The 233804-nt window shown below is 40.2% G+C and overlaps 1 protein-coding gene and 2 pseudogenes across 3 annotated transcripts; 2 read left to right on the top strand and 1 right to left on the bottom strand.

Moving 5' to 3' along the window:
* Positions 1-2840: 2840 nt before the first annotated feature.
* Fchsd2 (FCH and double SH3 domains 2) lies at positions 2841-192441 on the bottom strand. Of its 3 annotated transcripts, XM_048359599.1 has the most exons (21): positions 192006-192441; positions 190206-190303; positions 160632-160677; positions 105919-105995; positions 97352-97496; positions 93133-93266; positions 87803-87857; positions 86470-86598; positions 49785-49907; positions 42757-42852; positions 42189-42260; positions 40110-40226; positions 37044-37148; positions 27772-27933; positions 14332-14466; positions 9988-10071; positions 9691-9868; positions 9183-9403; positions 7208-7337; positions 7032-7114; positions 2841-4888 (listed from the first exon to the last, which is right to left on the bottom strand). In XM_048359599.1, the coding sequence occupies exons 1-21, from the start codon at positions 192024-192026 to the stop codon at positions 4805-4807; spliced, it is 2295 nt and encodes a 764-aa protein (XP_048215556.1). In that variant the 5' UTR covers positions 192027-192441; the 3' UTR covers positions 2841-4804. The 3 variants fall into 3 exon arrangements, with proteins under 3 accessions (XP_048215556.1, XP_048215555.1, XP_048215554.1); XM_048359598.1 differs by lacking the exon at positions 42189-42260 and having other exon boundaries at positions 192006-192440; XM_048359597.1 differs by lacking the exons at positions 42189-42260; positions 192006-192441 and adding an exon at positions 190379-190678.
* Positions 83143-84049, top strand: LOC125361263 (annotated as a pseudogene).
* Positions 192442-206595: 14154 nt separating the features above from the next.
* On the top strand, positions 206596-208095 carry LOC125361846 (annotated as a pseudogene).
* Positions 208096-233804: the final 25709 nt, after the last annotated feature.

The raw sequence follows: 233804 nt of genomic DNA, 5'->3' as shown, positions 1-233804 counted from the left end.
ATTCTTCAGCCACAGCACCACTTCTGGCCTTTTCTGTTTATGTGGTGCTGAGGAATCGAACCCAGGGCTTCATGCATGCTAGGCAAGCACTCTGCCACTAAGCCACATTCCCAGCACCCCCCCCCAACGATGACTCATCTCCAATTGACCACTCAAGAACTGGAAGTGGAGCTGTGACTTAAAGTGGTAGAGCGCTAGCTTTGCACGAAACAGTTCAGGGACAGTGTCCAGGCCCTGAGTTCAAGCCTCACCACCGACAAAAAACAAAAACTTATTAGTTTTGTTATTTCGGGCTGGCCTTGACTCACAACCCTCTACATCAGCCTCCCCAAGTGCTGGGATCACAGGTGTGTACCACCAGCTCTGGCTATGAGAAGCAACTTAAACAATACACATGCAAACCCAGCACCAGTGGCTCACGCTAGAAATCTTAGCTGCTCAGGAGGCTGAAATCTGAGGCAGCCAGCCTGGGCAGGAAAGTCCATGAGACTCATCTCTAGCCATAAGGGAAAAAAAAAAAAAAGCCAGAAGCAGAGCTGTGGTTCAAGTGGTAGAGCACTAGCCTTGAACAAAAAAACTCAGGCACAGATCCCCAGACCCTGAATTCAAGTCTTAGGACCAGCAACCCCCCCCCCCCCAAAAAAAAATAAAAAATAAAAAAAGGCTAAAGTTCAGAGCAGATAGATTTTGTCATAAGACCGCCTGAAGAGGACTGGCAGTAATGCGAACCAAACCCAAAAGCTGTGTGGCTGGGACCCTTAGACACAGCAACACAACCTACAGTTTGAGGTTGTTTTGTCCTAGAGGTTGAGTCCAGTTGCTTGAATTCAGTATCTTGGCACCCCATTAAGTCCATGTTCTCAACATAAATCTGCTCTCAAATATTGTGTCCTTTCCCATTTCTATTATGAGGTTCTATTCTGCATTTAGAAAACAAATGATGCAGAACAAAAGTTGGATAAGCCTTTGGTAGCCAAATTATTTCATTCTTTTTAAAGTTCAGTGGTGGGTTGGGAATATGGCCTAGTGGTAAAGTGCTCACCTTGTATACATGAAGCCCTGGGTTCGATTTCTCAGCACCACATATATAGAAAAAGCTGGAAGTGGCGCTGTGGCTCCAGTGGTAGAGTGCTAGTCTTGAGCAAAAGGAAGTCAGGGACAGTGCTCACACCCTCAGTTCAAGCCCCAGGACTGGCCAAAAAGAAAAGTTAAGTGGTGGCAGGGCTAGGTGGAGGGGCTCAGAGAGGAAGGGCTCTACGTGATATGTTCTGAGTCTGTGGCTTGACTGCATAGTCAGTTTCTGTGGTAAAGGGAGCTGAAATTTAGCTATGACATTAGGGAAACTCACAGACTATACCTCCAAGGTCAACATTAGACTAAAATGTGAGCAGCTCCCACTGCAGGGAAAGCAGGAAAATGGAAATATGCACTGTCCTGACAGCCTCTCCCAGATGTCTGGCTTGGTACTTCACATACATTCTTCCCACAGGCCTGTCACCTGGGTTACTGTGAAGACTCTGGGAGGAATGATATTTGTGGAAACCACATCGTGCTATATGCTGTACATGTCCTTCCCGGATTCATAGCTGCTTCTCAGGTTCCAGAAGAGGATGCTTGCTGATGACCTATTCCATGGCTGTCAAGTAGGGGCCAGGATTATTAGCCCAGCCCTGCTAACTTCCAACTCCACGCTGTTGTTTTAGGTGCATGGGTGAAAATGTAAATAGATATAATTCTTCTGGATGCCAATTTGACAAATCTACCCAAGGCAAATGTACACATAACTGATCTGACTTTCAAATCCCACCTTTAGAAAATTACCCAATACTAACACTGGAACAAATGTATAAAGAAGTATGAACAAAGATGTTAACTTCATTTGCTAAAAGCAAATGGCCAGATATAACCTAAATGTCCTTCACTAAAGAAGCCAACAAAAACAGCCATAGAACAAACAAAAATATAAAGTAAAAGGATATCAAACTGAATATATTTAATATCCTCACCAATTTATAAACAAGCAATATGTAGACAGTTGAGTTTTATGTCCTGAAAGATGGCTAGGAGAGTCCATGGCCTACACCTCCAGCTCCAGGAAAAGGGAGAAGGGGTGTGTGGTTCCTCTTCACCAAGGACCAAGCCTCCTGGGTGCGCCTGGCTAGAAGCCTGAGGGACTCAATTGGTAAGGAATCCGCTACTCACACCTGGAACCCCTAGGATCTCCTTCCCCATGATTACTCTTCAGGGTGGAGTTTTAAGGAAGTGGCCAGTGGCCGTGCATCTGGAATGAGCGTGCATCTGGAATGAGCGCTTCCTGGAGGCCAGCAGTCACATCCCCGGAGGGCTTCAGTAATTCTACCTTGGCTCCACCAGCACCAAAATACTTCCCCCTCAGCTCCTCAGCTATCACCCCTCCCTTTAGAACAGGCCTCTTTTATGTACCTGTTTTTTTCCCCCAGTGGGAAAGAACCTTGAAAGCAAAGACCAATATTTCTTTTCGTCTCTGCTACCTGGGATATCGCACAGTGAGCAGTGGCTTGAGAGCTTGTCTGGAGGTTCTAGCAGGGGAGCACAGCTACTTGTATACCCTTGACCGAAGACTGGTGGTCCTCCTCTGTCGGGGATGGGAGGGAGGAAGGGGACACCTGCCTAGCCAGCCTGGCCAGCCAGATCAAAATCAACCCTGGCGATCAAGGGGGTGGGTGACAGATGTCGCAGCCAGATCGCCCTCACATCCAGGGCAGTGGCTTAAGGCGGGCTCAGGTGTGTCTGTAACAAGCTTGCCCCTGTCCCTCCCTCGCCCCCCAGGGCCATTTAGCAAAGTGTTTTTATAAAGACCCTTGGAAAACTTAATTCTGATTTTTTATTATTCAACATTTTATACATAATAAATACAAACTTTTTTTTACAGCCACTGTAAAGAAAGCACATCTGCACACAGGCTCTCTCTGAGCCTCACCTGTGCGTGGTGGCGCTGGGTTACATGGCCTGGAGGGAGGGGTTATTTTTTTAAAAAGGAGGCATATTTTTACAACTTTGTGTTTTTTTTAAAATAAAATTAGCAGCTCTTCCAAAAAATACTTTAAAATATAACAAAAGATTTGAAATAATTCTCTGAGGTTGTGAAAAACCCAAATTCAAGGACCAATTTGGCTAGCTAAAGAGAGAGCACAACAAGACCTGGGTGGCGAGAACTGCTCTACTATTTAATAAGCACTTTGAAGATATGGAACATAGGCAAATTTTTAAGTCTTACGAAAGCCACCCTCTTAATTTTTAAACTTAAGAATAAGTTTGGTAAACACAAAAGACCTCAAACAGATCAACAGATTAAGAAATGCGGGGGAAAGAAAAAAAACAAAACACCAAAAAATCATGGAGAAAATCGTCAGCGAGTGCTGTCACCGAAGGAACAAGTGACAACGGAAAATGTCTTCGGCTCTGACCTTACTTTTGGTCAAAGGTCCCATGGGGACATTTGGCGAGCACTTTAAGTTTTTAAAGATTCTTAGAAGGCATGGAATTTTCAAAAGCATAATATAATGTTTGGATTAAGTTCTGTTTGATTTCCTAACAAAAATAAACAGGAGCTGGCAAATATCCCTTAGTCCCTAGGTAATAGGCTCCCTACCTTCCGTGGTCAGGGGAGCTCATTCTAAGCCACCCAGAATGCGTGTCCCGGCGTCCATCTTTTCTCATCCACTTCTCTTGTGCAGGTGTGCAGTCCTTAGTCCTTTCACACAGGAAGCTAGTTTCCTTCATGGGCCCACAGGGTCTTCCTCCCAAGGGAATGGCAGGGCAGTGGGAGCTGAAGCTGAATTTTCCATGGATGACTGCTGGTCTGCACCAACCACAATCTGGGTGTGTGGGCCGGGACACTAGCTTGGGAATAAAATAATGCCTCCCCAGTAGAGAAGCTCAGTAATGTAGGCATGTGTCCTCAATATATCCACACATTCAGACTCTAAAGATACTGGTCAGAAAAGTATGCTGTAAAAAACGAAGATGAAAAAATACCCCAAAGACAAAAAGAACATTAAACCGCCTCATTTCAGATCTGGAAGTTCCCTTCCAGCTTCAGCCATGGCCTCCTTTCTATTATTTATGTGATGGGCAAGACGTGGCTACTAGTTCAGCCCCTCCAGGTTAGGCCCCTAATACTAAATGAATGGCATAAATATTAACACAAAGGACACTGTTACCATTTAAAACCTGTTAGTTGTGGAGGAGGTGTGCGTTAATGCGGTTGGCGCTAAACTCAGGGCAATCAGTCCCTTTCTTCCCAGTCAAGTTTCACTCATCTTGGGGATGAACCTTGGGGAGGAGCCAGCCTCCCCTGAATCCTTCCTTCTGTTTCCTTCTGTAGCCAACATTATCTGATTAATACTTAATCAGATGAGCAAAAGCCACTTGAAGAAAGATGAGATCTTTGCCACATCCTTGTGGCCACAGTAATATACTGTACGAATGCACATGATCGGTAATTCTGTGACTGTGCCCTGGCAGGAGGCCTGGTTTTGAGTCTCATATAAAAACGGGCCACTGTTAGGCATGAGGGCTGCTCGCCTCTCTGCTTCTAGGACCTCTAGGATTTGTGCTATGGTAGGAGAGATGACATAGAAACAACAAAAAAGGCACAAAATATTCAAAACATGGGAGGAGTCCACCAGGCCAGCAGTCCAGAATCCTCCTTGGTTTTTCTCTGTTCAAGAGTCATCATCATGCAAAGGTGCCTAAAAAAACAAGACTGGCCAAACTCCAAGCCTGGCCTTGATTGTAGCAGTAACGGAGGGTAAAGCCATGGTCACACCAGTGTGATCTCCACATCCTCCATCTTCTCAGCTGGCCTCCGGTGGTTCTGCGTGGGAGGAGGGGGAGCTGCCCTGACCTGAGCAGGAGACAATGACATGGGGGTCAGTCAGCTTCCTGACTCAATTAGAACATCTGCAAACCCAAATCATTCCTCTGTTCAGGATAGAGGCAGCACCAGGGCCCAGGAACTCTGAACCCACATGATCCAGTCTTCATTGTCTCCCACCCTGAGAAGCAAGTGCTGCTCTGGGTGAAGTATCAGATCAAAACATGGAATAGTGGTACCTAGGCTGAAAACCTCATGGGCACAGGGGTTGCTGGAGCTCAAGGCCCTCCTCCAAAGCCAAGGCCTGGAGTGGCAGCCAGGAGACAATGCATGGAGAACTGAGAATGACTCGGGAGAAGGCTGCAGGGTAGACAGGACTAACAGTGAAGTTAAGACACTTGCCTACAAAGAGTTCTTTGGTGGATTGCAAAAATTATTAGACATATGATATGATGACTCAGATAACAGTTTGAAGAAAAGACAATCTAGGAGTCTTTTCTTTGGTCAGTTGTGGGGCTTGAACTTGGGGCCTGGGCACTGTCCCTGAGCCTCTTTGTGCTTAAGGCTAGTGCTCTGCCAGTTGAGCCACAGCTCTACTTTAGGTTTTTTTCAGTGGTTAATTGGAGATAAGGGTCTCACAAGAGTCTTTCTGCCTGGGCCGGCTTCCAACCGTGATCTTCAGATTTTAGCCTCCTGAGTAGCTAGGATTACAGGTGTGAACTACTGGTACCGGCTGACTCCTAGAAGCCTTTTTCATTGTCTTAATGAGAGCTGATGTTAGCCTGAACGGGAGTGGCAAAAATGGTAGAAACAGAACATTGGAATGTTTGGAAACTGTCTTCTAGATAAATCCAGCAGGAGCTAGTGTTGACTCCTGAGGGAGGCAGGGCAAGGGAGGTCTCAGGACAGGTAATATGGAAGAAGGAACATGGATAAGAAAGAAGGCAATCAACTTTGCTGAGTTTGGGGATCCAGAACTTAGAAGATTAGATGCCCACAAGTCTGAATCTTAGAAATCTGGGAGCTGCTAATATGTAAAGGCTTCTCACGGCCATGGGACTAAAAGAGATACTTAAGGAGGATGTGTTCAGCTACTTTAACAGAAGTAGCCCAGGGTTAGAAGCATGAGAACTATCAGCAGAGATGGACAGAGATAGACAAAGAAGCCTGCAAAAGATCCAAGGAAAGGGAGGGTCAGAGAAGTAGAAGGCAAGTCAGGAAAGTGTGGTAGAGCAGGCAAATTAGTTCCCCTCACTCAATCCCCTCTTCCCACCAGCCCAGGCTACCACTGCCTCTTGCTTGCACCATTGCTTCAGTTTCCTAATGGCTTCTGATTTTGTTCTGTCACCTTCCTTTACTCTCCACTTAGCAGACCCAACAATGTCTGTCTATCATCTGTCTGTCTATGAGACAAGGAGGTGTCATTACGTAGCCCAGGGTAGCTTTGAACTTGCTGGGACTAACAAGTGTACACCGCCCTAGCTGACTGGCAGCAGTGTTTTACAAACGCAAGGCAGTTATAACACTGTTCTTCTCACCATCTTGCAATGGCTTCCTGTCACAGTTAGAAAAAACACCCAAGTTCCTAGCAAAGTACTCACGTGCATTACCTGCTAAATGAATGAAGCCAGTGGTTTAAAGAATCAAGGTATCAAATGCTGATAAAGGGCTAAGGGAAATAAAATCAGAGTACTGTTGGCTTACCGGTATGGAAGTTATTGGCCTTGGTGGTGGGATGGAACTGAGTGGAATAGTGAATGGCAAGCAGAGGCTAGTTATTTATCAGAATATATTCTTGGGAATATATTGCTATATATTTGTTCTACTGTCTTATTTTTATGTCCCTCAAGGAAAAAAATACAAACCTAGGAAAACAGATTCTTAATAAGCTTACTAAAATAATTTGCTTCATAATTATGCCACTTTAATGGTATAAATACTCCTTTAGAGCAATAATCTTCTGGTCTTACTATGGCTCAATAAAGAAAAGTTGCAAAGCAGATGTCAGTAAGTTGGCTAGATGACTTTAGAGCCTCCTTTTGCAAAGGCTCTTTTTACCTCCCCAAACCCTTTTCTGGCAGAATCAGTGGAGGACACTGGAAAACATGTTTCTCACTTTTGATTTGGAAGAACTATGCCATCTATAACCTTGCCAATTAATTAGAAAACTTACAGGGCGTAGTTTGCCGTATGAGGTGTCAGGAGTCTGCCTCGATGCCTGTGAGAACACTGGTGATTCGACATGGAGGCTGTTTTCTAAAGAGAGAACCAAAGAGACTCAGTGTTTTTGTGTTGCTGATTTAGATTTCTGAGGTAAATCCACCTTCAGACTGTCAGGAGGACCCTTACCATTTGCTGATGGAGACCGAGGAAAGAACTGTGAGCTCCTCTTATCTGGGCTGGGGTAAGGGCTGCTGGGAGGCTGGTCATACAAGGGCAGCGGAGGCAGGGCGGCGTTTGGCTTGGGAGAAGGAGAGATCTGCAGCAAGGGAGGCAAAGTTAAGAGGAAAGAAGGAGAGCTTCAAGAAGGACAGCCTGGCTGCTGCTTTGCTGGTTAGCCCAATGTGCCTTTTCTCCGGAGCTAAGTTATAAGTGTTAAGCTTATCAACCTCTTTAGAAGCAAATGGGCCTAAAATAACCACCCAAATACACTTCTCTGTCACTCTTAACTTTCCACTCACAGATCTCATTATGAGCTACTGATTACAGTTCATTTTTCTTTCTTTTAATTTTATTAGCATAAATTAATCTCACAAATGAATTTCACTGTGGTATTTACACATATGTATAAAATATACTTGTTAAAGTCATCCCATCTACATTCTTCTTTTTTTTTTTTTTTTTGTCAGTTGTGGGGCTTAAATTCAGGGCTTGGGCCCTGTCCCTGAGCCTCTTTGTGCTCAAGGTTTTACCACTTAAGCCTCAGTGCCACTTCCGGTTTTTCATTGGTTAGACACAGGAGTCTCATGGGACTTTTCTGCCTGGGCAGGCTTCCAACCATGATCCTCAGATCTCAGCCTCCCGATCGTAACCTCTGAAGTAGCTAGGATTACAGGCGTGGGCCACCCTGGCCTACATTACTTTTTCTTAAAGATTTTATCCTTAAAAAAAATCTTGTTTAACAAGTTTGAACTCAGTTCTCTGTACTTGCTAAGAAGAGGCTCTATCATTTTAGCCACACTTTTAGCTAATTTTAGTTTATCTTAAACAGTTACCAAGTTAAAACATTCTTTAGTATTTTTTGGGGGGGGGTCAATATAACAAACCAGTCAATTCAGTAAGCTGAATGAAGAATAAAATACAAACAAGTACTTTTTGAATGTGAAGATAAAATTGGGATAAATAACTGACTTCCTGAGTTTTCTACATGTAAGGCTAAGCAGTCCTAATTACCATGCAAACAAGACTGATAAATGTGTTCCTTACTCCTCTACCTGCTAATAAGCCTGCTATGAACTGAACCCAATGCAGAATTTCCTGTAAAGGCATTTGTCCCTACATGGAGAAAGCCTAGAGCACCTGAGTGTAGGATGGAGGCTCTCACAGTAAGGGAGTCTAGCTAAGGGTTGTACCACATAAATCAACCAGAGGGGGCTGGGAATGTGGCTTAGTGGTATAGTGCTTGCCTAGCACGCATGAAGTTCTGGGTTCCATTCTTCAGCACCACATAAACAGATAAAGCCAGAAGTAGTACTGTGGCTCAAGTGGTAGAGTGCTAGCCTTAAGCAAAAGGAAGCCAGGGACAGCCCTTAGGCCCTGAGTTCAAGTCCTAGGGCTGGCCAAAAAAAACAAACAACCCCAAAAACTCAACCAGGGGTAATATATTCCCTCTGGTTTCCTTCTTTTCCCTCCCTCCTTCCCTCCCTCCCCCCCCCCCCCCCATCCTGGGGCTTGAAGTCTGTCCCTGAGCCTCTCTGTGCTTACAGCTAGAGTGCTCAGCACCACTTCCAGCTTTTTCTGTTTATGTGGTGCTGAGGAATCGAACCCAGGGCTTCATGCATGGTAGGTAAGCACTCTACCACTAAGCCACATTCCCAGCCCACCCTCTCTGTTTCTTTTCCTTTCTACCAAACCAACGTGTTATATACAATTTAGTATTTTGGTACATGGATTCAGGTGACAGAAAATGGGAGAACAAGACAGGTCCCTGACTTCTGAGACAAGTCTCTGGTTTCCTAAATTCAGTTTGGCAGACCTCTGGCAACCACGGATGGGATGAGATAGGAAGGCAAAGCAGACTCTATAGACCATTTTTGCCTGGATCAACAGACCTCCTGGCCTAAGTTTTTTATCTTCTAATTCAGCCTTCTTCTCTTTCATGTACCTGAATTTCTTTCATCCATGGAGTGTCACCATTCTCTGAGGCTGAAAGTTCTTCTACTAGCACCGATGGGAAAACTCCAATCCGCCTGTTGAACTCCCCTTCCCAGAAGCCGTCATCATCTTGGTTTTCTTTGTTCAAGATACGGATGATTGCTCCCTCAGGAAAAGACAACTCTTCGTCTGTCTGTCCCTCATAGTCATAAAGTGCTTTCACAAAACAAACTGGGGAGGAAGAGAGAGACAAATCTGGTGAGAACACTGGCAGTGGACTGTGCTGCAACCTCTCGTGTGTTCCCATGACAACTAAAGAGCATCACACAGGCTGGGTGATGTAAAGTAGTACTGTTTGTACCCACTGAATATCAACTTTATGGTTCTTTTGTACAGGACCCATGTGATTGAATACAGGAAAACATTACAGGACAGGGAATCAAATGCTTTTTAATCTCCCAGGCAATACAATTTAGTCTAAATGTGACCAGATAAAGAATGCCTTGTTTAGTCTTTACCACTGGCATCTCCATTGAGGCTGCCTGAAACGAGCTCTGCTTCTGTGGAATTGCTGGACGTGTGTGACCGGCTATCCAGAGCAGCCAGGGACTGCAGCATGCTCAGCAGGCTGTTCGAGGTGGGAAACTGGAGGTACTTTTCTGGCACATAACCCACTTGGCCAACTTTATTCCGAGCCTGGGTAAAACACAAGTACAAAACAGGTTTGCATACACGATTTGGACAGGACATAACAAGAACCAAAACAAACTCCTAAAAATGTCACAAGAAGGGGCGATATGAGCAAAGGAATATACCTTTACCCAGTCTTCCATATCTCCATCTTCAATCACTTCTAACACCTCATGTTCCTCAATGGTCAACTCATCTGGTTGAGAAGCCTGCAATGTAGGATGGTCATGGACAAAATTAAAAACGTTAGATAAAGAGCAGATGTGAGCTGGTCCTAACAAAAACCAGAGACCAAAATACTGAAATGATTTTGAGAAGCAAAATATTTAACATGGCAAAACTCTCATAATGAGATGAAATTTTACTTTAAAGAACTAAACAAAACAAAACTGCAACAGAAACTGGATTCTTAGAAGGTGATGAGGTCCAGTGAGCAAAGCACCATGATAGAAGCAGAGGACTTGGGTCCAGCTGTCCAGTTCATGTGCCAGCGGTAAGCTATGTGGCCTGCTGCATGTCTTCCAAATGACCACCCTGCCGTTGTCGGGAGGATGGAGGAGGCAGTGTGGATGAACCGTGATTGTCTGGAAAGCACAGGCACAGCAGGCACTGGAATGAAATGGCTGCCAGAAGCTATTACAGAGGTGCATGCAGCAAAATGTGAAGTGCTGTATGCATGGATTAGACTAGCTCGAGCAATGAGTGATCTGGAAGTACTGCAAAACAGTGGACAAAAGAAGAAAATTGAAGGAAAAGCAATGACTGAGAGGAGTCAAGGTTCAGATTCTGCTTCAATCTGAGTGTGGAAACTGGCTGATCCACTTGGGTGCTTCTGTCCACACTGGGACTGATGTACTATTCCTGCTAGCACCAGCCACTGGATGTGCCCTCAAGACTGCGGAGGAAACTTACAGAGGCTCCAAAGAGGCATGGGAAGTCTTGGCTTTCTAAAGAGACTTGCCTGTCACATGAACAGGCAGGGACTCCCAGGTTACCTTCTGGCTCTCTAATAAGCACACATAAAATATTTCCCCAAATCCCAAGATCAACTAATACTATCATCTGAGACCATATAGTTTTTCAAATCTCAAAGTGTAAACTATCCCCAAGTTGCACAGGCAAAAAGACAGTTAGAAGGTAACTTTCTAAAACCCACTTCCCATTTCATGAACATGAAAAACATTTAATCAAAACTCAGATTCTGGATGATGCCAGAATCATAGCTCCTCCTCATAGCTCCTTAGACAAAAACAGTAAGGCCTGGGAGCTGTGGCTCATGCCTATAATCCCAGCTACTCAGGAGGTGGAGATTGGAAGGATTTTGGTTTGAGGCTAGCCTGGGTAAAAAGTTCTTGAGATCCCTTGTCAACTACTAACAAGCTAAGCGTGGTGGCACATGTTCTCGATCCCAGTTATGTAGGAGGCTGTAGGCAGAAGGATCCTGGTGCGGGCTGGCCCCAGGCAAAAAGATCAAGATACTATTTGAAAAAAGTGAAAAATGGCTGGAGGCATGGCTCAAGTGTTAGATGACTGCTAGGCCCTGAGCTCAAACCCCAATAACCTCCCTCCCCCGCCACAGTTTTGAAGATAGATGACCAGAAAATACTCCAGGCCTAAATTTTAAGTAAATTACTTTAAACTTCAAAATTTGAAGAATTCACTCATTTACTACTGATTTCTTTTCCAATGGAATTTCTTTACTATTCTGCAAACCATACTTGTACTGAGAATAGTGGCACAAGCCTGTAATCTCAGCACTCAGGAAACTGAGGCAAGAGAATTGAGAGTTTAAGGACAGACTGGAGTACATAGTAAGGTCCTGTCTCAAAAAGCCAAAAAAGGGGATAAGAAAAAGTGCAAAGGCACACTAGGGTTTTGTGATTGATAGTCAGGCATTCTGTCACTTGAGCTATGCTAGTAACTCCTTTGTTTTAGTTATTTTTCAGATAGTGTCTGGAGACTTGTCCTGGAGCTGACCTATTCCTCCTCTTACCTATTCCTCTCCTATATAGCTGTAATTTACAGGTGTGTATCACCATGCCCAGCTGGTGTGTGTGTGTGGTACTTGGGTTTGAACTCAAGAGCCTTGCACTTGTTGGGCAAGTGCTTTACCACTTGAGCCATATGTCTAACTTCTAGTTTATTTATTGAGATGAGGTAGCAATAACTTCCTCAGGCTAGCCTTGAACTAGGATCTTCCAGAGTAGCCAAGAACTACCATGACTAGCTAAAAGTCACTTTTCTAATAAAGACATTTATGTGTGAGAGCAAAGCAAGAAGGGCAGATTACTTTTAAACATGCTGTTGCCCTTGTGAAAATGATATGGAGGCCCATGTAAGTTGTCCAGACTGGCAGCACTGGCTGTCCAACTGATATAGGGACCATGGGTTCTCACACTGGGGATGGATTCTTTTACCTAACAAGGTCCACCTCTGCACTCAAGACCCACAGGTCCCTGATGGGTGGGCCTCTTAAAGCTTTGGACCAGCACATTCTTCCCTGTCCTCTGACATACTATACTCTTCCTTGCCTCTGTGATTCTCCTGGCTATCCAGTATTTTTGCTCTGTTCCATCATTCCTATCTGATGACAGGCTACTGCGAGTGTAAGTCCAGCTTCATTTTAATCTGTTTCTATGTGTAAGTGGACATGTCTTTTAGCCTCAATTTTCCTTTGCCTGGCTCAGTGTTTTCTTCTTACAAAAAAACCTCTCATTAATATAAATTTCCATAATTGTTACAATAATACTGTGTTATGTTGTGATCAAAATTTAACTATTCTCTTCTTGGACTCTCAACTTTGAGCTGCTATAGAGTATATTAGAATGAAAAAAACTGTATCTAAACTATCTATATTGTGGTTCATTTCCTTAGGATAGATACTAATAGGATAAAAGTTATGAACCTTTTCTTATGATCATAAAAAATAGTCTCACCAGATGAATGCAGGCCTTTTCTGGGCCATAGGAATCATAGTTTGGCTTCAAGTCAGTCAGTGTGTCTGTCTCACATATATATGTATATATGTATGTGTATATGTATACATGTATATGTATATATGAATGGATGGATATATAAACACATTTATTTATTTTGTATTGGTACTAGGGCTTAAATTCAGGGCCTCATGTTCTCATTTAGCTTTTTCACTCATAGTACTCCTATTTGAGGCCACACCTCCACTTCTGTCTTTTTGTTGGCTAACTGGAGATAGGAATTTCAAAGACTTTTCAGTTTGAGCTAGCTTAGAACCTCAGATCTCAGCGTCCTGAGTAGCTAAGATTACAAGTGTGAGCCTATGGCACCCACCACCTACTTCCATCATTGTTTTGTGTTTTTTTTGCCAGTTCTGGGACTTGAGCTCAGGGCCTGGGTTCTGTACCTGAGCTTCTTTTTGCTCAAGGCTAGCACTCTACCACTTAAGCCACAGTGCCACTTCCAGCTTTTTCTGTTTATGTGGTACTAAGGAATTGAACCCAGGGCTTCATGCATGCTAGGCAAGAAATCTACCATCAGGCCAAATTCCTAGCCCCTTCTATCATTTTTGAATGTATCTTTCTATTTATAAAAAGCTTTTACTTATCACACAGCATGCTAACACAGTAGCCTTGTATATCTCATGCATAGTGCATCATTTTCTCTTGGGCTTGATTTAATCTCACATTGCTTTGTTTATCATGGTCTGACAAACAGTAATAATGCATGTTTACTACATAGCTTAAGTGTGTAGTAGGCTACTCCGTCTAAGGCTTATATAAGCTCACTCTTATATTTGCCTGATAATAAAATATTTTAAGGCTGCCTCCCTCAGAAAGAATTCTCATCATTAATAACACATGACTATGTAGAGTAAGTAAAAGAGAGTAATGGGACAAACAGTAGTGATTAAGGAGTTGGAAGTCTCTTTAGGCGGTTAGGGGTGACCTCAGGTAGCACTATTTGAGCTGAGCTTCAATGACGAGAAGTAGGCAGCAATCTAGGCAGATGGAAGCTCAAAGCCAGTCCAGGCAGAAAAGTCCCTGTGAAACTCTTATCACCAATTAACCATCAGAAAACTGGAAGTGGTGATGTGGCTCAAGTGGTAGAGAACTAGCCTTGAGCTAAAGAGCTCAGGGATACAGCCTAGGCCCAGAGTTCAAGCCCCAAGACTGACCAAAGAAAAAGATTTATTGATATGCCAGGCACTACACTAAGTACCTGGCTACTGAATAATTACTTTGTTACTTATTTTAATTATAAATTAAGTAATAAATAACATCATTTTAAATATTATTTAAATTATATTTATCTTCACATTAACCCTACAATATTATCCTTATGATATAAAGAAACTGAGGCTCACAGAGACTGGGGGATTACTGTAGGGTATTTGAACACAAGTAATCTAATATACTAAGTAGACACATTATGAGAGGCTGGGTAGAGAGTTGCTACAATCTGCTATCTGCAATATGTTGGAGAATACAAACCTTGTAGGAGTAAACAACTTTGCAGGTGAGTGGATAATTTCTTAAGGTACCAGAAGGGCTGGAACTGCTGTCATCAAAAACATCCATATTGTCTTCAAACTCTTCTCCTTCTTCTCTTTCCATGTCTGCATTAAGCTAAGAAAAACAAGAAGACATTGGCTAGTTGCTTAGTTCGAGAAAATGGTGGAAAACAAGAAGAGCACTGAAAATCTGACTGCTTCAAAATGTTAATTTAATTCAACTGTACACAAAGGACCTTGTTACTTGCATTTTTCATGTTATAAAAGGGCACATTTTGAAAATCGAAAGTATGATGTCATCTATATAAGAAATAATTTATCAGTGTCCTTTCACTTTTTACAATTACATGCTGACCAACAAAGGCCTCATCATTTTAATTGACAGTATCAGAAAGCATTGAATAGTGACAGGGATATGGAGAAACAGTCTTTCACTGATGGCTGGTAAAAATGTGAACTCACACACCATTTTTGGAAAATACACTGCTGAAATCCAAAACATATGACTTGATATAGTAATTCCACTTTTGTGAAAACATCACAGCAAACTGCAATTACCAGGATATAAGACTTCATTCTAAGATGTTTTCTCCAACATTTCTTTTTTTTTTTTTTTGGCCAGTCCTGGGCCTTGGACTCAGGGCCTGAGCACTGTCCCTGGCTTCTTCCCGCTCAAGGCTAGCACTCTGCCACTTGAGCCACAGCGCCGCTTCTGGCCGTTTTCTGTATATGTGGTGCTGGGGAATCGAACCTAGGGCCTCGTGTATCCGAGGCAGGCACTCTTGCCACTAGGCTATATCCCCAGCCCCAGTCTCCAACATTTCTTGTAGGGGCAAAAGTCTGAACATGACCACCTATCTTTTCATCAATGTGGGGATGTTTGAAGTATGATATATCCATATTGTAAATGAATACAACCCATTAAGATGAGTACAGAATAGAAAGCCTAGAAATAAATACACACAAACAGTGTTAAATGGTGGTAAGAATCTTTCAATGGGGAAAAAAACTGTTTTCAACAAATGTTAGGAAAATTGGATATTTATATGCAAAAGAATGAAGTTGGAGGGCTGGGAATGCGGCTTAGCAGTAGAATGCTTGCCTTGCATGAATGAAGCCCTGGGTTCAATTCCTCAGTACCAGATATACAGAAAAAGCCAGAAGTGGCACTGTGGCACAAGCCTTGAACAAAAAGAAGCCAGGGACAGTGCTCAGGCCCTGAGTCCAAGCCTCAGTACTGGCCAAAAAAAAGAAATGAAGTTGGAAACTTATCTTACATCATACACAGAAATTAATTGAAATGGATCAAAGACCCTAAACATAAAAGCTAAAACTATTAGCTGGGTGTGGTAGTACACACCTGAAATCTAAGAACCTAGCACTCAGGAGGCTGAAGCAGTAGGATTGTGTGACTGAAGCAGCCTAGGGTACACAGAAAGTTCAAGGTCAGCCTGAGATACATATAGAAACCCTGTCTCAACAACAACCAACTTATAAACCAGTGGATCTCCTAAAATGGGATAGAGGAAAGTGAGGGAAGAGGTGAGACTGTCCTAAATTAGAAATGTGTTCATTACCTGACTTATGAAATGGTAACCTCTCTATATAACACCTTAATAAAAACAATAAAATTATATTAAAAAAGAAAACGGTTTTGAAAAGCTTCAAGAAACTGGACTTGTTAATGATTTCATAGATAGGACACCAGAAGCAAACAAAAGAATCAAACAGATAAACTGTACCACTAAAATAAAAAAATTGTAAACATCAAAGGATGGCAGGATGACAAAGCAACCCACAGAGTGAAAGGAAATATTGAAAATCATGTATCTGATAAGACATTAATATTCAGAATGTCTTTTATTTACTTTATTGCTATTATAAAGGTGATATACAGAAGTACATTTGCTTTCCTACAGTGTCTTCTGTTCTCTCTCTCCCAGTCTCTTCTCACCGTGTCTACCATGATTTGTATAGTTCATTTTTTTTTGGCCAGTCCTGGGGCTGAACTCAGGGCCTGAGCACTGTCCCTGGCTTCTTTTTGCTCAAGGCTAGCACTCTGCAAACTTGAGCCACAGCACCACTTCTGGCCATTTTCTGTATATGTGGTGCTGAGGAATTGAACCTACGGCTTCATGTATACTAGGCAAGTACTCTTGCCACTATGCCATAGTCCCAGCCTCTGTATAGGTCATTTTCATCTATGTCCAATGAGTTCCACTGCTTCACTTTTTCACCCCTTTTCTCTCCAGTCCTGTATTCTCCCTCCAATTTTACCAAAGTTATACACTTGAATATACCAACGTAAGGAAAAGAAGACAGAATCATAAAAAAAACTGAAAAAAGAAAAAAGAAAAGAGAGGTCTCTTGTTTCCATGTCTTGGAGCTGGTTTTGATATGTATATTACTTTATATAAATATGATGAAACACTTAGGCATTGCATCACTGTGTTTCTTTCCTAAGAGTATCCTCTTTTGGTCTCACAATATTCAAAATATTTAAAGGAATTACTTATGTAATTGTAACCCCTTTGTACATCACCTTTGTTGGTGTTGTTTTGTTTTATGCTAGTCCTAGGGCTTGGACTCAGGCCTGAGCACTGTCCCTGGCTTCTTTTTGCTCAAGGTTATTAGTACACTGCCTCTTGAGCCACAGCGCCACTTCTGGCTTTTTCTGTGTCTGTGGTGCTGAGGAATCGAACCCAGGGCTTCATGCATGCTAGGCAAGCCATCTACCACTAGGACACATTCCCTGTCCTGTACCTCACCTTTATAATAACAATAAAAAATAATTAGAGGCTGGGTACTGATGGCTTATGCCTGTAATCCTAGCTACTCAGGAGGCTAAGATCTGAAGACTGTGGTCAAAGATAGCCTGAGCAGGCAGTCTGTGAGCCCCTTATCTCCAATTAACCACCAGAAAACTGGTGGCTCAAAGTGTAGAGCACAAGCCTTGAGCAAAAGAGCTAGGTCAGCACCTAGGTCCTGAGTTCAAGCCCCACAATTGACAACAAACAAACAAAATAAAACAAAACAAAAACCACCAAAACAATTAGATTAAAACTCAACAATAAAAGACAATAATTAAAACAGAGAAAGAACTTGAATAGATACTTCTCCAAAGAAGATATATAAATGTTGAAAAGGCACAGGAAAAGGGATTCAAAATTGTTCATTATTAGGAAAACACAAATCAAAACTACAATTAGATACAATTTCCCACTCATTCAGATGGGTATTAATTTATTAAAAAAACACCAGAAAATAGCAGGTTATTTATGAGATGTAGACAAACATTAGTATAGTGTTATTTATTTATAGTAGCCATTGGTTGTACAAAGAGGTTTTCACTGTAATAGTCCCATAAATATATGCAATGTATTCTATTAACCTCACTCTCTTTCCCTTGTCCTACTCTCCTCTTAAAACAATTTTTTTTTTTTTTTTTTTTTTTTTTGGCCAGTCCTGGGCTTGGACTCAGGGCCTAAGCACTGTCCCTGCCTGGCTTCTTTTTGCTCAAGGCTAGCACTCTGCCACTTGAGTCACAGCGCCACTTCTGGCCATTTTCTGTATATGTGGTGCTGGGGAATTGAACCCAGGGCCTCATGTATATGAGGCAGGCACTCTTGCCACTAGGCCATATCCCCAGCCCTCCTCTTAAAACAATTTCAAAAGGTTTCATCTTTCTATTTTCAGTCTGGTATTTTCTTAAGAATTAAACAAATATTTCTGAAATTCCACTGAGTTATTTTCCTAAAAGAACTGAAAGCATGGTCTCTAACTGGTATAAACCAATGTTTGTCACAGTAGCATCACTCCAAAAGCCAAAGGAGGGAAATACCAGAAGTGCCCACTGACAGATGAGTGTAGGACAATGTATAACTGTAACCACTCTATACATAATCTTCACAACAACAATGAAAAAATAGTATATATATACATATATATATGTAATGGAACATTATCTAGTCCTAAAAAAGAAGGAAGTTCTGACGTGTCATCATACAGATAAACTGGGCATTATACTAAGTGAAATAACCAGTCATAAAAATGTAACACTATGATTTCACCTATGTAAGATATCTAGAATAGTCAACCTCATAGAACCAAAGTAAAACGGGAATTTTCAGGAGCTAAAGGTGTGAAATTATTTAACAGGTACAGGGTTTTAACTTTTTCTTTTTGGAGGCAGTGTTGTTCATTCAGTCATAGTCGAGGCTGTCTTTTTGTTTGTTTTTGCCAGTCCTGGGCCTTGAATTCAGGGCCTGAGCACTGTCCTTGGCCTCCTTTTGCTCAAGGCTAGCACTCTGCCACTTGGGCCACAGCGCCACTTCTGGCCATTTTCTGTATATGCGGTGCTGGGGAATTGAACCCAGGGCTTCATATATACAAGGCAAGCTCTCTTGCCACTAGGCCATCTTCCCAGCCCTCCAGGCTTGTCTTGAACACTCAATCCTCCCACCTCAGCTTCCCAAGTGCTGGAGTTCCAGGTGTGAGCCACCACTGTAGGCTTGAGTTTTACTCTTTTTTTTTTTTGAGGGGGTCACCCTCTGTATACTGTATGAAAACTATGAAATGTACACAGTGTTTACTTTTGGGAATTCACAATCCAGAGTGAAGGCTTCTAAACAAATGCCAAGTGCAGAGGGCCAGTAGAGGCAGGTGAGAAACTAGGGAGAAGGGCCAGATGGCTTGGTTACACTTTTAGTCAAGAAAATGGAGGCTCTCCTGAATAGCTAGCACTGTTTTAAGGGTGATTCTCCTCTTCTGTTTTTTCCTACCATATATATTGCTTCTACTAACAAGTCCCTGAAACATTTCCATTTATAACTTACTGAAAATTCTTCATAGCTGAGTAAGATAATCTTATGCCTCATTTACAAACTATTCATCTATGGTTAGTCTGATCAGTGGCTATATAGTTTCTAATCTAGATTTTTTTTTCTGTCAAGGAGCTTGAACTCTGGGCCTGGGCTCTGTCCCTGAGCTCTTCAGATCAAGGCTAGTGTTCTACCACTTAGAGCCACAGTGCCACTTCTAGTTTTCTGGTGGTTAATTGGAGATAAGAGTCTCATGGACTTTCCTGATGGGGCTGGCTTTGATCTGCAATCCTCAGATCTCTGCCTCCTGAGTAGCTAGGATTACAGGTGTGAGCCACCAGTGCCTGGCTTCAAATCTAGATTTCTTAAATGTCTGACTGATGAGTTTATTATTTTTTCAATAGAATGCTGTATCATGTGAAAGATAAAGGTCACACTCTAGAAACTTCCACAAACGATCTTTAAACATAGTTTCATATAGTTAGGCACTGTTTTCAGATTCTAGGAAAGATTATAAGCCTTTAAAAATAATGGCATCATAAAAGAAAATAAGAAAACAAAATAGTGATACATTAAAAAAAAACTGTGGGTGCAGCAGGTTTCCAAAAACACATATGGAATGTTAACGACTATTGGGTTTTGGCACTGTGAATCAGCCCAAAACATTTTATCTTGGCAATCCAGCCTGATACTAAACATTCCTTCCTTTCTCTATTTTGAGTTTATTATTTGATCTTCATGGAAGGACTGAAAAGCTGCCATGACAGCAGCAGGATCATTGCTATATACTTCTGCACTGTTCCAGCAGCTTTTCACAGCATGGCATCTCAGGGTAATCTCTTCTGTTCCCTTTTCTAGCGTCTTAATGTTTTCTTAACCCAGCATTTTTTTTTTTTTTTGGCCAGTCCTGGGCCTTGGACTCAGGGCCTGAGCACTGTCCCTGGCTTCTTCTTCCCGCTCAAGGCTAGCACTCCGCCACTTGAGCCACAGCGCCGCTTCTGGCCGTTTTCTGTATATGTGGTGCTGGGGAATCGAACCTAGGGCTTCGTGTATCCGAGGCAGGCACTCTTGCCACTAGGCTATATCCCCAGCCCCTTAACCCAGCATTTTTAAAAGCACATTCTTCCTCTCATATCTTAACAACTGCTCTCAATCCTTTTTCTCCCTGTCACTTGCCAGAACAGAACTTCAATCATAACAATTCTTCCTAGCTGTACTAACATTTTTCCTTCCTTACATGTGGTAAAATTCTTACTCTTATTGCAAGGGCAGTAAGAAGACTTTTTCAGCCAGTTGCAGTAGCTATCTTCATGTATCCAGCAAAATCTCCTCTGACAGATATCATTACTGTGAGTGTCGCAAGAAGGAGCAGAGGGCCTGGAATCTGGCAGATATGGTGTGTATGCTGACTATGCCAAGTACTTGTGTGAGCCTGGGAAACTTCTCAACTCCAACCATGTCACCTTTCTAATGAAGATAATAACTTCTTCACAGGGTTATCATAAGGCTTAGTGAAACAAAATATTTTAAACCCCAAACACATACTTGATGCAAAGGAGACAATAAATCATAAGCATGCCTTTCTCTTCATGAGGCAGAGAGAATCTAAATAAAAGACTCTAATACCCAATAAAAACGAAGACATCTGCTTATAGAATCTTGACTGCACAGAACACCTGAACTCTACCTGGCCAGAGAACTGACCACTGTTAACCTCATTCCATTTACAATATAAGAGTTTCTGCTTCCAAGCAAGATGGAGCAGTAGGGACCAGATTTGAACTTCCTACCAGAAACAATGGAAAGAAAACTTCAAGGGCTGAGGATATGGCCTAGTGGCAAGAGTGCTTGCCCCGTATACATGAGGCCCTGGGTTTAATTCCCTAGCACCACATATATAGAAAATGGCCAGAAGTGGCGCTGTGACTCAAGTGGCAGAGTGCTAGCCTTGAGCAAAAAGAAGCCAGGGACAGTGCTCAGGCCCTGAGTCCAAGCCCCAGGACTGTCCAAAAAAACCAAACCAAAACAAAACAAAACAAAAAAAACGAAATTACAAAGCAAATTAGAAAATCAAACCAGGGCTTTGTATACACTAGGCAAGTGCTCTGCCATTGAGCTACACCACTAGTGTTTCGTTTTTTCAAGACAAGACCTTAGTATGTAGCTCAGACTGGCCCTGAATTCTTTCAATCCTCCTGTAGCAGCCTCCTGAGTCCTGGAATTATAGGCATGTACCACCAAAAGAATAGTCTCAACTGTATTTTTATAGATTAGTAATGAAGAACAGAAATTGAAATTTTAAGAAATCAGCATCAATAACTATGAAGCAGAGAAAGTCTGACAAATTTATTTATATCAGTGTCATATTATTTCCCTTTCAGTTCCTTCTGTTATCTCCTCCTCCTCCTCCTCCTCTTTGGCAGTTCTGGTGCTTGAATTCAGGGCCTGAGCACTGTCCCTGGCTTATTTTTGCTCAAGGCTAGCACTCTACCTATTTGAGCCACAGCACCACGTCTGGCCTTTTCTATTTATGTGGTGCTGAGGAATCGAACCCAGGGCTTTGTGCATGTGTGGCAAGCACTGTACCATTAAGCCACATTCCCAGCCCCATGTGCAACTTTTTTTTTTTGCCAGTCCTGGGGCTTGGACTCAGGGCCTGAGCACTGTCCCTGGCTTCTTTTTGCTCAAAGCTAGCACTCTGCCACTTGAGCCACAGCGCCACTTCTGGCCATTTTCTATATATGAGGTGCTGGGGAATCGAACCCAGGGCTTCATGTAAACCAGGCAAGCACTCTTTGCCACTAGGCCATATTCCCAGCCCCATGTGCAACTTCTTATAGCTTAAAAACAACATTGGAGATATTGTACATTTTGCAGGGATAATCTATTATTTCAATAATTTATAATAAACTCATTATAAAAACCCATTTTTTCTTTTCATTGGGATTAGCTCAAACCAAAAAACTTATTTTCATACTTCAAGATCAAACCACACTACACTGTTAGGAAGTAAAGAGTCGGCTGAGAACAAAACTGGTATATTTTAATTTGGTTAAAAATACTGCATCTTGGGGCTAGGAATATGGCTTAGTGGTTAAGTGCTTGCCTTGCACGCATGAAGCCCTGGGTTTGATTCCTCAGCACCACACAAACAGAAAAGGCCAGAAGTGATGCTGGCCTTGGAACATGAGATCCTCCTGCCTCGGCCTTTCAAGTGTTAGGATTACAGATGTAAACCCCACAAAACCATCACAACTTATCTCTACACAATTCTTCAAATGCTCTAAGGAAAATCCTACAATAAAGCCAAATGTCAATGTGCCTTTGGATAACAGCTGGGGGAAGTGGCTTAAGATAGCAAAGTCATGTAGACAGTGTCAGCTGTAGCCAGAAAATCTAAGAAAAATGAAATAGATAGAGTAAAACTAAACCATTTTCAAACAAAGGTTTACAGATCCCATTAACTTTACTTCTGGGAATCTACATTACCAAAAAAAAATTCTATATGGAAAAAAGAAATCATTTCTTGGTATCCAAGGAAGAAGGGCTCCAGGAGTAGCACTTGTGGATACCACAATCCACAGATGCTCAAATCTCTTAAATAAAATAGTGTAGTATTTAAATATAACCCATGTGCAACCTGTCATATACTTTAAATCATCCATAGATTACTTATATTATCTAATGTAATGTAAATGCCATGCAAATAGTTATTATACAGTATTGTTTAGGAAATACTACTAAGAGAACAAAGTCTGTAGATATATTCAATAAAGGTGTTAATTTTTTCCCCAAATCTTGTTGCTCTGTTATTGGTTCAATCCACAAATGCACAAGGACTGGTTGTATGTATTAAAATGTTTTATACATTATTTAGAATATTGAAAATCTGGTAGCAATCTAAATATCCAGTGAATAATAGAAAAATTAGTCAATTCTGAAATACCTTTCTAATATAATACTAAGCAGACACTAAAGTGATAATTATGAAGATCATCTAGCAATGAAGAACTTTAGATTGAAAAAATGTACAAATTTAACTTAATTTTATGTATGTCTAAAAAAGAACAGTAAAATGAGGAGTACCTATTAAAATGTTTGCAGGCATATATATATGCATACATATATTTAAAATAGTGAAGAAATATTATCTATAGAGGAGCTGATTATTTGCTTTTCTAAAGTATTTAAAAAATTTCTGTAATACTAGTTATATAGCTTTTCTCTATTTTTATAATTTAGCTTTTTTCTATTATAAGATTAATATAATTTCAAAAATTAGGTTGAAAACTATATATAGGTTTTGAGTAAGAAACAGCAGGAGAGTAGGAGAAAAGACTGAGGGGGTCATTGGCAGCAATCCAATCCTAGAAGCTTCATGTAGGCTCCAGTTACCTTCAACTAAATATCAGCATCATTGGACTGCTCTCCTTTTAGATTGCATTGCTACATCCTGGGGTTCTTTTAATTTATTTTCTTCTCATCCTATATTCTGTACCATGGCATGAGAAAGAAGACAAAGAGTTCACACCCAAGTATAGTTTCTTCCTTATTCTATAAGGTAAATAGATTACATACTTTTAAAACATGTATCTTCCATAAAACACTTTTTAGTTTATTCTGTTAATGTCAAACAGTAGTATTAATCATGTTTTCCAGATGACTAGTGCTTTTGTTGGCAGCTATAATGGAAGAAAATATTTGGTTGCCAGAATGTGTTATTTTTGCTTCGTGTTCCTCAGCCAGTTAGCTGTCAGAATAAAAAGATACAATCCTCTCTAAAAATTATTTCAATGTTAGTTAAAAGCAGGTTAAGCCACTACTGGGGCTTAATTAAGATATTTTTACATTACTCTCTCTTTTATTCATATTATTGGTATATCTCCCACAAAATAACCCCTCCCCCCCCCCTCTCTCTCTCTTTTTTTTTTGCCAATCCTGGGCCTTGGGGCAGACCTTGGGTCTGGGCGCTGTCCCTAAGCTCCTTTTGCTCAGCACTCTATCACTAGAGCTACAGCACCACTTCTGGCTTTTTCTGAGATTAACTGGAGATAAGAGTCTTACAGACTTTCCTATGGTGGAGCTGGCTTTGAACCACAATAGTCAGATTTTGGCCTTCTAAGTACCTAGGATTTCAGGGGTGAGTCACCAGTGCCTGGCTAAAATATTCCTCTTATCTGAACAAAGGTCTCCATTAAGATTAGCTGCAAGAAGAGAAACATGGGATAAGACTCCAAGCCCCCTCTCAGAGAGAGAGATGTCTCCAGATAAGCTGGTGTCTATAGGCCACTAGAAAAGTTAATTCTGGAAGATCTTTCTAGTATAATACTATACAGACACTAAGAGGATGACTATAAAGGACATCCAGTGATGAGGAATGTTAGATTAGGGAGAAAAAACCCAAATTCCTTCATTTATACTCAGGAACCCTTTTCTTCTAGATCTCTTGCTAAAATTCCTCACAAACTACCTCAACTGACATTTTCTTCATGAGCCAAATTTCTTCTCTAGTTTTCTCCCTTTCTTTTCTCCTCCTCTCCCATCCCTTCTTTTCCTTTTTTGGTGGTATTAGGAGGCTGAACTCACGTCTCACATGTAGGAAGGTGTTCTACCACCTGAGCTACTCTTCCAATCCTTTTTATGTTGGTTATTTTTTGGAATCGGTTAGCTCCGACTGCAAACTTTCTATTTATGCTTTCCCCTGTCACTGGAATGACAAAGGGTGCATTACCATATCCAGCCATTGGCTGAACTTTTTCTTTTTTGGGTGGGGGGAGCTAGGCTGACCTTGAACCACAATTCCCTGAGCTTTGCCTACCAAGTAGCTAGGATTGCAGGCTAAATTAAAGCTACCATAACCAGCTGACACTGAGAGTTTCTGAAAATACATCATAGAATGAGGAGATCTTGGGGTTGGGGAGGATTTTAAAGTAATTTAGTGTAACATTTTCAAAGAAATCTAGAAAGAAGTGACTTTTTTCCAAGCTCTGCTGGAAGAGTGAGAAGTGAACAATTTTGAGTTTGCCACACAATGGCCCAGTTATACACTTCTAAATATCAATAAGATCTATAAAGGTCTGTCTGTTCTCCCAGTTCGTAAAGTTTAAGGAGACCAGCTTGTAAACTTTAAGGAGAAAGACTAATCCTTGTTCATCTGTGATCTGTCCAGAATCATATTAAGTGAAGTGAGCCAGACCCAAAGAAACATGAACTCTATGGTTTCCCTCATAGGGAATAATTAGTACATCTCTATGACAGACATAGCAGAAGATCATCATAATAATATGCCCCTATGAACACATAGATAATGCTAAGCGAAATGAACTCCATGTTATGGAAATAAGTGGTATATCATTGTTGTAATTAATTTTAACATACCATGTGAAACGGCACCTTTTTTTTCTCTCTCATATTCCCTTCCTGTGGTTTTACTCCTGCTATTACTGTAACTGATCTTAGTACCCTGGATGCTGTATAGATGTGTATTGGAATCAGGGAAGGGAAAGGGAACAACAAAATTGAGAAACAAAGGATAAAAAGACAAACCATTGCAATAGTAATACTTACAAAACCAATTGATATATTGGTGTAAACCAACTGCACAACTCATGGGGGGGGGAAGGGAACTGGGGAGGGAGAGACTGGGGGGGGGGAGAAATGAGGGAGGAGGTAACAAGTTGGATAAGAAATGTACTTGCCTTACATATGAAACTGTAACCACTCTGTACTTCACCTTGACAATAAAGAAGAGGACAGGTGTCACCTGTCTACTCAGGTGATTTAGTCAGAAATCCAGCCCAAGAACAATCATGGGTTTAGGTACAAATAGGGTAAGTTCTTCTAAATACAAAGTCAAGTGGATAGGGTATGTGTGTATGTGTGTGTGCGCGCATGCACGTGCTCATGTGAGCGTGTTTTCCCTAGCGGGTAGTTTATAGTGAATAAAAATAAATCTTCAATTGTTTTTCCTTCAAATGTACAACCACACACAATCATTAAGTGTGTAAGTACATTTCCACTAGAAAATCAGAATCCTGTGTACAAAAAAATTCACAAGTTCCCAGAATGCTTTAAAACTCTGTCCAGGGGCTGGGGATATGGCCTAGTGGCAAGAGTGCTTGCCTCGTATACATGAGGCCCTGGGTTCAATTCCCCAGCACCACATATACAGAAAACTGCCAGAAGTGGCGCTGTGGCTCAAGTGGTAGAGTGCTAGCCTTGAGCAAAAAGAAGCCAGGGACAGTGCTCAGGCCCTGAGTCCAAGCCCCAGGACTGGCCAAAAAAACAAAACAAAACAAAACAAAAACTCTGTCCATTTCTCTAGCAAGGATGCCTTATATCTGAAGGTCACAAACATTAAAGAGGCACTATAAATAAATTTTAGCTTTTAGTTTACCACTTTTCTATTCTTCCATCCATACATTCATTTCTTCTCTCAATAAATATTTACCTACTTGGCACCAGGCACTTTTGTATGCAGAGCAGTAAACAAGGAAGACAATCAACAAAAGAAAACTAAGCAAAGAAACACACACTGGTAAAGAAAATAAACAAGAAAGTGGTAAGTGGGAGAAAATGAGGGAGGGGGTAACAATGTTTAAAAAGAAATGTAGCACTACCTTACTTTGTTAACTATAACCCCCCCATCATACCTTTACAATAAATAAATTTTAAAAAAGAACAAAAAAGAAACAAGATGACCAAGAGTAATAGTAGGGGAGATGACAATAGGAGTTACTGACTAGAAGGAATCACATCCCCACCTGTGTAATATCAAGGAAATCATTGTTTTTTTTGGAACTCAGATCTCTAGCATGAGAAACAAAGGTTGAGCTGGAAGTTACAGAGTGGAAAAAGCTGAGGTATGAAATCAAGCTAGGGCCCTGGTATTATCTGTCAAACCCTATCTGTACTGGCACACCCAGTGACAGGAATGAGAGAACCCTTGGGGACTGAAATTGACTTTAGAGTGGATCCACACACTAGTAAAACATGTATTATAACTCTCTACATGCTTTATTTTTTATTTTTGCTAGAGAAGACCTCTGAGAACTTCAGAGACACTCTATTAAGTTTCCTATTGTACTGTTTCTATTCTATTATTTGCTTTATGAATACTGAGTTTGGCAGGCATTGGTAATTCATTTAGTAATAGTCATTCTTTACTGCACATTAAAACACCCCAACTAAGTTTAAAATACCCTGTACTAAGTTTAAATCAAGCCACAGACTAAAGAAAACAAAAAAAACAAAACAACAAACCCAAACCATTAGCAAACATTATCTTTTAAATTTTGGTTTGTTTTGCTTTTGTTGCCAGTCCTGGGGCGTGGACTCAGGGCCTGAGCACTGTCCCTGGCTTCTTTTTGCTCAAGGCTAGCACTCTACCTCTAGAGCCACAGTGCCAATTCTGGCTTTTTTTCTATATATGTGGTGCTGAGGAATCGAACCCAGGGCTTCATCTCATATATATGAGATGAGCACTTTACCACTAGGCCATATTCCCAGCTCCATCTTTTAAATTTTGGCTAAGTTTAGCTACAGCATCAGACAACAGTGAAAGTCAACGAGCCTTCTGTGTATGAGAAAAACAACTCTACCGAGTGTAAAGTGCCATTGCTGGTTGCTGCAGGAGGACGAGCCCACCGCTCATTTTCTAGTTCTTCCATTACTTGGTTCATGGCACTCTTTAGCCATGTGTCCACAGACACACCGATCTGCTTTAACAGGTCCAGCCGGGCTTCAGCTTTCAACTTAATTATCTAAGAAAACAGAGAAACTGGTCAGAAAATCAATCAATCACATTAAGTTATCCCCTACTTATTTTTTTCTTAAATTCATTTATTAATTAAACAGAAATTTTTTGATAAGGTGTTGTGCAAAAAGGGTACAGTTACATAGTAGGGCAGTGTGTACATTTCTTGTGATATCTTACACCCTGTTTTTCTTTCCCTTCCCTAGGTCAGGCAGACATATATACAATACCCAATGTACCAAGAACATATACAGTAGTCACGTGGCCTACGCCGAAGAAAATTCGCCTAGGACTTTAAATGCAATGTCGACATTTGACAATACGTCGACAGTAGTCTTATATGAATGTACATACATAGCTTTTGAGCTATTGTATTCCACTAAGAGGTCAATTTTTGACCTTTATATGTTGAATAGTTGTTTGGTTTTAGTTACATAATGTTGGGTCGCTGACCCAATCCTGTTATCCCCTACTTATTAACAATCTTGGTATTTACTAGAAAATCTTAGAAGCAATTGTTCACCTGCAGAGAGGACAGGTAGGTACACAAAAATAGGAATAAAAAAAAAAAAAGAACTGGGGCTGGGAATATGGCCTAGTGGTAAAGTGTTCGCCTCGTATACATGAAGCCTTGGGTTTGACTCCTCAGCACCACATATACAGAAAAAGGCCAGAGGTGGCACTGTGGCTCAAGTGGCAGAGTGCTAGCCTTGAGCAAAAAGAAGCCAGGGACAGTGCTCAGGCCCTGAGTTCAAGACCCAGGACTGGCAAAAACAAACAAACAAAAAGAACAGGAATATGGACCATGTGATTGTGGCATACAGGTGTGTGTGTGTATATCTGTCTGTCTTACTTATGGGCTGCTGGAGGTTGAGCTGGAGTCCTTCTGCATGGCAACTATGTCCTCTGTTATTAAGCTATCCACACTGCCCATGGGCATACTTGGGTCTTGACAAGAGCAAAGTATAAGACGCGACATCAAACATAACGGATGAAAGGGCAGAGGTTAGTGTGCTTTATTTTCCTGTTAATAAGGTTATGCCTCCGAACATCCTGAGATCCAGCATTTTCAGTAGCCCATTTTAACCCAAGTGGGTTAAACTCAGAGGTTTTTCTTCTTATTTATGAAATGTATCCTTTAGTCTGAATAACCTTGTTTTTTTTTTTGTTTGTTTGTTTTGTTGTTGTTGCCAGTCCTGGGGCTTGGACTCAGGGCCTGAGCACTGTTCCTGGCTTCTTTTTGCTCAAGGCTAGCAACTCTACCTCTTGAGCCACAGCGCCACTTCCGGCTTTTTTCTATATATGTGGTGCTGAGGAATCGAACCCAGGGCTTCATGTATACAAGGCAAGCACTTTACCACTAGGCCATATTCCCAGCCCTAGTCTGAATAACCTTATCTTGTCACTCCCGTACTTAAAAACGTCGACAGCCCAGAGCTGATGGCTCATATCTGTAATCCTAGCTACTCAGGAGGTATAGGAGGGCTTCTCCACATCCTGGCACATGTGTAACTGTCCTTGAATATCTAACTACAAGTGGTTTGATGCTACCCAATTCATGAAACACTTGTTCAGATAAACTCTGTGTTTAAGTTTAAGTTAAGAGTGGTCCAGGGCTGGGGATATGGCCTAGTGGCAAGAGTGCTTGCCTCGTATACATGAGGCCCTGGGTTCAATTCCCCAGCACCACATATACAGAAAACTGCCAGAAGGGGCGCTGTGGCTCAAGTGGCAGAGTGCTAGCCTTGAGCAAAAAGAAGCCAGGGACAGTGCTCAGGCCCTGAGTCCAAGCCCCAGGACTGGCAAAAAAAAAAAAAAAAAAAAAAAAGAGTGGTCCAGCTCCATTCTTTCATATATGGCCAATTGGTCCAAAAACATTTGAGAATACATTTTAAAGCAATGAAATATTTTTGTTTTTAATTTAACCAACAAGATTAGGAATTAAAATTGCTTTTATTTAACTGAAGCAAAGAAATTACAAAAAAAAAAAAGCCGGGAGAATTTAGTATATTCTCTTTGTCAACAGTAGCTAGCCTTGTTTACTTAAAATCTAGTTTTGTCAGTACTTTACAATGCAAAACAACTGATGAACATGGTATTTGCAAACAAGAACTGCTTGCTTGCTGCTGGAGAAAAATCCCACACATTCTGGTGTTATGAAAATGATCTTGTGTTGTGGGTGTAGTGTGGGAAGAACTCAATTTGGTTTGTTTTCCTCAAAAATCTTCAACAGTACAATTTCTAGTGTTTACAAATAAAAAAAAATTTCTTTTGAGAAGCACCTAGGAGTTTAGTAAGCACAACTCTGGATATGTCTATGAGGATGTTTCCAGGGATCCTAACTAAGAATCCTAGGAAGACTTACAGAAAGGAAGTGGCACCATCCATTAGGCTGGGAGACAGGATAGAATAAAAGTGGGAGAGGATAAGCCAGATGCTAATGGCTCAGACCTATAATTACAGCTAGAAGCCAACCTGGGTAGACAACTCCATGAGACTGTTACCACCAAAAAAGTCAGCAAAGGCATGGCTCAAGTGATAAACTGACAGCCAGGTGAAAAAAGCTGAGCAAGAAAGAGGTCTGAGGTTCATCTATTGTAACTTTTTTCCTCTCTCTCTCTCTCTCTCTCTCTCTCTTCTTGTGCTGGTCCTAGAGCTAGACAGAATTTGGTCTAGGCACTGTCCCTGAGCTTCCTTTTTTGCTTGTGTTCTGCCACTGAGCTACAGCTCCATTTCTGGCTTTTTCTGAGTTCATTAGAATTAAGAGTCTCATGAACTTTCCTTTGAACCAAGGTCTTCAAGGTCTCAGCATCCTGGGTAGCTAGGATTGCAGGTGTGAACCAGCAGTGCCTGGCTGAAACTGCTGAGCTAAAATAAGTCTTTTCTCCCTTCAGTTCTTTTTGCTAAGGCTTTCTGTCACAGCAGTGAAAGTCTAACTAATACAACTTAGGCTAGGAGACCAGATGGAATAAAATGGGGAGAGGATAAGCCAGATGGAGATAAGAATCTCACAAATTTTTCTGCCTGGGGTGGCTTTGAACTAAGATCCTCAGATCCCAAGCCTACTGCTAGAATTATAGGTGTAAGCCACCAGCACCTGGCTTGATGGCATTCCCAATACTATTTAACCTAATCATTTTTGGAACCTTTAAGAGACAGATCCTTAAAAATAATATTTTATAAATCCATACCTTGGTGTACTAATACAGTTACCTTAATTTTAGTAGAAAATTTAACATAAGTACATTCAAGTGTCAAGCCAGTTGACTGTATGAATTTTCTGATAGTTTTAAAGTCTATAAATCTAATTTGAGTTTATTTGCCATAGAAATATCATTTCTCTAAGGACAAAAACTGCATCTAGTGTAACTATACTACTTAGGGCACATACTTTAATAGGAAATCAATAATGGTAGGTAATATTTTCCAGTTAATATTTGGTAACTTAAAACAATTTAAAATTTTTGGGTAGTACTAAGGTTTAAACTCAGGATCTTCTGCTTGTTAGGTAGGCAAGTCTAGCATTTGAGTATACTTCCAAACCCTTTTTGCTCTAGTTGTTTTTCCAACAGAGCCTTTCTCCTTTGCTTGAGCCAGTGTAGGCAGTGTAGACATACTTCATATTGCATTTTATGGGTTGAGATGGGGACTCTCATAAACATTTTGCCAAGTAGCTGGGGTTATAGGTATGGCTTCCATGCTCAGTTAATTTTTTTTCTTTTTTTGTACAGTACTAAGTTTGAACTTAGGGCCTTGTACTTACTTCATGAGCACTGTACCTCATGAGCCATACCTCTAGTTCCAAACAACTTTTTTATATATACTAGAAATGGTATGATTATGCTACTCTCATTTGATCTACAAAAGGATACAAGTCACAAAAGTTCTGTAGGTAGCTATCACAAACTCCACAGATGAATGGTTTTAACAAGGTCATACCAATTGTGGAAAATTTTAGTATGCAGTATTCATGGTCCCAATGATTATGCCTCCTGATATTCATGCAGTCCTTCCCCTCACCCATTCTGGGCTTCTTTGATTTGGTGTGGCCAATGGGATGTTAGTTTAAAGGAAGCAGAGGCTCTATGAGTACTACTGGTAACTGACTTTTTTTGGTGTGCTAGACTTGGGACTTGAACTAGGCCTGGGTGCTGTCCCTAGCTTGAGTCACAGCCCTATCTCTGGCTTTTTGGTGGTTAACTAGAGATAAGAATCTCACAAGTTTTCCTGCCTGGACTGGCTTTGAACTAAGCTCCTCAGATCCCAGGCCTACTGAATAGCTAGAATTACAGGTGTAAACCACCAGCCCCTGGCTTAGTAAATGACTGCTACCAACATGGGGAAACCAAGTTTAACCTATACGGGAGTGAAAAATCCATGGGGAAAAGGTCTAGTTCTCTATGCTAAATCTAGTCCTTCGGCAAACTCTCAGGATGAATGGAGCTGTGTGAGTTAACTGTAGGCAAATCCAGTAAAAGAAATACACATCCAACATCCAGAATGAAGAAAGGCAATAAAATGTTTTTGCCATAAAATTTAAGATAGTTTTTAAAGGCAACAACAGATTACTGTATTTGAATAATTTATCTTTTAAACATTTACTGTCAAAGTGATGTACAGAGGGGGTTACAGTTTCACATGTAAGGCAGTGAATAATTTAATTTCTGAACATCTGGATATTTCCAGATATTTTCCAGGGCCTGGACTCTGTCCCTGAACTTTTAGTGCTCAAGGCTAGCACTCTACCACTTGAGCCACAGCTCTACTTCAGGTTTTTTTGCTGTTTTATTGGAGATAAGAGTTTTATGGATTTTCCTGCCTGGACGGCTTCAAACTATGATCCTCAGACCTCAGCCTACTGAGTAGCTAGGATTATGGGTTTGGGCCACTGGTGCCCCGCTTATTACTTTTAAAAATTTTAGTTCTGACTGTCCAGAGAACCCCTGTATGCCATCAATCCTTGTAAATTTACTGTGGCTGGTTTACAATATAGCATATGGTCTCATTGTGCCAACTAGACTAGATACTGGTAGTAGCTCATGCCTGTAATACTAGCTACTCAAGAAAGCTGAAATCTGAGGTGGGAGGTTTAAAGCCAGTCAGGGCAGAAAAGTCCATGAGACTCCTATCTTCAATTAACCGCAAAAAGCCAGAATTGGAACTGTGACTCAAGTGGTAGAGCACCAGCCTTGAGCTTAGCTTTTTAAATCTAAGAGAGTTTAAGCATCATAAACACAAAAAATGTCAATCAGGTAAAGATAGTTAGCAGTGCTGTTCAAGTCTTCTGTAGACTTATTGATTTTCTCTTTGCTTTATCACTTACTGTAAAACAGGCTTTAACAATTCCAACTACAACTGTGGTTTTATATGTTTCTGCTTTTAATCTATTATTGGTTATATACACATTTAGGATTGTTGTCCCTTCCTGAAAAACTAACCTTTTATAAAAAAAATTTCTGAACTATCCTTACTATTCCTTGTCCTGAAATTCACTTTGCTTGATATTAATATAACCACTCCAATTTTCTAATGATTGCTTTCTAGTGTAATCAACAACTGAAATTTCTGCTCAGTTTTCCTGCTTTTTAGCCATTGTTTCCAGTCAAGCTCCTGCTTAGGCTAAGGATTTGGATGGTAATTTATATGCAAATCTGAGTACCACCTGATATCTCTCCCCAAGCCATTAAGTGAGATTCTCTGCTGAGTTCTAGGCATGATGCTCCTCACAGTCCAAAAGCTGTATAATGCAAATGTCATCAAGGGGTGATTCCTTTTCAGACTTTGCATACTTTGGGCCATTTTCCAGTTATATCAAACACACACACACACACACACACACACACACACACGCACGCACGCACACACACACGCACACACGCACGCACGCACACACACACACACGCACACATTCTTGAAAAATGGCTAGCATCCAGAATAAATTCAGTAAGACTGATTCAAATTTTTAAAGGTGAGCAAGAGATATGAATAAATATTGAAGAATAGCTAAGACTAGGGAATAGCTGTAGTTGTAGAGCACCTACTTAGAAAGTGCTAAGGCTTCAAATTCAAAGTCTAGTACCACTACCACCAAAAACAAGGCACTATACTAGAAAATTTAGGGATGAGTGAGTGGCTCAAGTGATAAAGTCTTGCCTAGTAAGCATAATGCTTTGAGTTCAAACTCAGCACTTTCACCTAAATAAACAATTGTCAATAATCAAATGACAAGATGCTTAGCATCATTAATCAGAACTACAATGAAACACATAAAAGTTTTCACTGCACACATGAAATAGTTAAATTTTATTGTATGTATAGAATATTTTGTAAAAAGCTGATTTACAAAATTCTATGTGTTAATAGTAGAGAAATAGAGAAAAATAGCTACTTGTTGCCACTGGGGAAAACAAGTATTTGCCAAATGAAATTGGAGTGGGACAAAGAATCTTTTTTTTTTTTTTTTGTTCAGTCTGGGAGCTTGAACTCAGGCCCTCAGCACTGTCCTTGGCTTTTTTTTTTTTCTTTTTTCTTTTGCTCAAGGATAGCACTCACTCTGCCACTTGAGCCACAGAGCCACCTCTGGCCTTTTCTATGTATGTGGTGCCAAGGAATTGAACCCAGGGCTTCAGTATATGAGGCAAGCACTCTTGCAACTGGACCATATTACTAGCCCACAAAGAATTTTTTTGTGTGGATAGATTTGGTAGCACCACTTTAGTCAAATGACCATTAAATATCATTAAGAGCAGGTCAATTTTATGTCTGTGTGCATGTATGTAGGTATGTATGTATGCATCATTCTTAAGTAGTTGTCCAAAGGGGTTTCAATTCAATATGTCAGTTTGTGAGTAAAATGCAGCAGGCCAACTTTATATCATATGATTCCTGATTTGATGGACAAAGACCATCACTTATAAAATACTTCTGCCTAAAAACTGAATATGCTTCTAATTAGGTTTTTTTTAAATCTAACTTCAATTTTACAGCATATTCCATATATATATATATTTTTGCCAGTCCTGGGGCTTGGACTCAGGGCCTGAGCACTGTCCCTGGCTTCTTTTTGCTCAAGGCTAGCACTCTGCCACTTGAGCCACAGCACCACTTCTGGCCATTTTCTGTATATGTGGTGCTGGGGAATTGAACCCAGGGCCTCATGTATATGAGGCAGGCACTCTTGCCACTAGGCCATATCCCCAACCCATATTCCATATTTTTGGTAAGAGAATTATCTTTGACAGTGCAGACTTAAATTCTTGTATCGGGACATTCTCTTATCTATGTTTTTACTTTTAAGCTAACAAATTGTAAGCTTAGCATACTTATTAATGGAAAAATAGGCCAAAGACCTAAAGTGGGCACATGGAAAAACCCAAGAACATACTCTTCAGAAAACTTCTGAGACTGTCTCAAAATAATCACTTCTGTTCTACTAGGCTTCAAAGTATGGAGAAACAAGTAACAGGAAAAACTCTTCTACCACCAGCTACTATTTCCCAAACTAGGCAAAGGTCCACTCATAGTGTTTGGCCTGTATGCTAGGGTAGTGGTTTAGCCAAGTCTCTGAGCCCCAGGAGGAAAATGTTATTTACTACACACCCTCTCTACCTTACCAAGAAGACTATGGGTCAGATGAAGTGTAGGTGAGGAGAAGAGCAGATGGTAAATGGGCTGTGGCTCAGGTTGCTTCCATAGGGTTGTGCCAAAAGCATTCTCAAGTTCCCTGTGCTGTCTCTATCCTCACACTACAACCAATAAAGCACACTCTTAAGACCTCAATAGTTTGGAGAAGTGTTTGAAAGTCACAGTGTAGATGAATCCTTGGCCAATAAAGGAAGCATTCCTGTGTATAGCCCCAGACAGACATACACATGCTCAGAATTCTCTATCCACTCTGGCTATTACATCCCAGGGATATGTAGTGTGCCAATGGAAAGGTCTGTTAGGCCTTTGGTATTTCCCAGTGCCAAACTCAACCTTGCCTCCTTCCTACCTTCATCTTTTGGTTCAAGTTATTCCTCTTAGAGTTATATGAAGTAAATCTATGTTCTTCCCTTTTTCTTCTGACTAATCAAGTATCACTTATTGGCTAATATCCATTGTACCTCTGATGTGTAGCTAACATGATAAACCTACCCCAGAGCTCCTTGCATCCTGTTTTTTTGTATACTCATATGGACTACTCCTTGGCACTTATGTTTTATAGTCTTAGTTATCTTTAGCATTTTCTATGCCTTCCTAACAAGAACATAATCCCACTCTTTCTCTTTTGTTAGAGCCTGTTCTGTATCTTTTCACTATCTGGCAGCTAAGTAGATAAATACATACATGTGTGCTACTTTCAAGCATATTTCCTTATAGAAATGTACTCTAATTGGCCAATGGCCAATCAGTACCCGGTATATTCTTCCTTTGCTAACACTTTGCTTCTCCTTTCAACCTCAACCTTTTTGGGTTGGGAGTAGTAGCCATGGACATATTTTCTTTTTAGTGGAAGGACTTTCACAGTTTTCATTCAACCCTCAAAGCATCCCATGGCTTCAATAAAAGATTAAAACCTACTACTATAGTGTGGTTTTTCACTCCTTCTAACTACATCTTTCCTATTTTTTTCCTTCAGTACTAGGATTGGACTCAGGACATTGAGAAAAACACTACTATTTCAGCTATACCCACAGTCCCTTTGCTTTTACTTTGTTTTATGAGATAGCGTCTCACACTAACTTTGCCAGGATTGGCCTACAACTGCAATCCTCTTGAGTAGCTAGAATTATAGATCCTAAATCTTCCCCCTCCCTCCTCCATTTATTTTTTTTTCAGTGTGGGGTTTAAACTCAGGGCCTGGGTGCTATCTCTAAGCCTCTTTGTGCTCAAGGCTAGCAGCTCTACCATTTGAGCCATAGTGCCCCTTCTGCCTTTTTCTATATATGTGGTGCTGAGGAATCCAACCCAGAGCTTCATGTATATGAGGCAAGTATTCTACCACTAGGCCATAGTCCCAGCCCATAAATGTTACTTTCTGTAAAGCACTAACTCAACAAATATTAGTGTGGATACACATCACATCTGTGACACTGACTAGAGCTAGACAAAATGCACATTTAGCTGCCACCTTACCTCTGCTTTGCGGATATTTTCTCTGGCTTCATCTATTTTCTGTTCAAGGTCTACCCGGTTTAGTTCTGCTATAGCAACTCCATGACATTCCAGATCATTTAGAACCTATAAAAGAAAAATAGAAAAATAATGATGACTGTTTAATTTTAATTATATTGCTAAGGTGAAGTACAGAGGGGTTATAGTTACATACGTTAGGTAGTGAGTACATTTCCTGGCCAACTTGTTATCCCCTCCCTCATTTTATTTTTGTCATTTTAAACTTTTAATTATATTCATTTATTCATTCATTTAAACTCAGTGCCTAGGTGCTGTTCTTGGGCTTTTTTGCTCAAGGCTACAGCTCTATCACTTGAGCCACAACTATATTGAGTTTTGGTGGTTAGAGATAAAAATCTCATAGATTTTTCTGCCTGGGCTGGCATTAAACCATGATCCTCAGATCTCAGCCTCAGCTAGGATTACAGGTTTGAGCAATTGGTACCTGGTCTTAAACTTTTCTTTCTTTTTTTATTGACAGAACTGGGGTTTGAACTCAAGCTATTGTGCTTGCTAGGTAGGAGCTCTTACCACCGAACCACACCTCTAGTCTCTTTTTTTGCTGGTTATTTTTGAGATAGGGTCTTGCTCCCTGCCTGGGCTGAGAGCCACTAAGACTCTCTGCTGTGGATAGGAAAATATATTCAGCTTTTTATTGAGAAAGGGTCTCATAAACTTTTCTTCTCTGTCTGGCCTCAAACTATGACCTTCCCAATCTCAGTTTCCCAAGTAGCTATGATTATAGGTATGAGCTACCAGTGTCCAGCTGATTTCTACTTCTATAAATATTTGAATATACATTTTCTACCTTTACATATTTTGTAATTTAAAACATTTTCTAGATATTAGTCCTTTCTAGTTTTTATAATGCAAACATTTTCTTCCATTCTATTGCTTTTCTCTTTTCCACATGTTTATATTTAACAGCATTTTAGATTTATTTATTTATTTGTTTAGGCAGGCCAGTCCTGGGCCTTGAACTCAGGGCCTGAGCACTGTCCCTGGCTTCTTTTTGCTCAAGGCTAGCATTCTGCCACTTGAGCCACAGCGCCACTTCTGGCCGTTTTCTGTATATGTGGTGCTGGGAAATCGAACCTAGGGCCTCATGTATACAAAGCAAGAAGCACTCTTGCCACTAGGCCATATCCCCAGCCCCGAGTTTTATGTTTTATTTAAGATACCAAAAATACTCTTATGTTTTTCTGGTTTTTAATGATTTTGTATTTAGAATTTAGCCTTTAAATTTTTCTGAAATTCATTTTATATGTGGTAGAAGAGAGAAATCATGCTGAGATTAAACCCTAGAACTTATACTGTTTTATTTTTATATATTTTGGGGGGTTAGTCCTGGAGCTAAAACTCAGGGCCTGGGTACTGTCTCTTTTTTGCTTAAGGTTAAAAAATTTTCCCATATTCGCTCTACCACTTGAGCCTTAAGATCCACTTCAGGCTTTTTGCTACTTAATTGTAGATAAAAAGTCTCATGGACTTTTCTGCCTTGGCTGGCTTCAAACACCAATTCTCAGATCTTTGCCTCCTGAGTAGCTAGGAAAAAAATTTATTTATACTCAACAGCAGAGATATTAGTTCAATGAACTCTCATATATGAATCACTGAAATTCAAAACATATAAAGATTTTTCCATATTTGCTTTACCTATTCTCTTTTCCTTTGCTATAGTATTTAAAAGTAAATCCTAGAGAGATTATATAATATTCTACATGATTTAACAGAAACCCCTAAGCATGTGAATTTCTTTGGCAGTACTGGGTTGTTTTTTTAAGATTCTTTTTTTGGTGTGTGGGGGGAGGCAGTCCTGGGCCTTGGACTCAGGGCCTGAGAACTGTCCCTGGCTTCTTTTTGCTCAAGGCTAGCACTCTACCACTTGAGCCACAGCGCCACTTCAGGTCATTTTCTGTATATGTGGTGCTGGGGAATCGAACCCAGGGCTTCATGTATATAAGGCAAGCACTCCTGCCACTAGGCCATATTCCCAGCCCCAGTACTGGGTTTTGAACTCAGGCTGTCGAGCCATGCCTGTAGTCCTTTTTTACTTTGGTTATTTGGAGACAGGATCTCACTTTTTGTCTAATCTATACCTGGACTGTGTCCTACCTATTTTATGCTTCATGACCTGTGCCACCACAACCAGCTTTCTTCTTTTGAGATGGAACCATATCATCTTTTCTTGGTGAGCTTGCCTTGAACTCTAAATCTTCCTGATTTTAGCTTACCATGCAGCTAGTATCATATGTGCTAGCAGCACCTTGTATCAGGTGCCACTAACACCTGGCTATCTCATTATGTAGCCAAGGGTGCCTTCAAACATGTAAATATTCTGCCTCAGCCTTCCAAGCATAAGTGTACGTGATCAGGCCTGGCTTGTTTTGGTTTTAAATCACTAAGTGATACTCTTTGTTTGTTTTTCTTCTTTTTGAAGTGCCAGGACTTCTTGTACTCTAAATTGGGGGAAAACTATACTTAAAATCATTGCTTTGGGGCTGGGAATGTGGCTTAGTGATAGAGTGATTGCCTAGCATGCATAAAGCCCTGGGTTGGATTCCTCAGCACCACATATACAGAAAAAGCCGGAAGTGGTGCTGTGGATCTCAAGTGGTAGTGTGCTAATCTTGAGCAAAAAGAAGACAGGGACAGTGCTCAGGCCCTGAGGCCAGGCCCCAGGACCGCCCCCCCCCCCCCAAAAAAAAAAACCATTGCTCTGTGCTTAGAGTTTAGTCTTGGAAATTCACGTCAGTGGAATCTATAATTGTCTCTTTAAACCCAATGTACATATGCCCCTTCTCTGCCTTGCTTTGGTAATTCTGTGCCAAGCAGATATACTGTGTTGCTGCTAGAGGGTTTATTAAAATTTTACGAGAAGCAGATAACTAAGAGTATAATGCTGATTACTGAGAAAGTACAGACAAAAAAGTTGTTATTTTTCACATTAATAGAATTCAACTTCTTAAATCTGTTTGACATTTGATTTAAACTGAATGGAGCTAGGATGTCTTCTACTTCATTTACCCGCTGTTGATGAACAATGTTTTTGTGCTCACGTGCCACACGTGTGGCCCATTTCCGAGCCTCCTTATTTAGACTGTGCTCTTCTGTAGTCCCAGTTTCTGATTCCAGTTGTCGACTCTACAACATGAGAGAGAATAGAGAGAGAAGTATTGTTATCCTTAATGCAACTGTAACCCTTCTAAAGTTGGACCAGAGAACATTCCCTTAATCAGCACTCAAAATGTGAGGCAGTTACTGCTACCTGGAACAATGACTCATGCCACACAGTCAGAAAAAGAATCAGGAAAGCAGTACTGAACCATAAGTGAACACAGGTTTTTTTGTATTACATTGCTAAATGTGAAAGCATCATCTCTAAAACTGTGGACTTTTGGGTGTGAAGGAACCGAGCTAAACTAAGCAAGGAAGAACAAGATTTTTATGCCAACCTGCAATACTGAGCCACTGCACAGACAGACATGAAAACAATAGTTTCAACATGATTAAAGAAAAAATAATAGTTGAAGAGGAATAAGATAATACAGTAACAGCACATAATCTTTCTGTCTGCCCCAAGTTCCTGGATTCAATTTGGTTTAGTCCATCACCAACTTGCCACCAGCTTGCAAACTAGGTTTGCCCTTTTCTCTGTGTTTTTTTTTTAAACTGTTATTGTTTGTTTTTATTGTTGTCAGACATGGGGTCTGGGCTCTGTCCTTGAGTCTTTTGCTCAACGCTAGTGCTCTACCACTTTGAGCTACAGCGCCACTTTCTAGTGGTTAACTGGAGATAAGCATCTCACCGACTTTCCTGCCTTTGGTTGGCTTTGAACCATGATCCTTAGATCTCAGCCTCCAGAGTAATTGGGATTACAGGCATGAGCCACCAGTTCCCAGCTGTATTATTTTTAATTATTATCTTTAATCTCTACTAATTATTTGACTTTGTGGGGTAAACATTAATTCATCTTCAAGATATAATATGTAATAGAAGAAAATAAACAACTCAGTCAAAACAATGGAAAAATTAGAATAGACTTTTTTAAGTGGATATATTAATGGCTAGGGAGCCCATAAAAGAAGCGTTAGGTAAATTCAACAACAGGTAAATGCAAATTAAAACCACCATAAGGCTTTGTGTGGTGGCTCACACTTAAATCCTAACTCCTCAGGATTTGGAGACTGGAAATTATCATGGTTAGAGATTAGTCCTGGCAAAAAGTTCCTGATACCCATTTCAACCAACAAAAAGCTGGATGAAGTTGGGTACTGATAGCTCACACCTATAGTCCTAGTAGGGCTGAGAGTAGAGGATCCAGGTTTGAAACCAACCTGGGCAGACAAATCTGACAGACTCGTATTTCCGATTAACTAGCAAAAAGTTAGGAATGTTGGTATGGCTCAAAGCTGGCAGCTCTGAGTTAAAAAGCTGAGAAAGAGGATGAGGCCCCAAGCACAAACCCTAGTACTGGTGTACGCACTTACACACACGAAAAAACTCAGTGAGAAACAGGATTGGAAATATGGCCCAAATGGAGAGCACCTGTCTAGCAAGTAGGAGATCCTGAGGTCAAATCCTAGTTCATACACATGCAAAAAAAATTATAGCAAACATTTCAAAATCATTACTAGGGACTTTTATAAAAGCACAGATATTTATTATTTTCCATTGTGAAAAAAGTTAATTGCTCCCCAAGTGATGAACATTTCTTCTCCAAAGGTCAAATAAATTGTAGAAAAAACAATAATATTACAATCACATTAGCTATTTATCAGTCATTTATGATATGACTAGGCCAACTCTTTTCCTTTTTAGGCTATAGTTTCTCCTTTAATAAAGGCAAGTGAGCTTGACAGTTCTTCCTAGCATCCATGTTGGGGAAAAGGAAGGTGCTTCAAACAAGATGAAAAATGAGAAGCTCTTCACTAGACACAGAAAAGGAAAATTTTGCTCTATAAGGTAAAGCAATGTCATGGCCAATGCATTTAATGGCCCCCTTTTACATATATATGACTTTCATCCCAACCCCAGGTCCTGCCCTTTAATGACATGCAAACCCACACATCCATCCCTCCCACCCTGACCCATACCCCCATATACCTCAGCTATGGTCATTCTCAGAGCACTGACAGGGGACAGTTCAATATCCACCAGTTGGGCAGCTTTTAAACTCTGCCCAGTAAAGATTGCGCAAGGACAGAAAATAGCACAGAGTTAGAATTTTAAGGCAAATATGGACAGTACAGGTAAGAACATTTAGCATAGTGTCTAGAAATGAAAGAAGTTAGGGCCATCATTGGGCTTTGGAAAAAGTGTAGTAAGAATCAGATATTTTGTTGCTTTGGAAGTAAGAAAACTGTTATTCTGTTATTTTTTGTGGAAGGGCAAAAACAATCTAAAACAAGGCACAATTTTTAAGTTGATCAAGTCTGATAAACTTGTCCATGCTCTGTATGTTTGACTGTTCTACTTCATTCATCCTAGGCTCACTTGAAACTGGGTATATTAGCCACATTTTAGAAAGAAATGTCATGGTGTCTCTGCACCCTCTGTTTTGTCATAAAATTAATGATGCAAACTCCTCTGTTCCAGACTACTCCAAAACCGATAGTTATTGAAGTAACAAACACAATTGCACAACAAGCGAAACAATCTGGAATCCCCTTACAGTATCACTGTCACAAGGCTGGAACTGGAAAGGCTGAGGTTTGTGAAATACAGCATTCTCTTGTAAGAACAGCTGAAGATTATAGTCCCGTACCACCTAAAGAGAAAATAAGATTTAAGTTTTTAATGAGGTTAAAATGTTTAAAGTTTAAGATTTATTCAACTTTTTTCTTTTCTACTGTTATTATAAAGGTGATGTACAGAGGAATTACTTACATAATTCAGATAAAGAATACATTTCTTTCTGGGCAATGTCACCCCACCTCTTCCCTCACTCTCTCCCAGTTTTTCCCTCAATCCTCATGTATAAGTTATATAGTTCATTTCAACACTGCATCCAGTGAGTACCATTACTGTATTTGTCCTACAACTATTTTTCTAAACAAATGAGAAACCTAACACTATGTGGTTAAAAAGAAACAACATTACATATTTTTTCATGTTCCATTAGGTTTTATGTGTCCTATTTTCTCAAGTATATGAGATAAATACACATTTAATTTATATTTTATTATACATTTTATAAACATGTGTGTCTTTCTGTGTGTGTCGTGTGTGTGTAATACTAGTGTTTGAATTTAGGGGCTTATACTTGTTAAGCAGGCATTCTACCACTTGAGTCATACTTCCAGCCCTTTTTGTTTTGTTTTTGGATGAGGGTCTCCCATTTGTACCCAGGCCAGTTTGGGATCCAATCCTTTTATTTATTCCTCTAGCATAGCTAGGATGAAGAGTGCAGGTTATAATGGCCAACTTTTTGGTTAAGATGGGGTATGGTTAAATAATTTCTTGTCTGGGCCGGCTCAAAAAAAGATTCTCTGCCTTCTGAGTAAATGGTATTAGAGGCAGCCATAATATTTTCAGAGGATAAAAAGACAGCTATCACATAAAAACTGATCTTTCTTTGGCATAGGATGTGGGGGCAGTTAAGAAAGAGGAAAATAGGAGGAGAGAGAAAAGAAAGAGAAGAGGGGAGGGCATGAAATGGGAGAATAGACAAGTATGTTACTTATTGTAAATTCTCCTAGCCTTTAAGTTTTAAGGGCCTCTTGTCTGTTTTATGAAGATTTCTATGTACTAGGAAACTGTCAGATAATCCTATTCTTTGTATAAAATGCTATTTTTAGACTATTTCTTGGTACCTTTTTGAATGGTTCTATTCAAAATACTGTCTTTTTATTTTTTGTCAGTCTTAGGGCTTGAACTCAGGGCCTGGGAGCTGTTCCTGAACTTTTCCCTCAAGTCTAGTGCTCTATCACTTTGAGCCCCAGTGCCACTTCCAGTTTTCTGGTGGATAATTGGAGATAAGGGTCTTAGGGAATTTCCTTCATGGATTGAATTGCGATCCTCAGATCTCAGCCTCCTGAATAGCTAGGATTACAGGCATGAGCCACTGGTGCCCAGCTCAAAATACTGTCTTAAAGCACATCATAGGGGCTGGGAATATGGCTTAGTGGCAAGAGTGCTTGCATCATTATACATGAAGCCCTAGGTTCCATTTCTCAGCACCACATATATAGAAATGGCCAGAAGTGGCGCTGTTGGCAGAGTGCTAGCCTTGAGCAAAAAAAGAAGCCAGGGACAGTGCTCAGGCCCCAAGTTTTTTTTTGGCCAGTCCTGGGGCTTGGACTCAGGGCCTGAGCACTGTCCCTGGCTTCTTCTTGCTCAAGGATAGCACTCTGCCACTTGAGCCACAGCGCCACTTCTGGCCATTTTCTGTATATGTGGTGCTGGGGAATCGAACCCAGGGCCTCATGTATACAAGGCAAGCACTCTTGCCACTAGGCCATATCCCCAGCCCCTCAGGCCCCAAGTTTAAGCCCCAGGACAAAAAAAAAAGCACACCATGAAGACAAACTAAAAAGATACAGATACACACACACACACCCCTATACCTATATATGTCAAATGTATACACACATATACCTATACCATATGTGTACAGGTATAATACATATAATATATACATATACAATGTATTTGTTGTTTTCTATGTAGACTAATATATGTGTGTACACACATATATGTATATATGCATATATATCCTGCTACACAGAAAACAGCAAAACAAACAGTATGATGAGATGGATCAGTATGATTAGATGGATCATTGCATTATATTCTTGGGAAGCAGTAGAAATCAATAATAAATTTGATTGTACAGAAACCCAAGTTCTATTCTGTTGCTTTCTAACTCTTTACTCGTTCGTTTGCAGTACATTACAGTTCATTAGGAACTTCTACTTAATTCAACTTAAATCCTTTGTAAATGGCTATTCGAGCCAGAACTTTTGGTTAAAGATAGTATTCTATTCTCACTGAATGCCAAGAAACCTTTGTTCACATCAAATGCTCATAGAAATTTGGGTTTATTTTCTAGCTCCCAATTTTGTTTTCTTGCTTTGTACATCTATTCTAATGCCCATATCACACTCTATGTCACTTCAGAGTGTACTAACTGTAGATTTTCCACAAATGCTACCTACCATGTTCTGTACATTTCTATTATTAGTTTTTTAAGTCACAAAAAGAGTATTGAATTTTGCCATATGCTTTTTCTGTTTCCACTGAAACAATCACATGATTTTTCTCTTCATTTTATTAAATTTACTTTTTAAGTTTATCTTTTAGGTACTGAAAATCATAACAACAAAGAATTTAATTTATAAACACATGTAGAACAGCATTTTATTTACTGAATTGTTTCAAGAGCTACACTGTTATTTTTAAGGAGTTTTCTTATGCAGACAGAAATCAATAACACATTATAAAGACTAGTATACTATTCTTTGGAGTTACTATGCTAGAGAAAATATTTATGACATCTGCTTCAGTTACATATACAAAGTATTTCATAAAATATTAAGAAGAGCAAGCTTTATAAATAATTAAAACTTAATAACAGCTCCTAGGACCAGCTGTTTCCATTTAGGGGATGAAAGATACATAGAACATCTTAAATTTACAGTGTATCATATCAGTACAAATTATCCCATATATCTTTGGGAATATTACATTTTAGAAAGTGGGAGAATAGATTTTTAGCTCAAAAGACAAATTAGTAATGGTGTAGAATGAAAAACAGAATTTCAAACCTCCCAATGGGTTGTCAATTACTGAACTGGTTTTGGCAATTTAACAAGAGCAGCCAAATAAACTCTTGGTAACAAAAAAGCCCATGGCATAAAAATTGTTAGTATGAGTTCTTTTCACTTGGAACAAAAAGAGCACACCCCTCAGTTATGTCATTTGTATTAAATTTTTATTCCTATCACTTTCAATATAAATGTAAGATCTCCATTATATCTCATCTATGGGGAGTGAGATACTAGTGAATGAATACAGAAAATGGAAGTTTATCTCCTTATGTGTCCAAAGTAGCTCATAAATTCTTAATTCATTTTCAATTAAAAGAAGCAAAGGGGCTAACATAATAAAGTCAGCACGATCTACAGGATGGAAAATACCGTGTGTGACTGTGTTACCTCTGGCAAGTCCCAAGTCTGTGTTCCATCCTGTAAATTGAGCATGATAATGCCAATCTCATGGGATTCAGGAAAGTGGTGCTAAAAACTCTCAGGAAATTAAGTGTGTGTAGGATAGTAGCTATCTGTTATGACTATGTGCTTGAAAGATAAGGATAGTGCATAAAATCTAACTTTTTCTTGGAAAAAGAAATTTCAAAGAACTTTTCCAGAGTATAACCCAATGTACAATAAAATAAAATATAGTTTTTAAAAAAGTAAAAATAAATGTCAACTTGCCTATATGCCCTTTGAATATAAACTGCAAAACTCATTTGTTGTTGAAAACTCACTTCTAAATAATTCATGGGCTAATGAGAGGGAAAATGTAGAAAAAACAACGAAAGTCCTACATGTCGCAAACTGCAGTTAAAGCAGAAAAAGAGTTCAGACTCAAATGGATATATTAGAAAATAAGAAAAACTGAAAATAAACTATCTACATTAAAAAATATGCATGGAGAAAGAAAAAGAATGTTAAGGACACTGAAAGAAAAATTGTAAATGAAGGTCAAAATTAAAGAAACAGAACTTTGAGAAGCAGAACAAAATTTGGCTCTGGCAAAACTAGGAAAATAGATTGGAATGTCCAATCAAAATAAAGCATAAATGGTATTAAAACTATACAAGCAAATAAGCTTATTAAGTATTTGTGCCATTAAAGTTAATAACAATTGAAATAAACATCTGCTTTAAGAAAATGTAAGTTACTAAATGTATGAAAAAACTTAACCCAAGTCACCAGAAAACATGAGCAATAAATATAAAAATTTAGCTCAGGAGCAGGGCACTGGTGGCTCACCCCTGTAATCCTAGCTACTCAGGAGGTTGAAATCTAAGGATTGAAGTTCAAAACTAGCCAGGGCACCAAAGGCCATGAAATCTGTATCTCCAATTAATCACCAGAAACTAGAAGTGGAGCTGTCGCTCAAAATCATAGAGTGCTAGCCTTGAGCCAAAGAGCTCAAGAACAGCTCCGAAGGCCCTGAGTTCCAGCCCCATGACTGACTAAAAATTTAAAAATTCATTCAGGAATTAAAAAAAAATCAACCATAGAAGGAATAAAGTCAACATAATTTTGTAGATTTTTTGTCCAACATTCGCTTAAGAAAAAATTCAAATATATATATATATATACACTAAAATAGAAAGAACTAATAAATGCCTATTTATCAATTACTATTATTCTGTGGATAACATCTTTCTTTTCTTTCAGAAATCTTACTATCTGGGGGCTGGGAATATGGCTTAGTGGCAAGATTGCTTGCCTTGTATACAGAAAGCCCTGGGTTCGAGTCCCCAGCACCACATATATAGAAAACTACCAGAAGTGGCGCTGTGGCTCAAGTGGCAGAGTGCTAGCCTTGAGCAAAAGGAAGCCAGGGATAGTGCTCAGGCCCTGAGTCCAAGCCCCAGGACTGGCAAAAAAAAAAAAAAAATCTTACTATCTATCCATTCATTCTTCCTACACCAATTCTTCTGTATCTACTATTGTGTTCTGGTGGTAAAAGCATAGGAAAATAAGATATACAAGTAAGACATTAAAGCTAATAATGTTTTTAGGTCTATTTCAACCTAGCATTTTTAACATTTTTCTCAAAATAGAATTAGGAGCTCAGGTACTACAGAAAGGTGTTTTTAAGATAAATAATCTGAAACCTGAGCTGGTGGCTCATGCTTGTAATCCTAGCTACTCAGGAGGCTAAGATCTGATGATTGCAGATTTGAAGCCAGCCAGGGCAGGAACATCCATGTGACTCTTATCTCCAATTAGCCACCCAAAAAAAGACATAAGTGGGGCTCTATCTCAAGTGGTAGAGTGCTAGCCTTGAGCAAAAGAAGCTTAAGGACAGTGTCCAGGCCCTGAGTTCAAGCTCCAAAAAGAAAAAAAAGCACAAAAAGAAAAAAAAAAAAGATAGAGTCTGCATCTGTTTTCCTTTCCTGCCTGTGATGATGAATACTCTATAAATAGTTTTTAAAGGTATTAGAAGTTCCCATTCTCCTGTGCCAAACAGAGAACTGAACTAGATCTTTTAAAGTAGCAATTACAAAGTGCAGCAAACATTTACAACATATTTATCAAAAGAAAATAACGTTTATTAATCACAGGAACAATTTATTTAAATTATAGTTTCACTATGGCAAACAAATACTAATCTATCAGATCCTGAAGAAAATCAATTATATTTATTTTCTCACAAAGGTAGGTAACATCTGGGGCCATATAAGGCACTCAAAATCATTTGGTGCATGACAAGACAGACACATATACTTTTTTTTGGCCAGTCCTGGGGCTTGAACTCAGGGCCTGAGCCTCTTTGTGCTCAAGGCAAGAGCTCTACTACTTGAGCCATAGTGCCACTTCTGGCTTTTTCTGTTTATGTGGTACTGAGGAATTAAACCCAGGGCTTCATGCATGCTGGGCAAGCACTCTACCACTAAGCTACATTCCCAGCCCCAGACACCTATAATTAACTATGTTTCTTGTCAGTTGCCCACAGTTGTCTGCCTGTATTAATAATTTTATATGGCCTTCAAATGATGTTACCAATGGCCTTTGGCAGAAAAAAATGTTTCCTATGCCCTTGGTGGCATGTTATCAAAATTGATAAACATTTTTAAACAAAAGATCACTATGAATGATGGGATATAGAAATGTTCAACTTATAAAAAAACCAAAATATAATAGTACTTAGTTTCAAGACAGTTATGTTTCCCCTTGGTGTTCACTTATTTTTCTTTGCATTGATACATGACTTGTTGTTCTGTCAAATGACTTAGTTGATTGGATTCAAAATCAGAGTGGAAGACAAAACTCTTCAACCATTTTTCTCAAAGGCAATGGAGATGAACTGATGTTTTCAGCTGTCAGTTACATTACCTCCCTTTTCACCCAAGGTTGTGGCACCAATTTTATTATGAAGAATGCATAGCATTACAGGCATACACCTGTAATTCCAGCTACTAAGGAAATGCAGGCAAGAGATTGATGATCAGAGACCAGCCTGGGAAAAGTTAGCAAGATCTTGCCCCAAGATGATTGTAGAGCACTTGCCTACCACATTCAAGGCTCTGGATTCAACTGTGGTATCATCAAAAACAAGCAAATAATGCCCACACAAGGAGGGAGGGAGGGAGGGAGGGAGGGAGGGAGGGAGGGAGGGAGGGAGGGAAGGAAGGAAGGAAGGAAGGAAGGGAGGGAGGGAGGGAGGGAGGGAGGGAGGGGAGGGAGGGAGGAATAGAGGGAGGGAGGGAGGGAGGGAGAGAGAGAGAGAGAGAGAGAAAGAAAGAAAGAAAGAGAAGAAAGAAAGAAAGAAAGAAAGAAAGAAAGAAAGAAAGAAAGAGAAAAAAAAGAAAAATCCCAACCCCAAACAGACGCTACTTATAAAAAATTGTCCTTTAAAGTATTCTTCTACTATTACTGATCTCTTTATTTTGAAATGTGTGCACAAACACTTTAGATTCCAAAGTGAGTAATAGCACCTATTGCACTAAGGAAACCTTACCTTGCTGGAGTTTTCTAATAAAAATTGAAATGTGTTTTGCACAGCTTGGCATGTTTCCAGCTCAGTTCGACTGAAAACTATTAAATAATCTTTGAGGTGATCATAAACATTTCCATCAAGAGCCTGGAAGAGAAAAGTAAACAAAAGTTTAAACAAACTGACGTACAATGCCTTTATCTGTAAGAAAAACAAGGATGTTCAATTTAAAATATACTAATGTGAATGGACAAAAGATACAGATTGTTATGTACTAATGTACTAATAAATAAGAATAGCTAACAGATGATGCTTGGGAAATTGTGAATCACTCTAATAAATAGCAACTGACACAGGTAAAACCTAACACTGCTAAATGAAGGGGAAAAGAGGACACAACCTAGAGACAAAAGCACTTTGGTTCTGATCTCTGCTCATCTTCCTATTGCCTTATGTAGACAGACAAGCTATAAAACTTAAATGAAATAATGAAAAGAAAGGATCCAGGCACAGAGCCTAGGATAGAGTCAGACACCCAATAAACATTAATCTTCAATCTCCTCATCTAGTATTGTTTGTTTTCACTAGTCCTGAGGCTTGAACTCAGGGCCTGAGCACTGTCCCCTACCTCATCCAATATTGGTAGAATTATAAATTAGTATATATTATTAGAGAACAGTATATATTATTAGAGAAAACAATAGAAATATTAGGAAAAGTGATTCAGAGATACTCTTTGGGAGAAGAAACATCAGTACAGTATCCATGGAGAGTTTTAAGCTTTCTTATTTAAACATTTATAGCAACCCTCTCTGAAATCTAAAAAAATAAGTGAAAATATTGAACATTTCAAGGAATGATAAAGTTATTATATTTATCTATATATAATCAGTAATATGTATACAGATATCAAATTAAAAATTACCCAAACTAAATACATCAAATATAAATATATCAAATAACTGTGGGTATATGTGTGTGCGTGCCAGTGCAGGAGCTTGAACTCAGGGCTTGGGCACTGTCCCTCAGCTTTTCTGTTCATACCTAGCACTCTATCACTTGAACCACAGCTGCACTTTTGGCTTTTTTGTGGTTAACTGGAAATAAGAATCTCACAGCCTTTTTGAAATGCCTGGGCTGGCTTGGAACTGTGATCCTCAGCTATCAGCTTCCTAAACAGGCTCCATACCAGTGCTCCACTTCAAATAATCATAAAAAGCAGAATAGAATAGCTGGATGCCAGTGGCTCACAACTGTACAATCCTTGGTACTCAGGAGGCTGAGATCTGAGGGTTGAGGTTGGAAGCCATCTTGGGTGGGAAAGTCTGTGAGACTCATCTCCAATAAACTACTAAAAAAGCAGAAAGTGGAGCTGTAGTTCAAATTGGTAGCATCCTAGCCTCGAGGACAAATACTCAGGGACAGTACCCAGGCCCTGAGTTCAAGCTCCAGCACTGGCGCATGCACACACACACAAACACACAAAAACAGAATAGAATGCATATATAGTAGCAAAAAGTATTGAAAACAGTATCTACAGTAAAAATAACATTATAACTTGTCAATCCATGGAGGTTTTCTTAAAAACAGACAAAAAGAAGGAATCAAATTACATTGTTTTCAGGAAGATGGCTAGAAGTGAAGATGATCATGTTGAATGAGATAAACCAAGCTCACAAAACCAAATATGGTCTGCTTGCTCACTCATTTGTGGAATCCAGACTTAAAGTGATGATGTTGTTGATACTGATAGTGATGATGATGATCATGATAATGGGATATGAGTGTAAAGGGAGACTGGAGGGATCAGTGGGAAGGAAGAAAGTAAAGGGTAAGGAGGGAGTAAGAAGGATCATAGTGTACACACACACACACACAAACACACACACATAAATTAAGATAGCACAGTAAAACAGCAAATACTGTTTGATAAAGAGGGCAAGTTAGGGAATATGACAGAGCAGGTGAACTTGATCAAAGTACATTATATACAGTGTAATCACAATAAAATCCCCCTGTACAACTAATATTGCCAATCTAAAAAATAACTGAAAAAACTGAGGCAAGGCAGGTATGGTAGTCCACTCAGGAGGTCAAGGAAGAGGCAGAAAACTCACATGTTCCAGGCCAGCCTGGACTACACAGGAGGACCTTATTAAAAAAAAAATAATAACCACCAAAAAACATCCTAACAAACAAACCAGTCAGGCACTAGTGGCTCAGGCATGTAATCCTAGCTACTCAGGAGGCTAAGACCTGGAGGATCAAAGTTTGGAACCAGCCCAGGTAGAAAAGTCTGCAAGATTTTATCTCTAACTAGCTTGGAAAAGGCTGGACTGGAGGTTTGTTTGACTCAAGTGGTAGAGCACCTGGGTGAGAGTGTAAGATGGTGAGTTCAACCTCTGGCGTGCGCGCACACACACACACACACACACGAAAACCTCTGAGGCAATATTCACATAATATACAAGTGACAATGTAAATAATTTGAAGCATATAATTCAGTGTCCTCTAAGTATGAAAGTACTGTGTAACTATCACCACTATCTCATTTCAGAGCACTTGCATTATCTCTTCTTAAAAGAATTCATGAGTTAAGCAGTGTGGCTGATGCCTATAAACTCAGTTACTCGGGAGGTAGAAACTGGGAGGACTGTAGTTTGAGGTCAAAAAGTTAGTGAGACCTTCATTTCAATCAATTAAAGTTGGCCTTGTTATCGTGCCTGTCATTCCAGCTATTTGAGGAACATAAATTGGAGAGTAGTAGGCCAAGCTGTCCAGGGATAGAGGTATAGCACAAGTGGTAGAGTGTCTGCTGAGTAAGAATAGGGTCCTGAGTACAAACTCCACAATGGACAAACCAAACCAAATCCCTATACTTATTAAGCAGTCACTCCTTATTCTTCTCTCCATTCCCCAGCAAGTACTGACTTGCTTTCTGTCTCTATTCCAGATGTTTCCTTCTTTTTTTTTTAATTGCTAAGGTGATATACAGAGGGGTTACAGTTATATAGGTAAGGTAGTGAGTACATTTCTTGTCAAACTTGTTACCTTCTCTCTCACTTTCTCCCATCTTTCCTCCTCTCCAATTTCCCTCCCCAAGTCTACAACATATTGTCTTATAAGCATTGCTGTTGCATTGGTTCACCTTTTAACCTTTGTCTCACCATTTTGATGTTCTCCTTTCCTTCCCTAATTCAGACAAACATATATACAATGCCCAGGGTTACTAAAATCAAATACAGTGACAACAGAGGCTAAACCATAGGGAAGATAAATAAAAGAAAAAAAGAAATAATTTCACATAGTGCATTAAAAATAACAACAATGATAAACTGCTTGTTTCCATATCCTGGAGTTCATTTTGCTTAGCATCATCTTATGTAATCATATGTACTTGGCTAATGAGCTACTGTGATCATCTGCTAGGACTATTCTAGACATATACTAATTATTACCAATGAGGGAAACCATGGAGTCTATGTTTCTTTGGGTCTGGTTCATTTCATTTATTATTATTATTATTTTTTTGCCAGTCCTGGGCCTTGGACTCCAGGGCCTGAGCACTGTCCCTGGCTTCTTCCCGCTCAAGGCTAGCACTCTGCCACTTGAGCCACAGCGCCACTTCTGGCCATTTTCTGTATATGTGGTGCTGGGGAATCGAACCCAGGGCCTCATGTATACGAGGCAAGCTCTCTTGCCACTAGGCCATATCCCCAGCCACCGGTTCACTTCATTTAGTATGATTTTTTTCAGGTCTTTTTATTTCCTTACAAATGGGGCAATGCCATTCTTTCTGAAAGAAACACAGAATTACATTGTGTATTATATCTCACAATTTCTCGATCTATTTATCTACTGAGGGGCATCTGGGTTGGTTCCATATTTTAGCCATGATAAATAATGCTGCAATGAACATGGTTGTTCTGGTAGCCTTAGTATCGTCTTGTTCTATTCCGGATGGCTCATATAAGTGGAATCGTGTAGTATGTGGTCTTGTGCCTGGCTTCTGTTACTTAGCATAACGCTTTCAAGCTTCATCAATGTAATCACGCTTCATACCTTTTTATGTCTGAATAATATCTCACAGTATGAATATATTATGTTTTAGCTATTCATCACTAGATGAGAAGTTCCTTTTCCACCTTTTGGCTATTATGAATAATGTTATGAACATTAGTATACAGGTTTTTGTTTGACCACCTGTGTGGAAACTAAGCACACAAATAAAAACATCCTGTTACACACACATCTAAAACAAAGCCCATAGATCCTAGGGAAAAGAACACTCAGGTTGTCCCATGCTTGTTCCAGGAACTCCTCTGCTAGGACAATTCAGTACAATAGTCCATCATATCTCTGAATTCCATATTTTTTCCTAGCAACTGACAAAACTGGCACCCAGCTAGATTTATGGAGTGACAGCTGTTGCTCACCAAGAAGAGCTCTCCAGCCCCATGCACAGAAAGTCCAGTGAACTTTCTTTCATAACCACTTGCTAAATTTGTCCTAACAAACCCACCAACCTTTCCTTTGTTTTCTGGACATTCCAGTGACCATATCACTTTGTGTGCACGTACCTAGACTATAATCCTAATTTTTATACTACTCCAAAATACTTTTGTTTTTAGAAATTTGCCTCTACCTTTATGTTAGTTCTGATAACTGGGAATATACCTAGGAGTGAAATTTTGCAAAGAATGAAGGCTCCAACTTCTCCATGTCCCTGCCAACCTTTACACTTAAAAATTTTAAATTATGACAGCCATTTTAGTGGATAAGAGATAGTATCTTACTATTGTTTTTATTTGTTTCTCTGTCTCAGTCTTTTTCTTGGAGATATTGGGGTTTGGACTCGGGGTCTGATTTGCATTTATCTAATTACTAATGATGTTGAGCATCTTTTCATGTGCTTACTGGACATTCACATATTTTCTTTGAGAAAAGTCTATTCAAGACCTAGATTTGTTTTTTGAAATTAGGTTGTTATTTTGCTGTAAATTTCTAAGTCACTTATATATTCTGGATATTGGATATTAGTCTTACAAGAAAAAAATAATTTCAAATTGCTTTGTTTTTGATTGCTTTTGTTTTTGATTGTTTTGTTTTACCTTTTTTTTTGGTTTGGCTTGAATTCAGTTTTGTTTTTTAATTTTTTTGTTTGAAGCTGGCTCTCTACCATTTAAACCATACCTCCACTTTCTGCTTCTTGCTACTTAAATGGAGATCAGAGTCTCTTGGATTTGTTGGCTGAACTAGTTTTGAACTAGAATCCACAGTTCTCAGACTTTTTAGTAGTTAGGATTACAGATGTGAGCTACTACAAACTGACTAAAAGTTTAAATTTTTGATGGTTTATTTTATTGTTTGAGTGTTGATGGTATACATAGAACTGTTTTACAAAAAACTCTTTAAATCTTTTTTTTTTAAATAAGAGTTGTTTTTTTCTTTATTGCTGTTTGCATTTTTCCTTTTTTTTTTTTGCCAGTACTGGCCCTTGGACTCAGGGCCTGAGCACTGGCCCTGGCTTCTTTTTGCTCAAGGCTAGCACTCTACCACTTGAGCCACAGTGCCACTTCTGGCCATTTTCTATATATATGGTGCTGGGGAATCAAACCCAGGGCTTCATGTATAAGAGGCAAGCACTCTTGCCACTAGGCCATATTCCCAGCCCATTTAAATCTTAACCTATTGCGTTCATCTTATAAATAAAACTAGTTTTAAAACATTCTGTCCCGTAGAGACCAAGTCTGTGAACACTGTATATGTGCTTGATACATTGTATATTGCATATGGGTCTACCTGACCTAGACAAGGGATGGAAAAACAGGTTGTAAGATATCACAAGAAATGTACACACTGCCCTACTATGTAACTGCACCCTCTTTGCACAACACCTTGTAAAAAAATTTATGTTCAATTAATAATAAAAAATATATTAAAAAAAAACATTCTGTCCCCATCTAGTGGTACCACTAGATGGTACTATAGAGCACTTTAAATACAGAATGCAAATACCTTTACTATAATTCCCAGGTATGTAGTTGTAACGTCACCACATACAGTTGGTGTTGAGATAGAATAAAAGTCCTACCCTACGTCATGTTTTTATGAACTTGTTTTTTTTTTTTTTTAAAGAAACACATAACTTGTGATACAAAGCCCCAGTAGTAGGACTAAATTCAGAGCCTGGGTGTTATCCATTAGCTTTTTCACTTGAGGCTGGCACTCTACCACTTGAACTATAATTCCACTTGTCACTTTTTGCTGATTAACTGGAAATAAGAATTTTATGGACTTTCCTTCCTGGGCTGGCTTCAAGCCACGATCCTCAGATCTCAGTCTCCTGAGTTGTTAGGATTATAGGCATGAGCTACCAAGCCCTGGCTTATGATACAAGGTTTTTCACTTAGATTCTTCTTTTTTCTTTTCTTTTTAATAGTACGATTTGGACTCAGGACCAAGTTGGTGCCCTACCACTTGAGCCAAGTCCCCAGTTTCTTTTGCTTTAAATAATTTTCAAATAGGGTCTTGTGTTTATGTCCAGGCAGGTACTATATACACCTTCTATGTAAATTAGGTGACAACGTGTGCCACCACAAGCAACTTTTATGGTGAAATGGGAACTCGTTAACTTTTGTCCAATGCTTCTGATCTATATTATCTAGGGAATATCTGGAATTATACTAGTGAATCAATGCATCTGGCCTAGCTTTTGATTTAGGAATGCTTTGTCAGTGGTCACTGTTAGCATTTCCCTAGCCTCAGGTCCTCAGGTCCTCAGCTCCTCCCATTAGGCCCCAGATCCACCCATACCTAATGAGCCACTCCTCACTATTAAGACCTACTTACTTCCCCTTTTATCCCCAGAGAGAGAGAGAGAAGCTGCCACCTGGCAGACACTATGTAGCTCCCTCTCCCGTGGGAACTATGGCCCCATTAATAAACGGTCCCCTGGGATGGCCAGGACATATCCTTTCAGTCACAGTGTTGAATTTGCATAAGACCACTAAAATATTTTACTTTTGTGAACACAAAAAAGAAAGATTAAAAAAAAAGGAAAGCATGTATTTTAGGGTAAACCAAATATCCACAGTTTCTACAATATCATTACTGAGCAAGACCTGTACCTAGCTATATATAGGTTTGAGAGACAGGAAGCAGGATGGTGGTTGGTGGGGTTCTCCCCCACCCCCCAAAGGACTCAAGTCCTTTATTTATTTACGTATTGATTGATTTGCAATACTGGGGATGAAATCCCAGGGAGACATGCAAAGCATATACTTTATTACTGAGCTCCAGACCTACATTGTAGCAATTTCCAGTGACTTTGTTCCCCAGTTGTCCCTCTCACCAACCATTCTCATTTCCATGGTGCAGGATATTTCTAAATTGGGTATTTTATTTGAGCACATAATACTGTTGTTTATTGGCTACCTATACCATGTAGGATAAAGTTGTTTTAAGTCTTTCTCCTGGACAGCATTCGGCTTCCCTCAGCTTCTTCACTCACTCTTCCTTCCTCTCTACATTTCCCTATGGCACACATATTTTGGCTCTCTACCCTCTTTTGCCTCCCACATAAGGGTTTTCTTCTGTCTTAAGTACTCAGCCTTCTTTTCCTTCACCTTGTTCACTCTTACTCATTCTTAGGAGCTTCACTTGATCACAATCCCCTCTGAATATCTTTTTACTTTATGCCATACAACTTAGTGCTTGTCTGTTTTTCCTTTGGTTCTTAAGCTCCATGAAGGAGAGTTATTTCTCTCTGTTTAGCATTGTGCCAAGAGTGTGGGCCAACATATTGGCATTAATCAATAAGTATCTGTTCAGCAGAAAACCACACTGGAAAGCAAGCCTAATAACATTATATAACATTAGCAAAACAGAACTTATTTCACACAGTTTTGTAGTTTTCAAACTTTTAGTAGTGGCATCATCATTTTTGCCAGTCCTGGGCTTTAGACTCAGGGCCTAAGTACTGTCCCTGGCTTCTTCCCGCTCAAGGCTAGCACTCTGCCACTTGAGCCACAGCACCACTTCTGGCCATTTTCTGTGTATGTGATGCTGGGGAATAGAACCCAGGGCTTCATGTATACGAGGTGAGCACTCTTGCCACTAGGACATATTTCCAGCCCGGCACCATCATTTTAAATGGATGAAATTTTAAGATATAAAAACCATGACTTTACATGCCTTCTTTTTACTTCCAGCAAGAAACACTGCTTCCCTGAGCACAAGAGTGAACTTATTAGGTCAAGAGATATTGCAACACAAAACCTCATACCCCTGTACTTTTCCTGCTGTTTGTTACCAGGCAAAGGCAGGTACAGGCCACACCCAAGACAGAACCTACACATGAGTCCAAAATGTTAATCCTTCCCACCAAATGGCTATTCTTAACTAAGTAGAAAAGACAAGGAAAAATGGATGAGAAATTTGGGAGAGTGAAGATGGGAAGGAGCAGAAGTCAGAACACTGCCGGATCCGAGCAAGCTTCACCTCATCTTTTCTGTGATATGGTTACCAAGGCCACTTATTTGTTCAATTTCAAATGAGATGTACACAAACTTTAATTAAAAGAGGCCTAGGTGAAGAGCCATAAAAGTCTTAAAAATTAGTGATGCATTAGAATCCACAAACAAGCTCAGAAACAGCAGGCGCATTCTTGTAATGTTTGCACAAGTAAGAGTTAATCTAGAATATGAGCTTTTTTGTTAATCTCTAACATGTAAAACCTAAGCAGGTAACTCATGTAACTGTATATTTCAAAAAGTAGTCAAACTTTTGACCGTTTAATATAAATATCTAAAAGAATAATTTTCTAGTATTTAAACTGAAAAAGCATGGGAACTTTGGCCCAGAATGTATTTTAGTGGTCCAGCAATACTTGTGAAAACATGAATTTGAATTCCATGTTTTCCTCTAAGTGTAAATGTTCCCTCTCATGTGACCTCTGCCCTCTTTACTCATTCTATCTGCTTGATCATTAAAATCAGTTATGTCTGGAACCCAAACTCATAAAGTAAATATTCAACATATTTTTAAGAAGGGAAGAATGGTGGCAGATACTCTAACAGTAAATTTGGAAATATAGAATTCTAGGAAGTTCCTTCCAGTAAACCTCCATTTTACAGAGAAGTGTAAATTCCTTAGAACTTGTTTTAAGTGGAAAAAATTATGATGAGTTGGGAATTAGAAGATATACATTTTTTTCTAAGTATTTGATGCAATTTCCCCTCAAGTGAGAACTTTAAACAGTAGCCTCCTTGTTTAGATTCAGGAAAGTCAAAGATTCTGTAGACTCATGGCATTATGATGAAATCCCCTGAGCTTCCTTAATGAAACCTAGAAAAATACTCTCCTGAGAGCATTTCTAAAATAGTCTCTGGTAAAAGTCAAGGAAATAAATATCAAGATGACAAATGGAAACTGTTTTGAAATTAAAAGATGATATTTTACAGCCCTCGTTTGCTGATGTTGGAAGAAAACAACAGTGGCCTAACTGGTTATCTTTCTCAAAAGCCTTCAAACTTTACCTGCAAAGACAGATTTTTTTTTTTTAAACAAGAGCAAGCCCTGGACTACATCTATATTACTGTAAATATTGTAACATACAGCTGAATTTGTCAACTGATATTAAAATCAGCAAGACATCACCTAATTTCATACTTGGTTGTTTTATTTAAAAGCTCTGAATTACTTTAGAGCTTTGAAAAAGGAAGCAAATAAAAAAGTTTATGTCTGTGAATTACAAAGCCAAAAAAAGAAAGTTCACTTGTTTTTCTAAAGCTTGTGCTGTCCACTTGGGTATCCTACTAGCATGCGGAAAAGTCGTGCTGAGAGAGATTTGTGGGACCGCTGATGGCCTTCTGGTAATGAGTGTGCTATACTCTCTAATGCTTAGGCTGCAATCCTACTGCAGCAAAGACCAGGAAAACGCTTTGAACCACAGACAACTACATTCAAACCCCTGTTCCACTGGTTACTAGTAAAGTCATTCTGGGAAAACACTGAACCTTCTTCAGCTTTTAATTTCTATATGCAATGGAGTCAAAATAGTATGTTACTTGTAAATCAGATAATTCTCAAGAAATTTGCTGATCAGGTAACTCCCTATATACCATTTAATCTATATATAATTTTAGGGCTTGTCTGAGGATTACAATTAGCACATCAATTTACAACAATGTGGTTTGGATCAATACAAATTTAACTACAACAGCATGCAAGCACTTTTTATTCCTGTATTGCCCTATTCTCTCTCAGCTCTGTGCTATTATCAAGCAAGCATCTTATTTTATTTATTTTCTTTATCCATTATGAGGCTTGAATCCAGAGCCTGGGCCCTGTCCTTGAGCTCTTTTGCTCAAAGCTAGTGTTCAATCACTTTATACTCCACTCCTGGTTTCTGGGTTAATTAGAGATGAGTCTCCCCACTGTCCTGTTCAAGCTGGCCTTGAACCACAATCCTCAATCTCAGCCTCCTTAGTAGTTAGGATTACAGGCATGAGCAACAAGTGCTCAGAACAAACATACCTTTATACTATATAGGCTGATCAAAATGTTTTGTTATTATCACTATAAGTATTGTATTTAAAGCAGACATTACACTATCCAATCTTTCTTGAGCTGGATAATCTCAATATATTTTTTCCTTTACATTCACAGACTTGGGGCTGGGAATATGGCCTAGTGGCAAGAGTGCTTGCCTCGTATACATGAGGCCCTGGGTTCGATTCCTCAGCACCACATATACAGAAAATGGCCAGAAGGGGCGCTGTGGCTCAAGTGGCAGAGTGCTAGCCTTGAGCAAAAAAGAAGCCAGGGACAGTGCTCAGGCCCTGAGTTCACGGCCTAGGATTGGCAAACAAACAAACAAACAAACAAACAAACAAAACAAAAACCAGACTTGTTTATCTGCTAGCTCAATTTTACTACTGAATCCATTTAGATTTTTGTTTCAGATATTGTACTTCTTTTGCTGTGCCTGAGATTGAACCTGGGGCCTCACATGTGCCAGGCAAGTGCCCTCACACTGATAGAGCCCCGGGAAAGCTATTCTACTTTTAAATGTAGAATTTCTATTTGGTTCCCATATATGTACGTACACACACACACACACACACACACACATTATCCTTCCTTCCTCCTACCCTCCCTCACTCCCCCTCTCCCCCTTTCTCTCTTTCTTTCTTCTTTCGTGGGGCTGGGTCTAGGCACCGTCCCACAGCTCTACTTCCAGTTGCTTTGTGGTTAATTGGAGGTAAGAGTCCCACACTTTCCTGCTCAAGCTGGCTTTGAACTATGATCCTCAAATCTCAGCTTCCTGAGAATCTAGGATTACAGGTGAGAGTCACCAGCATCCTGCCTCTTTCATAATTTCTCTCTTTGTTATCTCCTGTTTAGTGAGGTTCATTTTCATATTTTCCCTTTGTTCTTTAGACAGGAACTTCTTTATCTTGAAAGTAGGCAATTTAGGTACATTGAAAGCAGGCAATTTAAAATGATTGTTTAGCAAGTCCCAGATACAGACTCAGTACACTCCATGGGGCAGTTTCTATTGACTCCTTTTTTCCTCCTATGTATGGACCATGTATGTACTCACGTGTGCACATGTGCGTGTGTATATGTCTCCTATTTTTTTTGTAAAAAAACTAAACATTCAAATGTCAGACTTGTGCTTGCCAACTATGCCACTCAAGCAACAAAGAGGAGTTCTTCCTTAGCAGTGGTCCTGAGGACCCATAGGTAGTGAGCAGAGGGCATCGTTGCACAGTTGGAAGCAAAGAGTTCTAGGCACAAAAGCCTAACCAAAAACTCTGGAATTCCAATTTTGTTTTCATATTTTGGTTGTGTTACTTAAATGGCATCTTTTTTGCATGTTTTTACATTAAAGTGCTAAAATGCCATAAAATACTTAGGATAAAGTGTATCAAAGCCTTCCTTGTTCAGGAAGCTGTGTCACTAATGCTTGCAATCTCAATGCCCTTTACATAGAAATGTTAGGGGAATGGAGGTGTGGTTCAAGTGGAGAGTACCAGCCATGAGCAAAACTGAGTGACAGCACAAAGCCCTGAATTCATGATACTGGCACACATGCACACACGCACGCACACACACACACACACACACAGAATATTAAGAATAGAGTCATAACGTTTTTGCCTTTATAGTAAATAAAATTGTTTCTGAGATACTAAATAGGTAATGTAGGATATTTTCAATGTTTAACACAATAGCCAAGTTGTACTGTTTTGATGATTATTCAGAATATTAAACCTTTCAAATGCAGAGTCTATGAAAAAAAGACTTTGGCTGTCTTTAGTGTAAACACTAACATGTCTATTCTGAAGTCCATTCCAGCAAAAACTTCTGCTGTTCTAAGCAGTATTTGAAACACAGAAAAAACATTAGCCAAGGACATTTAAAAAGGAAGGAAGGTTAAAAAACAGGATCCATTTCTCAGCAGCAATGACAGTAATTCCTCCCTAAAAAATTACAACTAAATATTTTCCCTAAACTAGATTGTGTCTCAAATAGCTTTCTAAAAAGTAGATTTATAATTATAAAACAAAATTCTTTTTATTTGCCTATTCCAAAGTTGAAAATACCTATTATAATTTTTTTTAAAGAGTAACAGAGTTATTCACATGTTAAAGTTGACAGGCTAGCTGGATGTCAGTAGCTCACTCTCATAATCCTAGTGATTTAGGAGGATGAAATGTTAGAGAAACTTAACTGGAAGCTAGCCTAGGCTAGCTAGACTCCATCTCCAATTAACCAACAAAAAGCAAAGATGGAGGTGCAGCTAAAGTGGTAGTCGGCAGTGAGCTAAGAAAACCAAGCAACAGCATGAGGCCTCAAGTTCATGGCCCAGTACCAGCAAGAAAAAGAAAAGTTAACTGTAACTAGTAAAAACACTAACATTTCTCTGCTAGGTTTTGATCTTTTAGGAAAAAAATTTGTGGCTTTTAGGTAACCTATGAAAGTGGTTGGTGGCTCTTTCTGTAAGCAAGTAGTAAAGTTCCAGGGAGCTTCTCTGAAAACATCTGTGGACTATTTACAGTCTTATCTGGCAAGAGCCCCTAGTGTCTGGTGGGACAGACCAACTGCTTCTGTATAGAAAGTGGAAAGAAATTAAAATTGAAAAGGCATTTATGGCTTAATGACTCAGCTCTAATTTCATATAAGCAGTACAAGCACGTTTTGTCTTAAGTAGGAAAAAGATTTGGTATCAGCCCTATTGGGGGTGGTGGTGGTGGTGGTGGTGGTGTGTGTGTATGTGCGTACGTGTGTGTGTGGTATGCCAGTCCTGAGGCTTGAACTCAGAGCCTTGGTGCTATCCTTGAGCTTTTTTGTCCAAGGCTGGTGGTATTCTACCACTTGAGCCACAACTCCATTTCTGGCTTTATGTTCACTAACCGGGAATAATAGTCTCATGTACTTTCCTACACAGGCTGGCTTCAAACATCTATCCTCAGATTTCAACCTCCTGAGTAGTTAGGATTACAGATGTGAGCCATCACCTTGCTAGTCTTGCCTTTAAACTTCTATTAAAACTCTAAAGTCTATGGGCTGGAAATATGGCCTGGTGGCAAGAGTGCTTGTCTTGTATACATGAAGACCGAGGTTCAATTCCTCAGCACCACATATATAGAAAGCAGCCAGAAGTGGCGCTGTGGCTCAAGTGGCAGCGTACTAGCCTTGTGCAAAAGGAGGCTGGGGACAGTGCTCAGGCCCTGAGTTCAAGGACCAGGACTGGCAAATAAATAAATAAATAAATAAATAAATAAATAAATAAATAAATAAATAAATGTGAAATAAATTCTCAAGTCTCACAATGGTATTTAAATGAAGACTTGTTTATATGCTTAAGATTACCACAATAAGCACCATAGTTTAAATCCTAAAAGGCCTTTAATAAAGCATGTTAGAATTTCAGTTGATATGAAGAGGTTTGATGAAAAACATACTTATTTATAAAATGTGGTTATCAAGTATGATTTTAATATTAAAGCAAGTAACGATATGCCTTATATATACACATACATACACACAACATCTAATTATGAAACATAGGGAAGGGGCTGGGAAGGTGGCTTAGTGGTAGAGCGCTTGCCTAGCATGCATGAAACCCTGGGTTTGATTCCTCAGTACCATATATATATAGAGAGAGAAAAGGCCAGAGGTAGCACTGTGGCTTAAGTGATAGAGCGCTAGCCTTGAGCAAAAGGAAGCCAGGGACAGTACTCAGGCCCTAAGTTCAAGCATCAGGACCGGCAAAAAAAAAAAAAAAAAAAATAGGGAAAACTTAGGAGGGTTCTATTGCCCTTCGAGACAGGGTCTTGTCTCTTGAGACAGGCTGTTACACAGCCCAGGCTAGCCTGTAACTTGCTATATAGTCCAGCCTGGCCTTAAATATAAAATACTCCTGACTCAACCTCCAAAGTGCTAGGATTACAAGGTTATGCTAACTGGCTCTTATACTGCTTTTAGTAGAATAAATTGGTAGAATCTTTCTGGAAGGCAACTAGTCTATCTATAAATAGTATTAGCAGTATTTTGACCATAGAATGCATTTAAAAAATTATCTAAAGATTTATTTGAAAGAGTCTTCACTACAAACCTAAAAAAGCAGAAAAAAGGGGAATAAGAAAATTTATGGGGGCTAGGGATATGGCCTACTGGCAAGAGTGCTTGCCTCATATACATGAAGCCCTGGGTTCGATTCCCCAGCACCACATATACAGAAAATGACCAGAAGTGGCGCTGTGGCTCAAGTGGCAGAGTGCTAGCCCTGAGCAAAAATAAGCCAAGGACAGTGCTCAGGCCCCGAGTCCAAGCTCTAGGACTGGCAAAAAGAAAAAAAAAAAAAAGAAAATTTATGGCACCAGCACTGTTGCCTCACATTTGTAATCCTAGCTATTCAGAAGGCTGATATAAGGATTGTGGTTTGAAGCAAGCCTGGGAAGAATCTTCAACTGATGAGCAAAAAGCAGAAATAGAGGTGTGGATGAAGTGGTGGAGAGCCAAATGTGAAGGAAAAAGCCTACGTGAAAGTGCAAGGCTCTGAGTTCAGGCTTCAGTGCCAGTATATTACTTAAAAAATAGTGGTATATTATGGCAGAATATTTTCAAGTAATGTTTAAAGGCAGGAATAGTTCCTAATATACTTTATGAGAAAAAAGAAAACTACCTGAGTGAAGATGGCACATATGATACTGAGAATGGTAAGGTTTTGGGTTTTTTTTTCCTCCTAAGACGAGGACTCAAACTTGATGCTTTCACTCATTGGCTTTGTTCTATTACCATTTGTTCTAAGCCATGCCTCCAACCCTCCCTGCCCTTCAGCTATAACACCCCCCCAAAAAAAATTACTTGTAGGATTAGCAAAGTTTGGAATAATCTAAATTTTAACAAAGGGAAATTAAAGATAAATTTTATTTATGAAGATAGACCTAAAATCTGAAAACATGTAAATTTGGCAATGTGTGCTTTAAAAGTACATCATAATTAGATATAAGATTACAAATGCACCATATTATTCTGCCATGCCACTTCTGGGCATTATAATAACTGAAGGAATATAAGTCAGCCTACAGATGAGATAACTGCATGCCCATATCTATACATCAACACTCATTAAAATAGTTAAAATATGGAGTCGGGTGTCCATCAATATAAATAGAAAAGAGAATGTTATGGAACGGCAAGAATCAGACATAAACAAGGGAGTTAGGGGTGACATTGCCCCAAAAGAAAATGTACTAATCACTGGACTTATAAAACGATAACCCCTCCATATACCACCTTAATAATAATACAAAATTAACAAAAAAGATATGACACTGAAAGAATATGAAACTAAGTTGGGTTATGTAAAAAATATAAACATGATCTCAAATTTGCCATTTAAAATACAAAAATAAGCCAGATGCCAGTGGCTCATGCCTGTAATCCTAGCTACTTAAGAGACTGGGATATAAGGATTGCAGTTTGGTTTATTTTGTTTGTTTTTTTTGGCCAGTCCTGGGCCTTGGACTCGGCCTGAGCACTGTCCCTGGCTTCTTCCCGCACAAGGCTAGCACTCTACCACTTGAGCCACAGCGCCACTTCTGGCCGTTTTCTGTATACGTGGTGCTGGGGAATCGAACCCAGGGCTTCATGTGTAGGAGGCAAGCACTCTTGCCACTAGGCCATATTTCCAGCCCGTTTTTTTTTTTTTTGTTGTTGTTGTTGTTGTTTTGGACTCAGGGCCTGAGCACTGTCCCTGGCTTCTTTTTGCTCAAGGCTAGCACTCTGCCACTTGAGTCACAGCGCCACTTCTGGCCATTTTCTGTATATGTGGTGCTGGGGAATTGAACCCAGGGCTTCAAGTATACGAGGCAAGTGCTCTTGCCACTAGGCCATATCCCCAGCCCTTATGAGACTCTTATCTCCAATTAACCACTGAAAAGGCCAGAAGTAGAGCTGTGGCTTATGTGGTAGAGTATACTAAGCAAAATCCAGGCTCTGAGTTTACCATGATTGGCATACACAACCATACACACAGAAGAATGCAAGTCAGGAGTAATGACTCATGCCTATAATCCTAGCTCTTTAGGAAACTGAGTTTGAAAAGATCATGGTTCCACAAAGTCTGCAAGACACCCTTTTCAACCAATAGCTAGATCTGGTGGCACAACTTGACATCCTAGCTAGCTATATGTGAGGCTGAGATTAATAAAAGATCATAGTTCGACACTGCATCTTAACAGAAGAAAGTAGGCATGACAGTGTAAACCTATCATCTTTTGCTAAAGCAAGAAGTATAAAATAGAAGAAATCGAAATCTAGGTGTGGGTCCTAGACAAAAAATAAGACCCTATTTCAAAATAATCAGTGCAATAAAGGCCTGAGGCATGGCTCACTGATAGAACACTTGCCTTGAACCTTCTAACTGCAAGAAACCAGGCACAAAAGACCATATGGTTTATGATTCCATCTATATAAAGTATCCAGAAAAGGCACATCTATAGAGATAGGAGGTAGACTGGCAGTAGCCTGGGGCTGAGAGGGGACTGGCCTAGGGACTGGCTGTGCAAGGGAATTAAGAAACAATTTAGGGGTGGTGAAAACATAAAACTGAATCATAGTGATGGATGTATAAATTTTTTTCTGAAAACCACTGAATTTTATACTCATAATGGTTGAAATTTATGTTATAAAAATTAAGAAAGCTGCTTCTAACAGATATATTAACACACTAACATCAGAAGTATTTATATGCAGCCACAACAAATGTTAAAATGTAACAAAAATGTTCAAAATAGTAACAAAACCAATAAAATAGAAAAGCAAGTATTTGACATCACAAGAAAGAAATTTCAACATTAAATTATTTAAATGCTGAAGGTTTTTTGGCTTAAAAAAACTATGTGTGTCTGTGTACACAGACACATAATGTTCAAACATTAGAAGACTCAATAGTAAAATACATCAATAAGAAATTCATAAATTCAATATAATCTCAACCAAAATATACATAAGATTAACAAGTTGATCTAAAGAGTGAAAGACTATTACTATGAATCATAATCTTGAAGGATGGTGCTATATTAGCAAAAGGATAACAACAGACCAATGGGAGAAACACAGAAAGAGATCTGCATAGATGTGAGTATTGTTTATAAGGAAGGTCAGTTCAAACTTGACTATTCAATAAGTGTACTGGAACAAAAGGTGAAAAAAATGGAACCTCTATCTTAAAAATAATAATACAAAGGTAAATTATAACTAGATGCTAGTGGTTTATGCCAATAAATCATAGCCACTCATGAGAGTGAAAGAAATAAGAGGAAGTAGCACTGTGGCTCAAAGCAGTAGAGAGATAGCCTTGAGCAAAAGAACTCAGAGGCCCCAAGTTCAAGCTCCACAACAACAAAAAAAAAAAAAAAGGAAAGAAAAAGTGAGAGAAATAAGAGTTGTATTTTGTTAAACTTTAATTAGTGTACAAAGAGATTTCAATTCAACAAGGCAGATTATGAGTAAAAATGTATCTCTTTTTTTTGTTGGTCATGGGGCTTGAATGTATCTCATTTTAAAAGGTTTTATATGCTAATTCTAGACAATAGATATATAAACCCTTATTATTTTATTCTTTGTATTTCTTTATACTATTGAAATATTTTCTATATATTTTTGAGTTGAAGAATTAGAGAATTTGTTTACTGGAATATTAGTCTAGCAGACCTGATAGGTGTGAGAGGGAAGGGATTAGTGGGAGACTGAATTAGGACATAGACAATATGGAAGGTTATGGGATGGGAGAGCACAAAAGACCAAGAAGGCTTAAATCTCCGATAGAGACTTGCAATTCTGTACTAAATGAATCCACTTCATGTCTAATTTCAAGCCTTAAAAATTTCCCTTGTTTCTTGTTTTTCTCTAGTATCACCAAGCAATTTGATTGTGGGAAGGTGGCAGAGGTGAAATTCCCATTACCTTGAGTCAGTTATTAACAGTGTTAATGAAAAGGGAGGAAGTGAAGATGCTAGAAAAGATTAGTGAGTGGGTGAGAAGGAGGTGAAGAGGCTAGAGACTCAGTTAAGTTGGTAGATTTGACTTTTAAACAAATGTGTGTTTTAAATGTTTTCTATTTTCAAAAAATAAAATTAAGAAGAACAAAAAGCAAACTCCTACACTATCTACACTGTAACTATGTCCTTAGTGGGAAACAGTTTAAAGATCCAAAGAAACCTTAAATATCACTTCATTGTTTTATTGTCAATAGTAATATTGATATTACAATTACTTTGCATATTCTACAGGCCACAGAACATATGTAATGATATTTTCATTTAGGGGAAAACAGATATGAATACAAAAATTAAAAAAATGAAAAATTCCAAACTTAAAAACTGAACTGGAAAATGTCATTGTAAGTGCAAAAATTATTTAACCCAAAGGGAAAGGATGATATCTTTCTGTTCACTGATCCCAGGCAGTGGTGCCTGGTGAGCAGGTAAGAATGGTGCCTGGGATCAGTGAACAAGAAGAGAGAATAAGAATGGGTACTTATTCAGTAAACATTTATGAATGACAGGACAAAATAACTAAACATAACATTTTGCTATTTTCTTAGTTCACTAGCTTCAAGAAGTTTCAGTTAGCACATCTCTAATTGAGGTATTTATTTTAAGGCACATAAAATATGGTAAACTGCTAAACCAAGGAACATGAAGATAATGGGTTAATAAATATTTAGGCTTTAGTAATTATCTATTATGATACTGCCATCTTTAAATAGAAACTTACAATGTTCAACACCAGGCACCAGTAGCTCATGCCTGTGATCCTAGCTACTCAGGAGGCTGAGACATAGAGGATTGGAGTGCAAAATCAGCCCAGACAGAAAAGTCCAGAAGATTCATCTTCAATTAACCAGTAAAATGCTGAACTGGAGGCATAGTTCAAGTGGTAAAGTACCAGCTGTAAGCAAGACTGCCAACTAAGAGTGCAAGGCTCTGATACTAGCACCAAAAACAAACAAATGTTTAAAATATTTGACAATATCCTCTAACCTAAGTGGAAAAAGGCATTAGGAAAACATCTAGCATACTTTACATAAAATATATTATAATCAAAGTAACAGTTGTCATTAGCAGAATATCTTATTTTATGTAAGATGCTCTGTATGGTATCTCAAATTTTCACAAAGTCCAATAAGGTAGGTAATATTTTTATTTTACTGAGCAATAAAATGAATCTTGAAATGTCAAGCATAATATCTCAGGTTAAATTAATCATTCCTACTTACAAGGGTACTCTTCAGAAAGACATATCACAAAAATGATGGCCTGCCAGCAATGTAGTGCTAGGAGTCCTCTCTGTGGGAACAGTCTCTACACAGAACATGTAATAGCTCATACAGCTCCCTAGGGCTACTCTCCTTGCATCCCAACCCCATTCAGAAAGGCCTCAATATATATAATATCTTCCATAATTTGTTACTTTTACACTGATTTGAAGTATACCTTTTCCCAGTCTCCGTGATTTCTTTCTTTCCTGGTCCTGGGGCTTGAACTCAGGGCCTGGGTGCTGTCCCTGAGCTTTTTTGCTCAAGGATAGTACTCTATCATTTGAGCACAGATCTACATGTGTGTGTGTGTGGTGGGGGGGAGTTATTTGGAGATGATGAGAGTTTCCAATTTTACAATTTTCCTGCTTGTGCTAGCTTCAAATCACGATCCTCAGATCTCTGTCTCCTGAGTAGGTAGGATTACAGGTACAAGCCCCCAGCGCCCAGCCTTCTCTATAAATTTTTAATGTCTAACTGCAGCGAGAGTTCAGGACAGCAAATTTTCACTCCTGTAAGGCTGAGGGAAAATACTAATTTTTATGTATGCTCCTCTCACTTAAAAAATAACTGAGGTTCCCACGTTTTGGCACTCTCAACAGATACACTCTAGAGTGATTTTATTTGAAGCTTCCTGCTATATCTGTATTTGTTTTACTAAATGAGGGCAAAGGTAGGGAGGAAGAGCATCAGAGACTGAACTGGAAACTCCCTGTACATTGTAACTTGTGTTGGTCCTGCTTGATCACTCAGATGAAGCAACTCGCCTCTATTTTAATCCCAGAAAGATATGTAAAATCTGTGATGGAAAACACAAATCTAATATTAGCTTTTAGTATTTTTAGAGCAATTCCACTTTTGTTGTTTGGTTACTTACAAACTAAAACTTATTCGCCCTTTCCTGCCTTTAAAGTTACAAGGATTCCCAGCAAAATAGTATCCATTCTGCAGGGCATCAGAAAATTCTCTCTTCCTTAATTATGTTGGGGGTGGGTATGTGGGAGGGTAACAGTATGGGAGAGAATAATAAAGAAAACAGGGAATTCAAATAAACTCTGTTAATAAGGATACTAGTAAGGAAAATCTTTGATAGGAAGAATTCCCAAGGCCTAAGAAGGACTAATCAGAAATTTCTGGGTGAAAGCACAAACAGTAAACTATGCTTAGGGAAGGAGGCGCACACTGGTCTCTCACCCATCACTCTTTCCTACCTTTGAACTGAAGCACTTTGGTTGATTGCACTGTGACATGAACAGACACATGGCAATGTAGGGATGGGAAGGTACCACACTAGGGAGAACCCAGCACTGTCGCACCTCATGGTTTCTAGCTCCAATATTGCAACTGTGGATTTTCTTCTTTAATGCTTGGTATTAAAATGTGCTTTCTACCCTCTTAATTCTTAGTTGTTTTATATGCATCTCAAACCCAGATGTTTCCAGTTTTTGTTTTGTTTTTGGCTGGTGCTGGAGCTTTAACTCCCAGTTTGAGCTTCTTCGTGCTCAAGGTTAGTGCTCTACCACTTGAACCACAGTGCTGCTTCCAGTTTTTTTCTGAATAGTTTATTAGATATTAGAGTCTTAAGGACTTTGCTGCCAGGGCTGGTTTTGAACCATGATCCTCCCATCTCAGCCTCCTGAGTAGCTAGGATTACAGGCATGAGCCATTGATGCCCAGCTTAATCCAGGTTGTTTTGACCTCTGCATTTGGTGCTGTTTTAAAAAAATGAAGTATATGAAGTTGAGAAATTAAGTGTCCTGAAGGAGACAGGGAGAAAGGATGGAGAGAAGAGAAAAAGGAAGAGGGAGAAAGAAAGAAAAACAGAAAAAGAGGAAGGAAGGGAGACAGACAGATCTGACCCCCAACTTCTTCCATTGAGATGAGTCTATAGACTTTTTTCTGCCCAGGCTGGCCTGGAGCCACCATCTATCTAATCCCAGATTTCCATGTACCTAGGATGACAGGCATATATCAGTACCCTCAGCTATTGGTTAAGAAGGTATGTCTAAGCTGGCATTAAACCAAATCCTACTGATATCACGATCCCAGGTAGCTAAGCATTACAGGCATGAACCACTAGCACTAAGCTGATAATTTCACTTAATTCAATAGTCTTTAATGTCTCCTCCTTGCTTATAAAATGATCCTAAATCATTATGGAAAGACAATGTAAGCCATCCATATGGTCTTCCTATAATTTAGGCCCTCCTTTTGCTCTATATTACTACTGTTCAATATACTAGAAACACTGGACTATTGGTATCTTTAGGCCAGGATTTTTGTTGTCTCTATAAGTAGAATGTTCTCAGCTTGCCTGTATGTCAGGAAAAATGAACTGATTTAGTTCAGTGAATTTTTAGTAAGTACTCTTTTGTGCATGAAAACAAGGGTAGGCAATATACAACTCCCCTGTTTAAGGCAGTTACATTTCCCAGGTGATACAAAAGAACTCATAATTTAAAAGCTGCTTCTGTAAAGTCTTTTTGATTTCTGTCACATTTCCTATGATCTCATTACTTTGTACATACTGCCATTGCCAAATAACTCAGAGCAAAATGGTTATTTATTTGCCTTCTTAACTGCACTGTAATTCTACATGGATAAAGACTGTCCTTCATTTTGGTATTGCAAACAAAGTCACACATTAATACCCATATACATATATCCTAAACAGGATATATACATCTTAAACATTATCTATATACACATACATGTATGTATACACACAGAGTACTGTTCTAGACTTCAGGGATACAACTGTGAGCAGTAAATATACTCCTTTTGCTTTTATCAAGTTTATAGTATACTAAGATTTGGAGGCAAAGACAGATAATACAATCAAAGTATGTGAAAGCAAATTAACAGTAATATTATGAAGGAAATGTAACTGGTTCTAGGAGACTATATAATAAAAGAGTATTATATGGCTTCTCTACAGAACTAGACTAGAACTGGGATATGAACCCTGATTAAGAGTTAAGAAAGCAAATGTGAACAGGAAGTAGGCACTAATACATAAGGGAGCTTGACACGCTGTAGAACTAGAGAGAACCACTCACTGAAGTACAAAGAGTGAGAGAAGGGACAGGAGACAAAGATAAAGACACAGACAGGAAATAGTCCACAAAGCAAAAACAAACTATGTGTCCATTAACAGGTAAATCAATAAATAAAATGTGGTATATTCATTGATACAATGTATTATTAATTTAACCATAAAAGAAATAAAGTACTGGCTAGGCGCTGGTAGTTCATGCCTGTAATCCTAGCTACTCAGGGGCTGAGATCTGAGGACTGCAGTTCAAACACAGCCTGGGCAGGAAAGTCTGTGAGACTTTTCTCCAATTAATCACAGAAAAAGCCATAAGTAGCTCTGTAGCTCAAGTGGTACTGTGCTAGCCTTGCACAAAAGCAGCTCAAGGACAGCGCCCAGGCTGAGTTCAAACTCCAGGACCGGCAAGAAAAAAAAAAAAAAAAGAGAAAGAAGAAGGAGGAGGAGGAGGAGGGAGGAAGAAAGAAGCTAGAAATAAGCACTGATACAGGTTACACCACAGATGAATCTTGAAAATACCATGCTAAGTCATAGAAGCCAGACAAACATGGCTTCCTATTATGTGATTCCATTTCTATGTTATGTCCCTAAGAGGAAAATCCAGAGACAACGGATTAGTAGTTTCCAGGAGTTGGAAGGCAGAGAGATGGGGTTTAACTTCTGAAGGGGTATGGTGTTTTTTTGTTGTTATTATTATTATTTCTTGCCAGTACTGGGGCTTGAACTCAGGACCCGAGCACTGTTCCTGGCTTCTTTTTGCTCAGAGCTAGCATGCTTGCTCCCTCTTGAGTCACAGTGCCACTTCCAGCTTTTCCTCTTTATGTGGTGATAAGGAATAGAACCCAAGGCTTTGTGCATGCTAGGCTAAGCCACATTTCCAGCCCTTGGGGTTTATTTTAGGAGAGATAGAAACGTTCAGGAATTAACATAATGGTAATGGTCATACAACTGTGAGTATACTAAGCCCACAAAATTGTACACTTTAAGATGGTAGGCTTTATAGTATGTGTTTTATATTGCAATTTTTAAGAAATAATGGTTGGGCAGAGAACACACATAGGGCCTGGGCGCTGTTCCTAAGCTTCTTTTGTTCAAGGTGAGTGCTCTACCACTTAAGTCACGGTGCCATTTCTGGCTTCTTTTGAGCAGTTTATTGGAAATAGGAGTCGCATGGACTTTCCTGCACAGGCTTCAAACCTCAGCCTTCTGAATAACTAGGATTACAGGTATGAGCCACTAGTGCCCTGCTTATAAGGCCTTTTAAGTTATCCTGGGATTTTTCATTTTATTCTACTAGCAATAATAAGCCACTAAAGAAAGTGGAGGCATGGTTTAAGTGGTAAAGCCCCAGTCTTGAGTGAAAGAGCTAAGGGAGAGAGGGCCTAAGCCCCAGTTACCCTCTGCCAAAAAAAGCACCACTGAAGCATTTAAGTAGGCACATTGCAGACATTACAAAATTACTTTTTGAATAAATAAAAAGTCTCAGAAAATGTATAACCTAGTACTCTCTTTGAAACACTGAAAGACCTCAGGTAGTTCTGAAGGTTAACTATGTTTCTCCAAAGAGCCTTCTGTCATAACTGCTATTTTACCTGCAGTTACTTCTTGATGTATCATGCATGAGGATTAACCGGGACCAGAAGACAACAGGCAGTATTAGGACAACTGGGGCACAGGTATCTCAAAAGGGAGGGTTAAACAAGAACTCCTCTTGGCATACAATATTTGTCTCCAGTTATACTGATACATGTAAATTACAATGTCCATAAATAGAGGGTATTCTGATTTCTGGAATGACTGCTGCCATGGAATTCCAAGAAATCAGAAGACACGCTACTTTGCAGGACTAAAGACTTGAGAACTTTTCCAAGAGCACAAAACCTGCTTAAAGCTAGGACACTTTAGCAAATTCTTCTCACTCCAGAATCCAAGCACTCTCTGACCAATACTTCTTAGCGTTTTAATCACTTTATACAGCTATTCTCTCAAAAAACTGAAAGGTAGTGTAAAGGACTGTTTATAGGAATTTTACATGAAAAACATGGTTATTATATACACACATATATGCACGCATACTTTCCTTTATATATACTACCTTTAAACAGATTTTTTAAAATTCGATTTAAGATAGCACACACAGGATATCACTTAAGTAGCTGGTTTTCTTAAGTCTTCCAAATCTCATCCTTATTGTCAGAACTAAGTTAATTCTTGAACTCTCTAGTGTAGAACGTCAAATTCAAGGGTAACAGTCTACTTACTCCCTTCAAAAACCTTATGAGAGAATGAGCTGCATCCCAATGCTTATTATCTTCATCTACAGACTCTCTCCTTCTTGGATCATGTTAGAATGGTTTCATTTCATCTAACTTGACTTTGAGTTATTTTTATCTGGAATAAAAATCAGATTAATGAATTGTGTAGAAAAGCTGACTGGCATTTAGGCTTAACCACTGTGTGTTGTTAGTTAACTTATCTGAGTGTGTGTTTGAAAGAAATAGAGATAGGTTATTTTATTTTTTTTAATTTATTTATTTTGCCTGTCATGGGGCATGAACTCAGGGCCTGGGCACTGTCCCTGTGCTTCTTTTGCTCAAGGTTAGCACTCTACCACTTGAGCCACAGTGCCACTTCCAGTTTTTTCTGTTTATGTGGTACTGAGGAATCCAACCCAGAGCTTCATACATGCTAGGCAAGTACTCTACCACTAAGCCACATTCCCAGCCCTGGGTCAGTCTTTTCAATGTTTTCAGTTTAGAGTGTATTCATTCATTACTTCTTCTATGCCTTACAAAGGTTTGGAAATTTTGAAAAGGCTTAACAAAATAGAGGAAGATTTACTGATATTAAGAACATTACAAGACTAGAAAAAAGCTCAAGTATTAGAATCAAGTTAATATGGCATGTGTTGACTGCTGAACTTAATACAAAAACATTTTAAATATTAGCCTGTCTGAAATAGAGTTGAACAAACTCCACAGTATGTTGTAATAGAGAAGAAAAACTCTTTAAGTTTAGGTACTTTAATGAACAAAATTTAAAACTAAAGTTGATTGTGGTAGGTAAAAATCACCTACTGTACACAAGTAAACCCAGTCTCTTTAGAATAAGGCATTTTGTTCAGAAATCACTTGTCTGAAGTGACTATTTTAAACTGTGACTAAGCACCTCAGCAACAGAATATAATCTCAATTGTATTTTGTGACATCATTTCAACCTGAGAACCATAATCAACAGCCCCCAGAAGACCAGCAAAATGAGTGGACTTGCCTTTTCAAAATAGTTTGAAAAGAAAAACAAATAGAGGTAGATTAAACCAAGAAAACTTGCTGAAGCTAGAAATAGAAAACTACACTGAGATTCTACCTCAACCCAGTTAGAATGTCCATTTTCAAGAAAAATAATAATAACAGATGCTGGAGGGGATGTGGCCAAAAGGGAACACTACTACACAGTTGGTGGGAATGTAAACTGGTTCAACCACTCTGGAAAGCAGTATGGAGGTTCCTCAAAAGACTAAAAACTTAGAGCTCCCCTATGATCCATCAATCCAACTTCTGGGCATTTACCCAAATGATCACAAACAAGGCCACACTAAAGCTACCAGCACAACCATGTTCATTGTGGCATTATCATAGTTAAGATATGGAACCAATCCAGATGCCCCTCAGTAGGTGAATGGATCAAAAAAATGTGGTATATACACAACAGAATTCTATGCGCCCATTAGAAAGAATGACATCTCCCCATTTGTAAGGAAATGGAAAGACTTGGAAAAAAATCATATTGAATGAAGAAAGCTAGACCCAAGAAACATAGGCTCCATGGTTTCCCTCATTTGTAATAATTAGTATATGTCTAGGATAGTGCTAGAAGAGGATCACAATAACTCAATAGCTATGTACATATGACCATACAAAATGACGCTAATCAAAATGAATTCCAAGTTGTTGTTTTTTTAATGTACTGTGTGAAGTAATTTTTTTCTTTCATTTTTCCCCCCTATTTATGCCTTATCGTTACTGTTTCTGATTCTGGTACCTGTGTCTTGTATATATGTTTATCTGATTTGGGAAAGGGCATTAACAAAACAGTGAGACAAAGGATGAACCAATACATCAGAGATATATGTTAGAAATGAACTTTATAACTTGTCGGGAGGAGACTGGGGGAGAAGTGGAAGAAAATGAGGGAAGAGGGTAACACTGTTCAACAAGAAATGTACTTACTACCTTACTTGTGTAACTTTAAATCTGTTCATCACATTTACAATAAAATACAAATTTTAAAAAGTGGTTTGAAAAGAAAAAAACAATAGAAGGAGATTAAATCAAGAAAACTTGCTAAATCTATAAACAGATAGGAATTACTTTATACAGATAAAATTCTATCTTCATATACCACTTCCTTTCTTAACCCCAAAGCTTATGTTATCACAGCCACATTTTTAACCAACAATAGATGTTACAGAATTTAGGGAGACTGCCAAAAACCTAGTATCATACAATGCAGTGAGAAAAATAATCTGATATTTCTAATATGTGAAAAATGGCTTTTGTATGTAAAGACACCCACAATAATCAAATCTAATGGAAAGTATCATACTTCACAGAAAATTTCCTCCAAAATGATAATAAATAATCAAATATTCATTTTCTAACCTGCCTTTTCTTTGTCAGTCATGGGGCTTGAGCCACAGTGCCTCTTCTGGTTTTCTGGTGGTTAATTGGAGATAAAGAGTGTCATGGACTTTTCTGCACAGGATGGCTTTGAACCAAGATCCTCAGATCCCTGAGTAGATCCTGAATAGCTAGGATTATAGGCATGTGCCATCAGAGCCTGGCTGTAACCTGCTTTTTTTTTTTTGCCAGTCCTGGGGCTTGAACTCAGGGCCTGAGAACTCTCCCTGGCTTCCTTTAGCTCAAGGCTAGCACTCTACCACTTGAGCCACAGCACCACTTCCAGCTTTTTCTGTATATGTGGTGCTGAGGAACTAGAATCAAACCCAGAGCTTCCTGTATGCTAGGCAAGCACTTTACCACTAGGCCACATTCCCAGCCCCAGAAATCTGCTTTTTAAAAAGCAACTTTTATGGTATTTAAGAATTCTTTCCTCAGGGTCAAATAAAGTTTTTTCAACTTCATTTAAAATTGCTTGCTAGCACTGTTAGCAAGTACCCTCATGCCTTCCCCAAGGTCATGAGAACCAGTGATTTCTTTGTATATCACATTCACTCTCCTACTCTTACAAGTCCAATCCTGTAAAAGCCTCATCCTCTACTATTCACCTGCTGAACCCTACTCTGAAAAAAGCCAGGCTGTCTTGACAGGCCACTTAATCTATGAGGAGACATTCTCCATGAAGAAGGACCACTGTGACCTCATCTCTTCCTCCTCGTTCTGAGAGGTAGGTACACAATAACAACCTGTTCTCAGGAATCATACATTCTTTTTTTCCCTTTGAGACAAGGTCTTGTTAACAGTAGGCCAGTCTAGCCTGGAACTCACTGTGTAGCCTAGGCTAACTTCTAGCTCTCAATCCTTCTGCCTCAGCCTCCTAGTGCTGAAAATACAGACGTGCACCATCAAGTCCAACTAGGAAGCTTACATTCTAAAGAACACTGATGGCTTATAGCTATTTATGCCATTTGCATTCATAGAAACATGCTTGAAAAAGAACTACTCATATACAAATAAGGTTGATTTGAGAATTAAATGAGATAATATCAATATAAACCCTATATAAAATAAAAATTTAATAAAAGTGACTACATGCTTTTTATTTATTTATTTATTGGGGGCCAGTCTTGGGCCTTGGACTCAGGGCCTGAGCACCGTCCCTGGCTTCTTCCCGCTCAAGGCTAGCACTCTGCCACCTGAGCCACAGCACCCCTTCTGGCCGTTTTCCATATATGTGGTGCTGGGGAATTGAACCGAGAGCTTCATGTGTAGGAGGCAAGCACTCTTGCCACTAGGCCATATTCCCAGCCCCACTACATGCTTTTTAGATTGTAATTACTTTTGTGGATGGATGCCTAACTCTATTTTTACTGTTCAATGTTCAAGGTCCTCAACGGCAAGGATTCGTGAAGCCCTCATTTCATTTCTTTGGCAAAAGACACTTAAAATTATTTGCTATACATAACAAAACAATAAAATTGGTAACTCTTGGGATGTCATGCTTTCAGCCATAATTGTGCTTTTTTCTATTTTTGCTGGTCCTGGAGTTTGAACTCAGGGCCTGGATGCTGTCTCTGAGCTGTTTTGTGCTCAAAGCTAGCACTCTATTACTTGAGTCCCAGCTGCACTTCTGACTTTCTGGTGGTTAACTGGAGGTAAGAGTCTCATGAACTTTCCTGCACAGGCCAGTTTTGAACCATAATAGTCAGATCTCAGCTTCTTGAATAGCTAAGATTATAGGTGTGACCAACCAGTGTTGGCATGTAACTGTGTTTTTTTGTTTTGGGTTTTTTTTTGGGGGGGGGGCAGTCCTGGGTCTTAGGACTCAGGGCCTGAGCACTGCCCCGGGCTTCTTTATGCTCAAGGCTAGCACTCTACCACTTGAGCCACAGTGCCACTTCTGGCTTTTTCTGTTTATGTGGTTCTGAGGAATCAAACCCAGGGCTTCATGCATGCTAGGCAAGCACTCTACCACTAAGCCACATTCCCAGCCCTGTGGTTTTTGTGTTTTAAATTAAAGTTTTCCAAAATGTAATCTGAGTGTTCTTGGAGGTCTAAAACTCTTTTAGGAGATCCATTAGATTAAAAGTATTTAAAAAGTAATACTAAGATTAATATTTCCCGTTTCTAGTGTGTTGACATTTACGCCAATGCTACAAAAAGCAATGGTTGTTGCTGACATAAATCTAGGCAGTGGTGCAAAACTGTAATAGTAATCATTGTATTCCTTACTGCCAAGCCCTCACAGGGAGTAAGAAAAGGAGGGGAGGGAGAAAGGAAGGTTGGGAGAAGAGGATGAGAGAAAAGAAGGGAGAAGAGGGAGGGATGAAGAAAGGGAAAGGAGGGAGGAGAAAGCAGAAAGGAGAAACATTAGCATTTTGTGTGGTGATGAAAATGTACAACAGCAAAGCCTGTGTGCAAAAATTATACTGTGATTCTTTAGATATCAAACACTGAAATACAATTTGATCTAATATTTCCACTTCTAGTTATACATTAAAAGGAATGGAAAACAGGAATTTAAAACTTGTGTGCATCCATGATCATAACAGCATTATTCACAATAGCCAAAGATGGCATTTCTTCTTAAAAATTAAAAAGTTAAATTTTTTTTTAAAGTTTTAACTATCCCCTAAAGATCTCAGGACTAGGTTATCTACTCTCACTACTTTTCTTTTTCTTTTCTTTGTGCTGGTCCTAGGGCTTGAACTTAAAAGAGTCTAGGAGCTATCCCTGAACTCTTTTGCTCAAGGTGAGCACGCTACCACTTGAACCACAGATCGACTTCCAGCTTTTCTTTGTGTGGTTAAATGGAGATAAAAGTTTAATGGACTTTCCTGCCTGGGCTAGCTTGGAACTATGATCCTCAGGTCTCAGCTTCCTGAATAGTTAGGAGTACAGGCATGAGCCAGGGACATCCAGCTTCACTCCCATCATTCTCTTTAACATTCTGCAAGATCGTAGTTGGCACAATAAAATAAGGGGGGGAAACCCTTATAGATCAGGAAGAAGGAAAACTTTCTTTATTCAATTTTGCATGATCATAGTTGTTAAAACTTATAAAGAATTCACACAAATAATCTACTGAAGTTAACTGTCAGTTAGGTTGCAGGACACAAGGTCATGTGGCAGAGTGTATTTACAAAAATGGTCACAGCAGTACTTCTAGTTACCTTTGTACTTCCATAACATCACCAGAATCCATTAACAAGTAAAATCGAATCCCTCAACAATGCTGAATGATAGTCAAAACTTTGTAACTACTTCAATAAATACAATGCATCAGAAGAGAGTCAGTATGATCTAGAAGATTTTAATAAAAGGTGGCAGGGTCTGTGCCCAGGATGTGCTCTAACTCTGTCTCGCATTTGCCTTGCAAACTCAACCATTCAATTGCGAGAAAGCCAAGATAGAAGCTTCCTATAATGGGCTCCTTTGGACTGTTAAGCTCTTAGAATTCAGACCCTACTCTTTGAGCTATTTGAGCTGATGTGAGGTTGTAAAGTAATCTTTATTAGGTTAGAACCAGAGTACAGATCTTTAGGCCACTAAGCTCTGCAGTCATTTGCATGCAGGGTTACACAGTAACTACAACAAATCAACATATAAAAATATACTTCTAACATATTAAAAAAAAGAATTGACTGAAAAAAATTAAAACAACATTGATAGCAATACTGGAAAACACTGTATGAAAGTTATCCATGTGAAGGACCATTAAATCAAAGGTCTACAATACGAACAAAGGCATAATTAATTCTAAAGAAACAGAATTTAACCATGGCTATAGACATTAGAAAAAAAATGGTTATCAGAGTTGTTGCCAGACAGATCAAGTGGCAATGGGGGGAAAAAACAAGCAAAAACTAAAGAACAATAGACCTGCACAATCCAACCTAAGTCACCTAAGTCACTAGCCACCTGTGTATTCTGAGGACTTCAAATGTGACTGTTCTGACTGATGAAAAGAACATGAAGATTCATTAATTTTAAATTAATTTAAATAGCCATACATTCCCAAGGACTATCACATTAGAGAGAACAACTTTAGAGCCTTACCAGCTAGATTTACAGTATCTGTCACCTTGAAACCTAAGATGGGCTGGTTACTGAAGGGAACTATGGGGGATAAAAGAGTTGTCTCTAATTTGGAAAGTTTGGCCACTGAGAGGAAAGACACACATATGGCTAACTGTAAGGACAAGGCTGTGAAGAGTTGAGAAGGATACAGTATTAATTGACACTGGGCCAAATGATTAATCTTCCCAAGAAATAGGATGTAAAGAAAAGAGGATGTAGGGCTGGGGATATGGCCTAGTGGCAAGAGAGCTTGCCTCCTATACATGAGGCCCTGGGTTCAATTCCCCTGCACCACATATACAGAAAAACGGCCAGAAGTGGCGCTGTGGCTCAAGTGGCAGAGTGCTAGCCTTGAGCAAAAGGAAGCCAGGGACAGTGCTCAGGCCCTGAGTCCAAGGCCCAGGACTGGCCAAAAAAAAAAAAAGAGAAAAGAGGATGTAAAGCAAGATTGAAATAGCCAGTCTTGAAAAATAAAACTAACTAAATCACACTATGAAAAATAAAACTAAAGTTTTCTTGAAGAAAATATATACAGATTAAGCATACTTAATTTTAAAATCTGCTTTGTTGGCTTTGAAAATGTAAAAAGGGACCCATAAAGCAAGGAATGCAGGCCACCTCTAACAGCTGTGACTGACCCCCAGCTGAAAACCAACTAGGAGAGAGAGACTTCAGTCTCATAAACACACACAATAGAATTCTGCCAACAACCAGGATGAATACGGAAGATAATTCATCCATAGATCCACTTGAAAGGAAAATTATCCTGCCAACACCTTGATTCTGGCCAGATGAGACTCTAAGGAAATAATCAGTTAAGCCACACTGTTCTTGGACTTCTACAAGTTTCTGGCAATAAATTTGTACTGCATAGTGCCTTAAAAACTAGAAAGAACTGGAATTAGTTAATGACGCTTAAACAGAATTTTAAATGATAAATATGAAATTTTCTTGCTTGCATTTCAGAGTACTTAAAATAAAAAGAAACATACAAATAAAAAAATAAAATATGAAATCCTCCAAAGTATAAAGTACTTCTGGTCTCAAGTCACTCAATTGGTAGTTACCAGTGCTGACCTGCTAGTAGACACACTTAGCACATAGGAAATCACAAACCTCAAGAACAAGCTGTGTTAAAAATTATCTTTAGTGGGCTGGGAATATGGCCTAGTGGCTAGAGTACTTGCCTCATATACATGAAGCCCTGGGTTCGATTCCTCAGCACCACATATACAGAAAAAGGCCAGAGGTGGCGCTGTGGCTCAAGTGGCAGAGTGCTAGCCTTGAGCAAAAAGAAGCCAGGGCTCAGGCCCTGAGTCCAAGCCCAAGGACTGGCCAAAAAAAAAAAAAATAAATTATCTTTAGTAAATGCATTGTTTGACATTGAATATACAGTATTTCTCTAGAGAAACTAGGTTAAAATGAGAGGCTAAGTCTACAATTTGTCCTTGTAAGTCTAAAGCACTATGTCTAATACCTATATAAGACTAAGACTCCTACAAGGGCTGGGAATGTGGCTTAGCGGTAGAGTACTTGCCTTGTATACATGAAGCCCTGGGTTCGATTCCTCAGCACCACATAAATAGAAAAAGCCAGAGGTGGCGCTGTGGCTCAAGTGGTAGAGTGCTAGCCTTGAGCAAAAAGAAGCCAAGGACAGTGCTCAGACCCTGAGTTCAAGGCCCAGGACTGGCAAAAAAAAAAAAAAAAAAAAAGACGCTTACATGTCTAGGTGTATGGTTAAAGGAATGCAGAGTTCTCATCTGGATGTCAAAATAATTCTAAGCCTTTCATTATTCTAACTTGTACTGTAATTAGCAAAAGTCATAATATTACAGATGATTTTAAGAAGGGAGTTGTAGCTCTCTCCAGCCACCCAAGATGCCAAGAGGAAAGAAGGCCAAGGGGAACAAGTATCCTGCTGTGGTGAAAAGCAGGAGGCCAAGAAGGTGGTAAATCCTCTGTTTGAAAGGCCTAAAAACTTTGACATTGGACAGGACATCCAGCCCAAAAGGGACCTCACCCAGTTACCCAGGCCTTGGACCTCCAGACAGCTACAGAGCTACTTCAACTGGCCAACAAGTACCGGCCAGAGACAAAGCAGGAGAAGAAGCAGAGACTGTTGGCTCAAACTGAGAAGAAAGCTGCTAGCAAAGGAGATATCTCTACTAAGAGACCTTCAGTCCTTCCAGCAGGGGTTAACACCGTTACTATCTTGGTGGAGAATAAGAAGGCTCAGCTTGTGGTGACTGCACATGACATGGACCTCATCAAGCTTGTTGTATTCCTGCCTGCCCTAAGCCGCAAGATGGTTGTTCCCTACTGCACCATTAAGGGGAAGGCCAGGCTGGGACTCCTAGTCCTCAGGAAGACATGCACCACCGTTGCCTTCACTTAGGTTAACTTGGAAGACAAAGGATCTCTGGCAAAGCTAGTGGAGGCTACCAGGACCAATTACAATGACAGATATGATGAGATCTGTCTTCCACAGGGAACCATGTCCTGGGTCCAAAATCTGTGGCTTGAATTGTCAACCTGGGAAAGGTCAAAGCCTAGGAGCCAGCCACTAATCTGGGTTAAGTGTACAATGTTAATTTCCTTATACATGAAGATAATAAAACTGTCTTTCCTCCAGTGGTGGCGGGGGAAGTAAAGAGAAAAAATTAGAATAGTTTTTAATGTAACAATTTTCTCCAATACTCCCTGTTTGTCTGTGAAGTTCCATCCAGGAAATGTCCTTTCTCTACTTTCAAGGAATGAACCTGTAGTCTCTAGACAGAGTTGATCTTTTTCCCAGATCCTTGTAGAAACAAAGAATAGCTGCTCCAGCTGCATTCCCTTTTCAATGACTTATTCCTTAGCAAGCCATTCCACCACAACTCTGTTAGTTGGAGAATAGTTAAGAAACATATATATCTTGAAAAAGAGCATTCTGAGAAGGAATAGATCCTACATTTGAGTTCTTGGTAGAATAGGAGGGAAGGAGATGCAATCCAAGGATAGGCTTATCTGGCAGCAACAGGAACAACTGGTAGTAGAAAAAAATGATTTTCTTATTCTCTACTCTCTTTCTTTTACTTCAGTGAAAATTCAAAATATAGGTGGAGTTGTATGCTGGTAGCTCATGCTTGTAATCCCAGATCTCAGGAGGCTGAGATCTGAGGACCTGTGGTGTTGAAGCCAGTCTGGGTAGAAAAGTCCTTAATACTCTTATCTCCAATTAACCACCAAAAAGGTGGAAGTGGAACTGTGGCTCAAGTAGCAGAGTGCTAGCCTTGAGCAAAACACCTCAGGTCCTGAGTTCAAGCCCTAGAACTAGAAAAAAATACAGGTGGTATAGATGGGGAAAGACTATGATGGAATTTGGATACACTGCAGTTCAATCTATCTCCATTTCAGAATAATACCTACAGGGGGCTGGGGATATGGCCTAGTGGCAAGAGTGCCTGCCTCATATACATGAGGCCCTGGGTTCGATTCCTCAGCACCACATATACAGAAAATGGCCAGAAGTGGCGCTGTGGCTCAAGTGCCAGAGTGTTAGCCTTGAGCAAAAAAGAAGCCAGGGAAAGTGCTCAGGCCCTGAGTCCAAGCCCCAGGACTGGCCGAAAAAAAAAAAAAAAAAAAAAAGAATAATACCTACAGTTAGAGATACCTTCATTTAACCACTAGATATTTTCTTTTGTTTGTCCCACAGACACTCAAAACCATCAAATAAAGCTGTACATCTTAACCTAGTAAAGATAAAATTGGGACGATTTTTACATCAAGTTTAATAATAAACATGGCTAATCACCAAAATTCTAGTTAATATTTTGTTTACTTAAAAGATATACTATAAAATATACTTTCTATAAAAATAAGTATATTTGTTAAATATAGTTTCTATAAGTATTCTTTATAAAAATGCCTTTCAGAAAATAAAAATTTAACCTTAAAAAAAACCTGTCATATCAGCCTTTCTCTGGTGATTTATAAGGTACTATTTGAAGATTCTGACTTGATTCAATATTTTATCAATTCTAACACTTGTAAGGAAACAACTCAGAAATAATATCTTTATATACCCATCTTACATATCGATAACCACTATACAGAAAATATCTACAGTAGATAAGGATCCTTTACTATGCTTTGAATTTAAATATTTTATCTTTATTATTGGCGGTGTTGGTGATTAATCCCAAAGTCTCAAATGTGGTAGGCAAGACTCTATCATGAGCTCTATTGCCAGCCCTAACCATTTTCTAACACTAACACTAAAACTTAATTTAATTCCAAGTTACTTAAAGGTCATGCAAATATTATCAAATACATTCTAATGAAATACAAAGTGTGTTCGGGTCAGCTGTGCCTTTAAGGGGCCATAGCTGACTTTGGCCTGCCCCTCCCCTTCCTGCCTTTGGCAGGAAGAGAAGGCCCTGCTCCTGGGGCAGCACGTGTGCAATGGAGGGGTACCCCAGGGGCCCATCCTTGGGGGGGCTGGGCCTCCGCCCCTGAGGGAGGTCCCCTGACATCACTTGATGGATACCCCGCAGTGGCCAATCTGCTCTCCCTTTCCCTGTGCCCGCCTCTAGGGTATATCTTTGTGCCTCCTCATCTGAATAAAGAGTACCGTCCCAGAGACGTCTCCGAGATCTCACGCGCTCTTGTCTCCCTTGGGCTGGCAAGTATGGAGGTCTCATACCCACATGCGACCCAAGGCTAAACCCGGGACCCCACTCCCGCGTCCAATACCCTACCGGCCTGAGGGGGCATGAGAGAGTAGGTATGGATCCCCCGCAGAATAGACAGATAAGCCCAGGACCCTTCCCCACATGTTGGGGAGGGATAGAGCTAAGCCCGGCAATTTAAAAGCCCAACAAAAGTTGTCTCACTACTATTCTGTAGACTCAATGCCAAATATCTACCATCCATGAGTTGATTTTTGTTTTGTTTTGTTTCAGTACCTGGGTTTGAACTCAGGGCTAGGCACACATTCTCTCACTGGAACCACACTTCGAAGGCACTAGTTTTGTTTTTAACGAAATGAGATTACCACAGAGATTAAGAGTGTATTACCTTCATAATGTTAAGTAAATCAGTTTGATAGTAGCGATCCTGATGTGCATTGGCTGCAGCTAGTGTGAGAAGGTAGTCATTCCTTGCATGAGTAGCTTTGGAATTGCACTCAGATCGTCGAGCTTTCAACTAAAACACAGTAAAATAAAAATAACATTAGTGCAAATTGCCATGGAACCTATGAATTCCCAGTTGACAATTAGTGGCTCCCCAACAGGAATAAAGATAACCATGTCAAAGAACACATGTATATGGAGATAAAATTATTCATCACTTTGAGGAACAAAACAGCGACGACATACACTGAAAGAACATTTTTAAAGTAGCTGTTACACTTAAACATACTTCTAATAATTTCTAAAGAAAGCAACACTGCTCATTTTATGCAGATGGAAAAATAAAGGTTTTGAAATTAAGTATCCGGAGACACAGATAAATTTACTGGAGTTAAAAAATAGTTTTTAGGGGCTGGGGTTATAGCCTAGTGGCAAGAGTGCCTGCCTCGGATACACGAGGCCCTAGGTTCGATTCCCCAGCACCACATATACAGAAAAAAAACGGCCAGAAGCGGCGCTGTGGCTCAAGTGGCAGAGTGCTAGCCTTGAGCGGGAAGAAGCCAGGGACAGTGCTCAGGCCCTGAGTCCAAGGCCCAGGACTGGCAAAAAAAAAAAAAAAAAAAATAGTTTTTAAAGCTGGGCACCAGTAGCTCATGCCTGTAATCCTAGCTACTCAGGTGGCTGAGATCTGAGGATTGAGGTTCAAAGCCATCCTGGGCAAGAAAGTCCATGAGACTCTTATCTCCAATAAACCACCAGAAAATCAGAAGTGGCACTATGGCTTAAGTGGTAGAGCGCTAGCCTTGAGCTAAAGAGCTCAGGGACAGCCAAAAAAATAAAATGTGCATATTTAATACATACATATTTAAATATCAACACATCTAATATGCCTGCTGGTGAGGAGCCTGGCAGTAAAGCAAGTATTAACTTATCAAACATTCTACAGCTTAAAGGCCTCCCAGGAAAACTCACCTTCAGCTGGCTGAAAAGACTTGCTAAGGGATCTAAGGCTAATAAGTAAACTAGATTTTGCAGCACTCCCTAAAGCCTCTGTATAATCTCCTGTACTATGAGTTAGATATAGACTTCCTAAGCAGGTAAGGCATAGAAACCTAACCCCTAATACAGTGTTGAGAAGCAACTTATACCCAAAGCGGTGATAGCTGATTGAAAATAACCTTAAAATGATTCTGTAACGCAGAAATAACCCACTTCCACCCTTGAAAGATCCAATTCTTTATTTACTCAACTGAGTAATATACTATTTCAAACCTCACCTTTACACTTGCCTTCTGTAAACTGATTCTTGATTGAAAAAGACTAAGTTTAGACCTATAATAAAAATAGAAAAGAATATTCAATAAAATTATAAATTGTACAATTACTAAACATTATAATTAATTTTTAAATAACTTTTTTGGACATACTACTCTAAAACTAATTAAAAAATAGAAAACTGAGTGATGTTGATTTGCCCTTACTTTATCACAGGAAGAATATTATGATACAGTATGAAATACTGAGGTCAACATAATAAAATACCCTCGATGACAAAAATAAAATATAATGAAGAAAACACTTTGGTGTCTCCTAATTAAAAGAATAATGAACTACTGATTATTCCATACCATGCAACTCATACATTTTAGTTCTTGTTAAGAAAGATCAGAGAAACTTAGGGACAACCAACGTGTAAAGGCAAAGATCAGCAGGCTTCTAGGGATATGTATGCTAAACTATAACAACATCAGAATGCAATCTCAATCTTTAAAAAATTCTTTCTCTCATTATTCTTTCCTCTAGAAGTTATTCATGTATGAATGCCTGCCTATGTATACTGCCTCCACTCCAAAAGGTATTCTGCTGAACTTACTGAGCAAGTCCTTGGATACTGCTGTGTTTAATCTCCCACTCTGGTGTTCATATCTATTTTGATTGCTGTAAGTATGGGAGGGGATCTACAATCTAACAGTCAGTAGTAAAATATGTTGGTTTGAACCCAAAAGACTGGAGATAACCACACAGAGAAAGTCAATAGACACATGCTAAGAAACAAGCAACACTCCTGTGACAAGTGATTTTTCTGAAGCTGCAATGTTTGTCTTGACTGCAGTGTTATGGAGATTGCCATGGGAGAATTAAATGCATGTGCTGGCAGCTATGCCTTCATATAAAGTACAGTTGCAGACCACTTGAGATTGGAAGACAAAGTAACCAGTCTCTGCAGAGCAACTGTGGAAGGGGACAGCAAAGGTGGCTGCTTATCCATCTAATAAAGGAAGCATTCAGCAATGAACATATATGCATCCCACTCTTCACTTTTAGGAAAAAAACATGGATTTAGGGCTGGGGATATAGCTCAGTGATAGAGTACTTGCATAGCAAGTACTTGCATTGGTATTAGGTTCTATTCCCAGCCCCCCCAAAAATATCTAAGATATTTCTGACATTTCTTACTATATCATATTCATCTTGCATGTATTTTTTGTTTTTATTGATAGATTCCTATTCACTTTGATTTAGAAAAAGCAAAGGTCACAAACTTTAGATAACAGAGCACTAGTTCAGGATAAGACTGTGGTTGAAGCATTCTCAGTTCTTTTTCTAATCATTAGCCAGATTAGGCTGAGTGACATAATGGTGCTGTGACCCCAGGAGTTTTTGAGTCAGGAAAGGTGGAATTCCCCTCTGAATTTTCCATTCCTGACCACCCCTTTTCCGCAAACCAAACTGCTGCGAGACTTCTCATCAATACTATTGCTGGCCCCCACATCCACGTCCACACCACTTCTTTACTCTGATGAGTGAAACTAGTCTATGGGTTCTCGGTTGCTTCGGTCTCTTTCCAGATGTGACTCCACGCCAGAAAGCAGCTCCTATGCCTTCAGCTGGTCACCTCCAGAGTTGGAGATGCTTGGCTCTGGGGGATTGGCCCTTTTTCTCTAGAGGGTACTGGGGGAGGTTGGGGCGCTGTTTCTGCCCAGTAAGCTTTCATTCTTTCACCAGATTTCTTCCTGTGCTTCTAATGGGGTGCTGCAAGTCACGCCAAAGGCAGGAAACTCCTTTGCACTGACTGCCTTCTGCACTCCTGGGATGTCTTGTCCCTTAAGGACTGCATCAAGCCAGTGCACCTAATTATTTATTGGCTTGACAATCAATCTCAATGGCCCAAAGATGGGACTTTTGATTATGCCATTCTCAAATTTAGACAGTTTTCGCCGCTGCAATGGTAAATGATCAAAAGTCATTTACAGTCAGGTTCTCTTTGTTCCCTCTCTGCCAATCAAGTCCAACTTTGGGGCAGCCCATTCCATTCTGCTCATCTCTCCCTACCCATGGCCTCCCAGCCATCTTTCTCTCTCCCTCTCCCTTTCTCTCTCTTCCTTTTCATCTCCTCCTCTCCCTCTCTTGTTTGCTTGCTTATTTTGTAAAACTACATGTGTGTATGTCTGTGTAAACTTGCTATCTGGCACTGTATTCATGTCATTTGGCTTAGCAAAATATAAGTTTCTGGAGGACTTATGGTTTTTCTACTTTCAATCCAGCCCCAGCCTCTGACTGCTTACTAGTTTAGCATGCTCTCCCCTAACTAGTCACCAGATGTCGGAAGTAGCTAGGGACATCTTCCACCAATTCAGGACAGCCTGTAACAGAGGAGATAAGAACAAGCCAAACTATCCAAGTCATCCAATTTTTACTTTTCTGCCCTGAACTCTCTTCCTTTTTCAGTTTGTGTGCTCTCTAATGTTTTTATTATTGCCCAGTCCCTGTCTCATGAAACTTCAGCGAGACTTCATTCAAGGACTCACATCTACCACCAAATGACAGCTGCTGCTTGCCGCTTCCTATCAGGAGACCACATGTCTGCCTTTTACTCCTAATGTGAAGGAAGAAGCCAGAGAGAATCTGCATCCTTTTCCATAAATATTGAAAGGCTGAAATGTTAGGTCCGCTCTGGAAGGGCCCTGTGCAGACACCTACCCTTTCTTGTCTAAGTCTCTGCCCAGTACCCACGTTACCTCGGTAACTGGCACACTTGGAGGCAGTTACCTCCCCATGTTCTGAGGTTACAAGCTGGACCACCCTCAGTCATGCCTCCCACTGGACTGTGGGAGGGTCCCAGGCTCTGAGGTTAACGTCCACATTTGGTGTGGCCACACCTTCTCTCTGTAAACCCTCGCTGGACAGTGGCTCACCCCTTCTGCCAAATTTGTCTCCACTATGCATGGTGGGACAGGCAGTTTGGGAAATAAACTTTTCTCTCCTGCCTGAACACCACGTGGTATTCTCTTTTTGGTTACCAAATAAAACACAACACTTCCAATATAAGGATTTAAGCTTGGTTGCTAATCTGCATAAGCTTCTTGCATGGTGTTAAGGTAGATCAAAAGGGTATCGTCCCTCAAAGATTATAATCTGGAATAAACACACAAGATTCTGACAAATTATATACTGTGCAAATAATGAACTATATACTATGTACTATATCCTGCTAACTACTCTTCAAATGTTCCTTGGATTTCCAGACTCAAATCCACGTCAATATACATTTGACTGCACCCCTCGAACAGTAATTTGACAAGTAACTGACCTCTAAAGTGAAATTTTCAGTTCCAAATTCTCATCAAAGAGCAGATATTTGACTACCTACCAAAAATATCCAAGTCAGTGTCTCCAAGGATCTTCAGAATTTCTATATCCAAAATGGAGCTCGCCATTTTCTTCCAACTATATCTTTCTTGCTTTTATGTATGGTCTCTGTTAAAGTGTCTACTCACTATCTTACAAATCATATGTTGCTATATCTACTTTGAAAACCATATTCAATTTTAAGACTCTATCCTAACATTGTTTCTATAAATGGTCTTCTTATCAGGAGGCAAAATTAATCTTCTGATTTTTCCATGCATTTAACACCTCCATAGTTATATAATAATAGGTTATTGAGTAAATTACTTCAAACACTTAATTTCTTTTTATTTACTATGAACAAATGTACTAATTCTACACTCCAATTTCCTTGACAGCATAAAGCTTACCCTAATCATCCCTATATCCATCGTACCAAACATTTAGTGAATGAATGAAGACAGAGGTAGTTCTTATTTTATAGCTGAATTAATTTTCCAGAAAAGTTACATACTGAGCAAAAATGTCTCATTCTGGATTTGAGCCATAGTAGAATGGAGTTCCTTGTGATCCACTCTGTGAATTAGATAACTGTCAATCACAGGAACAGTCAGACACTACCTTCATTTTCATTCTATAAGATATGGCTAAATTAAGTATTTACACAAGCTGTACAAACCTGGAGTCTCACTTCTAGAATTCCCGTAAGCCATCAGGGCAGGATATTCCCAGTAAAGTTCCCCTAATCTAAAATCTTCAGATTTTACTGGGAAGAAGAGTGTAGTGACCATGAAAATGTAAGAAATATTTGCATGTTCAAAAAAATGAAAAACAATCAACTGAGGGAAAGATTAAACATACTTTCCTACAACATCAAGAATTCTATGAATATTCTTTTAGCATTCTTTTGTACTAAACTTTCAGGAATCTCTAAATTTTCATGGACACTTATGAAGTTGCTTAATTTTTTTGTAGGAAAAAAAAGCATGATAGATAACAATCTCTTCCTTGCAAGACTGTTTTTCTAAGTGTCCAAGGTTGTCTGATTTCATGTCTAGGAGTTCAGATTCTTAGGTTTTGCAGTAGTCAGTACAGTGAAGGGGGGTCTCAGCAATATATGATCAGATTCCTCCAAGTTGTCACTGCAAAAATCTCTAATCTTTGCTATACTACTTTATATCACTTTAAAAAAAATTGCCAGGGGCTGGGGATATGGCCTAGTGGCAAGAGAGCTCGCCTCGTATACATGAGGCCCTGGGTTCAATTCCCCAGCACCACATATATAGAAAATGGCCAGAAGTGGCACTGTGACTCAAGTGGCAGAGTGCTAGCCTTGAGCAAAAAGAAGCCAGGGACAGTGCTCAGGCCCCAAGTCCAAGCCAGGACTGGCCAAAAAAAAAAAAAATAAAATTGCCAATTTCTTCTTTTCCTGTTATTGTGAAAGAGGAAATATAACTTACAAATATTGAAAGTGAAATTGACACAATAGCTAAAACATACTCTAAAATATATATGTACTAGAATTTCATGCAAAATTAAAAAATAGTGCTTGTGCAAAGTTTCATACGGGAATCAGAGTACTTGTGCACTTGGTATATCCACGGTCCTTCAATGAATCCTGAAAAATCATGATATTTTCAACTACAATTGAATTCATAACCTAACATTCTTAAGCCACAAATATTGGCCAACATAGCAACTTTAAACTTTTGATAAGCTTTCAAGTCTGTAAACACAATGCTCATTTATCTTCTTTCCTTTCTAAATTCAGCTTAATAATAAAATAGTTCCATTTTGTTATATTAGTAGAAATAAACATCAGCCAATACATAAGAAAATGTGGCCTAAAGTACATAATACATGTAGGTCAAATAAAACCAACCTAAGAATGAGTCTATGCTTTGTACTAACACAGAACATGTATTAGCAGAGATGTTTACTTGCATAATCATTTTCTTAGAAAGGCAAAAAAGCATACTTTGCCTCGATGTCAGCTTTCTCTCGTACTGCATGAGCCATCTGTTCAGTCTCAAAGTACTTCTTTTTGCCTTTAGCTAAATCTTTCACTGTCTCTTGTAATTCAGTTTGGATCTTTGTCAACTGGTCCACACACTGTAAAATACAAAAGGGCAATTATTGTAATTTTGGTTTTCAAGTTCACAGAAAATGATTTTTTTCCTAAAGACCATGTGATACCCTTCAGGAAAGAAACCCTGGAAAAGAAGCAGCACTTTTAATGTCCTTCAAATTGCAAATTAAAATCTGATGAACAGCTGGCACTTCCACACCAAGTAGTGTATCAAACAGCATCACAGTTTGCCTAACAATCATCCTTTGCAAAATAACCCAGTGCTGCTGATGACTGACATTAAAGCATAAGAACAGCTATGAAAAAACTTGCTGTTACACATATCACGGAGATAAAGCAAGAGAATAAAGCCATCTGGTATTCCTTCAAAATCTCAATAAGGTCTGTTGCAAATACAAAAGCAGATTAAAGGAGTCAGAGAACTAAGTAGTATACTAAAGTACTGGAGTTAAATTACATTTTTCTGTAATCTTTGGGGTTTTTAAGAGATGGTATAGAATTTAGAATTAGAAAGTATTCCATCCAAGTTCCTACTAACTAAATCTAACAATTTTTGGCTTTAGTTTTATCATTTAAAAAATGTAATGCACTCCTGGTCAGGACTGTGACGAGAATCAAATGAGACCAAAATGGATAGGGTGGCCATTTGAAAACTATAAACTGTTACCAAATGTGAATCACAATTATTTCTTTACAAGAGTGTGGTACTAGAGGTACTAGAGTATGGTACTAGCCTTATGTGCTAAGCACACACTTTAACACTGAGCTATATCCAGCCTTTGAATCAGAATTACTTCAAGGGAAGTAAGTAGACATTAGTATATATGAGAAAGGCAAGGACAAGCAAATATAACAATGGTACACAGCCTTAGGTTACTAATGATCTGGTAAAAGCTATGGTATTATTCTTTTAATAATCTCTCATTATAAATTCCAGCATTCTATCCACCTGTCAAACTTTAGAAATAACATCTCTCAGAGCTTCCACAATTTTTATCTGCAAACTCCAACACTGGGAGGCATACTAATGCTACAGACCCAAATGATGAAAAATAAAATATTATTGATAAAAAGATATCCAAAGTGGTTAAGATAGTAGAATTATGAAACAGATCAGAAGTAATATATTTAAGAAGATAAGGGAAGGGGGATAGGGGCTGGGGATTTATTATGATGGTACAGCACTTTCTTAGCATGCACAAGGCTCTGGATTCAATAGTAGGGGAAAAAGAAGACAAAAGAAAAAACATGGAGAACTGTATCTGAATCATAAAATATATTTTTGCAAGTCAGACAAAAATGCTAAAAATTAAAAATACATCAAGATTTTAAAAAATCGATTGAAAAAAAAAACCACTTAGAAAGTACTAACATACTGCCAGACAGATCAAAGGGAAATATTCAAATTCATAGAGAAACACAGGGTAGAAATACAAAAAAAATTGCAAAAGACATGGACAAAGTTACAAAATCTAACAAAACAAAGTCATCAAGGCAGAAGAAATAGAATTACACTGTTAAATATATATATATATATACGTGCATATATGTGTATATATACATATATATGGGTTTTTTTTTGTTTGTTTTGTTTTTGCCAATCCTGGGTCTAGAACTCAGAGCCTGAGCACTGATCCCTGGCTTCTTTTTGCTCAAGGCTACCTCCTGAGCCACAGAGCCACTTCCAGCTTTTTCTGTTAATGTGGTACTGAGGAATTGAACCCAGGGCTTTGTGCATGCTAGGCAAGCACTCTACCACTAGGCCACATTCCTAGCCCTTGAAATATTTTTCTACTGTTCATGAGGTAGTAAACTACTAATGAAGGTAGATTATAAATGGTAATTTGGAATAATTGGGAATGGTAAAATTATTGCTTTAAGATAATGAATAAACTGGCATATTTCAATGTCTAAGGTAATTACTAAAAGAAAAATAGAGAATTATAAAATTAAGAAGCTAATTGTGAAGCAAAATAATGATAAAAAAAACCCACATGACTGCTCAATATCACTAACCAATGGGAAATCATAACCACATGAAACATTATCTCACAACCACAAAGAAATATTATCTCATACCTGTTAGATACATCTATTATAAAAAACAAAACAAAACAACAGAAAGTGTCCGTAAGGTTGTGGAGAAAGTGAAACCTTTGTACACGGTGGGTGGGAATGCAAAAATGATGTAGCCTCTATGAGAACCATCTTCTGAGTTATATTGAAATTTTGAAAATAATGGAAAATCTAGGATTGCTAAGAGTTATATGCCTGAGGACCACGAGGTGGAGAGGATGAAGCCACTGGGGAAAGTAGAGACAATAGACAGAAAGAGTGGATTTTAATACAAGCATCTGTGACCTGGATCTGCCCATGCCCCAGGTCCTAGCATTTTTAGTTATAAAAATTAATACAGGGACTGAGAATGTGGCCTAGTGGTAGAGTGTTTGCTTAGCACACATGAAACTCTGGGTTTGATTCCTCAGGACCACATTAACAGAAAAAGCCACAAGTAGCATTGTGGCTCAAGTGATAAGAGTGCTAGCCTTGAGCAAAAGAAGCTTAGGGACAGTGCCCAGGTCCTGAGTTCAAATTCCAGGACTGATGAAAAAAATTAATACACTCTCTTACTGGCTGAAGGCAGTTTAAAGTAGACTTATGTCATTTGCAATCCCCAAATCCTGACAAGTATGTCCAGTATATACTTAATGTTCAACAACTGCCTAACAGGAACATAAACACCATTATTAACAATTATAACATAAAACAAGTTAATTTGGTTAAAGTAAGTGAGGAATCTATCTTGTCAACCATTTTTTTGCCTAGGAATTGGTTGAATTTTGGTCTGACACTATTTCACTCAGTGGAAACAAAAGCATTAGAGGTAGTTAAATAAGATTAGCTTTCCTAGCTTTTGCCTTTAAAAAAAAAATCTCTGAAAATCCAAATGTTAATCAAAATCAAAATACTGGAAATCTACTGAAATACTGTTTCCTTATATTATTTTTATATTTTCTAAAGTACTAGTAAATGTTATAAAAAATTTTAATTACTTATTGGGCATCTAGATAGTCTCAATTTTGGTAACATTGTTTACAAAAGGGACATAATTTAAATACCCCTCACCCCCCCTTGGGAACTAATGAACTTTTATTGTATGTAAAGGCAAGAAGGAAGTATCCAGAGTGAGTTGGTACAACTGAGGATGAGAAGAAGGAGAGCCCTTGACATCCTAGGGAGAATGGACTCTTCCATTGCAGAATCCAAGTTCTTACATCTCAGTAGATCAGGGGCTCTGGAGTAGAACAGCTTATATTTACATTTTGCTATTTCTACTTAGTAACCACAGACTTTGGGCAGTTTATTGGACTTGAGATCTGGATCTCAAGTTTTTCATCAGTAACATGGAGATTACTAGCTGGTAAGATGCCATTTACACGCCCAGAAACGATAGTAAAATACAGCTCTGGCACACAGTAATCATAAGTTAAACACTTATTTGAAACAGTAAACGTTACATTAAATACTAACATTTTCCTATGAAATAATTTCAGTGTAATCAAAGAAAGAGGTCCTTTTAAAAGGAATTGGCATTGTTCAATTTTGAAGCAAACTCATGTCTTTTCCAAAAATAACATTATTAGTTTAGTATATTTGGTTAAAACATGTTAACTTCCTTTAAATCAGGCAAAATGGCTCCAGCAGAAATTGAAATGATTAAAGCAAACTTTTTTCCAAGACTTATGGGATTAATAATATAACTATTTTAAAGTGTATCAAACAGATATTGTGAAACCATGTAGACATATTTACTTGTGCTATATTTAAAAGTATTATTTTTAAGTGTTTTCTAAGAGTATTTCTGAGTTTTTCCAAATTCCACATATTCAAGTTATACACATACCTTTATCAGTTAAAAAATACAGCAGTGAAAAAAATGTTGGGAAATCTTAGTAAAATGCTACCACAAACATTTATAAAAATGCATTTTTAAAAAGCTTATTTTTAAGAAGCTAAAGTTATAAATGCAATTTAGTATAACCATACAGATTACAAATGTAGCACTGAGATATTAAAACATATATAAGAACAGAAATAAAAACAATACCCTTTTTAGCTGCTGTTCTTTTATGCTTCTCACTGTCCTTGCAGGCTCAGAAATGAAGTTTTTATAGTTTTCACATATATTGATCCGAGACTGGGCTACCTGCATTGTTCCCTCGAGAAAAGATTTCCAAACAGGATACATACTCCTAAAGAGGGACAGAAAAGAATTAGGCAGGGAAAAAGAAGAAAAAGCTCCCATATTGCCTAGCATTGACCAAAAGAAAGAATATTTTCTGCATCACTGTAATATATTAAGTCTGGGTTACAAGCAATATTTTAACACATGCAGAAGCACATTTCTGCAATGGAGAAATCTGGGTGGTGGTGGTGGTGGTGGTGGTGTGTGTGTCCTGAGGCTTAAATCTGAGGCCTAAGTGCTGTTCTTGAGCCTTTTTGCTCAAGGCTATAGCACCCTACCTCTTGAATCACAGCTCTACTTCTGGCATTTTTTGGTGGTTAATTGGAGATAAGACTCTCATGGACTTTCCTGCTTGGACTGGCTTCAGACTGTGATCCTCAAATCTCAGCCTCCTGAGTAGCTAGAATTATAGGTGTGAGCCACTGGTGCCTGGCCAGTTACAAATATTTTAATGTAATTGTTTATAGTGGATGTCCTTCCTCTCCCTATAGTGAAATTAAATAAAGGCAGGAGTGCATTCATGATGATTCTAGCATTCATTCCTAGGGCCTAGCAAAGAGAATTGTTATGAAATTAGATAATATATGAATGTGGTCATGAGGACTGAATAATGAAAAGAGAAATCTTTTCATCAAAAAGGGATTTTAAAAAGAAGCTATTAGAGAATAGCAGATTTATAGCAGGCAAATACACCCTTGAACTAGGTACCATGAAAAGAATGGAATTTGGCTGCCAATCAGAAGACTTAGGCTCACGTTCTAGTTGAACCGATATAACCATATGTAGTAAACCTCACTACTTCCCAGTGTGCAAATGGGAAATAAAAATGCTGGGCTTCTAGGACATTGCTCTTTTAAAGGTCTACGTCTACCTCCAGGGCCACTCAATTCTACTTTTCTGGGTTTTTCCATTTCCCAGTCCTGTAAATACTGGAGTGCTATACTGCCCACCTTCTCTTTATACTCATCAACAATAGCTCACCCAAGATAGCTTTAACTGCTATCACTATGCTTAAGTCCTGAACTTTTCATTCTTGCCCATACCACCTTCCCTAGCCTCCAAAAATGCCTATACTCATATCAGACATCTAATGAAATCTTAAGACCATAGCATGTTAAAAAAAATGAAGTGTTTATTTCTTTAGATTCTGCCATGAAAAATTATTCCATATCAAACTTAGTTGTTCAAATCTAAATCTAAAATTTCAGTATCATCACTGGTTCTTTTTTCTCCACTTTTATATCACAGATATTGTTTCAAGAAATCATCTTTGCCTGAATCTACCAGCTCATATCTATGATCCTAGCTACACAGGAAGCTGAGCTCTAAAAATCACATCTCAAGAGCTATCCCAGGCAGATAAATCCATGAGACCCTTAACTCCAAATAATCAGCAAAAAGCCAGAAGTGAAGTCCTGGCTCAAGTTGTAGAGCACCAGTTCAGAGTGAAAAAGCCAGCAAGAGACTTTGAGTTCAAGGCCCAGAACAAGTAAAAGAAGTCATTTTTGCCTAGGTTCACAAAATGAAATAGACTCTGATTATACCTTATTTCTTCTACTGCAGCTACCTGTTTTCAGTCATGAACATCTTGTGCCTGTATTATTGCAATAATCTCTTAACTGATTTCTCTGCTTCTGCTGAGTATCCAATCTCTACGCTGTATGCAGTTAACGACTGAAGTGCAAATGCTCCCTGGAACTCTTGGTTCATCTAACAATGCATGTCACTAACTGACTAATATAATTATTCACTTGTTTACTTTCTTCTCTAACTAGAATATAGGCTCCATGTAGCATAATCTTTGTTTTATACACCACTGTATGTTCAGTATCTAGAATGAAGTATGGCATTGCAAACACAGGGGAAGGAGAAGAGCAAAGCCCAGAGTTGTCCAACTTTCAAACTTCTGCTCTTAGGCTGATAGGACTGCCTTTATTTCAGTAACAAGGCTAAGCATAAGAAAGGGCCTCTTCATTCTGATAAAGGTATACAGTATACCAAGATTTGCATATCCTAGGTCTTTTGTATATGTCCTACACTATTTTTGTCTCAAGCTTCTTCATAACTATTTTCTTATCTTCTTTTTGTTAAACTGACTTACCTTGTAAACTAAGATATGTAACTTTTTATCACTTTTACAACTTCATATCACTTTTTAAATGTGAAAAGAAACACCTGAAATAACAATTAAATTGTAACTAACAAAACACAAAAATATTCATCTATATGCTGCCTAACATCCTGCTGTATTTTTATATGAATATCATATTGGAAAACAAAACTTTACCAGAAAGAACTTTGCATCACAGGGAGCCTGACTGGTAGGCTCACTCTTATATTCCCAGTTACTCCAGAGGTGGAGGCAGGAAGTTGATTCCAAATTGGAGGCCAGTCAAGCAATGTTAGAGACCCAATCTCAAAAAGAAAATGGGTATGGGTATAGCTCAAATGGTAGAACACATGCCTAGCATGTATTAGAGGCCCTGAATTAAACCTTCAGTATCTCAAAAAACAATTTTCATTATTAAACAAACCAACAAATTAATCCTTAGCAATGTGATCACTGAAATCTACATATTAAAAAACGAAACAGAATTTAATATGCATGCACAAACACATTAAATGTTTATAAAACTGATGGATTCTGAACTGTATAGTCAGTTTGTATCAGTACAAGTTCCATGTTGTACTACCCAATAGTTATGCAAGATGTTACCACTGGGGAAACTGTGAGGGATATAAACATTCTTTGTATTATTTCTTACATTAAGCTACAATTGTCTCAAAATAAAAGTTGTTTAAATTAACAAACAAAGGGGGCTGGGAATATGGCCTACTGGCAAGAGTGCTCGCCTTGTATACATGAAGCCCTGGGTTTGACTCCTCAGCACCACATATACAGAAAACGGCCAGAAATGGCGCTGTGGCTCAAGTGGCAGAGTACTAGCCTTGAGCAAAAAGGAAGCCAGGGACAGTGCTCAGGCCCTGAGTTCAAGGCCCAGGACTAGCCAAAAAAATAAAATAAATTAACAAACACAATTCCAATCTTCTCCAGGCCTAGAATTAGTTTCTTTCTAGGTACTACACCTTGGGTCAACTCTAAGAAATGTGCAAAGTTCACAACTTAGATGAATTTATACAGTGACTGGTAGTAAGAAGGTATAGTATGTTAATGAGTAAGTGTCCATGTAATGTTGGTCATGGTGGTAAGAAGGGAGAATATCCTAAACCCAGGAAACAGAAGAAAATTCCAGGAGGAAGACAAGTAATTATGCAGGTGAGCTGTGGTAAGAACTGCAACACAACTGTGGCTGAAACTCATAGGGTTGGAACCAAGGTCAAAAGAGGGAGAAATGGCCAGATATGAGGAGACATGGAGTCTGGAACCAGGTTTCTTCATGGCTTTGAATATCATAAAAGAGACTTTCAGATGAATAGCATTTTACAAAGACAAAAGGATGATTATGATAAAAGGTAAAGATAGTTTGTTGCATTGTAACAAGTGGAATTGTGAAAGGGAGAGATCACAGGCAGATGAGCAGCTATGTAATGTTCCAGAAAAGAGAAGATGAAACAGAAAAAAAGCTGAAATTGGAGGCAGCTGGCTTTGTTTTCCCAAGCGAAAGTTAATAAAAACATATGATCATTGCTAGAGACAATATTTAGAGCTAACAATATAGAGATTACTGAGAAGAATCACAACAGAGCCGAGGAACCTTTGAAACATTTAGAGAGAAAGGATAGGAAGTCTGTCCTCAAAGATGAAAAAAAAGTACAAGAGAAGGTACTATAGAAGTTTAGTTTCCAGGGAAATGAGGATTTCATGACATTAAATGGTGCTACTATCACTAGACTGGCAAACAATTTAAAAGATGGATCACACGCACTGGTAACGATGAATCAGTTTGTAGGTAAAAAACTAAGTAGTAGGTAGTAGACAGGCAGACAAGGAGACAAAGACAGAAAAACAAAAAGGTGGCAATTTTAAATCACAGTAAAGGAAATATAAAATGTATTGGTACAGAACTTATGAAGGACTATTTCTAAAATCAACATTTTAAGTGCATAAATCCTCTACAGTTTTTCTTCCTGACATAATTTACCCTACAGACAGACAATACACACATGTGTATACAGGAATTATTCACTGTAGCATTATTTAGAAAAGCACTCAATTGATAATGGACAATAAGAAAATGAATAACAAAACTACAGTTCATCCATACTGTGACTTTAAAACAGTCACTGAAAAAGAATGCTCTTACTACCAAGAAAGACTTTTGTAAAGCAGACGGTGTATGCATGCACACACATTTGCATACACACATATTTGATAGACATAGCAGTTTATGGATGTGTGTGTGGGGTGTGTATCTTAATTCTGTTAAAAAGAGTAAAATTGTGTATTTTCACAAATGAATCATATGGGAAAAAATGTGAAACAGACTACGTGCTTTTTATAGCAACTACTCCAGAGAGTAGAAATAAGGACGGAAGAGGCTTGAGAAAATACTTTTGTAGTATTAAGCTACTTAGTGAAAACTATGTATTTTTTGGATAAGATATTTTAAAATTCCAAGACAATTTAAGTGAACAAAATCAAACAGGCAATTTAAAATCACCACAACCAAATAAAAGCAGTATATATTAAAACTAAAATGGGAAAGTGCCATTCTCACCATCAATTTGGATCTTTCTATTATCTTTTTCTAACATAGCACCACCAGTTGCCTAAATACAAAACTTGGGAATGATTATATTATCCCACCTCCCTCCCTCCTACTTCATTCATTCAGCTAGTAAATATTTATCAAGTGCCTCCCACTTGCCGAGAGCTATTTTAAATACAAAGCAAACTGTTTAGTTTGCCTCAGAATAGGGCAAATTCAAAAACAAGTCTCTGCCAAGTCAACTGCTAGTCCTCTAGTTTCAGTTTAAATACCTTTTGAAATCTCCCATACAACCTGATTTTTACTGTAATACCCATGGTTCAAATGAAGATATATGTGGGATTAAAGTCTGTAATTCTTGCTTATATCCATCTAAATCACCTTCATAATATAACAAAAGAGTTGATCATATCATTCTTCTTCTGCTCTTTTTGGTCCTAGGCCTTGGACTCAGGCCTGAGCACTGTCCCTGGCTTCTTTTTGTTCAAGGCTAGCGCTCTGCCATTTGAGCCACAGCGCCACACCTGGCCGTTTTCTATAATATGTGGTGCTGGGGAACTGAACCCAGAGCTTCATGTATATGAGGCAAGCACTCTTGCCACTAGGCCATATTCCCAGCCCCTCTCCTGAATATTCTTTAAAGCTTCTGTTTTCTTTCAAATGAATATGTAAACTCCATAACATGATTAACAAAGTCCTCTTGGATAACTATCTCGGTGTTATCCACATCCACTATTCTGCTCTCCAACCTATATTATTTCACATCAAGCCAGAGTGAATTGCTCACAAGTTGTCTAATATTTGTGTTTTCCTACACTCTATGCCTTTAAGATGTCATTTCTAAAAGAAAAAGGCAAGCAAGCCAGGGCCCTAAGTTTAGGCCCCCAGTACATGCACAAAAATAAATAAGTAAAATTTTTTAAAAAGATGTAATTTCTGTGTGTTGTTCTTTTCAACAAACTGTCTGCCTGGCAACCTCTTATACATTTCTTAAGGTGAACCTCTACAAATCTAGGTTTTCCTCTATGGTTCCAATGCATCTGTAACTGTTTATAATAGCTTTCTTCTGTAAGCTCCTAATGGACAGACACCATATAGTTTAGTGTTTCTATTCCTGAAGTCTACTTTAAAAGCTGACATGTAATAGTTTTTATATACATATAATGAATAAATAATGAATGATTAAGTGTTAAAATAGTCTGTGTGACCTTCTTTTTTTTTTTTTTTTTTGGCCAGTCCTGGGGCTTGGACTCAGGGCCTGAGCACTGTCCCTGGCTTCTTTTTGCTCAAGGCTAGCACTCTGCCACTTGAGCCTCAGCGCCCCTTCTGGCCATTTTCTGTATATGTGGTGCTGGGGAATTGAACCCAGGGCTTCATGTATACGAGACAAGAACTCTTGCCACTAGGCCATATCCCCAGCCCTGTGTGACCTTCTTTAAGATATATATATCCCAACACCTAGTGAACTAGTAAAAAAAAAATGAGGGTAATAATCACAGACATGAATGAAGTTATTACCACAGGGTCTGTAAGTAACTATTTAGTAAATGCTGGCTAAAAACACTTTCTAGAATTAAATACCTAACCTGGGAACACAGCCTTTAGACTCACTTCTTCGGTACTTGAAATCTGAATTTCCAGCAAGCTTGGAATATTGCTTATCTTTAAGTTATAAAATTTTATCCCCAGCATCAATGCTTTTCTTAGTAAGGCTGATTTTACAACATCACTGAATATGTTCACTTACCGCAAGGTTTTAATCCTCTTATCTCTTTGGCCTAAAATTTAATCTCCTAACTCTTTCCTTTTAGCTTAAATTTATACACACTAGAAAATCTGAAGGACACCTCTAGATTTATTTTGTCATTTAACATTCTCCCTTTCTCTCCCAGTTTTGAATTCAGGCTCTCTCATAGTTGCTAGATAAGTGATCTAACACTAAGCCATGCCTCTAGCCCTATAATGTGCTGGTTATTTCTGATAGGGTCTTGCTTCCTGACTCTGAAAATACTGGAGCCATGGTCCTTTTATTTAAGCTTCCCATAATAGCTAGGAAGATGGGTGTGTGCTACCATTCCCAGCTCTCAAGTAGCTAGGATTTACATGCATGAGCCACCAAAACTGGCTTATTTCACTTTAATATTCTATACTGAAGTTACACCATTCTATTATTCATAGCTATTCTGTCACCTTCCAAGTTATAGTCTACCACTGCAAAGAACTATTTCTCATTCCATTTTCTAGCTTGTTTCCACATTATTTAAAAATTTTTATTTTTGTTTTATGGTTAGTATAAAGGTGATATACAGAGGGGTTAGTTATATAAGTTAAGAGTGCACTTCTTTTTGGACCATGTCATCTCTTCCCTAGCTCTCTCCCAGTTTTTCCCTCCCATCCCATCCAAAGTTGTATAGCTCATTTTCAACATAGTATCCAGTGAGTACCATTGCTTCATTTGCTCATCCTTTGTTTCTCCATTTCTGTGCCTCCCCTTATACTCTCAAAGACATAAATGAACAAAAAGAACAAAAAGGAGAAAAACCCAAAACCACAAAAAGAAAAGACTTCTTGTTTTCATTTCCTGGAGTTCATTTCGATAAATATTATTTTATATGATAATATCACACAGGCATTGTGCCTTTCTGTTATTTTCTCATTCCCACACTCTTAAGAAATTCTCTGATGATGTTAGTCACTGATGACAATTTCAGCTGCTTTCTTTCATATTCAGACTCTAAATCATATACTTCAATACTGAGTTCTTCATTACTCTAAAATCTTTACTACTGTTTCATACATATTAGGATTAATTCAAACTAAACTGTAAGGTATAAGTTCTTTGACTTCTGGGTCCCCAAATAACAAGGGTAGCCCTCAGCACAAAAAACAATAAATACTTTCAAATACCAATGTCTCAAAAGACATTAAAAAAGCTACATATTGGGAGGAGGAGGCAGGTATTGGGGCTTGAACTCAGGGTCTTAAATTCTTCCCCCTACCATCCCCCAGTCCTGGGGCTTAAACTCAGACCCTCAGCACTGCCTCCGGCTTCTTTTTGCTCAAGGCTAGCACTCTACCAGTTGAGCCGCAGCACAACTTTTGGCTTTTTCTATATATGTTTGCTGAGGAATCGAACCCAGGGCTTGATGTTTATGAGGCAAGCACTCTACCACTAGGCCATACATATTGCCAGCCCCGCGGGGTTTTAAATTCTTGTTGAATTTTTTCCCTCACAGCTCGAACTCTACCACTTGAGCCATGGCTCTGGGCTAGCTTTTTATTGATGGAGTCTTACAAACTTTTCTGCCCTGGCTGGCTTTAAACTCAGATTCTCCAGATCGCAGCCTCCTGAGTATTGAGGATTTCAAGTGTGAGCCACAGGAACCTGAATCCTTTTTAAAAATTACATGGAGACTTTGGGGTCTAGTTCAGTGTAGCTTGCTTGTCTAGAATGTCTGAGGCCCTGAATTCAATCCCAGTACTATATACCACCATCATCAATCTTCTTTTAAATTCCCTATATATCCATTAAACAATATACAGCTTTGGCTTATGATATTAAAATGATCTAATTAATATAGAACAACTAAGTATCATGAAGCATTAGATATTTTGGTAGTTTTGGAATCAAGTCTAAAAACATAGCAGAGGAAAATAGCAATTTTTTTAAAAACTGGAATGTTTTATTATGTAAATGTAATATAGCTTTGAATTAAACTATTTTTAAAGAACAAAAGCAAAAGATATTTAGTAAGTTACCTGTAATCATTCCGATCATCAGCTTTTATTCCAGGCCAATCTCTCTTCAGGTATTGACTAGCCAACTTCTGGATGCCCTGTTAAAAAAGGACATTTTTCTAAAATTAGTATTGTGCCATGAAAAAGTTCTTTTCTTTAATGTACATTACTTAGAAAATATCTATTTCCTAAATGTAAATTTATTCTGAAGAACTAATGGCAAATGACAGAACATTATAATCTCCTCATTCTCCAGTCCTCGCTGCCTCTATTTTTAGGAAAAACATGAGTACATTGATGAGAAAACCGAAACTTCTGTTATATATATTTCACTACACCAAACTATTTGACTAGCTATAAAAACAAACTACCTCTGAGATGTCAGAGGGGACATAGCTGTCCACAAAGCTCTGATTACACAGCTTGATATTTTAGTCTCTCCTCCACCAAGTCAAGAATGACACATTTCTAAGTGTTAGCAACCAAATTCTCACATAACAGAAGAGGGGGAAAATACATCCAATTTGGAGCAGACAAATACTGGCTTGTAAAATTAATAAATAGGCTTTGAGGCAGTTTCATACTCGGAATTCTCAAGACAGATTTTAAGATGTTTCCATTTAAAAAAATATCAAGACAGCTCATTTCAAAAAATTAATTTTACTGAAAAACATACCCCGTTATTCCTACAACATGAATCTAAACAAAACAGAATATTGTGGGTAATATATGGGAGGTCTGGGAATTTTAACACAAAAGATCATTTTGTTGGGAAGGTTAAACTATTCATCCCAAATATATAACATATTATTTATAAATAAAGTATGGTCCTCTAACGCTACAGTAGGGCCCAGTGTAATATATATAGTAAAAATTGTCTCTTGGGATATTTATTTCTATACTTGCAGCTACAAAAGTGTATTAAGCTAAAACGAAGAATAATCACAGTAGTTGTACACTTTAAGCAAAGACGGCACAGTAAAATAAATGTTTCACTTTACATGTGATACTTCTAATAAGGTCTGCTGCCAAATCAATTTGGCTTAAACTTATAGTTGATTGTCTTTGGTAAAATATACTTAGTTCAATTCAAAGTACAGTAAGAACGCAAGTACCATTGAACCTCAAGTTCCTTCTGAACTTTGCAATGTAATTCAGTTTCACTATTTCCAAGTACTGTGTATTCTGAGAACTCACAAGTACAATCCACAATACTTCCAGTTAACAAATCTTGTACTTGGGGAAGCCCAGTTATTAAGTCTTCTCTGAATGTGTATATAATCTTGTCACTTCTGTACCTTGTACATACTGTTCTCATTACATAAATTATCTTTCCATGTATTACACTTCTACTTGCTAAATTCTTATCTCCCTTTTTAACCTGATTTTAAAAATTTCTTAACACAAAATACTCCTAAGTATATATAGTAAAATGTGAAAAGTCTCATTGCATAGGCATTTAATTTTATTTCATTCTACTACAATAATTTATTATTTTTCCTGCATTTGGTGGCTGTAATTCTATAAAGAACTCTTCCCCCCTAAACTATTCGGGTTCCCTGAAGTAAAGCTCTTAGATGAAAGACAGGATAAATATTTGTCTAGTTCTGGCGCGCGCACGAGAGAGAGAGAGAGAGAGAGAGAGAGAGAGAGAGAGAGAGAGAGAGAGAGAGAGAGATGTGTGTGTGTGTGTGTGTTTGCTTGCTTGAACTCAGGGCCCTGGGTATTGTCCCTGTGCTCAGAGTTAGCAATCTACCACTTGAGCCACAGCTTAAGCATTTTGGTGGTTAACTGAATGTAAGAATTTCACAGACTTTCTGCTGGCTTTGAATAGTGATGCTCAGAGCTCAGCCTCCTGAATAGCTAAAGTTACAGGTGTGAACCTATAACATTACAAACTCATATATTCTAAATAATGAATGTGTTCCAATTTAATTGCAGTTACTCTTCTATTTTATTGTAAAGGTGATACACAGAGGGGTTATAGTTATGTAAGGTAATGAGTACATTTCTTTTTTGGACAGTGTTACCCCCCTCCCTTTCTCCCACTTCCACCCTCACCCTATGTAGTTACTATTCTTTTAAGCACAATTTTCATATCTGTGGTCTGTATAAGTCCCTCCAAGTTGGCTCCTATATCATGACATTAATAGACTTTTATTGCTTCTTTTCTTTTATAGTTCCGGTCCCAGATCATCAATAAGCTAGTTTTCTGTGGAATCATGATTCCTTTAGGAGAGAAACTATATTAATGGTACACATTCTAGGCATGTCCTTATCTTTGGGGCATCTGTATCTTTCTCTACAGGTCTTTTCTAATATATATAATATATATGTATATGTGTGTGTATTAATTCACTTCTATCCAGTCACTGTTACAGACAATCCTTCTTATTTATAATCCTTATACAGTTAATGTCAGGTTTAAAAACTGTAAGTTCCATCAGGCAGGGATCTTGTCTTTCTTTTTTATAACTTAAGCAGAAGGCTTTATTTTAAAATTGTGACATACTACATCTATTAGTTATTTTTTTGGCAGGATTTCATTCTTTTTGTCTGGATTTGTCCTCAGGCCATGATTTTCCTAAACCCTTGTCTTTCTTTTAATGACTGATTTTTAAAATACTATAACCCCAGGCTGGATTGGAGACTAATATTTAGTTCTTGCTCATAATATCCACTGACAGTATAAATAAATTCTATCTATATCACTATGTCTAAGGCATAAATCCTTTTCTGTGTTTTCCCCCCCCACTTTGTACTAGTAACATCTGGATTATCTGTCTGGATCTTAATTTGTGTATGCTCAAAGAAAAAAAACTGTACCAGACTTCTGAGATGTCCAATTGGCTTTAATATCATAAATAAGTTCCTCAGTAACATTGTAGTTAAATTTGATCATCTTCACTATTTAAAGAGAGCATAGAAATGGCTCAAGGTAATGGGGAAGAAAAATCTAGTTTATTCCATTCCTAGAAGGCACCACACATACTTTACCTACATAGGTAAAGTAAGTCAAGATCTCTGAATTCAAAGAATCAATTGTCTGTAGAGGAAAGAAGTAGTATACAATATACAACACCCCAAATACATGGATTCTACAAGACAGAGAGAGAGGGAAACGAAGAAAGAAGGGAGGGAAAGAAGGAGGGAAAAGAAAAAAGGAAAGGAAGAGAGGAAGACAGGAAGAAGGGGAAGAAGGGAGGAAAATAGGAAGGAGTAAACTGTGATGTAAGTTCTCAAATAAGGAAAAGATCATGGGATATTTTCTTGAGAAATAAAATCTAAATGATATGACAGTGACTTTTTAACTTTAATCACTGCTAAAGGGTTTGCCGAACACTTAACACAGAACATAGATAAGACCTGAGCCTCTTTTATGAGTAGGACAAGGGCAGAAGGAAAAATGATAGTACTCTATCTTCATACAGAACAAGGGAGCTGATTAACAAGCACTTTCACACATTAATCTCTCTTAACTCTGTTAGGTTTTGTTATAATCATTGAGAAACAGAAACTCAAGAATATTCAAATTTTGCTTATGGTTATAATTGTCCATAATTAGTTTAATTTGAGCTAGAACTAGAGTTCCAATTTAGCAAAAATCTTTGCAAAAGGCATCATTTTAAGAGTGGATTTTATCTAATTCTTAAAAAATATGAAACTACATTAACTTGCTAACTATTTTGTAGAACTCTAAGGTACAAAGCTGAACTGTATTAAACTGAATGAGCCCTTCAGAGATGAAATGAGGGATTCATGAAATAGACAAACAGTGAGATCTCTAGATGAAAGACTTATTCAAGTTAGTTCACAGAGGCTGGAATCATGACTTCTGTGTGCTCTGTGCAGCTGTTCAAGATTTAATTTGTGTGGCTGCTCAAAAATACTCTGTGGCCATTATCAAAAGGGTTCTAAATAACATTTCCTGCCTCTGAAGGCATTCTGTACTTAAATGGATTAGTTTGCCTTTAATATTATGCTTAGAGCTACATTTGACAGATGGATGGTTTACTTACATACAAAAGTTATCCATCCTAATTAACTGTGAAAGGGAATAAACTATGCCTTGCAATTTTAAGTGTGTTTTTTTTAAAAAAAATATATAATCACTCTCCTGGCCCATGATAGTACTTTCTAAAACTAGTTCACTAGGAGTACATACATTTATAATGACTTAAGCATCACTGATGAGCAAGTTGATTTGACTTGGAGCAGTTACTGCTAAAAATTTGCAGTAATGTCAATGAAATATCCAATAATATCCCATTCCAACTTTTAAAAATATTGTTAGTGTCTAATATAAGACTTGCTTTGTTTCACCTTTCAATAACTTGCCATCTTGTGTTAAAGACACACAAAGAAAGCCACTGTTGAGTAGACACTGGGAAATGGACTGGTAGTTTAGCCTTTGGCCCATTTACCACCATAAACTGAGCAGGACTATGCTCCAGAGCTTCTACAGGTTATCCTAAATCTATCTTTCACCATCATATAGCAAAAATAATTTTTGAGTTTTACTGAGATTTTACAAAACCATCACATAGCTCTTTAAAAATATCTTTACATACTATGAAATTCCTAATGTACAAAAATGATCTTGATTTATTTCTCAAATTGATATGTTATACACATCCATCAATTCAATAACAAAACTACTTTCATCCTCCTTAAGAAAAGTTTTAAAATATTTTTATTGTTTTGTATCATATACAACTGCATTGGGAAAAATAAAGCTGTGTATTACTTTAAATAACATAATAAAAAGCTCTTACTGACTTTTCTATTAATTTCATAGTGAAATGAAACAATAATATCATGAATATGGTTTAACAGTAGAGTGTTTGACTTGCATGCATGAAGCCCTGGGTTAGATTCCTCAGCACCACATAAACAGAAAGGGCCAGAAGTGGCGCTGTGGCTCAAGTGGTAGTGTGAGCCTTGAACAAAAAGAGCCAGGGACAGTGCTCAGGCCCTGAGTTCAAGGCCCAGGACTGGCAAAACAAAAAGGAAGGAAGGAAGGAAGGAGGGAGGGAGGGAGGGAGGGAGGGAGGGAGGGAGGGAGGGAGGGAGGGAAGGAAGGAAGGAAGGAAGGAAGGAAGGAAGGAAGGAAGGAAGGAAGGAAGGAAGGAAGGAAGGAAGGAAGGAAGGAAGGAAGGAAGGAAGGAAAAAAGAAATGAAGGGGATAAACTGGGTGTCCATGGCTCATATCCATAATCCTAGCTTTGTGGATAGCAGGGATCAGGAAGTATTTCAATTCCAGGCCAGGCCGGGCAAAAGTTTTCAAGATTCCATCTCAACAGAAAAAAAGCTGGACATGGTAGCACATGCATGGCATCCCACCTACAGCAGAAAGCATGAAATAGAAAGACTGTAGTCCAGGTATAGGCCCTGGGAAAATGGTAGGACCCTATCTCACAAATCACAAACAAGGGTTGGAAGTGTGGCTCAAGAGGAGAGTACCAGCTTACCAAAGGCCCAGAGTTCAAGTCAGACTGAATGGATGGGAGGGAGATAGAGAAGAAGGAAGGGAAGTATAGACATTGAAAAGAAAGAAATAAAGCTACATTTTCCACAGATGACATGAGTTCCTATGCTAAAAAAAATTAAACTAATATGGCTGGGAATATGGCCTAGTGGCAAGAGTGCTTGCCTCATACACATGAAGCCCTGGGTTCGATTCCCCAGCACCACATTTATAGAAAATGGCCAGAAGCAGCGCTGTGGCTCAAGTGGCAGAGTGCTAGCCTTGAGCAAAAAAAAAAAAAAAAAAGCAGCAGCAGCCAGGGACAATGCTCAGGCCTTGAGTCCAAGCCCGAGGACTGGCAAAAAATAAAAAATTCAACTAATAACTAGTAATGCTGTTTAAGAAATGTTTCAAGACACACTGTCAATTTATCAAAATCAATTACTGTAATGAGACGTTAGAATTTGCATGGGGAAAAATGAAGTACTTCAGGAATAATCTGAACAAACTATGTGCAGAATGTGCATGCATAAAACTTCCAAATATTGTGAAAGAAACTGAAAAGCTAAATGAATACAAAGGTATTCTGCCACATTAATAAATTTAAAAGACTTGGTATTGCTGAGATGTTCCCAATTTGGTCTATACGTTTAATATAATAACAATCCAAGTCATGATGAAGCAAATTTAAATCAGAGAGATATAATTATAGGACATTAAACACAACATAATCCCAAGGGCATCCACAAAGATACTAGGTATGCCTGGGAGCAGTGTAGCTCAGTGGTAGAGTACTCACCTAACATGAGCAAGGCCCTAGTTTGATCCTCAAAAATACAGAAACAAAATAAAATTGCTACAGAATATAAAAAATGAAAATACAAAGAGAATTAAACATTTACTATAAAAAGTAAATATAAAGAAATAATTGGGAACTATGGGAGGAAAAAGAAAGATAAATCTGTGTTTTAGCTCTCTACAACTAAATGTGGAATGGTATCTCCCTTGGGAGTGAATGTCCTGGTAAGCTATTTAATGATTATGGATTATAAAACAAAAATTGGTTTGGAAGAAATATAAGAAAAGAGAAATGGTCACTGTCATTCTGAAAGTAAGCGGTATCAGGAAAGCCTATATAGAGGACAATAAAAATGGACCAATAAAAGCAAGGCAAAAATGAAGCCCAGGGATTGGCATACTAGGTGAAAAACTAGTGATGTAAAAATAGTAGGGAAAATGTGGGAGATGGGTTGGCAGAGTAAATGTTGGCTTGTATGCATCCAATTTCCTTTAGTGCCCAGGACATCTCTACTCATTATCCATTCTTTCTTTTAATAGTGGTTTATACCTGTAATTACAGTATTCAGGATGCTGAGGTAGGAGGAGCTAAAGAGTTCAAAGGCATCCTGAGATATATAGTGGGACCCTGTCTTAAAAAACAAAAACCAAAGGCTGGGCACCAGTGGCTCACACCTATAACCCTAGCTACTCAAGAGGCTGAGATAAGAGGATCACAGTTTGAACCAGCCTGGTTAAAGTCCATGAGACTCATATCTCCAACAAACTACTCAGAAAAACTCAGAAGTGGCACTGTGGCTCAAGTGGTAGAGAGCGAACCTTGGGCACAAAGAGGCTCTGGGATACCACCCAGGCCCAGAGTTGAAACTTCAGGACTGGAAAACACCAACAACAAAACATGTTGGAGCTGTTCACTCTAGAAAGCATTAAGTAGAATAGAGATATTCTGTCTCTAGAAATAGAGACAGAAATCCAGAAGAAACACCCCAAATGTGACTGGGGACATTCAAGGCAAATGACAGTCATTCCTCCTTGTCATATACACAAATATCTAATCACTGGAGCTAATATTTGAGTGCTTATTATGTGCAAAGCAGTTCACATTTCTTAGTGAACCACTACCTTTTACAGTAGATACAGAAGTCTTAAAGGGTTAAGTAATTTGCATAAGATCACCCAGCTAAACATAGTGAAAATCCAGGTCTTGTTCTCAAAGCTTAAAGTACTTTCAGCCTAATCAGAGTATTCAGATACAATCAAATACAATACTTCAAATCACACTTTGATGAGTAATGTCCTTTAAGTTCCTTAAAAGAACAGAGCTATAAAAAAAAACTAGCATGGTTCACAATCTTTGTTCAGTAAATAATTAGACTGAAATAATTCCCATTTATATACTATTATGTAAATTTTAATAGATTTTTTTCAGAGCAGAGAAATTAAGCAGAAAAAAAAGAGTATCCATACAATCTTCCTACCAGTTTTCTCTATTATTAAAATCCTCCCTTAGGGCTGGGGACATGGCCTAGTGGCAAGAGTGCTTGCCTCCTATACGTGAGGCCCTGGGTTCAATTCCCCAGCACCACATATACAGAAAATGGCCAGAAGTGGCGCTGTGGCTCAAGTGGCAGAGTGCTAGCCTTGAGCAAAAAGAAGCCAGGGACAGTGCTCAGGCCCTGAGTCCAAGCCCCAGGACTGGCCAAAAAAAAAAAAAAAAGAGAGATAAAATCCTCCCTTAGTATTAAGACATTTATTATAATTGATGATATAATGCTAGCATACGATTTACTAAAGCTCCTCATCTGTATTACACTTACTCTAAGGTTTTATTTGTTCCAGGAGTTTTGGCAAGCAGATAAAGTCACATAGCTACCACTGCATTATGGTAACAGCTTCAGTGCCCTAAAACTTCTTGATATTCCATATACTGTCTATTCATCCAACTCCTCCCCATAACCTCTGGCAGTTACTGGTCTTTTTACTTTCTGTATAGTTTTGCCTTTTCCAGTATGTATTTGGAGTCATATAGTATAGGGCCTATCTCTGTTGGGTTTCTTTTTCTTCATAATATTCATTTAAAGTTTCTTCATAGCTGCGTGCCGGTGGCTCACATCTGTAGTCCTAGCTACAGGAGGCTGAAATTGGAGGATCACTGTTCAAAGCCAGCCAGGACAGAAAAGTCTGTGAGACTCTTATCTCCAATTAACCACCAGAAAACAGGAAGTGGCACTGTGGCTCAAGTGGTAGAGCACTAGCTTTGAGCTGAAGAGCTCAGGGACAGTGCCTAGGCCCAGAGTTCAAGCCCCACAACCAAAAGGGGGGTGGGGGAATCTCATCATATATTTGAGTGACTAGACAGGTCATTTATTTTTTACCATTGAATGATATCCCATTGTCTGATTTACCAGTTTACTTATCCATTCACCTATTGAAGAATATCTTGGTTGCTTCCATGTTTTGGAAGTTATGGATAAAAGTAGCCACAAACATTCATGTGTTGATGTGTGAACATGTATTTCCAACACATCTGGGTTAAGTATTAAAAAGCATAATTGCTTGATTATATAAGACTGCATTTAGCTTCCAAAAGTGGTAGTGACATTTTACATTCCTACTACTTTTTTTTTTTTTTTTGGCCAGTCCTGGGCCTTGGACTCCAGGGCCTGAGCACTGTCCCTGGCTTCTTCCCGCTCAAGGCTAGCACTCTGCCACCTGAGCCACAGCGCCCCTTCTGGCCATTTTCCAAATATGTGGTGCTGGGGAATTGAACCGAGAGCTTCATGTGTAGGAGGCAAGCACTCTTGCCACTAGGCCATATTCCCAGCCCCCCTACTACTTCATTTGCTCTACATCTTAGCTAGGCTGCCATTGTTTTGGAATTTAGCCATTCAAACAGGCATGTAATGGTAATCTTACTGGTAATTTCCTAATGGCATGGTGTTGACCATCTTCTATACGTTCATTTTCAATCTGTAGCCTTTTGTGGTTGTTTTTGTTTGTTTGTTGTTTTTATAGGAGTTTGAACTCAGAGTCTCACACTTGCTTGATTTATTTTTCAGCTGGTGCTCCATTTGAGCCAAGCCTCCAGCCTAAATTTTTTCCTGATTATTTTAGAGAGGGATTTGTCCACCTGGGTGGACTTTGTACAAAAATCTTCTAGATCTCAGCTGCCTAAATAGCTAGGACTTCAGACATAAGCCACCAGCATCACCCAGCTGTTATTTATTTATCTTCCTTGCTGAGGTGTTTGTTCCAGTCTTTTACCTACTTTTAGACTGGGTTACCTTGTCACTCCTAAGTTTTAAAAGTTATCTGTGTATTGTTGATACAAGTCATTTATCAGATACGTGTTAAGTGTATGTGACCTATCTTTTCATGCTTTAAACAGTACCACCCTCAGAACAGTTTTCATTTAACATCTATTATTTTTGTCCAAGACTTGAGACTTAAATTTGCTGTCACTTGCTTTTGCTCATTGGTTGGTGCTCTTCCACTTGAGCTATGCCTCCAACCCTAACATCTATTTTTTAAATATAATTTTACAAATAATATTTATTGACATGAACTCCAGGAAATGGAAACAAGAGATTTTGTCTGTGTTGCTATTTTTGTTTTCTTTTCTTTCTGTCTTGTTCATTCATTTATCTGTCTTTGGGGTAAGGGAAGGCACAGAAATGGAGGGACAAAGGGAAAACATATGTAGCAGTGGTAATCAATAGACACTATGTTGAAAATGTACTATACAACTTGTATATGGGAATGGGAGGGAAAAACTGGGAGACAGTGAGGGAAGGGGTGACATTGTCCAAAAACAAATGTACTCTTTGCCTGACTTATGTAACAACTGTAACCCCTCTATACATCATCTTTATAATAACAAAAATTAGAAAATATATAATTTATTATTATTATTAAGGTGTTATACAGAGGGTTTACCATTTCATAAATATAATTATAATTCATAAATATAATTTTATTGTTATTATTACAGTATTGTACAGAGAAGTTACAATCCCATAAGTCATGGAATGAGTATAATTCTTCTTGGATAATGTCACGCCTTTCTTCACTCTCCCTCAATTTTTCCCCTTCTGTCACAGTCCACAAGTTGCAATCCTATTATCCTATTTTAACACTGAGTTCTCAATATAAGTTGAAAGAGTCTTCAGGGATCAGATGATTGAAAAATGGAAAATTCAGTTTTATATATGATAATGAACATTGCTTAGAACATGGAAACATTCAACAATGTCAGTTGTTTTAAAGAAGCCTGAATTATATAAATATTGCAAATACAAATTATGGAAATTTAAGAGACAATTTTAATATGATTAGCAAATATACTGCCTTTTTCAAAAAGCCAATTTTTCTTTCTAAAGTTCCCCCTCCCCCTCCCCTTCTCCCTCCCTTCTTCTCTCTCTCTCTCTCTCTCTCCCTCCCTCCCTCCCTCCCTCCCTCTCCCTCCCTCCCTCTCCCTCTCCCTAGTTCTGGGGCTTGAACTTAGGGTGTGGGCACTGTCCTTTGAGCTTCTTTTGCTCAAGGCTAGCATCTACCACTTGAGCCACAGCCCCACTTTGGGCTTTCTCTCTTTATGTGGTACTGAGCAACCAATCAAACACAGGGCTTCAAGCATGCAAGGCAAGCACTCTACCACTCAGCCTCCTTCCCAGCCCTTCCTTCTAAAGTTTTAACGCCATTTACAGATGTTGTAACTTAAATTTTAAGAGCATTTTAAAGAAAGAACAACTGCTAACACATACTTCAAAGCACAAAGAAAAAACAACTCTAAAGCATGTCTAATCTGACATTTAGCAGTAATGATGAAAATACTGTTCTTCCTCCTTATAGAAGCAACTTGCAGCTGTCTTAACTTACAACATAAATGATTACTTACAAGAAACTGTTACTAATATTAAAATCAGGTTCCAGAGCCTGAGCCTGTATCCATAAAATAAAGATCAAAGTTCCCACTATCAGGAAAAGATCTCAAGTTAGGAACTACATTAATAAAATATAACATTTCAGTCCCCAGCAATTCACAAATTCACAATTTAGAAAATCACAGTAAGCTGGTGGCCTGTAATTCTAGCTATTCAGAGGCTGAGATCTGAAGACCATGGTTCAAAGCCAACCCAGGCAGTAAAGTCCGTGAGACTCGTCTCCAATTAACCACCAGAAAACCTGAAGTGGCGCTGTGGCTAAGTGGTAGACCGCTAGCCTTGAGCTGAGGTGCTCAGGGCCAGTGGTCAGGCCCAGAGTTCAAGCCTCATTCATGACTGAGAAAAAAGAAAAAAAAAAATCACAGTAAGTTTTAATGCTTTTCATACTATATAACCTATACCACTGAAGTCTTCCATTGCTTTCCAACTTCAATAAGATAATTTGCAAACTTGATCATTATCTACAAATTTCAAAATAAAATTAAGCAAAGTGGTTTATTAAAAATCAGAGATCAGGGGCTGGGGATATAGCCTAGTGGCAAGAGTGCCTGCCTCGGATACACGAGGCCCTAGGTTCGATTCCCCAGCACCACATATACAGAAAACGGCCAGAAGCGGCGCTGTGGTTCAAGTGGCAGAGTGCTAGCCTTGAGCGGGAAGAAGCCAGGGACAGTGCTCAGGCCCTGAGTCCAAGGCCCAGGACTGGCCAAAAAAAAAAAAAAAAAAATCAGAGATCAGGTAAATTTTGACATAGAACTATTAAGTAGCTAAAAAGAATAAATCATAGGACTAAAAATCAAAAGAGTCAAGGCTGCTCATCTGTGATGAATCCAGGGCTCTGAGTATCTATCTATCTAGCACATGCTCTACCTCTGAGCTCCATTTTCAGATTTTGGTATTTTCAGACAATGTCTCACTATGTACTCAGATTGACCTTGAACTTGAGATTCTCCTGCCTCCACTTCCTGTTGACTATACTACAGAACAAATGACACCTGCTGAGTCAGACTATGGAGGGGGAGGCTAAGATTGTTATTTTAACAAACTTCCCAAGTGATTTTGATGTACAGTTACTGTGGAAAATCACTGGTATGTTAGCTAAAAGCAGACCTCCAATATGAGTATAATCCCTAGACCTCAGCAAGTGAATCTACTTGTTTTTATCTTGCATTTCCTTACCTTAAAAATAAAGGCAGTGATAGAATCTACTTCAATGTTGTTGAGATAATTAAAAGTTAGGCCTCATTAAGAGCTGGAGGTTTCCATTCATTTCACATGTATTTACTAAAAATTTTCTAATATATACTGTAAGTACTGAACACTGTTGAAATGTTCAATTCTTATTAACATTAAATGAGAATTATCAAATATTTAAAACAAACTTTTTTACTTTTAGGTAAAGAAATTGAGCATTAACTAATGATGACCAACTTAGACAAAGAAGAAAAATCCCTCTATAGTAGAACTGGGATCATCAAAACATGGTTCGCCAAAGTTTCCTGAAGGAATGGAATATGATCAGATTTTAAAAGGAAAAATTAACATAATTGGAAACATACAAGTACTATACCCAAGATAAGAATTTTGAAAAGTTTTAAAGATAGAAAACAATGAAATACAGTAAACAGTAAACCCCTCAAAAAGCAGGTTTCACAATCACTATTTCAGTGCAGTATTTCACATTAGACATGGTCTCTGAAGTCAAATAGTATAGGTTCAAATCCTTGCTCTACTACCTATAAATAATAACATATTTTCAGTAATCACAGTTTCCTCAACTGTAAAATGTACAAAATATATGAACCTAAATCTAATCATCACAATAAAACCTAGCATATAGTAAGTACTTGCAAAATAGAAATCTTAAGTCATATGATCTTTAAAAAAAACAAAACAGTGTTTTAAATTAAATGCAAAATGGAGTCTATAGATTTTTATTCCACTTAGGGTATCCTCCTCAGTCCAATTAATAAAAGATATGCTTTACATATTTTTGTTTTTTGGGTCAGTTGTGGCGCTTAAATTCAGGGCCTGGGAGCTGTCCCTGAGCCTTTGTACTCAAGGCTGGCACTCTACTACTTTGAGCCACAGTTCCACTTCTGGTTTTCTGGTGGATAACTGGATATAAGACTCTTGCAGACTTTCATGCATAGGGTGGTTTTGAACTGTGACCCTCAAGTCCCAGCCTCCTGAGTAGCTAGGATTACAGGCATGAGCCACCAGCATCTGGCTTCTTACATAATTTTATTAAGAAATTTCAAAACAATATAGAGCACTTCTTGATAACACATATCTTGAACTGGGGTTGAAATTGGGGTTGTTGAATTGGGGTTAAAAGTTAGTGTTCCCTATAACTAAAATTGACTGCAAATGCTCATCTGTTTGAAATGTCTTTACACCAGTACGGTCAAATACTGATATCGATTTAAGAACAATTCACTGAAGGACAATTAAATTTTAACCAAGCAGATTTGCCACCTAGGAAATGTTTACAGAATTGTTATATTTTCTCGCTTTTTGATTTTTTTTAATAAAAGACATTTTATGAGCAGTTTTAGGTTCACAGCGAAACTGAGCATGTACAGAAATTTTCCTCACCCCACACATGCATAGTTTGCCTGTTAACAACACCCTACCACCACCACAGTGGCACCTTTGTTAGAGCTGATGATCTGACACTAAAGCATAACATAAAGCCTATAGTTTCTACTGTAGATCACAGTGCTGCCCATTCTATGGGTATAGACATCTGTTTACCACTGTGGTATCATATGGAACATTATCACTGCCCTAAAAGTCCTGTGTTTTTCCTATGCATCCCTTCCTCTCTCTTCCCAATCCCCGGAAACTAGAGACTTTTTTTTTTTTTTTACTATTTCATAGTTTTGCACATAATTATTTTTACCTTTGCATTTTTTATTCAAACCCTCAGCTAGTAAACAATGTATTTTTTCCTCCATATCCAGTCAATATTCCTGCCTTCTCTATATATTCTAACCTGACATTTCAGGTCTTCCTACAGGTCTACAACTCTTACATTATGTCATGAATTCAGTATTTAATCACATAAATCTGACAAAGATCTAGTGATAGAATATATTTAACATTTCATTTATATCTGTCTTCCCCTTATCAACTAGATTTTACATTCTGAATATAGCTATCTTATTTCAGTGTGTGTGTATGTTTGTTCTTTTTTGGTACTGGGGATTGCACTTGATAGGCAAATACTTTGCACTGAGTTACATCCCAGCCCCTTAATTTCTACAAAGGTTAACAAAGTTGTTATGAACAGTGTAGTCTATAAAGATGGGGTGGGGGGGGGCGGGGAGAATATAGGAAGAAAGAAGAACATTTCTCTGGGGTGTCAACAGTATATCCTTTGTATCTAATTCCTGACTAAATTCTACATTGAAGAGTAAGGAAACCTTATTTTACTTTTACATGAAATGATCCTTCAAAAAATAGGATACTCTAACAAAAAGATTCATCAAGTTTTTTTGTCCATATATGAGATTTCTGTTAGATACAAAAATAGCTTCCAAGATGAGATGTCACATATAACAGCATCTATCACTAAGAAATCTTGACTGATTCTGAAACCTCAAAATTTATGAAGTTCAACTCTTAGGCAAAAAAGAAAACCTAAGCATTTAAACAGGATCGCTAAGTAACAAGCAACATCTATGTACATTTTGACATTTCTCCCACTTCTATTTCCAGCACATTTTGTTTTGGCTTGTCTTCTCTACTAACCTCTAACCTAGTCTTCATAACCTCTATCAATTATTATCAACAGCATATCCCAAATCTAGCTCCTTATGTCCGTCCAATACATTCTAAGCTTCCATAATAATTTCAGAAACATGCTGGATATGGGGGATCATGCCTGTAATTCCAGCACTCGGGACACCGAGGCAGGAAAATCCTAATTCAGAGGCTATCCTGGGCTAACACATTAAGACATTGTCTCAAAAAAAATAAACAAACAAACCCCCCTAGAGCTACTAAGTCCTGATAGCTCATATCTGGAACTCCAGTTACTTAGGAGGCAGAAATTAGGAGGATCACAGTTCCAGGCTAGCCTGAACAAAAAGTTCATGAGATTCCATCTCAACAGAAAAGGCTGGGTGTGTGGTTCATACCTGTCATCACAGTTACATTGAGAAGAATAAACAGAGGGATTATACTCCTGTATAACCCAGTTAAAAAGCAAGACCCTATCTCAAAAATAACCAGAGAAAGGGCTGGGAATGTGACCTAGTGGTAGAGTGCTCGCCTCGTATACATGAAGTGCTAGGTTCGATTCTTCAGCACCACATAACCAGAAAAAGCCAGAAGTGGCGCTGTGGCTCAAGTGGTAGAATGCTAGCCTTGAGCAAAAAGCCAGGGACAGTGCTCAGGCCCTAAGTTCAAGCCTCAGGGCTGGCAAAAAACAACAACTGAGAAACAAAAATAGCCAGAACAAAAAAACCAAAAAGGGCTGGAGGAATGGAAAGTGGTACAGTGAGTGCCAGATGAACACAAAGCCCTGAGCGTAAACCCTAATACCAAAAAAAGGGAGGTGGGGGGGGGGGGTGCCTAGGGATGTAGATGAATGGCAGAGAACCTACCTGCATAAAATATTCAAGACCTGAGTTTGAGCCCAAGCACCATGCCTGTGATCCTACTCAGGAGGCTGAGATCTGACATTTTTGGTTCAAACCCAGCTCTGGTAGAAAACCTTGTGAGCCTCTTATTTCCAATTAACCAGGAAAAGGCAAAGAATGGAGGTGTTGCTCAAATGGTAGAGTACCAACATTGATCGAAAAAGCAAAGGGACAGCTCCCAAACGCTGTGTTCAAGCCCCACTATAAGCATTTAAAAAAAGGAAGTCATGGAACCTTAAATGCATAATGACTGAGCCAAAGAAGCCAACTTGAAAAGCTGTATCTTATATGAAAAGTATAAACAGATAAAAGACAGATGGATAAAAGGATAGATGAAGGGATAAATGGCTGCCAGGGGATGGGGAAGAGAGGAGAGCATAGAGGATAGGGTGGTGAATGTATTCTATATGTTTATATATTATGTATCCTATAACGGAGGATACATCATTAGACATTTATCAGAATCCATAGAAGGTACACCACACCAAGGGTAAATCCTATCATAGACTTTGGGTAATAAGGTGTATCTGGTTAACTGACTGTAACAAATGTGCCCCAGGTGTAGGATGTTGACAGTAGGGGAGGCTGTGTACATGTAGGACAAGAGTTATATGAGAACCTTTTTGTACTTCCTGTTCAATTTGGTTATGATCTAAAAATTTACTGATATTAAAAATAAATTAAAGACAGCCAGTTGTCAGTGGCTCATGCCTGTAGTTCTAGCTAGTCAGGAGGCCAAGATCTGAGGATCATAGTTTGAACCCAGCCTGGGCAGGTATGTCCCTGAGACTGTTATCTCCAATTAACCACCAAAAAGCCAGGAGTGGAGCTGTGGTGCAATAGTAGAATACTAGCCTTGAGCAAAAAAGCTCAGGTAAGGTGCCCAGACCCTGAATTCAAACCCAAGATCAACACACACACACACACACACACACACACACACACACACACACACACACAATTAAGGACAATCCCAACATGTGTTAACAGGCTGTTGCCATCAGAGAAATGCAAATCAAATGAGATTCCACTTTAATCAGAATTGTTATCATCAAGCGAACAAATAACAAATGTTGGCAGGAATAGGAGAAAAATACTGAGGAATATAAGAACTCTTATTCACTGCTAGTTGTAATGTTCCATGATAGAATTCAATATGGGGTTTCTGAAAAATTTTTAATAGAATACCTGTATGATTCAGCTCTATCATTACTGAGTATATACCCAAAAGAATTAAGTCAGTTCACTATTGAGATACTCATATACCCATGTTTAATGTGGCACTATTCACAACAGTCAATTACAATATCAGCCTGGGTACCAATCAACAGGTGAGTGGATAAAGAAAATGTGAAGAATTTTACTCAGCCATTTAAAAGAATGAAATTATGTTGTTTTCTAGAAAATGAATGGAACTAGAGACCACCAGGTTAAGTAAAATAAGCCAGTCCCACAAAGACAGGTATCACACATTTTCTCTCATTTGTGAAAGGTAGAAGAAAGCAAAGCCAAACCACTAAGAAAGTAAAAATGTCAAAGTAAAAGGGAGACTACTAGGGAGGTAGAAAGGAAAAAGAAAGAATGTATGGAGTAAAGGAGTAAGAGAATTGTATCATGGCAAAACCCCTTACTGTGTACAATTTAATACCTGCCATTCAAAAAGACTTGTAACACTCAATGAAGTAATGACTGTAAAGTAACTCAATGTATATTCTAATGTCTCCTAGTGGTAATCAATCTTTTACTCATTTAATAAATATTTAATGAAAACGAAGAGAAGTGCTACCATTAGATCCCATGCCCCCCCCCGCCCCAAAAAAACAACCCTGGCAACTAATTTTTAAGTATCATTTATTTGGCACTAAGAATTATATAGAGAGTCTACCAATTACAAGTTAATTCTAACACAGCAGTTTAATTCAGTTAGTCACTATGTATAAGAAATAACATCATTATATCATAAGCAATTAAAAATAGGCTGAATGTTCAAGCACTGGTGGCTCATCCCCTATAATTCTAGCTACTCAGGAGGCTGAGATCTGAGCATCCAGGTTAGAAACTAGCACAGGCAGGAAAGTTATTTGAGACTCTGATCTCCAGTTAACCACCAAAAAAGCCAGAAGTGAAGCTGTGACTCAGTGATAGAGCAATAGTAGCCTTAAGCAAAAAAAGCTCAGGGACAGCACCTAGGCCTAGAGTTCAAGCCCCAGGATAGCACAAAACAAACCATAACAAAAAAATAAGCTGAATGTACATGTATATATTTATCACAAACTAACACTAACTTATTAAAACTTGTTAAGATAGCAGTGTGTATATTATGAGGACAAAAACTTCCTGCAACCAACTTATGAATCACCAGATTATCAAGGAAAATAAATGAAAAGCTGACAACTATTATAAGACCTTAAACATTTCCTCTTTCTTTGCTTACTTTCAATGTTATTTCACATAAGTGAAAACATAGGGCAACACTTAATTTATAATTTATAGGATGAATACAAATCATTTTCAAAGTTTCTTGTGCAATTCTCACATCCCTAATTAATATTCATGAGGATAATTTCACAAAAGCAGCTACAAAACTCTGCCAGAGGAGCATGAAAATATTTAGTTATTCCAGTGACAGGAAGAAAAAAAAAGGAATTTCTCTTTCCCTTAAACAGAGGACTTAAGTTCAACACATTTCCTAGAGAACAGTTCCAAAATACTTTAATAAAATTATTCATTACTCAAAAGTAACACTTGTGGAGACCAGATAACGTTGCACAAAGGCTGAGTTCATTTGTTTTGGACAGGTGGCCAGTCTGCAGCTCTGTGTCAGCAGCCCAAACCCACCCACAATAGCCGTAAAGATGATTATGCAAATGCCAGCGAGCCGAGTATTTTCCCAGGAACAGGAGAAGGGCTCCTAGTAGAAGCTGCAATTGTTCTGCAGTCATGTGGAAAAACAAGCAGAGTTGAGTTCATTTTTTTTCTTAATTGCTAGAGGCAAAGTGTTTCCATCAAGGACACTGCTTCAATATGTGTAAAATATATGAACACATTCACACAGGCATAATAAAGTATATTTCTCAGAACTATACATCCTCATCCTCAAGGTCCCCTAGGTTAAGGTCTTTATCTGCTTATCAGTGCCATCTCCCTTCTCCCTTATTGGTCACACCTTTCCTTATCCATAAAATACAAACAGAAACTTACAAACTTTTTATTGAGACAAGATTTTCACTATGTGGCCTAGGCTGGCCTTGAACTCTGCATTCTGTGAATTCTGCCTCCCAAATTTTGCTAGGATTACACCATCCCAGTCAGGAATTTATATTTTGGACCACTATATTTTATAAGCAAGAGATATATATTCTCTAGCAAAAGATAGATTAAAAAGCAGTCTTACTTTATATAAACCATTTTTCTTTGCATCCAGTTATAATTCAACAAAGTCAATATAGAAACCCATTAGATATGAAATAAAACACTGATAAGAGAACAATGTTTCCTAGCATTTACTATTGCTGTGTTATCAAAGCTTCTTAGAATTTTTACTTAAGTTCATTCACTGGGCTCTTTGGTTTCTAAATGGAAGTTTTGAAGTTAGCTACTAGAAAAACTAATGTTACAATTCTCTTTAGTAGTTACTTCAAATATTGTTGCTGGGTGTCTTGTTCTATAGGACTCAAAAAACAAATACTTTTACTTCTTTTGGCCTGCTCACCTCTCATTTCTTTCTTCTGTAGTAAAAAAGGGGAATGACCTGATTAATTTGGTAAAAAGCTTGATGCAAATACCTTCAAGACCAACATGAAACTCAGCTACTACAACTCTTTTTTTTTTTTTTGGTTCATCCTGGGGCTTGAACTCTGGGCCTGGGCACTGTCCCTGAGCTCTTCAGCTCAAGGCTAGGGCTCAACCACTTTGAACCACAGCGCCACTCCCTCAGCTACAACTCTTTTTTTTTTTTTTTTTGCCAGTCCTGAGCTTGGACTCAAGGCCTGAGCACTGTCCCTGGCTTCTTTTTGCTCAAGGCTAGCACTCTGCCACTTGAGCCACAGCGCCACTTCTGGCCATTTTCTGTATATGTGGTGCTGGGGAAATGAACCCAGGGCCTCATGTATATGAGGCAAGCACTCTTGCCACTAGGCCATACAACTCTTAACACTGCAAAATAGCACAAAATAGGTTTGTCCTCAGTTTACTTAAGGGGGTAAATTTTCTTAAATACTTATAAATAAAGATTATAAAATTATTCATACATGTCAAATGTACTACTTTAAAATAAGATGTCATACTTTTAATGCTTAATTAGAAATACATATATCTGAATTAAGACGACAGTCAACCCAAGTGGTAATAGATCATACCTACAATACCAGCTACTTAGGTGGTTGAAATCTGAGGGTCAGTGTTCAAAGCCAACCCAGATAAACCAGTCAGAGAGACTCTTATCTCCAATTAACCCATAAAAAGCCCAAACTGGAGATGTGGCTCAAGCGGTAGAGCACCAGACATAAGCAAAAAAAGTTGTGAGGGGAAAAAAAGGTGAACAGGAACACAAGGCCATGATGAGTTCAAGCCTCAGTGCTGGCACAAACACAAAAATTACAACCAGGGCTGGGGATATAGCCTAGTGGCAAGAGTGCCTGCCTCATATATGCGAGGCCCTAGGTTCGATTCCCCAGCACCACATATACAGAAAACTGCCAGAAGCGGCGCTGTGGCTCAAGTGGCAGAGTGCTAGCCTTGAGCGGGAAGAAGCCAGGGACAGTTCTCAGGCCCTGAGTCCAAGGCCCATGACTGGCCCAAAAAAAAAAAAAAAAATTACAACCAATAAGATGAACATCATGGGTCACACCTATAATCCCAGCTCCCTGGGGAAAGATCACCATTGGAAGCCTGCCAAGGAAAATGTTCATGAGATTTGATCTCAACCTTAAAACTCGGTACAGTGGCATAAGTCTGTCATCCTACCTATATAGGAAGCATAAATAAGTATGAGAATCATGGTCCAGGCTGGCCTGGGCATAAATACCAGATCTGTAATGCCAGCACTTGGGAGGCAGAAGCAGATCATAAGCCTGAGGTCAAGTTGGTCTTATGTAGCAAGACCCTATCTCAACAAACCAAGAGTGGGAATGTAGCTTAGAGGTAGAGTGCTAGCATGTTCAATGACATAGGTTCATTCCATAGCACCAGCACTAGAAAAACAAAAGTGCGTGTATATGACAGTATGTGTGACTGTTTAAATTCAATAGCTGATTCACTCCTCTCTTTCTCTCTCTCTCTCTCTCTCTCTCTCTCTCTCTCTCTCTCTCTCTCTCTCACACACACACACACACACACACACACACCCTCATGCACCTTTCTAGGGAAGTTTTAATAGTATAATTTATTCTAACTGATATAATATGAACAACAATGCTATATACTTCTTCCAAACATAAGTTATAAGAATGAGGTCATGGTTTGCTAGGCTCTTTTCTATTTACAAACATTCCAAACAGAGGCAGAATTAAGATGATGTAATGATAATGTGGGGTTGAGCCCTTGCCAACTCAGGATGAACTTATAACAAAAATACAAATTTCTGTTTTTGCAGGCCACTGTGGTTTTAATTTTGTTTGCTACCAGAGTATCATCTGAGGGCTGGGAATATAGCCTAATGGCAAGAGAGCTCGCCTCATATACATGAAGCCCTGGGTTCAATTCTCCAGCACCACATATCTAGAAAACAGCCAGAAGTGGCGCTGTGGCTCCAGTGGCAGAGTGCTAGCCTTGAGCAAAAAGAAGCCAGGGACAGTGCTCAGGCCCTGAGTCCAAGCCCCAGGACTGGCCAAAAAACAAACAAAAAAAAAACCAGAGTATCATCTGAGGTATATAGAAAACCTCTGTTCAACTGATAGTTTAACAAAATTAAAGTCAACAAGCTGGAACATGTGTTTTAGGGATAGTAAGATCAAAAGAAGAAAGATAAATGGAGAGGAAGTATGAGGAAGTGCAGTTATAATATTCAATGTATGTATGTGAAAATGGAACTAGTTAATTTGAAGGGATTGGTGGGGTTGGGAAAGATGGGGGAGAATTATGAAAGGGGTAATATTGGTCAAGATGCACTATACTCACCAACTGACATGTTAAATTAAAATCCCTTTGTACAACTACGTACGAATGAGAAAAATAAAAAAAAAATACTCAATAAGAGTAAAATCTTACTGCTGAGAGGTGACATCAATCTATTGGTAAGGGCTCTGTCCATTACCCAAACACCTCCCATTAGGCCCCACCTCCTAGCACTGTCACACTGAGAAATTAAGCCTTAACATATGTTTTGGTAGGAAACAAACTACACTCAAACCACAATACGTATGTGAAAAAGATATGACTTCTTACATTATGGTTGTTGAACATTAAAACGGCTTTATGAGATAAGACTTTGAAATGGATACACTGAAGAATAATGCCGTTAAGGAAAGATCACTGGTGATCAGTGGTGATAGGCAAATTAGGCTAGCATCTTAATATTACATATATTTACATACTCACAAATCTTTAGTAGTATTTTGAGTGCTTGTCAACTATACACTGTAGTATGGGCCTGTTATCACAGCCATGGAGGAAGCACAACAGATAGATACAGTAATGTGTGCCTATAATGCCACCCCGTGACATGGGAAAGCACAAGTAGGAGGATCACAGCTCAGGCAGCCATAGCAGAGAGACCCTGCCTCAAAAATAACCAAGGCAAAAAGGGACTGGAGGCAAGGCTTAAGTGGTAGAGCACTTGCCTATCAAGTATGAGGCCCTGAGTTCAATAACCAGTACTGTCAAAAACATAGATAGATAGATGATAGATAGAACCCCTCTTCCCTAGAAAGATATTAAAGAATGTCTTTATATGGAAAGATGTATCACATTAACTGATTGGACAACTTGTAGAAGTTGTTAATTTCTTACAGACTAATCTATAAGCAAGACAATCTGATCCCAACTAAAACCCTAAATGGTCTTTTAGCAAAATTTGAAAAAATGACTACAAAATGAAAGCACCAAGAATCAAAGAGTCAAAACAAAAAACAATGTAAATGGTCTTGCTATACCAGATATCAAAACTTACTTTAAGCTACTAAATAGGCTGAGATCTGAGGATCAAAAAGTTCACTATATAGTATCTCCAAAACAAATAAAAAGCAAGGCCAGAGATAAGGCACAAATGGCAGAGAGCCAGCCTAGCAAGCAAGTTGCACAATGCCTCAGGAACACCACAATAATATTTTTAATTCTTACATATGCATTATGAAGTTCAGTTGATGCAAAGAAGCTCTCAGGCAGTCCTGCATTATCTGAGTTATCATTGGTTGTGTTTACACAATGTGATCTGCTCAGTGTTCCCCTGCCCTTTGTTTTATAAAAATATGCTACTCAAAAAGCAAATGGTGCAAACAACAACAACAAAAAAACAACCAAGATAAAATTGGTAACCCTCCCAAGTCAAAAAATGCACATAATATGCTTAAAGTCATGAAGTAAATGTTTCAGATTTATTGAAAGGATGTATGCATTTAGCAGAAGTTGAACACTATTACGGGAAAAGTGAAACAAGCATCTGCAGTACACCAGATAAAGAGCATGACACAAGATCTAGCCTTTCCTAAGCAGTATTAATGTGCACAACAACAAATTTTGTGACAGAACTGTAATTTATTCAACATGGTTTCAAGTAATGGATGCTCAAACCTACTGTATGTACAGTATAAGTAAATGTCAGTAACTTCAGAGTACTGAATTCTGCATCCTGAGCATTTGTGGGGACATTTCAGACAGTCTCCTTGAAACATATACCTGTGGGTAACAAGGGTCTACTGTAGAGTGAAAGCAAAAATCCTTCATGGGATGTGACAACCATTTCAATAGTATGTTTTTAAATGAAACTAAAAAAGCCTACATTTGAACTAAATACTTTAACTTAGCTGGACACTGGTGGCTCATACCTGTAATCCCAGCTACTCAGGAGACTAAGATCTGAGGACCACTGTTCAAAGCCAGCTGGAGCAGAAGAGTTGTGAGACTCTTAGTTCCAATTAACTACCAGAAAACTGGAAGTAGGGCTGTGACTTGAAATGGTAGAGCACTAGGCTTGAGCAAAAGTGCTCAGGGATAGTGTCTAGACACTGGGTTCAGGCCCCACAACCAACAATAGTTAGATAGATTAGATTGATAGATAGATACATACATACATATAAATATCTTATGCTACTGGAGTATTTTATTCTGAATATATACCAAACTCATAAATCAGTAAGAAAAGGAAAAACAAACTTAGAGAAAAAAACATAGCTACTTTAAAAGGCTGGTTTAAAAGTATCAGGTTGGTGAAACACATCTATACTGCCAGTGTTCAGGATGCTGAGACAAAAGAAAGTGTGTCTGAGCTCACTGAGCTTGAGCTACAAAGTAAGACCAGGTTCCCCAAAAATATAATAAACATAATAAAAAGTTTAAATTTCATTCATGACAAAGGAAATGCCAATTTAAAACAAATAAAATACCTTTTCCTACACACAGGCTTGCAAATATTTAATCTGACAATAAATGTTCTGACAGCAGATGGCATTGGAACTCAAACTGACAATTGTTTAAACTGTTACAACCACTGTGAAATATTATCCTATGAAATTGAAGATACATATAATCCAAAGACTAAGCAACTCTACTTCTAGTATATGACATAGAGCAGCAAAGCAGCACATATACCTGTGTACCAGTAAAAAGGTACAGGAATGATCATAGCAACATTTTTCAAAAAGTCAATAATTAGTGGGCTGGGAATATGGCCTAGTGGCAAGAGTGCTTGCCTCCTACACTTGAAGCTCTCGGTTCAATTCTCCAGCACCACATATATGGAAAACGGCCAGAGGGGGCGCTGTGGCTCAGGTGGTAGAGTGCTAGCCTTGAGCGGGAAGAAGCCAGGGACAGTGCTCAGGCCCTGAGTCCAAGGCCCAGGACTGGCCAAAATAAAAAAAAAAAAAAAGAAAAAAAAAGTCAATAATTAGGGCTAGGAGTATGGCTTGGGTGGTAAAACACATGCTTCACAAGTGTAAGGCCCTAAGTTCAAATCCTAGTACTAACAAAAGAAAAAAAAAAAAGAGGCAATAGTGAAAACAATAAATGTCTACAATAGTAAAATACCTAAACATACTACAGATATACTACTTATAAAATTTTATATCAATAAAAACAACTTAGTTATATATTATAATATATATATACTTAAGGATGAATCTCATAAACATAGATAAATGAAACTTTAAAGCAATGTGATTCTTTTTAAATAAAATTCAAAAATAGCAAAAAAAAAAAAAATGTTCGGCACTGGTGACTCATGCCTGTAGTTCTAACTACTCATGAGGCTGAGATCTGTGGATCATAGTTCAAAGCCAGCCAGGGCAAGAAAATCTGTGAAGCTCTTATCTCCAATTAGCTAACAAAAAGTTGGAAGTAAAGCTGTGGCTCAAGTGGTAGAGCACCAGTTATGAGTACAAAAGCTCAAAGACAGCACCCAGGCCTTGAGGTCAAGCCTCAGGACTGGCACAAAAAAGGAAGGGAAGAAGGGAGGAAGGAGGGGGAAGAAGGGAAAGTAAAAAGAGAAAGCTATACTATACTCCTTAAGGAACATACTAAATAAGTAAACAAACTATATATATGGTTTTCTGTACAGAAAAGCAGTGTATGTGTGGGTGGAACAGGTAGTATTTAGCACTTCAATGCTGGCTATGTTGTTGTTTTTTTAACTTAATATAGGGACATAAGAATATGCTGAATAGCTATTTAGTGTGCATTTGCATTTCTTGCATTTTTATTTACTTCTATTATTTTTCACAATTAAAAACTGTTTTTAAGCCAGGTGATTCACATCTCTAATCCTAGCTACTCACGGGCCTGAGATCCAGAGGATCAAAATTTGAATCTAACTTGGAAAGAAAAAAATCCCAGTGACTCTATCTCCAAAATAAACTTCAAAAAAAACCCAAGCTGGATACCTGGTTCAAGTGATAGAGTGTCAATGAACAAGATGAATCTACACTTGAAACATGCATCTGTTTCAAGATGCATGTCAAGTTCAAATCTCCTTTAACACATCTGTTATTCTGGTACCCACTCTGAAAGAGAGAGGTAGTTACCTGGAGCAATTTCTTCTATGGCGGAAGTGTAATAGTGCTCGAAGAGCTTGCCATGCCTCTTAAAGCTTCACTGCAGACACGCCCTGCTGTTCCTTCCACCTTTATTCTATTTGCCTAAATATATCATATGACCAAGTCCACAGTGTGTGGGGCAATAATTTACACTTCAACTCAAGGGAAAAGGTGGGGAATATTTGCTAAGCAATAACTCAATTTATGGTAAATTGAGAAATCCCCAGAACAATTTCAATAACGGCCTCACAGCTATAGTAATGTGTTGATGAAGTAACTTACTGCTATTGAATTCTCACATGACAAAGAGCAAAGAGGAACAGTAAATATGTGAATAACAGAATCAAAATACAAAAACTTTCAACATACTGGCACAACAGGCTAAACCTATTCTAAAAGAATCCCATAGAAGTCCTGCATGCGTTTAGCATAAAATGAAGATCTAATTTAATGGCAAGATATATGAAAGACTTGGCAGTTTTGAGTTTAAGGTCAGTAAAAGCTATTAATATGACATAGCTGTCTAAAAGGATAACAGCATTCATGTCATATGAAATTCACAGCCAAACCTCAAAGAAAAAAAAAGACATAAAAAGAATCTTAGCCAAGCAGGCCCATAGAAGTATTATATTGGAGTATCATATTTGTGTGTCAATGCCTAAAGAATGATGACAGGAAGCACTGGCTTAAAACTGTATTTCACAGGACATTCAAGTGTGATCTGAATGAACTTCAGGTTTTCACGACTGGAAAGACTAGGAAAGGGATGTAGATCAAGACCAAGAGGGACAAGCTGAAAAGTTGCTATCCAATTCCTAGAAGACCAGGAAGGTTAGTTAAAATGGAAGGTTTTATGCTCAACATAAATGAAAACTTTCTAACTGAAACCTGAATGCTTTGAAATCTGGTGAAATACTGAATGAATTCAGTTAGAGGCTCTGGTGCCTCTACACAGCAGTTGGTAAACTCTGTAAAGGGCCAGAAAGTAAAGCATTTGGGCTTTGCAGACCAGAAGGTCCCCATGGCAACTACTCACTGGATCAGAAAAGCAGCCATAGACAACACGTAGACAAATGGTATGGCTGTGGTCCAATTAAACTTTACTTACAAAAATAAATGTCAGGCCAGATGGCAATAGTTTGCCAACTTCTTTTCTATATTGGAAAAAAAGAGAGAGAGAAAATGAATGCCAAGAAGGTTGGACCATATGACCTTCCCACCACTTCCAGTTCCAAGGCACCATGAAAGTCACTAAAGGAACTCAATAATACACAGAAACAGGAGGAAAAAGAATGTATTTAGGCAGAAGAGACCATATACAATTATATATGGCATTTATAAATCACACAGAAATAGAGACTCATTGTTGGGCCCCTTTCCTGAGTCTCAATGCTTTCCTTTCATGGCTTTTCACTTTCAAATAAACTTGCTCTGTTTATCTTTAAAAAGGACATATAGAAATAAAATTGCTATAAACATTTATAGAGTAAGTCACCTCCATTGAAATAGATGTGAGAGGTAGTTGCTAAACACACAAGGATCTTACATGGTTCCCTTCTATAGGAGACCTTGAAGTAGTAAGAAAATAGACATGGAAACCCAGGTACCACCATAATGACATTTCAGTACCAAATGAACAATTTCATTACTACATTCATTACAAAACAAGACAACTGCTGCCTTTCAACAAGCCTTTCCGTTCCTAGATGAAGAGACAAGACATCTGCAAACAGCCTTCATAAAGTCCTTTTTATATATGTTCAGTGTTACATCTTCATATACAGAACCCCAAACAAAGTAGAAAAAAGCTGTAGAGAACTTGGTTTCAACAAAAGTCAAGAATTTCTATCCTATGAAAAGTAAAAGTGAGTTGGACAGTCCTTCCCCCTGCTACCAAGTTCCTCCACAGAATATACACCAGAACAAAAGTCCTGTGATTTATCCACAACAAATAAACATAGATATAGGCAATTGGCATTTATAATAATTTGTTATTGATCTGTTTGTAAACTGTAATTGATGCAAATAAAAAACAATCTGAAAAACACAATCATTTATTTTCCTAGTTATTTTATAGTTGTATAAATATCAATCAAATTTAGTTTATTATTTAATTTTTTAGTTAAATTAGTGAAGCAATTAGGTAAACTTCTAATCTATAGGCAGCAAAAGGTTTCTCTGGCCATCTTTGAAGGGAAATGATGCAGTTTCTCTGAATGAGGCAGCAATAGCAATAGTAAGCCAAACAACAGCAATGAAAGTGATTTCAAAGAATTGAAGACCAAAGAGTCCATGCAATGTTACATGGAAGTAAGACTGACTGAACTGTTGCAACCACTCTATTTGCAGATGTGCTGGCTATGAGACAAAACCATTAAAACCTAAGCACCACTGATATAGAAAATAAAAAAAGTTCAAAACAAATTATGTAAATTAATGACTTCTAAATTGCAAACCCATAAGAAGCAGATGCTCACTGTTGTGCATTTTAATTTTGGAGTTTCCAGCCTTCTCATACAGGAGATCTTTGCAATGTTAATACCTTAACACACATACAAACACACTAGCATGACTGAGAAAATCCACTGAAGTTGTTTGCTTGGAAATGTACAGTGAATATGCAACAAAGAATCTATTTTCAACACCACCATAGTTAGGAACATTCAATAACTGGTTAATCATACAGGAGACCAATTCATACAATAAAGCCAGCAACTTAACTCAAAGGGTAACATAACAATTATTTTAGCAATGGTGTTCTGAAGTGGATTTTTATTTTTTATTTTTACTACCAAACATAATGCCAAATTGTCTAAATCTATGAAGAATTAGATAACTAACTATAATTCAGAGTTTAAATTTTATGTCATGGTGAAGTCTGGTGGTATAGTTATAATGAAAATGAAAATATGTTGGAGAAGTTACCCAAATTGAGTATAAACCAAAACATAGCTTATCTCATGGGGAAACTTTAAATATTTTTTTAAAAGTCGATTGTGTAAACAGCATGATTAGTGATAGATAATTGTGAATTACTTATGTTATCTCCACTGAGGGATGGTAGAGGAATTGGGTCATACATTAATGTTATGCTACTAATATGCTCACATGCTGTAAGGTTCTGTAGTTGTAAGATGAAAATGTTTTTTGGTGTTTTTTTGTTTTGTTTTGTTTTGTTTTTGGCCAGTGCTGGGGCTTGGACTCAGGGCCTGAGCACTGTCCCTGGCTTCTTTTTGCTCAAGGCTAGCACTCTGCCACTTTAGCCACAGCGCCACTTCTGACCATTTTCTGTATATGTGGTGCTGGGGAATCAAACCCAGGGCCTCATGTATATGAAGCAGGCACTCTTGCCACTAGGCCATATCCCCAGCCCAAGATGAAAATGTTTTAAAGGTCAGTTCTAGTACTTAACAAAGTGAATTAGACAGATAGACATTTGTCTTATGCTTTGATATTTTTAATGATCTTTATACTGTCATTGAAGGAAGGTGTACCAGTGTTTCTAAAAGGCCAATAAAATCTAAGGACAAAATCAGAAGTTAATAGGATGAAAAGATCAGAGTTTTTAAAGAATCTTATAACATATTCCATAATTCAGCAATAACTTTATTAAACAAGTATAATAAGATATTACAGACCACACATGGTGACATATATCTGTAATCCCAGCACTTCTAAGTGAAGATTAAAATTGGAGGATCAAAAACATAAGCACAGCCTGTGCTACACAGAAACTGTCTTAAAATACAAATACAAAATACAAACACAAACATTTGTGTGTGTGAGAAGGAGAGAGAGAAAGAGAGCGCGCGAGAGAAAGTGCGTATATGTGTGTGTGTGTATGTATTTACAAGTGTATGTGCAGTATCTGGTTGAAATATTATCACTAATCATTTACAAATTTGGCAAAATTTTCCAATATATTCATATATAAAAAATATAAGAATCTATGATCCATTTCTTTTTTTTTCTTTTTGCTAGTCCTGGAGCTTGAACTCAGGGCCTGATTACTGTCCCTGAGCCTCTTTACTCAAGGCTAGCGTTCTACCACTTAAGCCATAGCACCATTTCTGGCTTTTTCTGAGTAATTTAGTGGAAATAAGAATCTCAGGATTTTTCTGCCCAGGCTGGCTTTGAACCGCAATCCTCAGATCTCAGCCTCCAGAGTAGCTTAGGATTACAGGCATGAGCCACAAGTACCCAATCATGATCCATTTCTTTAAATGAGACAAACTCCATAAAATTGTTAGAAGTCATTACTAGTGAAAGATTAAAAAAACAAAGATTCTAAAAACAATCTTTTGCTAAAATTTCTTTTAATTCTTTTATCTGTGGAATGAGACTTTGAACTCAGGGCCTCACATTTGCTAGACAAGTGATCTACCACTTGAACCATACCTCTAGTCCCTTTTTTGCATTTTCTTTTCAGGATACCACTTTTTGCTTAGGTCTAGCATCAGACCAAGAGCCTCCTATCTTGTAGATAGGAGCCACCAAGCCTAGCCAATTGGTTGACATGAGAGTTTCACTATTTTGCTAGGGATGGCCTCAAACTTCCCAAGTAGGTGGATTACAGGGAAGAATTACCACACTTAAATATGTTCAATTCTCAAAAACAGACTTCTGCATCTTTATAAGGAATGGGGTTAAAAAAAAAACAGCTTTGTATTCATAAACTCCTTTGCTAAATGGCCAACTCCTTTGTACAACTACTTAAAGAAAATTTTTGAAAAGTTAAGAAAACCCCATAGGAACAGTTTGCATATATATTATCTCATATGTAGTACTGTTGTCAATTCATCCTAGATAAATTAATATCAAGAAGCAAATATAGAACAATGGAATGGGTGACACTGAACAAAATGCATTGTACTTATAAACCAATTTGTTGAATTGAGATGTCTTTGTACAGCTAAAAATAATTTTTAAAAGGGAAAAATAAGCAAATTTATGTCACATTAAAATGTTTAAATATTCATCTACAGTTATTACTTTCGCATGAATAAATGCAGAAGTGCGCACATTTTACCTAGCTTTTTGATTCGTTATATTGTAGCATTCCAGAGATAATAAGAATATTAATAAGCAAGAATATATACTCAACAGCATTTAACTCATTCTTTTTGTTCTATGTTCAAGTATTTATTGAAATCTAGCTGTAAGGTTTGGTAGAAAGGAAATCTGCCACACTACTGTACCCAGATATTGAGATGGGGGTGGGGGTGTCTCATGAACTATTTTTCCTGACTGGCTTCAGCCACATCATCTCAGCCTCTCAAATAACTAGAATTACAGGCATGAGCCACCAAGCCCAGCTTCCAATAACGTTTTTTATTATATTTTGCAAAACTATCTATCCACGCATTATAAGGGATGGGGAGGTCTTCACAACAGATATTTTAAGCACATACAGGTTGGCAAATTATAGCCTGCTGTCTAGTTCATTAAATCAACTTTGGAACACGGTTCCATCCATTTGTTTGCCAACTGTCTACGGATGCTTACACTTTACATCAGCAATGATGGGTAATTTGGCTATATGGTTCTCACAGCAGAAACTACTTCCTGTCTGATCCACCTGGGGGGGGGGGGAGGATGGCCAGTGCCTGCTCTGGATGGCTGGACTTCTCTATTTTCCTCCTCCAGTCATTCAATACACTAAGACAGCACAGAGATAAAAAATCTGAAGATGATTCAACATTCTGACCTTTAGACAGTAGGCCAAAAAAAAAAAAAGAAGTATAGTTTGGCTGCATGGGCAGCCTGTGGCTGGCTGAAACACTCACTACTCATCTTCTTCTGCCTTGTCTTGAGTACTCTTGAGTCTCTTCCCCAGATTTTTGTTCTTGGGGTCGTAAGACATAATTTCCCAAAGCAAAAAAGACCAGTGACACAAGAATCCTCAACATGGTCTGGTGCAGTGTGGGAACATTCAACAACTTCACTGACCACATCTTGTTCAAGAAGTCCCCTATCAGCAGAGCACCGGTGCACATGGTTAAGGCCTGAAATGCATGCTAGTAAACCACACCTGCTGGTGTGGTCTGAATATCTGTGACTTCCAAAGCAACCATACCTTGAAGCAGACTGGTTTTACTCTGAAGACTAGACCACCCCCTGGCTCCACAAGTTTGAGGTATCTGTTCTCTGTGGTAACTAACTTCTGTCTCTTCAACAACACTGAAGCTGTGACAAATACACAAAGCATGTGCTTTCCATGACCTTCAGTGCCTGACTCAAAACTAGTCATCACAGAGCATTGCCAGCCTTCTCACAAGTGTTCATGGATCATGAGAGAGTAGCTAGGATGAAAGAATGACAGGTCCTGATAGTCAAATGAAATGATTACATTTCTTCTAAATGAATTAAGTTCACTGAGTTGTACTTAAATGTAGGATCCCAAATGGGGAGTCCTTCAGTGTGAGTTAATGGAACTTGGAGACCAGAGAAGAAGCAGAACCAACCTGAGGGGGTCTGTGCTGGTATGTTCTCTCTAGCTTGACTTACCTAGGCTTCAGATGAGAGCCCAGGAATCCATCTTTTCGTCTGAATTAGCACGACAGCATTGGGTAGAAGATCAATCACCCACACAGATGTGTAAGTGAATAAAGTTAGGAGTGAAGATGAATATATCACATTAAAGCCAAAAGTTAAAAAAGGGGAAGAGTAAAGTTTAGATATTATTTAGGTATTATTGTTTTTATAGGAAATAAACCATCTATATAATCTCTCTCTTGATTTCCTAAACTTTCCATACAATTTTGACTTTAAAAGAATCAAGTACGGTTTTCTCCAGACAAAATCCAACTATGTCAGTATGTGCAATGAGAAAAAAGATCTTCAAAGTATAATTTTCAACACTTTAAAAAATGCCTTGTGGGCTGGGGATATAGCCTAGTGGCAAGAGTGCCTGCCTCGGATACACGAGGCCCTAGGTTCGATTCCCCAGCACCACATATACAGAAAAAACGGCCAGAAGCGGTGCTGTGGCTCAAGAGGCAGAGTGCTAGCCTTGAGCGGGAAGAAGCCAGGGACAGTGCTCAGGCCCTGAGTCCAAGGCCCAGGACTGGCCAAAAAAAAAAAAAAAAAAAAATGCCTTGCATAGAATTCAAGATATTGATGGTTTTGCTAGACTCTCATCCTAAAATGTTAAACATATTGAATTATGCTTACATACTTCAATATCCATAGCTCAATTATTTGAAAATATTTTTATAATTACATCCAGAAGAGGGGACTAATGGAGAGAGTAAATGAAAGTAAATATGATCTAGGTATTTTATATGCATGTGTGAAAATAAAACAATGAAGCCAATGAAAGTGTTCTAAGAAAGGGCTGAGGGACTAAGATAGGGTAAGTTTCATAGGGTATACTATATGAATTATGGAGATCTCACAATGAAACCCACCTTGTACAACTAATGTATAGCAATAAAATTGTTTTAATTAGTCCCAGTCAGTCATTAACCTTTTCTGAATTATACATGCAAAGTCTGTAAAATGGAAGGATATCCTGTTATTCTGAGAACAATGCCTCACTATTACACACCTCTTAAATAATTTCCTATGATTTTTTTTAAAATTCCATTACAATATACATCATATATATTCTTGAAAGTTGCTGGCAAACATGTTAGGATTTGTTTTTAAATCTCTTATCTTGAGAACAATAGTGCTAGAATATTTTGAGCACTTTCATCAGAGTCGATCTATCAACATGTATTTGAGTTCTTCCCTTCATGAAGTTGTGAACTGTACAACTCCATGACAACAATCCCTAGACACAAAGAGTCCATAACCAACTTGAAGTCTTCTAAGTAGCTAAAAAGCAAACAATGCTGCTATATCTAAAAGTACAGAGGAATTTGTCTTTTCCTACCAGTCACTATTTTAAACGATCACATCCACAAGTGAGAAATGCAACACAAAATACAAAAGACTAGGCTGGATGCCGGTGGCTCACACCTGTAATCCTAGCTACTCAGGAGGCTGAGATCTGAGGATCGCAGTTCAAAGCTAGCCCCAGCAGGAAAGTCCATGAGAAACTGGTATACAGTGTTCCCACAGTAACTAATATTGAATGTCTTTTTTAAAAGCACTGGGGGGCTGGGGATATAGCCTAGTGGCAAGAGTGCCTGCCTCGGATACACGAGGCCCTAGGTTCGATTCCCCAGCACCACATATACAGAAAACGGCCAGAAGCGGCGCTGTGGCTCAAGTGGCGGAGTGCTAGCCTTGAGTGGGAAGAAGCCAGGGACAGTGCTCAGGCCCTGAGTCCAAGGCCCAGGACTGGCCAAAAAAAAAAAAAAAAAAAAAAAAGCACTGGGGGCTGGAGGTATGGCTCAGTTGGTAGAGCACTAGCCAATGAATAAAGCTGTCAAGTCCTGCTCTTGTACCAAAAACAAACAAACAAACAAAAAATCCTTAATTTCATATCTGTAGTCTTTCTACTCTGATAACTAGTATGGATTGTTTCTCTCTGCTTATCATCATGTTGCATATAACACATACTTCCAAACAACCGTTTTGTCTTATATACAATCTATTTATGCTATTTGGTTTACATCCTTTGAAGAATCACATTTTAATTTTGCATCTAGCCTAAAAAAATTTGACTTAAGAAACCACTTACTTATATTCTTTAATAATCAAATTCCAATGTTCCAGACAATAAAAGGAGTATTTATTTGAATAGGTAACACTGTTAACAGTTTATTACAACAAGTACCATTTCTGTAATCCTAGATACTAAGACGGTGGAGATCTGAGAATCACAGCTTAAAGCTGGCCCAGAGCAGAAAAGCCCAAGGGACTCTTACCACCAATTAATGCTGAACTGGATGCATGGCTCAAGTGGTAGGGCACAGTCATAAGCAAAATAACAAAATCCCACCCCAAGACATGCTGGCATGTATGTGCACACACCCTCCCCTCTGCCACACACACACACACACACACACACACACACACATACACACACACATACACACATACACACACACACATACACACACACACACAAGCCAAGTATTTCTAAGGATATAGCTCAGTGGCAAAATGTTTGTCTAACATTCAAGAGGCCCTAGATTTCATCCTCAGCACTTAAATAAATAAAATGTATTTGAGTATGTTTAGTTCACATTTCTTAGTTTATGAAGACTACACATATAATTCTGCTAATTTATACACACACACACACACACACACACACACACACACATACATACATTTAGTACTTTAAAACTGAAGCTAAAGCCAGGCACTGGTGGCTCACACCTGTGATCCTAGCTACTCAGGAGGCTGAGATGTGAGGATCGGGGTTCAAAGCTAGCCCCAGCAGGAAAGTCTGTGAGGCTCCTATCTCCAACTAACCACCAGAAAACCAGAAGGGGCACTGTGGCTCAAATGGTAGAGCACTAGCCTTGAGCTGAAGAGCTCAGGGACAGCACCCAGGCCCAGAGTTAAAAAACAAACAAAAATTGGAGTTATTAAATGAATATAAGATTTTAGTTAAATAGTTCTTACAAACTAAGTAAACTTCAGTTACCAGTTTCGATGTATATTATCAGTTTCAAAATCTAAAACTACATCTTACATTCATTGAATAAACATTCACCGAGCATTGAACACATATCAGAAGCTATGCAAAATGGGAGATGAAGTCTATAACAAAACAGTACAAAAAGGTACAACTGGAGCACATGGAGAGCTATCAAAGCCAGACTGAGCAACAATGAGTGATGTAATAAAACCCTAAGATAGGGTGGCACTTGAGCTGTACCCAAGAAGTACAAATAGACTTTTTTAATATATTAAAATGTAAGTGAAATGATGTCTCTATATGACTGGCATGGGCATAGTGCATACGCACTAAGGCCAGTAGGGGAAGTAAAGCAGAAGCCAGAGAATCACAAGGAGAAAAAAGAGTTACTGTTGTATGTTCCTAAAGGGTGGAGATAAGGTTCCAAGAAACACATTGTTAGGGAATTTCATTGTTGTGCAAACAACACAGTATGCAATTACCCAAGCCTAGATGGCACAGCCTATTACACATCTATGCTTCACAGTATTTAATTTTGTATATGTGGCTAGACATTGGCTGGGACATTGTTATTCAGCATGATATTAATTCCCTTTTTGGAGAAGAAACCTAAAACATCCTACCAGTACTTCCTCTTTGTAGTGACTGTGAGTACCTGTTTCCTGTCCTCACAGCAATGGTGGTAGGCCTTCTCAGGAAAATTGTATTATATAAGATGTGTGAGTGATTAGGAAATAAACAGAGCAAAAAGTAGAGGAGAGAAGGGGACAGGAGAAGAGAGAGGAGAGAGAATACATGTTTAATTGAACATAAAACTGTCACAAGGTGTCTAAGGCTCCCAGTTTGTTCATCACTAGTAAAATATTTGTTTTTAAAGGGTTCTTTATGACTGCTAATCTAAATCAAGCTCAGTCCTTATCCCTTTAAATCAAAGCTTCCCAGACAATATATTTTACCCAATGCTTACACAGAAGTGGGCTCCCCTCAGTTCTAGAAGGGTTTGAAAGGGGCGTGAATCACCTGGAGCCCCAAGGTCTGAATAAAACCATTAAGCCTTCAAATTAAATACCCAAAGAAATAAATTTTAAAATCATTTCTGCTTTAAAAAAATAATTGGAGAAACATACAGAAGCAAAACAAACACTGTTGTGAAGAGTACATTTGCATACAATATGTATATACTTGAAAATACCCAGAAATCCTAGAGAAAACACGATGGCTAAAAAAAAAGTCAATGTAAACTGGGAGTGAGGGAAGGGGTAACATTGTCCAAAAAGAAATGTACTTTACCTGGATTATATAACTTTCATCCCTCTGTATATCAAATCTTTATAGTAACAATTGAAAGCTTTAAAAAAAAAAAGTCAATATATTAACCAGTCACTGATGGCTTATACCTGTAATCTTAGCTACTCAGGAGGCCGAAATCTGAAGGCCAAGATTTGAAGTCAGCCCAGGCAGAAAAGTCCATGAGCCTCTTAACATCAAACAGCAAAAAGATAGAAGTGGAGGCATGGCTCAAAGCAGTAGAGTGCCACTAGCTTTGAGTAAAAAAGCCAAAGCACAACTGAAAGACTCAGTACTAGTACAAAGAAAAAAAATCAATTTATTCTCAAAAATTGTATTATGATAAAATGTATCAAAGTACTGAATGGAGAATGGAAATTCAAATAGGATAATTCATCTAAAAGAAACATATAAAGAAAGTATTTTTTGTGTCTTACTGAGGAAAGAACTCAAGGCCTCATACTCCTGCTTGGGTTTTTTTTTTGGGGGGGGGTTGCTTAATGTGGCAATCTAATTCTTAAGCCACCCCTCCATCATAGTGTGGATGTGTATGCCAGTACAGGAACTTGAACTCAAGGCCTGGGCACTGTCCTTGAGCTTTTTGCTCAAAGGTAGCACTCTACCACTTGAGCCACAGTTCCACTTCTGACTTTTTTGGTGGCTAACTGGAGCTAAGAGTCTCATAGACTTGCCTGTCCAGATGGCCTTTGAACTGCAATCCTCAGAACTCAGCCTCTTGAGCAGCTAAGATTATAGGCGTGAGCCAACTAGTACCTAGCTCACTTTTCTGCCTTCTGGAGATAGCCTCACAGATTTGTCTGTAGGGGCTGGCTTCAAACCTTGATCTTCATGTCTCAGTTTCCTGAGATATGAGCAACCAACACCAGTGTCAAAGAGTGTTTTAGATGTTAAAGATGTGGCCACCTGCTATCTGAGGTGGCCACATCTTGGGCTTTGGAGTGCTGACCATTTCTCCAGGTTCTGAGAGTCATTGGGCTGGGGCAGGTATGGTGAAAGGTCAGTGGTCAAGTAGCTACCTTCTGTGGCTGCACAGCCCAGGTAACCTTGGGTGCCACTCGAGGCCCCAGCGTGGCATAGCCCCAGGTCCCACATTTCCAAAGGCTTCTTGCAGCAAAATGCACACGCTAGATTAACACATTCAATCTTGAAGCATGTGGTTTCAGTAAGATTACCGTGCCTAATTATGTGGCTTCCTAAGGCTCTTGGGAAAATTTAAAGTCTCTTGGGAGTCATCTTAATCCTGGCTGGTAGTTTCTGGCCCTAGTGATGGTGGACCTAAGCAAAAAGACCACCACTGTGTCTGGTCTCTGCACTCCTGGCTGTCTGTATGAGGTAGAGTGCCAAGTGCCTTGTCCTGTGACAGATAAAGGAATGTTCCTCACCAATGCACTCCTAGATAACACCTCCAAGGAATACTTGTCAAAATCCAACAGCTGATTCAGGACTTCCTAGCCTCATGCTCCTGGATATCTGACCTCACTGAGTTCTTGAAGAAAATTAAAAGATCAAGGACGCCAGTCATATGTCGATGGTGGCTAGCTCTGACATAGCAGCCCAAGGCAGAATTGAAAGACTTCAGCAAATAGAATGGGCATATTTCACAGTTCACCTGACACACGACAGAGGCAAAGCTAATGCCAAAGTGAAACTGATCAAGAGCTACATTCACTGTGTAAACCCTGTCCAAGCCAAGGAGCTGAGAGAATCCCTGCTGCAGGAAATCTAAGTTGAAGTAGCTAATTCCAAGGCCAAGAAGATACAAGTCCTGAGAGAGATGGACAGCATTGTAATTCTGGAGTAACCCCCAGCTGTCAGGGCTAACGGAATGAGGTTGCTAGGACCCAGTCACGGGCCCCCTCCCCTGGGGCTACTCTGAGCCCTAAGCTCCTGAAGCACCATTAAGGGGACAGGAAATAGTGGTACAGGCTGATGGAAAGTGACCAGTGGGACTGCCTCTGATGGTGAGGAAGAGACAGCCACACTGACTAAGCAGGACACACATCCACTCAAGAACTTGGCAGGTTAACTCTCTTCTGTAGCTACTGGGGAAAAAAAATGACTTAAAGTTGAAAAAAAAAAAAAAACAAGTGAAAGAGCAATTAGTTAAGAGATATTAGATTGAGATTCCAAAGTAAAACAAACATTTTAAAAGAAGCTCATAAGGGGCTGGGAATATGGCCTAGTGGCAAGAGTGCTTGCCTCCTATACATGAAGCTCTTGGTTCGATTCCCCAGCACCACATATGGAAAACGGCCAGGAGGGGCGCTGTGGCTCAGGTGGCAGAGTGCTAGCCTTGAGCGGGAAGAAGCCAGGGATGGTGCTCAGGCCCTGAGTCCAAGGCCCAGGACTGGCCAAAAAAAAGAAGCTCATAAGAACAATTTCTGGGTCTGCAGAGTATAGCTCCCAGTGATACAGTGTTTGTTTTGCATGTATAAGACCCTAAGTTTAATACCCAGCAATAACAAAAAAAAATGTTACAGAAAATTTGCAAAAATAATGACAAGCTCTTTTCCAGAACTAAAGAAAGGCAAGAGACTTAAACTGACAAATAACTCTCCTCAGTCTGGAGAGTGAACTCAGAGGCCTCAACTTGTTAGGCAAGAGCTCTACCATTTGAACCACACTACTAGTCCTTTTGTTCTTGTTTTTGAGCTATGGTCATGCTAACTTTGCCACTGTTGGCTCAAAATCATTGTCTCCCAAGAAGCTGTGATTACAATGGTGTTCCATAATGCCCAGGGGACAAAGGACTCAAGCATTATCCTAGCAGTATGTGTGAATAAAATACCTATAGTTATGTATGTTCATATTTAGGAAGAAGGATCAGACACTCAGAGGTGAAAAAAGAAAACCAAGTACTTTTTACACAGAAGGGAGATGTGCTCTACTTTTACTTTTTTCTAGAGTCAAGGTCTCACTATATATAGCCGAGGCTAGCTTCAAATTCGAGTCTAAATTTCTGTCTTTTCACAACATGACTTTATCCTAGCTTTACCACTAAACTAATGAATAGAAACAGAATCTGGGAAGAAAAAGAATGGGACAGGCAAGGACTTTTTGCTCTCTCTTTTGAAAGGCAAGCTTGAATAGCCATGAAAAAGATGGCTACTTAGCAAATCTATGTAACTCATGAGTGCCAAATTTACCAAGAGTGGGGCTGGGAATATGGCCTAGTGGTAAAGTGCTCACCTCGTACACATGAAGCCCTGGTTCGATTCCTCAGCACCACATATATAGAAAAAGCCGGAAGTGGTGCTGTGGCTCAAGTGGCAGAGTGATAGCCTTGAGCAAAAAGAAGTCAGGGACAGTGCTCAGGCCCTGAGTTCAAGCCCCAGAACTGGCAACAAAAACAAAACCAAACAAATTTACCAAGAGTTACTTATACTCCTTCATGATTTCGTCTTTTAATGCAGTTTAAAAACCTTAACAATCAAATCACAACAAGAATTTGGGGGAGAGGGAGACTAGTTTGGTCCTTTTTCCAAATATATTTCTAACTACCTCTACAAGCCAGAAAAAAAGAAAAATAAGATAAAAATATTATACCAACTAGGTTCCAGTGACTCACACTTGTAATCCTGGCTACTCAAGAGGCTGTAGTCTGAGGATTACAGTTCAAAGCCAGCCTAGGCAGGAAAGTCCATGAGACTCTTATCTCTGTTACCACCAAAAAGCTGGAAATGGAGCTATGGCTCAAATGGTAGAGTACTAGACTTATGGAAAAAAGCTCAGGGACAGCACCTATTCCCCGAATTCAAGCCCTAGGACCCTCACCCCCACACCATTTAAAAACATGAACACATACAAAAAATAACTTTCAATTTTATTCTGATAAATTTTCCTGTATGAGTTCTCCTGATTGTTTACAAGACAAGCCTGGCAAATAGACAACCTTCAAATATACCAGCAACCATTTCTCTCTCAATAGCAATAAACAGAAAGCTAGTAACATAATGCTGAACTAAGCTACATTTTTTAAGTTATATGGGTGAAATTCATGTACACACATACCCTTAAAAATGGCTACCTCACACACATAACATTAACTTCTTGGGTACTATACTCAATTCCTTGTAAGTTTATTTCTTAAAAGAATAAAAATAGCAAAAAATTTTATGTACAACAGGGAAACTGCCAGCATGTCTATGTTGTTTGTCCTTCTCAAGGAGCCGCCCTCAAAGTCCACACTCTTTTCCTGCTTCTTCTCTCCAGCCACAGTAACCTTTTGTATCCTTCCTTCACTACCACCATTCTGCCAAAGACTACAGGAAATACATTAATACACAGAACTTGCCTGAAGTAATCTCAGTTTGAATACTGCAAATGGTTTTAGCAACACCTCAGAGGTTGGCTAACTTCAACCAGAACTTAATTTTACACTAAGGTTTAACACTTCTCTCTTTAATGATTCTGAGGTGGTTTTATGTTTTTAGGAGATCAATTTGTCCTGTGTATATAGATAGAGAATTCACCTGCATTTCTACAGAATTACAAAGTGAAGTCCACAGATCATAATTAAAAATAAAATACAAATACTGCTGTAGAAAACTGAAACTGCCAAGCAACCTGAAGAGTTTCACTGCTCCAATTATATCAAGCAAAAAACAAAGTTTTGAGTCAGGTGCTAGTGACTAACTTATAATCCTGGCTACTCAGGAGGCTGAGATCTGAGGAGCCAGGGTCAAAGCCAGGCCTAGAAGAAAAGTCCATGAGAGGGGCTGGGAGTATGGCCTAGTGGCAAGAGTGCTTGCCTCGTATACATGAGGCCTTGGGTTCGATTCCCCAGCACCACATATACAGAAAATGGCCAGAAGTGGCGCTGTGGCTCAAGTGGCGGAGTGCTAGCCTTGAGCGGGAAGAAGCCAGGGACAGTGCTCAGGCCCTGAGTTCAAGGCCCAGGACTGGCCAAAAAAAAAAAAAAAGTCCATGAGACTCATCTTCAATAAAGTACTCAGAAAAAGTTAGAAGTGGTACTGTGGCTCAAGTGGTAGAGCTCTGGCCTTGAGCACAAAGAGGCTCGGGACAGCACCCAAGCCCTTAGTTCAAGCCTCATGGCAATGAAGGTGATGATGATAATATGAATGTACTGCACAACCAAGAAGAGCATACAGCTCTTCTGAAGGCACTACTTTATCAGGTGCTTCATCTGGTAGTGCAGTATCTTCATCCTGGGCTGCAACTTCTATTTCTGCTAAAGGATTAGGCAGAACTGATTTCTTCATCTGAGTAATGAACATAGTTGTGGGGAGTTGCTGGTGCTGCTTTTTCTTCTGAAGGTTTTTATAAACCCTTGATTGTATTTACAAAGTGCAACAAACAAAAGCATGTGGAGGTCCCATTCTTCAGCCACTCACTGAAGTTCTTTGGCCATTCTGACCATTGTTGCAAGGCCAGGTGTTAGGCCAACCTCCTCTTCTCCAACCCACAGTTCATCTTGTTCCTCATCCTCTTCATTTGCTGACTTTGTCTCATCCATGTTGAAACCTTGTTCAAGCTTATAACCCCCTAGCTCAACGATGGATTTGAAAGTCTCCTTCATGTACTCCTCAGTTCCAGCTTTATCTGCAAAGGCAGCTCCTCCATGCAGGGAAATGTTCTTGAGTCCAAAGCATCTTTGAAATTGGTCAAACCAGCCCTTGCTAACACTGAATGGGGTTGGTCTGGTAGGAGAAGCACTCGATGGTCCTGCTTCTGCTTTGTCATCCTCATCTTCACCACTGTTAATGTCTGCAAAATTATCATAAAGTTTCTTGGCCTTCATCCAGCTGGTGTAAGTACCCAGCAGTCATTCCTGAAGTCATTTATTCACAGGGCCAATACAGACTCTACCTTCTTTGTCATCTTATTAAAAGTCATCATTGCAGTAGACCTAACAGTAGATTTGTTGATCCCATAGTGGTGGCCTACTGAGTAGCTAAGTAGCTTTTGCCTTCCTTTAACATGTCAAGATGTTCCACCTTTTCTCTGATGGTAAGCATCTTCCTCTGGCGTTTGTGTTCACTGCCAGATGCTCTAGTTGGTGCAGAACATTTGGGTGACATAACAGGACTTGAAATAAATTCAAACTTTTATGAAAATTTCACAAAAACACAACACCACAGAGCAATACTACACATAGTGATCAGACAGGGATGTGACGTGGTCACGGAAAGATGATGAACGTATGGGTAAACAGACCAATGCTACAGTCACTGAGCCAATCAGTGTCCAGGATATGGAAACGGTATTGTAGTTGGTCACCTTCCAATCTATCAGCCAATAGTGTTTCATGTACAATCTTACATTGGCAAACTTGCATACTGCATTTCTGTTATGTGCAGTATGGTATTCATCTACTAATAAAATACTGGATTTTATTACTATTTAATATTCTTTTAGTATATTTTAATTAACATTTTTGTATTATTTAAAAAATTTTAGGGGCTGGGGATATAGCCTAGTGGCAAGAGTGCCTGCCTCGGATACACGAGGCCCTAGGTTCGATTCCCCAGCACCACATATACAGAAAACGGCCAGAAGGGACGCTGTGGCTCAAGTGGCAGAGTGCTAGCCTTGAGCGGGAAGAAGCCAGGGACAGTGCTCAGGCCCTGAGTCCAAGGCCCAGGACTGGCCAAAAAAAATAAAAAAAATAAAAAAAAATTTTAGGCAAAAATAGTTAAAATCATAATTATATAAGTAACTATGTACTGCAAAATCCTACAACATAGCAAAAAACTCATGATAAAGAATTCAATTTTTCTTTTTTTGACTTTTCAAGATTTTAATGTACAATTCCAATCTGTGTCTAATTCATTTTAGTTCCTTCATTGCCAAACCTGGAAGCAGGGACTACCTCAGCTCCTCAGCCTTCTGCTTGTCCGTGATGACCAGGGTGTGCACAGGTACCTGCTGCAGCAGATCGTGAACTTCACATTGTCTTTGTTTTCCTTGATTGTGACAGACTTGGCATCCAAAAAAATCTTTGATCTCTTCGATTTTGCAAGGCACAGCAACGCGGAGCACAGGCCAAACACCAAGTGGCCAGAGCCAAAGAGTCAATTTTGCTTTAAGCCACAGTAAGTAAACAACTATATATCACGGGACAACTGTACTGGCAAATGATTAATCTCAAATTCACATGAGTTCTTTTCCTTCAAATAGTTTTCTGAATCTCATAAATATTCAATCATTTTGGTTAATCAATGTTTTGTATACAGAATGGAAGTATATACCACAGTAATCATTCTATAAAAGTCATTCTTTTCCAATTGGCCAAATAACGTGACTTTGAAGACAAATTCATATCTTTCATTAAGAAAGCTACATACATCCATAGTCACATAAAAATCAAGAGATACGGGCTGGGAATATGGCCTAGTGGCAAGAGTGCCTGCCTTGGATATATGAAGCCCTGGGTTAGATTTCCCAGCACCACATATATAGAAAAAGCCAGAAGTGGCGCTGTGGCTCAAGTGGCAGAGTACTGAGGAATCGAATCCAGGGCTTCAAGTATACGAGGCAAGCACTTTACCACTAGGTCATATTCCCAGCCCCAATTTTAAAATTTTTATAAGGGCCTGCTAGTTTTCTTACATTAAGAAAAAACTTATTGAGAACTGATGATATAGCAATGTCTAAAAAGGAAAATGGGAGAAGTCCTTGAATATACACAGCTAGCCTTGAGCAAAAGGATGCCAGGACCAGTGCTCAAACCCTGAGTCCAAGGCCCAGGACTGGCCAAAAAAAAAAAAAAAATCAAGAGATACGTCATGAAAAGTAGTAATGTAAATATTAACTGGCAGAAACCTATGAAAAACATTTGTGTGATAAAAGACTGAAATATATACTTTACATACTGAATAATATTATAGAATCATTATTCATTTTAGGTACTATAAGGACAGTAGTTATTTTGGAAAATATTCTTTTTCTCAGAAGACAAAAAGTGAATTTTGCAGAAATGAAGTAAACTGGCTACAACTTACTTTCAAATATTCCAGCTTTTAAAAAGTATGAAGCTGGGGCTGGAAATATGGCCTAGTGGTAAAGTGTTCGCCTCATATACATGAAGCCCTGGGTTCGATTCCTCAGCACCACATATATAGAAAAAGCTGGAAGTGGTGCTGTGGCTGAGTGGCAGAGTGCTAGCCTTGAGCAAAAAGAAGTCAGGGACAGTGCTCAAGCCCTGAGTCCAAGCCCCAGGACTGGCAAAAAAAAAAACCAAGTATGAAACTGAAGTAAATGTGGCAAAATGTCAGTAGCTGTTTAGTAGAAAATAAATTCCTTAGTGTATTATTTTGCAACATTTATACAGATTTATGTTTTTCTAATAAAAATTAGACAAAACATCATTAGGCAAAAATCTTCCTTCATATTTTAACTCAGTTCAATTTAGTGAATATATTATAAAATCCAATGCTGCTTAACACATTGGAAAATTTTATTTGTAAATCTTTCAGAGCTTAAAGTAATACTGTTCTTCATTCTTGTTAGAAATACATTTTAGGTAACTTGAATTATAAATAAAATTTCCATAAATTTGGTACCACTACATAGATTTCTATCATAAAGTCTGAGTTACAGCTAAACTTTTTTTAAAAAACTTTAAAAGACAGATTTAAGAAAAAAAAAAGTTAAGTAACCAAAGGAATGGGCAACATTATCCAAAAAGAAATGTACTCTTTACCTGACTTGTGTAATTGTAACCCCTCTGTGCATCAGCTTTATAGTAACTATTAAAAATTTTTAAGTTAGGGGGATATGGCCTAGTGGCAAGAGTGCTTGCCTCGTATACATGAGGCCCTGGGTTCAATTCCCCAGCACCACATATATAGAAAATGGCCAGAAGTGGCGCTGTGGCTCAAGTGGCAGAATGCTAGCCTTAAGCAAAAAGAAGCCAGGGACAGTACTCAGGCCCTGAGTCCAAGCCCCAGTGTTGTGCCAAGTTGCAAGACCACCCCCAAGAAGACCACCGAGATTCAGACACTCCGAAATGCAAAAGCAAGGCAAGGCTTTATTTAACGAGCTGCCAACTCGGGCCTCGTCCTACCCACCGACACAGCGGAGGTTAGGAGGAAGCCCCGAGCTGTGATTACACAGGGCTTATAAAGGCAAAGAACAAGGTTACAACAATCAGCTGTGCAAGCAAGATTAGAACACAGGTACAAATCTAATTGGCTCAGGGTTCGATTCTAAAATGGGGTTCACGTGGTGGGGCCTGACTTCAAAGTCTGGCACCTCATTTCCCCCTTTTTCTTTTTGGTACCTTGGGAGCCAATCATGGCTCCATTCTGTCCATTTCAATGGCTTGCATGTCTAGGGGATGATATAGAGGTAAGGCATGGGCCAGTAGGGCCCAATGTAGTAACCAAAGGGCCTGTCACCATTTCTTACAAGAATAGTCTCTGTACTTCTGTTTTGCATGCCTCTAGTTTATCCTGCCTCATCTTCCCCAAAACAACTCTGGTCCCTTGATTTTAAAGGGGGGCTGATGGGTGAAGATCATCCATCTTCTGTAACTTCTTCAGGCTGACTCAGGGGCGTAGACCTTACCTAGCCAGGAACCTATAACCTTAGTCTCAGTCTAACTTTCTTTTCTTGAGGCAAAGGCAAAGCGGCTGAGTTGGGTGCTTGGAGACCTCCCATGTTCCATCACGGTAGTTGTCATCCAGGGCAAAGGGGTCAGCTGGCCTGGCGTGGAAGCAATGAACCCAAGTGGCGATGCCGTCTAGGGTCCCTTCCACCGTGGTTAATCTGTTGATTGAGGGCATTGGCAAGCTGACAGGCCTTTAACAGATCTCAATAAGGACACAACACAATCTCAGGTCTACAAGCTTTCTTTCCTAAACAGATGTATCAGCTTAAAATTCTTACTGCCAGTCAGGGCTTTGAGTAAATGTGGGGGGTACCCTTACTAACCACTATCACAGATGACTGGCAAATTCCTGCCCAGTAGACAGACATGGGCATTGGAAAGGCATGCTTATGAACTATTCTTCTAGGACTTCCCGGCTTTAACTTTTGAAAGGCCAACAGTAGTGACTCTAGGATCTGACACCATCTCTGCCATCCAAGCAGTGGCTTACTGCCTCTGGATGCTCCATCACTTTTGTCCCAGGAGGAGTGACTTTCGACTTGGACTCAGGGCCTGAGTGCTGTCCCTCAGCTCTCCAGCTCAAGACTAGCACCGTACCACTTTTGAGCTCCACACTACTCCATTCCCAGCACTCTGCTGGCTGATTAGAGACAAGCCTCTCACAGGGACCTTTCTTTGCCCGGGCTGGCTTCGAACCGCAGATTCAGATCAATGAGTCTTATAAGGGGCCACTTTACTCCAATTATAACCAACAAGGTAGTCCACACAGAAGTAGTTTTTAAGCATGCTCTCTTACCTGGAACTTATTAAGGGCCAGTATTAGATCTTGACAAACTTGTAGGAATCACCTGTGCTTCTCTGTGGGCCTGCTGGAAACTGTTACAAAAAAAACTACAAAGAAGCTAGAATGGCAATTAAACATTTTGGTAGCCATAATTCTCCTTTTCTCACTTTGCGATAATTATTTAGGACAATTTTACTTCCAAATTTCTTATCTAGAAATGTATTCTTGATTTCCAAAGCCTTTTTACTAACCCAACACTTTAGCTTTTATCTGCATTGGAAAAACTGAAGCTCACAGACATTCTGAAACCAGGTGCCGCCCTTTGCCTACAGACTGCTTGTTTCAAAAGAGCCTCTTTTTTTTTTTTCAGTCCCAGTTACTGCATGGCATGAAGACCTTTGAACTCACATGACAATTTTTCCTTAATGCAAGAATTACAATTAGAAATACTTATCCGTTCAGCTTTCCAATATATTAGTGAGAAACATTGGCCCATTTTGCCATTTCTTCCTACATACATAGAGTTAATGAGAGTTTACTTCTATGCCATTAGTTTAATATATATTCTGCTTAAGAAGGCTGGGTGGGGGTCCCCCCAGAGTTCTTTCTGTGGACACTCATACTCTAATTGTGAACCATCGCCTGTACATCTTTCCAATGAGCTATGCAGGTTTGACACAAGAGACTGTTAGACTTACAAACAACACAGAGATGACAGCGCGGCATGGTGAGGTCACTCCCTGCCACCTGTGGGTGGCTTGGGCTGGCCCTACGTCCACCCTGTCGGCGGCTGTGGGTCAGGACTTGGACTCGGGGCTGATGCGTCCGTGTCCTGGGCTGTCGGTGCCGTTGAGTTGACTGGGCAGGACCCTCCGGAGCAGAGGGCACAGCTGAAACATTTTCCTCAGAGTCCTCCTCTTGTAGAGTTAACTGGGATGGGGAGTATGGAGCGGGAAACATTTCCTCCTCCCTGCTTCCTCCCTATGTCAAAGCTCCCTCAATTTCCTCAAAGGTGGACCATTCTGACTTGCACAGGGTGATCCACTTTTACTTTTTAAGGGCCACACCTTGGTTCTGAGCTATCTCCTTAACCTCCCTCCAGTGAGCTAGGATCAAGTCTAGGGGGCTAGATGGAGGTCCTCAAGATAGAACGTTATCCATAGCTCTGATCAGAAGTTCAGTCCAAAAGGCTACAAAAAACAAAACAATAAAAAAGGAGGAAAACACACAGGCCTGAGAACAAGAAAAGCTACGAGTTGGAGATCTCCCAAGCTGGCCCACAACCTCCTACAAGGGTGCAGAAGGAATGGACCCGAGTTGGCCCACAACCTCCTGCAAGGGTGCAGAAGGAGTGGACCCGAGTTACGAGTTGGAGATCTCCCAAGTTGGCCCACAACCTCCTGCCAGGGTACAGGAGGAGTGGACCCAAGTTGGCCCACAACCTCCTGCCAGATAAGCAGAAGGAGCAGACCCAAGTACAAGGTGGGCGGGTTGAGTCTCGTTTAGGAGGCCCTCCTGGTCAGTTCCGGCCAAAAACCAAACTGACTCGCGCCCTACAAGTATAAGCAAAAGCAAAACAGACAAACAGACAAATTACAGGACAAGACAAATGAACAGCGCTGTTTTCTTACCTTCGGAGTCTGGGATCTCGGGGTCTCTGGGGCTATCCCGGACGAGCCCCCAAATGTTGTGCCAAGTTGCAAGACCACCCCCAAGAAGACCACCGAGATTCAGACACTCCGAAATGCAAAAGCAAGGCAAGGCTTTATTTAACGAGCTGCCAACTCGGGCCTCGTCCTACCCACCGACACAGCGGAGGTTAGGAGGAAGCCCCGAGCTGTGATTACACAGGGCTTATAAAGGCAAAGAACAAGGTTACAACAATCAGCTGTGCAAGCAAGATTAGAACACAGGTACAAATCTAATTGGCTCAGGGTTCGATTCTAAAATGGGGTTCACGTGGTGGGGCCTGACTTCAAAGTCTGGCACCTCACCAGGACTGGCAAAAAAAAAAAAAAAAAAATTAAGCTAAGTTGTTATCCTAATAAAAGTCAATGCAAAGGAATGGAATAAATGGAAGGGAGGAAGGGAGGCAGGGAGGCAGGGAGGAAGGGAGGAAGGGAGGAAGGGAGGGGAGGAGGGGGCTGGAGGAAAGGAGAGAAAGAAAAGAAGGAAAATCAAATACTACTAATTCTATTCTTACCCAAATGGCACTTTTTCATTTTAAAGTAAACCACAAATAGAGCCGGGCATAGGCTCATATCTGTACTCCTAGCTACTCAGGAGGCTGAGATCTGAGGATCAAAGTTCAAAGCCAACTTAAGGCAGAAAAGTCCATGACACTCTTTATCTCCAATTAACAAATAAAAGGCCAGAGTTTGTAGAGCATTAATAGCCTTGAAGAGGGTTTGAGGAGTGGGGGAATAGTCCTAGCCCCAAACAAAAAAACAAAGAGGGCAAGGCCCTGAGTTCAAGCCCAATACTAGCACAAAAGAACAAAGGAGACAGAGAACCACCAAATATGAACATTGTTGGTGACCTTGGAAAATTACTGGATGATGTCTAGAACTTTATTATATATCCAATGAGCCCAGAAGCTCTACTTCTAGCATATGACAGTATACAGGAAGCTGGTCAAAATAATCACAAATTTGAGTATATACTACAGAATAAGACTATCTCAAAAAATAAAAATAAAAGTAGGTACAGTATGACAGGCCTATAACTCCAGGAGGCTGAAGTAAAAAGATGACTTCTAGACCAGCCTAGGCCATATAGCTAGATTCTGTATAAAAAAGGCAAAAAAAAAAAAATCAAAGCAGAGGCTTATACCTCTAATCTTAACAACTAAGGATGCATGCATGAGGGGAAGAGCAGGTTGAGGAAAGCCTAGGTAAAAAGTTAGCAAAAATCTATCTCAATAAATAATCCAGCTATGATGGTACACCTACAGGGGAAGCACAGATAAGAAGATCAAAGTCTGAGCTGGCCTCCAGGAAAAAGTTCAAGACTGCATCAAAAAAATGACTGAAGCAAAATAAGGGCTGGAGATGTGTCTCAAGTGACAGGAATGCTTGACTAGAAATCTGAGGCTTAGCATGCAAAAAAAGGCCGTAATAGTAGTTACCATGTAGAACACTAATTGTATGGGTTTTTTGTTGTTGTTTGCCATCCCCGGAGCCTGCCTCAGGGCCTGAGCACTGTCCCTGGCTTCTTTTTGCTCAAGGCTAGCATTCTGCCACTTGAGCCATAACGCCACTTCTGGCCATTTTCTATATATGTGGTGCTGGGGAATTGAACCCAGAGCTTCATGTATATGAGGCAAGCACTCTTGCCACTAGGCCATATTCCCAGCCCCTGTATGGGTTTTTTTTTAAATCTTACATTTTAAGTTTTTGCTACAAATACCAATTTGTGGAAATGGAGGGAGAGAACGTCATACAATGCTACTATGTATAGAATGTAACTGCTTGAAAATACCAAAATAGTCAAATTGTGCTAAATAGTTTTTATAGAAGTTATAGATATCTCAATATTGTGAAAATGACCATACTGCCAAAAATGATATATAAATTCAATGCAATTCCCATCAAAATTCCAATGATGTTCTTTACTGATAGAGAAAACAATTCATAAGGAAAAACAAATGACCTAAAATAGCCAAAGCAATTCTAGGCATAAAAAGCAATGCAGATGGTATCACAATACCAGACTTCAAACTCTACTACAGAACCATAATAACAAAAACAGTTTGGTATTGGCACAAAAATAGACCCGAAGATTAATGGAACAGATTAGAAGACCCAGAAATAAAACCATATATTTACAGTTATCTAATTATTTGACAAAGGAACCAAAGTTATATAGTGAAAGAAAAAAAAACACATAACCTCTTCAACAACTGGTGTTGGGAAAACTGAATAGCCATATCCAGAAAAAAACAAAAGTGGATCCCTGCTTGTACCCATGCATTAATATAAATTCAAAGACTTCAACATCAAACCCAAAACTCTGAAACTACTGCAAAAGAGTAGGAGAAATATTAAAACGTATAGGTATACATAGAAACTTCTTGAATAGAGTCACAGGAGCACAACACATAGGAGAGAGATTACGCAAGTGGGACTATACCAAAATAAGAAGTTTCTGCACAGATAAGGATATAGTTACTAAACTAGAAAGACAGCCAACAAATAAATGGGAAAAGATCTTTACCAGCAATACATCAGACAAAGGCCTAGTATCCAACATACACACAAGAAGCTCAAAAAACTAACTCCTCCCAAACTTAATAAACCAATCATTAAATGGGCAAGGGAGCTAAGGAGAGACTTCTCAGGAGAAGAGGTAAGAATGGCAAAGAAACAAATGAGAAAAATTTTGCTCATTATCCCTGGCCATAAAGGAAATACAAATCAAAACAACACTGAGAGTCCATCTTACCCCAGTTAGATTGGACAACATTTTTAAATCAAACAACAACAAATGCTGGTGGGGATGGGGCGGGGGGGAAGGAACTGCACTGCTGGTGGGAATGTAAACTAATACAATCACCCTGGAAAGCTCTCTGGAAATTCCTCAAAAAACTAAACATAGACTTTTCCTACAACCCAACCATACAACTCCTAGGCGTCTACCCTGAACATCATGAGCCAAGAATATAAGGACACCTGCACATCCATGTTCATTGCTGCACTATTCACAAGAGCCAAGATATGGAAACAGCCCAGATGCCCCACAATGGAATTTTAATGTCATTTGCAGGGAAATAGTTGAAACTAGAACAAATCATGTTAAATGAGATAAGCCAAGATCAGAGAGACAAACAGCACATGTTTTCTCTGATAAGCAGAAGTTAGATCTAAAACATACTGGGATATGACAAATTACACAGGATTCTAGATACTTATATACAGTGAGGATACTCTCAGGAGAGAATCACAAAGGTGCTATGCCTAATCACCTCTTCATATTTATATAAAATAATATACATACTGAAATGAATTCCTATAATATGGAAACAAATGGTTTTTTTCTTTTTCCTTCTTTTTTAGTTTTTGTAGGGAGCCAACAGCAAAATTCATCCTGACTTCTGGCTATACTCTCAAGGGCGTGCAAGGTCATGGCTTAGGGAGTCAACAACAAAGTTCAGCCTAACCTCTGGCTATGTTGTTATCTCAAGGACATGCAAGGACATGGTTTACTTGAAGGACAGTACTAATCCCGAGATGTTTTATTATGTCCACAAGAGTCTGTTTTATGTAAACCATTCAACCGTATCTTGTTTTACTGCCTGTTGTTATTTACCAATGTCAGGGCCTTCCTGTTTTCTTAAACCTTGGTTAATCCTATGCTATTCCCTAATTCCTAAACTGCATATAAGCTGGAAGAATAAAACATGGCTTCAGTCTTGAGTTACAATCTGAGGCTGCAAACCTCCCGTACCCCATCTTCACCTCTTGTCTTTTTTCTCTTGTCTTGTATTTTTCCTTTTCTTTAATCCTCACCCCCCTCATTCAGGATTCTTTTTTCACTGCCGGCTGGCTCCGGCAGTTTTTAGGTTTATTTTTTCTTTTTCTCCTGATCATTCTATCTTCTTTACCTTATATTTGGTATATTTATGTGTATATCTTCGGGAGGGAGGGGGGAGGACCTAGACCTTGAGAAAAGAGTGAAAAAGTGCAGCAATGGAGCTCACTGGACATTGATGAAAGTGAACTATACAACTCGTGGGTGGAGATAGGAGGGACTGGGAGAGAATGAGGGAACAGATGACACTGTATGAAAGGAAATGTACTCATTACCTGAGTCATGTAATTGTAACCCCTCTGTACATCACCTCTATAATAACAATCAGTAATGTTTTTTAAAAAAGAAGAGATTCCTACACATCCATAAAATAATATAGCAAAATAATTTTTCTTGTGATATTTAGCTGTCAGGACACAAATATCTAATTAAAATTAAAGAACTCTGTCATCTTAGAGCCTATGGAGGCCTGCTGGGAACAGGACTTCAAAGGTAAAAATGTCAGGAAGGCTGTGGTGCAAGGCCAATTTTGCTGGCTATAAGCAGTGTCTCAGGAACCATAGGGAGTACATGACTCTCCTTAAAATTGAAGGTGTTTATGCCCAAGGTGACTTCTACTTGGGCAAGAAATGTACAAAAGATACACAAAGCAAAAATCACAACAGTGACTCCTGAAGCCAGGCACTGGTGGCTCACACCTGTAATCCTAGCTCCTCCAGAGGCTGAGATCTGAGATCGCTGTTCAAAGCCAGCCAGGGCAAGAAAGTTGGTGAGGCTCTTATCTCCAATTAACCACCAGAAAACCAGAAGTGGAGCTGTGGCTCAAGTGGTAGAGCACTAGCCTTGAGCTGAAGAAGAGCTCAGGGACAGTGCCTAGGGCCCAGAGTTCAAGCCTCACAACCAACAAAAACAACAAAACAGTGACTCCTATGGCAAACCTAACAAAATCATCATAGTAATCTGAGGAAAGGTAACTTGTGCTCATGGAAACAGTGGGTTGGTTTGTGCCATTAAATTCCTGTTAAGGCCGCTGGACACAGAATTCATGTGATACTGTACCCCTCCATGATTTAAAGTAATGAAAATGAAATAAGGTAAATCTGTGTTCTTGTAGGAGGAGAAGGAGGGGAGAGAGGGAGGAAGAAGTGGAGGGGGAAAGGAAGGAGGAAGGAAGAGAAGAAGGAGACAAAAGGAGGAGGTGGAGAAGAAGCAGTAGCAGCAGCAGCAACAGCTGCTTAAATTTCCCTAAAACAACTTTATAACATCACAGAAGACATCACAGTCTACCAGGGCTATGATGAGAAATAAGTACCTAACTAAATAAATATAAATATATAACCTTCCATAAACTACAGAGGATGGGGTGGGGCACAGAAAAGAGAATGGATATTCTTGTTAAGCTGGGGGCCAGTGGCTCATGCCTATAATCCTAGATACTGAAGAGGCTGAAATATGAGGATTGGGTTCAAAGCTAGCCCAACCCAACAAATTCATGAGAAGTCTCCAATAAGCATCAGAAAAAGTCAGAAAGTGGAGGCATGGCTCACATGGTACAGTGCCAAATTTGAATGGATAAAGCCAAGTAAGAATATGAGGCTCTAAATTCAACTGCAGTACCAAAAGCCCCTCCAAAAACAGGTGTTTGTGTGTATATATGTGTTTGTGTGTACATATGTATATACACATATGCATATTTGTTAAATGTATTATCATTAATATCTATAAATTCTTCATAAATAATGTCTTTCCACAGAAGAGTCACAATCTTTTCATAAAAGGAGCAACTTAGGACCTCACTTGAAGATTTAAATGCAGCAAAAGGGGACTCAGAGGTGGATAGTCAGTAATGAGAAGGAAGAGAGGATGTGGAGATGTTAAGGTCTTTTTGACAGCCTTATCTGGCCTTAAACCCAGCAAAGTGAGGCATACCTAACACAGGGACCTCCAACTCCAAGCTTACCTGTGCATATTCTCTTTCAATAGCAGCCTTCTTCTGACTGAATGTCCTAAAAATACAAACAAAAATAATTACCGAAAGTACATTTTAACAGTTTCATGTAAATTTATCCACACACACTTGAATACTACTTAGGAGCAAAGATATGAAGATTTTATTTCTCTATGCACTTAGGAATACTGCATAGTCTCCACAGTTAGGCAAACTAAGTTCAAAGCTAAATTCTAACACTGCCAGTATAATCTCCAAAAAGCTATTTAATTCCCATGTGCTTCTGTGTCCGCCTCAGTAAAATGGAGATAACAATACTGACCTCAGAGGAATATTGTAAAATTTAGCTACTTTAAACATATGAAGTGCTCAAAAGTATCTAGAACACAATAAACCCCCTATAAATGTAAATTACTGTTATAAGATAGTTATTATATAATATGTGCTAAAATGTTTAATGAATTTAAGATTCCAGGGAGAGAAAGAAAGCAAAGTGAGAAACTGTGATCAAGTTGGGCACCAGTCTCATTGCCTATAATCCTCAGAAACGTAGATATGAGGATCATGATTCAACACCAGCCCAGACAGGAAGGTCTATGAGACTTCCTATCTCCAATTAACCAGCAAAAAGCCAAAAGGGGAGCTATAGCTCAAGTGCTAAAATACAAGCTTTGAGTGAAAAGGCTAAGGGACAGAGCCCAAGCCCTGAATTCAAGCCCCAGTAACCTGACAGAAACAAAAACAAACAACAAAAAATGGTTATCAACTTAATGTGAAAAATCATTTCCTTTCATCCAATTTTTACAAGTTATACTTTCAAAACACATATTATTTCATAAATTCTGGGGTTTGTACTTCACACACATTAATAATAGTTATATGGTTAGAAATGTGGCTTAGTGGTAGAGTGCTTGCCTAGCATACACGAAGCCATGGATTTGATTCCTCAGCACCACATAAAGAGAAAAAGCCAGAAGTGACACTGTGGCTCAAGTGGTAGAGTGCTCAGGCCCTGAGTTCAAGCCCTAGGACTGGCTAAAATAAATAACAATATTTATAGCTGGGCACAGTGGCATATTCCTCTAGTCTCAAAAACTAGAGAGGTTGGGGCTGGGGATATGGCCTAGTGGCAAGAGTGCCTGCCTCATATACATGAGGCCCTGGGCTGGATTCCCCAGCACCACATATACAGAAAATGGCCAGAAGTGGCGCTGTGGCTCAAGTGGCAGAGTGCTAGCCTTGAGCAAAAAAAGAAGCCATGGACAGTGCTCAGGCCCTGAGTCCAAGCCCCAGGACTGGCCAAAAAAAAAAAAAAAAAAAAAAAAAAAAAAAAAAACTGTCTATATAACCCAATCTGGAACCCTAAAGTCAACTGGAGGTATACAACTTCCAGGGGTAAGTTTGGATGACAAGGGGGAATTAATTTCATCTACTTTCAACCCTTGTCATAGTAAGAGCCACAACTCTCCAACTCTAAGTCTTTGGCAGACACCCATAAATGTGTTCTTGGAGCAGTTGACAAACATCTACTAGAGCCAAGATGGGCAACAAGGATTCCATCCTTAAAATATTGAGGATCTGTAGTCTGATCACAGATTGCTACTCCTGATCAGAGGAGAACAAAGAAGAACAACCATTGTTGTTGCATCTTCTTCACATGGATGCAAATCTCTCTTCCTTTGGCTGATTTAACTTGCTAGAACTTCCCCATTGATTTTTTTTCTTTTTTCCCATTTATTAGCCAGATACTGAGTGATAATACATTAAGAAGCCACTTCATGTATAGAAGAAATCAGAAAATCACAGTGTATGTTCAGGGAAAGGTGCATATTCAGAAAAAAAAAACTGAGACAAACTCATGTTAGCTGTTCAGAATAACCCTCAGCATAGACATCAGTCAATACAGACAACTGACAACAAACTCTCATCTATAGTAACCACATTATTACATTCAAATGTCAAGTTTCGTGGGCCTAATGGTAAAGTGCTCGCCTCGTATATATGAAGCCCTGGGTTCGATTCCTCAGCACCACATACATAGAAAAAGCCAGAAGTGGTGCTGTGGCAAAAAGAAGCCAGGAGCAGTGCTCAGGCTCTGAATTCAAGCCCCAGGACTAGCAAAAAAAAAAAAAAATCCTACAAAGACACAGAGAAGTAAAGCCCATGAAAGGGAAAAATAAAATTATCTCAAAAAGCTAAAAAGGGCTATGGACACAGCTCAGTAATAAAATTCTTGCCTAGCATGCTTGAGCCCCTAGCCTCAATCCCCAGGTAAAGAAAAAAAAAGTGAGCAGATAAGACTCAACATTAACAAGGAAGGAATTCTAGTATATGCTACAACATGAAGAATGTTAGTGAAATGAACAGTCTTAATATATAATTCCGGTTATATGAGCTACTTAATATAGTCAAAATCATATTGAAAGAAAGTAGAATGGTGGTTGCCAGTGGATGGAGAAGCAGGAAATAGAGAATTATTCTTTAGTGAGTAGAGAATCTCTAAGTTCTGTCTATCCAGGCTGGCTTCAAACTACAATCCTCAGATCTCAGCCTCCTGAGTAGCTATGATTACAGGTATGAGCCACCAGCATCCAGCTTTGCTTTTATTTGCAGTGCTAGATATCAAGCCTGGGCCTCACGCATACTAGGTAAGTGCTTTAAGCAGTGAATTACCCTCGTCATTTATATCTATAAGAAGAAAATAATTTTCAATCCAAACACTGAGTAAAGAAAATATAAATTCAGTATTAGGGATAAAAATAAATATGTACAGTAAGAATGTAGCTCAAGTGGTAGAATACTTGCCTAGCGGGCTGGGAATATGGCCTAGCGGCAAGAGTGCTTGCCTCCTACACATGAAGCTCTCGGTTCGATTCCTCAGCACCACATATATGGAAAATGGCCAGAAGGGGCGCTGTGGCTCAGGTGGCAGAGTGCTAGCCTTGAGCGGGAAGAAGCCAGGGATGGTGCTCAGGCCCTGAGTCCAAGGCCCAGGACTGGCCAAAAAAAAAAAAAAAAGAATACTTGCCTAGCGTGCATGATGCTATAAATTCAATTCATAGTACTATTAAATAAACAAATAATATTTGTACAAAAATTAAATCATTAATAAAAACCCGTTTCTAAGTAATTTTAAAACCAATTTGATCAAGCCATTCTCCTGCTTACCTCTTATGAAATGACTCATGACCTTCAGAATAAAATCTAGCTTCCTTTTCATGGCATAAGAAACTATTAAAACCTGACTCAAGAGTATCGTCATCTCTACAAACTCTGCATTTCATACTTCCAATCCCAGATAAATTTCTTAATAGGACCGTTATGTTCATGCTTTCATATTACAGCAAATGTAAGTCTTGTCAGCTTAGAATTTCCTTCCCAATTATTTGGCCTATGTCTTCCTCATCCTTCAAAACTTAGCTTAAAGGATTATCTCATCTGAGAAGTGTTCTGAATTCCATTTGTGATTTAGCTACCTGCCATCCTCTCCTAGCTCTTCCAGTGTAAGTCCAAATATTATAATTGTAAACTGACTACGGACCTCTCCAAGAGCAACAAGTGTATTTGTAATTCTGCATAGTGTATGTGCACTGTAGAAGTTCAATAAATGTTTCCTGAACTAATGAATGAAAAACACCTACAGAATCAAATTTTCAATTCTTCGTAAGTTTGGATTAAATAGCTCCATAGGTTAAGGTTCTTGAGACAAGTTTCTTAACTTTGAGCATAAATTGAATCTGTTAATGCAACCATTTCATACATATACGCCTTTTAAAAAAAACTAAGAATATAGGAGTGTGCAATAAACAATTAACCTTGTTCAAAGAGAAGTTTGAACTTTGGCTTTGGGAAGGTAATCATTAAGACCTTGGAATATCCTGCTAGATAAGAGAGTGTTTTTGTTTACCTGGAGCCCTTGGGCCACATCAAATAGCCTATGCTAACAATGTGATATACTGGGGAATAAGGTCTGCAACGTGAGCAGTCAATCATGTCTAAAGTGAGTAAATCTCAGTAAAACTCTGCATACTGAGGTTCAGGGAAGCTTTACTAATTGGCAGTACTTTTTACATATGTTACTGTTTATTATTAACTTTGCACAAACATTCCTACACAAATGGGAAGAAAAGCACTATCTGTACAACCCTACTGGGAGTAACAGCTGGTTAACTGGAGATGGGGTTTTTACAGACTTTTCTTCCCAGGTTGACTTTGGACTGAAATCCTCAGATCTCTGTCTCCAGAGTATCTACAACTATAGGCATGAGCCACCTGTCTTTGGCTACTGGTATTTCAAAACATGTCTCTATCCTACCATAGCAAATGCAATACTAGGTATTTATCAAGAAAAGTGAAAACATATAAAACATTTCTTTCTCGGGGCTGGGAATATGGCCTAGGGGTAAAGTGCTTGCCTCTTATACATGAAGCCCTGGGTTCAATTCCTCAGCACCACATATATAGAAGAAAGCACTGTGGCTCAAGAGGTAGAGTGCTAGGCTTAAGCAAAAGAGCTTAGAGACAGCACCAAAGCTCTGAGTTCAAGCCCCAGGACACATAAAAGAAAGAGGGAGGGGGAGAAGGAAGGAAATTTAAAAAAGAAAGCAAGGAAGAGGGGGAGGGGGAGGGGGAGGGGAGGGGGAGGGGGAGGGGAGGGAGAGGGGGAGGGAGAGGGGGAGGGGGAGGGAGAGGGAGAGGGAGAGGGAGAGGGAGAGGGAGAGGGAGAGGGAGAGGGAGAGGGAGAGGGAGAGGGAGAGGGAGAGGGAGAGGGAGAGGGAGAGGGAGAGGGAGAGGGAGAGGGAGAGGGAGAGGGAGAGGGAGAGGGAGAGGGAGAGGGAGAGGGAGAGACAATCATTGATGGCTCACACCTGTAATCCTACTCAGGAGGCTGAGATCTGATCACAGTTAAAGGTAGCCTGGGCAGAAAAGCGAGATTTGTTTCTCCAATTAACCACCAAAAAATACAAAGTAGAACTGTGGCTTAAAGTGATAGAATGTTAGCCTTGAGCAGAAAGGCTAAGGGATAGTGCCCAGAGTTTGAGTTCAACGCCCCCCCTCGCCCCCACTGACAAAAAAGGGGGGAGGGGAGAGGGGAGGGCAAACAGTCCAGATGTCCATCAATGAGGGAAGTCTTTTTCCTGAGCAACAGGTCTTGACAGTGAGCTTAAATCATTTGATGAACCACACTGTAAATAGATGTTATCATCTAGGCTTTGTTGTTCCCTTGTAGAGAACAGATTTAGGGTATTCTTAAATGCTGTAGCATTTTCAGAAAGGTAAGTAGTAGCTTCAACGTCAAGCCACCATCTGCACTATTCTCTAACAAGATTGTACCTGTCCTTTGAAGTTTTGAAGCCACATACAGACATTTTCTCTCTAGCTATCAGTGTTTCTTCTAATATAAGGCCGCTGTGTCTACATCAAAGATTTGTTTCATAGATCCATCTCTGGGAAACTCCTGCAGCTTCTACATGGGCATTTGCTATTTCCCCTAGTGTTTTCATGCTGTAGAGATGGCTTCTTCCCTTAAACCTAATGAACCAACCTCTGCAAACTTCAAAAGTTCCCTGAGCTGTTTCTGCTCCTCTTAGCTTTTACAAACTGCAGTTAGGACCTTGCTCTGTTAGGCTCTGGCTTAGGCTCTGGCTTAAGGGAATGTTGCAGCTGGCCTGATACAAGCAGACAGCAAAAACTCTTTCCCCACATCACCAAAAAGGCCAGTGTGAGTGTGTGAGTGTGTGTGTGTGTCTGTGTTAAACATTTGTTTGTCCCCTGAAATAGAATTTTTTTTGCCAGTCCTGGGGCTTGAACTCAGAGCCCGAGCACTGTCCCTGGCTTTTTTTTGCTCAAAGCTAGCACTCTACCACTTGAACCACAGCGCCACTTCTGGCTTTTTTCTATATATGTGGTGCTGAAGAATCGAACCCAGGGCTTCATGTATATGAGGCAAGCACTCTGCCACTAGGCCATATTCCCTGCCCTCTTCCTCACTATTCTTAATCATTTCTAACTTTCCATTAAAGTTAAACATGTGTACTGCCTGTCACTTAAAGACCAAAAGGCCATTCTGCCTGAAGGTACAGGAGAGCAAGAGCTAGAAAGACAGGGCAGGAAAGGGCATCAGCTCGTGGGAGAGCAGTCAAAACACACATTGGTTTGTCATTTTATGTGACTGTGGTTTATGGCACCACAAAACAATTATAAAACTAACAAAGATCATAGTAACAAAAAGCAACACAGTCAAAATAATAATGGAAAAGTTTTAAATATTTCAAGAATTACTAAAATGTGACCCCAAGACACAAAGTGAGCACAAGCTGTTGGAAAATATCACCAACAGACTTGCTCAAAACAAGGTGTTGCCAAACACCAGTGGCTCATGTCTGAATCCCCACTACTCAGGAAGCTAAGATCCGAGGATCACAGTTCAAAGTCAGCACAGAGAGTAACACCCATGAGAATTTTACCTCCAATTAACCACCCAGAGTCAGAGGTGGACCTGTGGCTCAAATGGTAGAGTACTAGGCTTGGAACACAAAAGCAATAAAGAATAAGCATGCATGAAAACATGATGATCTCCAATGAAACTGGGAAGCAAATGACACATAAATGGAAAATAAGTGAAAAAGAGACAACCTGGAGATGGAAGGAAAGGATAAGACACAAGACTCCAAAACTCCAATGTAAGTACATTCCTTCACACTCATTTCCTGGGGTATAAAACTTAAAAGTCAGCACTTGGAACAACAAAACAGAGAACATGGGCTCGCAGAGGAAGCATTCCTGTTCATAATTTGAAGAAGTGGAAGAGATAGAACTAAATTAGGAATCACACAAACAAGCCACATTGGCAAAACCGGCTGCTGGTGTGGCAGATTTTGAGAGCATGCACTGAGCAGTCCTGGCAGCAGCCCCACTCCAGATTGGCTGAAAAGAAATTGAATTTTTAAAAATTCATAAATGCAAACCTGCTCATAAAGGAAATTATTAGAAATTTGGAAGATAGTATCCACCCTAAGCTATCAGCTTGATATCCTTAAAAGCACTAAAGGAAAGAAACAAAATTCCCCATTCTAAAATTAATCCAAATGGAGGAAAGAACAATACATACACAAACAGAATGGGGGCGGGGAGGGGGGTAGACTGACCTCAGGGCTTAGGTGCTGTCCCTGAACTTTTTTTGTTCAAACCTAGTGCTATACCACTTAAGTGTCTCATCTCCACTTGTAGCTTTTTTTCCCCTGGTCCTAGGGCTTGAACTCAGGGCCTGGGCACTGTCCTTGAGCCTCTTTGTGCTCAAGGCTAACATCCTACCACTTGAGCCACAACAGTGCCACCGCCAGCTTTTTCTGTGATTGTTGATAAGAGACTCACAGACTTTCCTGCTCAGGCTGGCTTCAAACTGCAACCCTCAGATCTTAGCCTCCTGAGAAGCTAGGATTACAGGCATAAACCACTGGTTCCGGGTGTGACCAAATGTTTCAATTTTTTTTTTTTTACTTATTTTTGTGAAATGGTGAAGTAAGTACTATTTTCAAATAGAATTACAGAATGTTAAATAATAAGATAATAGCAAAATGTATCTTTGCCTTCCTTCTGTCCATGGGAAACTTCAGTCCTTTACCACTATGATGGTATTTATGGGGTTCTCATATGCATCCTTTAACATGTTGAGGAATTAGGTTTGGTTTTGTTTTATATGGGTCTTGCTATGAAGCCCAGGCTTATCTGTACCTCAGTATGTAGCCCAGACAGGCCTCAAACCCCTGCCTCAGCCTCATGTACCACACCATTATCAGGGTAATGATGGCCTCACAGAACATGTCAGAAATTATTTTTCTTCCTCTTTTATTTTTTAGAAGAGCTTGCGTGAGACTGGTGTTAATTCTTCTTTAACTATAGAGTCGAATACACCATTGAAGGCAATTAGTTTTTTGGGTTTTTTATGGGGAGGAGTTATTAAGATTGAACTCAGGGCCTTGAACTTGCAAGGCAGGTACTGTACAACTTAAACCTTGCCTCCAGCTCCATTTAACTTTATCTTAGAGGTAGGATATGGCTTTATGCCCAGACTAGCCTGAGTTACAATTCTCCTACTTGTGTTTCTGTGTCGCTGAGGATGACAGACACACACCACTATACCCAGCCATTATACATCTCCTATAGCTGAGATAACTGGCCAACACTACATCTAGCCATTGATTGAGAGGCAGTCACAAAACTCCTATGCCCAGGTTGGCATTTAACCAAGATGCTCCATCTCTGCCTCTAGAAACTAGAAATAAAGGATTAGGCAATCATACTATCTAGTCTTAAAACTTTGTCAGCCAGGCACCAGTGGCTCAAGCCTGTAATTCTGGCTACTCAGAAGGCTGGGATGTAAGAATCATTGTTCAAAGTCAGCTCAAGCAGGAAAGCTCATGAGACTCTTATCTCCAATTAACTAACAAAAAAGCTGGAAGTGAATCTCTTGCTCAAGTGACATAGAATGCTAGCTTTGAGCAAAGAAGCTTAGGGGCAGCACTCAGGCCCTGAGTTCAAGCTCCAGAACTGGCACAAAAACAAACAAAACCTTTTCTTTATTGGGAGGTTTTATGCATACTGACTCCATTTCTATACTTTTTATAAGTCTTTGAGAATTTCTTCTGTTTCAATCTATGTGTTTCTAGGAATTTTTCCATTTCATCCAAATTATCTAACCTATTGGAGAACAGTGTCCTCAATATTCTCTTATAATCCTTTTCAGTCCTATCAGGAAGAAGTATTCCCCTTGTATTGTCCAATATTAGTTACTTATATCTTCTTACTTTTGCTCAGTGTAACTAAGTGTTGTCAATTTGCAGATCCTTTCAAAGAACCAATTTTGGTGTCATTGATTTTCTTCATTGGTTCTATTTCATTTATTTCTGATCCAATCTTTATTATTGTCTTCTTTCTGCTGGCTTTGGGTTTAGTTTGCTTTTTCCAGTTCTTAATGTATAAAGTTATTGAACTAAGATCTTCCTTCTTTCCTAACACAGTCATTTGCAGCTATAAATTCCACCCCCTACCTCCAACCCACCCTGCAATACCAGCTTCACAGGATACCATAAGTTCTAGAATATGGTATTTTTAATTCCATTTGTTTCTAGATATTCTGTAAATTCCCTAGTGATTTTTTTCTTTGACCCAATAGTTGATTATGAATGTATTGTTTAATTTTACACATTTGCAAATTTTCCTAATATCCTTCAATTAATTGATTTCTAGCCTCATTCCATTGTGGACAGGAAAGACACTCTGCATAATTTTGATCTTCATAAATTCATTGATACTTGTTTGTGGCCAAAACATATGGTCTATCCTGAAGAATATGCTAAGTATACTTGAGAAGATACCTATTCTGCTTTGTTATCAACAGAGTATTCTATATACATCTGTTCCCTTAAGGCAGCTTGTTATACTATTCAGTGAAATAGAACTGATAGTCCCCAAAAAATCCATCCAACATCCGCAACCAATCATTCTAGGCAATGGTGCCAAGTTTAGGACAGGATAGGAGCTCCAACAAATAATGCTGGGACAAGAATTCTATATGTAAAAGAATAAAACTGGAAATCTGTTTCATTCCAACTCTTAAAGAAAAAGCATAGGTATAAATCTTTTGACCTTGAGTTTGCCAACTGACTCTTAAATGGGACACCAAAAGCATATTAACAAAGAAAAACAGCTTAATTGGAATTAGTCTACATTTTAAATTCTTATATATAAAAAAATAGTACCAAGAATGATCATATTCATAACTATAAGAGAATGGGACAGATATTTGCAAATACTTTATCTGATAAGGATCTATTACCTAAAAATTTTAAAGAACTGTATCTCAATAAAAAAAAGAAAAGAAGGGCTGAGAATATGGCCTAGTGGTGGAGTGCCTGTCTCCCATACATGAAGCCCTGGGTTTGATTCCTTAACATCACATACCTAGAAAAAGCCAGAAGTGGCGCTGTACCTCACATGGTAGCCTTGAACAAAAATAAGCCAGGAATAGTGCCCAGGTGCTGAGTTCAAGCTCCAGGACTGGCAAAAAAGGAGAAAAAAAGAAATGACAAGACGAGCCAATTTAGAAATTGGCAAAGAGTGCTGGGGGTTATAGCTTAACAGGACAGCACATTTGTTTAGCATGTGCAAGGCCCTGGGTTTGATCTCAGAGAAGATATATAAATGGTCAATGGATGCATGAACAGATATTTAACATATTAGTCAATAGGGAACACAATAAGATGTCATTTAACACTCACTAGAATAGCAATTTTAAAAAATAATTAGGCTTTGGGATATAGCTCAAAGGTAAAATGTTTGCCTAATGTGTTCAAGATCCTTGGCCTGATCATTAGCATTGCATATAATAAGAATAGTAATAAGACAAGGAAGAAGAGGGAGAAGGAAAGAAGAGAAATAGGAAGAAGAGGATATGGTATAGTAATATATGATATGATACAATAATTCCCTATCTAGGTAGAGAGTCAACAGATCTAGCAGCAAGTGTTTAGAGCAAAAATTTATACACAAATGTTTATACTACCACTACTCATAGCAGCCAAAAAAGTAGAAATAACCAAACCATCAACAGATCAGGGAACAAAAAGTGGTATATAATGTTCCGCCATAAAAATAATCAACCTTGGGCTGGGAATATGGCCTAGTGGCAAGAGTGCTTGCCTCCTACACATGAAGCTCTCGGTTCGATTCCCCAGCACCACATATATGGAAAACGGCCAGAAGGGGCACTGTGGCTCAGGTGGCAGAGTGCTAGCCTTGAGCAGGAAGAAGCCAGGGATGGTGCTCAGGCCCTGACTCCAAGGCCCAGGACTGGCCAAAAATAAAAAAATAAAATAAAAAATCAACCTTAGCTAAGTTTAGTAGCACATGTCTATAACCTTAATAGTATAAGCACTCAAAAGACTGAGACAGGAAGATCAATTTGAAGCAATTTATAGCCAGCTTAGATAACATACCAAGATTCCATTCAAAAAACAAAGTTCTTAGGATGCTAGGAAAAGGTAACTTTCTCAACCTGATTATAAATATCTATGAAAAAATACAGCTACAAATGCAATGGTGGAAAGCTCAATGTCCTTACTTAGGGCCAAATAGAAAGCTAGTAGGAAAAAGCAAAGATGTCCACTCTCACCACTTCCATTCACTGTTGTATTAGAGAACCTAGACAGTGCCAAAAGAAGAAAAAGTAATGAAACATAGAAGGAAAAAAGTAAACTACATTTTCAGATGGCATGCTCATACAGAGGAAAAATGTTGAATCTATTTTAAAAATTACTAAAACTACTAAATGAATTTGACAAGATCACAGGATATGAGCTAATATTTTTGTTGAGAATATGAACTTTCTTCATTTTAAAATTGTATTTGTACTGCATTTTTGTTATTATAAAAGTGATGTACAGAAGGATTACAGTTACATGAGTTAGATAATGAGGACATTTCTTTTTGGACAATGTTACCCCTTCCCTTGCTCTCTCCCAGGTTTCCCCTCCCTTCTTCACCCACAAGTTGTATAGTTCATTTTCAAAATGAACTGGTGAGTACCACTGTAGACTAATATTTTTAATAGCCCTTCCATACCCAGCAATGAGCAATTACAAAAATATCTTTTAGCTGAACACTGGTGACTCAAGACTATACTCCTAGCTACTCAGGAAGCCAAGATATAAGTATCTTGGTTCAAAACCAACCCAGGCTGGAGACATGGCTCAAATAGTAGAGCACCAGCTAAACAAGTATGTAGCCTTGGGTTCAAAACCTCAGTGCCAGCAAACAAGAAATGAAAGAAACTCTAATATTGGAAGAAAAAAGAAGCCCGAGTCATAAATAACAAAGTAGAATAATAGTTACCCACAACTAGAGCATCAAAGACACTTTAGGAAGATGAAATATCCATTAAATCCAGTGTGGTAGTGATTACTCAATTACAGGACATACAACTACTAAAACATATCAAACTATACACATCTAAAATGGATGAAATTTTATGTATGTAAATTATATCCCAAGATCAGGAAAAAATAAAACACAACAAAAGTGGTAAATACCAAAATAACAAGTACTATCCCTTTTTTAAGTGTCATTAATTCAAAACCTGAAAGACACTGAAATTTTTAAAAAATGAAAGTTTATCATTTCTGAAAACTTGCTTCTATTTTTGTATGATTTGATTACGCTTAGTTTAGACTTAGTTTAGGTTTTATCACTTGCAGAAATCATTACCTGAATTCTATTCTTGACCAAGCCCAATCTTTTCCACACTCAAAGCATGTATCTCTCAATACTAATTATATTACATATATATGTGTGTACGTACACACATACATACACACACACCTTTCTAACTCCAAAGATTAAGCTGTATACTGGCACATAGAAACTCAAATTAAACTGAAATATATCTATATAAAACCAACATATGAAGTATGTGTAGTACTATTCTCACCAAATGAAGAAAAATATAGTCTTCAAGAAAAAATTTTCTAAAAATTTAAAAAGAAAAAGAACTAACACCAGCATTCTATCACTTTATGTTTATAAAAATTTTAGATATTTATTAAATTTAATTATAACAAGTTACATTAACTGGACACGCTATTCTAACAGCCTTGCCAAGAAACAAATCTTCCTCCAGAGAAGGCTTGTAACAGTCTTTAAATTTTTTAAAAGCACTTCTGTATCCTTTACTTTTGCAAGGTCTTGAAACAAGATGCCTATAGTCCTAGTAAATAACACTACTGCAAATGCTAAGACAAAAAATACAAAGAAATGTTTGTGTTATTAGACCCTTTAAACACCTCTCAAGGACCTGACAGTCACACTTGCCCAATGGGCACAGAACTCATGTAAAATGCAGGCTGTATTATAGTTAGTAGTGGCTATCAGTGTAATTCCAGCTCTGCTCACTTGGCCTCAAACTTGCTTTAGTGAGAAACAATACATACATGTTAGACCTGGTCCACTAAATAACACACAAGGAATTATCTCTTTACTCTGTTTCTCAAAAAAAGAAAAAAAAGTACAAATGTTACTCATCTAAAGCAAGGCAGTAAGAGAATCCAGTTATGAAATTATAATTTACACAATATTGTTTCATAGATTCAAACAGAAAACATTTATTTAGAAGCAGTTTAGCAAAGGGCTCAGAGAGCCTGTCATGTAAAAACAGTATAATCCCCTGTCAGTAAAACGTTTTGCTTTTATCTGATAAGGTAATTTGCCCAAACATCATTTCATACTTCTAGAACTGACTTGGTGATTATATAGCAAAAGGACAGGGGTATGGCTCTAGTGGGACTCCTCTCCCTAAAAAGTACCTCTTTTAAAGAACAGTAAGAAAACATTCAAATTGAAAAGTAGTCTAAGGAAAGAACAACTGTCAAAAAACATAATAAAACAGTAAAACACATAAAATCCAAACTTGTAAAACCCAAAATTATAATTAAGCAATGAAAATATTTTTCCTACTATATAATGGGTATTATCATTATTCTGATATTATGACCATATTAGATTCATACTGTGATAATACTGTTTTAATACCAGACTAATGATAATACTGAGCAGCTCTAAACAAAACATCTAAAATACCAAATACTTCAGGATCCAAAACTTTTGAGTATGGACACAACACCACACATAGGAAATTCTACATCTGACTTCATGTGATCTGTCATCAAACCTCAGAGGCACTAAAAATATTGTGTAAAATTACCTTCAGGCTACATATATGAAATATGAATTAATTTCTTGCTTAGACTCAGATCACATTCCCAAGATATCTCATCATGCATAAGCAAATATTCCCAAACTCTGTGAAGTGTTACCCAATTGGTAGAGCAGATTCCTGGCAAGTGACAAGGGCAAGACCCTGAGTTCAATCTCTCTCTCTGCCTCCCCCCGCTTCTCACAAACACACACTCATTTGACAAATAGTCCAAAATCTGAAAAAAAAAAAAAAATCCAAAACCCTTCTGGTCCGAAGAATTTCAGATAACATATACTGGATCTGTACATGTTGTTTTCAAGTCTAGAACAACAGAACTGTAGAGATACATACACAGTCATGAAAACAATTAGGCCACAAGACTAAACAGCCAGCCCAGCACCTGTGGCTCACATCTGTAATCCTAGCTACTCAGGAGGCTGAGATCTGAAGATCACAGTTCAAAGCCAGCCTGGGTAGACTATATGAGACTCTTAACTCCCATCAGCCACCAAAAAGACAGGAGTGGACTTGTGGCTCAAGTGGTAGAGTGCTAACCTTGAACAAAAGAAGCTCAGGAATGGCATTCAGGCCTTGAGTTCAAGCCCCAGGGCCAGCACCAAAAAAAAAAAAAAAAGAATAAACAGAAAATTAACGATATATAAATCTGACCCTTCAATTCTGGGACACAGCCCAATGGGAGAGCACTTGCCAAACATATATGAGGCCCTGGGTTGGATCCTCAGCATAATTTTTTTTTATTTTTTATTTTTTTGGCCAGTCATGGGGCCTGAACTCAAGGCCTGAGCACTGTCCCTGGCTTCTTTTTGTTCAACGCTAGCACTCTACCTCTTGAACCACAGTGCCACTTCTGGCCTTTTCTATATAAATGGTGCTAAGGAATTGAATCCAGGGCTTCGTGCATGCTAGACACTCTACCACTAAGCCACATTCCCAGCCCAATGAATTTTTAAAACTCTTGAGGCTGGACAGGAATCTAACTACACATTTGTTTATCTAAAGATAAAGGAGAAAATGAAGCATAATGCATAGAGATTTTTTTCCCCCAAACTCTGAGCAACAGCCAGCTGGAAACCAATCATTTTTTTAAAGTTTGCAATTAAAGTATTCTTAATACTTATACATATAGAAATAAACTTTAGAGGCTGGGGATATGGCCTAGTGGCAAGAGTGCTCAAGCAGCCTGCTATATATGAAGCCCTGGGTTCAATTCCCCAGCACCACATATATAGAAAACAGCCAGAAGTGGCACTGTGGCTCAAGTGGCAGAGTGCTAGCCTTGAGCAAAAAGAAGCCAGGGACAAAGCTTGGGCCCTGAGTTCAAGCCCCAGGACTGGCAAAAAAAAAAAAAAAAGAAACTTTAAAGTCTATTAGTAATGAAAATAACTTCACTAAAAGCTAAGTAAAAGCAAAATTGATGGCAAAAAATAACATGCTAAGCAAATATGTAATAAAACAATCAATATTACTAAATCATTTAATTGGTAATATTCACATAGTTAAAAATTCAAAACAGGGCTGAGAATGTAGCTTATTGGTAGAGTGCTTGCCTCCCATACATGAAACACTGGGCTCGATTCCTCAGCACTACATAAACAGAAAAAGCCGGGAGTGGTGCCATGGCTCAAGTGGTAGAGTGCTAGCCTTGAGCAAAAAGAAGCCAGGGACAGTGCTCAGGCCCTGAGTCCACGCCCCAGGACTAGCAAAAAAAAAAATTCAAAACATACAAAAAGATACAATGAAAGTCTACTCTAGGGGCTGGGGATATGGCCTAGTGGCAAGAGTGCTTGCCTCATATACATGAGGTCCTGGGTTCAATTCCCCAGCACCACATATACAGAAAATGGCCAGAAGGGGCACTGTGGCTCAAGTGGCAGAGTGCTAGCCTTGAGCAAAAAGAAGCTAAGGACAGTGCTCAGGCCCTGAGTTCAAGCCCCAGGACTGGCCAAAAAAAAAAAAAGAAAGTCTACTCTAGCCACTTTCCTCTGGCCACCAATGGCAGGAAAACAAATATGAATAAAATACAACACAGACATGTATACTCCAATAATTTCCTTGGGCCTATGGACACTTTAACACTTTGCATAACACCAAATACAACATTTTCTTTTTAATTGATATTATTTCAAAGTGGACAAATCAGAAAACATCCGGAAGCCAAGAGATTCCTACATGAATGCCAAGAAGGAGATCAAATAGAGGGTTAAAATAAAGCAAGCCAAAGAATGCTGTGAGGTTATAATAAAATAGAAATACCAGTTATGAGTCTACAAGCTAGTCCTGACCAACACATAACAAAGTCTGCAGCAACAGAACAAAGGGAAGATATACAAATTTCTACAATTAGTTCCTAAATTAGTCACTGTAAACATCATAAAACCAACTTATAAAACAAACTCCTAAAGACTGACACTAACAGCACAGAATGGCTTCTATGGAACTTAACATCTATTTCACATATTTACAAAGAAAAATAACAATTTGTCATTACAGGCCCCCTCAAATAATAGGCTTCACACTTCATACTTCAAGACTAGCTTGCCTTAATTAGTAAGGGCAAATGACTCAGCCCGGGACAGTTGTAGCCCTCATTTGTCCTTTCCTGCTTTCAATTCAGCCATTTCACTAGTGCTTTCAAAATAAAATTGCCTGCAGGGACTTTCAACCACCACTTCTCCAAATTATCAAATGCCCAAAAGTACCAAGATCTCTAACTCTAACCATTCCTTTAAAGGATATCCTAAGAGGCCACTGGCCTATTGGCCACTCTACCTATGGCAAATACAAAACAAAACAAAAAAACACCTCCTAATGTAAGATACTGAATTCAAAAGGAGTTGGAAGAAGGGGATACAAATTGCTTATATGGAGCCCCTAATTCATAATCAGCTTGGGACATTTGAAATTTTAACAATGTCCTTCATATTTGAACTCACTGTCCTTCATATTTTAATAATAGCGTAAATGCTTGTGAAAATAACCACTATAGTAAGACAACATTTCCATGTACCAAACAGTTTCCCAGTGGGCCCCATCTCCACACTTCTCTACTTATCTAATTTTTGTTGTGGTTTTTTTGGTGTGGCCCTGGAGCTTGAATTAGTAGCCTGCGCACTCTAGCTGAGCTTTATTTGCTCAAGGCTAGTGCTCTAGAACTTGAGCCACAGGTCCATTTCCAGCTTTTTTGGTACTTAAAGATAAGAGTCTCAACTTTTTTGCATGGGGTGGCTTGAACTGAGATCTTAGGATCTCAGCTTCTTGCGTAGCTAGCACTACAAGCATGAGTCACTGGTGCCAGGCTACTTATCTTAATATACTTTTATACATTAGAGCTTATATTTCTGGAAATAGGGTTATGGAATAATTTCCCACTGAAGTGTTCTACTTTACAGATGTATTATATGTTTTTCTCTGCAGTGTTTTTGTTTTAGTGTAAAATTTAAGAGGTACTAATAGGGAAAAGCATGGAACTCACAGAGGTATCTATATTGTTTTGTTGTTAAATATTTTTTTGGTCCTAAAATATTTTAATACTACTATGATAACCAATAGGAGTAAATTGGAAATGGAGTCCTGTGACAAATCAGGCAAAACAATTACATAGCAAAGGTCACATTACTACCACCATAACTTCATTTCTTAGCAAAGATCAACTTCCAAGTGGCTGGGGATATGATATGCCTAGTGGCAAAAATGCTTGCCTTGTATACATGAAGCCCTGGATTCAATCCCCCAGTACCACATGTACAGAAAACAGCCAGAAGTGGCGCTGTAGTTCAAGTGGCAGAGTGCTAGCCTTGAGCAAAAAGAAGCCAGGGAGGTACTCAGGCCCTGAGTCCAAGACGAAGGACTGGCAAAAAAAAAAAAAAAAAAGATCAACTTCCAAGAAGATAATCACATTCTCAGTCTCCTTTACATAAGGCATGCATTGTATATGAAACAAGGTTGACCAATAGAACTATCAAGTTAACTCTATTAAGACTGACCATTTTTACCATTTAAAAAAAAAAAAGACTGACCAAAACTATCTTCCCTAATAGAAAGAAAGAAGGATAATAGCTATACAGGAAAAAATTTCCTTCTTTCTTCTTCTTCCACCTCAAATGATCTTATAAAAAAATGTGATTACTGAAGCCGCAAAAGCCATCAGCAATGATGAAGAGCATCATTACCAATCACAGAAAGATGAAATAGACACCTGGACCATTGGCTTTGAGGAAAGAGATGCTTTTGCATCACAGGAAGTGTCTATCTTCAGCCAATTACAGATCTCAACCTCAGGTTAACTCTTTGGAAGATAAATCACAGACCATAATTTCTGAATTAATGTTCTCAATTACTTAACAAAATTATAGTCCATATGCATTTGTAGAACATCTATTACATTCTACACACTATGCAAGAGATATTTTATATGCATTACTTTGTTTAATTATTAAAATAACCCCACAAGGTACTACAATTACCACTTTACAGATAAGAAACATAAAGTTCAGTGAAGTTTAAATTACTTGTATCCAAATTCATGCATTAATAAAAGACTAAGCAGTAGGATTTGTAACCTGGTAATAAGCTCCTAAGCAATGCTTAGGATAGCAATGCCAGTATATAACCTCACCCTATCACACCAGATCACTTTCGCTATCTCTCATATATAAGTTTCTAGGTGTGGCTAAAAACCAGGTCAAGGAAAAGTCCAAACAGAAAATATTCAACATTTGTTTTTGTTTCTGAGATGGGATCTTGCTATATAGCCCCAAGTGCTGGAATTAGTGGGCTTGTGCCACTACATCCAATTAACTTTACTAGCTTGAGTTTAATACCAATTGAGATGGGAGAGTATTCTCCAGTCAAGTCTGCAAATCATAAAAATAACTTTACTTGCAGTAGACTACAATAACTACCCCATTTAAAATCTAAACAACTATTTAAATTTTAAGGTCACATAAGGACTTAAGAGCAATGGCTTATAAGCAATAGGAAGAGGTAGTATTAAGACGTTGACTCAATTCAATAAGCAGTGATCATGACAAAAAGAAGTCTATTTTATTAAGACTTTCTCATACTACATTTCATCCTTTGCCTAGCTTATATCTTCTTAGTCTTTTCCCTCTATAACTGGCCATAATAAGGAAGAACATATTTATGAGGCAAGCTCTCTTGCCACTAGGCCATATTCCCAACCCGAGAAGAACATATTTAAATTTTAAATTCATTTAGTCAGATGAAATTCCATGTTATCTTTTATTAATGGTTACAACTTTTTAATCATTTTTTGCCTCTCTCCAAAGAAACACTAAGTATGGTTTTATTTGATCTTTTTCCTTACAGCTTCAGTTTTAAAATCATTTAAATTCCCTTTCTGGTAGATGTCTGCGTAGCAAACTTGAGGCCCAGAGTTCGATCTCTAGTACCACAAAACAAACAAATCTCCCTCCCAAGATTTAGATGACAGGCTGGGAATATGGCCCTGAGTTTGATTCCTCAGCACCACATATATAGAAAATGGCCAGAAGTGGCGCTGTGGCTCAAGTGGTAGAGTGCTAGCTTTGAGCAAAAGGAAGCCAGGGAGAGTGGTCAGGTCCTGAGTACAAGGCCCAGGACTGGCCAAAAAAAAAAGATTTAGATGACTGTTCAGGTCATTTGTGTGTGTGCTTGTGTATGTAAATATGTATGTGTGTGAACCAGTACTAGGACTTAACTCCAGGCCTCATGTTCTCAGCTTTTTCTATCACTTGAGCCACAAGTTCTCTATCACTTGAGCCACAACTACATTACCAGCTTTTTGCTAGTTATTGGAGATCAGTTTCAAGAAATTTTCTGCCCAGGCTGGCTTAAATGATGATTCTCAGATCTCAGCTTCCTAAGTAGTTAGGTTTGAACCACCAGCACCTGATTCAATCTTTAGTTTTAATCTAGAAGAATACTAACTGGAAAGCAATAATGATTAGAGAATGAAGGAAAAATTCTGAGTCCATTAACTGGATATGCAACTTACAGTTTTCATGACACAATTTTATGTCCCACTAAGAAACCATACTGCTAGTTGAAGTGATATATTACCTTATCGCACAATTTTTATTTATACTTGCCCAAAATGCTTTTAAACTTATAATAAGATTCTTTGTATCTAAAACTCTCATGCATGATTTAAAAAAAAAAAAAAAGATAAAACAAACTGGTACATAAACTGGTCACTTTCAGTTACACTCTTCTGACTCTTTTTCTCCCCCTTGACAGTACTGGGATTTGAACACAGGGCCTCACACATGCTAGTCCCCTCCCCCTCTTTTTTTTTTTTTTTTGTCAGTCATGGGCTTGAACTCTGGGTCTGGGCACTGTCCCTGAGCTCTTGAGCTCAAGGCTATGGCTCTACCACTTTGAGCCACAGCACTACTTCCAGTTTTCTGGTGGTTAGTTGGAGAAAAGAGTGACACAGACTTTCCTGCCCGAGTTGGCTTTGAACCTTGATCTTAAAATCTCAGTCTCCTAAATAGCTAGGATTACAGGCATGAGCCACAGGCACCCAGCTTCCCACCCTCTTTTTTTGCAGAAGTTATTTTTTAGACAGCATTTCATTTCCTGCCTGGGCATACACCTGGACTGCAATTCACCTATTTCAGGCTTCCAGTCATTGATGGGATGAGCAGTGTACACCACCAACAACCAGTTTTTGTTGGCTGAAATACAGTCTTGGAAGATTTTTCTGCCCAGGCCGACCTGGAACTGCAGTTCTCCCAATCTCAGCCTCCCACATAGCTTAGTATGAGAAGAATGTACCACCACACCCAGCTGTGGATTAATAGAGGTCTCACAAACTCTTCTGCATGGGTAGCCTTGAACCTTGATCCTATCTCAGCCTACCAAGTAGCTAGGATTACAGGCAAAAGCCACCAGCAAGAAGCTGATAATCTTTTTTTTTTTTTTTCTAGTCCTGGGGCTTGAACTCAAAGCCTGGCACTGTCCTTGAGCTTCTTTTGCCCAAGGCTAGTGCTCTACCTCTTGAGCCACAGTGCCACTTCCAGCTTTTTCTATGTATGTGGTACTGAGGAATCAAACCCAGGGCTTCATGCATGCAAGGTAAGCACTCTACTACTAAGCCAAATTCCCAGCCCTAATAATGCATATTTTGATAACAAAATACTTTAAAAGAGGATCCATGATGAATTTCTTGGTTAAAATCTTGGGAAGTCCTAGGGCTGTGGATAGAGGTTCAGAGCAAGCCCAGGCACACAAATCCTTAAGACTCTTATCTCCAGTAAACTAGCAAAATGTCAAAGCTGGTATGTCTCAAGTGACAAAGCACCTGCCATGATAGAAAAAGCAGAGCAAGAGGCCCTGACTTCAGGCCCCCAATACAAACACACAGCTTGGGAGACACAGATAAAGACAGTACAACAGCTTAGAGTCCTTGCCAAAATTATTTACTTCATCTATCTATGCTTCAGTTTCCACCTTCATCTATAAAATAATCAAACATAAAATATCTACCAGATTCTAAAAGTCTATAACTTTTTCATACTATATAATAAGCTCCTAAAGATATCTGCTAAGAAGGTTCTTTATATTCTGAGTCTCGGCAAAGAATCTTTCTGATTCACAACATAATAATAAACAATACTAACAAAAAATGCATAGGTTCTAGTATTGAGAAACATAATTGGTAAGAGGCCTAGAGAGCCAAGAGGAGAACGTCTTTTTTTTGCAGTCCTGAGCCCTGGACTCAGGGCCTGAGCACTGTCTCTGGCTTCTTTTTGTTCAAGGCTAGCACTCTGCCACTTGAGCCACAGCGCCACTTCTGGCTGTTTTCTGTATATGTGGTGCTTGGGAACTGAACCCAGGGCTTCATGTATGGGAGGCAAGCACTCTTGCCACTAGGCCATATTCCCAGCCCGAGAGCAAAGAGGAAAAAAATAAATAAGCTAAAAAGAAAGTAAACTGTGCTTGTCTACTGCTGGCAGCAAACATCAACAGGAAATGCATCAGTATAAAATCTCCCCAAAGAATGGAATGTTCTAATAACAAATAAGTTATCTTTCCTTCTCATACTCCCAACATGTCAGCATCCAAATGTATCCCTAAAAGAAATGAAGGGGAGGAAAGCAAAGAAAACAGCTGTATCACAACTAATATCCTCCACTCACAATTCCAGAAAAGAAACAGAGTGAGGAACTTGTCATATTCAGCATAAAGCTCTTCTGTTTATGTCATAATATGTTGTGTTTTGTTTTGTTTTTGTCTTTCGGTTGTGGGGCTTAAACTCAGGGCCTGGGTGCTATTCCGGAGCTAGGATTACAGGATCACACTACCCTTTTTTTGTTCTTGTTGGTCATAGGACTTGAACTTGGGGCCTGAGCACTGTCCCTTACTTTTCGACTCAAGGCTGGCCCTCTACCACTTTAAGCATAGCATCACTTCCCATTTTCTGGAGGTTAATTGGATATGATTCTCAGGGACTTTCTGCCCAGGCTGGCTTGGAACTCTGATCCTCATCCTCCTGATTAGCTAGGATTATAGGCATATACCACCAGCACCTGCAACATGTTGTATTTTGTTTTTACTTACTTCAAAGTCAAAAACACATGACTACTAACTTATTTATATTAAGTAGAAGTTATATACCCTCTTTTAATGAGTGAATTAATACTAACAAGTTGAGCATGACACTAATTGAGAATCTGGGTGAGAATGTGAAGTTCCAGGGAGGGAAATTAGTAGAAGTCTCAGAAAAGGAAAACACACTGGGCATGGTGGTACACGCCTGTAATCCCAGCACTCAGGAGGCTGAGGTAGAAGGATAGTGTTTGAGACTAGCCTGGGCTATATAATGAGACCTTGTTTCAAATTAAAAAAATAAAAGAAGGCCCAGATTCCATTCAACAGAGTACATATAGGAAGCCCAAATACAGAGATCATTAATGACTTTTTTTTTGTAGTGCAGGATATCAAACTCAGTGCCTTTCACATGCTTCAGCACTCTACTGCTGAATGACATCTCTAGCCACAATGAATTTTTGTTTTGTTTTTCCAGTCCTGGGGCTTGGACTCAGGGCCTGAGCACTGTTCCTGGCTTCTTCCCGCTCAAGGCTAGCACTCTGCCACTTGAGCCACAGCGCCACTTCTGGCTGTTTTCTATATATGTGGTGCTGGGGAATGAACCCAGGGCTTCATGTATAGGAGGCAAGCACTCTCGCCACTAGGCCATATCCCCAGCCCCGCCACAATGAATTTTTTAAAAGGTCATCTCAATTGTTAAGACAAGTAGAAAAAGTGAGAACTCCTCCCCTCTTCTCAAACAGCTGAAGTTATGAACACTGAATTAGTATTCAGTATTAGTATTCAGCTTTGACTTCAACTCAGTATTTCAATTCCCATATCCAAAATGCATGGGACTATTAAGTACTTCAGATTTCAGAAGGTTTTTTTTTGTTTTGTTTTAGGATATTTACATAGACAAAAATGCTCCAAAATCCAAATCTTTTTTAGCAGATAATTTCAGATTTTCAGGCTGAAGGTGTTCAACCTACAGCATTGGAAAAAAGAAAGAGAAAGGAAGGAAAGAAACAACTTATACATTTAAACTCACATTTTAGAAGGAAAAACAATATTCATAATTACATTGGAATAAGATGACTGCTTCAAGATCTATCTTTCAATGCACTGAAAAGTCATCAGCTGAAAACAGGGCTTCTCCCATATCTACTTATCTAGTGTGACACTCTGAAAAAGAAATTTATCATTGGATGCGGGTGGCTTGTGCCTATAATCCCAGCAACTCAAGAGGCTGAGATCTGAGGATCACAGTTCAAAGCCAGCCCAGGCAGGAAAGTCTGAGAGACTCTTATCCCCCTGTAATTAAACATCAGAAAACTGGATGTGTTGTTATGAATCAAAGTGGTAGAGCACTAGCCTTGAACCAAAAAGCTCAGGGATAGCACACAAGTCCTGAGTTCAAGCCCCACAACCGACAAAAAAAAAATTAAGAAACTTATTAAACCTACAAGATTTCTGAAAATCAGGTGCTAGGCATGGTGGCACACCTGTGCAATCCCAGTACTGTGGAGGCAGGAGGGAGAATCAAGAGTTCAAGGCAAGTACAGATTAAACAATGAGTTCCAGGCCAGATTGAGCTACTGAACAAGACCCTTTTTCAATAATTAAAAAAAAAAATCAGATAAAATGAAAAGATCTGTACTACTTATCCCCAAAGGAATTTTCATACATATATTCAATATTTGAATATACATAATAATGAAGATACATCTACTAATGTGTTTACCACATTACATGATATATTTTAAATGGCCTCCCCTCTCTCACCCCTGATTACTGGGATTTGAACTCTGTATCTTACACTGTCATTTGACTGTTTTACTTAATGCTAGGGCTCCACCACTTGAGCCATATCTCTAGGTTTTTCTAGTTAATTGGAGATCATCTCTTAGATTTGTCTGCACAGACTAGTTTTGAACTGAGATTACAGAAATGAGCCACCAGTGCCTGGCTAACAAGAATTTTTTTTAAAAAAAAACCAGCAGTCATATTTTCTAAGAGTATAAAGCAAAAAAATTCCATGCTTTAATTCATTTTTCACAAATCTAGACTTATGTAGCTTGAATGTTATGCATATCTGTTTATAAAAAGCAATAGTTGATAAATTGGTAATATTAAATTTGTGTTTGAACAACTGCTTGATTTGGCTACTATAACTCACAAACTCTGATTACTGTAACTCACATAATTTCCAACTTTAAATAAAAAGCTGGGCTTCAATAACAAGAATCATATGACATTTATTATTATTATGCTTGCCACAATAAAAAGCTTATGCTTCTCAAAGATGCAGGAAACAGACAAGCAGAAAAGCCTGTATGGCTAGCACTTCACTATTTTTCAAATGCTTTGAATAAAATTTGAGGAGACAGTCTTTGCAACTGTCACTAAATTTTAAAACATATATACAGTTCTAGATGCTATGGAGCCCTAAAAGATGTGCTCATGAACAAAGGTGTCATACAGATTTTCAGCAGGGCTGTTACAGCTTGAATGAAGGTAGGTATGTTAGTTTAAATCATTCTGTAAACTGCAATGCTGCATAAGACAGATCTTGGTCTTTATTTCTGTATCCATAAACACCTGTTTGCTTATGCTGAATCAATTTTAAAGCCAACTACCAGTCTAGTCTCAAGTGCAATCTATTTAAAATTGGGAAGGACTGATGTATAGCTCAATGGTAGAGTGCATGCTTAGCAGGCACAAAACACTGGGCTCAATCTCCAGTACCAAAAAAATAAGATAGAGAAAACAAGTAGATGATGATGATGTTGTTTTCTGCCAGTCCTGGGGCTTGAACTCAGGGCCTGAGCACTGTCCCTGGCTTCTTTTTGCTCAAGGCTAGCACTCTGCCACTTGAGCCACAACACCATTTCTGGCTTTTTCTATATATGTGGTACTAAGGAATTGAACCCAGGGCTTCATGTATACGAGGCAAGCACTCTTGCCACTAAGCCATATTCCCAGCCCCCAAGTAGATAATGACTTGTGATATTTTGAAGTTAATGTTACAGCTGACTGGAATGTCAAATTCAAGTATTTCTTTTACTACAGCAACCAAAATTGTGTGTTTATATATAGCCTGTATAGAATAGATAAAATTAATGATTTTAAATTCCCTTATCCATGGTATAACGGTATAAAGAAATGTCTAGCTAATGGAGACTTCTTAAAGATGAACTGGCATTGCTTATATTAAGTATAATTTATGGGCTTATTGAGTTTGTGAGCAGGATCAAAACAAGTATTCCTTAGTTCCCCTTGGGAAACTGAAGCATTTCTATGAAATGTACTTTTTTTCATTGTTCTTGTTTTAGTTCTTTGAGAGGATTTTTTGAGGTGGGGTTTCACTATTCAGCCTTCAAATTCTCCATCCTACTGCTTCAGTCTGGGATTATAGGCATGCACTAGGACACCCATTTTTTTAATGTTCTTTTTTTGTTTATATGTTAGCATACATTGTGTATATATATATATATATATATATCTCATGCAAACAAACTACTTGAACCATATTAATCTTCAGTCACCCTCTTTGTTAGCACTCCCTGATTCTGCTGATATCCCATCCCCAAAACAGCATGTCTTACATTTCCTGTCATTCTTTTTTGGGGGGAGGGGAGGGAGCCAGCCCTGGGGCTGGAACTCAGGACATAGGCACTGACCTGAGCTTCTTTTGCCCAAAGCTACCACTCTATCACTTGAGCCACAGTGCCCCTTCTGGCTTTTTCTGTTTATGTGTACTAAGGAATCAAACCCAGAGCTTCATGCATGCAAGGCAAGCACTCTACCACTAAGCCACATTCCCAGCCCCTGTCATTCATTTTTTATTAAGTGTTTGTTAATTGTACCAAGGAGTTGTGCAGTGATATTTCAAATGTACATTAGTATTTTCCTTAGAATAACCCTATTGCTTGAAATACATTCTTAAGAATATTCATGGAAGCCATGTGCCAGTGGTTCATGCCTGTAATCCTAACTACTCAAGCGGCTGAGATCTGAGGATTGCAGTTCAAAACCAGCCCATATGGCTAACCTTGAGCAGAAGCAGCTCGGGAACAGCATCCAATGCCTGAGATCAAGCCCCAGGACCAGCACACACACAAAAAAAGTATGGAAAGACCCAAAAGAGTCAATAAAGTGTATAATGTCCATGAATAGAGTCTTTGAACAATAAGTTAAATCATATAAAAATTTCAGAACTTTCACATTTGGTCTGTATAACAAGAAGGGGAAAAGAATCCTTGTTTCTAGAAAACTGAATTATGTAACAATCTTTGGTAACATGTGGCTCAGCCATCTCATTTCAAAAACTGCATCAAACAATAAAGCTTACTTTCACCATAGCATACTCTAACAATTAAAGCTCTTAAATTGAACACACAAAGACAGAGACAGAGACACCTCAATCACATTTCAGCTGGCAATACAGTACCCTACTCACAACTATATAGGAGTCAAATAAATAGAAAAGCACACTGACTCCTTTAAAATATAATCTGTTGATCCCTGGTGCACCACCAATCTCTGCATTTACAGTTTATATATAAATAGAAATATAGTCTACATCAAGTTGCACAGTATAAAGCAGGGTCAACAGATACCTCTATAGACCCTTACAAAACAGAGCTTATAAGATTTTTTTTTAACCAAGAACAAAAAAAGGTACATTTAAACATAACAGTTATATTCATTTGATAATTTTGTCATCACAAGCTAAAAGCACAAAGTTACAAAAAAAACGATTAAGGCTTAGCCTCTATGTTCAAATAATTCATAAAAAGAAAGTTGAAATCCTTTGCGATCACAGAGGGCAATTAACCTGCAGAAGTAATGGTAGTCAGAATTGTCTGGTGAAAAAGGAGCAGGAAGAGCATCAACAGGCAATGGGAACAACAAAACCAAATGGATGAATGTACAGTTCACAGATAATCACATGAGTTGACAGAAGAGGAAGGATGCATGGGCATGCCTAGGTAGTAATTAAGCAAGCTACTGTCACATATGCCATGACAAGGTGGCCAGACCTTATGCAGAAGGTCACAGAGAACTCATATATAATAAAACTGACAGCAATGTAGGAGACAGAGTTAAAAGGTGAGATGGGGGATAGAAGATATGAGGACATAGTTATAACAACTAGAATACTGTAACAATGCAAGCAGAATTGATTAATCAAAAACACACAAAGCAAACGGCAGCAGAAGCAACAATCTACATCAACTTTCCTAACACACACCACACCAACATTCACTGCACAATCCTTGTGAATGAAGGCCACTACTGTCCCATTTTACAAATAAGAAAACTGAATCTTAGAATGAGTAAGTTATTTTTTCAGAACCCAGAACATCTAGAAGGTAGCAGAGCCTGGACATAAATCCGAGACTGATTCCAATGTCCAGTCTGGACAGGTATAGTTGACACGAATCTGACACTGACTCCAAAGTCCATAGTCTGGACCTTAAACTCTTGCATCAAGTACAGACAACAGAAGAAAAGAATGTAATGAGTCTTAGACGACACATATAGTCAACAAGACTTAATGACGAGTGACCACCCACACTCCACACAGAATCTTCACTCACACACTCATTTTGCTTTTTTTATTTTGCCAGTCCTGGGCCTTGGACTCAGGGCCTGAGCACTGTCCCTGGCTTCCTTTTTGCTCAAGGCTAGCACTCTGCCACTTGAGCCACAGCGCCACTTCTGGCCGTTTTCTATATATGTGGTGCTGGGGAATCGAACCCAGGGCCTCATGTATACGAGGCAAGCTCTCTTGCCACTAGGCCATATCCCCAGCCCTCATTTTGCTTTTTTAAAATGCTGCTGAAAATGGATTCTTTCCTCTAGAGATTTCTACAAAAATATATTGGTAGACTTATTTAACAGATGTTTAAGGTTTTTTTTATTTTTTAGCCACATGAAGTTTTAAGTATCTTACACAGGAGTTTTTTTTCATCTAAAAACCCATTGGGACTAGGGAGAAGAGCTGGTGGTAGAGTACATGCTTACTGTACACAAGTCCTGGGGCTCAACGACCAGCACCACTTAAAAGAACCTTTTTTCCCCCCTTATAGCCACAAGAAGAAAAAAAAGAACAAAGGGGGAAAGAAAAGAGCTCAGAATTAAAATAAGAGTACCTTTCAATCACTTGAATTTTCACTCAAGGCCCACGCGCTACTACTTGAGCCACTGTAGTACTCAAAGGAAATATGAATTGCAGCCACTCTGTTTCAACATGCAAATCATCTTTTCTTTTTATAAAAATCCATGTTGAACTGTCAGCTTATACAGTAAGATTGTTAAAAAGTAACATTTCTTTCAATAAATTAAGTCATGGGGGCTGGGGATATAGCCTAGCGGCAAGAGTGCCTGCCTCGGATACACGAGGCCCTAGGTTCGATTCCCCAGCACCACATATACAGAAAAAACGGCCAGAAGCGGCGCTGTGGCTCAAGTGGCAGAGTGCTAGCCTTGAGCGGGAAGAAGTCAGGGACAGTGCTCAGGCCCTGAGTCCAAGGCCCACGACTGGCAAAAAAAAAAAAATAAAATAAATAAAATAAATTAAGTCATGCTTCCCTTTCATTTTCACAATATTCTCATTTCTTTTTGTTCATTTTGTCTTTTGTTCTATTTTTGAGATAGGCTCTTAATACTATAGCCCAGGCTAGCCTTGAACCTGTAATCGACCTGGCTCAGTACAAGTATGTACCATTGCTGATACTCACTTTCAATGTTAGAAGATGTCTTATCAAATTCGAAGTTATCTTGATTATGAATATAAGCAACAACAAAATATGATAAACACAGTTTGTGTTGAATTTAACATTCAAAGACAAAGTTATGTCATGAAGTAACAAACAGCACTAACATACTATCATCTGAGGTTGACTGACTCACCCTAGATATTAACTACAGGTGTCAGCTTAAAAAAAAAAACAAACCTGTGTTAAAGTGCTAATGTCAATAAACAGCTGTTACAATTCAGTGAAAAAAATGTAAGGATTTTTATTTCATTGATCATAATCTGACTGAAACTTTGAAGGCCCTTGTTTCTTAATAGTATCTGTCTATTAAAGGTTCCTCCACTGAAGGAAGTTTATTCTGTGGTAATTGCAGTTACATTTCCAGCTAAGTAAAAGTTCTAACAGTCTTAAAGCAGGAAACCCAAAAGGAAATTCCATCATCAGATCCAAGAGCTTGGCAACTCAAAGGTCCTTGGAAACAGCAATAAGTTCTCAAACTATTTACTATAACCTTACCTCATATCTTCAAGCAAATCACATTCTGCTTGATGTTTGGCTTGAAGTCTTGTCATCTGCTCAACTTGAATGTTTTTCAGCTCTTGTGTAACTTTCACCTAGAATAAACCATATATTTATGCAAGCCTTATTACAACTTGAAGTACAAAATACTTAAAACGCTTAATATGTACCTTTTGCTCCACTCTCCTTGAAGACCATAAATCCATTATTTGCCACCTAAGCTTTACTACTAATGATACTTAATAGACAAATAATCAGAAACGGGCTGAATACACATTTTGTGCACAAGTATTAAAATGACAGATTTAAAGAGTTGCAAAATATAGTGGGCATTCTACTTAATGCATAGCTCAATACATACCCGGGTCTTCTTGCAGTTTTAAAAGAACCTCTTTTCCATTTCTTCTCATGCCCACCCACCCCCCAAAAAAGATGCAGATATTAACCACTAGGAGAGATGAGCAGAGGATAAATGGGACCTAACAAACAAAATGTATACCAACGTGAAATAATATGCATGAATCAACTACATAAATTATTCCACAATGGCTGGGAGAAAACACAGGCTGGGGATGATGCCCTCCATTCACTGACAGCCCATCAAACCACAATCTTTCTCACAAAGGAGAACGCCAAAAGTGACCTTCCAGCATATACAGTGCTTTTAAATTAACCCAGCAAGCCAGGCCCCATGGTGGCTCCACTTGAAACATCGAGAGCCACAACTGCCAGCTGGCCAAAGCCGCGACCACAAGGCTGGACCCCAGGGTTCGAGGTTCCAGTAGTGGAATGCTGGCCACCGGAGAGGTGGTAGGTACATACGCGAAAGAAAAAGAGTCGGCTGGAGAAACACACATTTAAAGGGGGGAAAGAAGAGAAAGCAGAGACAAGTGAATTAGTATGGCAAATGTGTGCCATACGAGGAGGGCAGAACGGCCGGCCTCCTCCATCCAGCGCCCGGAGTGGATAACCAGTACCCATCCGCAGGACTGGAACGCCAGGGAAGCTGCTCACTAGCCCGGAGCACCGGTCACTCCCACCCCGGCCATCCAAGCCCAGACCGCGCCGCGAACTCGCTTTCCTGGGGGAAGTGCCTCGGTTTCCTGGCCCCCTAGCCAGAAGCGGGGCGGGGCGGGGTAGGGGGGGAGAGAGAGAAAGGCAGGATCCGTCAATTTGCTTTTCCTTGGGGTGGAAGGGCGGTGACTGTTCCAACTTCTTTACGGCAGTCCCGGGAAAAGGGGTGGGGGGGGGGGGGAGAGACAGGCCAAACCTTACCGCTGGGCTTGAACCAACCCCCCCCACACACACACACAAATAAAACACGCAGGGGTGGCGACAACCGTCTCGTGGGCTCCAACCTGGTGCAGACTAAACAATCACACACGTACTGGGGCTCTGCAAATCTGCAGGGGCTCCCCCCTGCCTCCCCTCGGTGCAGCCCGGGGAATGCATTCTGCAGTGGGCAGCATGACCACGCGGGCGCACACACCTAAATACACACCCAAAACTCTTGCAAAATACCGGGTTGGGGGAACGGGGTGGGGGGTGGGGTTCCAGCGCTACCGGCGTCCCGGCTGCCCCTCGGATGGAAAGGCACCTCGCACGCGCGCCCCCACCCCACCCCACCCCCCCCACCCCGCCAGGAGCCGGCGGCAACTCAGTGACAAGCCCCCCCCCCCGGCGACCGCGGTCACGGCCCCTCGCGGGAAGAAGGGGGAGGGGGCGCAGGGGTGGCCCGGGTCGCGTCCCCGGTCGGCATCCCTTCCAAGCTCCGAAGCCCTCCCGCGGCGTCCTTACCTTCCTCGGCGGCGGCTGCATGATGCTGAAGGGACATCAATCCTTCCCCGACGGCGGCCTTTAAAGGACGGTCGGTCAGGAGGGAGGCTGGGGAAGAGGGGGCCGCCCTGCGAGCGAGGGCGCGTGCGTGCGTGCGTGTGTGTGTGTGTGTGTGTGTGAAAGGGAGCCCGAGGAGGACTCGCCCCGGAGGCTGCCAGGCCGGCGGGCAGCAAAAGGACCCAGGTCGGAGCGAGTGTGTGAAGAGGACGGAGGAGGAGCGCGGGGGAAGGCCTGGGGCCCGGGCAGCCCGGGGGGTGTGTGAGGGAAAGGAGGCGGAGACCGCGAGGGGGCGGGGGCCGGGAGCGGGGGGCGCGAGGGTCTCCCGGCTCGCGGAGCCGCTAGGGAACAGCAGCCGCGTCGCCCGCGCTCCCCGCCCGCCGCGGCGGCGGCGGCGGCGGCGCCCCCACCCCTCCCCACCCCACCCCCTCGGGCAGCCCGGCCCTCGCGGCGCTCAACGCCCCCGCCCGACCCGGCGTGGAGGAAGGCGGCGCCGCGCTCCCAGCTAGAGCTCCGCCACTCAGGCCGCGGGAATTTCCGGCCGCGCTGCGCCGTGCAGCGCCCCGCTCCGGCGGCGGTGGGAACAGCGCGATCCTTCGCCGGCTTCCGAGGCCCCGAGCCAGGCTGCAGCTTGCGAGCGAGCGAGCGAGCGAGGTCGCGGCGCGGGGCTCCGCACTGTGCTGGGGGGGTGGGGGGGGGCGCAGGGGGAACTAACGGAATGGTGAACGGATGGGAGGAGTAGGAAAACCCAAGGAGCGCGAAAGTCCCCCCGTTCTCACTGAGAGTGGCACGTTCCGAACGCCTCCAAGTCCTCCCTCCCCCCACACGGAGAGGCAGCCGGGGGCTTCCCGCGCGCTTTCCCGCCAGCCGGCCGCGGTGCGCGTCTCCGGCCGGGGGCGCGCACGTGGGCGGGAGAGGGCTCGGCGCCGACGCACGCGCACAGGCCGCCCCCGCCTCCTGCTGGCTTCAGGGACCTGCATGCGGCGTTTGTGTGGGGAGGTGTGATAGGGGTGGGAGGCTCGAAGTGCGATTTTATTTTATTTTATTTTTTTGCAATGGGGAGGGGTCAGCATGCCGGTGACAATAAGGGAGTACCCGTTTTTTGTTTGGGAGAGCTTTGTGTGTGTGTGTGTGTCTTTTCTCTGGATCCCTACCACGAAAATCTAGATTGAGCATGGAGTCCTTTTTGCAACTGATCGCAAGTGCCAGGCCGTTAAGATATGGGGTTGGGGTGGAGGAGGTAAGCAATTGTCCTGCAAAAGAACAAATGGCTCTACTGTAGTGCACCCAAGAGGAGGTCACCGGAATCTCTGCTGGAAGAGAACAGAATGGTCTTAAGGCCCCCATGTCATGGGTGAAGGCTATTGTCTGCAGAGAACTGGAGACATTCTGAAGGTCACACGGCAGAACTGGAATCTCTGGGGGCAGGAAAGGTTCTATAGGTTGTAAAGAAACTGATGCAGGAACTGGAGACAGGAGTAGCTTACCTAGCATCGTGAAGGCCTTGAGTTCATCCTCAGCACCACATAAAAAGGAAGAGGGGAAAGAAGGGAAGAAGGATGCATGATAACCATAGGGAAAAGTAGAGGATACAGCAAAGGGCATGGGGGAAGCCCTTATCTGTAAGTCTACCCCGCTTGTCACAGCCTGATAGCCTGGGTTAAACTAAGATCCTTCCACACCCCTTACTAATCTGACCAGATCAGCTGAAGGAGTGGTGTTTGCTCCTTTTGCGCTCCTTAAAAGTGAAAATACCTCTTCCTCATACCTAAGTTGTTCTGAAATACAGGGCTATGTATGAGGAGGGTGAGCTGGGTCACCCACCAGTTTTCCGGAAGTTGGGAGTCTCAGCTGTTCTCAAGTGCAATTCAGGCCAAAGAGGAAGGTCATTGAAGTCTGGATAGAACAGGGTAACTTGCCAGATGGCCACAAGTGGCCAAAAATTGGGACAGTGGAATTTGAACCCAGGTGGTTTGCATTGAGTTAGACTATTTTCTTGTGCAGGAAAAAAGATTCATGGCTCTGCTGGAGTCAGATAGATCTAGAACTTAGTACAAACTAGGAGACCAGTCTTTCAGTTTCTAGTTTCCTTGAAGGCATTCAAAAGTCAACCCTCCACCAGAGCCCTCAAGTACATCAGGAAAGGCCTTGGGGCAAGCAAACCGGTTGGTGCCTGGGGGCCACCGCTAGCTAGAGCCAGAGGTAGCAAAACTGGGCTCCAGTCTCAGCCCTCACCATTGTGGAGCCTTAAGCTAGTTATTTCCTGATGTTAAGGCTTCATTTCCTCACTTAAAACGTGGGGACATAATGCCTTCCTCACACATTTGTTGAATTAAGGAGAATTTCTCCTAACAGGACCCCACACATAGTACTCAAGAAATACCATTTGTTAAGCTGGGTGTGGGTGGCTCACGCCTATAATCCTAGCTACTCAGGATGCTAAGATCTAAGGATCATGGTTCAAAGACAGCCCAGGCAGGAAACTCCGTGAGACTTATCTCCAATAAACTACTCAGAAAACTCCGGAAGTGGTACCGTGCCTCAAGTGGTAGAGTGTTCCAGTTGAGCAAAAGAAGCTCAGGACAGCCCTCAGACAGAGTTTAAGCCCTAGGAGAGGCAAAAGAAAAAAATAAAACCATTGATTGCTCAAGATTTGTCATTTGTTCAAAGAATATATACTACCATCCTGCTCTACTCAAAGCTTGTGGAGCACTGGGAATATAGGGTTGAGCTGGACAGCATCAGCCTATGTTACACCAAGGCCAATTTTTAGACCAACCATCCCATGAATGACACTGGACTTGTAGGGGAGGGATTCGCAGCACTTGCTCAGATGCAGTGCCCTCCATGAACACAGCAGGAGACTAACAAAGAGTTGGATGCAACTGCTCTGGCCAAGACATTATCCTCCTTTTACCTCCCTCCTCAAAAAGTGAATACTGTTATGGGGTTAGAAATATTACGGGGTTCGAGGGGGAGGGGATTCCCCATCCCTCCAGGAGTTCACCACTGAGAGACAGTCTCAAGCAAAAAGATGGACTTATTGGGGAAGCAAAAAGCGAACTGACTGGCCAGGGACGCAGCACAGACTCGGGATCTGAAACTACACCAGTGAAAAGTGGTCTGACTGGCCAGGAACACGGTGTAGACTCCGGAGCTGCCACCATGACCCCGAGCAGTCCTCAAATTGGGATTTATAAAGGTAAAAGCGTAGCACGGATGTAGGGGCTTGACGCAGGGGGTAGAGCACACAATAACTTCACAGATGTAGGAGGTTGATGCAGGAGGTAGAGCGTGCAACAAAGCAAGCGTGGCACAGATGTAAGAAGTTAACACGGGGTAGAGCAAATAACAAGCAAGCCATTTACAGAAGCAAAATTTGGGGATCAGGTTGATCTAATCCCCCCAATATTTCCTGCCATGTTTCCCTAATCAAAATGGAGTCAGCCCTGCCCCCTACAACAAATACCAAGGGTATAAAGATGCTGGATGTTGAGAGATTTAGGATCCAGCCTAGACCATTGACCTACTAGGCCTTCTCTGGAGTCCTTTTGCAGAATAAGGTAAGTGATACTGGGCATGATAAAGTACACCTGTGACCCCAGCACTCAGAAGGCTGAAGCAAGAGGATTGCAAGTTTGAGGCCAGCTACACAATGAGAATCTTGTCTCAAAACACCAAAAGTTGAATGCCTAGAACCCAATTCTTTCATAAGGAATGGTCCTCCATGGAGAATGTTTAAAAGAGCTGGGAGAGGGCTGGGAATATGGCCTAGTGGTAGAGTGCTCTCCTCGTATACATGAAGCCCTGGGTTCGATTCCTCCGCACCACATATATAGATAAAAGCCAGAAGTAGTACTGTGGCTCAAGTGGTAGAGTGCTAGCCTTGAGCAAAAAGAAACCAGGGACAGTGCTCAGGCCCTGAGTCCATGCCCCAGGACTGGCAACAAAAACAAAACAAATAAAAGAACATAAACATAAAGCCCATACATTCTAAACTATGGGACAGAGCAAAGGATTTCTGTGACTTCTATAAGCCTGATTTTAAATGCCTTCAGCTGGAGGGATGAGAAGGGATGATAAAGGAGTGACATCAATCAAAATGCATTTTATTTAATAAGCAGATTTGTTAAAGGGTAACTTCTTTGTACAACTACTTAAAGATACTCATTTATAATTTTAAAAAATGAAAATAAAGGACTCCTCTGAACAAGTAGGGATTTCCAGAGCCTTGTTTCTTCAATACAGGCCAGCACTGTGTTACCAGTACAATCTCTTGAGATTCTTTAGGAGAAATGCAGATTAGCATGCACTGTGGCCTGAGAGACAGAACTAGGCCAGGCCTCAGTTGGGTCTCAGGAAAAAGATTTTGTAGGCAGAGATGTCCCAAGAGTGGATGTTCCTCATCCCTGGGACTACAGAAGCAAATACTGTCTCCCTTCCATCAAAGAGCCACAGGTGGAATTTTATTTCCTTATTTTTCTTTCTTTAAGTTTTGTTTTGTGCCTATCCTGGGGCCTGAAGTCAGGGCATGGACACTGTTCCTTAGCCTTTTCTGCCCAAGGCTGGCACTCCTGCCACTTGAGCCATACTTCCCAGCTTCTTGGTGGTTAGCTAGAAATGAGTCTCACGGACTTTCCTGCCCAAACCGGCTTCAAACCCCAATCCTCAGATCTCAGCTTCCTGAGTAACTAGGATTACAGGTGTGAGCCAGCAGCTAGTCACATATAGAATTCTTACCCTAGAAAGAAGTTAATAGCTACCACTGCCTGTATGTTTGGGTCATTGAGATAGACATATTATTTACATTGTTCCCAACCTTCACAACAAACACTCATAATATATATGACCCCATTTTACAGATTTCATAAGCTCAGAGACAGAATGACCTATCTAAGGTCACATAGTTAATAAAGGAGAACCAGGTCTGGCCCAGGCTCCCTCTGGCTTCTGAAGCTGAGCCCTCCCTTTAGTGTGCTGTAGGACACCTCTCCCAATACACTGTATACACTGTATACAACTGTAAGGTTCACTCAGAACCAGGTTCAAAAGCTTCCATGGGGCTGGGTGTTAGTGGCTTGTGTCTGTAATCCTAACTATTCAGGACACTCTGACCTGAGGATCACATTTCAAAGCCAAGCCCAAGCAAGAAAATCAGTGAGACTCACCACCCAATGAAGCACAAAAAATTCATAAAGTGGAGCTGTGGCTCAAATAGTAGAGCAAAAAAGTTCAAGGACAGTGCCCAGGCCCTGAGTTCGAGCCTCAGGACCAACACACACACACACACACACACACACACACACACACACACACACACACCCTACCAGCTTGTCTGATATTCCACAGGCTTCCTGGAAGAAATTGTAGGGAAGCAAAGTATGCAGAAGATTGTCAGTGCTATGATAGGAGAAGCCCCTCTGCCCCAGATCCAGGGCAAATTGACACCACTCAAGGCTCTCTCCAGAGAAGGTGGTCACTAGATCACCTGCCCACACTGTACCAAGAAACTCCAACACTTCCTGCAGCTTAAGTCCACAGCCCTGTCCACTCCCTCTCCTGCCTATTACTATCCCTTACCTACATTGGAACAGACTACTCAGGAATGCTTGTCAGCACACCCTAATGCCAGCTGTTCCCTGCCTGGACCCCACCAAGTCAAAGCATCCCGCAATGCACTTTGTAAGCCGCCCTCCCCCAGTTACTTCCATTCTACCCCACTCACTTTTCCCTACCCTCTCTTCCCTTCCCAATCCTGCCATCTTTGCTCCTCCCTAAATTGATCCTTTCAACATAGCCTTCCAATCAGCCCTAGGGGAGTATCCCCTCTAGCCAGCTCTCCCGATAGAATCCTAGCTCTTAGGATGGTGGCTACTGGAAGGCAAAGGATCTTCATAGGGAACATAGTGTATTGTGGTAAAACTAGGCTCTTGGATTTCTTCCAGTACTATTCAGCAAGCCCCTTATTCTGAGCTTAATCATGAGTAAATCTCTAGATAAGACCAAGGTTCTGCCCCAAAGGAACTCCCCATTTCAGTACCTAGACCAAAGGTCAGTGCTGTGAATGGGGTCATACAAGGCCAGGGAGTTATAGGGTCCCAGGGACTTAAGGCCAGAGGCAAATCCTTAAGAGACAGGTACTGGGGTAGGGGAATTGTCTAGTTAGTTTGTTCCTCTTCCAGAAAGTAAATATAACAGCTCAGAAGTTGGGGGTGGTGATTAGTTAGCTCTAGGACTGTGGTAAGAGTTAGCAGACACATTGTTTTGATATTAGGAGTCAGGAAATCAAATTCTAGGCTTCTCTTTGTCAGGCACTTGCTGAGTATGAACTCTGACACATCATTTCCTCTCAGCCTCAGTTTCCACAATTGTAGCAGGAGAATAGCAGACTAGGTCCTGTCTTCCGACACTGCACAATTTAGTGAAGTTTCAGGAACATGTTCTATGAAGGGCTGAGTAGTTGTGTAAGCTGATGACTGCCAATCCTGAGATGTGGCAGAGAAGCCTGAGTACCTATGTAGGACTCTGAGATAATCTTCCACCTGGAACTGTGCTATGGTTACAGCTCTGAAAACCAGGCACCGAAGAGTAGAATAGTCAGTTTGGGTGGAAGGATGATGTTTCTAGAGTTCAGGATCCAGCATACATGAGTTAGACATATGGTTCCTCCTCTGTCTAGCTTTGAGTTTCCAATCAGTCTCGAAGCCTCTTTCAGCTGGTTTTTCTTAATATGTAAAAGGAAAACAAGTCAGACACTGGTGGCTCACACCTCTGTAATCCTAGCTACTGAGAAAGCTGAGGATCTAGTTCAAAGCTAGCACAGAGAGAAAAGTCTCCTATAATCCTAGCTACTGAGAAGGCTGAGATCTGATGATCCCAGTCTAAAGCCAGCCCTGGCAGAAAAGTCTGTGAGACTCTTCACTTAACAAGGAAAAAGCCAGAAGTGGGAAAAGCCAAGCAAGAGCAGAAGGCCCTGTGTTCAAGGCCCAGTGAATGAATGGGGGGAGGGACAGGGGGAGAATGTTTACAGGGTTATGTTGAGAATGTTTAAAGTGCCTGCAACTTTGTTAGCCTACAAATGTGAATTTTCCTTCATTTTGTTCTGGTTTTGTTTGTAAGTTTGTTGGGGTTTTGTTTGTTTTTCAATGCTGGTCCTGGAGCTTTGACTCAAGACCTAGGTACTGTCCCTGGGCTGCTATTGTTCAAGGCTAGCATTCTAGCTCTTGAGTCACTTCTGGCCTTTTTATTTTCAAATAGTTTATTGGAAGACTTTCCTTCCTTGGCTGGCTTCAAATGGTGATCTTCACATCTCAGCCTCCTAAGTAGCTAGGATGACAGGGATGAGCCGCTAACATCCAACTTGTTTGTAATTATAAAAAGAAACAAGAAGGGCTGGGAATGTGGCTTAGTGGTAGAGTGCTCGCCTTGCATGCATAAAGCCCTGGGTTCAATACCTAAGCACCACATAAACAGAAAAAGCCGAAGAGGTGCTGTGGCTCAAGTGGTAGAGTGCTAGCCTTGAGCATAAAGAAGCCAGGGACAGTGCTCAGGCCCTGAGTCTAAGCCCCAGGACTGGCAATATCATCATCATCATCATCATCATCATCATCAAAAAGAAACAAGAAGAGGAATTCCCATGGTGGGAAGTTGAGCTCAACCAAGATCCCAGTGCTTTCCTGACTCACTATGAGGACCTGGGAAGTCCCTTCCCTGCTTCTCCCGCAGTCACAATTTCCTCATCTGCAACACCAATGTTCCGCTAGGCAGTTTCTCTGAGGCCCAACCTGGGAGACACAGGGTGCTGCCAGTCTGTGAGCCCCTTTTATTGAGAGGCTAAGCTGGGGAAGGAGCGTCAGGCAGGGACCAGGGGGAAAAGATGGACTTGCAGGAGTGGGCCAGCAAGATGAGGAAATGCCAATCCTATCACCAAGTAGGCTGGCTTGTGAAGGAAGTAGGCTCTGCCCAGCTTAGCCTGCCCCCCTATTTTCTCACAGGCTTCCGGTTAATGCCTAAACAAAATACACTTTCCTCTCACTGCTGGAAGGCAGAGGGCCAAAATGAGTGTCCTGGAGGGCTGGCAGACACTCTGGCAAGCTGTCTGTTGTCCCTGGGCGCTTGCCCTACCCCTGTCAGCAGCACTACCCTCAGCCAAAGCTGGCACAGAGTGGGCAGAAGAGAGACTCCCAGGTTTGTGCTCTCTTCCCACTTCCAGCCTTCTAAAGTGGATGCCCCCTGCTCCTGAACCTGCCTGTCTTTCCAGGCTGGCCTGGGCCCCCAGACAAGATCTAATTCTTGTTGTGCTGCTGTAGGCAGAGCATCTGGTATCAGGATGTCTGAAGCCGAGGTCTGTCTCCATGGGAGGGAATTCCCTGGCTCAGGAAAGCACTTTGAGCGGAAAGGAGCAGGTGGTGAGTCTCCCCAAGAGACAGAGGCCGCCCACGATGCACACAGAGCCAATCCTGGGGTGAAAAGCATGGAAGCTGCCACCACCCCCTCCTTCTGTCAGATGCTAGTCTACCCTCGGCACATTAATACCAACTCATGCCTTAGAATAGTTAGGATGTGGCAGACATTCCAAGCACTTCACTCAGATAACTAATTTAATTCTCACAATAAGTCTGAGGTAGGAACTATTATTAGCCCCATTTCACAGATGAAGCATTGATCGGTTAAGTAACCTGTCTACAGGGCACAAAGCCAGTTAAGTGGCACTCATCTGTACCCAGATAACCAGGGCGGTCCATGCTGTTACCATTGCTGTGCTGAGCCACCACTGGAGGGTTGTGCCCCCCATAAGCACAGGGCCACACTTGAAGCTTGGTACCCTGTATCTACTACCTTAGAGTCCAAGTACTTCTGAAGATTTTCAGAGGCTGATTGCTGAACCACCTGGGGATTCTTGCTTCATCTCCTATGAGGATGCAGGACACCTGGTGTGTGACAAGAGGCTGTGCCTGACTCAGAGAAAGGGCTCAATAGATGTGTGTTCAAGAAATGAAGGCTCGGGCTGGGAATATGACCTAGTGGCAAGAGTGCTTGCCTTGTATACATGAAGCCCTGGGTTCGATTCCCCAGTACCACACATATAAAAAACGGCCAGAAGTGGCGCTGTGGCTCAAATGGCAGAGGGCTAGCCTTGAGCAAAAAGAAGCCAGGGACAGTGCTCAGGCTCTGAGTCCAAGCCCCAGGACTGGCCAAAAAAAAAACAAAACAAAAAAAAAAACAAGAAATGAAGTCTCCTGCCAAGTGCTGCTGGCTACTCAGGAAGCTGATATCTGAAGATCACAGTTCAAAGCCAGCCTGGGCAGGAAAGCCCATGAGACTCATCTCAGTTTAACTACCAGAAAACTGGAAGTAGTGCGCTAGCCTTGAGCAACAGATCTCAAGGATAGCACCCAGCCCTGAGTTCAAGTCTCCTGACTGGCAAAAGAAGAGGAGGAGGAGGAGGAAGAGGAAGCTCTGACTTCCCTGAACTTCTGTCCATCTCTAAAATGGGATTCTAGTCGCCCGGACTCCTGCATTTCTAAGTATGGCTGTGTTGAGCCAGCATGCACGTCTGTACCAGCTTTGCTTGGATGTAAGGAGTGGTTCACAATGCACACCCAGCTGACTCTTAACAATAGCTGTCATAATAATAGCTAACATTTTCTTGGATGCTTAGGAGGCACCAAGCAGGGCTCTGGGGGCTTTGATGTGTTAACCTAGTGATTCTCTCAACCTCTATTATCTTGATTTTAACGATGGGGTTAAATTGCTTGCCTGAGATCACATAATTAGGAAGGAGCAGGACCACCAAATGGCTCTGCTCCTGTGTCCGGGGTTACTCACTCCATCAGAGTTGTTGGGCTCACCCAGCCCCCTCCTCATGGAGGTTTGCATTTTAACTAACCAAACGGGTGTGCATCTATAGTGTTCAAGGAAGGGAGAATAAAAATCGGATTACTAGGAGCTCTCAATATAGACAGAGACAAGGCCTAGAATTCCCTTTCCTATTGTTTGAATCTGAGTGAGAAATTCCAAAGCCCAGTGCTATGGTAGTTCTAAGTACAGAGAAGACTGCCTCTGTCTAAAAGAAGGATCCTGGAAGGCTGCATTATAAATGCACATTGAAGCTAAGTGATGATGGCTCAGACCTGTATCCTAGCTTCTCAGAAGGCTGAGATCTGAGGAGTGCAGGTCAACGCCAACACGGGCAAAAAAGTCAGTGAGACTCTTATCTCCAATTAACCAGCAAAAAAAAGCAAAGTGAAAGTGTTGCTCAAGTGGTAGAGCACCAGCCTTGAGTAAAAAAGCTAAGGGGCAACACCCGGGCTGAGTGCAAGCTCCAGAATAAAAAAGAATAAAAGCAAAAAGAGAAAGAAAAAGAGTGCACATTGATGCATGGGAGCTGAACACTCCCAATAGAGGAACAGCAAGAGCAAAAAACACAAGCTGATGGGCCTGAATCACATTTGAGAATAATCTTGAGAAATGAATGCTAGAAAATGAGCCTTCAGTTGGTCCTCCTCTTGGATCTTTGTTGTAAATTTTAAAAAGCAATCCTTAAAGATGAACATTGTGGGTGCTGGGAATATGGCCTAGTGGCAAGAGTGCTTGCCTCGTATACATGAGGCCCTGGGTTCGATTCCTCAGCACCACATATACAGAAAATGGCCAGAAGTGGCGCTGTGGCTCAAGTGGCAGAGTGCTAGCCTTGAGCAAAAAAGAAGCCAGGGACAGTGCTCAGGCCCTGAGTTCACGGCCTAAGACTGGCCAAAACAAAAACAAAAACAAGATGAACGTGGCTGGGAATATAGCCTAGTGGCAAGAGTGCTTGCCTTCCATACATGAAGCCCTGGGTTCAATTCCCCAGCACCACATATATAGAAAACGGCCAGAAGTGGCGCTGTGGCTCAAGTGGCAGAGTGCTAGCCTTGAGCAAAAAGAAGCCAGGGACAGTGCTCAAGCTCTGAGTCCAAGGCCCAGGACTGGAAAAAAAAAACAAACAAGATGAACATTGTGCACCAGGCACTGTGGTTCATGCCTCTCGTTCTAGTTTCTTTGGAAGCTGAGTTTGAAAACATTGCAGTTCAAGGTCAGCATAAGCACATAGTTCCAGAGACCCCTTTTCAGCCAATAGTCTGAAGTGCAGTAGCATGCACTTGTCATCCCAGCTATTTAGGAAGCTGAGATTTAGAAGATTGTGGTTCCAGGCAGTGTGTGTGTGAGTGTGTGTGTGTGAGTGTGTGTGTGTATGTGTAGGAGAGATCTCTAAGATTCCATCCTAACAGAAGTTGGGTATGGTTGCATATGTCTGTCATTCCAGTTATGGCAGGAAACATGAAATTAGGTCATAGTTGGGGCCCAGACCTGGGGAAAAAAGTTAGACCCTATCTTGGAAAAAAAGGGCTAAAGACATGACTCAGCACCTGTCTAGCAAAATGAGGCCCTGAGTTCAAACTCCAGTACTGCAAACAATAAATAAACATATAAGATGGGCATCTTGGTGATCATGTTTAATCCCAGTATTCAGGAGGATAAGGCAGGAAACAGTGAGGTCCAGGCCATCCTGGACTATATAGTGAAATCCTGCCTCAAACAAATAAAAACAATTTTAATGCCTCTTTCTGGCATTTATCCTGCTTTGTTATAGGCATATATATTGACCATCTCAACCATCCTATCATTGCCCCTCACACCTAAAATAAGGTATCGTACCCAGCATGCATGTTGGATGGATAGATTTGAAGTCTGAAATGCTCAGAGGTTGACCAGAAGTAGCACATTAGTGTGGACATCCAGGTCACAGAATAGGAGGCCTGGTCCAGCAGGCTAAAAGGAGGGTGTGCCTGAGGCCTACGCAATCTGGTCCTTTGCCCACTGATATTTGATCTTCTGTCTTCACTGGGCCTGTGACCTCATTGCTACTCCACCCAGGGGGTGGCTTGTGAGTTAGGTAGCCAATGAGGAGAGGATGGACTAGATCTGAAGCATAAGACACCTTGGGCTGGGCCACACTGACTTCCATGTTTATCCTCTCTGCATACTCAGTTAAGAATTTAAATTACGCTCTAAGTCAGGTTGGCCTGCTTCTTTCTAGCTATGTATTCTTACCTGGATAATCTGGACAGTGTTCTTGTTTCAGTGCTGGTGATCAAACAAAGAGCCTCATGAATGCTAAGCAAGTGTTCTATCACTGAACTACTTCTCTAGCTCAAATTCTCTAGTTTTTTTAGCCATCAGATCAGAGAATACTTTGGAGGTGGTATGGAATAAATCTAAAGATAAAGCTTTGAGTGGGGTGCTGGTAACCCAAGCCTATAATCCTAGCTACTCAAAAGGCTGAAGTACAAAAGAAGGGGAGAGGAGAGGAGAGGAAGAGGAGGGGAGAGAGGGAGGAGGAGGGGAGGGAGGGGGAGGAGAGGGAAAGGAAGGAAGGGAAGGGAAGGGAAGGGAAGGGAAGGGAAGGGAAGGGAAGGGAAGGGAAGGGAAAGGAAAACATGGAAAGGGAAGGGAAAAGATGGCTTCACTGTTCCTCTCTGGGGCAGCTGGAAAAACTTCCTCCAACCCAGCACTGAACACAGGGAAGTGACTGTATCCAGATGTTGCACCTGAGCAATAATCTTTCAGGCCCATCTGGAAATGATTAATCTCCATTTGTACCCTTTATAGGAGGCTGACCCCTGAGGACTGCACGACCACCACCTCTTGCCAATTGGCTTCCACTTGTGCTGGTTTAGACAATGAGGAAAACTATAGAATAAGATCAGAGAGAAACTGGATGCTGGGTAGCTCACACCTATAAATCCTCGTTCGAGAGGTTGAGATCTGAGATCTGAGGATCATGGTTCAAAACCAGCTCAGGAAGAAAAGTCCCCATGAGACTCTTATCTCCAATTAACTACTCAAAAATCAGAAGGAGAGCTGTGGTTCAAAGTAGTAGACCACTAACTAGCCTTGAGCAAAAGAACTTAGGGACAACTCCTAGGCCCTGAGTTCAAGCCCAATGACCAAAAAATGAAAACAGAACGCTCGTAGAGAGCTGTGAATGTTTCTCCCCATGTTATTTCCTTGATCCCAGTTCCTACGAGGCAGTCCTATGTCTCACTTGGCTCCAGGAATATAATTCTTCACTCTCTTATTTTTTCTTTGTCTGAGCACACCTCAGTACAGTTGCCCCATTATTAGTCTCTCTTTGGCTGATACAGGACCCTCCACATAGATCTGCCATTTGGATTAGTCAGGTGGAGACTTTCTCCTGAAGTAAGAACTAGCCAGCCCAACCTGCAATCAGCCACTTTAGTGTTCCTGTTTCAGAAGAGTCAAATGCAATACTAGCTTTTTTTGGAGGCCCAGGACCTGATTCTGTTAGTTCTATCACTCTCAAAAACCAGAGGCAGAGACAAATGAGACATGGGCATCTACAGCCAGATACCAGTAACAAACATGGTAAAGCAAGATCACAAAATCAAATCTGTCTCTGTAGCAGAACCTGATCATTCCACTGCTCAGGCAGTTGGAGAGTCAAATGATAGGAATCCAAGGAAGCCAGGCCTACCAGGGTACAGGGCATAGGCAGGGCAGGACTCCTGAGGGGCTGGACGGATAAAGATGAGGATGGAGTATGGTGGCTTCTCTCAGAAGAAAGAGGGTTGGCAGAAGGAAAGAAGTAGGCTCTGTGAGGGCAAGGGCAGGAAACAGACCACAAACTGTCCCCCGCCCTCAAAGCTATTCTGCCATTCACCCCAACTGTTTCACTTCTCCCGTTAACCACACCTGTCCAGACCACAGCCACAGCAAGGCCTAGGTTTCAGTTCTCATTTCCTCCACACCTCTGCAGGCTCCCATTTCAGGTTCTCAAAAGGGGCTGGCCTGGTATCTTCAGCCCTCTGTCACTGCCTCCTTGCAATCACTCCTGCCTGCCTCCCACCCTGTGCTCCTTCCTACCTTCTGCCTTCCTAGCAACCTACAACAAGCTGTCTGGAGATGGACTTCTCTACTCAAAGACTTTCTATGGCTCTTTACTCCTCCTAAAAGAAAAACAAAAACCCAAGCTTTTCTATTATTTTTATTCTCAAATTGTATTCAAGAACTCATATAAAACATTTCAAAAATAGTTTTGGTTTTGTGGCTTTTTGTGTTTTGTTTTGTTTTTGTAGTACTGAAGTTTGGACTCATGACCTCAGATTTGCTAGGCCAGTGCTCTATCTCCTGAGCCATGCCCCCAGCTTCCCAAATAAGTGAGTTTAAATATTCATCTTCAGTAATCTGGAAGTGACATAATTTATAACTTTTTGCTGTTAACAACTTACACACCAAAATATGTTCCAATACCTTTTGTGAAAAGGCACTTCAAAAGTTATGGCAGGGGGGCTTGGAATATGGCTTAGTGGTAGACTACTTGCCTAGCATACATGTAGCCCTGGGTTCGATTCCTGAGCACTACGTATATAGAAAAGTCTAGAAGTGGTACTATGCCTCAAATGATGGAGTGCTGGTCTTGAGCAAAAGAAGCCCAGGGACAGTGCCCAGGCCCTGAGTTCAAGCCCTGGGACTGGCAAAAAGAAAAGTAGCCATGGAGAACACTGAAAATTCAGTGGATTCAAAAATCCATTAAAACTTTTGAAAGGAAGATCCATGGCAGCAAATCAATAGACTCTGGGATATCCTTGGATTGTAGTTACAAAAATGAATTATCCTGAAATGAGTGTACATATAATAAGAAGAAGAACTTTCATAAAAGCACTGACTCTTGTTATGTAAGTCATGATGTTCTTTTTTTTTTTTTTTTTTTTTTTGCCAGTCCTGGGCCTTGGACTCAGGGCCTGAGCACTGTCCCTGGCTTCTTCCCGCTCAAGGCTAGCACTCTGCCACCTGAGCCACAGCGCCCCTTCTGGCCGTTTTCCATATATGTGGTGCTGGGGAATCGAACCAAGGGCTTCATGTGTAGGAGGCAAGCACTCTTGCCACTAGGCCATATTCCCAGCCCAGTCATGATGTTCTTGAACTCTCAATCTTAGCCTCCAGAGTGCTAGGATTACAAGTATATGCCACCAAACCCAGATTCCATAGTTTTTTAAAGACAGATACTTTAATATTCATACAGATTAAATTTGCTTGATTTTCAAGATGTCATCTCTGTCTGGTACAGATGTAGATGCAGCAACCCTCAGAGAAACATTCCTGAACTCAAAATACAAATTCAGGAATAAAAATGACCTTACATGTGAAGAAATTGTAGAATTACTGCACAATGTTTCTAAAGAAGATCATAGCAAAAGGAGTAGCTTTATTTGTGTAATTCTGAGCCACGGTGAGGAAGGAATAATTTGTTGACCTGAAAAAATTAACAAGCTTCTTCTGAGGAGATTATTGCAGAAGTCTAACTGGGAAACCTAAGCTTTTTGTCACTCAGGCCTACCAGGGTACAGAACTAGACTATGACATTGAGACAGAGAGTGGTATTGATCATGACATGACGTGCCAGTAGAGGCTAACTTCCTGCATGCCTATTCCACAGCACCTGGTTACTATTCCTGGCAAAATTCTAAGGATGGATCCTGGTTCATCCAGTCCATTTGTGCTATGCTGAAACTTTATGCAAACAACCTTGAACTGATGTACATTGTTAACATGGGCTAACCGGAAGGTAGCAACAAAATTTGAGTCCTTTTCCCTGGATTCCTAGATTCATGCAAAGAAACAGATTCCATGTATTGTGTCCATGCTCACAAAAGGCCTTCATTTTTATCACTGAAGAGATGCTGATTTTTTTTCTTTTTTAGTTTCTATGCCAAATGAGAAGACAGTAGATAATACTTTACTTCCCTCCCATTTAAATCTTACATGATACTCTAGATGATATTTGTACCATACCAATTTCCAGAACCATAGTCATGCTACCTTAAACTCAGTCACAGGTAGTTGAAACTGAATGTGAATAGGAACAAATAAATATAGAGCATGGTACCATTATTATGAAAGGCAGCGATTGTAAACTTGTATCTTTTATAGTTAGCAAGACTTGAGGCTCCTGTGCTATGAATTGTCAAGTAATTATGAGGAAGTTAAACACAGCAGTAATGAATTTCATGATCCTCTCTCCCTGCATTACAACTGTGCAATCCTAGCTTTTTGTCAAGCTGTAGATGTGGAGATGTGTCATGGGTCTCAGCACTCTGGGATCTATAGACTTGGTCAAACTCTTGAGCTCTCTTTTTCAAACTAATTTGTGGAAATGAATTGATTGTATTTTTAGATTGTGTTATCATAGCTCATGGTTTTGTGATGTTTGTCCTGAGCTTGGTGTTATAAAAAAGTTTACTATTGAAAAAGAAATTAAATATTTTATTTGAGAGAAAATATGAGTAAATCAAGTTGATTCTTAATATCTCTTAATGTTAAGAGAGAAACCTAACTATAAGGTGCTAAGACAATCTACCAGCATGTTTATTCTCATCTGTCTTTATATAAAGCAGGTGAGATGTATAGACCAGCCAAGTTTTAAAACAAACACCCTCAAACTTGATTATTTAAGATGATAAGAAATTCTACATGAACATACGAATATTCCATTTGTACAATAAATAGTGGAACATAAGGAAAACAATGATAAATTTATCCACTGAGCACTGTAGTTTGAGAAGCATGAAGAAGACATGGCTCAGTCTATTTAATGGAAACAGAGCCCAGCCAGACTTCAGAGAAGGACAGTCAGCCGACGTCTGCAGAAACACACATATAGGTGTGTTTGGAGGATGTCCCAAAGTAGAAATCACCACGTAATAAGGTAACCAACTCAGAAACTTCTGAAGGGGAGCTTTTCCAAAGGAGGCGGGGAATCACAATGAAAACAATAGTGCTTGTAAAAACTGTCAGCCTGTGGTTTTTCTATTGATGTTTACAATCCAAAGGAACAGCAAGCTAATGTTTATGCTGTAACTTGCATGGAAAGGATGGAGGCACCCAGGACTTTGGAAGCTTCCAGTTAGGGCTCTGCAGAGTGCAGGAGGAAGCTATAGGTCAGAACTCAGCATTTCCAGGAGGCCGGGGATGGGGGTGGGGGTGGGGGCAGGTTCCCTCCCTCCTTGAGGGGCTGAGCCCTTCCTCACTGACTGTCAGGCTGACAGTTCACAGGAACTTCCTACTCAAAGACAGAACTTATATTTGTAAACCATAACTGTTTTGTTTTGATTAGACCAGTTAACTTTTCCTAAGTAACTATAGCATGTAATGGTATTTTAAAGTGTTTTTCCATGTGATGATTTTTATGAACAATTCTTATTTTGCATTTTTTTTATTCCAAACATAAATTTAAACTTAGAAAAAAAAAGTTATGGCAAACTGAGTGCCTGTGTCTCAGCTAGTAATCCTAGCTACTCCAGAGGTTGAGATCAGACGATTGTGGTTCAAAGACATCCTTGGCAAAAAAGTCCACTGAGACTCTTATCTCCAATTAACTACTCAAAAACAGGTGGAGATGTGACTCAAAGTGGTAGAGCACTAGCCTTGAGCAAAAAGAGCTCAAGGACAGTGCCCAGCCCTTAGTTTAAGCCCCAGTACCATAAAAAAGAATTATGGCACCAATGGCTTACACCTATAATCCTAATTACTCAGGAAGCTGAGCTCTGAGGATCACAGTTCAAAGCCAACCAGGGCAGAAAAGTCTATACGACTCTTATCTCAAATTAACCACCAAAAAGCCACAAGTGGAGCTGTAGCTCAAGTGGTAGAGCACCAGTCTTGAGTGGTGCCCAGGTCTGGAGTGTAAGCTTCAGTACACACACACACACACACACACACACACACACACACACACACACACACACCGTATAGCAAACATGCTCTTTTTAAGGGTTCTAGCCCTTACACCTAGATGCATTCTCATAAATGCCATGGGGGCAGCAAGCCCCAACTTTTCAATGTGACATTTAAGGCCCCTCAACGGGTGGCTGCAGCCAGAATCTACCCAACCTCACCTCCCAAATACATCATCTTGTTTACCCATACATGTCATATTCATATGCTATTTCAGGCTCTTTTTACAACTTCCCACTTATGCATAAGCTGTTCCCTCTGCTTTCAACACTTTTCTCTGCCTGATAAGATCACATTCACCTTTTATTTTTTATATTTTGCTGTACTAAATATTAAGTCAGGGCCTTGTGCTAGCTTAGCAAGTGCTCTCTCTACCACAAAAGCCCTTCTCATTAGGTTTGTTTTTTTTTAATAGGTTCTTGAGTTTTTGCCTAGGGCCAGGCCAGTCTTGGATCTTGATCTTCTTATCTAAGCTTCTCCTCTAGCTGGGATTACAGACAAGCAACACTGAGCCCTAGCCTCATTCATTCTTTAAAAGCCAGTTCCCAATCCTTGCTCCAATTAAAGGCTTCTCCTTTTCCCAAACTCAAGAATTAATCCTCACAGGTCTCTACAATCTTGCTCAGATATTGTTTTGTTCCTCAGAATACTGTTTTTACTTTTTGTGAGACAAGCCCTCTCCACCAAGCCCAAACTGCCCTAGCTTAGTTCTTTATTTAATTTTTTTTTTTTTTTTTTGCCGGTCCTGGGCTTGGACTCAGGGCCTGAGCACTGTCCCTGGTTTCTTTTTTTTTTTTTTTTTCCTCAAGGCTAGCACTCTACCACTTGAGCCACAGCGCCACTTCTGGCCATTTTCTATATATGTGGTACTGGGGAATCGAACCCAGGGCTTCATGTATACGAGGCAAGCTCTCTTACCACTAGGCCATATTCCCAGCCCCCCTTAGTTCTAATCTTAATGACAGCATTAAGCATATGTTGGGCAGGCTTCTATTTAGCAACTGTCTCTCTGAATTCCTCTTTCTTTCAAAATTCTGCCTGCAGTGGGGCCACCGGTTGGCTGTTCGGCCTTGTCAAGTCACTCAACCTTTTCTGAAGCTCTCCCTGACCCCCCCACCCCCACCCAGATCAATTGAGTGATCCCTGCCCAGAGCTTTTGTCCATGGTTCCTTTGCTATGGTCTATCAGGCTTCACATCATTTGCAATAGGAAAATAAAAACAGGTTCCTTGTGAAGTGCCAGACTTTGAAGTCAGGCCCCACTTTACCACGTGAACCCCACTTTACCACATGAACCTGAGATAAGCAGGCCCTGTGAGCAAAGCCAGGACAAGCCCATTAGGGCTCAGTCAGTCTAGAACTCTAACCGCTGGGAATGCTTAACTCTGACTGCCCCCAGAATGCCTCGAGCCCTGAGCCAATCAGATTTGTACCTGTGTCCTAATCTTGCTTGCTTGAACACCTGATTGTTGTAACTTTGTTTTTGCCTTTATAAGCCCTATGCAATCACAGCTCGAGGCTCCCTCCTAACCTCCGCTGTGTCGGTGGGTAGGACGAGGCCCGAGTTGCAGCTCGCTTAAATAAAGCCTTGCCTTGCTTTTGCATTTCGGAATGTCTGAGTCTCGGTGGTCTTCTTGGTGGTGGTTTCGCGACTTGGCCCAACACTTGTATCCAAATTGGCTCTGCTTCCCCAGTACCACAGTCCAGAAATCTTTATTATACAAATTTAGCCAAAAATCCATTTTTATAAAAAAAAAAAAAAAACAATCCAGCCCAAAAGGGCATGGAAATTTGCCCAAAGTCATGAACCAGCTACAGGGCTTTTTCTTTGCCTTCCCTAGAATCCTTGGACCAACCTACATTCCAAGGATGGCCCTGTGGCTTGCTAAGACTATGACAAGACAGTGAGACAGAACCAGGCCTCACCTGTAACTGTCCCATGGGCTTTCAGGGCAGCGGCTGCCAGCTGTCCAGACAGTTTTACTTCTCTCTTGGCTTCCTAGAACACGCAAAGAGCAACTGTCAGACCTCAAGCACTTCTGTTTTCTCTAAGTCATACTTCCTTTTCACCTCTTCTGTAGGCAGCAGCAGACCCAGGGCCTCTGGGTTAGCTCCAGGACAGTTTTGTCTTTCCTTAGGGCTGAGGCCAGACAGAAACAGTGGTAAACTTCCCTAAAGACAATCACTACCCTAGGAGAATTGTGGCAGGAAGTCTGTTTACCCCAAAACCTAAAGATTGGGGTCTTGACCTATATAGTGGGGAACAGAGTCCTCACAGAAGCAAATTCCTAAAGAATCAGGAACTGTCTAACCTTTGATAGGAGACCTTTGTCCAGAAAAAGGATTTGCTCAGAGCAGAATGCAGTGAGGTGCATTGGAACAATTGCCCCCCAAAATGGATTGACTAAATTTATCATCATGAGTCACTGGCAATATTGTTTTGTTTCTCTTTTCTTTATTCTCCTCTTTTTCTTCCTCTTCCTCCTCCTCTCCCCCTCCCTTCTGTGTTTGCCGTACTAGGATTGAACCCCAAGAGTTCATGAATATTATTCAAACACTTTCTAGCACTGAGCTGCATCGTGTGTATGTGTGTGTGTGTGTGTGTGTTTCTTTACTGTGTCAGGGTCTTGCCTATGATGCCCAGCCTAATCTGGTACTTGCTGGCTCCAGTGATGATCTCACAGACACACCACCACGCCTGCCTTTTTTATTTCCTTACAAGCTACATTCCAAGGATCCTCTTGCCTAGGCCAGGGCTCTGGACCAGATAGCAAACCAGCATGAGCCCTCTTCATCATGGCAGATGCCTATTCTTTGAGTACTTGCCTTCCTGTCTGCAGCAACAGCTGCCCCATGCCCAACACTGCCTGCCAGTTAGCCTTTAAACTAATGTCAGCAAAACCTCATCAGCAAAGCCTGAACTATGTAAAGTGAAGGTGTAAAGTGGAGTGAAACAAAGGGCTCATATCAAGCTGTGTACTGGTGGCTCAGGCCTGTAATCCTAGCTACCTACGAGGCTGAGATCTGAGGATCACAGATCAAAGCCAGGCCACGAAGGAAAATCCATGAGACTCTTATCTCCAATTAACCACCAGAAACTGGAAGTGGTGCTCTTAGCTCAAAGTGGTAGAGTGCTAGCCTTGAGCAAAAAGAGCTCAGAGACAGCACTAAGGCCCGGAGTTCAATCCCCACAACCACAAGGAAAAAAAAAAAAAAGCTCATATCTTTTGGATAGCCAAAGGATTTTTGTGCTTAAAGTCTGGTTTGTCTAGCCCTTCAGCAGACAGGAGTTGAGACATAAAGATGAGGTTCCAAAATATAATCTCATTGTTGTTTACTGATCCTTTATCAGCTCACAGTTAACACACACTCGATTGGAGGATGCCTCTGGAAGGAAGACAAGGTTAGGTGCTAGTGGCTCATGCTTGTAATCCTAGCTACTCAGGAGGTTGAGACCTGAGGATTAAGGTTCAAATCCAATTTAGGATTCTGCCTAAGTCCATAGACTTATCTTTAGCAAAAAGTTGGAAGTAAAGGTATGACTCAGATGGTAGAGTGCTAGCCTTGAGCATAAAAGCTAAGGGACAGCTCCCAGACCCTAAGTTCAAGCTCCAGCACTGGCAACAAGAAAAAAGAAAAGAAAAATAAAAGTACCAACCTTGGATCTTGAAATCATGAGGTAGAGAAATGGGTAAGGGGCTTGAAGCAGCTACCAATATTCTTACTGCCAAAACATGCCATGTCAGTGAAGCCCTTCCTAAATCAGTGAGGGCCTTCTCTTTGTCCAACCATTGACATTTCCCCTAGGTTTTATTCATATTCATATTCATATCAGTCAATAAGCTTTCCTAGGAATTTTATCTGTGAGGATCCTGAGCTGAGCCCTGGAGCTTCCTGGCCTCCAGGAATCCCTCACCTGGTGAAGGATGTGCATGGAGAGATAATGACTACATGGTGCAGACATGGGGGGTGGGGGAGGGCAGGGAACGCGCTGAGCTGGAGAACCAGCAAAGACCCCTGAGCTCTTCTGGGAGGTTAGGGAAGAGTTGGTCGGTGTGATTTATGGCATGAAGTCTCAGATACGGATTTCCTTTATCCTCATGACATTCCTCTAAGGCATTTTATTTAGTTGTTTGTTGTGCAAAGTTTATTATCGGATCTATGTTAAGCAAGTGCTCTACCACTGAACCACACAGCCCCAAGCCTAGTTTCTCCATTGTAGAGGTGATGGAACTGAAGCCCAGAAAAGGGCAGTGACTTACCCAAGGGGACATGGTTAGTAAGGCTGTTCATCCCTTGGCACATAGCTGTAGAGAAGTAGAGGTGGCCACCACTAAAGGAGCCCAGAGAGCTGGGAACAGGAGCAGGCTAGTTGGAGTCACAGGAGGGAGGAGAAGCTGAGAGACTGGAGTTGGCAGACTAGCAGATCTCTCCCACATACAGTGAAGCAGGGGAAGATGGAAATATCCAACAGAGTAAGGTGCTGGTGGCTCACGCCTTTAATCCTAGATACTTAAGAGTCTAATTAGGAGGATTGCAGTTCGAGGCCAGCCTGGGAAGAAAAATCAGAGAATTTTTCTCCATGGAAACACAGCAACATGATGGCTTGCATCTGTGATCCCAACAGTGATAGGAAGTCTTTGGTCATGATTCAGGCACACTCTGGACAGGAAGCAAGACCCTATCCTAAAAAATTAAAAAAAAAAGCTCAAATATCAGTACAGCAAAATAATAACAATAACAACAATAATAATAACAGAAAAGCAATGTCCAACAAGTTTTCAACACAGTGCTCTGGACAGGAAGCAAGACCCTATCCTAAAAAATAAAAAAGCTCAAATATCGGTACCACAAAATAACAATAATAATAGAAAATGAATGTCCAACAAGGTATCAACACATTGCTTTGGGACAACAAAGCTGGTTCTATCGTCAGACACCATCCAGCCCATGTTCAACTAACATCCAGAGGGAGGATGGACACAGGGTCAGAGTGGTTGACCCTGTTCTAGAACCCAAGGGCTCTGTCCAACAGCCAGGCTTTTATACATGGTCCTGTCTACCACTACATGTTCTAATTCAATCTACATTTACTGCTATGTGTTCTGGATTAGGTATTCTTCCAGCACCACTGAAGATCCACGCATCTTCCCCATTACTTCTGTCAGGAGCATGTGACCGGTAAACTGGGCAGTCAGATTGAACTCAAGACCAAGTGCCTGAGTGGGTGGGGATTGGGGAGGGCCTTAATGACTCAGTTTCCCTGAGCAAGACCTTGGGCCTCATTTCGCCCATCTGTCACAAGAAGTCAGCTGTCTTTGATCTATCATTCAGGCAATCAGGCCTCTACCCTCCTTCGCTTTGCAAGTGTTGGGAGGTAGGGCAAAGCTCCTGGTAGGTTAGTGAGTGGGAGGCAGAGGAAGTGGCTTCAGCTGCTTGAGTCTCCCCAGCCATCCGTGTCTGGCCTGTCCCATTACAGGGAGGGAAATCACAGACTCGGCTCTCAGACATCTGGGAGGTACTGGGCAGCTTGGGTATTTTTAGAAGGCCAGAGACAGACATGCCCGGAATCCTGGGCGTTGCTGAGCCAAAAAAGCTAGAAGGCCAGCAGAGAACAAACCAAACGAGGTGGCCGGAGCCCTGGTGTTTTCCTCACCAAGGTCAGCTGGCCTTTCCTTTCCCAGGCCTGCTGCATACAACTTCAGATTCCCTCAATGGTTCCTTCTGGATGGTCGGGTACACCGCTGTTTAGAACCTTGGGGGAAAGGAAGCTTTGTATCAAGAGCATCTGTTCTCCAGAGTTTTGCTCAGCCAGCTCTTTGGTTCTCACTTTGAGTTGCTGGGCTCTGGGGACGCTGGAGAGAAAGAAGTTATCCATCTGATCCTGTGAAGTAGTGGTAGGATGAACATGATAGCAAGCCTGAGATCACTGAGGAGGGAAAGAAGCACAGGCCTGAGGAAGTCAGAGAGGCCCTGTCTCTGGGCTGCCACCGGACCTGATGATTATCTATGGGTGAAAATGCCAGTTTGGAGAAGGGGCACAAACTCTAGGTTGTAACTAAAGGGTGATTATCGGTCCTTTTAAGATCTCTTTCCTCCCCTGCTTTATTTCTGAAAGATGATGTCTCAGAAGTAAAGAATACTAGTGGCTCATGCCTATAATCCTAGCTATTCAGGATCTGAGGATCGTGGTTCAAAGCCAGCCTGGGCAGACAAATCCAAGAGGCTCTTATCTACAATGAATCAGAAAAAAAAAGCCAAAAGCAGAGGTGTGGCTCAAGTGGTAGAGCACCAGTTTTGAGTGAAAAAGACAAGCAAGAATGCTAAGGCCCTGAGTTCAAGCCCTGTCATGCCCTGTTTCCTGCCTTATTCAGAGAATAATCCTAAAGGATTCTGAAAATCTTCTAACTGAATTTTGAAAATTTTGTTCCTCTACTTCAATAATATATATATATATATATATTTTTTTTTTTTTGGCCAGTCCTGGGGCTTGGACTCAGGGCCTGAGCACTGTCCCTGGCTTCTTCTTGCTCAAGGCTAGCACTCTGCCACTTGAGCCACAGCGCCACTTCTGGCCATTTTCTGTATATGTGGTACTGGGGAATCGAACCCAGGGCCTCATGTATACGAGGCAAGCACTCTTGCCACTAGGCCATATCCCCAGCCCATGAGAATATTTTAATGTGTCTAGAATGCAGAGTGTGTTATAAATAGGGTCGCTCTGTGTCAAAGCCCATGTCTAGGCTTATCAGCAAACTGAGTTCAGAGATTCTCCTAAGTGACCACATTTAACTTCAACACTTATCAAGTTTGAGATTCACTGCTCTAGCCAAAAGGCTTGTTTCCTTCCTGCAAGGTTTGAGTAGAAAAAGAAGGCCCTCAGTTGGAGGTCAAAAGGCCAATGTTCTAATTTTATCTCCACTCCCAACTCGTTGAACAGCCTTGGACTCCCTCTCTAGGTCTGAATCTGAAGTCCAGGTTTCTTTCTTTATAGAAATGAAAAGTTGGGGGCTGGGAATATGGTCTAGTGGTAGAATGTTTGCCTCACATACATGAAGCCCTGGGTTCAATTTCTCAGCACCACATATATAGAAAAAAGACAGAAATGGCACTGTGGATCAAGTGGCAGAGTGCTAGCCTTGAGCAAAAAGAAGCCAGGGACAGTGCTCAGGCCCTGAGTCCAAGCCCCAGGACTGGCCAAAAAAAAAAAAAAGGCAAGTTGGGTTAGACCATCCCCTTGTGGCTCTGCCTCACCAGGATTGCCAATCCTAATGGAACTGTTCTCTCTCACCCATGTCTCCCTGGGTCCCCAGGCTATACTGAGCATTCTGACTATAAGGCAAAGAAGTGGCACCTCCGGAGGGCAGGTGCAAGCAGATGGAAAGGAAGCAGCCTTTACCTCCCCTGACCCCCTATACCTTGCCAGACCCTAGGCTCTTCTCTGGGTAGTAGGATTTCACATCTTGAGCTCCTGGGAGGTCAGAGGACTCACCCTCTCCGCTCTCCTACCAGCCTCACCTGTGTGGGACTCTTTTAAGTTTACTAATGGAACATCCAGTGTCACCTCAAACATGCCAGGGACCCAGAACAACTCCCTCTCCTATCCCCTTTCCCAGTTCCCATTGAACCTTCACAGCACAGAGCTGTGCCCCTAAAAGTATCAGAGCCACTGCTTCTGACTGGATGACCTTTTCCCACTCCAACCCTTGGACCTGTTTCACTCCCACAGATACCCTAAATCTCCAATTAGCAGGCCCCTTCTGTTAGGAAACCCTCCCAGATTGCCTACCCCAGATAAGTGACCTTTGTCCCTACACTGATCCGTGGTTATATTTCTCATCTGTCTCTCCCACCAGCTCTTTGCTACCTTTGCTAATTTGGATTTAGCTTAATCCTAATTTGCTAATCTGTTAGGGTTAAGAATTTTTGTTTGTTCATTTTGCAGCCTGGGTCTTGAACTCAGGGCCTGGGCACTGTCCCTAAGCTTTTATGCTCAAGGCCAGCACTCTACCACTTGAACCACAGCTCCACTTCCAGCTGTTTGGTGATTACCTGGGCTTGCTTTGAACCTCTGTCCTCAGATCTTAGCTTCCTGAACAGCTAGGATTACAATCTTGAGCTCCTAGCCCCAGGTCACTGAAATTGGCTCCATGCTGGGTACTGCACGGGCCTTCAGGCCTAGTGAGAATTGTTCCAAGTAAAGCTTAGTTTGTCTTTGGAGCTGAAACTGGGATTCTGTTGAAACTCTCACTCTTTACCTGACTTATATAATTGTAACCCCTCTGTATATCACCTTTCTAATAACAAAATAGCGGATTTCAGGAAGGAGTGATTGTACCATGGGTCCTTTCTGACCTTGGGCCCCAAGCAAGCCTGCCCTTCAAGTCAGTGCTCACTGGTGCCTGGAGAAGGCTTTGCCTTTATGTGACAGTCTGCTGACCAGATAAACTGAGCTGGGAACCTTATGTCCTGGCCCATTGGTTACCTTGTTATTCTGTACCCTACGAAGTCTCCTGAGGACACAGGCTGGGCATGTGACCAGAATGTCCTATTGGAAGAGAGGACAGGATGGGAGGTGGGGTGTGGTTAGGAAAATGTTTGAGGTTGGGTGGGGTGTCCCTACCACACCTATGTGGAGGTGGCTCCTTCTGGGTGTGGGATCATTCTAGATGTCAGTGACCTAGTCCCCACTTTAGCCTGCCTAGTGGAAGTAGCTTTGGAGTTCAGAATGTAGAGGTCATCACCTTCCAAAGAAATTCAGCTCAGCCCCAGGTGGTCTGTTCTTGGCCACTCAGTTCAGGGCTGAAGAGCACTGGGCAGAGTGTTGAGTGAATGTGTGGCTTTCGGCAGGTCACAGCCCTCTGAGGATATCTGTATTCCTATGTGTACCATAAAGAGAGGACTGTAAGTCCTGAAGTCCCTCTGGTCAGACGGATGAAGTCTGGGAAGGATGAAGACGCTGTTACTGTGTAGGAGCACTGGCTGGGTGATTCCTTCTCCCTCATATCATCTTAACTCATAGCCATGTAGTAAGAAGACAATTTCTCTGCCCATGAAAAGCTAGAAGAACTGAAAAGAGGCTGCCTTGGCCTCTTCAGAAATCATGCTTTTAAGCAGGACGAGCTTACAAGCTGAGGTCTAGCTACTAAATCTTTGCTCTAGACGAAGCAAAGTGGCCTGGGTATTTTATGAGTGTGTGGTAAGAAAGACACATAACAACCTGGGCACCAGTGACTCACACCTGTAATCCTAGCTACTCCGAAGGCTGAGATCTGAGGAGCACAGTTCAAAGCCAGCCTGGGCAGGAAAGTCCATGAGACTCTGATCTCCAATTAACCACCAGAACACTGGAAGTGGTCCTGTGGCTCAGGTGGTAGAGCACTAGCCCTGAGCTGAAGAGTTCAAGGACTGTGCCCAGGCCCAGAGTTCAAGCCCCACAACTCCCCCCTCCAAAAAAAACCAAAAAACCAAACCAAAGACATAACATAAAACTGACCATTTTGATCAGTTGTCAATCTCTAATTTGGACAACCATTGCAGCTCCCTTCCCAAGCCTCTGCTATCTTCTGTCTATACATTGGCCTGTTCTAGCAACTCACTGTCTAAAGATAATATCACCAATTTGTTTAAAGACCCTCAATGCTGAAGTGGAGCTATGGCTCAAGTAGTTGATTGCTAGTCATGAGCTGAAAAAGCTCACAGACAATTCCTAGGCCCTGAGTTCCAGCCCAGGACCAGCCAAAAAAAAAGAGAGAGAGAGAGAGAGAAAGGAAAAGAAAAGAAATCTTTGATAATAGATAATAGAAATAGGCAATAGCATGAGGAGGCAAGTGGGGAAAGTTGGTTTAATAGAAAGGGATGAAAGAAAATAGAGACAAAAAAAATTGGAAGTTACGCTTTTTTTGTACTGATTCTGGGGCTTGAACTCAGGATCTGGGCACTGTCTCTGAGCTTTTTTTTTTTTTTTTTTTTTTTTTTGCCAGTCCTGGGGATTGGACTCAAGGGCCTGAGCACTGTCCCTGGCTTCTTTTTGCTCAAGGCTAGCACTCTGCCACTTGAGCCACAGCGCCACTTCTGGCCGTTTTCTATATATGTGGTGCTGAGGAATCGAATCCAGGCTTCATATATAGGAGGCAAGCACTCTTGACACTAGGCCATATTCCCAGCCTGTCTCTGAGCTTTTTTACTCAAGGCTACAGCTTTACCACTTGAGGCACAGTTCCACTTCTAGCTTTTTGGTGATTAATTGAAGATAAGAGTCTCATGGATGTTCTTGACTGGGTTGGCTTTGAACCTTGATCCTCAGATCTCAGATTCCTGAGTAGATAGGATTACAGGCATGCGACACTGGCACTTGGCTGAAAGTTACTTACTTAGAGAACAAGAAATAACCACAGAATAGTAACTAATTGGTTAAAATCAGGTTACTGCAGTCCTTTTGTGAAAGGAAGGGCTGAAGCATAGGGAACTTGGTTTTCTTGCCAATGAAAACTAGCCTGTTCATAAAACTTGGTTGTTATCTCTCCTGATTTTTCCAGGCCAGCTTAGTTTCAGCTTGGTGAGTAGAACTTTAGAATGTGACTCCATTGTGATTTTTTTTTTTGTAGTATGATGTGATAAAGCCTAGTACAGAACTTTATCTAAAACAATGCCCTTCTATAATTATTGTTTAACATCACACACACACACACATATATCATATAGCAGTTGTCCTGTTTATTAATTTAATGTATAGATGGGTTACAGCTACATACCTAAGGTAGTGAGTATATTTCTTGTGGAACATTGTTACCCCTTCCCTCATTTTTCTCCCTTCCCCCCCTACCCCCCAAGTTGTAAAGTTCATTTCCAACATATTATTCTGTGGCAGTTGTCCTTTTTGTGCCTGGTTTGTTTCATTTAGCACAATGTCTTCAATGTTCAATGGTGTTTGATGGTGTGTTAGCATATTTCAGAAAATCATTCCCCCACCCCACTCCTGTGCGCAAAAAACCCTGCTCTTTAGATAACTAGCATTTTTTTCATTAATATTTTAATGGACAATGGAGATCATTACACCTCTTGATTTGAATAATGCTGGTATTGATGATTCGACGTGGAACTAGAGGCATTTTACTGTACTGTACTGTATTAATGTATTATTTGTATCTGTTGTATTCTCACTTTTAATTCCATATATACATATATACACATATATCAACGAATATATATATATATATACATACACACAAATATGTATGTGTGTGAAATTATTAGATCATGTAGTAACTTTATATTGGCTTACTTTTTTTACAGTAGGATTTTGCAATCAGAATCTCAAGCTTCCTAAGTGGATACTCTTACTGCTGAGCTATATCTCCAGCCCTGATTGCTCATTATTATTATTATTATTATTATTTGCCAGTCCTGGGGCTTGAACTCAAGGCCTGGGCACTGTCCCTGGCTTCTTTTTGCTCAAGGCTAGCACTCTACCACTTGAGCCACAGCGCCACTTCTGGCCTTTTCTGTTTATGCGGTACTGAGGAATTGAACCCAGGGCTTCATGAATGCTAGGCAAGCACTCTACCACTAAGCCATGTTCCCAGCCCCTGCTCATTATTTTTAAGATAAGGGCTCACTTCTGCCCCGGTGACCCATGGTGTTCTCCACTTGTGCTAGAGTACTATTTTGTACCTATTTTGCAATGACTTTCCCATTTTACCTCTTACTAACAACGCATAAGCATCCAGCTCTTCTGCACTCCTTCGCAACACTTGTTACCACTCCCCTTTTTCTTGAAGAAGAAATAGCCGTCCTAGTGATAGCGAGTAGCATCTCACTGTGGTTGGCCTAGATAGATTTTTAAAACCTATTTTAGCTACAAAATCCTTTTATCAGAAAAAAAAAAACACAAAACTAAGGCTACATGAGGGTAAGCAAGGGCTGACTGCGGGCAAGGAGGGCTGGTGAGATCTCCTGGGGCTAAGGCTGTGTGTGGGGGAGTTGCTAGTGTGTGAGGACACTTTCTCCTGGTCTCTCTTTCCCACGAAGAGGACCCCGAGGCCTTACTGAGGAATCCCTTGGCACACAGCAAAAATCTCTATCTATCCCTGATGTCACTTGGAGAAGGTCAAATACAACAAGCACAAAAAGCTTCTAGTTTTTTTATTCTTGGGAGAGAACTTAGAAAGTCACCTTGAAGGAGGCCTTCTCTATTTTGGCAGTGACCTAAGATTATCAAAGGTAAACAGGCCCAGAGAGAACAAACTAGGGCCCTTTGACCTGACAACAAAGGCTCCTTTTCTTGTCCTTTCTGCTTTCTTTTTCTTTCTCTCTTTCCTTTTTTCCTTCTTTCTTTCTCCCTTTCTCTGTCTTGTCTCCATCTCTGTTTCTGTCTCTTTGTCTCTGTGTGTCTCTCTGTCTCTGTTTCTGTTTCTGTTTCTGTCTCTGTCTCTGTCTCTCTGTCTCTGTTTCTGTTTCTGTTTCTGTCTCTGTCTCTGTCTCTCTGTCTCTCTCTCTCTCTTTCTCTCTCTCTCTCTCTCTGCCAGTACTGGGGCTTAAACTCAGGGCTTCATACTCTTACCCCAATTTTTCCAGTCATGGCTGACACTCTATCACTTAAGTCATACCTTTACTTCTGGCTTTTTGTTGGTTAATTGGAATCTGCCTGGGATGACTTCAAACTGTACATTCTCAAAGCTCAGCGTTTTGAGCAAATATTATGTGTACAAGGGCTGGGAATGTGATTTATGTGAGAGTACTTGCTTAGCATGCATGAAGTCCTGGGTTTGATTTCTCAGTAGCACATAAATAGAAAAGGCTGGAAGTAGCCCTGTGGCTCAAGTGGTAGAGTGCTAGCCTTGAGAAAAAGAAGCTCAGGGACAGTGCCCAGGCCCTGACTTCAAGCCCCAGGACTGGCCAAAAGAAAATAAATAAATTATGTGCATAAGCCACTAGTACCTCATTTCACGTCTAGCTTTTTGCTGGTTAATTGAAGATAAGAATCTCTCAGAGTTATTTGCCTGTATTGGCTTCCATAATGAGCATCGGATCTCAGCCTGAGTAGCTAGGGTTACAAGTGAGAGCCACCAGCACTCAACAAAGCAGCCTGTCTTAGGAGATCCAAGAGGATTAGAAGATAGGGATGAAGGCAACATATTTGTAGGGAACAAGAGAGTTTCCTGGAAATGATAGGAAGCACTAGTCTCTTCTGTGAGGCTCCTAATTATTAGACAATCTTACAATGACTGTTGCCAGTTAGTCATCAAGAAAGAGTCCTTGAAACAACCTGGATGCCCCACTACAGGTGAATGGATCAAAGAAAGTGGTACCTGTACACAATGGAATACTACATAATTATTAGAAATGATAAAAAAATAATGGTATTCGCAGGGAAATGGTCAGATCTTGAACAAATAATGTTGAGGGAGACAAGCCTAGAACACAGAGGACACAGGCGCATGGTCTCCTTGATATATGACTGTGGGGGTGGGGAGGGGGGGGCAGGAGAACAGTAGAGACCAGGTCTGCAAAATAACAAACTTCTTTGCAAATGGTATTTCCACATGTTTGGATCAGTGAATTTACATTGTGTATCTAAACCCAAATAATTACTAAGCAAACATAAAAAGGTCTAGGATAGACCTAACAGAGGATCACAATAGCTCAACAGCTATGTACATATGATTATATAAGATGAGGCTAAGCAAAATGAACTCCAAGAGAAGGAAACAGGAGGATTTTATTGTCGTTGTTACATTTAATGTTCTAGGTGAATTTCCTTTGTCATACCCCATGTGGTTACTGTATATGATTTTGGTACACTGGATATTATATATGCTTACCTGAACTAGGGAAGAGAAAAAAAATGAGGGAGGGTGTAACAAATATGACAAGAAATGTATTCACTACCTTATTACGTAACTGTACCCCCGCTATACATCACCTTGTCAATAAAATTTAATTAGAAAAGAAAAGAAAGAGTCCTTCGCTGGGTGCCAGTGGCTCCACACCTATAATCCTAGCTACTCAGGAGGCTAAGATCTGAGGATTGCAGTTTGAAGACAGTTCAGGCAGAAAAGTCTGTGAGACTCTCTTATTTCCAGTTAGCCATCTGAAAACCAGAAATGGATCTGTGGCTCAAAGTGGTATAACGCTAGCCTTGAGCACAAAAGCTCAGGGCTAATGCCCAGGCCCTGAGTTCAAGTCCCACAACCAACAACAACAGCAACAAAATCTGGTGTGAGCCTGTAATCCTAGCTCAGGGACAGCACCCAGGCCTTGAGTTCAAGCCTCATGACTGGAAAAAAAAAAAAAAAAAGCGTCCCTGGGTTGTTGAGAAAGAAGTTACTGGTATGATGATTTGGCCCAACTTTGATTTGAAGCCTTCAAATCCCCTCTGGGTCTTCCTGCTAGTGAAAATTGCCTGAGCCCAGGAGTGTGAATGACAGCTTGGACTTTGCGATCAGGTGTACCAGGCTTTAAGCTCTGATCTGTGAGGTAGAGGAAGTGACTTCAGGTGAGATAAGATAGTCCTTTGGGGTTTGAATACTCCAAAAGGGTGGGTTAAGGTCTCAGACTGAACTCCCTGTTAAGATCTTGTGGGACTGCAAGCACTTAACCGAGAGAGTGGAGACTGCGGCTAACGTCTGTACTTGGTGATAACACTCTACGTTCAGTCCTCCAGCTCTGTACTTCTGTAGCTCCTGGTGTGGGGCAAGGCAAGGGGACTAGATAAGTATGTACGAACTCAGACAGATAACCCTAAGAAACAGGAGGAAGGGTTGGGGGCTCCTACCTCAGTTTCTCCTGAATCCGTAGGCACCCTCCATACCCCCTGATGCTCCGCCTGGTCACAACCCTACCACAGTCCCTCTCTCAGGGCTGCAGCCTAAGATAGCACTCAAGCACTTGAGCCATTTCCTGTTCAGTCCCGCTGCTATAGCTTACCCAGCCAGTGACCAGGTCCCTCTGCTCTCTACCAAGGGCACTGAGCTCAGCAGGCAGACCAAAGTGACCCAAGGAGCTTTCAAAAGAAAAAAATTAGTTTTTTAAAGAGCTTAATTGGCTTGATTTTTTTTAATTCAAGAATTAGACTATAAATAGAGTACATGTTCCAATTAGCCAGCAAAAGGAGGTAATCTTTCTTGGTTTTCTGTTGTTGTTGATTTTTTTCCCTGCAATATTGAACCACATACTAGGCAAATGTGCTACTGCCGAGTAACACCGCAGCTTCAAGAGGCTGCTTTTATAGAGAGAACAAGGTTTGGAGAAAGCAGAGACAAAAACAAAAAGGCAAATGAAAGTTATTTTCCTCCTCAAATGGATCTGGGGAAATAGGATAGGAAAATAACTGGTAAGTTAACATTCAATTTTGGTTTATTTCGGGTTACCACTTTTGTAAGGGTTAATATAGAAGGACCCTCACTATCCTATAGATTGAAACTAGCCTGTTTGGGAAATCGGGCTCTCACTAGTCCTGATTTCTTGCTCAGAAAGAAGGTCAGATAATAAGTTAGATTTTGTTTCTTTGATTTAGTATTTATTCTGTCTGATGAAGATAGGATCTGAATGTGTAGCCCAGGCTGACCTCTGACTGGAGATTCTCAGCCTCCTGAGTGCCGGGATTACAAGATTATGAGTGTGTGCCATCATGTTTGGCTATAAATTAGTTTTAATTTTTAGTATGAGTGATTTGGTTTTGAATTTTTTTTTAGTTAAATTGAATTTTAAAATTTTTATTTATTTTTGGTTTTCTTGAGACAGGGTCTCACTATGTACCTTGGGCTAGACTCATCTCTATTTTACTACCAAAAAGCCAGAAGTAGAGCTGTGGCTCAGTTGGGAGAGCACCAGCCTTGATTCAAAAACCTAAGGGAAAGTGCCCTGGCCCTGAGTTCATTTTAATACATTAGACAAACCCCATAAGCAAAACGATGTAAACCCAGGAGGAAGCTAGCTTCAGGAATGGCTAGATCCAGGCTTTCAGATGAAGTCATTCAAGAACCTGCCCCCATCTCACCACTCTGCCTTCCTCTCTGTTGCTCACTCTTCCCACTTCCAAGAGTTCCACTTCAATAGCATCAGCTTTTCTGGGAAGACTTTTATCTTTCTGATTGTTCTGAGGCTCTGAACTGAGCCTAATAAGACTGACTGGGTGATTTCTCAACCCTGGAGTTGAGAGGGTGAAGTCAGCCACACAGGAATTCTTTGAACAGTACAGTCTCCCAAAGAAAACCAGGATGCCAATAGGCGAAATGAGCATATCCACACAGCAGTCCTCGGGCAATGGAGACACACACCGCCCTGTCAAGTGAGCTCAGGAAACTACGGTCAGAAAACCTCCAAACTTCCTTGAGTCACCCCAAGCTAAAAACTGGCAATCCGTTCAGTCTTAAAGAAGACATGACTATCAAGAAACCATAGTGTTTTCAGGAAGAGGCCAAGTGGACAGGGACAGATAACTGGGGTTCACTTGGGTCCCCCTCCCTCCCCTTTGGCCTTTGCTGTAGAGACAGGATTTCCTGCAGCTGGAGCTGCCACTGTGGGGCTGGCTGCCAGAAAAATACTATAATCTCTGGTCAAGGCCACATGATATCAGGAAGGACAGATATTTGTAGGAGAATCACCTGACTGACAAGGAAGGTGCCGAATTGTGGTGCATGTTTCCCACCAAGAGTATAGGGTTTCCTAGAGAAGAAATGGAACAACAACAATAATAATAGTAATAATAATAATAGTAGTAGTAGTAGTAAGGGATATGGGGTTCTGCAGTAAGAATCACACAGGAAACACATGCCAGTGGCTCACACCTGTAATCCTAGCTACTCAAGAACCTGAGATCTGAGGATTGCATTTCCTGCCAAGGCAGGAAAGTCCATGAGATATTTGCTTCCAATTTACTAGTAGAAAGCCAAAAATGGAGCTGTGGCTTAAGTGGTAGAGCACCAGCCTTGAGTAAAAAAGCACCCTTGAGTGACAGTACCCTGGCTCTGAGTTCAAGTCCTAGAATTAGCACAAAGAAAAAGAAAAGAAAAGAACAATGAATCACACATGATTCAAAAGCTGCAAATCAACATCTCTATCCCTGTGCAAAAAAGGATCAGTGCTTAGCCAAGTGCTGGTGGCTCATGCTTGTAATCCTAGCTACTCAGTAGGCTGAGATCTGAGGATCAAGGTTTGAATCCACCTAGGCAGAAAAATCCATGAGACTCTTCACCACCCAAGGGGCTGGGGATATGGCCTAGTGGCAAGAGTGCTTGCCTCATATACATGAGGCCCTGGGTTTGATTCCCCAGCACCACATATACAGAAAACAGCCAGAAGGGGCGCTGTGGCTCAGATGGCAGAGTGCTAGCCTTGAGCGGGAAGAAGCCAGGGACAGTGCTCAGGCCCTGAGTCCAAGGCCCAGGACTGGCCAAAAAAAAAAAAAAAAAAAAAAAAAAAAAATATATATATATATATATATATATATATATATATATCCAATTCACCACCCAAAAAAGCCAGAAATGGGGCTGTGGCTCAAGTAGTAGAGTGTTAGCCTCAAGCTAAAACGCCCAGAGACAGCATGCAGGCCCTGAGTTCAAGCTCCAGGAAAACTACAGAAAAAGAAAAAAGAAGTAGAAAAAGGACTATGCAGTGAGAAGGAGAGAGATGCGTAGAGAAGAAAGGCACTCCTGACCTGTACTCAGAGGGCCCTCTGCGGTGGGCCATGGGTCAGAGGACAAGGTGTGCTTTGACTGTAAAATGGACTATCTGGCCCGGTTAGAGAAATTATCCATTACCATTTTTGTTTTTGTTTTGTTTCTTGAGACAGTCTCACTACGTAGCAACCTCTGGCCTCCATCTTTTGATATTCTGGTCCCCGTCTCCAGAATGATGAGATTATAGGCTTGTATCACCACATACATTTGGCTTCTGTAGGTACAATCAGCAAGAAAATCTTTTTTTTTTTCTGGCCAGTATTGGGATTTGAACTCAGAGCCTAGGCATTGTCCTGGGACTTTTAAATTCAAAGCTAGTGCTCTACCACTTGAGCCACACCTCTGCTTCCAGCCTTTTACTTGTTAATTGGAAAGAACAATCTCATGGACTTTTCTGCCAAGGCTGGCTTACATCCACAGATCTCAACCTCCTTAGTAGCTAGGATTATAGGCATGAGCCACGACTACCAGGCTCACAGGAAAATCGCAGTGAAGAAAAAACAAATCCGAATTCTATGGCAAGGAACTCCTTTATCTTCCATCCAACCCCCTCTCAGTTCAGTGCTCTGCCTTTAGGAAGCTGACCTCTGTAGATAACTATGCATCTTGCTTCAGGTTGTGTTTGGCTGATGGAAATGTTGCTATATTAGGCTTGTTTTTGCCTTCTGTGGGATACGACAATCATGGAAGTATTGAGTTTGCAAAAGAGAATGTGTGTTTGCTCATGAAGTCTGAGGAGTCAGACTTGCCTTGCCTTGAGGGTAAGGTTTTGGTGACAGGTGGTCTGAGGCAGGAGAGAAAGATGGTTGGAGTTACGAAAAAGTGAAGCAATCTGAGGTCTGCATGCTGTAATCAGACTTGGAAGCTCTTCTGTAGACAGCAGTGTTCGTAGGCTCTAGGGTGGAGTTTGGGTGCTCTGACGTCAAAAGGTTACCTATCAGAACTTGTGAAGGCCTAAGTAAAGGGTGGGTGGTTTCAACCAGTTTGAAGGAGCTCTCTATTCCTGAAAAATAACTTAGATAAACCTCACCATGATCATTCAAGTGTCAGAAGACAGGTGTGAAAAAAAGCTAGTAGAAATAGAATGCCTACTCAGTTAATTGGGGGAGTGACTTAAGGAAGCAAGTACATCAGTCCCAAAGTTGCACCTTGGCCACAGGCTTATGGAAATCACCAAATGTCTGAAATGTAATGTAGCCAACAGGAGGCAGATCTCTAGTCCATACAGGGAAACCAGTTCAATATTTCACTAAATAAACCTGTCTGGAATTGAAGAAATGATAGGCTTCCATACAAAATGTAACAGACAATTCTGAGAGATTATCATGATAAGCAATTATGGGTATATCTGAAATTATCTTAGTATTTATTGATTTATTGAATACAAACTATGAGAGTTGGACTCTTCTGGGTTTTTTTTTTTAACATGTCTCCATCTGTGTCTGGCACACAGATACTCAATTTGTATATTTTTTAAAACAAATTAAAGTATAAGTAACTAAGTAGAAAAAAAGAAATATAATGCCTAATGTCTAGTTATGTCACTTTATTTATTATTTTGTTTTTGGCCAGTCCTGGGGCTTGGACTCAGGGCCTGAGCACTGTCCCTGGCTTCTTTTTGCTCAAGGCTAGCACTTGCCACTTGAGCCACAGGGCCGCTTCTGGCCTTTTCTATATATGTGGTGCTGAGGAATCGAACTCGGCTTCATGGATATGAGGCAAAAGCACTCTTGCCACTAGGCCATATTCCCAGCCCTGTCACTTTATTTTTTAAAAACTGGTCCTGGGGCTTGAAGTCAGAGTCTGAATGCTGTTCCTGAGCCCTCAGCATTTTTCTTTTTTGGGGGTGGGGGGTGGGTGGCAGGGCGGGGGTTGGTCATGGGGCTTGAACTCAGGGCCGGGGGAGCTGTCCCTGAGCTCTTTTGCTCAAAGCTAGTGTTCTACCACTTGGAGCCACAGCTCCACTTCTGGCTTTCTGGTTAATTGGAACAAAGAGTCTTATCGACTTCCTGCCTGGGCTGGCTTCAAACAGCTATCCTCAGATCTCAGCCTCCTAGTCGCTAAGATTACAAGCATGAACCACCAGCACCCAGCTAGTCCCTGAGTGTTTTTGCTCAAGTGTTAAAGTTCTAACACTTGAGTACTTGTTAGTACTCTAACACTTGAGTCACACAGCTCCATGTCTAGAGTTTCACTGGTTAATCAAAGATAAGAAACTCATAGACTTTCCTGTTGGGTCTGGCTTCAAACCACAATCCCCATCTCTCAGCCTGCTGAGTAGTTAAGGATTCGTGAGTGGCCAGCACTCGGCCTACATGGTCTTTCTTTTTTAGTCAAAGCAAGTAACGAAAGCAACTGCAGCTGGAGGGTTTATTCAAGTTTGTCTTGGGTTTCCAAAAGGCCTAGCTAGAACTCAGAGGTGTGGAGGAGAAGGAGGTTAGGATACTTATTCTCCTGGGCCCCTTGCGGCATTGCCTTAGATTTGTTCTGTCCCTCAACTAAAGGTCACTGGTCCTCTAAAGATTCCACAGAAATCACTAATTCCAGATCCTGGCAACTGTTTCTTCTCCCTAGCCATTCAGGTCAAGAGACAACAACAACTATGCTGCTAGAAGATTTAGGTTACTGCATTTGAGGGTCCCCTACATTTTGCAAACAGTCCCTTTATAAGCAAATCCATCAATTTCCATCTGCTTCTACTTGGGATTCTGAACAATACAGTCCCTGAAATTGTCCCTGTTGGTTAATGTAAGTTGGGGAAGAAGCTCGGAGTTGGGAATATTCTGGAGAGTAAAAGTAGACTGCCAGGGCTGGGGATAGGGCCTAGTGGCAAGAGTGCTTGCCTCATATACACAAAATCCTGGGTTCAATTCCCCAGCACCACATATACAGAAAATGGCCAGAAGTGGCGCTGTGGCTCAAGTGGCAGAGTGCTAGCCTTGAGCAAAAAGAAGCCAGGGATAGTACTCAAGCCCCAGGACTGGAAAAAAAAAAAAAAAGGTAGACTGCCAAGTCTTTTTGTTTTGTGGGGCTTGAACTCCAGGCCTGGGCTCTGTCCCTTAGTTTTTTTCCCTGGAAGCTGGTGCTCTGCCACTTGAGCCACACACACCCCATTTCTGGCTTTAGGGTATTGAACTGGAGATAAGAGCCTCGTGGACTTTCTTGCCTAGGCTGGCTTCCAGCCCTGATCCTCAGATCTCAGCCTCTTGAGCAGCTAGGATTTTTGGTATAAGCCATCGGTACCCAAAAGCTACCACGTTTTGGTGAAAGGAGGCAGAACTAACTGGGGAGCATCCCCTAAAGGGGATGCAGATGTGGGTGAGACAGGCAGTAGGCTAGTGCCCAACAGAAGATTCTCCAGCATCAGCCTGAATCCCTGAGCTTATAACTTTCCATTGAGGAGAGGCTGGCCACTCAGAGGCTTGGTCGTGGGGAGCAGGAAGGCCACCTTTAAGGTAGCTCTGTAAAGGTGTCCTCCTTCCACAGGAGAAAGGGAGAACCTTGTTGAGGCAGGAAGTGCCCTACCTAGTGCTGGGAGAAACGAGATGTGAGCTTGAGACTTGTCTCTAAGGTAGAGGAAGTGTGAGAGAAGAATCCAGATTCTAACAAAAGTCCCACCGACCCCCAGGCATTTCTGTGCCTCTTCTTCATTCAACTGGCAACTTCCAAATTTGTTTCTATCCCCCATCAATATCCCCTGCCCCGGGGGTGGGGTGGTAGGTTGGTATGGTGGGAGGCAGAGCAGAAACAGCTGAAGGACTCCTGGAAGAGACTGAGGGAGGTGGGTGAAGGGAGACTGGACCTCTCCTGAGCTACATCCCTGCAGGCCCACCAGATGCTGCTCTGAAATAAACCTTGGTGGGGAAGGGGGCAGTGGGCAACCACAATGGGGGTGTGTATGGATCGAAGAGTGCTAAAGCTAGGAGGCCCAGAGATTCTCAAGACCAGAGTATGATGGGCCCAGATAAAAATGGGGACACCTCTCCCTCAGCTCACACCTCTCCCACTGTTCCGTATTAAAGAGCAAAAGGGTTTGAGGAGGGGCAGAAACCAGAGAGCCAAACACTGGGATCTCCAGTCTAGAGGCGGAGTTCAAGGACAGACAGATGACAGGACAGAGCCAGGCTGCCCTTACCTGCTGGAGTTCTTGGGAATGGGGGTGACATAGAGCTTAACAGTTCCCCAGAACCACACATGTCATCTCTACAGAGACTACCACATCAAGACCAGCTAGAGCAGAGAGGCGGGTTAAGGCCAGGGTCCTCTCTCTACTACAGAGTGAAGCCATGTCAGGAGAACTTGAAGTGGAGTTAGTCGCCAGAAAGAACAGCATGTATGACTGGCACACCAAGCCCATCAAGTTACCTGTTAGGTTTTTTAAAGTAGGTAGCCGGTAAAGGAGAACACCACACGGTATTCAGGCAGGAGAGAATGTTTATTACCGCCGAACTCCTGGCCTGTGGCCAAGATGATCCATGGCCTGAGAGAAAGGAGAGAGAGAGTGACCTCCACCCAGCCCTGCCTTAAATCTAGGGCAGGGGCAAGGGGTGTGGCCAGGTGGATTAGGATGTGACCTCAGGGAAAGGGGAGGTAACTGCCTCCAGGTCTGCAGGTTACCCAGGTAACTGGGTGGAGACTTAATGAGGTGGGGGCAATTACACGGAGCCTCAGGAGAGGACCTAACATTACCTTTTTAGCTTGGGTATGGTTGGCGGATTGCTGTGTATTGGACAGGAGAATGGTGGGGTTTGTTTTCTGTTCTCTTGTTGTTGTTGTTGTATGTGTGTAGTGCTGAGACTCAAGCACCCAGCCTTGCACACACTAGGTAAGGGCTCTACCACTGAGCTCTATCCTCAGCCTCTCAGACTGACATTTTAAACTGGGCTGGTATGAATAAATAATCAAACAAGATTAGCAAGTTGTATAAACTCTACCTACAATGTTAAGAGTTTTCAAAAGAGAAAAGCTGGGCATAGGTAGTACATGTCTATAATCTCAGCTCTGGGGGAGGCAGACCTAGGAAGGTCCTGGTCAGAGACTGCTCCAGACAAAAATCCAGACCCTATCTGAAAAATAAAATTGAAGCAAAAAAAGTCTGGAGGCATGGCTTAAGTGGTAGTTTACCTAGCAAGTGCAAGGCCCTAAATTCAAACCTGGTGCAAAGAGAGAGAGGGAGACAGAGGAGACAGAGAAAGAAGGGCAAAAAAGGCAGTAACTAGGTTTAAAAGCCAAAAGAAGAACCACGAAAAAGAGCAGACTTGTTTCCTTTCAACTCAACAAGTTTCAATTCCTTGACAATCAGCTGCAGTAAGGACATCACTGTGAAAACTCCCCTATCTCCACTGGGCTGCCTTCCAGCAACCCCAGCAGAAAGGAGCATCTGTGAGCCAGAATACAAGCCAAGTCTGAGATTCACTCTGATTGGACCATTCTAGGTCACAAGACCAATCCTGAGCCAATCAATGTGCCTGAAAGATGGAATGTACTGACTTGTCAAACCTACCTATGTTTCCTTCCCTGGAGTTAGCTTTCCTGGAACCACAGTGTTCCCAAAAGGAATGTGGAAACTTTAGGGAAGAGAAAGGAGGATGTAGTGAAATATTGTATTAGGTATTTCCTCTGCCATTCATCTGAGAGCCTGTTTCTGCTTCAGAAAGAGACTGAAACTAAAACAAAAATGTCTCCGAATTCACAGAATAAGATCTGCTATCTTTTTGTTGTTGTTCAGTACCGATACTTGGTTTGCAACTTTTCTATCAGTCAAAAATTATTTTAGAGCTCGGAATATGTCTTAGTGGTAGAGTGTTTGCCTTGCATGCATGAACCCTGGGTTCAATTCCTCAGCACCACATAAACAGAAAAGGCCAGAAGTGGTGCATGCTGTGGCTCAAGTGGTAGAGTGCTAGCCTTGAGCAAAAGGAAGCCAGAGACAGTGCTCAGGCCCTGAGTTCAAGCCCTAGGACTGGAAAAAATATAGTTTAAACAAATTCTACTATGAAAAGGCCAGTTGTCCCCAAGCCCCTGTAGTGTAACTCACTTTTTTTCCAAGTAGAAGACTATCACTTCTGGGATAGCATTTCAAAGAAACACTCATTTGCCCCCAGGTGTCCAGGTGTCCTTGGTATGTATGGTTCTGAGATAGGAGACAGAAACAGTACTGACTGGAACTACTCAGGACCCTGTGACTTGGGGTGAGTGGATGTGTCACAGGGTGTGATACACTTAGGAGAGGCTCTAGCACATGACAAGTGCCCAGTAGAAGAGAGGAGTCTTTACCCTGTCCA

The sequence above is a fragment of the Perognathus longimembris genome, chromosome 13 (genome assembly GCF_023159225.1).
Source record: "Perognathus longimembris pacificus isolate PPM17 chromosome 13, ASM2315922v1, whole genome shotgun sequence".
NCBI classification, from domain to species: Eukaryota; Metazoa; Chordata; class Mammalia; order Rodentia; family Heteromyidae; genus Perognathus; species Perognathus longimembris.
This window is presented reverse-complemented; position numbering and strand designations above follow the sequence as displayed.

What these genes read in the sequence shown, in the direction of transcription:
- Fchsd2 (XM_048359599.1), bottom strand. Translation starts at nt 192,026, where the DNA reads ATGCAGCCGCCGCCGAGGAAG. An exon ending in AAGAACAGCAGCTAAAAAGG is followed by an intron (nt 93,267 to 97,351) that starts GTATTGTTTTTA and finishes TGTATTTTACAG; the next exon opens with TGTGTGGACCAGTTGACAAA. An exon ending in ATTTACTTAACATTATGAAG is followed by an intron (nt 49,908 to 86,469) that starts GTAATACACTCT and finishes TTTCTCTTCCAG; the next exon opens with GCTCTTGATGGAAATGTTTA.